The sequence below is a fragment of the Lissotriton helveticus genome, chromosome 7 (genome assembly GCF_964261635.1).
Source record: "Lissotriton helveticus chromosome 7, aLisHel1.1, whole genome shotgun sequence".
Taxonomy (NCBI): domain Eukaryota; kingdom Metazoa; phylum Chordata; class Amphibia; order Caudata; family Salamandridae; genus Lissotriton; species Lissotriton helveticus.
The window spans coordinates 21,587,686-21,838,112 of NC_136068.1; the positions used below are offsets into that span (position 1 = coordinate 21,587,686).

General features: G+C 49.1%; 1 protein-coding gene across 1 annotated transcript; it reads left to right on the forward strand.

The window, feature by feature from the left end:
- The first annotated feature begins 44,375 nt into the window (after positions 1-44,375).
- LOC144768892 (uncharacterized) lies at positions 44,376-239,980 on the forward strand. Its single transcript, XM_078652906.1, has 5 exons — positions 44,376-44,445; positions 46,545-46,895; positions 192,786-192,914; positions 192,994-193,082; positions 239,909-239,980. The coding sequence occupies exons 1-5, from the start codon at positions 44,376-44,378 to the stop codon at positions 239,978-239,980; spliced, it is 711 nt and encodes a 236-aa protein (XP_078509032.1).
- The last annotated feature ends 10,447 nt before the right edge of the window (positions 239,981-250,427 follow it).

A 250,427-nucleotide genomic window follows, 5' to 3' on the forward strand; every position in this document is an offset into this window, starting at 1 on the left:
AGCCTGGATAGCTTGACTCCAGTGGTGTGGAGAGCCTGGGACTCACGTCTGAGCATACCCAGCCCAATCGGGGTGAAAATTGCAAAAAACACAGTTGATGGACAGAATGTAGAACAATGTCATACATTCACCCCAGTACAATGATCTGGGCCTAAATCCATCGTTCTTTTGCACTCCACACCACCCTGGGTTAGACACTGGCTATATGCAAATCAGCTCTGACCCTGTGCCTCATGGGAACAGTCCAGTCCGAACTACCAAGCCATGTCTTTCCCAGACCGGAATCAAGCATCCAAGGACCGGTTTCTGGCTATCAGCCTTCATTCAGCCTGGATAGCTTGACTCCAGTGGTGTGGAGAGCCTGGGACTCACGTCTGAGCATACCCAGCCCAATCGGGGTGAAAATTGCAAAAAACACAGTTGATGGACAGAATGTAGAACAATGTCATACATTCACCCCAGTACAAGGATCTGGGCCTAAATCCATCGTTTTTTTGCACTGCACACCACCCTGGGTTAGACACTGGCTATATGCAAATCAGCTCTGACCCTGTGCCTCATGGGAACAGTCCAGTCCGAACTACCAAGCCATGTCTTTCCCAGACCGGAATCAAGCATCCAAGGACCGGTTTCTGGCTATCAGCCTTCATTCAGACTGGATAGCTTGACTCCAGTGGTGTGGAGAGCCTGGGACTCACGTCTGAGCATACCCAGCCCAATCGGGGTGAAAATTGCAAAAAACACAGTTGATGGACAGAATGTAGAACAATGTCATACATTCACCCCAGTACAAGGATCTGGGCCTAAATCCATCGTTTTTTTGCACTCCACACCACCCTGGGTTAGACACTGGCTATATGCAAATCAGCTCTGACCCTGTGCTTCATGGGAACAGTCCAGTCCGAACTACCAAGCCATGTCTTTACCAGACCGGAATCAAGCATCCAAGGACCGGTTTCTGGCTATCAGCCTTCATTCAGCCTGGATAGCTTGACTCCAGTGGTGTGGAGAGCCTGGGACTCACGTCTGAGCATACCCAGCCAAATCGGGGTGAAAATTGCAAAAAACACAGTTGATGGACAGAATGTAGAACAATGTCATACATTCACCCCAGTACAAGGATCTGGGCCTAAATCCATCGTTTTTTTGCACTCCACACCACCCTGGGTTAGACACTGGCTATAGGCAAATCAGCTCTGACCCTGTGCCTCATGGGAACAGTCCAGTCCGAACTACCAAGCCATGTCTTTCCCAGACCGGAATCTAGCATCCAAGGACCGGTTTCTGGCTATCAGCCTTCATTCAGCCTGGATAGCTTGACTCCAGTGGTGTGGAGAGCCTGGGACTCACGTCTGAGCATACCCAGCCCAATCGGGGTGAAAATTGCAAAAAACACAGTTGATGGACAGAATGTAGACCAATGTCATACATTCACCCCAGTACAAGGATCTGGGCCTAAATCCATCGTTTTTTTTACACTCCACACCACCCTGGGTTAGACACTGGCTATATGCAAATCAGCTCTGACCCTGTGCCTCATGGGAACAGTCCAGTCCGAACTACCAAGCCATGTCTTTCCCAGACCGGAATCAAGCATCCAAGGACCGGTTTCTGGCTATCAGCCTTCATTCAGCCTGGATAGCTTGACTCCAGTGGTGTGGAGAGCCTGGGACTCACGTCTGAGCATACACAGCCCAATCGGGGTGAAAATTGCAAAAAACACAGTTGATGGACAGAATGTAGATCAATGTTATACATTCACCCCAGTACAAGGATCTGGGCCTAAATCCATAGTTTTTTTGCACTCCACACCACCCTGGGTTAGACACTGGCTATATGCAAATCAGCTCTGACCCTGTGCCTCATGGGAACAGTCCAGTCCGAACTACCAAGCCATGTCTTTCCCAGACCGGAATCAAGCATCCAAGGACCGGTTTCTGGCTATCAGCCTTCATTCAGCCTGGATAGCTTGACTCCAGTGGTGTGGAGAGCCTGGGACTCACGTCTGAGCATACCCAGCCAAATCGGGGTGAAAATTGCAAAAAACACAGTTGATGGACAGAATGTAGAACCATGTCATACATTCACCCCAGTACAAGGATCTGGGCCTAAATCCATCGTTTTTTTGCACTCCACACCACCCTGGGTTAGACACTGGCTATAGGCAAATCAGCTCTGACCCTGTGCCTCATGGGAACAGTCCAGTCCGAACTACCAAGCCATGTCTTTCCCAGACCGGAATCTAGCATCCAAGGACCGGTTTCTGGCTATCAGCCTTCATTCAGCCTGGATAGCTTGACTCCAGTGGTGTGGAGAGCCTGGGACTCACGTCTGAGCATACCCAGCCCAATCGGGGTGAAAATTGCAAAAAACACAGTTGATGGACAGAATGTAGACCAATGTCATACATTCACCCCAGTACAAGGATCTGGGCCTAAATCCATCGTTTTTTTTACACTCCACACCACCCTGGGTTAGACACTGGCTATATGCAAATCAGCTCTGACCCTGTGCCTCATGGGAACAGTCCAGTCCGAACTACCAAGCCATGTCTTTCCCAGACCGGAATCAAGCATCCAAGGACCGGTTTCTGGCTATCAGCCTTCATTCAGCCTGGATAGCTTGACTCCAGTGGTGTGGAGAGCCTGGGACTCACGTCTGAGCATACACAGCCCAATCGGGGTGAAAATTGCAAAAAACACAGTTGATGGACAGAATGTAGAACAATGTTATACATTCACCCCAGTACAAGGATCTGGGCCTAAATCCATAGTTTTTTTGCACTCCACACCACCCTGGGTTAGACACTGGCTATATGCAAATCAGCTCTGACCCTGTGCCTCATGGGAACAGTCCAGTCCGAACTACCAAGCCATGTCTTTCCCAGACCGGAATCAAGCATCCAAGGACCGGTTTCTTGCTATCAGCCTTCATTCAGCCTGGATAGCTTGACTCCAGTGGTGTGGAGAGCCTGGGACTCACGTCTGAGCATACCCAGCCCAATCGGGGTGAAAATTGCAAAAAACACAGTTGATGGACAGAATGTAGAACAATGTCATACATTCACCCCAGTACAAGGATCTGGGCCTAAATCCATCGTTCTTTTGCACTCCACACCACCCTGGGTTAGACACTGGCTATATGCAAATCAGCTCTGACCCTGTGCCTCATGGGAACAGTCCAGTCCGAACTACCAAGCCATGTCTTTCCCAGAACGGAATCAAGCATCCAAGGACCGGTTTCTGGCTATCAGCCTTCATTCAGCCTGGATAGCTTGACTCCAGTGGTGTGGAGAGCCTGGGACTCACGTCTGAGCATACCCAGCCCAATCGGGGTGAAAATTGCAAAAAACACAGTTGATGGACAGAATGTAGAACAATGTCATACATTCACCCCAGTACAAGGATCTGGGCCTAAATCCATCGTTTTTTTGCACTCCACACCACCCTGGGTTAGACACTGGCTATATGCAAATCAGCTCTGACCCTGTGCCTCATGGAAACAGTCCAGTCCGAACTACCAAGCCATGTCTTTCACAGACCGGAATCAAGCATCCAAGGACCGGTTTCTGGCTATCAGCCTTCATTCAGCCTGGATAGCTTGACTCCAGTGGTGTGGAGAGCCTGGGACTCACGTCTGAGTATACCCAGCCCAATCGGGGTGAAAATTGCAAAAAACACAGTTGATGGACAGAATGTAGACCAATGTCATACATTCACCCCAGTACAAGGATCTGGGCCTAAATCCATCGTTTTTTTGCACTCCACACCACCCTGGGTTAGACACTGGCTATATGCAAATCAGCTCTGACCCTGTGCCTCATGGGAACAGTCCAGTCCGAACTACCAAGCCATGTCTTTCCCAGACCGGAATCCAGCATCCAAGGACCGGTTTCTGGCTATCAGCCTTCATTCAGCCTGGATAGCTTGACTCCAGTGGTGTGGAGAGCCTGGGACTCACGTCTGAGCATACCCAGCCCAATCGGGGTGAAAATTGCAAAAAACACAGTTGATGGACAGAATGTAGAACAATGTCATACATTCACCCCAGTACAAGGATCTGGCCCTAAATCCATCGTTCTTTTGCACTCCACACCACCCTGGGTTAGACACTGGCTATATGCAAATCAGCTCTGACCCTGTGCCTCATGGGAACAGTCCAGTCCGAACTACCAAGCCATGTCTTTCCCAGACCGGAATCAAGCATCCAAGGACCGGTTTCTGGCTATCAGCCTTCATTCAGCCTGGATAGCTTGACTCCAGTGGTGTGGAGAGCCTGGGACTCACGTCTGAGCATACCCAGCCCAATCGGGGTGAAAATTGCAAAAAACACAGTTGATGGACAGAATGTAGAACAATGTCATACATTCACCCCAGTACAAGGACCTGGGCCTAAATCCATCGTTTTTTTGCACTCCACACCACCCTGGGTTAGACACTGGCTATATGCAAATCAGCTCTGACCCTGTGCCTCATGGGAACAGTCCAGTCCGAACTACCAAGCCATGTCTTTCCCAGACCGGAATCAAGCATCCAAGGACCGGTTTCTGGCTATCAGCCTTCATTCAGACTGGATAGCTTGACTCCAGTGGTGTGGAGAGCCTGGGACTCACGTCTGAGCATACCCAGCCCAATCGGGGTGAAAATTGCAAAAAACACAGTTGATGGACAGAATGTAGAACAATGTCATACATTCACCCCAGTACAAGGATCTGGGCCTAGATCCATCATTTTTTTGCACTCCACACCACCCTGGGTTAGACACTGGCTATATGCAAATCAGCTCTGACCCTGTGCCTCATGGGAACAGTCCAGTCCGAACTACCAAGCCATGTCTTTCGCAGACCGGAATCAAGCATCCAAGGACCGGTTTCTGGCTATCAGCCTTCATCAGCCTGGATAGCTTGACTCCAGTGGTGTGGAGAGCCTGGGACTCACGTCTGAGCATCCCCAGCCCACTCAGGGTGAAATTGCAAAAAACACAGTTGATGGACAGAATGTAGAACAATGTCATACATTCACCCCAGTACAAGGATCTGGGCCTAAATCCATCGTTTTTTTGCACTCCACACCACCCTGGGTTAGACACTGGCTATATGCAAATCAGCTCTGACCCTGTGCCTCATGGGAACAGTCCAGTCCGAACTACCAAGCCATGTCTTTCCCAGACCGGAATCAAGCATCCAAGGACCGGTTTCTGGCTATCAGCCTTCATTCAGCCTGGATAGCTTGACTCCAGTGGTGTGGAGAGCCTGGGACTCACGTCTGAGCATACCCAGCCCAATCGGGGTGAAAATTGCAAAAAACACAGTTGATGGACAGAATGTAGAACAATGTCATACATTCACCCCAGTACAAGGATCTGGGCCTAAATCCATCGTTTCTTTGCACTCCACACCACCCTGGGTTAGACACTGGCTATATGCAAATCAGCTCTGACCCTGTGCCTCATGGGAACAGTCCAGTCCGAACTACCAAGCCATGTCTTTACCAGACCGGAATCAAGCATCCAAGGACCGGTTTCTGGCTATCAGCCTTCATTCAGCCTGGATAGCTTGACTCCAGTGGTGTGGAGAGCCTGGGACTCACGTCTGAGCATACCCAGCCCAATCGGGGTGAAAATTGCAAAAAACACAGTTGATGGACAGAATGTAGAACAATGTCATACATTCACCCCAGTACAAGGATCTGGGCCTAAATCCATCGTTTTTTTGCACTCCACACCACCCTGGGTTAGACACTGGCTATATGCAAATCAGCTCTGACCCTGTGCCTCATGGGAACAGTCCAGTCCGAACTACCAAGCCATGTCTTTCCCAGACCGGAATCAAGCATCCAAGGACCGGTTTCTGGCTATCAGCCTTCATTCAGACTGGATAGCTTGACTCCAGTGGTGTGGAGAGCCTGGGACTCACGTCTGAGCATACCCAGCCCAATCGGGGTGAAAATTGCAAAAAACACAGTTGATGGACAGAATGTAGAACAATGTCATACATTCACCCCAGTACAAGGATCTGGGCCTAGATCCATCATTTTTTTGCACTCCACACCACCCTGGGTTAGACACTGGCTATATGCAAATCAGCTCTGACCCTGTGCCTCATGGGAACAGTCCAGTCTGAACTACCAAGCCATGTCTTTCGCAGACCGGAATCAAGCATCCAAGGACCGGTTTCTGGCTATCAGCCTTCATTCAGCCTGGATAGCTTGACTCCAGTGGTGTGGAGAGCCTGGGACTCACGTCTGAGCATACCCAGCCCAATCGGGGTGAAAATTGCAAAAAACACAGTTGATGGACAGAATGTAGAACAATGTCATACATTCACCCCAGTACAAGGATCTGGGCCTAATTCCATCGTTTTTTTGCACTCCACACCACCCTGGGTTAGACACTGGCTATATGCAAATCAGCTCTGACCCTGTGCCTCATGGGAACAGTCCAGTCCGAACTACCAAGCCATGTCTTTACCAGACCGGAATCAAGCATCCAAGGACCGGTTTCTGGCTATCAGCCTTCATTCAGCCTGGATAGCTTGACTCCAGTGGTGTGGAGAGCCTGGGACTCACGTCTGAGCATACCCAGCCAAATCGGGGTGAAAATTGCAAAAAACACAGTTGATGGACAGAATGTAGAACAATGACATACATTCACCCCAGTACAAGGATCTGGGCGTAAATCCATCGTTTTTTTCACTCCACACCACCCTGGGTTAGACACTGGCTATAGGCAAATCAGCTCTGACCCTGTGCCTCATAGGAACAGTCCAGTCTGAACTACCAAGCCATGTCTTTCCCAGACCGGAATCAAGCATCCAAGGACCGGTTTCTGGCTATCAGCCTTCATTCAGCCTGGATAGATTGACTCCAGTGGTGTGGAGAGCCTGGGACTCACGTCTGAGCATACCCAGCCCAATCGGGGTGAAAATTGCCAAAAACACAGTTGATGGACAGAATGTAGACCAATGTCATACATTCACCCCAGTACAAGGATCTGGGCCTAAATCCATCGTTTTTTTGCACTCCACACCACCCTGGGTTAGACACTGGCTATATGCAAATCAGCTCTGACCCTGTGCCTCATGGGAACAGTCCAGTCCGAACTACCAAGCCATGTCTTTCCCAGACCGGAATCAAGCATCCAAGGACCGGTTTCTGGCTATCAGCCTTCATTCAGCCTGGATAGCTTGACTCCAGTGGTGTGGAGAGCCTGGGACTCACGTCTGAGCATACACAGCCCAATCGGGGTGAAAATTGCAAAAAACACAGTTGATGGACAGAATGTAGAACAATGTCATACATTCACCCCAGTACAAGGATCTGGGCCTAAATCCATAGTTTTTTTGCACTCCACACCACCCTGGGTTAGACACTGGCTATATGCAAATCAGCTCTGACCCTGTGCCTCATGGGAACAGTCCAGTCGGAACTACCAAGCCATGTCTTTCCCAGACCGGAATCAAGCATCCAAGGACCGGTTTCTTGCTATCAGCCTTCATTCAGCCTGGATAGCTTGACTCCAGTGGTGTGGAGAGCCTGGGACTCACGTCTGAGCATACCCAGCCCAATCGGGGTGAAAATTGCAAAAAACACAGTTGATGGACAGAATGTAGAACAATGTCATACATTCACCCCAGTACAATGATCTGGGCCTAAATCCATCGTTCTTTTGCACTCCACACCACCCTGGGTTAGACACTGGCTATATGCAAATCAGCTCTGACCCTGTGCCTCATGGGAACAGTCCAGTCCGAACTACCAAGCCATGTCTTTCCCAGACCGGAATCAAGCATCCAAGGACCGGTTTCTGGCTATCAGCCTTCATTCAGCCTGGATAGCTTGACTCCAGTGGTGTGGAGAGCCTGGGACTCACGTCTGAGCATACCCAGCCCAATCGGGGTGAAAATTGCAAAAAACACAGTTGATGGACAGAATGTAGAACAATGTCATACATTCACCCCAGTAAAAGGATCTGGGCCTAAATCCATCGTTTTTTTGCACTCCACACCACCCTGGGTTAGACACTGGCTATATGCAAATCAGCTCTGACCCTGTGCCTCATGGGAACAGTCCAGTCCGAACTACCAAGCCATGTCTTTCCCAGACCGGAATCAAGCATCCAAGGACCGGTTTCTGGCTATCAGCCTTCATTCAGACTGGATAGCTTGACTCCAGTGGTGTGGAGAGCCTGGGACTCACGTCTGAGCATACCCAGCCCAATCGGGGTGAAAATTGCAAAAAACACAGTTGATGGACAGAATGTAGAACAATGTCATACATTCACCCCAGTACAAGGATCTGGGCCTAGATCCATCATTTTTTTGCACTCCACACCACCCTGGGTTAGACACTGGCTATATGCAAATCAGCTCTGACCCTGTGCCTCATGGGAACAGTCCAGTCCGAACTACCAAGCCATGTCTTTCGCAGACCGGAATCAAGCATCCAAGGACCGGTTTCTGGCTATCAGCCTTCATTCAGCCTGGATAGCTTGACTCCAGTGGTGTGGAGAGCCTGGGACTCACGTCTGAGCATACCCAGCCCAATCGGGGTGAAAATTGCAAAAAACACAGTTGATGGACAGAATGTAGAACAATGTCATACATTCACCCCAGTACAAGGATCTGGGCCTAAATCCATCGTTTTTTTGCACTCCACACCACCCTGGGTTAGACACTGGCTATATGCAAATCAGCTCTGACCCTGTGCCTCATGGGAACAGTCCAGTCCGAACTACCAAGCCATGTCTTTACCAGACCGGAATCAAGCATCCAAGGACCGGTTTCTGGCTATCAGCCTTCATTCAGCCTGGATAGCTTGACTCCAGTGGTGTGGAGAGCCTGGGACTCACGTCTGAGCATACCCAGCCAAATCGGGGTGAAAATTGCAAAAAACACAGTTGATGGACAGAATGTAGAACAATGTCATACATTCACCCCAGTACAAGGATCTGGGCCTAAATCCGTCGTTTTTTTGCACTCCACACCACCCTGGGTTAGACACTGGCTATAGGCAAATCAGCTCTGACCCTGTGCCTCATGGGAACAGTCCAGTCCGAACTACCAAGCCATGTCTTTCCCAGACCGGAATCCAGCATCCAAGGACCGGTTTCTGGCTATCAGCCTTCATTCAGCCTGGATAGCTTGACTCCAGTGGTGTGGAGAGCCTGGGACTCACGTCTGAGCATACCCAGCCCAATCGGGGTGAAAATTGCAAAAAACACAGTTGATGGACAGAATGTAGACCAATGTCATACATTCACCCCAGTACAAGGATCTGGGCCTAAATCCATCGTTTTTTTGTTTGCACTCCACACCACCCTGGGTTAGACACTGGCTATATGCAAATCAGCTCTGACCCTGTGCCTCATGGGAACAGTCCAGTCCGAACTACCAAGCCATGTCTTTCCCAGACCGGAATCAAGCATCCAAGGACCGGTTTCTGGCTATCAGCCTTCATTCAGCCTGGATAGCTTGACTCCAGTGGTGTGGAGAGCCTGGGACTCACGTCTGAGCATACACAGCCCGATCGGGGTGAAAATTGCAAAAAACACAGTTGATGGACAGAATGTAGAACAATGTCATACATTCACCCCAGTACAAGGATCTGGGCCTAAATCCATAGTTTTTTTGCACTCCACACCACCCTGGGTTAGACACTGGCTATATGCAAATCAGCTCTGACCCTGTGCCTCATGGGAACAGTCCAGTCCGAACTACCAAGCCATGTCTTTCCCAGACCGGAATCAAGCATCCAAGGACCGGTTTCTTGCTATCAGCCTTCATTCAGCCTGGATAGCTTGACTCCAGTGGTGTGGAGAGCCTGGGACTCACGTCAGAGCATACCCAGCCAAATCGGGGTGAAAATTGCAAAAAACACAGTTGATGGACAGAATGTAGAACAATGTCATACATTCACCCCAGTACAAGGATCTGGGCCTAAATCCATTGTTTTTTTGCACTCCACACCACCCTGGGTTAGACACTGGCTATAGGCAAATCAGCTCTGACCCTGTGCCTCATGGGAACAGTCCAGTCCGAACTACCAAGCCATGTCTTTACCAGACCGGAATCAAGCATCCAAGGACCGGTTTCTGGCTATCAGCCTTCATTCAGCCTGGATAGCTTGACTCCAGTGGTGTGGAGAGCCTGGGACTCACGTCTGAGCATACCCAGCCCAATCGGGGTGAAAATTGCAAAAAACACAGTTGATGGACAGAATGTAGAACAATGTCATACATTCACCCCAGTACAAGGATCTGGGCCTAAATCCATCGTTTTTTTGCACTCCACACCACCCTGGGTTAGACACTGGCTATATGCAAATCAGCTCTGACCCTGTGCCTCATGGGAACAGTCCAGTCCGAACTACCAAGCCATGTCTTTCCCAGACCGGAATCAAGCATCCAAGGACCGGTTTCTGGCTATCAGCCTTCATTCAGACTGGATAGCTTGACTCCAGTGGTGTGGAGAGCCTGGGACTCACGTCTGAGCATACCCAGCCCAATCGGGGTGAAAATTGCAAAAAACACAGTTGATGGACAGAATGTAGAACAATGTCATACATTCACCCCAGTACAAGGATCTGGGCCTAGATCCATCATTTTTTTGCACTCCACACCACCCTGGGTTAGACACTGGCTATATGCAAATCAGCTCTGACCCTGTGCCTCATGGGAACAGTCCAGTCTGAACTACCAAGCCATGTCTTTCGCAGACCGGAATCAAGCATCCAAGGACCGGTTTCTGGCTATCAGCCTTCATTCAGCCTGGATAGCTTGACTCCAGTGGTGTGGAGAGCCTGGGACTCACGTCTGAGCATACCCAGCCCAATCGGGGTGAAAATTGCAAAAAACACAGTTGATGGACAGAATGTAGAACAATGTCATACATTCACCCCAGTACAAGGATCTGGGCCTAAATCCATCGTTTTTTTGCACTCCACACCACCCTGGGTTAGACACTGGCTATATGCAAATCAGCTCTGACCCTGTGCTTCATGGGAACAGTCCAGTCCGAACTACCAAGCCATGTCTTTACCAGACCGGAATCAAGCATCCAAGGACCGGTTTCTGGCTATCAGCCTTCATTCAGCCTGGATAGCTTGACTCCAGTGGTGTGGAGAGCCTGGGACTCACGTCTGAGCATACCCAGCCAAATCGGGGTGAAAATTGCAAAAAACACAGTTGATGGACAGAATGTAGAACAATGTCATACATTCACCCCAGTACAAGGATCTGGGCCTAAATCCATCGTTTTTTTGCACTCCACACCACCCTGGGTTAGACACTGGCTATAGGCAAATCAGCTCTGACCCTGTGCCTCATGGGAACAGTCCAGTCCGAACTACCAAGCCATGTCTTTCCCAGACCGGAATCAAGCATCCAAGGACCGGTTTCTGGCTATCAGCCTTCATTCAGCCTGGATAGATTGACTCCAGTGGTGTGGAGAGCCTGGGACTCACGTCTGAGCATACCCAGCCCCCAATCGGGGTGAAAATTGCCAAAAACACAGTTGATGGACAGAATGTAGACCAATGTCATACATTCACCCCAGTACAAGGATCTGGGCCTAAATCCATCGTTTTTTTGCACTCCACACCACCCTGGGTTAGACACTGGCTATATGCAAATCAGCTCTGACCCTGTGCCTCATGGGAACAGTCCAGTCCGAACTACCAAGCCATGTCTTTCCCAGACCGGAATCAAGCATCCAAGGACCGGTTTCTTGCTATCAGCCTTCATTCAGCCTGGATAGCTTGACTCCAGTGGTGTGGAGAGCCTGGGACTCACGTCTGAGCATACCCAGCCCAATCGGGGTGAAAATTGCAAAAAACACAGTTGATGGACAGAATGTAGAACAATGTCATACATTCACCCCAGTACAATGATCTGGGCCTAAATCCATCGTTCTTTTGCACTCCACACCACCCTGGGTTAGACACTGGCTATATGCAAATCAGCTCTGACCCTGTGCCTCATGGGAACAGTCCAGTCCGAACTACCAAGCCATGTCTTTCCCAGACCGGAATCAAGCATCCAAGGACCGGTTTCTGGCTATCAGCCTTCATTCAGCCTGGATAGCTTGACTCCAGTGGTGTGGAGAGCCTGGGACTCACGTCTGAGCATACCCAGCCCAATCGGGGTGAAAATTGCAAAAAACACAGTTGATGGACAGAATGTAGAACAATGTCATACATTCACCCCAGTACAAGGATCTGGGCCTAAATCCATCGTTTTTTTGCACTCCACACCACCCTGGGTTAGACACTGGCTATATGCAAATCAGCTCTGACCCTGTGCCTCATGGGAACAGTCCAGTCCGAACTACCAAGCCATGTCTTTCCCAGACCGGAATCAAGCATCCAAGGACCGGTTTCTGGCTATCAGCCTTCATTCAGACTGGATAGCTTGACTCCAGTGGTGTGGAGAGCCTGGGACTCACGTCTGAGCATACCCAGCCCAATCGGGGTGAAAATTGCAAAAAACACAGTTGATGGACAGAATGTAGAACAATGTCATACATTCACCCCAGTACAAGGATCTGGGCCTAGATCCATAATTTTTTTGCACTCCACACCACCCTGGGTTAGACACTGGCTATATGCAAATCAGCTCTGACCCTGTGCCTCATGGGAACAGTCCAGTCCGAACTACCAAGCCATGTCTTTCGCAGACCGGAATCAAGCATCCAAGGACCGGTTTCTGGCTATCAGCCTTCATTCAGCCTGGATAGCTTGACTCCAGTGGTGTGGAGAGCCTGGGACTCACGTCTGAGCATACCCAGCCCAATCGGGGTGAAAATTGCAAAAAACACAGTTGATGGAGAGAATGTAGAACAATGTCATACATTCACCCCAGTACAAGGATCTGGGCCTAAATCCATCGTTTTTTTGCACTCCACACCACCCTGGGTTAGACACTGGCTATATGCAAATCAGCTCTGACCCTGTGCCTCATGGGAACAGTCCAGTCCGAACTACCAAGCCATGTCTTTACCAGACCGGAATCAAGCATCCAAGGACCGGTTTCTGGCTATCAGCCTTCATTCAGCCTGGATAGCTTGACTCCAGTGGTGTGGAGAGCCTGGGACTCACGTCTGAGCATACCCAGCCAAATCGGGGTGAAAATTGCAAAAAACACAGTTGATGGACAGAATGTAGAACAATGTCATACATTCACCCCAGTACAAGGATCTGGGCCTAAATCCATCTTTTTTTGCACTCCACACCACCCTGGGTTAGACACTGGCTATAGGCAAATCAGCTCTGACCCTGTGCCTCATGGGAACAGTCCAGTCCGAACTACCAAGCCATGTCTTTCCCAGACCGGAATCCAGCATCCAAGGACCGGTTTCTGGCTATCAGCCTTCATTCAGCCTGGATAGCTTGACTCCAGTGGTGTGGAGAGCCTGGGACTCACGTCTGAGCATACCCAGCCCAATCGGGGTGAAAATTGCAAAAAACACAGTTGATGGACAGAATGTAGACCAATGTCATACATTCACCCCAGTACAAGGATCTGGGCCTAAATCCATCGTTTTTTTGCACTCCACACCACCCTGGGTTAGACACTGGCTATATGCAAATCAGCTCTGACCCTGTGCCTCATGGGAACAGTCCAGTCCGAACTACCAAGCCATGTCTTTCCCAGACCGGAATCAAGCATCCAAGGACCGTTTTCTGGCTATCAGCCTTCATTCAGCCTGGATAGCTTGACTCCAGTGGTGTGGAGAGCCTGGGACTCACGTCTGAGCATACACAGCCCGATCGGGGTGAAAATTGCAAAAAACACAGTTGATGGACAGAATGTAGAACAATGTCATACATTCACCCCAGTACAAGGATCTGGGCCTAAATCCATAGTTTTTTTGCACTCCACACCACCCTGGGTTAGACACTGGCTATATGCAAATCAGCTCTGACCCTGTGCCTCATGGGAACAGTCCAGTCCGAACTACCAAGCCATGTCTTTCCCAGACCGGAATCAAGCATCCAAGGACCGGTTTCTTGCTATCAGCCTTCATTCAGCCTGGATAGCTTGACTCCAGTGGTGTGGAGAGCCTGGGACTCACGTCTGAGCATACCCAGCCCAATCGGGGTGAAAATTGCAAAAAACACAGTTGATGGACAGAATGTAGAACAATGTCATACATTCACCCCAGTACAAGGATCTGGGCCTAAATCCATCGTTCTTTTGCACTCCACACCACCCTGGGTTAGACACTGGCTATAAGCAAATCAGCTCTGACCCTGTGCCTCATGGGAACAGTCCAGTCCGAACTACCAAGCCATGTCTTTCCCAGAACGGAATCAAGCATCCAAGGACCGGTTTCTGGCTATCAGCCTTCATTCAGCCTGGATAGCTTGACTCCAGTGGTGTGGAGAGCCTGGGACTCACGTCTGAGCATACCCAGCCCAATCGGGGTGAAAATTGCAAAAAACACAGTTGATGGACAGAATGTAGAACAATGTCATACATTCACCCCAGTACAAGGATCTGGGCCTAAATCCATCATTTTTTTGCACTCCACACCACCCTGGGTTAGACACTGGCTATATGCAAATCAGCTCTGACCCTGTGCCTCATGGGAACAGTCCAGTCCGAACTACCAAGCCATGTCTTTACCAGACCGGAATCAAGCATCCAAGGACCGGTTTCTGGCTATCAGCCTTCATTCAGCCTGGATAGCTTGACTCCAGTGGTGTGGAGAGCCTGGGACTCACGTCTGAGCATACCCAGCCAAATCGGGGTGAAAATTGCAAAAAACACAGTTGATGGACAGAATGTAGAACAATGTCATACATTCACCCCAGTACAAGGATCTGGGCCTAAATCCATCGTTTTTTTGCACTCCACACCACCCTGGGTTAGACACTGGCTATAGGCAAATCAGCTCTGACCCTGTGCCTCATGAGAACAGTCCAGTCCGAACTACCAAGCCATGTCTTTCCCAGACCGGAATCCAGCATCCAAGGACCGGTTTCTGGCTATCAGCCTTCATTCAGCCTGGATAGCTTGACTCCAGTGGTGTGGAGAGCCTGGGACTCACGTCTGAGCATACCCAGCCCAATCGGGGTGAAAATTGCAAAAAACACAGTTGATGGACAGAATGTAGACCAATGTCATACATTCACCCCAGTACAAGGATCTGGGCCTAAATCCATCGTTTTTTTGCACTCCACACCACCCTGGGTTAGACACTGGCTATATGCAAATCAGCTCTGACCCTGTGCCTCATGGGAACAGTCCAGTCCGAACTACCAAGCCATGTCTTTCCCAGACCGGAATCAAGCATCCAAGGACCGGTTTCTGGCTATCAGCCTTCATTCAGCCTGGATAGCTTGACTCCAGTGGTGTGGAGAGCCTGGGACTCACGTCTGAGCATACACAGCCCGATCGGGGTGAAAATTGCAAAAAACACAGTTGATGGACAGAATGTAGAACAATGTCATACATTCACCCCAGTACAAGGATCTGGGCCTAAATCCATAGTTTTTTTGCACTCCACACCACCCTGGGTTAGACACTGGCTATATGCAAATCAGCTCTGACCCTGTGCCTCATGGGAACAGTCCAGTCCGAACTACCAAGCCATGTCTTTCCCAGACCGGAATCAAGCATCCAAGGACCGGTTTCTTGCTATCAGCCTTCATTCAGCCTGGATAGCTTGACTCCAGTGGTGTGGAGAGCCTGGGACTCACGTCTGAGCATACCCAGCCCAATCGGGGTGAAAATTGCAAAAAACACAGTTGATGGACAGAATGTAGAACAATGTCATACATTCACCCCAGTACAAGGATCTGGGCCTAAATCCATCGTTCTTTTGCACTCCACACCACCCTGGGTTAGACACTGGCTATATGCAAATCAGCTCTGACCCTGTGCCTCATGGGAACAGTCCAGTCCGAACTACCAAGCCATGTCTTTCCCAGAACGGAATCAAGCATCCAAGGACCGGTTTCTGGCTATCAGCCTTCATTCAGCCTGGATAGCTTGACTCCAGTGGTGTGGAGAGCCTGGGACTCACGTCTGAGCATACCCAGCCCAATCGGGGTGAAAATTGCAAAAAACACAGTTGATGGACAGAATGTAGAACAATGTCATACATTCACCCCAGTACAAGGATCTGGGCCTAAATCCATCGTTTTTTTGCACTCCACACCACCCTGGGTTAGACACTGGCTATATGCAAATCAGCTCTGACCCTGTGCCTCATGGGTACAGTCCAGTCCGAACTACCAAGCCATGTCTTTCCCAGACCGGAAACAAGCATCCAAGGACCGGTTTCTGGCTATCAGCCTTCATTCAGACTGGATAGCTTGACTCCAGTGGTGTGGAGAGCCTGAGACTCACGTCTGAGCATACCCAGCCCAATCGGGGTGAAAATTGCAAAAAACACAGTTGATGGACAGAATGTAGAACAATGTCATAGATTCACCCCAGTACAAGGATCTGGGCCTAGATCCATCATTTTTTTGCACTCCACACCACCCTGGGTTAGACACTGGCTATATGCAAATCAGCTCTGACCCTGTGCCTCATGGGAACAGTCCAGTCCGAACTACCAAGCCATGTCTTTCGCAGACCGGAATCAAGCATCCAAGGACCGGTTTCTGGCTATCAGCCTTCATTCAGCCTGGATAGCTTGACTCCAGTGTGTGGAGAGCCTGGGACTCACGTCTGAGTATACCCAGCCCAATCGGGGTGAAAATTGCAAAAAACACAGTTGATGGACAGAATGTAGAACAATGTCATACATTCACCCCAGTACAAGGATCTGGGCCTAAATCCATCATTTTTTTGCACTCCACACCACCCTGGGTTAGACACTGGCTATATGCAAATCAGCTCTGACCCTGTGCCTCATGGGAACAGTCCAGTCCGAACTACCAAGCCATGTCTTTACCAGACCGGAATCAAGCATCCAAGGACCGGTTTCTGGCTATCAGCCTTCATTCAGCCTGGATAGCTTGACTCCAGTGGTGTGGAGAGCCTGGGACTCACGTCTGAGCATACCCAGCCAAATCGGGGTGAAAATTGCAAAAAACACAGTTGATGGACAGAATGTAGAACAATGTCATACATTCACCCCAGTACAAGGATCTGGGCCTAAATCCATCGTTTTTTTGCACTCCACACCACCCTGGGTTAGACACTGGCTATAGGCAAATCAGCTCTGACCCTGTGCCTCATGGGAACAGTCCAGTCCGAACTACCAAGCCATGTCTTTCCCAGACCGGAATCAAGCATCCAAGGACCGGTTTCTGGCTATCAGCCTTCATTCAGCCTGGATAGCTTGACTCCAGTGGTGTGGAGAGCCTGGGACTCACGTCTGAGCATACCCAGCCCAATCGGGGTGAAAATTGCAAAAAACACAGTTGATGGACAGAATGTAGACCAATGTCATACATTCACCCCAGTACAAGGATCTGGGCCTAAATCCATCGTTTTTTTGCACTCCACACCACCCTGGGTTAGACACTGGCTATATGCAAATCAGCTCTGACCCTGTGCCTCATGGGAACAGTCCAGTCCGAACTACCAAGCCATGTCTTTCCCAGACCGGAATCAAGCATCCAAGGACCGGTTTCTGGCTATCAGCCTTCATTCAGCCTGGATAGCTTGACTCCAGTGGTGTGGAGAGCCTGGGACTCACGTCTGAGCATACCCAGCCCGATCGGGGTGAAAATTGCAAAAAACACAGTTGATGGACAGAATGTAGAACAATGTCATACATTCACCCCAGTACAAGGATCTGGGCCTAAATCCATCGTTTTTTTGCACTCCACACCACCCTGGGTTAGACACTGGCTATATGCAAATCAGCTCTGACCCTGTGCCTCATGGGAACAGTCCAGTCCGAACTACCAAGCCATGTCTTTCCCAGACCGGAATCAAGCATCCAAGGACCGGTTTCTGGCTATCAGCCTTCATTCAGACTGGATAGCTTGACTCCAGTGGTGTGGAGAGCCTGGGACTCACGTCTGAGCATACCCAGCCCAATCGGGGTAAAAATTGCAAAAAACACAGTTGATGGACAGAATGTAGAACAATGTCATACATTCACCCCAGTACAAGGATCTGGGCCTAGATCCATCATTTTTTTGCACTCCACACCACCCTGGGTTAGACACTGGCTATATGCAAATCAGCTCTGACCCTGTGCCTCATGGGAACAGTCCAGTCCGAACTACCAAGCCATGTCTTTCGCATACCGGAATCAAGCATCCAAGGACCGGTTTCTGGCTATCAGCCTTCATTCAGCCTGGATAGCTTGACTCCAGTGGTGTGGAGAGCCTGGGACTCACGTCTGAGCATACACAGCCAAATCGGGGTGAAAATTGCAAAAAACACAGTTGATGGACAGAATGTAGAACAATGTCATACATTCACCCCAGTACAAGGATCTGGGCCTAAATCCATCGTTTTTTTGCACTCCACACCACCCTGGGTTAGACACTGGCTATAGGCAAATCAGCTCTGACCCTGTGCCTCATGGGAACAGTCCAGTCCGAACTACCAAGCCATGTCTTTCCCAGACCGGAATCTAGCATCCAAGGACCGGTTTCTGGCTATCAGCCTTCATTCAGCCTGGATAGCTTGACTCCAGTGGTGTGGAGAGCCTGGGACTCACGTCTGAGCATACCCAGCCCAATCGGGGTGAAAATTGCAAAAAACACAGTTGATGGACAGAATGTAGACCAATGTCATACATTCACCCCAGTACAAGGATCTGGGCCTAAATCCATCGTTTTTTTGCACTCCACACCACCCTGGGTTAGACACTGGCTATATGCAAATCAGCTCTGACCCTGTGCCTCATGGGAACAGTCCAGTCCGAACTACCAAGCCATGTCTTTCCCAGACCGGAATCAAGCATCCAAGGACCGGTTTCTGGCTATCAGCCTTCATTCAGCCAGGATAGCTTGACTCCAGTGGTGTGGAGAGCCTGGGACTCACGTCTGAGCATACACAGCCCAATCGGGGTGAAAATTGCAAAAAACACAGTTGATGGACAGAATGTAGAACAATGTCATACATTCACCCCAGTACAAGGATCTGGGCCTAAATCCATAGTTTTTTTGCACTCCACACCACCCTGGGTTAGACACTGGCTATATGCAAATCAGCTCTGACCCTGTGCCTCATGGGAACAGTCCAGTCCGAACTACCAAGCCATGTCTTTCCCAGACCGGAATCAAGCATCCAAGGACCGGTTTCTTGCTATCAGCCTTCAATCAGCCTGGATAGCTTGACTCCAGTGGTGTGGAGAGCATGGGACTCACGTCTGAGCATACCCAGCCCAATCGGGGTGAAAATTGCAAAAAACACAGTTGATGGACAGAATGTAGAACAATGTCATACATTCACCCCAGTACAAGGATCTGGGCCTAAATCCATTGTTCTTTTGCACTCCACACCACCCTGGGTTAGACACTGGCTATATGCAAATCAGCTCTGACCCTGTGCCTCATGGGAACAGTCCAGTCCGAACTACCAAGCCATGTCTTTCCCAGAACGGAATCAAGCATCCAAGGACCGGTTTCTGGCTATCAGCCTTCATTCAGCCTGGATAGCTTGACTCCAGTGGTGTGGAGAGCCTGGGACTCACGTCTGAGCATACCCAGCCCAATCGGGGTGAAAATTGCAAAAAACACAGTTGATGGACAGAATGTAGAACAATGTCATACATTCACCCCAGTACAAGGATCTGGGCCTAAATCCATCGTTTTTTTGCACTCCACACCACCCTGGGTTAGACACTGGCTATATGCAAATCAGCTCTGACCCTGTGCCTCATGGGAACAGTCCAGTCCGAACTACCAAGCCATGTCTTTCCCAGACAGGAAACAAGCATCCAAGGACCGGTTTCTGGCTATCAGCCTTCATTCAGACTGGATAGCTTGACTCCAGTGGTGTGGAGAGCCTGAGACTCACGTCTGAGCATACCCAGCCCAATCGGGGTGAAAATTGCAAAAAACACAGTTGATGGACAGAATGTAGAACAATGTCATAGATTCACCCCAGTACAAGGATCTGGGCCTAGATCCATCATTTTTTTGCACTCCACACCACCCTGGGTTAGACACTGGCTATATGCAAATCAGCTCTGACCCTGTGCCTCATGGGAACAGTCCAGTCCGAACTACCAAGCCATGTCTTTCGCAGTCTTTCGGAATCAAGCATCCAAGGACCGGTTTCTGGCTATCAGCCTTCATTCAGCCTGGATAGCTTGACTCCAGTGTGTGGAGAGCCTGGGACTCACGTCTGAGTATACCCAGCCCAATCAGGGTGAAAATTGCAAAAAACACAGTTGATGGACAGAATGTAGAACAATGTCATACATTCACCCCAGTACAAGGATCTGGGCCTAAATCCATCGTTTTTTTGCACTCCACACCACCCTGGGTTAGACACTGGCTATATGCAAATCAGCTCTGACCCTGTGCCTCATGGGAACAGTCCAGTCCGAACTACCAAGCCATGTCTTTACCAGACCGGAATCAAGCATCCAAGGACCTGTTTCTGGCTATCAGCCTTCATTCAGCCTGGATAGCTTGACTCCAGTGGTGTGGAGAGCCTGGGACTCACGTCTGAGCATACCCAGCCCAATCGGGGTGAAAATTGCAAAAAACACAGTTGATGGACAGAATGTAGACCAATGTCATACATTCACCCCAGTACAAGGATCTGGGCCTAAATCCATCGTTTTTTTGCACTCCACACCACCCTGGGTTAGACACTGGCTATATGCAAATCAGCTCTGACCCTGTGCCTCATGGGAACAGTCCAGTCCGAACTACCAAGCCATGTCTTTCCCAGACCGGAATCAAGCATCCAAGGACCGGTTTCTGGCTATCAGCCTTCATTCAGCCTGGATAGCTTGACTCCAGTGGTGTGGAGAGCCTGGGACTCACGTCTGAGCATACACAGCCCAATCGGGGTGAAAATTGCAAAAAACACAGTTGATGGACAGAATGTAGAACAATGTCATACATTCACCCCAGTACAAGGATCTGGGCCTAAATCCATAGTTTTTTTGCACTCCACACCACCCTGGGTTAGACACTGGCTATATGCAAATCAGCTCTGACCCTGTGCCTCATGGGAACAGTCCAGTCCGAACTACCAAGCCATGTCTTTCCCAGACCGGAATCAAGCATCCAAGGACCTTTTTCTTGCTATCAGCCTTCATTCAGCCTGGATAGCTTGACTCCAGTGGTGTGGAGAGCCTGGGACTCACGTCTGAGTATACCCAGCCCAATCGGGGTGAAAATTGCAAAAAACACAGTTGATGGACAGAATGAAGAACAATGTCATACATTCACCCCAGTACAAGGATCTGGGCCTAAATCCATCGTTTTTTTGCACTCCACACCACCCTGGGTTAGACACTGGCTATATGCAAATCAGATCTGACCCTGTGCCTCATGGGAACAGTCCAGTCCGAACTACCAAGCCATGTCTTTCCCAGACCGGAATCAAGCATCCAAGGACCGGTTTCGGGCTATCAGCCTTCATTCAGCCTGGATAGCTTGACTCCAGTAGTGTGGAGAGCCTGGGACTCACGTCTGAGCATACCCAGCCCAATCGGGGTGAAAATTGCAAAAAACTCAATTGATGGACAGAATGTAGAACAATGTCATACATTCACCCCAGTACAAGGATCTGGGCCTAAATCCATCGTTTTTTTGCACTCCACACCACCCTTAGTTAGACACTGGCTATATGCAAATCAGCTCTGACCCTGTGCCTCATGGGAACAGTCCAGTCCGAACTACCAAGCCATGTCTTTCCCAGACCGGAATCAAGCATCCAAGGACCGGTTTCTGGCTATCAGCCTTCATTCAGCCTGGATAGCTTGACTCCAGTGGTGTGGAGAGCCTGGAACTCACGTCTGAGCATACCCAGCCCAATCGGGGTGAAAATTGCAAAAAACACAGTTGATGGACAGAATGTAGAACAATGTCATACATTCACCCCAGTACAAGGATCTGGGCCTAAATCCATCGTTTGTTTGCACTCCACACCACCCTGGGTTAGACACTGGCTATATGCAAATCAGCTCTGACCCTGTGCCTCATGGGAACAGTCCAGTCCGAACTACCAAGCCATGTCTTTCCCATACCGGAATCAAGCATCCAAGGACCGATTTCTGGCTATCAGCCTTCATTCAGCCTGGATAGCTTGACTCCAGTGGTGTGGAGAGCCTGGGACTCACGTCTGAGCATACCCAGCCCAATCGGGGTGAAAATTGCAAAAAACACAGTTGATGGACAGAATGTAGAACAATGTCATACATTCACCCCAGTACAAGGATCTGGGCCTAAATCCATCGTTTTTTTGCACTCCACACCACCCTGGGTTAGACACTGGCTATATGCAAATCAGCTCTGACCCTGTGCCTCATGGGAACAGTCCAGTCCGAACTACCAAGCCATGTCTTTCCCATACCGGAATCAAGCATCCAAGGACCGATTTCTGGCTATCAGCCTTCATTCAGCCTGGATAGCTTGACTCCAGTGGTGTGGAGAGCCTGGGACTCACGTCTGAGTATACCCAGCCCAATCGGGGTGAAAATTGCAAAAAACTCAATTGATGGACAGAATGTAGAACAATGTCATACATTCACCCCAGTACAAGGATCTGGGCCTAAATCCATCGTTTTTTTGCACTCCACACCACCCTTAGTTAGACACTGGCTATATGCAAATCAGCTCTGACCCTGTGCCTCATGGGAACAGTCCAGTCCGAACTACCAAGCCATGTCTTTCCCAGACCGGAATCAAGCATCCAAGGACCGGTTTCTGGCTATCAGCCTTCATTCAGCCTGGATAGCTTGACTCCAGTGGTGTGGAGAGCCTGGGACTCACGTCTGAGCATACCCAGCCCAATCGGGGTGAAAATTGCAAAAAACACAGTTGATGGACAGAATGTAGAACAATGTCATACATTCACCCCAGTACAAGGATCTGGGCCTAAATCCATCGTTTTTTTGCACTCCACACCACCCTGGGTTAGACACTGGCTATATGCAAATCAGCTCTGACCCTGTGCCTCATGGGAACAGTCCAGTCCGAACTACCAAGCCATGTCTTTCCCATACCGGAATCAAGCATCCAAGGACCGATTTCTGGCTATCAGCCTTCATTCAGCCTGGATAGCTTGACTCCAGTGGTGTGGAGAGCCTGGGACTCACGTCTGAGCATACCCAGCCCACTCGGGGTGAAAATTGCAAAAAACACAGTTGATGGACAGAATGTAGAACAATGTCATACATTCACCCCAGTACAAGGATCTGGGCCTAAATCCATCGTTCTTTTGCACTCCACACCACCCTGGGTTAGACACTGGCTATGTGCAAATCAGCTCTGACCCTGTGCCTCATGGGAACAGTCCAGTCCGAACTACCAAGCCATGTCTTTCCCAGACCGGAATCAAGCATCCAAGGACCGGTTTCTGGCTATCAGCCTTCATTCAGCCTGGATAGCTTGACTCCAGTGGTGTGGAGAGCCTGGGACTCACGTCTGAGCATACCCAGCCCAATCGGGGTGAAAATTGCAAAAAACACAGTTGATGGACAGAATGTAGAACAATGTCATACATTCACCCCAGTACAAGGATCTGGGCCTAAATCCATCGTTTGTTTGCACTCCACACCACCCTGGGTTAGACACTGGCTATATGCAAATCAGCTCTGACCCTGTGCCTCATGGGAACAGTCCAGTCCGAACTACCAAGCCATGTCTTTCCCATACCGGAATCAAGCATCCAAGGACCGATTTCTGGCTATCAGCCTTCATTCAGCCTGGATAGCTTGACTCCAGTGGTGTGGAGAGCCTGGGACTCACGTCTGAGCATACCCAGCCCAATCGGGGTGAAAATTGCAAAAAACACAGTTGATGGACAGAATGTAGAACAATGTCATACATTCACCCCAGTACAAGGATCTGGGCCTAAATCCATCGTTTTTTTGCACTCCACACCACCCTGGGTTAGACACTGGCTATATGCAAATCAGCTCTGACCCTGTGCCTCATGGGAACAGTCCAGTCCGAACTACCAAGCCATGTCTTTCCCATACCGGAATCAAGCATCCAAGTACCGATTTCTGGCTATCAGCCTTCATTCAGCCTGGATAGCTTGACTCCAGTGGTGTGGAGAGCCTGGGACTCACGTCTGAGCATACCCAGCCCAATCGGGGTGAAAATTGCAAAAAACACAGTTGATGGACAGAATGTAGAACAATGTCATACATTCACCCCAGTACAAGGATCTGGGCCTAAATCCATCGTTCTTTTGCACTCCACACCACCCTGGGTTAGACACTGGCTATATGCAAATCAGCTCTGACCCTGTGCCTCATGGGAACAGTCCAGTCCGAAATACCAAGCCATGTCTTTCCCAGACCGGAATCAAGCATCCAAGGACCGATTTCTGGCTATCAGCCTTCATTCAGCCTGGATAGCTTGACTCCAGTGGTGTGGAGAGCCTGGGACTCACGTCTGAGTATACCCAGCCCAATCGGGGTGAAAATTGCAAAAAACTCAATTGATGGACAGAATGTAGAACAATGTCATACATTCACCCCAGTACAAGGATCTGGGCCTAAATCCATCGTTTTTTTGCACTCCACACCACCCTTAGTTAGACACTGGCTATATGCAAATCAGCTCTGACCCTGTGCCTCATGGGAACAGTCCAGTCCGAACTACCAAGCCATGTCTTTCCCAGACCGGAATCAAGCATCCAAGGACCGGTTTCTGGCTATCAGCCTTCATTCAGCCTGGATAGCTTGACTCCAGTGGTGTGGAGAGCCTGGGACTCACGTCTGAGCATACCCAGCCCAATCGGGGTGAAAATTGCAAAAAACACAGTTGATGGACAGAATGTAGAACAATGTCATACATTCAACCCAGTACAAGGATCTGGGCCTAAATCCATCGTTTTTTGCACTCCACACCACCCTGGGTTAGACACTGGCTATATGCAAATCAGCTCTGACCCTGTGCCTCATGGGAACAGTCCAGTCCGAACTACCAAGCCATGTCTTTCCCAGACCGGAATCAAGCATCCAAGGACCGGTTTCTGGCTATCAGCCTTCATTCAGCCTGGATAGCTTGACTCCAGTGGTGTGGAGAGCCTGGGACTCACGTCTGAGCATACACAGCCCAATCGGGGTGAAAATTGCAAAAAACACAGTTGATGGACAGAATGTAGAACAATGTCATACATTCACCCCAGTACAAGGATCTGGGCCTAAATCCATAGTTTTTTTGCACTCCACACCACCCTGGGTTAGACACTGGCTATATGCAAATCAGCTCTGACCCTGTGCCTCATGGGAACAGTCCAGTCCCAACTACCAAGCCATGTCTTTCGCAGACCAGAATCAAGCATCCAAGGACCGGTTTCTGGCTATCAGCCTTCATTCAGCCTGGATAGCTTGACTCCAGTGTGTGGAGAGCCTGGGACTCACGTCTGAGTATACCCAGCCCAATCGGGGTGAAAATTGCAAAAAACACAGTTGATGGACAGAATGTAGAACAATGTCATACATTCACCCCAGTACAAGGATCTGGGCCTAAATCCATCGTTCTTTTGCACTCCACACCACCCTGGGTTAGACACTGGCTATATGCAAATCAGCTCTGACCCTGTGCCTCATGGGAACAGTCCAGTCCGAACTACCAAGCCATGTCTTTCCCAGAACGGAATCAAGCATCCAAGGACCGGTTTCTGGCTATCAGCCTTCATTCAGCCTGGATAGCTTGACTCCAGTGGTGTGGAGAGCCTGGGACTCACGTCTGAGCATACCCAGCCCAATCGGGGTGAAAATTGCAAAAAACACAGTTGATGGACAGAATGTAGAACAATGTCATACATTCACCCCAGTACAAGGATCTGGGCCTAAATCCATCGTTTTTTTGCACTCCACACCACCCTGGGTTAGACACTGGCTATATGCAAATCAGCTCTGACCCTGTGCCTCATGGGAACAGTCCAGTCCGAACTACCAAGCCATGTCTTTCCCAGACCGGAAACAAGCATCCAAGGACCGGTTTCTGGCTATCAGCCTTCATTCAGACTGGATAGCTTGACTCCAGTGGTGTGGAGAGCCTGAGACTCACGTCTGAGCATACCCAGCCCAATCGGGGTGAAAATTGCAAAAAACACAGTTGATGGACAGAATGTAGAACAATGTCATACATTCACCCCAGTACAAGGATCTGGGCCTAGATCCATAATTTTTTTGCACTCCACACCACCCTGGGTTAGACACTGGCTATATGCAAATCAGCTCTGACCCTGTGCCTCATGGGAACAGTCCAGTCCGAACTACCAAGCCATGTCTTTCGCAGACCGGAATCAAGCATCCAAGGACCGGTTTCTGGCTATCAGCCTTCATTCAGCCTGGATAGCTTGACTCCAGTGGTGTGGAGAGCCTGGGACTCACGTCTGAGTATACCCAGCCCAATCGGGGTGAAAATTGCAAAAAACACAGTTGATGGACAGAATGTAGAACAATGTCATACATTCACCCCAGTACAAGGATCTGGGCCTAAATCCATCATTTTTTTGCACTCCACACCACCCTGGGTTAGACACTGGCTATATGCAAATCAGCTCTGACCCTGTGCCTCATGGGAACAGTCCAGTCCGAAATACCAAGCCATGTCTTTCCCAGACCGGAATCAAGCATCCAAGGACCGATTTCTGGCTATCAGCCTTCATTCAGCCTGGATAGCTTGACTCCAGTGGTGTGGAGAGCCTGGGACTCACGTCTGAGTATACCCAGCCCAATCGGGGTGAAAATTGCAAAAAACTCAATTGATGGACAGAATGTAGAACAATGTCATACATTCACCCCAGTACAAGGATCTGGGCCTAAATCCATCGTTTTTTTGCACTCCACACCACCCTTAGTTAGACACTGGCTATATGCAAATCAGCTCTGACCCTGTGCCTCATGGGAACAGTCCAGTCCGAACTACCAAGCCATGTCTTTCCCAGACCGGAATCAAGCATCCAAGGACCGGTTTCTGGCTATCAGCCTTCATTCAGCCTGGATAGCTTGACTCCAGTGGTGTGGAGAGCCTGGGACTCACGTCTGAGCATACCCAGCCCAATCGGGGTGAAAATTGCAAAAAACACAGTTGATGGACAGAATGTAGAACAATGTCATACATTCAACCCAGTACAAGGATCTGGGTCTAAATCCATCGTTTTTTGCACTCCACACCACCCTGGGTTAGACACTGGCTATATGCAAATCAGCTCTGACCCTGTGCCTCATGGGAACAGTCCAGTCCGAACTACCAAGCCATGTCTTTCCCAGACCGGAATCAAGCATCCAAGGACCGGTTTCTGGCTATCAGCCTTCATTCAGCCTGGATAGCTTGACTCCAGTGGTGTGGAGAGCCTGGGACTCACGTCTGAGCATACACAGCCCAATCGGGGTGAAAATTGCAAAAAACACAGTTGATGGACAGAATGTAGAACAATGTCATACATTCACCCCAGTACAAGGATCTGGGCCTAAATCCATAGTTTTTTTGCACTCCACACCACCCTGGGTTAGACACTGGCTATATGCAAATCAGCTCTGACCCTGTGCCTCATGGGAACAGTCCAGTCCCAACTACCAAGCCATGTCTTTCGCAGACCAGAATCAAGCATCCAAGGACCGGTTTCTGGCTATCAGCCTTCATTCAGCCTGGATAGCTTGACTCCAGTGTGTGGAGAGCCTGGGACTCACGTCTGAGTATACCCAGCCCAATCGGGGTGAAAATTGCAAAAAACACAGTTGATGGACAGAATGTAGAACAATGTCATACATTCACCCCAGTACAAGGATCTGGGCCTAAATCCATCGTTCTTTTGCACTCCACACCACCCTGGGTTAGACACTGGCTATATGCAAATCAGCTCTGACCCTGTGCCTCATGGGAACAGTCCAGTCCGAACTACCAAGCCATGTCTTTCCCAGAACGGAATCAAGCATCCAAGGACCGGTTTCTGGCTATCAGCCTTCATTCAGCCTGGATAGCTTGACTCCAGTGGTGTGGAGAGCCTGGGACTCACGTCTGAGCATACCCAGCCCAATCGGGGTGAAAATTGCAAAAAACACAGTTGATGGACAGAATGTAGAACAATGTCATACATTCACCCCAGTACAAGGATCTGGGCCTAAATCCATCGTTTTTTTGCACTCCACACCACCCTGGGTTAGACACTGGCTATATGCAAATCAGCTCTGACCCTGTGCCTCATGGGAACAGTCCAGTCCGAACTACCAAGCCATGTCTTTCCCAGACCGGAAACAAGCATCCAAGGACCGGTTTCTGGCTATCAGCCTTCATTCAGACTGGATAGCTTGACTCCAGTGGTGTGGAGAGCCTGAGACTCACGTCTGAGCATACCCAGCCCAATCGGGGTGAAAATTGCAAAAAACACAGTTGATGGACAGAATGTAGAACAATGTCATACATTCACCCCAGTACAAGGATCTGGGCCTAGATCCATAATTTTTTTGCACTCCACACCACCCTGGGTTAGACACTGGCTATATGCAAATCAGCTCTGACCCTGTGCCTCATGGGAACAGTCCAGTCCGAACTACCAAGCCATGTCTTTCGCAGACCGGAATCAAGCATCCAAGGACCGGTTTCTGGCTATCAGCCTTCATTCAGCCTGGATAGCTTGACTCCAGTGGTGTGGAGAGCCTGGGACTCACGTCTGAGTATACCCAGCCCAATCGGGGTGAAAATTGCAAAAAACACAGTTGATGGACAGAATGTAGAACAATGTCATACATTCACCCCAGTACAAGGATCTGGGCCTAAATCCATCGTTTTTTTGCACTCCACACCACCCTGTGTTAGACACTGGCTATATGCAAATCAGCTCTGACCCTGTGCCTCATGGGAACAGTCCAGTCCGAACTACCAAGCCATGTCTTTACCAGACCGGAATCAAGCATCCAAGGACCGGTTTCTGGCTATCAGCCTTCATTCAGCCTGGATAGCTTGACTCCAGTGGTGTGGAGAGCCTGGGACTCACGTCTGAGCATACCCAGCCAAATCGGGGTGAAAATTGCAAAAAACACAGTTGATGGACAGAATGTAGAACAATGTCATACATTCACCCCAGTACAAGGATCTGGGCCTAAATCCATTGTTTTTTTGCACTCCACACCACCCTGGGTTAGACACTGGCTATAGGCAAATCAGCTCTGACCCTGTGCCTCATGGGAACAGTCCAGTCCGAACTACCAAGCCATGTCTTTCCCAGACCGGAATCAAGCATCCAAGGACCGGTTTCTGGCTATCAGCCTTCATTCAGCCTGGATAGCTTGACTCCAGTGGTGTGGAGAGCCTGGGACTCACGTCTGAGCATACCCAGCCCAATCGGGGTGAAAATTGCAAAAAACACAGTTGATGGACAGAATGTAGACCAATGTCATACATTCACCCCAGTACAAGGATCTGGGCCTAAATCCATCGTTTTTTTGCACTCCACACCACCCTGGGTTAGACACTGGCTATATGCAAATCAGCTCTGACCCTGTGCCTCATGGGAACAGTCCAGTCCGAACTACCAAGCCATGTCTTTCCCAGACCGGAATCAAGCATCCAAGGACCGGTTTCTGGCTATCAGCCTTCATTCAGCCTGGATAGCTTGACTCCAGTGGTGTGGAGAGCCTGGGACTCACGTCTGAGCATACACAGCCCAATCGGGGTGAAAATTGCAAAAAACACAGTTGATGGACAGAATGTAGAACAATGTCATACATTCACCCCAGTACAAGGATCTGGGCCTAAATCCATAGTTTTTTTGCACTCCACACCACCCTGGGTTAGACACTGGCTATATGCAAATCAGCTCTGACCCTGTGCCTCATGGGAACAGTCCAGTCCGAACTACCAAGCCATGTCTTTCCCAGACCGGAATCAAGCATCCAAGGACCGGTTTCTTGCTATCAGCCTTCATTCAGCCTGGATAGCTTGACTCCAGTGGTGTGGAGAGCCTGGGACTCACGTCTGAGTATACCCAGCCCAATCGGGGTGAAAATTGCAAAAAACACAGTTGATGGACAGAATGTAGAACAATGTCATACATTCACCCCAGTACAAGGATCTGGGCCTAAATCCATCGTTTTTTTGCACTCCACACCACCCTGGGTTAGACACTGGCTATATGCAAATCAGATCTGAACCTGTGCCTCATGGGAACAGTCCAGTCCGAACTACCAAGCCATGTCTTTCCCAGACCGGAATCAAGCATCCAAGGACTGGTTTCTGGCTATCAGCCTTCATTCAGCCTGGATAGCTTGACTCCAGTAGTGTGGAGAGCCTGGGACTCACGTCTGAGCATACCCAGCCCAATCGGGGTGAAAATTGCAAAAAACTCAATTGATGGACAGAATGTAGAACAATGTCATACATTCACCCCAGTACAAGGATCTGGGCCTAAATCCATCGTTTTTTTGCACTCCACACCACCCTGGGTTAGACACTGGCTATATGCAAATCAGCTCTGACCTTGTGCCTCATGGGAACAGTCCAGTCCGAACTACCAAGCCATGTCTTTCCCAGACCGGAATCAAGCATCCAAGGACCGGTTTCTGGCTATCAGCCTTCATTCAGCCTGGATAGCTTGACTCCAGTGGTGTGGAGAGCCTGGGACTCACGTCTGAGCATACCCAGCCCAATCGGGGTGAAAATTGCAAAAAACACAGTTGATGGACAGAATGTAGAACAATGTCATACATTCACCCCAGTACAAGGATCTGGGCCTAAATCCATCGTTTTTTTGCACTCCACACCACCCTGGGTTAGACACTGGCTATATGCAAATCAGCTCTGACCCTGAGCCTCATGGGAACAGTCCAGTCCGAACTACCAAGCCATGTCTTTCCCATACCGGAATCAAGCATCCAAGGACCGATTTCTGGCTATCAGCCTTCATTCAGCCTGGATAGCTTGACTCCAGTGGTGTGGAGAGCCTGGGACTCACGTCTGAGTATACCCAGCCCAATCGGGGTGAAAATTGCAAAAAACACAGTTGATGGACAGAATGTAGAACAATGTCATACATTCACCCCAGTACAAGGATCTGGGCCTAAATCCATCGTTTTTTTGCACTCCACACCACCCTGGGTTAGACACTGGCTATATGCAAATCAGCTCTGACCTTGTGCCTCATGGGAACAGTCCAGTCCGAACTACCAAGCCATGTCTTTCCCAGACCGGAATCAAGCATCCAAGGACCGGTTTCTGGCTATCAGCCTTCATTCAGCCTGGATAGCTTGACTCCAGTGGTGTGGAGAGCCTGGGACTCACGTCTGAGCATACCCAGCCCAATCGGGGTGAAAATTGCAAAAAACACAGTTGATGGACAGAATGTAGAACAATGTCATACATTCACCCCAGTACAAGGATCTGGGCCTAAATCCATCGTTTTTTTGCACTCCACACCACCCTGGGTTAGACACTGGCTATATGCAAATCAGCTCTGACCCTGATCCTCATGGGAACAGTCCAGTCCGAACTACCAAGCCATGACTTTCCCATACCGGAATCAAGCATCCAAGGACCGATTTCTGGCTATCAGCCTTCATTCAGCCTGGATAGCTTGACTCCAGTGGTGTGGAGAGCCTGGGACTCACGTCTGAGCATACCCAGCCCAATCGGGGTGAAAATTGCAAAAAACACAGTTGATGGACAGAATGTAGAACAATGTCATACATTCACCCCAGTACAAGGATCTGGGCCTAAATCCATCGTTTTTTTGCACTCCACACCACCCTGGGTTAGACACTGGCTATATGCAAATCAGCTCTGACCCTGTGCCTCATGGGAACAGTCCAGTCCGAACTACCAAGCCATGTCTTTCCCAGACCGGAATCAAGCATCCAAGGACCGGTTTCTGGCTATCAGCCTTCATTCAGCCTGGATAGCTTGACTCCAGTGGTGTGGAGAGCCTGGGACTCACGTCTGAGCATACCCAGCCCAATCGGGGTGAAAATTGCAAAAAACACAGTTGATGGACAGAATGTAGAACAATGTCATACATTCACCCCAGTACAAGGATCTGGGCCTAAATCCATCGTTTTTTTGCACTCCACACCACCCTGGGTTAGACACTGGCTATATGCAAATCAGCTCTGACCCTGATCCTCATGGGAACAGTCCAGTCCGAACTACCAAGCCATGTCTTTCCCATACCGGAATCAAGCATCCAAGGACCGATTTCTGGCTATCAGCCTTCATTCAGCCTGGATAGCTTGACTCCAGTGGTGTGGAGAGCCTGGGACTCACGTCTGAGCATACCCAGCCCAATCGGGGTGAAAATTGCAAAAAACACAGTTGATGGACAGAATGTAGAACAATGTCATACATTCACCCCAGTACAAGGATCTGGGCCTAAATCCATCGTTTTTTTGCACATATATTTACGATGCTGGCGACACCACTAACTATCAGTTCCAAGTGGCGCGATAAAGGAGTAAAATTGGAGTTCAAAGTAGACTCCACGAAGAAGTAGCACCTCAAATTTAAAAGTTATCGGAACCCTCGTCAGGGCATAGTCCGGTCACGCAATCGAGTAAAATTCGTGTTACAAATGTGGGTGGCAGCACGAGTACGCCGTACTCGTGCTGCCACCCACATTTGTAACACGAATGTGTGTGATCATTCCCTACCCTTGTTGCCATGGTGATCCTCTGCACAAGGTGATTCCATGAAGCCACCCTGCTTTGCCACATTTGTGTTTGTAGCATTTGCACTCATGTAGAGGTCTCCTCAAGGTGACGTTCTTCATACTCACCTACCCTTGGCTCAATGACCAGCACCCCCGGTTCTTTTAGAGTCCTCTGAATTTGAAAATTGAAATACTTTATTGTATGATTACCTAAAATCATTTACAAAAGCGAAGCATATTACGACCATGGTAAAAACAAACAAAACAAGACATTTAAAATGCAATGAGATTAAAAGAAGAGAGTTAAAAAAAAACGTATACATGTACATCGGGTTGGACAATCAGTACCCCAACGTCAGATCATCTTAGCTTATCAAGATTGGTACCGAGTCACCAATGGCCATCTAATACTTTATTTATTTGTCATTTTACATGTTCTTACTTTATTAAGATTGAATATTGCCTGTAAGTATTTGTGCCTCGGGCTTACCGACGATGGGCAACAACAGATGATTTGCTCTGCCGATTCTCTGTGGTATTGACACAGTCGGCATCCTCTGTTTCCACTTAGTGTGGATGACCAGTGAGCCCTATTGTCCTTTATTGGTAGGGTTAGCAGCCTGGTCTTCAAGACATTTTGAAGATAATATCTCCCCAGACCGGCATTCAGGTATGGTTGGCATTGAGTGGCTTCATGTGATTTTGCGAGGCCCTCAGCGCCACAAATTGTTCCGATCGTATCTATATCCCGGAGCCTTGGGATGGTGTTTCCCTGTTTTTTTAACAGGTTTTTTAGGCTAACTGTTGGCAGATTTAATATTTGATCAGTTGTCTGGCATAGTGTTTTATTAGCTAAAACAAGGTACCTATCCCCATGGCTGGTTTGATCTATGAAGAGTGTTTGAAGTGCTTCACTTAGGGTACCCGGGCTAGCCTTGTACACACAGTGGTATAATTTCACTATGTCTTTTTTGCATTCCATGTCCATTGGTGTTAAGTTGAACTCAAGTCTGATCAGTGTGCGCCTTGTCGAGAATGGTAACCTGAATATTTTCCTGAAAGCCATAATATGTAGATGCTCCAGTTTATCGGACAAGAGTCCTCTGGAGCTGCCTCACTTCCTATGATGCCGAGGTCCCACTTTGCACCAGTGTTTGAGAGGAGTCGGTTATTGCCTTTGATCTTGTATTCGATCTGGACAAAGCTAGCGGTCTTCCGTTCTTCCCCCGGTTCCTTCCTGCTTCAGGCAACTCAATAAACATGACCTAGATCCGAAGATAAGCCTCACTTTTGATGGGTACAGAAGCATATATCCCTCGTCCATCACTCACAGTTTTTGCTTAATGCCACCAAACAATTTTGTCAACTTTGTCTGGGGGGCATTTGGTTGAATGCAACTGAGGCTGAATATTGGGTGCAGGCTGTCGCCAGGATTATATCTCTGTCTCTATACTTGATGGTCTTGGCTATCTGTGTTATGTAGGGGCCCTCTGGTGGTGTCACTGTGCCAGTGCATGATGTGCTCACCCTCCCTCCAGTCCAGAGGGGATATTTCCTGTTGGAACAAGCTCAGTGAGTCATCATCATCATAAAATCTTTATTCGGTTGACAAAAACAACCATAAAAGAATATAGAACACATAAATATAAAATAATCTCAGTAAATGTATCCAATAAAAAAGACAATCAATAAAACAGGTCCGTACATACCCTAATTAAGACACGATCTTCTGGACACCGCGGCAGCTCGACAGAAGCATACAACAGCAAACATGGCATATTCACGAGGGAGCATCTGGAGGTAGACCAAGGCAAGCCTTACTTAGGAGAAATTCAGGGGCTTCAGCAGGGGGGCTAAAAACAACTTCCTAGGCCTACTAAAGTAGCTGAACAACATCACAAAATGAAAAGTGTCCTGTGGAGGCTTATTGTCGCAGCCGCAGGGCAGCCCAACATCAGGCAAAGCCCAGGCACCTGGAGATGACAAAAGATGATGAAGAGACTTAAACCTGAACCTGGCCGGGAGGAATCTTTCTTGCTGGAAGCAGAGCTGATCCAGATACGGCTCTATATCCTGAACGGTCTTCAGGAGCAAATGTCCCAGAACCGACGATTTCTGCAGCTCACGCTGCTCCCTATCCATGAGAGCTCGATCCAGAAATAACCTTTTTACACATAACAATTCTCAAGAGGACAGAGAATTGGAGTCGCCAAAGAGGCAAAAGCAGCCTTCACACAGGCTAACTATGGGTTTTTGTGCGCCTGATCGAGGGACAAACGGTTTGCGAGAAACAATCATTTAAGTTTTCATTCCTCCCTAGTCCACTCCTTTATCCAGCACAATCGGGGGTTGAAAGTCACTATATCCGACACATAACCAAGGACAAGCTCCGCCTGGACTGAGAAAGCAGGGATTGAATGTGGGACCTACACTACCTGATGTAGGAATTCGTTCTCTGCGGTTTGGATCTTACTCATAGCGATGTACCCCCAGCCCTCACCACCCTACTGTAACTGGGACACGCATTCTAGCCTGAGAGATTTTTAAAGGGAACCTCAGTCACCAGGAAACTATCCTACGTGCAAAACTAGAGACCGCCCCATGGTTTTAATGAGCTCAGATCTTTTTGTATCAATTAACGGCCGGGGAATGTGTCAAATGCCTACACCTCCCCAGGGGAGGCATAACGAGGAGAAATAACTTTATGGCTCCTCCTTTCTTCCTCATTCCATCTGGGAACGCATCTTGATGGAGGTGTGGCATGCACCTTTCTGGACCATGGTGAAGTGCACCTGTGGTGAGAAGAGCAGCTCAGTGGACATCGGTCACTGAAGAAGAGGGTGTTGGTCCCACAGATACTGACCCAGACGGAGGCTCAGTGGGTATCGGTCAGAGGCTTGCAGGCTTCCTACTGGGGTCTATGGCATAGGACGGACAGTGTAAGGACAGGAGAAAATATTTTGCATCCCCTTTTTTCTTCTGGTGAAGTTATTTTCGTGAAAGGAGAGCTTTGTAAAAGGATTTCAAGTTTCATCATGTGTCCATCCTGTATTTATCCTCTATGCTCATTTTGGCCAATAGTTCCTTCTGAAACCTGCCCTGCTATTATAGAAAGAATGTGGGTTTATTCTCTGCCAGTCCACAGCTCTCCTGCCCCTTTTAGGCAGTGCAGTCAATGCTTCAGACAGGGTGTGCTTCCTGGTTACCTGCACCTTCTCCATCCTGCTGACTCACTCTGTTTGAAGTCATTGCTGATTGTCTATCGGTGTCCACTTCACACTCTCTCCTTATCGCTTTGCTGTCCTCCTCAGTTCGCCGTCGCCTGGTAGTCTCAGGGTCTCTTTCCTCCAAGACTGCAATTCTGTCCACTTCAGCTCAGGTACTCTACTCGGTCTCTGTTGCCATTTCTGTCCTCTCCCCTCTTCACAGACCTAACTCCTCCACCTTTCATAGGAAACATGAGCAGCCGGTCAGGACCTGTCAGAGAGCTTCAGCTTGAGACACAATGGTGGTGGTTATCGCCGACACAGGCGCAAAGCTTCAGATGACCGGTGGGTGTAAGGGTTCCGTAGAGCGGTAGGACAGAGCTCTTTTTAGACCAGTCCGCCATGTTGTCCACCCAGGCCCTGCCCCATTAGCGGGTACGTTTGACTTTTGTCGCTTGCATTTACCACTTATTCACCAATGTTTATATATCTGTGTGCTATCAGAATCAGATTCCTGTTTGGAATTAAGTAGTTGCCTACCTACAGAGATTCTATATTATTTGTTTTTTCCCAATAATGTGCAAATGTAAGGATCGTTTTTGGAGTCATATATCATCAGCACTACCACAGGGATCTTCTGAAAATCTGTGTGCTTGGAGTTATGAGGCTGTTGCCTTGGTATCTCTCAACTCCCTTCATTTCAGGTGCACTGTCAGGACCACATGTCTTATTGCCTCTGCAGAATGATTAAACTCCGACATGAGGCACACACCCCTCTCACACACACACACACACAGACACACACACACACACACATGCACACACATACACTCACATACACAAACACACATGCACACACACACACACCCATGCATGCACACACTCAAACACACACATTCTAGGCCCCACTAACCTTATCAGTCGCTTCTCCTTCGACTCCACCAGACTCCTCCTCTCATACATCCTACTCATACACAGATCCAGCTCTGGAGGAGGGGTGATCGCTTACATCACTCTTTACACATAGACCGGCCTCCCACTCCACATCAGAGCCTCCTCCTCTCTTCTTGGGTTCCACTAGAAGCTGAGGACCTAGCTTTTGAAATATCCATCGGCACTGCTAGGCACTGCTGGGCACTGCTGGGCACTGCTAGGCACTGCTAGGCACTCCTCGGCATGCACTCAGCACGAGGACACCCTCACGGGTAACAGTGCGCTTTACAAACACACAGAACAGGGCAAGGAAGGAACAGGACAAGAGGGTCTGGTAAGTTCCTAAGTTCCTCTCTTTAACACATCCCTTACTGACAGCCACTGTGCAGCCCTTGTGTGTACCTTCCACACCAAAGAGGTATGAGCACACGCAAAGCATGTGAAGCACTGACAGTAGTGCCAGTGCCAGTGCAAGCTCCACACACATGCCTTTTGGATGCACTACTGACAGCTGGGCGACAGGAATCCCTTCCACACCAGTCAGACATGGGGATGGCTGCAGCAGAGGATGACACACTCACACACACTCACACACACACACACACATGCTCACTCACACACACACACGCTCACACACACACCCATGCACACACACACACATATATATATACACATACTCATATATATACACATGTTATGTTATGTTATGTTAATAACTTTTATTCAGCGCACAGCTGCCCCAGCGAAGGGGCGTCCTGGCGCCTGATCAAGTACCACAACATAACAGATCGCCACTGAGAAGAAGAAATTAATTAACGGAGGTGCACATACACATATATACTCACACACACACACTCTCTCACACACACACATGCACACACACACACACATATATATATATATACACACATACACATATATACTCACACACACACACACACATAAACACACACACACACACACAACCACACACTCATACACACAAACACACACACACACACACACACACACACACAAACACACACACACACACACACACACCCACACACACACACACACACACACACACACACACACACACACACACCCACACACACACACACACACACATATATGCAAACCAGATAGGAACCATACTGTCTGTGCATACCTCTACATGCACTCAGAACAGACGCAGCACTGACACCACCCCTGGTACCGGTCCTGAAATACAGAACCAGTACAGCAAACGTATGAGCACTTCAAGCTTGTCTCACACCTGAACAGACCTATCATACACTGCAGTCAATGCACATGTGTCTCACACACACGCAGGTTAGATCTCAGTAGTGCAAGCTTCTCCCATACATTACTGATACCACATAGATAACAGAGCACACTTACATCTCACTAGAACATGTATAGGACGTCCTCCTCATGCATTATCTCACAGCTGTGAGGGAAAAAGTGATACCCCAGACAAAATACTCTGGAGCAAGGGTGCCTGCTTTGGAGGAATAATATTTTTTGTGCAGGAAGAGGCTCCTTTCTGCACACACAAAAATTAATGGACTCATTTTTATCCTTCTATGTGTGCTGCATAATGCAGCACTAATTGAAAGAGGAAAAAAGGAGGAGAAATAAAATTATGTCTCCTCGTTATGCCTCCTCTGGGGAGTTGTAAGGTTATTTCTCCTCGTTATGCCTCCCCTGGGGAGGTGTAAGGTTATTTCTCCTCGTTATGCCTCCCCTGGGGAGGTGTAGGCGTTTGACACATTCCCCGGTTTACAAGTCAGTGTAAATCTGGGAATGCATCAAAATCCATGGGTATTGCGTGAGGACACCCCCCACAACTCCCATGAAACACATCTTTGATGCACAGTAAGGCAACGCAGCAACTTGTGCTGCTTTGCCTCACTCCATAACTACAAGTAATCTACCCTCTGTGTCCCCGACCGTGTGTATGGCCTTGGAAATATGGGTCTGCACTCAGCACCACTGATGCGTAAAATAAAAGTGATGCAAAGCCAGTGCAATGGGCCTGTAGATAAGCCCATCTGACGTCATACATCTCCAAAGTACAGTCGTGGATGGAGATCACCACATTGAATCTCAACGCACAAAAACTGCATTCGTCATTCCCTCACCCCAAGCTATGAGCATCCCATGACATAGAAAGATCACCTGAACAGCACTGGTATCTCTGCATTACAGTCCCTGTCTGTGTGTTTGTCCGCCACAGTCTAGTCACGCATCTTCTGGGCTGTAAGTAGGCCCCTGGCGGCATTTGCAGGCCCACCAGCAGTAGGACTGGAGAGTAGGGGCACATCTGGCCAAGCCCCAGCGAACTGTACCCAACATTGTAGTGTGATTTGCAGTAGTGTGGGTGTCAGTCCTCTAGTGGGGCATGCCCCCAGCATGGAGCCGCAGTAGCAATCCACAATCAGGTTCTTCACCAGAGCCCCAGTTCCACTCTGTGGCTGTCCTCCAGCCAGCTGGCCAGCCATTGTGTTTCTGCTGCTATGTGGCACAGCTCAAGGTTTTTGACCCGGTCCACTTTCCAGTGTCGGTGCTGAATAGTGCACAGCTATGCCCTGAAATAATGCCATCCCAAATCGATTACTACAACAAGGTGTCTAGAGAACAAAACCAAGACCGGGGTTTCCAGAGCGGGATTTGCAAAATAATAAAGCAGTCTGGGCAGGATCATCATTTTCATAAGCGATACTCGTACTTTCAAAAAGGAGCCTCCGTGTGCGTCAGAATACCACTCTCGCTCGTAGGGATCTGAGCGCACCCCCAAGATTACCCTCCCGCTGTGTATGTACTCATAGAAAACTCAGATCCTGAGTTCAGGGAACGTTCGAGGCTCCAATGGCAGCTCATTATGTGGATCCCCTCGGGTGGAACTGGTGATCTTGCGGATCCCCTCAGGTGGGACTGTGGTGATCTCATGGATCCCCTCATATGGGGCTGTGGTGTCAAGTGGATCCTCCAGGAGGGACTGTGGTGATCTGGATCCATGCGGGTGGGACTGTGGTGATCTCATGGATCCCCTTGTATGGGGCTGCAGTGATCAAGCGCATTTCCCCAGGTGGGACTGAGGTGATCTTGTGGATCTGTGCAGGTGGGATTGTGGTGATCTAGTTGATCCCCTTGGGTTGGACTAAGGTGATCTTGTGGATCCCACAGGTGGGACTGTGGTGATCGAGTGAATCACCGTGGGTGGGACTGTGGTGATCTTGTGGATCCCCACAGGTGGGACTGTGGTGATCTTGTGGATCCCCTGGGTTGGGGCTGCGGTGATCTCCCTAACTGGGAAGACGCAGGTCTTCTCCCAGCTGGAACATAAGCCTGTCACTTCTCACAGACATTTGAGCATTGTAACCCGTCAGGGCACCCCTTTGTGCAGACATGCAGAAGAATAGGAGCATGTTGCCCAAGTATAGCGAGATGTCATGTTCCCTGTCATGAAGAATAGAAGCATGTCACCCATGCATAGCGAGATGTCATGTTCCCCGTCATGAAGCCATATACATAGGCCCCTCCCCTGCTGCCAAACTGCGCCAGCAAACAGCTCTACAGCCAATGCAAACAGCAGGATCTGGGCTTTTTTGTCTCCATGTCCTGTCTGAGGTAGCAGGCTTGCAAAGTTAAAACATATCAAAGACATGGCAACCATTTCCTGCTAGAGAAGAGGAACTGACTTTGATGGTGAAATAAACCCACGCTGAAGTTTTCTGCAGAAGAGTGACAAACTCTGACCACAGACCCAGTGTCTCGTGCCTGTGTGAATCTCGATGGGGTATGAGATGTTTGCCCTGTTTTAACCAGTCCCGGGCTCCCCTATATAGCAGTGTTACCCATTTGGCTCACTCTTGGCCCATGTTGATGCAGGTCATAGTTTTTTGCATATTTCTCCACTGTAAGGTATCAAAGGCCTTACGCAAGCCCACTGATAGACCCACTGCCTTTGGGGCTGTATCTCCTGCAACAAACTGTGAAGGCGCTGGATGTTCAGAGCGGTGCTGCGAAGCAGAATAACGCCATTCTGATCCTCGTGGATCAAGATGTATATATGGGGTTGTAGGCGGGTAGCCAGGACTTTGCTAAGGATTTTGTAATCTAATGTGAGCATTGACAGGGGGCAATATGAAGAGGTGTCCACTGGGTCTTTCTCTGGCTTCAACAAAGCAACCAACAGTGCTTCTCAACAGGTTGGTGTTAGGGCACCCGTCTCCCACACCGCGTTATATAGAGTCGCCTGTTAGGGTAACTATAGTGAGCAGAACAAATAGTAGAATTCCCCAGGCCGCCCATCCACCCCAGGGGACTTCCCTGATGCTAATTGCTTAATGACTCCCCTGATCTCAGGCTCTGAAGTCAATTGGCCAAGGTCCCACTGGGCTGCATCTGAGAGGTGAGGCAGGGTCACCCCGGCCAGGAACCCCTTAATTATATTAGGCCCGATTCACAGAATTAACTTAAGACAAAATCCTAAACTTACTACTTTTGGTATTCACAGAAGTTAGGATTTTGTCTTAAGTTTGTCTTAAGACAGACTTAAGTTAGGATTTTGTCTTAAGTCTGTCTTAAGTTTGTCTTAAGACAAACTTAAGACAAAATCCTAACTTTTGTGAATACCAAAAGTAAGTTTAGCATTTTGTCTTAAGTTAGTTCTGTGAATCGGGTCATAGTCCATGGCAAGGCCCGGACCCGACACAAGGTTGTGTAGTAGCGCACATCTACATGGCCCGCTAGTCTCCATCGTCAGACGCTATGGAATAAACATCATCTCCTACGCGAACGACTCCCAACTCATCCTCTCACTCTCCAATGAACTGGACAAGGCCAGACACAACTTCCATGAAGGCATGAAAGCAGTTGCCAACTGGATGAGAGACAGCTGCTTTCAACTCAACACAGACAAGACAGAAGTACTCATCATGGGTCCTCAACCCAATGCATGGAGCAACTCTTGGTAGCCTCCGACCCTCTGAAACCTTCCCACCCCTTCCAACCAAGCCCGCAACCTCGGAATCATCCTTGACCCCGACCTCAGAATGAACCATCAGATCAACTCAGTCACCTCCACCTGCTTCCGTACCCTACGACTCCTACGCAAGACCTTCAAATGGCTACCCCTCAAACATAGAAAGACCGACACACACGCCCTCATCACCAGCAGACTGGACTACGGCAACGCACTCTACACCGGAATCAACAACAAACTCACCAGCAAATTGCAAAACATCCAGAATGCCACCACCAGACTGATCCTCATCCCACCACGACACTGCCACGTTTCGCAACACCTACAGACACTGCACTGGCTCCCCATAGAGAAAATAATCACTTTCAAGATCCTCACCATGCACACAAAGTCCTCCACAACACCGGACCAGCCTATCTGAACCAGCGACTAAACCTCCACATTCCCCATGGGGCCCTATATTCAGCCCAGCTTTCTCCTGCAGAAGTACCCAGCATCAGGAAAACCAGAACAGGAGGACGCTCCTTCTCATATCTCGCAGCCAACGCCTGGAACGCCCTACCCATCCACATCAGACAAAGCACCTCCCTCCCCAGCTTCACGAAGGAACTGAAGACTTGGCTTTTTTAATCCACCTCACCGGCACACGCTACACTCCCCCCCAGCACCTTGAGATCCTAATGGGTGAGTAGCTGCGCTTTATAAACATTGATTGATTGATGCTCGCACTGAGGAGTTCAGGGAGACAGGTGGAGTCTAGCAGAGATGCAACCTCTAGGGCTTGCATCCTAGTCTCCAGGGTATTCAGCTAGAGACTCTAGATTTTTGCATACTCCAGGTTGTATGGCCATACACCGGCCCCTAATCGCCACCTTAAATGCCTCCCAGAACACTGCTATCAGCACTGATCCCTGATTATGAGGGAAATATTTACTAATCACTTCCCATAGGGAGCCATGGAATACCGCGTCAGACAGGAATTCCGGTCAGAGTTGCCATGTAGGGATTGGGGTCTGCCATCTCCCCAGTGCAAGCACAACATGAGTGGATTATATGTAAGTACGGCCCAGATATTCTGGCTGCATAGCCTGGTCTGTGACTGCTGGAGATGCAGAGATCCCATCCAGTTGCACATAGAAGGCATGCACTGGCGAGTAAAACAAATGCACCAGCTTCAGGCCATGGTGGAGCCACCAAACACTCATGGAAAGTGGCGGCTAGTTTCCAGATGGGGCAGTCTGTTAGTGGAGGGAAGATCTGTTTAATGATATACATGCCACACAATTGAAATCACATCCCAGTATCCTAGAAGCTGGCAAGGTTATACTTAAGTATGGTGCCAAGGATTCCAGGAATGCGTTCTAATTGATACTGGGGGCATAGATGCTGCCCAGCTCCAAAGGTCTCTGCAAGGGTGCCAGCAAGCAGTAGGCATTGCCTTTCATCGTCAGTGAGCTGGGACTCGCAGAGGAAGTGGAGCCCCGCAGAGATCCATATGAGTATCTCCCTGCGAAAGAGTTTCCTAGAGGAAGGCGATGTCCACCACCCTCAGCACCAAGTAATAATGCATCAGGTGTCATGTACGGCCAAGTGCATCCCCATGACATTCCAGGTGAGGATCTTGTCACAGAGGGTTTGCGTGGACATACGGTGAGTCTCCTGGGTATTTTAGTATGACCCAGCAGAAAGCCATGGGCCACAAACACATCGAAGCGAGGCCCAAAAGTATGCAGACGTCGGTGTGTGACCAGTGGTAGAACAAGTGTGAGGAACTCCGCGTGCCTTATGTGTACCAACAACCCAACACTTCCTTCTAACCAACCGGGCACACCGACAATGGTCAGACGCCCAGACCACAAGCCCTGTTGTGTCTGTGCCATCATGTGGCACTAAGGAGGCCGCCCTCCTATGGGGGCCCCCTGCGTGGGCCACAGGCAGCCTCATTCTGCCGGTATAAGCTGCAGAGCCCCCCTGGTGGGGCCTCAGTGCCCGCCATGGCAGCCCACCGTCAGTGCGCACCCCCCCCCCCCCGATATGTGTTGGTTCTTAAGGGTGCAGGATGAGTGATGCCAACTCGATGCAAAATCTTTCTGGATCTGGGTTACAGTGTCTCCAAGTCCTGGGTGATGTAGCAGGCCTGTAGAGTTAAAAATATAACCAAAGACATGGCAAGCGTTTCCTGCTAGAGAAAGAGGTACTGCCTATGGTTGTGAAATAAACCCAAGCAGAAGTGTTTCTTAGAAGAGTGACAAACTCAAACCACAGACCCAGGGAGTCACAGCTGGTGAGAGGGGAGGAGGCATCCTTGCAGCAGAGGGCTGGAGGAGACAGTCTGAAGACAAGGCACAAGCACACACACAGGAAAGGATCAGATTGTGGAAGGCTCAGGAGCCCTGTCTCTGCAGACAGGGAAGTGAGGACACAGGGCCACTGCAGGCACACTTGCTGCACACAGGAGTCCTGTCTCTGCAGACAGGGGAGTGAGGACACAGGGCGGGATCTCCACACTGAACTCTTCTTCCAGCTCAAGTGTGAGCTCAGCTCGTGGTGTTTGACGCACAATGGTGATTTCCCTGAAGAGCTGGAGACCGGGTGGACGAGTTCATGGCGGCTGGGGCTGGATCCACACAGGTGAGGCAACTCACAGTGAGACACCATGACCGGTGCCTGTAGTTCCTGCACACAGGAGATTCCCAGGGTCACACATTGTGTCATTTAGAGACAGAGGACACTGACCTCATATCATTACTAATTAATTGCATTGTTGGTAGCTTCAGCATCTAAGATTGTGGAAAGCCATGTCTCCCATGAATGACGTAAGCATGACGTAAGCAGGAGATACAAGAGGCAGGCGTGTTTCTGAATTGTTCTTTAATATGTTCTTTCATTGTTTGTATAATGGACTTAGAAGACCTTGAGAAGTCTTCCAAGAACATAGGTTGGGAATTAAAGAGGTGACGGAGTAAGACAGGGTGAGTGTTCCTACAGTTAGTGCACTACAGTTACAAGATGTGTACTTTTTGTGTGCACTGTTGGTCCTAATTGTGAACTATTCGTGAACCAGTGTTATAAGGTGACCTAATGCCTCCTAATCTCCAGGGTGAGAGTTGTTTACTGTCCATGACCTCTATCCGGGGTCACGTGCCCTGGTATCTGGGAGACCTTCATCTCTTTGCATGACCTTCATGAGACCTTGATCCGCAAGGAGATGAACTGGGAGAAGGTGAAGAGTAGGGAGCCTGATGTGTGTTCGGAGCCCTCTCCAGAGTGCTCCTACCTTGGGGAGTGTGTCCTGGGAGGAAGTTGTAGAGACGGGAGCCTGATGGGTGGACAGAGCCCTCTCCAGAAAAGGACCGCCTTGTGGAACAGTGGTGGGGGGTCTTTGAGACAACGCAAAGTCAACAGTAAGATTTGCAAAGCCGTGCAAGGGAGATTTGTGGCACGTCACACAGCTTTGTAAAGAAATGCAACACAATGAAGTTACACGTGCTGCGTTTCACTGCATTTCTACTTGGGGGGCATTATATGGGTGGAGTGTTGCCTTGCGTCCACCCCTGGATGATGGCACATTCCAAATTTACAAGGACGAGTAAACCGGGGAATGTGTGAACACTGGAGTGTATCGAGGAGAAGCATCTATATTTCTCCTCATTATTTTATCTTTCCACAGGAGCTGCATTCTGCAGCGCACATAGAAAGAGGGAATGTCTTGATGCCTTAATTTTGTGCAGGAAATTATACTTTCCTGCACAAAAACAATCCCGTCTCTACTGCAGGCGCTATTGTGCAAGGGTGCCTGCGTTGGCGCTAGGCAGCACACCGTGCACCAGTGCAAGGAGAGAGCTGGAATGATCCATATCTTTGTAAATAGTGTGTATTTCTGCTCTCTCCCTTTCACGCAGCGCAGGAGCGTTGCTTGATGCGCTGCAGTGCGTGAACGTTTCGTAAATGTGCCCTACATGTGGTGAGAACCTACAGGCAGGTCACTCTGTTCCAGAGACCCTCAGATCTCCAAACCCACAGATTTATTGATCCAGTCCAGTGAGGCGGCTTCGATGAGGGAATTGATGAGATGCAGACCCCTGTTATTGCCAATATCTGCTATCAGGGCTGGTGGGGGAAGTGACGCATCTTTCATGGTAGGCGTGGCCTCCTCTGTGACCCTACAGCTCACTCGAGAGTCACCCCTTGTGTCTGTCCAGAAGTAAAGGTTGATCGGGTTAAACTGCTGAAGCCTTCGTAATGGACATTAGGGGTCTCGGGTCAGTGATGCTGCCCAGGTTTGTGGAGACTGGTCACGGTTACTGAGTTAACACCGAGTAGAGTGAAGAGTCAAGACCCTTCTTTAGACCACACTCTCTGTGAGAGCAGGACATAGGCTGAGTTTACAGGAGCTTGGGTAAACTGTTGTTTAGATTTTGTATTATATGGTAACCCTGGCATAGGATTATGGAATTAACTGGGGGAATAATTATGTATATTTTATAAGGTCGTTTTTCTCGAATTAATTGTGATACTTGTGTATTTATTTAAAATAAGTTGTATAGGACTTCAAGTGTAGAAGTTGCCGCTCTGCTCTGATATTGTGATGCTTTTGTGTAATCCATTCCTCTAGTTACAGTCGACTTTGTCTCTTCGCACCCACTGGTGTCTGTTGTTTTTGGGGTTCAGCCGCAGCGCCTCTAATGTTGTTTCTCTTCTGTGTTTTCTTTCAGCCTGGGTGACGTCAGTCTGGGTGACGTCATTGTTCCAGTGCACAGCGGCGCAGCTGTCAATCACTCCAGATGTGGTGACCACGGCGGTGGGAGACAACGTCACCCTGTCTCTGCGGTACGAGGGGCGCTTCCGGTTCTGTCATTGGTTCAGGGACGGAGGGGCAGACGGAGATTACCTCATCCTCAGTCTCTTTGGCAGCTGTCCTCCTGTCTATGGTCTTCAATCCACCGGGCGAGAGTCTCTGCTCCCGGACGGGTCTCTGCGGATCACAGATGTGCAGACGGATCACACCGGAAACTACACCGTGGAAATGTACGTGGACCCGGGGGTGCAACATCAGGCCAGAGCACAGCTCAGAGTGCACGGTAAGGGCGGCCACACCTGTCCTGGCACTGCCACCCAGGCCTAGTGCTAGGGCGGTGCGATGGGTGCCACTGCACCGGGAGCTGACTTGGGGTCGGGGCATCATTTTCCGAAGTATATAATCATTTTAAAAGCACCTCCTGCTGCGGCGTTTCTGGCCTCCAGCAATGTTAAGGCATCAATTAAAATGTCAAGGGAACTCCGGTGAAGTGTTGTCTCATCCTAAGGTAACGCAGAGGGTTAAAGTGCCTGCTGCTAAGAACGTGTACGATGTAAACAACAAAGTGCATATAATGTAAATAGGTCAGTGGGTTCCTGCTTTTACAAGAGAGCTCCTTTTGTTACTTGTCTTTTATAAGTCAAAATTCTAATATAGAACATTGAGCTATTAACTGCAATCAAAGAGCTGCAAACTGCGAGGTATATGTTAGAGCTATATGCTTTTTTTGCCCAGTCTTTCAGCATCCTAATCTTGCCCAAAGGGTTCATTTAATTGGAAAACAATTCTTATTATTAAAGAGAACCCCTAACCATGATGTTATGTTTTACATTCTGAATTAGCGCCTTACCAGAATAAGGACTCTTAAACTATATTGCCTACCAGCATCGATGGCATGTCACTCCTACACTACTCCTCGTAGTCCTGTCTGATGCAACATTTCCTATACACTGATTTACACACATATCATTCAGCTAGATTCATGAACGAAAATTTGGCTCGCAAAGGGCCAGATTTTCAGAATCTGGCCCTTTGCGAGCGCAATTTTTGCATTTGGGATTCATCATCCCAAATGCAAAAATCGCTATTTGCGAAATCGCATATTTGTGAGGAATTACATTTAAGGAATCTCTATTTGAGATTCCTTAAATGCAATTCAAGAAACTTTAAAAAAATGCGAATTTGCAATTTCCGGCCGCTATTTACCACGAAGTCTGACTTTCCTGGTAAATAGCGAAAACTTAGAAAAATGCACTTTAGTGCATTTTTCTAAGTGGTATGTTACACACACACATGTCCTTTGGACATGTGTGTGTGCAACATAAGGCTACATTTCCATTTCAGGGGTGCTACAGGGTGTCCTTTGGACACCCCTGGCACCCTTGAAATCGCATTCTTATTTGCGATTAGCAAATTGCTAATCGCAAATAAGGATTGACTCCCCATTCATTCCTATGGGCCTTTAGGCCCGTAGGAATGAATGGGGAGTTATTCCTTATTTGCGATTAGCAATTTGCTAATCGCAAATAAGGAGGCTGTAGGAATCGCAATTTCTTTTGCAATTTCTACATAAATCCCGATTTGAGAGTCCTTAATAGCGATTCCTTAATAATCGCTATTAAGGACTCGCAAATCGGGACCATGATGAATCTACCTGATTGTCTCTGTGCAATGTTTGTGTGATGTAAAGTGCTCAGACACCTTACACTGGTATGAGAGGTGCTATAAATCGAAATGAATCTGAGAGTCAGTGGTTACGGAGACTTGAGGGGGCACGGTTAAAGGGTGCTAGTGAAGGAATCCGTGGCAGAGGTGCTCATTGGGGGGCGCCAACAGACATTGTCGCACAGCGCGCCACCAGTGCTAAGGCCGGCCCTGCTGCCACCTGTACACACTTGTCTTACTCCAGGAGCTCGGGGTCTTGTGTGACCCTCGGACACTTGGATACTTGTCTTACTCCAGGAGCTCAGGGTCTTGTGTGACCCTCGGACACTTGGATACTTGTCTTACTCCAGGAGCTCAGGGTCTTGAGTGACCCTCGGACACTTGTCTTACTCCAGGAGCTCAGGGTCTTGAGTGACCCTCGGACACTTGTCTTACTCCGTGAGCTCGGGGTCTTGAGTGACCCTCGGACACTTGTCTTACTCCAGGAGCTCGGGGTCTTGTGTGTGACCCTTGGACACTTGTCTTACTCCAGGAGCTCAGGGTCTTGAGTGACCCTCGGACACTTGTCTTACTCCAGGAGCTCAGGGTCTTGAGTGACCCTCGGACACTTGTCTTACTCCAGGAGCTTGGGGTCTTGTGTGACCCTCGGACACTTGTCTCACTCCAGGAGCTCGGGGTCTTGAGTGACCCTCGGACACTTGTCTTACTCCAGGAGCTCGGGGTCTTGTGTGACCCTCGGACACTTGTCTTACTCCAGGAGCTCAGGGTCTTGTGTGACCCTCGGACACTTATCTTACTCCAGGAGCTCAGGGTCTTGTGTGACCCTCGGACACTTATCTTACTCCAGGAGCTCAGGGTCTTGTGTGACCCTCGGACACTTGTCTTACTCCAAGAGCTCGGGGTCTTGTGTGACCCTTGGACACTTGTCTTACTCCAGGAGCTCAGGGTCTTGTGTGTGACCCTTGGACACTTGTCTCACTCCAGGAGCTCGGGGTCTTGTGTGTGACCCTCGGACACTTGTTTTACTCCAGGAGGTCAGGTCTTGTGTGACCCTCGGACACTTGTCTTACTCCAGGAGCTTGGGGTCTTGTGTGACCCTTGGACACTTGTATTACTCCAGGAGCTCAGAGTCTTGAGTGACCCTCGGACACTTGTCTTACTCCAGGAGCTCAGGGTCTTGTGTGATCCTCGGACACATGTCTTACTCCAGGAGCTCAGGGTCTTATGTGACCCTCGGACACTTGTCTTACTCCAGGAGCTCAGGGTCTTGTGTGTGACCCTCGGACACTTGTTTTACTCCAGGAGCTCAGGATCCTGTGTGACCCTTGGACACTTGTCTTACTCCTGGAGCTCAGGGTCTTGTGTGACCCTCGGACACTTGTCTTACTCCAGGAGGTCAGGTCTTGTGTGACCCTCGGACACTTCTCTTACTCCAGGAGCGCGGGGTCTTGTGTGACCCTCGGACACTTGTCTTACTCCAGGAGGTCAGGTCTTGTGTGACCCTCGGACACTTGTCTTACTCCTGGAGCTCAGGGTCTTGTGTGACCCTCAGACACTTGTCTTACTCCAAGAGCTCGGGGTCTTGTGTGTGACCCTCAGACACTTGTCTTACTCCAGGAGCTCAGGGTCTTGAGTGTGACCCTCGGACACTCGTCTTACTCCAGGAGCTCGGGGTCTGGTGTGACCCTCGGACACTTGTCTTACTCCAGGAGCTCGGGGTCTTGTGTGACCCTAAGAAACTTGTCTCACTCCAGGAGCTCGGGGTCTTGTCTGTGACCCTCCACACTTGTCTTACTCCAGGAGCTCGGGGTCTTGTGTGACCCTCGGACACTTGTCTTACTCCAGGAGCTCGGGGTCTTGTGTGACCCATGGACACTTGTCTTACTCCAGGAGCTCGGGGTCTTGTGTGACCCTCGGACACTTGTCTTATGTCAGGATTCTGCCCCATAGTCCTCTTTCTCTTGCCATGTACACGGAGCCCATGTGATGCTAGGTGGGGTTAAAAGGCTGATTTTCCCTGTTCCCGGTGCTCGTTATCTAGAATTGTGGTTCCTGGTTCTTGCTGGGAGCTGTATTAGTACCTTGGGAATTTTGCATTATTCACGGGCTCGTGATATTTCCCTTCTTGTTTTTTGGCACTTGATATTCCCTTTCCCCCTCTGGATTCCCCTGGACTCTTCCTTTCGTGTTTGTTCCTGGGTTTAATTGTGTGTTACTGTGTTTTGTCTCGTTTTGTGTTTGTAGTCACCTTCTGTGTGGTTGGAGTCATTTTATCCCGGCTGGGATCAAGGAGTGGCTGGGGCTCAGGCGCTTCTTGCGGGAATCAGTGGTCCGGCTGGATTACCCGGTGATTCCTGGTGTTGTTTGTTTAGCTGACGCTGCCCCGCACTTCCGCCTTTTGTGCAGTCTATCCACCTCGTTGTGCGGAGGCGGAGTGCCGGTTTGGGCGTTTCCGGGTTCCTGGCCAGCGCACAACGAAGCCTGTGTTGTGCTGTGCTTCTTTCCCAGTGTTGACCTGTTTTGGTCCCCTTTTTGCGTCCTGTGAGGAAGACTCTAAGTGGACTATCAAACGGAGGTTTTTTCAGTCGTTTTCACGACTTTTTCCTCCTCTTCCCCTGGTCCCCATTGGTCCCAAGTCTCCTAAAGCGGGATTCCCACCGTCTAGTCCTTCCTTCCCCTGGTTTTGCCCCCCTGCCCCCTGCTTGCTGGACTTCGCATTTACTCCTGGACGGAGCACTCCACCCGGCGATTATCACAGCATTCGTGGGTAAGGAGGAGTGTTATGGGGTGGTGTGTGGGGGCATGAGAAGAGAAAGAGGGCTGATGTATTTAGACTTATGACATCTGTTGTTTTTTGTGTGGCAGACGGTGATTCAGCCAGTCCCCTGTGATACAGTACGTGGAGTAACGTGGTCCCGGCAGAAGGACCCTTCCCCTTGGAGAGGAGACCTAGGATCCCTTGTCTGTCCTTCCCTTATTCCCGCCCCCTGTCCCTTGCCAGTCCGTTGGCCCATGGTACTATCTATGGTGTGAGCCGCGGAGTGGTAGGTTCAGAGGAACGGGGTTTTCTTCGCTCCTGCAGTGCATGGGCATAGCTGGGCAGGAGCTAACAGAATAACGAGCCCACGTAATAATTGCACTGCCTGAGCGACGATGGATGAGGATGTGGGGCTACGGCTGGTACATCTCCCACTTTACAGGATGTCATGGGTGCTTTGACTGCCCTCCAAAGCCAGATTCATGATTTACGACAAGAGAATGTGGCCATGAAGCAGGAGGTTGGGGCACTACTTAGTAGGGAAAGGGTGCAGCTTAGGACTCCTCAGGCTCAGGTGATCCATCCAGCCACTTTCCAATACTCTGGTGGGCAAGGGCAGGGAGCTAGTGGGGGGGTACCGGTAGCGGTTACTGTGAACACTCCTGTTCCTGTACCATTGGCACCGCCAGAGAGGTTCGCAGGGGATAGCGCCAAATTTGGCACTTTTATGAATACATGCCAACTGCACTTTATGTGCAAACCAACTGCTTTTCCCAATGATTCGGCCAAAGTGGCGTTTACGATATCATACTTGGCTGGTACAGCGGCACAGTGGGCTATACCCCTAGTAGATAGGGATGATCCGGTGCTAACCAACTATCCTGTGTTTAAAGAACTGATGCGTGGTTTGTTCGCAAAACACGCCTTTATGCAGGCAAGTGACGCAGAACTATTGAAATTAAGACAAGGACGTCAGGACCTGTTAACATACATTTCTACCTTTAATCGTTTGGTGTCGGAGACACATTGGCCCGAGGATAAGAGGACTTCTTTATTTTATCAGGGATTGTCCGAAGATCTGAAGGACATAGTCTCACAGGTAGTAGATCCCCCACTTGACTGTGCAGCTTTTATCGATTTAGTAGTCAAGTTGAACCATCGCCTAGCGGAGAGACGGGGGGAGAAGAGTCGTTATCAGGCGCCAAGGGGAGGGTTTGTGAAGCCCGATAATAAGTCCCTGGGAGCTGGAGAGACAAAGGGTGTGTCTGAGCCAATGGAGATAGGCGGAGTAAGGGGGCCTTTGTCCGATGAGGAAAAGAAACGAAGGAGAGAGATGGGTCTGTGTTTGTATTGTGGCCAGGGTGGGCACTTTGCGAGGGAATGTCCCGTAAAACCCTCTGGATCCTCTTATGGAAAGAGGGTGGCTTGTTTGTACCATGAAAGGAAGGATCGGCAGTATGAGGTGCTTGGGGCAGTAGATAGGGCTCCTAGGCACTTCATTATTAATGCTCATCTGGTACTTGGCGGAGAGAGTAGAGTGCCGGTATCGGTGTTGTTGGATTCGGGGGCTACAGGGAACTTCCTCGACATCACGTTGGCCAAAAAACTGAATGTTCCGTGTTGCGTAAAAGATCAGCCTGAACCTGTGCGGGCGATCGATGGCACCGAATTAACATCGGGATCAATTACAAAGAGGACGGTGCCTTTGTGTCTGGTGTGTGAAAACGGACACTCAGAGATGGTGTGCTTTGACCTCATAGACGCTCCCTCTTTCGGGATGGTCTTGGGTGTGCCATGGTTGCAGGAGCACAATCCCAGGATAGATTGGGTACAAAGGCTAGTGTCTCTTGATTCCTCGTATTGTTTAAAACACTGCTATAAGGATGCAGGTGAAAAGGAGTTGTCATTGTCCTGTGCTGCCACTGACATGGATGCAGTACCTTTGCAATATCAGGAGTTCAGGGAGGTATTCGATGCAGAAGAGGCGCAGGGCTTGCCCCCACACAGATCATTTGATTGTAAGATCGATCTTATTCCTGGGGCGCCTCTTCCTTGTAGTAGGGTGTATGCTCTCTCTGAGCTGGAGGAGTTGCACCTGAAGGTGTATCTCGATGAGATGCTGCGTCTGGGGTTTATCCGTCCATCATGTTCGCCTGTTTCTTCGGCTATCTTTTTTATTCCGAAGAAGGAAGGTACTTTACGGGCGTGTGTGGACTATCGCACGCTAAACAAGGCCACCGTCAAGAATAAATACCCGCTTCCACTCATCCCCGTGTTACTAGATCAGCTTCGCAGCGCAAAGGTGTTCACCAAGTTGGACTTGCGGGGCGCCTATCATCTGGTGCGTGTGAGAACTGGGGATGAGTGGAAGACAGCGTTTAAGACAAAGCATGGCCTTTATGAATACTGTGTAATGCCGTTCGGGCTATGCAATGCGCCGGCGGCATTCCAGTATTTCATAAATGAGGTGCTTCGGGAGTTCTTGGATCGGAGCGTGATTGTGTATCTGGATGACATCCTGATCTTCTCTGAGACAGGGGTCGAGCATCAGCGACACGTGATCCAGGTTCTGCGCAAGTTGCGGGAGCACCATCTATATGCAAAACTGGCTAAGTGCCAGTTTGGCACCACGCAGGTGGAGTTTCTAGGGTTTGTGGTGTCTGCCGGAGGGGTTCGGATGGATCCAAGAAAGATCGAGGCCATTATCACCTGGCCTGTTCCAACGTCCGTAAAGCATATACAGGTGTTGTTGGGATTCGCCAATTTTTATAGGCGTTTTATCTCACATTTTTCGGACATTGTGGCTCCCCTGACTCAACTGTTGCGAAAGGGTGTATCCTTTGAGTGGTCTACAGAGGCGCAGGGGGCTTTTCAACGGTTGTTGGGGGCGTTTACATCGGCACCAGTGTTGATCCATCCTGACCCGGCCCTACCCTTTTTTGTAAAGACGGATGCATCATTGTGTGCAGTTGGTGGAGTAGTGCTGTCCCAAAGAGTGGTTGAGACAGGTTATATGCATCCTATTGCTTATTTCTCTAAGACCTTGCTGCCTGCAGAGCGCAATTATACTGTGGCTGAGAGGGAGCTGTTAGCAGTTAAGCTGTCTTTCGAGGAATGGAGACATTATTTGTGGGGGGCACGACACACCGTTACCATCTATACGGACCATAAAAATCTGGAGTTTTTCCGTTCGGCGCGAGCCTTGACGCCACGCCAAATGCGGTGGGTTCTCTTTTTTAATGAGTTCGATTTCATCATTACGTACAGGCCAGCAGCACAGCAAGTTAAATCTGATGCCTTGTCCCGTATCCATGTAGACACCAGAGAGCAGGGCCAGGAGAGGGAGAGCAGGCCCATGATATCCGAAGACAGGATTGTTGGGGCGGTGGAAGGGGAGGTGTTCACTGCATCAGTAAAGAACCAACTGCGTAAGATGGATCTTACTCCATGGTTGTCTTTGCCCCAGGCATCAATCCAGGATGGATTGTTGTATTATGAGGATCGGTTGTTTGTACCCCCTACTTTGAGAGATCAGGTCATGGAGTGGTGTCATTCATCTGCCCTGGTGGCACATCCTGGGATCCCTAAGACGAAGGAGATGTGCACAAGATGGTTTTGGTGGGATTCGTTGGCCAAGGATGTTCAGGGGTATGTTGCGGCCTGTCCGGTATGCGCCATCAGTAACCCCTCACATAGTAAGCCATCGGGTCTGTTGCAACCTTTGGAGGTGCCTCCTTCTCCTTGGCACACCATCAGTATGGATTTTGTGACCGAGCTTCCTTCTGTTTCTGGGTTCACTGCTATTTTGGTGGTGGTTGATTTGTTTACCAAGATGGCTCATTTTGTCCCTCTTCCGAAGATCCCTACAGCTAGAGAGATGGCTTTGGTTTTCATGTCTTCTATAGTGCGGATCCATGGGTTGCCTTCTGCAGTGGTGACAGACAGGGGGGCTCAGTTTGTTTCCCATTTTTGGAAGGAATTGTGTTCAGTGTTGCGGGTGGACGTCAGATTGTCATCTGCATATCATCCACAGTCTGACGGCCAGACCGAACGTACCAATCAGACTATGGAACAGTACCTTAGGTGTTTGACGTCATCGTTGGCCTGTGATTGGGTTATGGCTCTTCCCATTGCTGAGTTTGCGTATAACAACAGTCAGCACTCAGCCTTAGGCATGACACCCTTCTACTGTTCACTAGGTTATCATCCCAGGGCGGTGGCTATTCAACCCACGGGACGTGTGCCAGCCATAGATGATGTGTGTAACCGTCTGGGCAAGATATGGGATATTGCCCGGGAGCAGTTGTTGACAGCTAAGGCTGCTATGAAGTTGCAGGCGGACAAACATCGTGTCCCCGCACCCGGTTATCAAGTTGGAGACCAGGTATGGTTGGCTACGAAGAACCTGAGGCTTGGGGGATCCCGTAAATTACAACCCAGGTATGCGGGACCATTCCCGATAATACAGATTATAAATCCCGTGGCCATGAAATTAGACCTGCCCGGTGACTATCGGGTTCATCCCGTATTTCATACGTCCCTATTGAAGCCCTATGTGCCATCCTCACAGGTCTTGCCGCCTCCTCCCCCTATAATTGTGGATGGACAGAAGGAGTATGAGGTCCGGGCTATCCTGGATTCGGAAAGACGGAAGGGGCGTCTCTTCTATTTGATAGATTGGAAAGGGTATGCCCCTGAGGACCGTACTTGGGAGCCAGCTGGGGGAGTACACTCTCCTTGTCTGATCCGTATGTTCCATCGTCAACATCCGTCTAAGCCCTGCCCTGTGGGGAGGATCGTTGGGAGGGGGTACTGTCAGGATTCTGCCCCATAGTCCTCTTTCTCTTGCCATGTACACGGAGCCCATGTGATGCTAGGTGGGGTTAAAAGGCTGATTTTCCCTGTTCCCGGTGCTCGTTATCTAGAATTGTGGTTCCTGGTTCTTGCTGGGAGCTGTATTGGTACCTTGGGAATTTTGCATTATTCACGGGCTCGTGATATTTCCCTTCTTGTTTTTTGGCACTTGATATTCCCTTTCCCCCTCTGGATTCCCCTGGACTCTTCCTTTCGTGTTTGTTCCTGGGTTTAATTGTGTGTTACTGTGTTTTGTCTCGTTTTGTGTTTGTAGTCACCTTCTGTGTGGTTGGAGTCATTTTATCCCGGCTGGGATCAAGGAGTGGCTGGGGATCCGGCGCTTCTTGCGGGAATCGGTGGTCCGGCTGGATTACCCGGTGATTCCTGGTGTTGTTTGTTTAGCTGACGCTGCCCCGCACTTCCGCCTTTTGTGCAGTCTATCCACCTCGTTGTGCGGAGGCGGAGTGCCGGTTTGGGCGTTTCCGGGTTCCTGGCCAGCGCACAACGAAGCCTGTGTTGTGCTGTGCTTCTTTCCCAGTGTTGACCTGTTTTGGTCCCCTTTTTGCGTCCTGTGAGGAAGACTCTAAGTGGACTATCAAACGGAGGTTTTTTCAGTCGTTTTCACGACTTTTTCCTCCTCTTCCCCTGGTCCCCATTGGTCCCAAGTCTCCTAAAGCGGGATTCCCACCGTCTAGCCCTTCCTTCCCCTGGTTTTGCCCCCCTGCCCCCTGCTTGCTGGACTTCGCATTTACTCCTGGACGGAGCACTCCACCCGGCGATTATCACAGCATTCGTGGGTAAGGAGGAGTGTTATGGGGTGGTGTGTGGGGGCATGAGAAGAGAAAGAGGGCTGATGTATTTAGACTTATGACATCTGTTGTTTTTTGTGTGGCAGACGGTGATTCAGCCAGTCCCCTGTGATACAGTACGTGGAGTAACGTGGTCCCGGCAGAAGGACCCTTCCCCTTGGAGAGGAGACCTAGGATCCCTTGTCTGTCCTTCCCTTATTCCCGCCCCCTGTCCCTTGCCAGTCCGTTGGCCCATGGTACTATCTATGGTGTGAGCCGCGGAGTGGTAGGTTCAGAGGAACGGGGTTTTCTTCGCTCCTGCAGTGCATGGGCATAGCTGGGCAGGAGCTAACATCTTACTCCAGGAGCTCGGGGTCTTGTGTGACCCTCGGACACTTGTCTTACTCCAGGAGCTCGGGGTCTTGTGTGACCCTTGGACACTTGTCTTACTCCAGGAGCTCGGGGTCTTGTGTGTGACCCTCAGACACTTGTCTTACTCCAGGAGCTCAGGGTCTTGTGTGACCCTCAGACACTTGTCTTACTCCAGGAGCTCAGGGTCTTTTGTGACCCTTGGACACTTGTCTTACTCCAGGAGCTCGGGGTCTTGTGTGACCCTCGGACACTTGTCTTACTCCAGGAGCTCGGGGTCTTTTGTGACCCTCGGACACTTGTCTTACTCCAGGAGCTCAGGGTCTTGTGTGACCCTCGGACACTTGTCTTACTCCAGGAGCTCAGGGTCTTGTGTGACCCTCGGACACTTGTCTTACTCCAGGAGCTCAGGGTCTTGTTTGACCCTCAGACACTTGTCTTACTCCAGGAGCTTGGGGTCTTGTGTGACCCTCAGAAACTTGTCTCTCTCCAGGAGCTCAGGGTCTTGTGTGACCCTCGGACACTTATCTTACTCCAGGAGCTCGGGGTCTTTTGTGACCCTCGGACACTTATCTTACTCCAGGAGCTCAGGGTCTTGTGTGATCCTCGGACACTTGTCTTACTCCAGGAGTTCGGGGTCTTGTGTGACCCTCGGACACTTATCTTACTCCAGGAGCTCAGGGTCTTGTGTGACCCTCGGACACTTATCTTACTCCAGGAGCTCAGGGTCTTGTGTGACCCTCGGACATTTGTCTTACTCCAGGAGCTCAGGGTCTTGTGTGACCCTCGGACACTTATCTTACTCCAGGAGCTCAGGGTCTTGTGTGACCCTCGGACACTTGTCTCACTCCAGGAGCTCGGGGTCTTGAGTGTGACCGTCGGACACTTGTCTTACTCCAGGAGATCGGGTCTTGTGTGACCCTCGGACACTTGTCTCACTCCAGGAGCTCAGGGTCTTGTGTGACCCTCGGACACTTGTCTCACTCCAGGAGCTCGGGGTCTTGAGTGTGACCGTCGGACACTTGTCTTACTCCAGGAGATCGGGTCTTGTGTGACCCTCGGACACTTGTCTCACTCCAGGAGCTCGGGGTCTTGAGTGACCCTCGGACACTTGTCTTACTCCAGGAGCTCAGGGTCTTGTGTGACCCTCGGACACTTATCTTACTCCAGGAGCTCAGGGTCTTGTGTGACCCTCGGACACTTGTCTCACTCCAGGAGCTCGTGGTCTTGAGTGTGACCGTCGGACACTTGTCTTACTCCAGGAGATCGGGTCTTGTGTGACCCTCGGACACTTGTCTTACTCCAGGAGCTCGGGGTCTTGTGTGTGACCCTCAGACACTTGTCTTACTCCAGGAGGTCGGGTCTTGTGTGACCCTCGGACACTTGTCTCACTCCAGGAGCTCGGGGTCTTGAGTGACCCTCGGACACTTGTCTTACTCCAGGAGCTCAGGGTCTTGTATGACCCTCGGACACTTATCTTACTCCAGGAGCTCAGGGTCTTGTGTGTGACCCTCAGACACTTGTCTTACTCCAGGAGGTCGGGTCTTGTGTGACCATCGGACACTTGTCTTACTCCAGGAGCTCAGGGTCTTGTGTGACCCTCGGACACTTGGCTTACTCCAAGAGCTCGAGGTCTTGTGTGTGACCCTCAGACACTTGTCTTACTCCAGGAGTTCGGGTCTTGTGTGACCCTCGGACACTTGTCTCACTCCTGGAGCTCAGGGTCTTGTGTGACCCTCGGACACTTGTCTTGCTCAAGGAGGTCGGGTCTTGTGTGACCCTCGGACACTTGTCTTACTCCAGGAGCCCAGAGTCTTGTGTGACCCTTGGACACTTGTCTTACTTCAGGAGCTCAGGGTCTTGTGTGACCCTCAGACACTTGTCTTACTCCAGGAGCTCGGGGTCTTGTGTGTGACCCTCAGACACTTGTCTTACTCCAGGAGGTCGGATCTTGTGTGACCCTCGGACACTTGTCTCACTCCAGGAGCTCAGGGTCTTGTGTGACCCTCAGACACTTGTCTTACTCCAGGAGCTCGGGGTCTTATGTGACCCTCAGACACTTGTCTTACTCCAGGAGCTCGGGGTCTTGTGTGTGACCCTCAGACACTTGTCTTACTCCAGGAGCTCGGGGTCTTGTTTGGTCCTAGAACACTTGTCTTACTCCAAGAGCTCGGGGTCTTGTATGACCCTTGGACACTTGTCTTACTCCAGGAGCTCAGGGTCTTGTGTGTGACCCTCGGACACTTGTCTTACTCCAAGAGCTCGGGGTCTTGTGTGACCCTTGAACACTTGTCTTACTCCAGGAGCTCAGGGTCTTGTGTGTGACCCTTGGACACTTGTCTCACTCCAGGAGCTCAGGGTCTTGTGTGTGACCCTCGGACACTTGTTTTACTCCAGGAGGTCAGGTCTTGTGTGACCCTCGGACACTTGTCTTACTCCAGGAGCTTGGGGTCTTGTGTGACCCTTGGACACTTGTATTACTCCAGGAGCTCAGAGTCTTGAGTGACCCTCGGACACTTGTCTTACTCCAGGAGCTCAGGGTCTTGTGTGATCCTCGGACACAAGTCTTACTCCAGGAGCTCAGGGTCTTATGTGACCCTCGGACACTTGTCTTACTCCAGGAGCTCAGGGTCTTGTGTGTGACCCTCGGACACTTGTTTTACTCCAGGAGCTCAGGATCCTGTGTGACCCTTGGACACTTGTCTTACTCCTGGAGCTCAGGGTCTTGTGTGACCCTCGGACACTTGTCTTACTCCTGGAGCTCAGGGTCTTGTGTGACCCTCGGACACTTGTCTTACTCCAGGAGGTCAGGTCTTGTGTGACCCTCGGACACTTCTCTTACTCCAGGAGCGTGGGGTCTTGTGTGACCCTCGGACACTTGTCTTACTCCAGGAGGTCAGGTCTTGTGTGACCCTCGGACACTTGTCTTACTCCTGGAGCTCAGGGTCTTGTGTGACCCTCAGACACTTGTCTTACTCCAAGAGCTCGGGGTCTTGTGTGTGACCCTCAGACACTTGTCTTACTCCAGGAGCTCAGGGTCTTGAGTGTGACCCTCGGACACTCGTCTTACTCCAGGAGCTCGGGGTCTGGTGTGACCCTCGGACACTTGTCTTACTCCAGGAGCTCGGGGTCTTGTGTGACCCTAAGAAACTTGTCTCACTCCAGGAGCTCGGGGTCTTGTCTGTGACCCTCGACACTTGTCTTACTCCAGGAGCTCGGGGTCTTGTGTGACTCTCGGACACTTGTCTCACTCCATGAGCTCGAGGTCTTGTGTGACCCTCGGACACTTGTCTTACTCCAGGAGCTCGGGGTCTTGTGTGACCCATGGACAGTTGTCTTACTCCAGGAGCTCGGGGTCTTGTGTGACCCTCGGACACTTGTCTTACTCCAGGAGCTCGGGGTCTTGTGTGACCCTCGGACACTTGTCTTACTCCAGGAGCTCGGGGTCTTGTGTGACCCTTGGACACTTGTCTTACTCCAGGAGCTCGGGGTCTTGTGTGTGACCCTCAGACACTTGTCTTACTCCAGGAGCTCAGGGTCTTGTGTGACCCTCAGACACTTGTCTTACTCCAGGAGCTCAGGGTCTTTTGTGACCCTTGGACACTTGTCTTACTCCAGGAGCTCGGGGTCTTGTGTGACGCTCGGACACTTGTCTTACTCCAGGAGCTCGGGGTCTTTTGTGACCGTCGGACACTTGTCTTACTCCAGGAGCTCAGGGTCTTGTGTGACCCTCGGACACTTGTCTTACTCCAGGAGCTCAGGGTCTTGTGTGACCCTCGGACACTTGTCTTACTCCAGGAGCTCAGGGTCTTGTTTGACCCTCAGACACTTGTCTTACTCCAGGAGCTTGGGGTCTTGTGTGACCCTCAGAAACTTGTCTCTCTCCAGGAGCTCAGGGTCTTGTGTGACCCTCGGACACTTATCTTACTCCAGGAGCTCGGGGTCTTTTGTGACCCTCGGACACTTATCTTACTCCAGGAGCTCAGGGTCTTGTGTGATCCTCGGACACTTGTCTTACTCCAGGAGTTCGGGGTCTTGTGTGACCCTTGGACACTTGTCTTACTCCAGGAGCTCAGGGTCTTGTGTGACCCTCGGACACTTGTCTTACTGCAGGAGGTCGGGTCTTGTGTGACCCTCGGACACTTGTCTTACTCCAGGAGCTTGGGGTCTTGTGTGACCCTCGGACACTTGTCTTACTCCAGGAGCTCAGGGTCTTGTGTGACCCTCCAACACTTGTCTTACTCCAGGAGCTCAGGGTCTTGTGTGACCCTCAGAAACTTGTCTCACTCCAGGAGCTCGGGGTCTTGTGTGACCCTCGGACACTTGTCTTACTCCAGGAGCTCGGGGTCCTGTGTGACCCCCAGAAACTTGTCTCACTCCAGGAGCTCAGGGTCTTGAGTGTGACCCTGGGACACTTGTCTCACTCCAGGAGCTCGGGGTCTTGAGTGTGAACCTCGGACACTTGTCATACTCCAGGAGTTCGGGTCTTGTGTGACCCTCGGACACTTGTCTTACTCCAGGAGCTCGGGGTCCTGTGTGACCCCCAGAAACTTGTCTCACTCCAGGAGCTCAGGGTCTTGAGTGTGAACCTCGGACACTTGTCTCACTCCAGGAGCTCGGGGTCTTGTGTGTGACCCTCAGACACTTGTCTTACTCCAGGAGTTCGGGTCTTGTGTGACCCTCGGACACTTGTCTTACTCCAGGAGCTCAGGGTCTTGTGTGACCCTCAGACACTTGTCTTACTCCAAGAGCTCGGGGTCTTGTGTGACCCTCGGACACTTGTCTTACTCCAGGAGCTCAGGGTCTTGTGTGACCCTCGGACACTTGTCTTACTCCAGGAGCTCGGGGTCTTGTGTGACCCTCGGACACTTGGCTTACTCCAAGAGCTCGAGGTCTTGTGTGTGACCCTCAGACACTTGTCTTACTCCAGGAGTTCGGGTCTTGTGTGACCCTCGGACACTTGTCTTACTCCAGGAGCTCAGGGTCTTGTGTGACCCTCAGAAACTTGTCTCACTCCAGGAGCTCGGGGTCTTGTGTGTGAGCCTCAGACACTTGTCTTACTCCAGGAGTTCGGGTCTTGTGTGACCCTCGGACACTTGTCTTACTCCAGGAGCTCAGGGTCTTGTGTGACCCTCGGACACGTGTCTTACTCCAAGAGCTCGGGGTCTTGTGTGTGACCCTCAGACACTTGTCTTACTCCAGGAGGTCGGGTCTTGTGCGACCCTCGGACACTTGTCTTACTCCAGGAACTCAGGGTCTTGTGTGACCCTCGGACACTTGTCTTACTCCAGGAGCTCAGGGTCTTGTGTGACCCTCGGACACTTGTCTTATTCCAGGAGCTCGGGGTCTTGTGTGTGACCCTCAGACACTTGTCTTACTCCAGGAGGTCCGATCTTGTATGACCCTCGGACGCTTGTCTCACTCCAGGAGCTCAGGGTCTTGTGTGACCCTCGAACACTTGTCTTACTCCAGAGAGCTCGGGGTCTTGTGTGACCCTCGGACACTTGTCTTACTCCAGGAGCTCGGGTCTTGTGTGACCCTCTGACACTTGTCTTACTCCAGGAGCTCGGGGTCTTGTGTGACCCTCGGACGCTTGTCTCACTCCAGGAGCTCAGGGTCTTGTGTGACCCTCGAACACTTGTCTTACTCCAGAGAGCTCGGGGTCTTGTGTGACCCTCGGACACTTGTCTTACTCCAGGAGCTCGGGTCTTGTGTGACCCTCTGACACTTGTCTTACTCCAGGAGCTCGGGGTCTTGAGTGACCCTCGGACACTTGTCTCACTCCAGGAGCTCGGGGTCTTGAGTGTGACCCTCGGACACTTGTCTTACTCCAGGAGCTCGGGGTCTTGTGTGACCCTCGGACACTGGTCTTACTCCAGGAGCTCAGGGTCTTGTGTGACCCTCGGACACTTGTCTTACTCCAGGAGCTCAGGGTCTTGTGTGACCCTCGGACACTTGGCTTACTCCAAGAGCTCGAGGTCTTGTGTGTGACCCTCAGACACTTGTCTTACTCCAGGAGTTCGGGTCTTGTGTGACCCTCAGAAACTTGTCTCACTCCAGGAGCTCGGGGTCTTGTGTGTGACCCTCAGACACTTGTCTTGCTCAAGGAGGTCAGGTCTTGTGTGACCCTCGGACACTTGTCTTACTCCAGGAGCTCAGAATCTTGTGTGACCCTTGGACACTTGTCTTACTCCAGGAGCTCAGGGTCTTGTGTGACCCTCAGACACTTGTCTTTCTCCAGGAGCTCGGGGTCTTGTGTGTGACCCTCAGACACTTGTCTTACTCCAGGAGGTCAGATCTTGTGTGACCCTCGGACACTTGTCTCACTCCAGGAGCTCAGGGTCTTGTGTGACCATCAGACACTTGTCTTACTCAAGGAGCTCGGGGTCTTGTGTGACCCTCAGACACTTGTCTTACTCCAGGAGCTCGGGGTCTTGTGTGTGACCCTCAGACACTTGTCTTACTCCAGGAGGTCGGATCTTGTGTGACCCTCAAACACTTGTCTTACTCCAGGAGCTCGGGGTCTTGTGTGACCCTCGGACACTTGTCGTACTCCAGGAGCTCGGGGTCTTGTGTGACCCTCGGACACTTGTCTTACTCCAGGAGCTCGGGGTCTTGTTTGGTCCTAGAACACATGTCTTACTCCAAGAGCTCGGGGTCTTGTGTGATCCTCGGACACTTGTTTTACTCCAGGAGGTCAGGTCTTGTGTGACCCTCGGACACTTGTCTTACTCCAGGAGCTTGGGGTCTTGTGTGACCCTTGGACACTTGTATTACTCCAGGAGCTCAGAGTCTTGAGTGACCCTCGGACACTTGTCTTACTCCAGGAGCTCAGGGTCTTGTGTGATCCTCGGACACATGTCTTACTCCAGGAGCTCAGGGTCTTATGTGACCCTCGGACACTTGTCTTACTCCAGGAGCTCAGGGTCTTGTGTGTGACCCTCGGACACTTGTCTTACTCCAGGAGCTCAGGATCCTGTGTGACCCTTGGACACTTGTCTTACTCCTGGAGCTCAGGGTCTTGTGTGACCCTCGGACACTTGTCTTACTCCTGGAGCTCAGGGTCTTGTGTGACCCTCGGACACTTGTCTTACTCCAGGAGGTCAGGTCTTGTGTGACCATCGGACAATTCTCTTACTCCAGGAGCTCGGGGTCTTGTGTGACCCTCGGACACTTGTCTTACTCCAGGAGCTCGGGGTCTTGTGTGACCCTCGGACACTTGTCTTACTCCAGGAGCTCGGGGTCTTGTGTGACCCTTGGACACTTGTCTTACTCCAGGAGCTCGGGGTCTTGTGTGTGACCCTCAGACACTTGTCTTACTCCAGGAGCTCAGGGTCTTGTGTGACCCTCAGACACTTGTCTTACTCCAGGAGCTCAGGGTCTTTTGTGACCCTTGGACACTTGTCTTACTCCAGGAGCTCGGGGTCTTGTGTGACGCTCGGACACTTGTCTTACTCCAGGAGCTCGGGGTCTTTTGTGACCGTCGGACACTTGTCTTACTCCAGGAGCTCAGGGTCTTGTGTGACCCTCGGACACTTGTCTTACTCCAGGAGCTCAGGGTCTTGTGTGACCCTCGGACACTTGTCTTACTCCAGGAGCTCAGGGTCTTGTTTGACCCTCAGACACTTGTCTTACTCCAGGAGCTTGGGGTCTTGTGTGACCCTCAGAAACTTGTCTCTCTCCAGGAGCTCAGGGTCTTGTGTGACCCTCGGACACTTATCTTACTCCAGGAGCTCGGGGTCTTTTGTGACCCTCGGACACTTATCTTACTCCAGGAGCTCAGGGTCTTGTGTGATCCTCGGACACTTGTCTTACTCCAGGAGTTCGGGGTCTTGTGTGACCCTTGGACACTTGTCTTACTCCAGGAGCTCAGGGTCTTGTGTGACCCTCGGACACTTGTCTTACTGCAGGAGGTCGGGTCTTGTGTGACCCTCGGACACTTGTCTTACTCCAGGAGCTTGGGGTCTTGTGTGACCCTCGGACACTTGTCTTACTCCAGGAGCTCAGGGTCTTGTGTGACCCTCCAACACTTGTCTTACTCCAGGAGCTCAGGGTCTTGTGTGACCCTCAGAAACTTGTCTCACTCCAGGAGCTCGGGGTCTTGTGTGACCCTCGGACACTTGTCTTACTCCAGGAGCTCGGGGTCCTGTGTGACCCCCAGAAACTTGTCTCACTCCAGGAGCTCAGGGTCTTGAGTGTGAACCTCGGACACTTGTCTCACTCCAGGAGCTCGGGGTCTTGAGTGTGAACCTCGGACACTTGTCATACTCCAGGAGTTCGGGTCTTGTGTGACCCTCGGACACTTGTCTTACTCCAGGAGCTCGGGGTCCTGTGTGACCCCCAGAAACTTGTCTCACTCCAGGAGCTCGGGGTCTTGTGTGTGACCCTCAGACACTTGTCTTACTCCAGGAGTTCGGGTCTTGTGTGACCCTCGGACACTTGTCTTACTCCAGGAGCTCAGGGTCTTGTGTGACCCTCGGACACTTGTCTTACTCCAAGAGCTCGGGGTCTTGTGTGACCCTCGGACACTTGTCTTACTCCAGGAGCTCAGGGTCTTGTGTGACCCTCGGACACTTGTCTTACTCCAGGAGCTCGGGGTCTTGTGTGACCCTCGGACACTTGGCTTACTCCAAGAGCTCGAGGTCTTGTGTGTGACCCTCAGACACTTGTCTTACTCCAGGAGTTCGGGTCTTGTGTGACCCTCGGACACTTGTCTTACTCCAGGAGCTCAGGGTCTTGTGTGACCCTCAGAAACTTGTCTCACTCCAGGAGCTCGGGGTCTTGTGTGTGAGCCTCAGACACTTGTCTTACTCCAGGAGTTCGGGTCTTGTGTGACCCTCGGACACTTGTCTTACTCCAGGAGCTCAGGGTCTTGTGTGACCCTCGGACACGTGTCTTACTCCAAGAGCTCGGGGTCTTGTGTGTGACCCTCAGACACTTGTCTTACTCCAGGAGGTCGGGTCTTGTGCGACCCTCGGACACTTGTCTTACTCCAGGAACTCAGGGTCTTGTGTGACCCTCGGACACTTGTCTTACTCCAGGAGCTCAGGGTCTTGTGTGACCCTCGGACACTTGTCTTATTCCAGGAGCTCGGGGTCTTGTGTGTGACCCTCAGACACTTGTCTTACTCCAGGAGGTCCGATCTTGTATGACCCTCGGACGCTTGTCTCACTCCAGGAGCTCAGGGTCTTGTGTGACCCTCGAACACTTGTCTTACTCCAGAGAGCTCGGGGTCTTGTGTGACCCTCGGACACTTGTCTTACTCCAGGAGCTCGGGTCTTGTGTGACCCTCTGACACTTGTCTTACTCCAGGAGCTCGGGGTCTTGTGTGACCCTCGGACGCTTGTCTCACTCCAGGAGCTCAGGGTCTTGTGTGACCCTCGAACACTTGTCTTACTCCAGAGAGCTCGGGGTCTTGTGTGACCCTCGGACACTTGTCTTACTCCAGGAGCTCGGGTCTTGTGTGACCCTCTGACACTTGTCTTACTCCAGGAGCTCGGGGTCTTGAGTGACCCTCGGACACTTGTCTCACTCCAGGAGCTCGGGGTCTTGAGTGTGACCCTCGGACACTTGTCTTACTCCAGGAGCTCGGGGTCTTGTGTGACCCTCGGACACTGGTCTTACTCCAGGAGCTCAGGGTCTTGTGTGACCCTCGGACACTTGTCTTACTCCAGGAGCTCAGGGTCTTGTGTGACCCTCGGACACTTGGCTTACTCCAAGAGCTCGAGGTCTTGTGTGTGACCCTCAGACACTTGTCTTACTCCAGGAGTTCGGGTCTTGTGTGACCCTCAGAAACTTGTCTCACTCCAGGAGCTCGGGGTCTTGTGTGTGACCCTCAGACACTTGTCTTGCTCAAGGAGGTCAGGTCTTGTGTGACCCTCGGACACTTGTCTTACTCCAGGAGCTCAGAATCTTGTGTGACCCTTGGACACTTGTCTTACTCCAGGAGCTCAGGGTCTTGTGTGACCCTCAGACACTTGTCTTTCTCCAGGAGCTCGGGGTCTTGTGTGTGACCCTCAGACACTTGTCTTACTCCAGGAGGTCAGATCTTGTGTGACCCTCGGACACTTGTCTCACTCCAGGAGCTCAGGGTCTTGTGTGACCATCAGACACTTGTCTTACTCAAGGAGCTCGGGGTCTTGTGTGACCCTCAGACACTTGTCTTACTCAAGGAGCTCGGGGTCTTGTGTGTGACCCTCAGACACTTGTCTTACTCCAGGAGGTCGGATCTTGTGTGACCCTCAAACACTTGTCTTACTCCAGGAGCTCGGGGTCTTGTGTGAACCTCGGACACTTGTCGTACTCCAGGAGCTCGGGGTCTTGTGTGACCCTCGGACACTTGTCTTACTCCAGGAGCTCGGGGTCTTGTTTGGTCCTAGAACACATGTCTTACTCCAAGAGCTCGGGGTCTTGTGTGATCCTCGGACACTTGTTTTACTCCAGGAGGTCAGGTCTTGTGTGACCCTCGGACACTTGTCTTACTCCAGGAGCTTGGGGTCTTGTGTGACCCTTGGACACTTGTATTACTCCAGGAGCTCAGAGTCTTGAGTGACCCTCGGACACTTGTCTTACTCCAGGAGCTCAGGGTCTTGTGTGATCCTCGGACACATGTCTTACTCCAGGAGCTCAGGGTCTTATGTGACCCTCGGACACTTGTCTTACTCCAGGAGCTCAGGGTCTTGTGTGTGACCCTCGGACACTTGTCTTACTCCAGGAGCTCAGGATCCTGTGTGACCCTTGGACACTTGTCTTACTCCTGGAGCTCAGGGTCTTGTGTGACCCTCGGACACTTGTCTTACTCCTGGAGCTCAGGGTCTTGTGTGACCCTCGGACACTTGTCTTACTCCAGGAGGTCAGGTCTTGTGTGACCATCGGACAATTCTCTTACTCCAGGAGCTCGGGGTCTTGTGTGACCCTCGGACACTTGTCTTACTCCAGGAGGTCAGGTCTTGTGTGACCCTCGGACACTTGTCTTACTCCTGGAGCTCAGGGTCTTGTGTGACCCTCGGACACTTGTCTTACTCCAAGAGCTTGGGGTCTTGTGTGTGACCCTCAGACACATGTCTTACTCCAGGAGCTCAGGGTCTTGAGTGTGACCCTCGGACACTCGTCTTACTCCAGGAGCTCGGGGTCTGGTGTGACCCTCGGACACTTGTCTTACTCCAGGAGCTCGGGGTCTTGTGTGACCCTAAGAAACTTGTCTCACTCCAGGAGCTCGGGGTCTTGTGTGACCCTCGGACACTTGTCTTACTCCAGGAGGTCAGGTCTTGTGTGGCCCTCGGACACTTGTCTTACTCCTGGAGCTCAGGGTCTTGTGTGACCCTCAGACACTTGTCTTACTCCAAGAGCTTGGGGTCTTGTGTGTGACCCTCAGACACTTGTCTTACTCCAGGAGCTCAGGGTCTTGAGTGTGACCCTCGGACACTCGTCTTACTCCAGGAGCTCGGGGTCTGGTGTGACCCTCGGACACTTGTCTTACTCCAGGAGCTCGGGGTCTTGTGTGACCCTAAGAAATTTGTCTCACTCCAGGAGCTCAGGGTCTTGTGTGTGACCCTAGGACACTTGTCTTACTCCAGGAGGTCAGGGTCTTGTGTGTGACCCTCGAACACTTCTCTTACTCCAGGAGCTCGAGGTCTTGTGTGACCCTTGGACACGTATCTTACTCCAGGAGCTTGGGGTCTTGTGTGTGACCCTCAGACACTTGTCTTACTCCAGGAGCTCAGGGTCTTGTGTGACCCTCAGACACTTGTCTTACTCCAGGAGCTCAGGGTCTTTTGTGACCCTTGGACACTTGTCTTACTCCAGGTGCTCGGGGTCTTGTGTGACCCTCGGACACTTGTCTTACACCAGGAGCTCGGGGTCTTTTGTGACCCTCGGACACTTGTCTTACTCCAGGAGCTCAGGGTCTTGTGTCACCCTCGGACACTTGTCTTACTCCAGGAGCTCAGGGTCTTGTGTGTGACCCTCAGACACTTGTCTTACTCCAGGAGCTTGGGGTCTTGTGTGACCCTCAGAAACTTGTCTCTCTCCAGGAGCTCAGGGTCTTGTGTGACCCTCGGACACTTATCTTACTCCAGGAGCTCGGGGTCTTTTGTGACCCTCGGACACTTATCTTACTCCAGGAGCTCAGGGTCTTGTTTGATCCTCGGACACTTGTCTTACTCCAGGAGTTCGGGGTCTTGTGTGACCCTCGGACACTTGTCTTACTCCAGGAGCTCAGGGTCTTGTGTGACCCTCGGACACTTGTCTTACTCCAGGAGGTTGGGTCTTGTGTGACCCTCGGACACTTGTCTTACTCCAGGAGCTCAGGGTCTTGTGTGACCCTCGGACACTTGTCTTACTCCAGGAGCTTAGGGTCTTGTGTGACCCTCAGAAACTTGTCTCACTCCAGGAGCTCGGGGTCCTGTGTGACCCCCAGAAACTTGTCTCACTCCAGGAGCTCAGGGTCTTGTGTGTGACCCTCGGACACTTGTCTCACTCCAGGGGCTCAGGGTCTTGTGTGACCCTCGGAAACTTGTCTTACTCCAGGAGCTCGGGGTCTTGAGTGTGAACCTCGGACACTTGTCTTACTCCAGGAGCTCGGGGTCTTGTGTGTGACCCTCAGACACTTGTCTTACTCCAGGAGTTCGCGTCTTGTGTGACCCTCGGACACTTGTCTTACTCCAGGAGCTCAGGGTCTTGTGTGACCCTCGGACACTTGTCTTACTCCAAGAGCTCGGGGTCTTGTGTGTGACCCTCAGACACTTGTCTTACTCCAGGAGCTCAGAGTCTTGTGTGACCCTTGGACACTTGTCTTACTCCAGGAGCTCAGGGTCTTGTGTGACCCTCAGACACGTGTCTTACTCCAGGAGCTCGGGGTCTTGTGTGTGACCCTCAGACACTTGTCTTACTCCAGGAGGTCGGGTCTTGTGTGACCCTCGGACACTTGTCTTACTCCAGGAGCTCAGGGTCTTGTGTGACCCTCGGACACTTGTCTTACTCCAGGAGCTCAGAGTCTTGTGTGACCCTTGGACACTTGTCTTACTCCAGGAGCTCAGGGTCTTGTGTGACCCTCAGACACGTGTCTTACTCCAGGAGCTCGGGGTCTTGTGTGTGACCCTCAGACACTTGTCTTACTCCAGGAGGTCGGGTCTTGTGTGACCCTCGGACACTTGTCTTACTCCAGGAGCTCAGGGTCTTGTGTGACCCTCGGACACTTGTCTTACTCCAGGAGGTCAGGTCTTGTGTGGCCCTCGGACACTTGTCTTACTCCTGGATCTCAGGGTCTTGTGTGACCCTCAGACACTTGTCTTACTCCAAGAGCTTGGGGTCTTGTGTGTGACCCTCAGACACTTGTCTTACTCCAGGAGCTCAGGGTCTTGAGTGTGACCCTCGGACACTCGTCTTACTCCAGGAGCTCGGGGTCTGGTGTGACCCTCGGACACTTGTCTTACTCCAGGAGCTCGGGGTCTTGTGTGACCCTAAGAAATTTGTCTCACTCCAGGAGCTCAGGGTCTTGTGTGTGACCCTAGGACACTTGTCTTACTCCAGGAGGTCAGGGTCTTGTGTGTGACCCTCGAACACTTCTCTTACTCCAGGAGCTCGAGGTCTTGTGTGACCCTTGGACACGTATCTTACTCCAGGAGCTTGGGGTCTTGTGTGTGACCCTCAGACACTTGTCTTACTCCAGGAGCTCAGGGTCTTGTGTGACCCTCAGACACTTGTCTTACTCCAGGAGCTCAGGGTCTTTTGTGACCCTTGGACACTTGTCTTACTCCAGGTGCTCGGGGTCTTGTGTGACCCTCGGACACTTGTCTTACACCAGGAGCTCGGGGTCTTTTGTGACCCTCGGACACTTGTCTTACTCCAGGAGCTCAGGGTCTTGTGTCATCCTCGGACACTTGTCTTACTCCAGGAGCTCAGGGTCTTGTGTGTGACCCTCAGACACTTGTCTTACTCCAGGAGCTTGGGGTCTTGTGTGACCCTCAGAAACTTGTCTCTCTCCAGGAGCTCAGGGTCTTGTGTGACCCTCGGACACTTATCTTACTCCAGGAGCTCGGGGTCTTTTGTGACCCTCGGACACTTATCTTACTCCAGGAGCTCAGGGTCTTGTTTGATCCTCGGACACTTGTCTTACTCCAGGAGTTCGGGGTCTTGTGTGACCCTCGGACACTTGTCTTACTCCAGGAGCTCAGGGTCTTGTGTGACCCTCGGACACTTGTCTTACTCCAGGAGGTTGGGTCTTGTGTGACCCTCGGACACTTGTCTTACTCCAGGAGCTCAGGGTCTTGTGTGACCCTCGGACACTTGTCTTACTCCAGGAGCTCAGGGTCTTGTGTGACCCTCAGAAACTTGTCTCACTCCAGGAGCTCGGGGTCCTGTGTGACCCCCAGAAACTTGTCTCACTCCAGGAGCTCAGGGTCTTGTGTGTGACCCTCGGACACTTGTCTCACTCCAGGGGCTCAGGGTCTTGTGTGACCCTCGGAAACTTGTCTTACTCCAGGAGCTCGGGGTCTTGAGTGTGAACCTCGGACACTTGTCTTACTCCAGGAGCTCGGGGTCTTGTGTGTGACCCTCAGACACTTGTCTTACTCCAGGAGTTCGGGTCTTGTGTGACCCTCGGACACTTGTCTTACTCCAGGAGCTCAGGGTCTTGTGTGACCCTCGGACACTTGTCTTACTCCAAGAGCTCGGGGTCTTGTGTGTGACCCTCAGACACTTGTCTTACTCCAGGAGCTCAGAGTCTTGTGTGACCCTTGGACACTTGTCTTACTCCAGGAGCTCAGGGTCTTGTGTGACCCTCAGACACGTGTCTTACTCCAGGAGCTCGGGGTCTTGTGTGTGACCCTCAGACACTTGTCTTACTCCAGGAGGTCGGGTCTTGTGTGACCCTCGGACACTTGTCTTACTCCAGGAGCTCAGGGTCTTGTGTGACCCTCGGACACTTGTCTTACTCCAGGAGCTCAGAGTCTTGTGTGACCCTTGGACACTTGTCTTACTCCAGGAGCTCAGGGTCTTGTGTGACCCTCAGACACGTGTCTTACTCCAGGAGCTCGGGGTCTTGTGTGTGACCCTCAGACACTTGTCTTACTCCAGGAGGTCGGGTCTTGTGTGACCCTCGGACACTTGTCTTACTCCAGGAGCTCAGGGTCTTGTGTGACCCTCGGACACTTGTCTTACTCCAGGAGCTCAGGGTCTTGTGTGACCCTCGGACACTTGTCTTATTCCAGGAGCTGGGGTCTTGTGTGTGACCCTCAGACACTTGTCTTACTCCAGGAGGTCGGATCTTGTATGACCCTCGGACACTTGTCTCACTCCAGGAGCTCAGGGTCTTGTGTGACCCTCGAACACTTGTCTTACTCCAGGAGCTCGGGGTCTTGTGTGACCCTCGGACACTTGTCTTACTCCAGGAGCTCGGGGTATTGTGTGACCCTCTGACACTTGTCTTACTCCAGGAGCTCGGGGTCTTGTGTGATCCTAGAACACTTGTCTTACTCCAAGAGCTCGGGGTCTTGTTTGATCCTCGGACACTTGTCTTACTCCAGGAGGTCGGGTCTTTTGTGACCCTTGGACACTTGTCTCACTCCAGGAGCTTGGGGTCTTGTGTGACCCTTGGACACTTGTCTTACTCCAGGAGCTCAGAGTCTTGAGTGACCCTCGGACACTTGTCTTACTCCAGGAGCTCAGGGTCTTGTGTGATCCTCGGACACTTGTCTTACTCCAGGAGCTCAGGGTCTTATGTGACCCTCGGACACTTGTCTTACTCCAGGAGCTCGGGGTCCTGTGTGACCCTTGGACACTTGTCTTACTCCAGGAGCTCAGGGTCTTGTGTGTGACCCTCGGACACTTGTCTTACTCCAGGAGCTCAGGGTCCTGTGTGACCCTCGGACACTTGTCTTACTCCAGGAGCTCAGGGTCCTGTGTGACCCTCAGACACTTGTCTTACTCCAGGAGGTCGGGTCTTGTGTGACCCTCGGACACTTGTCTTACTCCAGGAGCTCAGGGTCTTGTGTGACCCTCGGACACTTGTCTTACTCCAGGAGCTCAGGGTCTTGTGTGACCCTCGGACACTTTTCTTATTCCAGGAGCTGGGGTCTTGTGTGTGACCCTCAGACACTTGTCTTACTCCAGGAGGTCGGATCTTGTATGACCCTCGGACACTTGTCTCACTCCAGGAGCTCAGGGTCTTGTGTGACCCTCAAACACTTGTCTTACTCCAGGAGCTCGGGGTCTTGTGTGACCCTCGGACACTTGTCTTACTCCAGGAGCTCGGGGTCTTGTGTGACCCTCTGACACTTGTCTTACTCCAGGAGCTCGGGGTCTTGTGTGATCCTAGAACACTTGTCTTACTCCAAGAGCTCGGGGTCTTGTGTGATCCTCGGACACTTGTCTTACTCCAGGAGCTCGGGTCTTTTGTGACCCTTGGACACTTGTCTCACTCCAGGAGGTCAGGGTCTTGTGTGTGACCCTCGAACACTTCTCTTACTCCAGGAGCTCGAGGTCTTGTGTGACCCTTGGACACGTATCTTACTCCAGGAGCTTGGGGTCTTGTGTGTGACCCTCAGACACTTGTCTTACTCCAGGAGCTCAGGGTCTTGTGTGACCCTCAGACACTTGTCTTACTCCAGGAGCTCAGGGTCTTTTGTGACCCTTGGACACTTGTCTTACTCCAGGTGCTCGGGGTCTTGTGTGACCCTCGGACACTTGTCTTACACCAGGAGCTCGGGGTCTTTTGTGACCCTCGGACACTTGTCTTACTCCAGGAGCTCAGGGTCTTGTGTCACCCTCGGACACTTGTCTTACTCCAGGAGCTCAGGGTCTTGTGTGTGACCCTCAGACACTTGTCTTACTCCAGGAGCTTGGGGTCTTGTGTGACCCTCAGAAACTTGTCTCTCTCCAGGAGCTCAGGGTCTTGTGTGACCCTCGGACACTTATCTTACTCCAGGAGCTCGGGGTCTTTTGTGACCCTCGGACACTTATCTTACTCCAGGAGCTCAGGGTCTTGTTTGATCCTCGGACACTTGTCTTACTCCAGGAGTTCGGGGTCTTGTGTGACCCTCGGACACTTGTCTTACTCCAGGAGCTCAGGGTCTTGTGTGACCCTCGGACACTTGTCTTACTCCAGGAGGTTGGGTCTTGTGTGACCCTCGGACACTTGTCTTACTCCAGGAGCTCAGGGTCTTGTGTGACCCTCGGACACTTGTCTTACTCCAGGAGCTCAGGGTCTTGTGTGACCCTCAGAAACTTGTCTCACTCCAGGAGCTCGGGGTCCTGTGTGACCCCCAGAAACTTGTCTCACTCCAGGAGCTCAGGGTCTTGTGTGTGACCCTCGGACACTTGTCTCACTCCAGGGGCTCAGGGTCTTGTGTGACCCTCGGAAACTTGTCTTACTCCAGGAGCTCGGGGTCTTGAGTGTGAACCTCGGACACTTGACTTACTCCAGGAGCTCGGGGTCTTGTGTGTGACCCTCAGACACTTGTCTTACTCCAGGAGTTCGGGTCTTGTGTGACCCTCGGACACTTGTCTTACTCCAGGAGCTCAGGGTCTTGTGTGACCCTCGGACACTTGTCTTACTCCAAGAGCTCGGGGTCTTGTGTGTGACCCTCAGACACTTGTCTTACTCCAGGAGCTCAGAGTCTTGTGTGACCCTTGGACACTTGTCTTACTCCAGGAGCTCAGGGTCTTGTGTGACCCTCAGACACGTGTCTTACTCCAGGAGCTCGGGGTCTTGTGTGTGACCCTCAGACACTTGTCTTACTCCAGGAGGTCGGGTCTTGTGTGACCCTCGGACACTTGTCTTACTCCAGGAGCTCAGGGTCTTGTGTGACCCTCGGACACTTGTCTTACTCCAGGAGCTCAGAGTCTTGTGTGACCCTTGGACACTTGTCTTACTCCAGGAGCTCAGGGTCTTGTGTGACCCTCAGACACGTGTCTTACTCCAGGAGCTCGGGGTCTTGTGTGTGACCCTCAGACACTTGTCTTACTCCAGGAGGTCGGGTCTTGTGTGACCCTCGGACACTTGTCTTACTCCAGGAGCTCAGGGTCTTGTGTGACCCTCGGACACTTGTCTTACTCCAGGAGCTCAGGGTCTTGTGTGACCCTCGGACACTTGTCTTATTCCAGGAGCTGGGGTCTTGTGTGTGACCCTCAGACACTTGTCTTACTCCAGGAGGTCGGATCTTGTATGACCCTCGGACACTTGTCTCACTCCAGGAGCTCAGGGTCTTGTGTGACCCTCGAACACTTGTCTTACTCCAGGAGCTCGGGGTCTTGTGTGACCCTCGGACACTTGTCTTACTCCAGGAGCTCGGGGTCTTGTGTGACCCTCTGACACTTGTCTAACTCCAGGAGCTCGGGGTCTTGTGTGATCCTAGAACACTTGTCTTACTCCAAGAGCTCGGGGTCTTGTTTGATCCTCGGACACTTGTCTTACTCCAGGAGGTCGGGTCTTTTGTGACCCTTGGACACTTGTCTCACTCCAGGAGCTTGGGGTCTTGTGTGACCCTTGGACACTTGTCTTACTCCAGGAGCTCAGAGTCTTGAGTGACCCTCGGACACTTGTCTTACTCCAGGAGCTCAGGGTCTTGTGTGATCCTCGGACACTTGTCTTACTCCAGGAGCTCAGGGTCTTATGTGACCCTCGGACACTTGTCTTACTCCAGGAGCTCGGGGTCCTGTGTGACCCTTGGACACTTGTCTTACTCCAGGAGCTCAGGGTCTTGTGTGTGACCCTCGGACACTTGTCTTACTCCAGGAGCTCAGGGTCCTGTGTGACCCTCGGACACTTGTCTTACTCCAGGAGCTCAGGGTCCTGTGTGACCCTCAGACACTTGTCTTACTCCAGGAGGTCGGGTCTTGTGTGACCCTCGGACACTTGTCTTACTCCAGGAGCTCAGGGTCTTGTGTGACCCTCGGACACTTGTCTTACTCCAGGAGCTCAGGGTCTTGTGTGACCCTCGGACACTTTTCTTATTCCAGGAGCTGGGGTCTTGTGTGTGACCCTCAGACACTTGTCTTACTCCAGGAGGTCGGATCTTGTATGACCCTCGGACACTTGTCTCACTCCAGGAGCTCAGGGTCTTGTGTGACCCTCGAACACTTGTCTTACTCCAGGAGCTCGGGGTCTTGTGTGACCCTCGGACACTTGTCTTACTCCAGGAGCTCGGGGTCTTGTGTGACCCTCTGACACTTGTCTTACTCCAGGAGCTCGGGGTCTTGTGTGATCCTAGAACACTTGTCTTACTCCAAGAGCTCGGGGTCTTGTGTGATCCTCGGACACTTGTCTTACTCCAGGAGCTCGGGTCTTTTGTGACCCTTGGACACTTGTCTCACTCCAGGAGCTTGGGGTCTTGTGTGACCCTTGGACACTTGTCTTACTCCAGGAGCTCAGAGTCTTGAGTGACCCTCGGACACTTGTCTTACTCCAGGAGCTCAGGGTCTTGTGTGATCCTCGGACACTTGTCTTACTCCAGGAGCTCAGGGTCTTATGTGACCCTCGGACACTTGTCTTACTCCAGGAGCTCGGGGTCCTGTGTGACCCTTGGACACTTGTCTTACTCCAGGAGCTCAGGGTCTTGTGTGTGACCCTCGGACACTTGTCTTACTCCAGGAGCTCAGGGTCCTGTGTGACCCTCGGACACTTGTCTTACTCCAGGAGCTCAGGGTCCTGTGTGACCCTCAGACACTTGTCATACTCCAGGAGGTCGGGTCTTGTGTGACCCTCGGACACTTGTCTTACTCCAGGAGCTCAGGGTCTTGTGTGACCCTCGGACACTTGTCTTACTCCAAGAGCTCGGGGTCTTGTGTGTGACCCTCAGACACTTGTCTTACTCCAGGAGCTCGGGGTCTGGTGTGACCCTCGGACACTTGTCTTACTCCAGGAGCTCGGGGTCTTGTGTGACCCTCAGAAACTTGTCTCACTCCAGGAGCTCGGGGTCTTGAGTGACCCTCGGACACTTGTCTCACTCCAGGAGCTCAGGGTCTTGTGTGTGACCCTCGGACACTTGTCTCACTCCAGGAGCTCAGGGTCTTGTGTGACCCTCGGACACTTGTCTTACTCCAGGAGCTCAGGGTCTTGTGTGACCCTCGGACACTTGTCTTACTCCAGGAGCTCGGGGTCTATTGTGTGACCCTCAGACACTTGTCTTACTCCAGGAGCTCGGGGTCTTGTGTGGCCCTCGGACACTTGTCTTACTCCAGGAGCTCGTGGTCTTGTGTGTGACCCTCAGACACTTGTCTTACTCCAGGAGGTCGGGTCTTGTGTGACCCTCAGACACTTGTCTTACTCCAGGAGCTCAGGGTCTTGTGTGACCTTCGGACACTTGTCTTACTCCAAGAGCTCGGGGTCTTGTGTGTGACCCTCAGACACTTGTCTTACTCCAGGACCTCGGGGTCTTGTGTGTGACCCTCAGACACTTGTCTTACTCCAGGAGCTCAGGGTCTTGTGTGACCCTCAGAAACTTGTCTCACTCCAGGAGCTCAGGGTCTTGTTTGTGACCCTAAGACACTTGTCTTACTCCAGGAGGTCGGGTCTTGTGTGACCCTCGGACACTTGTCTTACTCCAGGAGCTCAGGGTCTTGTGTGTGACCCTCGGACACTTGTCTTACTCCAGGAGCTCAGGGTCCTGTGTGACCCTCGGACACTTGTCTTACTCCAGGAGCTCAGGGTCCTGTGTGACCCTCAGACACTTGTCTTACTCCAGGAGGTCGGGTCTTGTGTGACCCTCGGACACTTGTCTTACTCCAGGAGCTCAGGGTCTTGTGTGACCCTCGGACACTTGTCTTACTCCAGGAGCTCAGGGTCTTGTGTGACCCTCGGACACTTTTCTTATTCCAGGAGCTGGGGTCTTGTGTGTGACCCTCAGACACTTGTCTTACTCCAGGAGGTCGGATCTTGTATGACCCTCGGACACTTGTCTCACTCCAGGAGCTCAGGGTCTTGTGTGACCCTCGAACACTTGTCTTACTCCAGGAGCTCGGGGTCTTGTGTGACCCTCGGACACTTGTCTTACTCCAGGAGCTCGGGGTCTTGTGTGACCCTCTGACACTTGTCTTACTCCAGGAGCTCGGGGTCTTGTGTGATCCTAGAACACTTGTCTTACTCCAAGAGCTCGGGGTCTTGTGTGATCCTCGGACACTTGTCTTACTCCAGGAGCTCGGGTCTTTTGTGACCCTTGGACACTTGTCTCACTCCAGGAGCTTGGGGTCTTGTGTGACCCTTGGACACTTGTCTTACTCCAGGAGCTCAGAGTCTTGAGTGACCCTCGGACACTTGTCTTACTCCAGGAGCTCAGGGTCTTGTGTGATCCTCGGACACTTGTCTTACTCCAGGAGCTCAGGGTCTTATGTGACCCTCGGACACTTGTCTTACTCCAGGAGCTCGGGGTCCTGTGTGACCCTTGGACACTTGTCTTACTCCAGGAGGTCAGGGTCTTGTGTGTGACCCTCGGACACTTGTCTTACTCCAGGAGCTCGGGGTCTTGTGTGACCCTCAGAAACTTGTCTCACTCCAGGAGCTCGGGGTCTTGAGTGACCCTCGGACACTTGTCTCACTCCAGGAGCTCGGGGTCTTGAGTGTGAACCTCAGACACTTGTCTTACTCCAGGAGCTCGGGGTCTTGTGTGTGACCCTCAGACACTTGTCTTACTCCAGGAGTTCGGGTCTTGTGTGACTCTCGGACACTTGTCTTACTCCAGGAGCTCAGGGTCTTGTGTGACCCTCGGACACTTGTCTTACTCCAAGAGCTCGGGGTCTTGTGTGTGACCCTCAGACACTTGTCTTACTCCAGGAGCTCAGAGTCTTGTGTGACCCTTGGACACTTGTCTTACTCCAGGAGCTCAGGGTCTTGTGTGACCCTCAGACACGTGTCTTACTCCAGGAGCTCGGGGTCTTGTGTGTGACCCTCAGACACTTGTCTTACTCCAGGAGGTCGGGTCTTGTGTGACCCTCGGACACTTGTCTTACTCCAGGAGCTCAGGGTCTTGTGTGACCCTCGGACACTTGTCTTACTCCAGGAGCTCAGAGTCTTGTGTGACCCTTGGACACTTGTCTTACTCCAGGAGCTCAGGGTCTTGTGTGACCCTCAGACACGTGTCTTACTCCAGGAGCTCGGGGTCTTGTGTGTGACCCTCAGACACTTGTCTTACTCCAGGAGGTCGGGTCTTGTGTGACCCTCGGACACTTGTCTTACTCCAGGAGCTCAGGGTCTTGTGTGACCCTCGGACACTTGTCTTACTCCAGGAGCTCAGGGTCTTGTGTGACCCTCGGACACTTGTCTTATTCCAGGAGCTGGGGTCTTGTGTGTGACCCTCAGACACTTGTCTTACTCCAGGAGGTCGGATCTTGTATGACCCTCGGACACTTGTCTCACTCCAGGAGCTCAGGGTCTTGTGTGACCCTCGAACACTTGTCTTACTCCAGGAGCTCGGGGTCTTGTGTGACCCTCGGACACTTGTCTTACTCCAGGAGCTCGGGGTCTTGTGTGACCCTCTGACACTTGTCTTACTCCAGGAGCTCGGGGTCTTGTGTGATCCTAGAACACTTGTCTTACTCCAAGAGCTCGGGGTCTTGTTTGATCCTCGGACACTTGTCTTACTCCAGGAGGTCGGGTCTTTTGTGACCCTTGGACACTTGTCTCACTCCAGGAGCTTGGGGTCTTGTGTGACCCTTGGACACTTGTCTTACTCCAGGAGCTCAGAGTCTTGAGTGACCCTCGGACACTTGTCTTACTCCAGGAGCTCAGGGTCTTGTGTGATCCTCGGACACTTGTCTTACTCCAGGAGCTCAGGGTCTTATGTGACCCTCGGACACTTGTCTTACTCCAGGAGCTCGGGGTCCTGTGTGACCCTTGGACACTTGTCTTACTCCAAGAGCTCAGGGTCTTGTGTGTGACCCTCGGACACTTGTCTTACTCCAGGAGCTCAGGGTCCTGTGTGACCCTCGGACACTTGTCTTACTCCAGGAGCTCAGGGTCCTGTGTGACCCTCAGACACTTGTCTTACTCCAGGAGGTCGGGTCTTGTGTGACCCTCGGACACTTGTCTTACTCCAGGAGCTCAGGGTCTTGTGTGACCCTCGGACACTTGTCTTACTCCAGGAGCTCAGGGTCTTGTGTGACCCTCGGACACTTTTCTTATTCCAGGAGCTGGGGTCTTGTGTGTGACCCTCAGACACTTGTCTTACTCCAGGAGGTCGGATCTTGTATGACCCTCGGACACTTGTCTCACTCCAGGAGCTCAGGGTCTTGTGTGACCCTCGAACACTTGTCTTACTCCAGGAGCTCGGGGTCTTGTGTGACCCTCGGACACTTGTCTTACTCCAGGAGCTCGGGGTCTTGTGTGACCCTCTGACACTTGTCTTACTCCAGGAGCTCGGGGTCTTGTGTGATCCTAGAACACTTGTCTTACTCCAAGAGCTCGGGGTCTTGTGTGATCCTCGGACACTTGTCTTACTCCAGGAGCTCGGGTCTTTTGTGACCCTTGGACACTTGTCTCACTCCAGGAGCTTGGGGTCTTGTGTGACCCTTGGACACTTGTCTTACTCCAGGAGCTCAGAGTATTGAGTGACCCTCGGACACTTGTCTTACTCCAGGAGCTCAGGGTCTTGTGTGATCCTCGGACACTTGTCTTACTCCAGGAGCTCAGGGTCTTATGTGACCCTCGGACACTTGTCTTACTCCAGGAGCTCGGGGTCCTGTGTGACCCTTGGACACTTGTCTTACTCCAGGAGCTCAGGGTCTTGTGTGTGACCCTCGGACACTTGTCTTACTCCAGGAGCTCAGGGTCCTGTGTGACCCTCGGACACTTGTCTTACTCCAGGAGCTCAGGGTCCTGTGTGACCCTCAGACACTTGTCATACTCCAGGAGGTCGGGTCTTGTGTGACCCTCGGACACTTGTCTTACTCCAGGAGCTCAGGGTCTTGTGTGACCCTCGGACACTTGTCTTACTCCAAGAGCTCGGGGTCTTGTGTGTGACCCTCAGACACTTGTCTTACTCCAGGAGCTCGGGGTCTGGTGTGACCCTCGGACACTTGTCTTACTCCAGGAGCTCGGGGTCTTGTGTGACCCTCAGAAACTTGTCTCACTCCAGGAGCTCGGGGTCTTGAGTGACCCTCGGACACTTGTCTCACTCCAGGAGCTCAGGGTCTTGTGTGTGACCCTCGGACACTTGTCTCACTCCAGGAGCTCAGGGTCTTGTGTGACCCTCGGACACTTGTCTTACTCCAGGAGCTCAGGGTCTTGTGTGACCCTCGGACACTTGTCTTACTCCAGGAGCTCGGGGTCTATTGTGTGACCCTCAGACACTTGTCTTACTCCAGGAGCTCAGGGTCTTGTGTGGCCCTCGGACACTTGTCTTACTCCAGGAGCTCGTGGTCTTGTGTGTGACCCTCAGACACTTGTCTTACTCCAGGAGGTCGGGTCTTGTGTGACCCTCAGACACTTGTCTTACTCCAGGAGCTCAGGGTCTTGTGTGACCTTCGGACACTTGTCTTACTCCAAGAGCTCGGGGTCTTGTGTGTGACCCTCAGACACTTGTCTTACTCCAGGACCTCGGGGTCTTGTGTGTGACCCTCAGACACTTGTCTTACTCCAGGAGCTCAGGGTCTTGTGTGACCCTCAGAAACTTGTCTCACTCCAGGAGCTCAGGGTCTTGTTTGTGACCCTCAGACACTTGTCTTACTCCAGGAGGTCGGGTCTTGTGTGACCCTCGGACACTTGTCTTACTCCAGGAGCTCAGGGTCTTGTGTGTGACCCTCGGACACTTGTCTTACTCCAGGAGCTCAGGGTCCTGTGTGACCCTCGGACACTTGTCTTACTCCAGGAGCTCAGGGTCCTGTGTGACCCTCAGACACTTGTCTTACTCCAGGAGGTCGGGTCTTGTGTGACCCTCGGACACTTGTCTTACTCCAGGAGCTCAGGGTCTTGTGTGACCCTCGGACACTTGTCTTACTCCAGGAGCTCAGGGTCTTGTGTGACCCTCGGACACTTTTCTTATTCCAGGAGCTGGGGTCTTGTGTGTGACCCTCAGACACTTGTCTTACTCCAGGAGGTCGGATCTTGTATGACCCTCGGACACTTGTCTCACTCCAGGAGCTCAGGGTCTTGTGTGACCCTCGAACACTTGTCTTACTCCAGGAGCTCGGGGTCTTGTGTGACCCTCGGACACTTGTCTTACTCCAGGAGCTCGGGGTCTTGTGTGACCCTCTGACACTTGTCTTACTCCAGGAGCTCGGGGTCTTGTGTGATCCTAGAACACTTGTCTTACTCCAAGAGCTCGGGGTCTTGTGTGATCCTCGGACACTTGTCTTACTCCAGGAGCTCGGGTCTTTTGTGACCCTTGGACACTTGTCTCACTCCAGGAGCTTGGGGTCTTGTGTGACCCTTGGACACTTGTCTTACTCCAGGAGCTCAGAGTATTGAGTGACCCTCGGACACTTGTCTTACTCCAGGAGCTCAGGGTCTTGTGTTATCCTCGGACACTTGTCTTACTCCAGGAGCTCAGGGTCTTATGTGACCTTCGGACACTTGTCTTACTCCAGGAGCTCAGGGTCTTGTGTGACCCTCAGACACTTGTCTTACTCCAGGAGCTCAGGGTCTTTTGTGACCCTTGGACACTTGTCTTACTCCAGGTGCTCGGGGTCTTGTGTGACCCTCGGACACTTGTCTTACACCAGGAGCTCGGGGTCTTTTGTGACCCTCGGACACTTGTCTTACTCCAGGAGCTCAGGGTCTTGTGTCACCCTCGGACACTTGTCTTACTCCAGGAGCTCAGGGTCTTGTGTGTGACCCTCAGACACTTGTCTTACTCCAGGAGCTTGGGGTCTTGTGTGACCCTCAGAAACTTGTCTCTCTCCAGGAGCTCAGGGTCTTGTGTGACCCTCGGACACTTATCTTACTCCAGGAGCTCGGGGTCTTTTGTGACCCTCGGACACTTATCTTACTCCAGGAGCTCAGGGTCTTGTTTGATCCTCGGACACTTGTCTTACTCCAGGAGTTCGGGGTCTTGTGTGACCCTCGGACACTTGTCTTACTCCAGGAGCTCAGGGTCTTGTGTGACCCTCGGACACTTGTCTTACTCCAGGAGGTTGGGTCTTGTGTGACCCTCGGACACTTGTCTTACTCCAGGAGCTCAGGGTCTTGTGTGACCCTCGGACACTTGTCTTACTCCAGGAGCTCAGGGTCTTGTGTGACCCTCAGAAACTTGTCTCACTCCAGGAGCTCGGGGTCCTGTGTGACCCCCAGAAACTTGTCTCACTCCAGGAGCTCAGGGTCTTGTGTGTGACCCTCGGACACTTGTCTCACTCCAGGGGCTCAGGGTCTTGTGTGACCCTCGGAAACTTGTCTTACTCCAGGAGCTCGGGGTCTTGAGTGTGAACCTCGGACACTTGTCTTACTCCAGGAGCTCGGGGTCTTGTGTGTGACCCTCAGACACTTGTCTTACTCCAGGAGTTCGGGTCTTGTGTGACCCTCGGACACTTGTCTTACTCCAGGAGCTCAGGGTCTTGTGTGACCCTCGGACACTTGTCTTACTCCAAGAGCTCGGGGTCTTGTGTGTGACCCTCAGACACTTGTCTTACTCCAGGAGCTCAGAGTCTTGTGTGACCCTTGGACACTTGTCTTACTCCAGGAGCTCAGGGTCTTGTGTGACCCTCAGACACGTGTCTTACTCCAGGAGCTCGGGGTCTTGTGTGTGACCCTCAGACACTTGTCTTACTCCAGGAGGTCGGGTCTTGTGTGACCCTCGGACACTTGTCTTACTCCAGGAGCTCAGGGTCTTGTGTGACCCTCGGACACTTGTCTTACTCCAGGAGCTCAGAGTCTTGTGTGACCCTTGGACACTTGTCTTACTCCAGGAGCTCAGGGTCTTGTGTGACCCTCAGACACGTGTCTTACTCCAGGAGCTCGGGGTCTTGTGTGTGACCCTCAGACACTTGTCTTACTCCAGGAGGTCGGGTCTTGTGTGACCCTCGGACACTTGTCTTACTCCAGGAGCTCAGGGTCTTGTGTGACCCTCGGACACTTGTCTTACTCCAGGAGCTCAGGGTCTTGTGTGACCCTCGGACACTTGTCTTATTCCAGGAGCTGGGGTCTTGTGTGTGACCCTCAGACACTTGTCTTACTCCAGGAGGTCGGATCTTGTATGACCCTCGGACACTTGTCTCACTCCAGGAGCTCAGGGTCTTGTGTGACCCTCGAACACTTGTCTTACTCCAGGAGCTCGGGGTCTTGTGTGACCCTCGGACACTTGTCTTACTCCAGGAGCTCGGGGTCTTGTGTGACCCTCTGACACTTGTCTTACTCCAGGAGCTCGGGGTCTTGTGTGATCCTAGAACACTTGTCTTACTCCAAGAGCTCGGGGTCTTGTTTGATCCTCGGACACTTGTCTTACTCCAGGAGGTCGGGTCTTTTGTGACCCTTGGACACTTGTCTCACTCCAGGAGCTTGGGGTCTTGTGTGACCCTTGGACACTTGTCTTACTCCAGGAGCTCAGAGTCTTGAGTGACCCTCGGACACTTGTCTTACTCCAGGAGCTCAGGGTCTTGTGTGATCCTCGGACACTTGTCTTACTCCAGGAGCTCAGGGTCTTATGTGACCCTCGGACACTTGTCTTACTCCAGGAGCTCGGGGTCCTGTGTGACCCTTGGACACTTGTCTTACTCCAGGAGCTCAGGGTCTTGTGTGTGACCCTCGGACACTTGTCTTACTCCAGGAGCTCAGGGTCCTGTGTGACCCTCGGACACTTGTCTTACTCCAGGAGCTCAGGGTCCTGTGTGACCCTCAGACACTTGTCTTACTCCAGGAGGTCGGGTCTTGTGTGACCCTCGGACACTTGTCTTACTCCAGGAGCTCAGGGTCTTGTGTGACCCTCGGACACTTGTCTTACTCCAGGAGCTCAGGGTCTTGTGTGACCCTCGGACACTTTTCTTATTCCAGGAGCTGGGGTCTTGTGTGTGACCCTCAGACACTTGTCTTACTCCAGGAGGTCGGATCTTGTATGACCCTCGGACACTTGTCTCACTCCAGGAGCTCAGGGTCTTGTGTGACCCTCGAACACTTGTCTTACTCCAGGAGCTCGGGGTCTTGTGTGACCCTCGGACACTTGTCTTACTCCAGGAGCTCGGGGTCTTGTGTGACCCTCTGACACTTGTCTTACTCCAGGAGCTCGGGGTCTTGTGTGATCCTAGAACACTTGTCTTACTCCAAGAGCTCGGGGTCTTGTGTGATCCTCGGACACTTGTCTTACTCCAGGAGCTCGGGTCTTTTGTGACCCTTGGACACTTGTCTCACTCCAGGAGCTTGGGGTCTTGTGTGACCCTTGGACACTTGTCTTACTCCAGGAGCTCAGAGTCTTGAGTGACCCTCGGACACTTGTCTTACTCCAGGAGCTCAGGGTCTTGTGTGATCCTCGGACACTTGTCTTACTCCAGGAGCTCAGGGTCTTATGTGACCCTCGGACACTTGTCTTACTCCAGGAGCTCGGGGTCCTGTGTGACCCTTGGACACTTGTCTTACTCCAGGAGCTCAGGGTCTTGTGTGTGACCCTCGGACACTTGTCTTACTCCAGGAGCTCAGGGTCCTGTGTGACCCTCGGACACTTGTCTTACTCCAGGAGCTCAGGGTCCTGTGTGACCCTCAGACACTTGTCATACTCCAGGAGGTCGGGTCTTGTGTGACCCTCGGACACTTGTCTTACTCCAGGAGCTCAGGGTCTTGTGTGACCCTCGGACACTTGTCTTACTCCAAGAGCTCGGGGTCTTGTGTGTGACCCTCAGACACTTGTCTTACTCCAGGAGCTCGGGGTCTGGTGTGACCCTCGGACACTTGTCTTACTCCAGGAGCTCGGGGTCTTGTGTGACCCTCAGAAACTTGTCTCACTCCAGGAGCTCGGGGTCTTGAGTGACCCTCGGACACTTGTCTCACTCCAGGAGCTCAGGGTCTTGTGTGTGACCCTCGGACACTTGTCTCACTCCAGGAGCTCAGGGTCTTGTGTGACCCTCGGACACTTGTCTTACTCCAGGAGCTCAGGGTCTTGTGTGACCCTCGGACACTTGTCTTACTCCAGGAGCTCGGGGTCTATTGTGTGACCCTCAGACACTTGTCTTACTCCAGGAGCTCGGGGTCTTGTGTGGCCCTCGGACACTTGTCTTACTCCAGGAGCTCGTGGTCTTGTGTGTGACCCTCAGACACTTGTCTTACTCCAGGAGGTCGGGTCTTGTGTGACCCTCAGACACTTGTCTTACTCCAGGAGCTCAGGGTCTTGTGTGACCTTCGGACACTTGTCTTACTCCAAGAGCTCGGGGTCTTGTGTGTGACCCTCAGACACTTGTCTTACTCCAGGACCTCGGGGTCTTGTGTGTGACCCTCAGACACTTGTCTTACTCCAGGAGCTCAGGGTCTTGTGTGACCCTCAGAAACTTGTCTCACTCCAGGAGCTCAGGGTCTTGTTTGTGACCCTCAGACACTTGTCTTACTCCAGGAGGTCGGGTCTTGTGTGACCCTCGGACACTTGTCTTACTCCAGGAGCTCAGGATCTTGTGTGTGACCCTCGGACACTTGTCTTACTCCAGGAGCTCAGGGTCCTGTGTGACCCTCGGACACTTGTCTTACTCCAGGAGCTCAGGGTCCTGTGTGACCCTCAGACACTTGTCTTACTCCAGGAGGTCGGGTCTTGTGTGACCCTCGGACACTTGTCTTACTCCAGGAGCTCAGGGTCTTGTGTGACCCTCGGACACTTGTCTTACTCCAGGAGCTCAGGGTCTTGTGTGACCCTCGGACACTTTTCTTATTCCAGGAGCTGGGGTCTTGTGTGTGACCCTCAGACACTTGTCTTACTCCAGGAGGTCGGATCTTGTATGACCCTCGGACACTTGTCTCACTCCAGGAGCTCAGGGTCTTGTGTGACCCTCGAACACTTGTCTTACTCCAGGAGCTCGGGGTCTTGTGTGACCCTCGGACACTTGTCTTACTCCAGGAGCTCGGGGTCTTGTGTGACCCTCTGACACTTGTCTTACTCCAGGAGCTCGGGGTCTTGTGTGATCCTAGAACACTTGTCTTACTCCAAGAGCTCGGGGTCTTGTGTGATCCTCGGACACTTGTCTTACTCCAGGAGCTCGGGTCTTTTGTGACCCTTGGACACTTGTCTCACTCCAGGAGCTTGGGGTCTTGTGTGACCCTTGGACACTTGTCTTACTCCAGGAGCTCAGAGTCTTGAGTGACCCTCGGACACTTGTCTTACTCCAGGAGCTCAGGGTCTTGTGTGATCCTCGGACACTTGTCTTACTCCAGGAGCTCAGGGTCTTATGTGACCCTCGGACACTTGTCTTACTCCAGGAGCTCGGGGTCCTGTGTGACCCTTGGACACTTGTCTTACTCCAGGAGGTCAGGGTCTTGTGTGTGACCCTCGGACACTTGTCTTACTCCAGGAGCTCGGGGTCTTGTGTGACCCTCAGAAACTTGTCTCACTCCAGGAGCTCGGGGTCTTGAGTGACCCTCGGACACTTGTCTCACTCCAGGAGCTCGGGGTCTTGAGTGTGAACCTCAGACACTTGTCTTACTCCAGGAGCTCGGGGTCTTGTGTGTGACCCTCAGACACTTGTCTTACTCCAGGAGTTCGGGTCTTGTGTGACCCTCGGACACTTGTCTTACTCCAGGAGCTCAGGGTCTTGTGTGACCCTCGGACACTTGTCTTACTCCAAGAGCTCGGGGTCTTGTGTGTGACCCTCAGACACTTGTCTTACTCCAGGAGCTCAGAGTCTTGTGTGACCCTTGGACACTTGTCTTACTCCAGGAGCTCAGGGTCTTGTGTGACCCTCAGACACGTGTCTTACTCCAGGAGCTCGGGGTCTTGTGTGTGACCCTCAGACACTTGTCTTACTCCAGGAGGTCGGGTCTTGTGTGACCCTCGGACACTTGTCTTACTCCAGGAGCTCAGGGTCTTGTGTGACCCTCGGACACTTGTCTTACTCCAGGAGCTCAGAGTCTTGTGTGACCCTTGGACACTTGTCTTACTCCAGGAGCTCAGGGTCTTGTGTGACCCTCAGACACGTGTCTTACTCCAGGAGCTCGGGGTCTTGTGTGTGACCCTCAGACACTTGTCTTACTCCAGGAGGTCGGGTCTTGTGTGACCCTCGGACACTTGTCTTACTCCAGGAGCTCAGGGTCTTGTGTGACCCTCGGACACTTGTCTTACTCCAGGAGCTCAGGGTCTTGTGTGACCCTCGGACACTTGTCTTATTCCAGGAGCTGGGGTCTTGTGTGTGACCCTCAGACACTTGTCTTACTCCAGGAGGTCGGATCTTGTATGACCCTCGGACACTTGTCTCACTCCAGGAGCTCAGGGTCTTGTGTGACCCTCGAACACTTGTCTTACTCCAGGAGCTCGGGGTCTTGTGTGACCCTCGGACACTTGTCTTACTCCAGGAGCTCGGGGTCTTGTGTGACCCTCTGACACTTGTCTTACTCCAGGAGCTCGGGGTCTTGTGTGATCCTAGAACACTTGTCTTACTCCAAGAGCTCGGGGTCTTGTTTGATCCTCGGACACTTGTCTTACTCCAGGAGGTCGGTTCTTTTGTGACCCTTGGACACTTGTCTCACTCCAGGAGCTTGGGGTCTTGTGTGACCCTTGGACACTTGTCTTACTCCAGGAGCTCAGAGTCTTGAGTGACCCTCGGACACTTGTCTTACTCCAGGAGCTCAGGGTCTTGTGTGATCCTCGGACACTTGTCTTACTCCAGGAGCTCAGGGTCTTATGTGACCCTCGGACACTTGTCTTACTCCAGGAGCTCGGGGTCCTGTGTGACCCTTGGACACTTGTCTTACTCCAAGAGCTCAGGGTCTTGTGTGTGACCCTCGGACACTTGTCTTACTCCAGGAGCTCAGGGTCCTGTGTGACCCTCGGACACTTGTCTTACTCCAGGAGCTCAGGGTCCTGTGTGACCCTCAGACACTTGTCTTACTCCAGGAGGTCGGGTCTTGTGTGACCCTCGGACACTTGTCTTACTCCAGGAGCTCAGGGTCTTGTGTGACCCTCGGACACTTGTCTTACTCCAGGAGCTCAGGGTCTTGTGTGACCCTCGGACACTTTTCTTATTCCAGGAGCTGGGGTCTTGTGTGTGACCCTCAGACACTTGTCTTACTCCAGGAGGTCGGATCTTGTATGACCCTCGGACACTTGTCTCACTCCAGGAGCTCAGGGTCTTGTGTGACCCTCGAACACTTGTCTTACTCCAGGAGCTCGGGGTCTTGTGTGACCCTCGGACACTTGTCTTACTCCAGGAGCTCGGGGTCTTGTGTGACCCTCTGACACTTGTCTTACTCCAGGAGCTCGGGGTCTTGTGTGATCCTAGAACACTTGTCTTACTCCAAGAGCTCGGGGTCTTGTGTGATCCTCGGACACTTGTCTTACTCCAGGAGCTCGGGTCTTTTGTGACCCTTGGACACTTGTCTCACTCCAGGAGCTTGGGGTCTTGTGTGACCCTTGGACACTTGTCTTACTCCAGGAGCTCAGAGTATTGAGTGACCCTCGGACACTTGTCTTACTCCAGGAGCTCAGGGTCTTGTGTGATCCTCGGACACTTGTCTTACTCCAGGAGCTCAGGGTCTTATGTGACCCTCGGACACTTGTCTTACTCCAGGAGCTCGGGGTCCTGTGTGACCCTTGGACACTTGTCTTACTCCAGGAGCTCAGGGTCTTGTGTGTGACCCTCGGACACTTGTCTTACTCCAGGAGCTCAGGGTCCTGTGTGACCCTCGGACACTTGTCTTACTCCAGGAGCTCAGGGTCCTGTGTGACCCTCAGACACTTGTCATACTCCAGGAGGTCGGGTCTTGTGTGACCCTCGGACACTTGTCTTACTCCAGGAGCTCAGGGTCTTGTGTGACCCTCGGACACTTGTCTTACTCCAAGAGCTCGGGGTCTTGTGTGTGACCCTCAGACACTTGTCTTACTCCAGGAGCTCGGGGTCTGGTGTGACCCTCGGACACTTGTCTTACTCCAGGAGCTCGGGGTCTTGTGTGACCCTCAGAAACTTGTCTCACTCCAGGAGCTCGGGGTCTTGAGTGACCCTCGGACACTTGTCTCACTCCAGGAGCTCAGGGTCTTGTGTGTGACCCTCGGACACTTGTCTCACTCCAGGAGCTCAGGGTCTTGTGTGACCCTCGGACACTTGTCTTACTCCAGGAGCTCAGGGTCTTGTGTGACCCTCGGACACTTGTCTTACTCCAGGAGCTCGGGGTCTATTGTGTGACCCTCAGACACTTGTCTTACTCCAGGAGCTCGGGGTCTTGTGTGGCCCTCGGACACTTGTCTTACTCCAGGAGCTCGTGGTCTTGTGTGTGACCCTCAGACACTTGTCTTACTCCAGGAGGTCGGGTCTTGTGTGACCCTCAGACACTTGTCTTACTCCAGGAGCTCAGGGTCTTGTGTGACCTTCGGACACTTGTCTTACTCCAAGAGCTCGGGGTCTTGTGTGTGACCCTCAGACACTTGTCTTACTCCAGGACCTCGGGGTCTTGTGTGTGACCCTCAGACACTTGTCTTACTCCAGGAGCTCAGGGTCTTGTGTGACCCTCAGAAACTTGTCTCACTCCAGGAGCTCAGGGTCTTGTTTGTGACCCTCAGACACTTGTCTTACTCCAGGAGGTCGGGTCTTGTGTGACCCTCGGACACTTGTCTTACTCCAGGAGCTCAGGGTCTTGTGTGTGACCCTCGGACACTTGTCTTACTCCAGGAGCTCAGGGTCCTGTGTGACCCTCGGACACTTGTCTTACTCCAGGAGCTCAGGGTCCTGTGTGACCCTCAGACACTTGTCTTACTCCAGGAGGTCGGGTCTTGTGTGACCCTCGGACACTTGTCTTACTCCAGGAGCTCAGGGTCTTGTGTGACCCTCGGACACTTGTCTTACTCCAGGAGCTCAGGGTCTTGTGTGACCCTCGGACACTTTTCTTATTCCAGGAGCTGGGGTCTTGTGTGTGACCCTCAGACACTTGTCTTACTCCAGGAGGTCGGATCTTGTATGACCCTCGGACACTTGTCTCACTCCAGGAGCTCAGGGTCTTGTGTGACCCTCGAACACTTGTCTTACTCCAGGAGCTCGGGGTCTTGTGTGACCCTCGGACACTTGTCTTACTCCAGGAGCTCGGGGTCTTGTGTGACCCTCTGACACTTGTCTTACTCCAGGAGCTCGGGGTCTTGTGTGATCCTAGAACACTTGTCTTACTCCAAGAGCTCGGGGTCTTGTGTGATCCTCGGACACTTGTCTTACTCCAGGAGCTCGGGTCTTTTGTGACCCTTGGACACTTGTCTCACTCCAGGAGCTTGGGGTCTTGTGTGACCCTTGGACACTTGTCTTACTCCAGGAGCTCAGAGTATTGAGTGACCCTCGGACACTTGTCTTACTCCAGGAGCTCAGGGTCTTGTGTTATCCTCGGACACTTGTCTTACTCCAGGAGCTCAGGGTCTTATGTGACCCTCGGACACTTGTCTTACTCCAGGAGCTCGGGGTCCTGTGTGACCCTTGGACACTTGTCTTACTCCAGGAGCTCAGGGTCTTGTGTGTGACCCTCGGACACTTGTCTTACTCCAGGAGCTCAGGGTCCTGTGTGACCCTCGGACACTTGTCTTACTCCAGGAGCTCAGGGTCCTGTGTGACCCTCAGACACTTGTCATACTCCAGGAGGTCGGGTCTTGTGTGACCCTCGGACACTTGTCTTACTCCAGGAGCTCAGGGTCTTGTGTGACCCTCGGACACTTGTCTTACTCCAAGAGCTCGGGGTCTTGTGTGTGACCCTCAGACACTTGTCTTACTCCAGGAGCTTGGGGTCTGGTGTGACCCTCGGACACTTGTCTTACTCCAGGAGCTCGGGGTCTTGTGTGACCCTCAGAAACTTGTCTCACTCCAGGAGCTCGGGGTCTTGAGTGACCCTCGGACACTTGTCTCACTCCAGGAGCTCAGGGTCTTGTGTGTGACCCTCGGACACTTGTCTCACTCCAGGAGCTCAGGGTCTTGTGTGACCCTCGGACACTTGTCTTACTCCAGGAGCTCAGGGTCTTGTGTGACCCTCGGACACTTGTCTTACTCCAGGAGCTCGGGGTCTATTGTGTGACCCTCAGACACTTGTCTTACTCCAGGAGCTCGGGGTCTTGTGTGGCCCTCGGACACTTGTCTTACTCCAGGAGCTCGTGGTCTTGTGTGTGACCCTCAGACACTTGTCTTACTCCAGGAGGTCGGGTCTTGTGTGACCCTCAGACACTTGTCTTACTCCAGGAGCTCAGGGTCTTGTGTGACCTTCGGACACTTGTCTTACTCCAAGAGCTCGGGGTCTTGTGTGTGACCCTCAGACACTTGTCTTACTCCAGGACCTCGGGGTCTTGTGTGTGACCCTCAGACACTTGTCTTACTCCAGGAGCTCAGGGTCTTGTGTGACCCTCAGAAACTTGTCTCACTCCAGGAGCTCAGGGTCTTGTTTGTGACCCTCAGACACTTGTCTTACTCCAGGAGGTCGGGTCTTGTGTGACCCTCGGACACTTGTCTTACTCCAGGAGCTCAGGGTCTTGTGTGTGACCCTCGGACACTTGTCTTACTCCAGGAGCTCAGGGTCCTGTGTGACCCTCGGACACTTGTCTTACTCCAGGAGCTCAGGGTCCTGTGTGACCCTCAGACACTTGTCTTACTCCAGGAGGTCGGGTCTTGTGTGACCCTCGGACACTTGTCTTACTCCAGGAGCTCAGGGTCTTGTGTGACCCTCGGACACTTGTCTTACTCCAGGAGCTCAGGGTCTTGTGTGACCCTCGGACACTTTTCTTATTCCAGGAGCTGGGGTCTTGTGTGTGACCCTCAGACACTTGTCTTACTCCAGGAGGTCGGATCTTGTATGACCCTCGGACACTTGTCTCACTCCAGGAGCTCAGGGTCTTGTGTGACCCTCGAACACTTGTCTTACTCCAGGAGCTCGGGGTCTTGTGTGACCCTCGGACACTTGTCTTACTCCAGGAGCTCGGGGTCTTGTGTGACCCTCTGACACTTGTCTTACTCCAGGAGCTCGGGGTCTTGTGTGATCCTAGAACACTTGTCTTACTCCAAGAGCTCGGGGTCTTGTGTGATCCTCGGACACTTGTCTTACTCCAGGAGCTCGGGTCTTTTGTGACCCTTGGACACTTGTCTCACTCCAGGAGCTTGGGGTCTTGTGTGACCCTTAGACACTTGTCTTACTCCAGGAGCTCAGAGTCTTGAGTGACCCTCGGACACTTGTCTTACTCCAGGAGCTCAGGGTCTTGTGTGATCCTCGGACACTTGTCTTACTCCAGGAGCTCAGGGTCTTATGTGACCCTCGGACACTTGTCTTACTCCAGGAGCTCGGGGTCCTGTGTGACCCTTGGACACTTGTCTTACTCCAGGAGGTCAGGGTCTTGTGTGTGACCCTCGGACACTTGTCTTACTCCAGGAGCTCAGGGTCCTGTGTGACCCTCGGACACTTGTCTTACTCCAGGAGCTCAGGGTCCTGTGTGACCCTCAGACACTTGTCATACTCCAGGAGGTCGGGTCTTGTGTGACCCTCGGACACTTGTCTTACTCCAGGAGCTCAGGGTCTTGTGTGACCCTCGGACACTTGTCTTACTCCAAGAGCTCGGGGTCTTGTGTGTGACCCTCAGACACTTGTCTTACTCCAGGAGCTCGGGGTCTGGTGTGACCCTCGGACACTTGTCTTACTCCAGGAGCTCGGGGTCTTGTGTGACCCTCAGAAACTTGTCTCACTCCAGGAGCTCGGGGTCTTGAGTGACCCTCGGACACTTGTCTCACTCCAGGAGCTCAGGGTCTTGTGTGTGACCCTCGGACACTTGTCTCACTCCAGGAGCTCAGGGTCTTGTGTGACCCTCGGACACTTGTCTTACTCCAGGAGCTCAGGGTCTTGTGTGACCCTCGGACACTTGTCTTACTCCAGGAGCTCGGGGTCTATTGTGTGACCCTCAGACACTTGTCTTACTCCAGGAGCTCGGGGTCTTGTGTGGCCCTCGGACACTTGTCTTACTCCAGGAGCTCGTGGTCTTGTGTGTGACCCTCAGACACTTGTCTTACTCCAAGAGGTCGGGTCTTGTGTGACCCTCAGACACTTGTCTTACTCCAGGAGCTCAGGGTCTTGTGTGACCTTCGGACACTTGTCTTACTCCAAGAGCTCGGGGTCTTGTGTGTGACCCTCAGACACTTGTCTTACTCCAGGACCTCGGGGTCTTGTGTGTGACCCTCAGACACTTGTCTTACTCCAGGAGCTCAGGGTCTTGTGTGACCCTCAGAAACTTGTCTCACTCCAGGAGCTCAGGGTCTTGCTTGTGACCCTCAGACACTTGTCTTACTCCAGGAGGTCGGGTCTTGTGTGACCCTCGGACACTTGTCTTACTCCAGGAGCTCAGGGTCTTGTGTGACCCTCGGACACTTGTCTTACTCCCGGAGCTCAGGGTCTTGTGTGACCCTCGGACACTTGTCTTACTCCAGGAGCTCGGGGTCTTGTGTGTGACCCTCAGACACTTGTCTTACTCCAGGAGGTCGGATCTTGTGTGACCCTCGGACACTTGTCTCACTCCAGGAGCTCAGGGTCTTGTGTGACCCTCGAACACTTGTCTTACTCCAGGAGCTCGGGGTCTTGTCCCTCGGACACTTGTCTTACTCCAGGAGCTCGGGGTCTTGTGTGATCCTAGAACACTTGTCTTACTCCAAGAGCTCGGGGTCTTGTGTGATCCTCTGACACTTTTCTTACTTCAGGAGGTTGGGTCTTGTGTGACCCCTGGACACTTGTCTTACTCCAGGAGCTCGGGTCTTTTGTGACCCTTGGACACTTGTCTCACTCCAGGATCTTGGGGTCTTGTGTGACCCTTGGACACTTGTCTTACTCCAGGAGCTCAGAGTCTTGAGTGACCCTCGGACACTTGTCTTACTCCAGGAGCTCAGGGTCTTGTGTGACCCTCGGACACTTGTCTTACTCCAGGAGCTCAGGGTCTTGTGTGACCCTCGGACACTTGTCTTACTCCAGGAGCTCGGGGTCTATTGTGTGACCCTCAGACACTTGTCTTACTCCAGGAGCTCGGGGTCTTGTGTGGCCCTCGGACACTTGTCTTACTCCAGGAGCTCGTGGTCTTGTGTGTGACCCTCAGACACTTGTCTTACTCCAGGAGGTCGGGTCTTGTGTGACCCTCAGACACTTGTCTTACTCCAGGAGCTCAGGGTCTTGTGTGACCTTCGGACACTTGTCTTACTCCAAGAGCTCGGGGTCTTGTGTGTGACCCTCAGACACTTGTCTTACTCCAGGACCTCGGGGTCTTGTGTGTGACCCTCAGACACTTGTCTTACTCCAGGAGCTCAGGGTCTTGTGTGACCCTCAGAAACTTGTCTCACTCCAGGAGCTCAGGGTCTTGTGTGTGACCCTCGGACACTTGTCTCACTCCAGGAGCTCAGGGTCTTGTGTGACCCTCGGACACTTGTCTTACTCCAGGAGCTCAGGGTCTTGTGTGACCCTCGGACACTTGTCTTACTCCAGGAGCTCGGGGTCCTGTGTGACCCTTGGACACTTGTCTTACTCCAGGAGGTCAGGGTCTTGTGTGTGACCCTCGGACACTTGTCTTACTCCAGGAGCTCGGGGTCTTGTGTGACCCTCAGAAACTTGTCTCACTCCAGGAGCTCGGGGTCTTGAGTGACCCTCGGACACTTGTCTCACTCCAGGAGCTCGGGGTCTTGAGTGTGAACCTCAGACACTTGTCTTACTCCAGGAGCTCGGGGTCTTGTGTGTGACCCTCAGACACTTGTCTTACTCCAGGAGTTCGGGTCTTGTGTGACCCTCGGACACTTGTCTTACTCCAGGAGCTCAGGGTCTTGTGTGACCCTCGGACACTTGTCTTACTCCAAGAGCTCGGGGTCTTGTGTGTGACCCTCAGACACTTGTCTTACTCCAGGAGCTCAGAGTCTTGTGTGACCCTTGGACACTTGTCTTACTCCAGGAGCTCAGGGTCTTGTGTGACCCTCAGACACGTGTCTTACTCCAGGAGCTCGGGGTCTTGTGTGTGACCCTCAGACACTTGTCTTACTCCAGGAGGTCGGGTCTTGTGTGACCCTCGGACACTTGTCTTACTCCAGGAGCTCAGGGTCTTGTGTGACCCTCGGACACTTGTCTTACTCCAGGAGCTCAGAGTCTTGTGTGACCCTTGGACACTTGTCTTACTCCAGGAGCTCAGGGTCTTGTGTGACCCTCAGACACGTGTCTTACTCCAGGAGCTCGGGGTCTTGTGTGTGACCCTCAGACACTTGTCTTACTCCAGGAGGTCGGGTCTTGTGTGACCCTCGGACACTTGTCTTACTCCAGGAGCTCAGGGTCTTGTGTGACCCTCGGACACTTGTCTTACTCCAGGAGCTCAGGGTCTTGTGTGACCCTCGGACACTTGTCTTATTCCAGGAGCTGGGGTCTTGTGTGTGACCCTCAGACACTTGTCTTACTCCAGGAGGTCGGATCTTGTATGACCCTCGGACACTTGTCTCACTCCAGGAGCTCAGGGTCTTGTGTGACCCTCGAACACTTGTCTTACTCCAGGAGCTCGGGGTCTTGTGTGACCCTCGGACACTTGTCTTACTCCAGGAGCTCGGGGTCTTGTGTGACCCTCTGACACTTGTCTTACTCCAGGAGCTCGGGGTCTTGTGTGATCCTAGAACACTTGTCTTACTCCAAGAGCTCGGGGTCTTGTTTGATCCTCGGACACTTGTCTTACTCCAGGAGGTCGGTTCTTTTGTGACCCTTGGACACTTGTCTCACTCCAGGAGCTTGGGGTCTTGTGTGACCCTTGGACACTTGTCTTACTCCAGGAGCTCAGAGTCTTGAGTGACCCTCGGACACTTGTCTTACTCCAGGAGCTCAGGGTCTTGTGTGATCCTCGGACACTTGTCTTACTCCAGGAGCTCAGGGTCTTATGTGACCCTCGGACACTTGTCTTACTCCAGGAGCTCGGGGTCCTGTGTGACCCTTGGACACTTGTCTTACTCCAAGAGCTCAGGGTCTTGTGTGTGACCCTCGGACACTTGTCTTACTCCAGGAGCTCAGGGTCCTGTGTGACCCTCGGACACTTGTCTTACTCCAGGAGCTCAGGGTCCTGTGTGACCCTCAGACACTTGTCTTACTCCAGGAGGTCGGGTCTTGTGTGACCCTCGGACACTTGTCTTACTCCAGGAGCTCAGGGTCTTGTGTGACCCTCGGACACTTGTCTTACTCCAGGAGCTCAGGGTCTTGTGTGACCCTCGGACACTTTTCTTATTCCAGGAGCTGGGGTCTTGTGTGTGACCCTCAGACACTTGTCTTACTCCAGGAGGTCGGATCTTGTATGACCCTCGGACACTTGTCTCACTCCAGGAGCTCAGGGTCTTGTGTGACCCTCGAACACTTGTCTTACTCCAGGAGCTCGGGGTCTTGTGTGACCCTCGGACACTTGTCTTACTCCAGGAGCTCGGGGTCTTGTGTGACCCTCTGACACTTGTCTTACTCCAGGAGCTCGGGGTCTTGTGTGATCCTAGAACACTTGTCTTACTCCAAGAGCTCGGGGTCTTGTGTGATCCTCGGACACTTGTCTTACTCCAGGAGCTCGGGTCTTTTGTGACCCTTGGACACTTGTCTCACTCCAGGAGCTTGGGGTCTTGTGTGACCCTTGGACACTTGTCTTACTCCAGGAGCTCAGAGTATTGAGTGACCCTCGGACACTTGTCTTACTCCAGGAGCTCAGGGTCTTGTGTGATCCTCGGACACTTGTCTTACTCCAGGAGCTCAGGGTCTTATGTGACCCTCGGACACTTGTCTTACTCCAGGAGCTCGGGGTCCTGTGTGACCCTTGGACACTTGTCTTACTCCAGGAGCTCAGGGTCTTGTGTGTGACCCTCGGACACTTGTCTTACTCCAGGAGCTCAGGGTCCTGTGTGACCCTCGGACACTTGTCTTACTCCAGGAGCTCAGGGTCCTGTGTGACCCTCAGACACTTGTCATACTCCAGGAGGTCGGGTCTTGTGTGACCCTCGGACACTTGTCTTACTCCAGGAGCTCAGGGTCTTGTGTGACCCTCGGACACTTGTCTTACTCCAAGAGCTCGGGGTCTTGTGTGTGACCCTCAGACACTTGTCTTACTCCAGGAGCTCGGGGTCTGGTGTGACCCTCGGACACTTGTCTTACTCCAGGAGCTCGGGGTCTTGTGTGACCCTCAGAAACTTGTCTCACTCCAGGAGCTCGGGGTCTTGAGTGACCCTCGGACACTTGTCTCACTCCAGGAGCTCAGGGTCTTGTGTGTGACCCTCGGACACTTGTCTCACTCCAGGAGCTCAGGGTCTTGTGTGACCCTCGGACACTTGTCTTACTCCAGGAGCTCAGGGTCTTGTGTGACCCTCGGACACTTGTCTTACTCCAGGAGCTCGGGGTCTATTGTGTGACCCTCAGACACTTGTCTTACTCCAGGAGCTCGGGGTCTTGTGTGGCCCTCGGACACTTGTCTTACTCCAGGAGCTCGTGGTCTTGTGTGTGACCCTCAGACACTTGTCTTACTCCAGGAGGTCGGGTCTTGTGTGACCCTCAGACACTTGTCTTACTCCAGGAGCTCAGGGTCTTGTGTGACCTTCGGACACTTGTCTTACTCCAAGAGCTCGGGGTCTTGTGTGTGACCCTCAGACACTTGTCTTACTCCAGGACCTCGGGGTCTTGTGTGTGACCCTCAGACACTTGTCTTACTCCAGGAGCTCAGGGTCTTGTGTGACCCTCAGAAACTTGTCTCACTCCAGGAGCTCAGGGTCTTGTTTGTGACCCTCAGACACTTGTCTTACTCCAGGAGGTCGGGTCTTGTGTGACCCTCGGACACTTGTCTTACTCCAGGAGCTCAGGGTCTTGTGTGTGACCCTCGGACACTTGTCTTACTCCAGGAGCTCAGGGTCCTGTGTGACCCTCGGACACTTGTCTTACTCCAGGAGCTCAGGGTCCTGTGTGACCCTCAGACACTTGTCTTACTCCAGGAGGTCGGGTCTTGTGTGACCCTCGGACACTTGTCTTACTCCAGGAGCTCAGGGTCTTGTGTGACCCTCGGACACTTGTCTTACTCCAGGAGCTCAGGGTCTTGTGTGACCCTCGGACACTTTTCTTATTCCAGGAGCTGGGGTCTTGTGTGTGACCCTCAGACACTTGTCTTACTCCAGGAGGTCGGATCTTGTATGACCCTCGGACACTTGTCTCACTCCAGGAGCTCAGGGTCTTGTGTGACCCTCGAACACTTGTCTTACTCCAGGAGCTCGGGGTCTTGTGTGACCCTCGGACACTTGTCTTACTCCAGGAGCTCGGGGTCTTGTGTGACCCTCTGACACTTGTCTTACTCCAGGAGCTCGGGGTCTTGTGTGATCCTAGAACACTTGTCTTACTCCAAGAGCTCGGGGTCTTGTGTGATCCTCGGACACTTGTCTTACTCCAGGAGCTCGGGTCTTTTGTGACCCTTGGACACTTGTCTCACTCCAGGAGCTTGGGGTCTTGTGTGACCCTTGGACACTTGTCTTACTCCAGGAGCTCAGAGTATTGAGTGACCCTCGGACACTTGTCTTACTCCAGGAGCTCAGGGTCTTGTGTTATCCTCGGACACTTGTCTTACTCCAGGAGCTCAGGGTCTTATGTGACCCTCGGACACTTGTCTTACTCCAGGAGCTCGGGGTCCTGTGTGACCCTTGGACACTTGTCTTACTCCAGGAGCTCAGGGTCTTGTGTGTGACCCTCGGACACTTGTCTTACTCCAGGAGCTCAGGGTCCTGTGTGACCCTCGGACACTTGTCTTACTCCAGGAGCTCAGGGTCCTGTGTGACCCTCAGACACTTGTCATACTCCAGGAGGTCGGGTCTTGTGTGACCCTCGGACACTTGTCTTACTCCAGGAGCTCAGGGTCTTGTGTGACCCTCGGACACTTGTCTTACTCCAAGAGCTCGGGGTCTTGTGTGTGACCCTCAGACACTTGTCTTACTCCAGGAGCTTGGGGTCTGGTGTGACCCTCGGACACTTGTCTTACTCCAGGAGCTCGGGGTCTTGTGTGACCCTCAGAAACTTGTCTCACTCCAGGAGCTCGGGGTCTTGAGTGACCCTCGGACACTTGTCTCACTCCAGGAGCTCAGGGTCTTGTGTGTGACCCTCGGACACTTGTCTCACTCCAGGAGCTCAGGGTCTTGTGTGACCCTCGGACACTTGTCTTACTCCAGGAGCTCAGGGTCTTGTGTGACCCTCGGACACTTGTCTTACTCCAGGAGCTCGGGGTCTATTGTGTGACCCTCAGACACTTGTCTTACTCCAGGAGCTCGGGGTCTTGTGTGGCCCTCGGACACTTGTCTTACTCCAGGAGCTCGTGGTCTTGTGTGTGACCCTCAGACACTTGTCTTACTCCAGGAGGTCGGGTCTTGTGTGACCCTCAGACACTTGTCTTACTCCAGGAGCTCAGGGTCTTGTGTGACCTTCGGACACTTGTCTTACTCCAAGAGCTCGGGGTCTTGTGTGTGACCCTCAGACACTTGTCTTACTCCAGGACCTCGGGGTCTTGTGTGTGACCCTCAGACACTTGTCTTACTCCAGGAGCTCAGGGTCTTGTGTGACCCTCAGAAACTTGTCTCACTCCAGGAGCTCAGGGTCTTGTTTGTGACCCTCAGACACTTGTCTTACTCCAGGAGGTCGGGTCTTGTGTGACCCTCGGACACTTGTCTTACTCCAGGAGCTCAGGGTCTTGTGTGTGACCCTCGGACACTTGTCTTACTCCAGGAGCTCAGGGTCCTGTGTGACCCTCGGACACTTGTCTTACTCCAGGAGCTCAGGGTCCTGTGTGACCCTCAGACACTTGTCTTACTCCAGGAGGTCGGGTCTTGTGTGACCCTCGGACACTTGTCTTACTCCAGGAGCTCAGGGTCTTGTGTGACCCTCGGACACTTGTCTTACTCCAGGAGCTCAGGGTCTTGTGTGACCCTCGGACACTTTTCTTATTCCAGGAGCTGGGGTCTTGTGTGTGACCCTCAGACACTTGTCTTACTCCAGGAGGTCGGATCTTGTATGACCCTCGGACACTTGTCTCACTCCAGGAGCTCAGGGTCTTGTGTGACCCTCGAACACTTGTCTTACTCCAGGAGCTCGGGGTCTTGTGTGACCCTCGGACACTTGTCTTACTCCAGGAGCTCGGGGTCTTGTGTGACCCTCTGACACTTGTCTTACTCCAGGAGCTCGGGGTCTTGTGTGATCCTAGAACACTTGTCTTACTCCAAGAGCTCGGGGTCTTGTGTGATCCTCGGACACTTGTCTTACTCCAGGAGCTCGGGTCTTTTGTGACCCTTGGACACTTGTCTCACTCCAGGAGCTTGGGGTCTTGTGTGACCCTTAGACACTTGTCTTACTCCAGGAGCTCAGAGTCTTGAGTGACCCTCGGACACTTGTCTTACTCCAGGAGCTCAGGGTCTTGTGTGATCCTCGGACACTTGTCTTACTCCAGGAGCTCAGGGTCTTATGTGACCCTCGGACACTTGTCTTACTCCAGGAGCTCGGGGTCCTGTGTGACCCTTGGACACTTGTCTTACTCCAGGAGGTCAGGGTCTTGTGTGTGACCCTCGGACACTTGTCTTACTCCAGGAGCTCAGGGTCCTGTGTGACCCTCGGACACTTGTCTTACTCCAGGAGCTCAGGGTCCTGTGTGACCCTCAGACACTTGTCATACTCCAGGAGGTCGGGTCTTGTGTGACCCTCGGACACTTGTCTTACTCCAGGAGCTCAGGGTCTTGTGTGACCCTCGGACACTTGTCTTACTCCAAGAGCTCGGGGTCTTGTGTGTGACCCTCAGACACTTGTCTTACTCCAGGAGCTCGGGGTCTGGTGTGACCCTCGGACACTTGTCTTACTCCAGGAGCTCGGGGTCTTGTGTGACCCTCAGAAACTTGTCTCACTCCAGGAGCTCGGGGTCTTGAGTGACCCTCGGACACTTGTCTCACTCCAGGAGCTCAGGGTCTTGTGTGTGACCCTCGGACACTTGTCTCACTCCAGGAGCTCAGGGTCTTGTGTGACCCTCGGACACTTGTCTTACTCCAGGAGCTCAGGGTCTTGTGTGACCCTCGGACACTTGTCTTACTCCAGGAGCTCGGGGTCTATTGTGTGACCCTCAGACACTTGTCTTACTCCAGGAGCTCGGGGTCTTGTGTGGCCCTCGGACACTTGTCTTACTCCAGGAGCTCGTGGTCTTGTGTGTGACCCTCAGACACTTGTCTTACTCCAAGAGGTCGGGTCTTGTGTGACCCTCAGACACTTGTCTTACTCCAGGAGCTCAGGGTCTTGTGTGACCTTCGGACACTTGTCTTACTCCAAGAGCTCGGGGTCTTGTGTGTGACCCTCAGACACTTGTCTTACTCCAGGACCTCGGGGTCTTGTGTGTGACCCTCAGACACTTGTCTTACTCCAGGAGCTCAGGGTCTTGTGTGACCCTCAGAAACTTGTCTCACTCCAGGAGCTCAGGGTCTTGCTTGTGACCCTCAGACACTTGTCTTACTCCAGGAGGTCGGGTCTTGTGTGACCCTCGGACACTTGTCTTACTCCAGGAGCTCAGGGTCTTGTGTGACCCTCGGACACTTGTCTTACTCCCGGAGCTCAGGGTCTTGTGTGACCCTCGGACACTTGTCTTACTCCAGGAGCTCGGGGTCTTGTGTGTGACCCTCAGACACTTGTCTTACTCCAGGAGGTCGGATCTTGTGTGACCCTCGGACACTTGTCTCACTCCAGGAGCTCAGGGTCTTGTGTGACCCTCGAACACTTGTCTTACTCCAGGAGCTCGGGGTCTTGTCCCTCGGACACTTGTCTTACTCCAGGAGCTCGGGGTCTTGTGTGATCCTAGAACACTTGTCTTACTCCAAGAGCTCGGGGTCTTGTGTGATCCTCTGACACTTTTCTTACTTCAGGAGGTTGGGTCTTGTGTGACCCCCGGACACTTGTCTTACTCCAGGAGCTCGGGTCTTTTGTGACCCTTGGACACTTGTCTCACTCCAGGATCTTGGGGTCTTGTGTGACCCTTGGACACTTGTCTTACTCCAGGAGCTCAGAGTCTTGAGTGACCCTCGGACACTTGTCTTACTCCAGGAGCTCAGGGTCTTGTGTGACCCTCGGACACTTGTCTTACTCCAGGAGCTCAGGGTCTTGTGTGACCCTCGGACACTTGTCTTACTCCAGGAGCTCGGGGTCTATTGTGTGACCCTCAGACACTTGTCTTACTCCAGGAGCTCGGGGTCTTGTGTGGCCCTCGGACACTTGTCTTACTCCAGGAGCTCGTGGTCTTGTGTGTGACCCTCAGACACTTGTCTTACTCCAGGAGGTCGGGTCTTGTGTGACCCTCAGACACTTGTCTTACTCCAGGAGCTCAGGGTCTTGTGTGACCTTCGGACACTTGTCTTACTCCAAGAGCTCGGGGTCTTGTGTGTGACCCTCAGACACTTGTCTTACTCCAGGACCTCGGGGTCTTGTGTGTGACCCTCAGACACTTGTCTTACTCCAGGAGCTCAGGGTCTTGTGTGACCCTCAGAAACTTGTCTCACTCCAGGAGCTCAGGGTCTTGTGTGTGACCCTCGGACACTTGTCTCACTCCAGGAGCTCAGGGTCTTGTGTGACCCTCGGACACTTGTCTTACTCCAGGAGCTCAGGGTCTTGTGTGACCCTCGGACACTTGTCTTACTCCAGGAGCTCGGGGTCTATTGTGTGACCCTCAGACACTTGTCTTACTCCAGGAGCTCGGGGTCTTGTGTGGCCCTCGGACACTTGTCTTACTCCAGGAGCTCGTGGTCTTGTGTGTGACCCTCAGACACTTGTCTTACTCCAGGAGGTCGGGTCTTGTGTGACCCTCAGACACTTGTCTTACTCCAGGAGCTCAGGGTCTTGTGTGACCTTCGGACACTTGTCTTACTCCAAGAGCTCGGGGTCTTGTGTGTGACCCTCAGACACTTGTCTTACTCCAGGACCTCGGGGTCTTGTGTGTGACCCTCAGACACTTGTCTTACTCCAGGAGCTCAGGGTCTTGTGTGACCCTCAGAAACTTGTCTCACTCCAGGAGCTCAGGGTCTTGTTTGTGACCCTCAGACACTTGTCTTACTCCAGGAGGTCGGGTCTTGTGTGACCCTCGGACACTTGTCTTACTCCAGGAGCTCAGGGTCTTGTGTGTGACCCTCGGACACTTGTCTTACTCCAGGAGCTCAGGGTCCTGTGTGACCCTCGGACACTTGTCTTACTCCAGGAGCTCAGGGTCCTGTGTGACCCTCAGACACTTGTCTTACTCCAGGAGGTCGGGTCTTGTGTGACCCTCGGACACTTGTCTTACTCCAGGAGCTCAGGGTCTTGTGTGACCCTCGGACACTTGTCTTACTCCAGGAGCTCAGGGTCTTGTGTGACCCTCGGACACTTTTCTTATTCCAGGAGCTGGGGTCTTGTGTGTGACCCTCAGACACTTGTCTTACTCCAGGAGGTCGGATCTTGTATGACCCTCGGACACTTGTCTCACTCCAGGAGCTCAGGGTCTTGTGTGACCCTCGAACACTTGTCTTACTCCAGGAGCTCGGGGTCTTGTGTGACCCTCGGACACTTGTCTTACTCCAGGAGCTCGGGGTCTTGTGTGACCCTCTGACACTTGTCTTACTCCAGGAGCTCGGGGTCTTGTGTGATCCTAGAACACTTGTCTTACTCCAAGAGCTCGGGGTCTTGTGTGATCCTCGGACACTTGTCTTACTCCAGGAGCTCGGGTCTTTTGTGACCCTTGGACACTTGTCTCACTCCAGGAGCTTGGGGTCTTGTGTGACCCTTGGACACTTGTCTTACTCCAGGAGCTCAGAGTCTTGAGTGACCCTCGGACACTTGTCTTACTCCAGGAGCTCAGGGTCTTGTGTGATCCTCGGACACTTGTCTTACTCCAGGAGCTCAGGGTCTTATGTGACCCTCGGACACTTGTCTTACTCAAGGAGCTCGGGGTCCTGTGTGACCCTTGGACACTTGTCTTACTCCAGGAGGTCAGGGTCTTGTGTGTGACCCTCGGACACTTGTCTTACTCCAGGAGCTCAGGGTCCTGTGTGACCCTCGGACACTTGTCTTACTCCAGGAGCTCAGGGTCCTGTGTGACCCTCAGACACTTGTCATACTCCAGGAGGTCGGGTCTTGTGTGACCCTCGGACACTTGTCTTACTCCAGGAGCTCAGGGTCTTGTGTGACCCTCGGACACTTGTCTTACTCCAAGAGCTCAGGGTCTTGTGTGTGACCCTCAGACACTTGTCTTACTCCAGGAGCTCGGGGTCTGGTGTGACCCTCGGACACTTGTCTTACTCCAGGAGCTCGGGGTCTTGTGTGACCCTCAGAAACTTGTCTCACTCCAGGAGCTCGGGGTCTTGAGTGACCCTCGGACACTTGTCTCACTCCAGGAGCTCAGGGTCTTGTGTGTGACCCTCGGACACTTGTCTCACTCCAGGAGCTCAGGGTCTTGTGTGACCCTCGGACACTTGTCTTACTCCAGGAGCTCAGGGTCTTGTGTGACCCTCGGACACTTGTCTTACTCCAGGAGCTCGGGGTCTATTGTGTGACCCTCAGACACTTGTCTTACTCCAGGAGCTCGGGGTCTTGTGTGGCCCTCGGACACTTGTCTTACTCCAGGAGCTCGTGGTCTTGTGTGTGACCCTCAGACACTTGTCTTACTCCAGGAGGTCGGGTCTTGTGTGACCCTCAGACACTTGTCTTACTCCAGGAGCTCAGGGTCTTGTGTGACCTTCGGACACTTGTCTTACTCCAAGAGCTCGGGGTCTTGTGTGTGACCCTCAGACACTTGTCTTACTCCAGGACCTCGGGGTCTTGTGTGTGACCCTCAGACACTTGTCTTACTCCAGGAGCTCAGGGTCTTGTGTGACCCTCAGAAACTTGTCTCACTCCAGGAGCTCAGGGTCTTGTTTGTGACCCTCAGACACTTGTCTTACTCCAGGAGGTCGGGTCTTGTGTGACCCTCGGACACTTGTCTTACTCCAGGAGCTCAGGGTCTTGTGTGTGACCCTCGGACACTTGTCTCACTCCAGGAGCTCAGGGTCTTGTGTGACCCTCGGACACTTGTCTTACTCCAGGAGCTCAGGGTCTTGTGTGACCCTCGGACACTTGTCTTACTCCAGGAGCTCGGGGTCTATTGTGTGACCCTCAGACACTTGTCTTACTCCAGGAGCTCGGGGTCTTGTGTGGCCCTCGGACACTTGTCTTACTCCAGGAGCTCGTGGTCTTGTGTGTGACCCTCAGACACTTGTCTTACTCCAGGAGGTCGGGTCTTGTGTGACCCTCAGACACTTGTCTTACTCCAGGAGCTCAGGGTCTTGTGTGACCTTCGGACACTTGTCTTACTCCAAGAGCTCGGGGTCTTGTGTGTGACCCTCAGACACTTGTCTTACTCCAGGACCTCGGGGTCTTGTGTGTGACCCTCAGACACTTGTCTTACTCCAGGAGCTCAGGGTCTTGTGTGACCCTCAGAAACTTGTCTCACTCCAGGAGCTCAGGGTCTTGTTTGTGACCCTCAGACACTTGTCTTACTCCAGGAGGTCGGGTCTTGTGTGACCCTCGGACACTTGTCTTACTCCAGGAGCTCAGGGTCTTGTGTGACCCTCGGACACTTGTCTTACTCCCGGAGCTCAGGGTCTTGTGTGACCCTCGGACACTTGTCTTACTCCAGGAGCTCGGGGTCTTGTGTGTGACCCTCAGACACTTGTCTTACTCCAGGAGGTCGGATCTTGTGTGACCCTCGGACACTTGTCTCACTCCAGGAGCTCAGGGTCTTGTGTGACCCTCGAACACTTGTCTTACTCCAGGAGCTCGGGGTCTTGTGTGATCCTAGAACACTTGTCTTACTCCAAGAGCTCGGGGTCTTGTGTGATCCTCGGACACTTGTCTTACTCCAGGAGCTCGGGTCTTTTGTGACCCTTGGACACTTGTCTCACTCCAGGAGCTTGGGGTCTTGTGTGACCCTTGGACACTTGTCTTACTCCAGGAGCTCAGAGTCTTGAGTGACCCTCGGACACTTGTCTTACTCCAGGAGCTCAGGGTCTTGTGTGATCCTCGGACACTTGTCTTACTCCAGGAGCTCAGGGTCTTATGTGCCCCTCGGACACTTGTCTTACTCCAGGAGCTCGGGGTCCTGTGTGACCCTTGGACACTTGTCTTACTCCAGGAGGTCAGGGTCTTGTGTGTGACCCTCGGACACTTGTCTTACTCCAGGAGCTCAGGGTCCTGTGTGACCCTCGGACACTTGTCTTACTCCAGGAGCTCAGGGTCCTGTGTGACCCTCAGACACTTGTCATACTCCAGGAGGTCGGGTCTTGTGTGACCCTCGGACACTTGTCTTACTCCAGGAGCTCAGGGTCTTGTGTGACCCTCGGACACTTGTCTTACTCCAAGAGCTCGGGGTCTTGTGTGTGACCCTCAGACACTTGTCTTACTCCAGGAGCTCGGGGTCTGGTGTGACCCTCGGACACTTGTCTTACTCCAGGAGCTCGGGGTCTTGTGTGACCCTCAGAAACTTGTCTCACTCCAGGAGCTCGGGGTCTTGAGTGACCCTCGGACACTTGTCTCACTCCAGGAGCTCAGGGTCTTGTGTGTGACCCTCGGACACTTGTCTCACTCCAGGAGCTCAGGGTCTTGTGTGACCCTCGGACACTTGTCTTACTCCAGGAGCTCAGGGTCTTGTGTGACCCTCGGACACTTGTCTTACTCCAGGAGCTCGGGGTCTATTGTGTGACCCTCAGACACTTGTCTTACTCCAGGAGCTCGGGGTCTTGTGTGGCCCTCGGACACTTGTCTTACTCCAGGAGCTCGTGGTCTTGTGTGTGACCCACAGACACTTGTCTTACTCCAAGAGGTCGGGTCTTGTGTGACCCTCAGACACTTGTCTTACTCCAGGAGCTCAGGGTCTTGTGTGACCTTCGGACACTTGTCTTACTCCAAGAGCTCGGGGTCTTGTGTGTGACCCTCAGACACTTGTCTTACTCCAGGACCTCGGGGTCTTGTGTGTGACCCTCAGACACTTGTCTTACTCCAGGAGCTCAGGGTCTTGTGTGACCCTCAGAAACTTGTCTCACTCCAGGAGCTCAGGGTCTTGCTTGTGACCCTCAGACACTTGTCTTACTCCAGGAGGTCGGGTCTTGTGTGACCCTCGGACACTTGTCTTACTCCAGGAGCTCAGGGTCTTGTGTGACCCTCGGACACTTGTCTTACTCCCGGAGCTCAGGGTCTTGTGTGACCCTCGGACACTTGTCTTACTCCAGGAGCTCGGGGTCTTGTGTGTGACCCTCAGACACTTGTCTTACTCCAGGAGGTCGGATCTTGTGTGACCCTCGGACACTTGTCTCACTCCAGGAGCTCAGGGTCTTGTGTGACCCTCGAACACTTGTCTTACTCCAGGAGTTTAGGGTCTTGTGTGACCCTCGGACACTTGTCTTACTCCAGGAGCTCGGGGTCTTGTCCCTCGGACACTTGTCTTACTCCAGGAGCTCGGGGTCTTGTGTGATCCTAGAACACTTGTCTTACTCCAAGAGCTCGGGGTCTTGTGTGATCCTCTGACACTTTTCTTACTTCAGGAGGTTGGGTCTTGTGTGACCCCCGGACACTTGTCTTACTCCAGGAGCTCGGGTCTTTTGTGACCCTTGGACACTTGTCTCACTCCAGGATCTTGGGGTCTTGTGTGACCCTTGGACACTTGTCTTACTCCAGGAGCTCAGAGTCTTGAGTGACCCTCGGACACTTGTCTTACTCCAGGAGCTCAGGGTCTTGTGTGACCCTCGGACACTTGTCTTACTCCAGGAGCTCAGGGTCTTGTGTGACCCTCGGACACTTGTCTTACTCCAGGAGCTCGGGGTCTATTGTGTGACCCTCAGACACTTGTCTTACTCCAGGAGCTCGGGGTCTTGTGTGGCCCTCGGACACTTGTCTTACTCCAGGAGCTCGTGGTCTTGTGTGTGACCCTCAGACACTTGTCTTACTCCAGGAGGTCGGGTCTTGTGTGACCCTCAGACACTTGTCTTACTCCAGGAGCTCAGGGTCTTGTGTGACCTTCGGACACTTGTCTTACTCCAAGAGCTCGGGGTCTTGTGTGTGACCCTCAGACACTTGTCTTACTCCAGGACCTCGGGGTCTTGTGTGTGACCCTCAGACACTTGTCTTACTCCAGGCGCTCAGGGTCTTGTGTGACCCTCAGAAACTTGTCTCACTCCAGGAGCTCAGGGTCTTGTGTGTGACCCTCGGACACTTGTCTCACTCCAGGAGCTCAGGGTCTTGTGTGACCCTCGGACACTTGTCTTACTCCAGGAGCTCAGGGTCTTGTGTGACCCTCGGACACTTGTCTTACTCCAGGAGCTCGGGGTCTATTGTTTGACCCTCAGACACTTGTCTTACTCCAGGAGCTCGGGGTCTTGTGTGGCCCTCGGACACTTGTCTTACTCCAGGAGCTCGTGGTCTTGTGTGTGACCCTCAGACACTTGTCTTACTCCAGGAGGTCGGGTCTTGTGTGACCCTCAGACACTTGTCTTACTCCAGGAGCTCAGGGTCTTGTGTGACCTTCGGACACTTGTCTTACTCCAAGAGCTCGGGGTCTTGTGTGTGACCCTCAGACACTTGTCTTACTCCAGGACCTCGGGGTCTTGTGTGTGACCCTCAGACACTTGTCTTACTCCAGGAGCTCAGGGTCTTGTGTGACCCTCAGAAACTTGTCTCACTCCAGGAGCTCAGGGTCTTGTTTGTGACCCTCAGACACTTGTCTTACTCCAGGAGGTCGGGTCTTGTGTGACCCTCGGACACTTGTCTTACTCCAGGAGCTCAGGGTCTTGTGTGTGACCCTCGGACACTTGTCTTACTCCAGGAGCTCAGGGTCCTGTGTGACCCTCGGACACTTGTCTTACTCCAGGAGCTCAGGGTCCTGTGTGACCCTCAGACACTTGTCTTACTCCAGGAGGTCGGGTCTTGTGTGACCCTCGGACACTTGTCTTACTCCAGGAGCTCAGGGTCTTGTGTGACCCTCGGACACTTGTCTTACTCCAGGAGCTCAGGGTCTTCTGTGACCCTCGGACACTTTTCTTATTCCAGGAGCTGGGGTCTTGTGTGTGACCCTCAGACACTTGTCTTACTCCAGGAGGTCGGATCTTGTATGACCCTCGGACACTTGTCTCACTCCAGGAGCTCAGGGTCTTGTGTGACCCTCGAACACTTGTCTTACTCCAGGAGCTCGGGGTCTTGTGTGACCCTCGGACACTTGTCTTACTCCAGGAGCTCGGGGTCTTGTGTGACCCTCTGACACTTGTCTTACTCCAGGAGCTCGGGGTCTTGTGTGATCCTAGAACACTTGTCTTACTCCAAGAGCTCGGGGTCTTGTGTGATCCTCGGACACTTGTCTTACTCCAGGAGCTCGGGTCTTTTGTGACCCTTGGACACTTGTCTCACTCCAGGAGCTTGGGGTCTTGTGTGACCCTTGGACACTTGTCTTACTCCAGGAGCTCAGAGTCTTGAGTGACCCTCGGACACTTGTCTTACTCCAGGAGCTCAGGGTCTTGTGTGATCCTCGGACACTTGTCTTACTCCAGGAGCTCAGGGTCTTATGTGACCCTCGGACACTTGTCTTACTCCAGGAGCTCGGGGTCCTGTGTGACCCTTGGACACTTGTCTTACTCCAGGAGGTCAGGGTCTTGTGTGTGACCCTCGGACACATGTCTTACTCCAGGAGCTCAGGGTCCTGTGTGACCCTCGGACACTTGTCTTACTCCAGGAGCTCAGGGTCCTGTGTGACCCTCAGACACTTGTCATACTCCAGGAGGTCGGGTCTTGTGTGACCCTCGGACACTTGTCTTACTCCAGGAGCTCAGGGTCTTGTGTGACCCTCGGACACTTGTCTTACTCCAAGAGCTCAGGGTCTTGTGTGTGACCCTCAGACACTTGTCTTACTCCAGGAGCTCGGGGTCTGGTGTGACCCTCGGACACTTGTCTTACTCCAGGAGCTCGGGGTCTTGTGTGACCCTCAGAAACTTGTCTCACTCCAGGAGCTCGGGGTCTTGAGTGACCCTCGGACACTTGTCTCACTCCAGGAGCTCAGGGTCTTGTGTGTGACCCTCGGACACTTGTCTCACTCCAGGAGCTCAGGGTCTTGTGTGACCCTCGGACACTTGTCTTACTCCAGGAGCTCAGGGTCTTGTGTGACCCTCGGACACTTGTCTTACTCCAGGAGCTCGGGGTCTATTGTGTGACCCTCAGACACTTGTCTTACTCCAGGAGCTCGGGGTCTTGTGTGGCCCTCGGACACTTGTCTTACTCCAGGAGCTCGTGGTCTTGTGTGTGACCCTCAGACACTTGTCTTACTCCAGGAGGTCGGGTCTTGTGTGACCCTCAGACACTTGTCTTACTCCAGGAGCTCAGGGTCTTGTGTGACCTTCGGACACTTGTCTTACTCCAAGAGCTCGGGGTCTTGTGTGTGACCCTCAGACACTTGTCTTACTCCAGGACCTCGGGGTCTTGTGTGTGACCCTCAGACACTTGTCTTACTCCAGGAGCTCAGGGTCTTGTGTGACCCTCAGAAACTTGTCTCACTCCAGGAGCTCAGGGTCTTGTTTGTGACCCTCAGACACTTGTCTTACTCCAGGAGGTCGGGTCTTGTGTGACCCTCGGACACTTGTCTTACTCCAGGAGCTCAGGGTCTTGTGTGACCCTCGGACACTTGTCTTACTCCCGGAGCTCAGGGTCTTGTGTGACCCTCGGACACTTGTCTTACTCCAGGAGCTCGGGGTCTTGAGTGTGACCCTCAGACACTTGTCTTACTCCAGGAGGTCGGATCTTGTGTGACCCTCGGACACTTGTCTCACTCCAGGAGCTCAGGGTCTTGTGTGACCCTCGAACACTTGTCTTACTCCAGGAGTTTAGGGTCTTGTGTGACCCTCGGACACTTGTCTTACTCCAGGAGCTCGGGGTCTTGTCCCTCGGACACTTGTCTTACTCCAGGAGCTCGGGGTCTTGTGTGATCCTAGAACACTTGTCTTACTCCAAGAGCTCGGGGTCTTGTGTGATCCTCTGACACTTTTCTTACTTCAGGAGGTTGGGTCTTGTGTGACCCCCGGACACTTGTCTTACTCCAGGAGCTCGGGTCTTTTGTGACCCTTGGACACTTGTCTCACTCCAGGATCTTGGGGTCTTGTGTGACCCTTGGACACTTGTCTTACTCCAGGAGCTCAGAGTCTTGAGTGACCCTCGGACACTTGTCTTACTCCGGGAGCTCAGGGTCTTGTGTGATCCTCGGACACTTGTCTTACTCCAGGAACTCAGGGTCTTATGTGACCCTCGGACACTTGTCTTACTCCAAGAGCTTATGGTCTTTTGTGACCCTTGGACACTTGTCTTACTCCAGGAGCTCGGGGTCTTGTGTGACCCTCGGACACTTGTCTTACTCCAGGAGCTCGGGGTCTTGTGTGATCCTTGGACACTTGTCTTACTCCAGGAGCTCAGGGTCTTGTGTGTGACCCTCGGACACTTGTCTTACTCCAGGAGCTCGGGGTCTTGTGTGATCCTTGGACACTTGTCTTACTCCAGGAGCTCAGGGTCTTGTGTGTGACCCTCGGACACTTGTCTTACTTCAGTAGCTCAGGGTCTTGTGTGTGATGCTCAGACACTTGTCTTACTCCAGGAGCTCGGGGTCTTGTGTGTGACCCTCGGACACTTGTTTTACTCCAGGAGCTCGGGGTCTTGTGTGTGACCCTCGGACACTTGCACTTCTCAGTCCGCAGTGATTGTGTGCAGGGCCGGCCCTTGGGTGGTGCGGTTGGTGCCACTGCAGCAGGCGCCGACTTTTGAGGTGGGGGCGTGTTTTCAAGTAGAATACGCTTCACAAGCACCTGCTGCAGCATCCCTGGCCTCCAGAAACTTTATGGCAACCATAAAAGTGTCCAGAAGTCTCTGGAGATCGATGGACCTGCTGCAGAGATCGGTGTTTTGATTAGTGCAAGTTGTGACTCCTCATAAAGTAGCACAGAGGGTTAATGTGCCTGCTGCAAAGCACGCGGGCCCTACGGATCATAAAGAGCATATAATGGAAATAGATCAGTGCGTTCCTCAGAGATGTCTGGAAGTCTGTGTCCTGTGTCACAATCCTTCGGGATCCGGCGGGAGCCTTGGAAATGCAGACCGGCAAGAGGCTTCTTTGGTGCCTGTTTAAACATGGGAGTCACTCCTTGACCCCAAGTGAGATCCTTCCGTCTTGTAGTCGACATAGAATGTCAAAGTTAGAGGATAAATGTTGCAGAGTTTCGTCCAGGGTAATCTAAAGTCCTAGGAACTGGGGGCCAGATGTAGGAGCCTAAATACCGGTCGGTAACGGCCGATTTCGTCCGTTACCGACCGGTATTTAAGATTTGGCATGTAGGGGCACAATTTTACAGAATCGGTAAATTTAGCGATTCGGTAAATTTACCGATTCTGTAAAATACCGAATCGGTATTTTTACCGATTTGGTAAATCTCAGATGTAGGTGGGACTCTTCTGAGTCCCAAAGGCCCTACAAATTCGGTATTTTAACACCCAATCCAATTGGGTGTTAAAATACCGAAATCAGGTGTGCATGCACATGTGTGCATGCACACCTAGCCATGTGACAGACAGACATGCCCTTAGGGCATGTCTGTGTGCCACATGGCGCACATGCCTATTTTTGGGGTGCCAGAGGGTGTCAAAGTGACACCCCCTGCACCCTTGCTAAAATCGGTATTTACCGATTCTGTAATTACAGAATCGGTATTGCCCATTGATTCCTATGGGCTTCACAGCCCATAGGAATCAATAGGAAATACCGATTCGGTATTTCCAGATTCGGTAAATACCGAATCTTAACGATTCGGTATTTCCTCATCTGGAAATACCCACATCTCCCCCCTTCATATTTACCACTTCTTAAATACCGAATCGGTAAAATTCGCTATTTAAGAAGTGGTAAGTAAGAATTACCTACATCGGGCCCTGGGTTCCTATATTTATACTAAGCGTAGGGGTTGGACTAACTCTAAGGTCCCACCTATGGGAGGACCTGGGGAGGGGGTGGTTACACCCCTTCCCCTTTGTGTAGTTTTGCGCCAGAGCCGGGGCTGAGTGCCCCAGCAACTGGTTTGAACTAGGGTATGCACAGGGACACCTTGTGTGCCCCAGGCACTGTCCGAAAAGCACTCACTGAATGCACCCACCCTGCCCCAATACACTGAAGCCTGTCTGGGGTGGTGGTTACACCTCCCTGGACAGGAAACCTATTCTACAGGCCCCCCTGCCGGACCTTCATCCAGGAGCAGGAGGTCAGACTCTTGTCTGTGGCAGCAGCATCCATTTTGTGATGCTGGGGCTCTTTTAAACTATTACCGGTCAGGTAAGTGTGTACATGCCTATTTCTAGAAGGGTGGAATTCTACCCTCGCCGCCAGGACTGGCGGGGTGGGGGGGGGGTAGGATTACAAAGCGTTTAACACCAAACACAACATGTTTTGATGCAGACATTCCAAAGATAGCATTTACCGTGAGATTATAATGCACTTAAGAGTATATGGTATAGCTGTATGACAGAACAGCTATGAGGAAGTGATTCCCAAAGCTGCAGAGGGGCTCAGCTTATGCTTGGCCACCCTCTCACACAAAACCAAGCACTCTGCCTTCAGGATTGTCAAGGCCTGCTATAGGAGTGACTTATAGGTTAATATGTTTCTGTAAAGGTAGATATAGGTAACCTATATCTTAGTAAGGGGTGCAAGCACCACCTTACCCAGGCTGCAGTAGCAGACCTGTGGTTCCATTTTGGAAGGTGTGGAAGGTACCATTTACTAGGGACTCATAAGGGTAACCCAGTAACCAATCTGAAGTCTACCTAATGTACATGCAATCAATTTAAAGAGGAAGCGGCTAGGCTGGGGTCCTGGTTAGCAAGGCCCCAGCCAGACTAAAGTTGATAAATCAGTGAAGCACAGCAAAAAGGAGGGGTAACCATAGTAAGCAGACCCTACTCTCCTACAGAATGTATAGTGCCTTTCCTACACTACACTGCGTAAAGGGCCAGAAGAGAAGAGTTTTCTCTAGTGACCATGTGTGTTTGTAACTTTGCCACCACGCCGAAAGGCACCGGGGCCCCTTGAGCGAGCTGTCCATCATAGTGTGTAAAAGGCAGGAAGATGTTGCAAAGCGCTAGTATGTGTGCGGCGGGACTTCTATATGAGTTCACACTAAGTCTCCTATTGTGGGCGTCTCGCCCTGTGCCCCGTACAAGGTTGCAGCACATGTGGCGGCAGTCAACTTGCAGGTCACCCCCATCAGGCTCTGAGGTAGCAAGCACAATGGATGCGGAAACAGTCCATGGAGGAGTATTGAATAGGTGCAGTAAAGAGAGCAATCTGTGGCTGCCATAGTGCACGTATGTGTTTCAACAGATGTTCTTTACACTTTCACTAAATCCATCAAAGGCCTCATCAATGTAATCCAGGAGTGAGCCTAGGATCCCGTCTCCAGAGGTGGTGGCTGGTTCAGCACCAGCTCGCGAGACCAGCTGCCACAATACAGATGAGGGTTCAAAGTCACGCGTGGTTATCACCCACAGCCAGTTTGTCCAGTGCCGTGCCTCCAAGAAGGCCCAGCGGGTCACTGCCAGCAGAGTCAGGAGGCTGCTCCCACTCTCTGCTGCAAGTTTGTGGACACTGCGGCCAGGCCGAACAGCCACTCCAGGCGACATCTCCAAGTTGCGCCGTCCATGAATCACGGTCGTCTCTGGCCCCACCACACCACTGGGTTAGGGTCTCAGCAAAGATCTCTTCAAAGCATGCAATGTAATTCTCTCAGTATGTAGCTTGGATAGGCGAAGTAGAGGGCTGCAACTGGCTCCCCACCCTGATGTAGTTAGATTTGTCGGGTGTGGTGTTGGAGCCCCCTCAGAGTGCATCTGCTATGTTTGTCCATTAGCCACGCCCTCACAACTGGAGTATAGTTAAGAATGTTTGACATTGTTAAGACTTTTTCTCCAATTTGAATAAACAACAGTCTGTATTTTGTCAATATATTTACCATGTAACAGCTTTGAATTTTTTGGCACTGTAGTTTGCGGTGATGAATTTTCCTGCTCCTGAAAATGGTGAATATTCACATGCCTCTTGTTTAAGGTTAGAGACTGATCAGAGCAGCAAATGAGGAGAAAGAACCTCCTGGACACAGGAACCTCACAGGGATTGCGCTCAAGAAATTCATGGATGCAAAGACCTCCATTGAGCATCACAGCTAATTTATGATGGTAGAGATGGGGAGAAAGCACACCTGCCCAGCCTTGACCGAGCTCACCATTTTTTGGGGTTGATTAATGCGTTACCGAATTTGAGCTTTAACTCGGGCATATGTTTACAGAGCTTGCATACCTGTAATCCCTCGACATGCGATTCCAGTAGCCCCCCTGTCCCTGCATGGTGTCAGGGCTTGTCCAAGCAATAGAAGCTGCCACTTGGAGTAATGTATTCTCTGTAATTGGGCACGGTCCCTGGCTCCTGGGCCCGGCCGGGCACGGATGGACGCAGATGGGCTTGCCTTTGGGACGCCAGCAGCACGTCTGCTGTGAGCCCATTTTACAGCTGACATTTGAGGCGTCAGAGTTCTTAACACTCGACCCCTGACCTGTGGTGCCACACACAACTCTATGGGAGAGAGGGTTAACACTACCTCTCTACCACGCTTCCTAATAATGCTCTATGATTTCCAGGCAGTTCGGCTATGGCGCGGAGCTTACTGCGGGAAATGGTCTCCTCCCAGGTAAATGCCACAAAACAATAAGTAGGATCCCCCCCAAACACAATAAGGCACGAGAATTAAAATTAATAAAAGATTCCATTTAAAAATGAGTATGCAAGGGCACTTACAATGTCTAAGAATGGACTTAGATACTGTAGGGGTACAGGGCTCTTGCACCTGTACCCTTACTACTGGTATAGTGCACCCAGCTAGGTGGGTGACTGATCTATGCCAGGGCAGTGGGTTGTAGGCATGGCACACAGGGATGTGTGGAGAGAGTATTCCTGAGAATTTCTCAGGAGCCTGATGCACTGCTCTTTCACTCAATTGAGTGTAAATGGTAAATGTTTAAACAATTCTTCTATATTAATCATAGAAGATTCCAATTTAACATTGTAAACAAAAAATGATAACAATTCAATAAGACTTCGCAAATGCCGTTGGTGAGTTGTTGCTCGATGATTATTTAATTAGTATTCATGTAAAGTTGTTGTATCATCACCAATTACAAGACTTCAGCAACATTGTATGGTGGTACATCCCAATGCATTTCGGGCTTAACAATGAGCCCTTCGTCAGGGGGATCTAAAAAACGATAATTAGTGTATGAATATACATTGATGGCAGAAATATATGTAGCACATCATACAAAGAGAGCGAGAACTTGTATTCTGATCAACACTATGAAGTTGAAGATAGAACCAAAAAACCGAAGGTAAAAGCCCATGTCACAGTGAGTATCAGAAGAGTGGGTGAATCGAAGAACCGATGGATGCGTGTAAGAACTCCAGAACGCATGCTGAAATACGTGGTGAAATACATGCAAAGTAGTGATAAAGGTGATAGTGCCGTGAGGGTCGTAAAGGGAGTGCAGGCTTACTTATCTAGCCGGGAGCGTAGGGTACAGATGGTGGGAATCGATAATACGCTGCAAGAAAGGAGGAGCTGGAAAGAAAAATTCAAAAGTTATGGGAAAGTGGTCTGGTAGTGCAGAGGATACGTGAAGCCGAAGTGAAAGTTACTGCTCACCCGTAGGCGTACACAGAGGTAGACCGTATCGAGTAGGGAGCTTCCCTGTCAAAAGGAGAAATAACAGTGAGTAGACCATACTCTCAGTGTAACGAGATTAGCCAACTCTGAGAGAAGTGTAGGAGGAATCTTACCGGGTGAGGGTTCACGTGTGCTCGGCAAACAGTTCAGTGGTTGTGGCGTGTGAAGCAAAGACGAACGCGGAAGTTCTCGGTTATGTTAAGAAACGTGGTAATAGAAAGAAGACTGTGTGCGTGTGCGCCATCTTAAAGTAGGAGGCGAGGAATTAAATGAAAGAACCTAATTACGTGCACCAAATCATGAAAACAACTGTCTTAATCACTGTATTGCTATTAAATCAGAAAAATGCGCTTCAGGGTTGGTCCAAGAAGTGTCTTAACGTTCATACTTCATCATAAAGATGTTCGCATAGCTGGGGGCTCCCGAAAAGCCCATTGAAGTTCCATTGGACTGAAGGAAGTAGCGGTCCTGCCAATTAAAATAGCTGTGGAACAAACAAAAGTGTAGAATTTCCATGAGGAAAATTTGGTTGGCTCGTGGTGTATCTGCTCTCAAGAGTGCCCATTCTATGACCTCCATCCCCTCGCAATGTGGGATGGAGGTGTAGAGTGCTATGACATCAACAGTGCACAACCAGATTTGTTTGTCTGTTGGAATAGTGATTTCTCTGAGGATGTTAAGAAGGTGTGTGGTGTCCTGTATGTATGTAATTCCTGATTGAACTATGGGTTGAAGAAATGTATCCAAATACCGGCCTAGTGTACCCCGAGACGATGGGTCTCAAGGGGGGGTCTGTGAGAGATTTATGGATTTTGGGTACCAGATAGAGCTTTGGTCTACGAGGAAATTTGGTGTATAGATAGTCTTTGGTTTTTGAACTGATCCATTGCATTTCAAGGGCATTCGTGAGAATGGTATCCAAAACAGTCTGAAATTCATTGGTCGGATCATTAGGTAGAGGTAGGTATGTGGTGGTGTCGTTTATCATGTTTTCAACCTTGTTTACGTACTTGGATTTATCCATAATTACCAAGGCACCACCTTTGTCTGCCTTGGTAATGTGTAGAGAGGGGTTAGTCTGGAGTGAACGTAGGGCTGACCTTTCTCCAGGACTGAGATTGAGAGGGGACTTGGCATATTGTGGTAGTTTGGAAATGTCTTGTTTGACTAAAATCTCAAACAAATCTATGGTCTTGTGTGACGTAGGTGAAGTAAATGTGCTTTTTGGTCTGAATTCTTGGGACTCTGTGTCTTGTAAGTTAGGCTGGTTGCTCTCAATAGTGGAGAAGAAGTGACGTAGCCTTAACTTGCCTGTAAATTTGAATACATCAATTTGCGTGTCTAGGCTCTTAGCACTTAGCAGGGATGTGTGCCATATCGACTCTTCACTTTGTTCTGCACCAAAACACACAGTCTGCAAAGGCAGTGTGTGAGTGTAAAGGTAATGGGCCTCTAAGGGTGGCACAATTAGTGCTGCAGCCCTTACGGGCCTTCCCTGGCCACAGTGCCCTGGGTACCTGTGGTAGCATTTACCAGGGACTGACCTGGGACCAGAAAGTGCGAATTGGGTTTGGTCTTCAAAGCAGTTTTAGGGAAAGAACATAGGCCCTGGGCAACTGATTGGCAGGAGCCCAGGGCACACTTAGTAAAGTACATCAGCAGTTCAGCAAAAAGTGGGGGGAACCGTACAGAAAGAAGGCACTTTCTCACACAATCCCCCCAAATGAAAGAGGATGAGACTGTGAGAACTGCGGTCACCAATTCCACAGGAGTAGCTTGACGCAGGCACCCGAAAACTAGGTGTAAAGTAGCAGTGCAGCACACACTCACACAATCACACTGAGACAGGTAACGCACACAATAACCTCTTTTCCTCTCTCTCCTTCTCCATATTAGCAAGCTCCCATCTCAATTGCCTCTCCTCCCTCCTGTCCTTATACTCCTCTGGCGATGCACTCCTCCTAGACACACTACTGCCTGCCCCGGAACATCTTCCTGGCAACACATTCTCACTAACATCAATGTTCAGTAGGTCTAGCTCTTCTGGTGCGCCTGCCTCCTCTTGTGTGCCCAGCTCCTCCTGCCCGACATAACCTCTCCCCTCTGGGTGGGCCATTACCCAATCACTCAAGGCTTTCCGAAGCTCATCTCTCTTGGCGCTTCGCCCGACAGACACCCCCATCCCCTGACAGAAGTCCCTCAGCTGTGCCACCATATACACTTCAAGATTGGCCAGCTCAAACTCCATTTTGACAGGTGGGGAACCAGACAATTTAAAGGAAAGATACTAGAACGTAGGTAACAGGTTAAACAGGAATCTGCGCAATCACTTAGACAGTGGAGGTCAATTCATTAGGCTTGCATACACAACAGGTTTCCAATTGCGGCGCACACTGAATCATTGGAGGGTGCTGCACAACTACAGGTCCTTATCCCACCGCTGCCACCAATGTGAGAACTGGGGTCACCAATTCCAGTGGGGGAGCTTGGCGCGAGCGGGCAGACACCCAAAATCTAGGTGTAAAGTAGCAGTGCAGCACACACTCACACTGAGACAGGGAACACACACAATAAATGACACCATACCTGCTAGTCTTTTAACATCAATAGGCTTTTATCTAGATTGAACTCATTGTTGGTAGGCAATTCATTGCAATCAAGTTAGCATAACCTCATCAGGCAACATTTCATTGTACAGGCATCAGTAAAATAACTCCTTTGAAACTCAGGTAATACTTCTTTCAATAACCACATGCAATAATACTCTTTTAGAAATGAATCAACATTTTATTAGAGAAGCAGACATAAAACCATTCCTTCAGGGCACAGGCTATACCTCAGTAGAGAAGAACAGGTACGTAGTTCACTCCTTCAGAACTCAGTTAACATTTCATTATGCAGGCTTCAATATCAACGTGGGACCTCAGCAGGATCAATAAAGCAGTGTTAGAAAGGCGGGCCCTGGGGAGGCAGAAGATGTCTGACTGACCACCCCGAGACCCACCTCTCCGTATGGAGTCTGGCCGAGCGCCGTCGAGAGGCCTCCGGAGTGAGGCTCCTCTCTTAGAATCGTAAAGTAGAGCAATCACACCACTACAAAGGGACACCACACAAGGATAACTTCTTAGAATCTTTATCAGCAAAATGATTGGTTCTCTCGGCAATATATACAAACGGATCGAGGGATCCTTAGAATCTCGGTCACTGAGGGAAAGGGGTAGCGGGACAGTCTTAGTACCAGCTTGGTACGGGGATACCCTGCGCACAGCTCTCAATCCTCGAACTGGGGGGTTCTGCAAGGTCAGGCCGCGGCAGCGCCAGCAGGCTCCGAAGATGGTTTCAGCGAGAATGGGCCGCGGCAGCGCCAGCAGGCTCCGAAGATGGTTTCAGCGAGGTTGGGCCGCGGCAGCGCCAGCAGGGTCCCAAGATGGTTTCAGCGAGGTTTGGGCCGCGGCAGCGCCAGCAGGCTCCCAAGATGGTTTTAGCGAGGTTGGGCTGCGGCAGCGCCAGCAGGCTCCAGAGGTTCAGGGTTCAAAGTAGTGAGAGTTCTCAGGGTCAGCCGCGACAGCGTCAGCAGGGCTCTCGACTCCAGGATACAACTACTGACCCATTCCAGAGCTGCCCCAGATATAGGTCTGGAGTCCTTTGATGTCCGGACCCTCGCGCCTGGGGGTCAGAGGGGCCGGGATTGAGAGTGTCCAGACACCCAGCAGGGGGGTGGAGCCAGCGCCCAGGGAGGCCGGAGGGCGATCGAAACCCGGCGTCAGGGACGGCTGGAGGGCCATCAAAACTTCCCTCCTCCTTGATCCGTCAAGTGGCCGCTTTACCACCTGGTCGGATCTTGGTGCCTCGATGTCGGGGCTTCGCTGGGGCCGTGGCCGAGGTCGGGCCGAGGCCACGTGGTCCGGGCGTGGAGTGTCCAAGATGGAGTCGGGGCCTGAGATGGCGGCCCGGGATAGGGTTCGGACCAGCAGAGTGGGGCGAGTAGGGGTCGCCGTGTTTCTGAGGGGGAGAGCCGGGGGTCGCCAGGAGTGGTGGTTCTCATTGAGGGTTGGAGAGGTAGCTTCGTTGGGGAGGTCAGGGGTCGCTGCTGTCCAGGGCCCGCCATGTGGGAGGAAGGGGACCACGCCACGAGGCCGGGTCCAACAAGCAGTGTTTCAGGACCATTAGGCATAAGAACCTCTGCTGGCATGGCACATCAATATTATGAACTCAGCTGCTGCTTAAAGGCAGTCTATACAGAACAGTCCCCTAGCCAGGGGTTAACTTTATGCAGAACACCAGGTGCTCAGTTCGGGCTGTCACCCAGTTCAGAAAGTCTCATTAGTGCAACTAGGACCAACGGGGCCCAACTACAGTTTCTTAAAGGAGAGGGGCAGTCATGGGCCCTCCGCCCTCCCCCCAGGGGTATTACCTTTGTCTTCTGCCCCCCAGGGGCCCTTGCGGCATGCGGCGAAGTCTGGGCCCGCAGGGGGGGCTCACGCGCTCCGGGGAGCCCCCTGAGGTGGTGCGGCCCCATCCGGTCTGTTACGGGCTCTCCCACTCCAGGGAGCCGCCTTCCGCCTCTCGGGCGGACGGCGGAAGGTCTCAGCCGGTCTCTGGCCTCTTAGGCTTCCGGGGCCCAGTACCAATCCGGCAAGGCTCGGGTCAGGGTGCGCCCGCGGCCGCCAATTGGAGCGTGGCCTGCAGGGGCGTGGTTGCGGGGCACCAATGGGAGCACGTCTGGCAGGGGGCGCGGCTGGTGACGTAGCAGGCTCCCCGGCCACGTGACGCCTCCCTCGCCGGCTTCCAAGTCCTAGCGCGGCCTTTCTCGATATCGCAGCAGCCCTCCCCAGGCTCGGGGGCCGCTGCGGGAACTCCTTACTCCGGAGGCCGATTGGCGGCGGTGATCTCAGCCCACAGGCGCCCTCCAGGCCAACGCTTCTGTGGGGATTGAACATCGGGTCTGCAGCAGTGATTTGGCAGAGAGCGCTTCCGAGCTCCGTGGCAGAGAGCGCTTCCGGGCACGGAGCTCGGGGGCACGGGCACCGCGATAACGCCGAAGGCAGGCGATTCTTCACAGGGCCCACAGGGGAGCCCCGGGCTGCAGCGGTGAGTCGGGGAATGCTGCGCGATTCGGCCACAGCGCCTAGTCTAGCACAACGTGGGGGCACAGCAGCAGTTCTGGCAATAGCGCTTTGTGAACACAGCGCTTCGGGTCAACAACAGTCTCTAGAGCCACAGCGCTCTGAGGGGCACAGCAGGAGAGCACTTTGGGGGAATAGCAGGTCATACAGTTCAGTAAGATAGATGAGGCAGGACAGCACAGGGGGAGGCACAGGTCAAGCAGGGGCCGCTTGGATGATGCAGCACTGGTACCTGGTTAATCCCCCATCAGTCCTCTCTGTAGGCAGGTGTTCTCTTGCGGCGCTGGGTGGTTCTTGCGCCCTTCCTAGGCAGTTTCTTGTGGGGTAGGTAGTAAGTAAGCATGGGCGAATTTTGCGGATCCACGATTCACGGATTTGTGTATTCACGGATCACGGATTGCGGATTTGCGGATTTGCGGATTTGGGGCGGGGCTTCCATGCGAGTGCACATGCCTCTTGTGTGTATAAAAGGTCAGAGACCGATCAGAGCAGCGGATGAAGAAGATACAGAAGCTCCTGGCAACAGGAACAGCACGACGATTGCGCTCGTGAAAGTCAAGGATGTAAAGGCCTCTGTCCAGCATCACAGCTGATTTTCGATGGTATATTTGGGAAGAGGGCACAGCTGCCCAGCCTTGACAACACTCACGATTGTTTTTTGGGCCGTTTAATGAGTCACTGAATTTAAGCTTCAACTAGGGCACATGCTTAAATGATATCTGTAAGTGCTTCCGGTTGAGGTTTAATTTTTGTGCCAGGACCATCGTGCCAGAATGAACCCTGCCCTTCATATTTATTCAAGAAGACGCCACCGTTTTGTGCCATACCTCGTTGGCTAAATGTATAGTGCTTTCACTACACTACACTACAGCTGCCTAAAGTGCCAGAGAGTTGTCTACAGCGACCAGGTGTGTGTTACTATGCAATAGCGGCGAAGGGCGCAGAGGTCCCTTGAGTGAGCTATAAAAGCTCCTGTCCACAGGAACAGCACGAGGATTGCGCTCGTGACAGTCAAGGATGCAAAGGCCTCTGTCCAGCATCACAGCCGATTTTCGATGGTATATTTGGGAAGAGGGCACAGCTGCCTGGCCTGTTAACTATTTTACGATGGCGCCGGCAAGCTGCCAGCGCCATCCTAAAATAGTTACTAAATTAGCTTCAACAGGAAGCTCGAATAGATAAAATAAAGCAGATGCACGAGCGCCTGCTTGATTTTATCTATTAGTGCTTCCTGTTGAAGCTAATTTAGTAACTATTTTACGATGGCGCTGGCAGCTTGCCGGCGCCATCGTAAAATAGTTACAAGAACAGGCCAGGAAGGCTTGAACTTTTGGCCTCGGAATCCGCCGCTCGCGGATTGCGAATTTTCGGTAAATTCGCGAGAGTTCGCGGATCGCGGATTTACCGAAAATTCGCAAAATCCGCGAGCGTAGCGGATTTTGCGCTCATGCTTAGTAGTAAGGGGGGTTGAGTTGGTGGGCCAAGGTCAGGATGGTTCCCTTAGCTCACTGTAGGTGGTTCCCCCATGCTGGGCCAGATCCGTGGGTTTGGTAGAGTCCCTCACTCAACTTAGAGGGCAGTGCCTAGGCCCAGTCACTTCCAGTGGTGTAGGTTCCTCCCCTAGGCCCTACCGCCTAAACTCCTGCAGAGGTTCCCCCAGGTTCAGTGATGCCCCAACCGACAAACATGTTTCCCTCCTTTCCCTAAATACCCCTAGGTCAGGTGACCACTCTCTAAGGCGGCAAAGTATAACCCCTCCCCTATTCTGGAAGTTTCCAGGAGCTTCCACAGTCTGGGCTATGGGCAGAAAAGGCAGGATGGCATTACTACTGTATCTTAATGTCCCAGTCAGCTCCTGGCTACTAGTATGGGTTTAAAAAGCCACTCTGCAGTAACAGGGGCCTGTGGCAGACATGTTGGTAGGAGAGAGCGCCCGCACCTTAGCACTGATTGGCAGTGGCAAGGCACCTAGAGACCAAGGTCCAACGACAAAGATGGTGAAAAAAACAAGGCAAGGGCGGATAAAAACGGGGTAAGACCACCCTAGGGCTGACAGGTCTAACAGAGACTAACCTTTCCATAGAAAGTCTTCATTTTCTAAGTGGATGAACATGGAATGTACCTCTGCATTGGCATGGGCAGTCTGGTCTGTGTTCCACTACAAAGTCCATTTCCTGTGGGGAGATGGACCACGTCTACAGTTTAGGATTTTCACCTTTCATCTGCAGTAGTCATTTGAGAGGTCTGCATTAGCTAGTTGAAAGATCTGTGATCAGTTTGAACTAGGAAGTGAGTACCAAACGAATATGGCCTCAACTTCTTCAGGGACCAAACCACAGCAAAGGCCTCCTTATCAATGGCACTGCAACGCTGCTCCCCGGGGAGAAGCCTTCTGCTTATATAAGTAACAGGTTGATCTTGGTCTTCATCATTGGACAGGGAAAGGACTGCTCCTACCCCTAGCTCAAAGGCATCAGTCTGCATTATGAACTGCTTTGTATAGTCTGGAGGTTTGAGAGTTGGTGCTTAGCCTTTTGACAGCTAACTGTCCAGGTTACCTTTTTGGGCATCTTCTTGGAGGTATGTTTGGGGACTAGAACCACTGGGCTGGCCCTGGGGCTCTCAGAAAGGTCAATAATCCCTAACTCCAGCATCTTGCTGACTTCAGCTCTGATGCTTTCCTTGACTTGATCAGACTGACAACAGATTTTGTTTTTGACAGGTGAGCTGTCACCAGTGTCCGAGGCTGGCCGCAAGCTCTCTTTCCTGGGCAATGAGGGTCGGGCTCGTTGCTTCGGGGAGGGGGACGCTCCTTCTCAAACCAGATAAACCAGCGGAACGGTGCGAATCTTACCGCCCCCTCTCCCTTATTAACACCGACAACAAGTTCTTCGCCAAGTTAATCACATCTCGTCTCTTACTATTAATGCCCACCATTGCCCTCCAGATCAATCTGGCTTTATCCCCGGCAGGGCCACCTCCCACAATCTCCGAACCATTTTCTCCGTTTTACACCAAATCAACCCTACGCTTCCAGCCGTAGCAGCACTGCTTGATGCCACGAAGGCGTTTGATACCCTGGAGTGGCCTTTCCTATTCCAAGTTCTCTCGCATATGAGCTTTGGCGACCATTATCTGCAGAAAATTAGACTTTTATATACTAACCCCTCTGCCCTGCTTCGCATTAACGGACTTGTGTTTGAACCCATTGCCATATCCCGCGGCACCAGGCAGGGGTGTCCTTTGTCGGCCATGCTTTTTGCGATCGCCATGGAGCCCCTAGCTGCTCGCTTGCGGCAGCACCACACCATAGGGGCATTGGGTTTTCCTCGCGCTCGCTCCTGGTATCTATGTATGCGTACGACGTTACTCTTTATGTTCGCCACCCCAGGACAACCTCAGTCCCCTGGTGCGTGAGGTCATTTGATTCGGCGGCCTCTCGGGAGTCCAGATTAATTGGAATAAATCTGTGCTCTTCCCTTTAACGGACGCCACTCGCCCAATCGCGTCTGACTATCCCTTTGAGTGGGCTTCGGGCCCCACACGATATCTAGGGATTTGGCTAAGCAGGGACACGCATGAGCTCTGGTGCTCCAACTTTGGCTGTGCGCTGGACTGGTTCGAGACCAGAATTCCTCAATGGAGCCGGCTACCGCTCTCCTTGGCGGGCCGGATCGCTATCCTCAAGATGGTAGTTCTCCCCAAATTTCTCTATTTATTTTCCAATATACCCATTCCCCTGACGGCTCATTTTTTTTGTCGGATACGCTCATTGGCGGTGATGCTGTTGTGGGCCGGGCGGCAGCCCCGCATTACTTATGAAACTCTAACGCTTCCCATGAGCGTGGGTGGCCTGGGCGCCCCATATTTCAGAAGATATGCCCTTTGCGCTCAAGCCAGCTTCCTTCATTTCTGGTTGCATCCCACCCCTTTCCAGCCCAGTGTCGCAGTGGAATCGGATGTTGCCTCCCCCTGGCCCCTGTCCACGGCCATATTTGGTCCCGCTGTCCGACCCCGGGCGGAGGTGAACACTGCGGAGACACTGCGCTGGGCATGGCTGCAGCTGATTCGCCTTGCCGGTCTCCCTCTCCTATCCGCCAACGCCGCACCTATTATCGATCACCCGGATTTTCCTCCCTTGCAGTCCTCTGCTATGTCTCGCCATGCTGCGTCCTTAGGCCTAAGGACCGTAGCGGATCTGTACCCAGGCGACTCCTTCTATTCCCTTCCGGAGACCCCGTCCCTGATGGACACACTCCTGTTTTATCAGCTACGCGCCACCTGCCGAAAGCTGCATCCAACTTTCCTGTGCTCCCCACCTACTTTTCCAGCATTAGATTACGTATACACTTCGGCTTCCCCACGTAAACTAGTTACCAGATTGTACGCCCTCACACTGCTGGCCTCCACTGCTTCCTCCTCTCGTGCGCGCGACGCTTGGAGCGCGGACCTCGGCGTGGAGATCTCAGACGCTGACTGGCTTTCCCCGAATTACCGGCTCTGCTTGATTCATTTTAAATTTATACATAGGTTCTACCGCACGCCTGTACATCTTCACCGTTTGAGGCTCTGCCCAGAAGACTCCTGTAGGCGCTGAACAGCGCTGACCGCAGACTTTGCTCACCTGTCCTAGCTCTGTCCTAAGGTACAGGAGTTTTGGATAGAGGTCTGTTCCACTATTTCTGCCATAACCGGAGCGGACATACGCCCGGATCCTATCATCTGTCTTCTCGGTTTTGTGAAATTTTGTCCTGATGTCTCTCGCCGGCTAATCACCATGCTCCTGGTGCTGGCTAGGTGACGACTGGCCATGTGTTGGGGCCGTCGCCCCGCTCCTGAAGTCGCGGCCTGGCTGGAGGACGCTTCCCATTGTCAACACTCTTATCTGAATTCCGAGACCTAATGCCGGCCAGATCATGCCCGGTTGATATCTGGGGCCCTCTGGTTGCCTATCTCCTCTCCCGATCCTCCCCTTGCAGAGTTACCTCCCCTGCACTTCCCACTGGGCCTGAGCTCATGGTGGCCATTGCTGATGATTGCCTCTAACCGCCCTCTCCTTTCCCGTCCCTTGTCGCGCTGCCTGCTGATTCCTATTTGGGCTGCCTCTCCCGCACCCCCGCGGCCCTGGGTACGCGGCGGTCGCCGGTGCTGGTCCCTGTGCACCCCTGTCTGGTATGGCCTAGGCTGTTCCGTTTCCTTTCCCCCTGGGGTTCTTGACCAACGTAGCATCACACCAGGCAATCCTCTTTTTACATCTCGCACCCACCTGTAGCACAGCAATGTTTAGATAAGGTTTACATATTTGCCTGTTGAGCTTTCATTATCCATTGTAGTAGACGTGGACTCGTCAATATGTAATGGGCCGCCTTGTATTATGTGTTGATATGGAGCTTCTCTTTTATGTACTGCACTGTTGCACTATATATGCATTATATAAATGATAAATAAAAGGTCACCAGTGTCCACATCATGGGTACATCAGTTTGTCCGACCAGAGGTCAAGGAAAAGAGCTTAGCATACTGCTGCAAGACTTGCTTGCAATCAATTTTCTGTTGGGAAGTGAGGGTGTCTGAGAAGACAACTCCATCCAGTAACCCATCTTTTATCTGCAGGTGGGAATTTAACCCAAGAATAGAACACCTCTGTTCTATATGCTTCGTGCGCCTCTACCACAAAGGTAACATCCCCACCATCTAGTGTGAGACCATTTTGTAGAAGCTTCTGAGTGACTGTATATCTGCATATCTGCAGTTCTCAGTTATGTTTTGTGCCATGTATGCAAAAATAAAGCACAGATAAGTCCATCACAGTGAAGATTAGATCGTTTCAAGCTTGAATTACCAACAGTCAATACATAGGATATACCTACTCAGCTGAGGAGGATATTCCCTACCACCACGGACATCTCTGGTGAACTACTCAGATGATCCATACAAAATAAGGACCCCACCAACATTGGCAGCACCATGTCATGTAGGTTTCACTAATCAGTAGGAACTCCGAATTTGTGGACGACATGAATTTTGGGATAGTGAAAGACTGATTCTGTGCCCCTGAAGGATATGCTGTCCCATAGATCAGCAAGCTCACAGCGTCACCATAAGCCTTCCTAACCTAGACAGAGAGTGAACAGTTCTTGCAACTACTGAACATGACAACTCTGTTCCATCAGGAACTGTGGTGACAAATCTAGAACCTTTCTCTCACATACTCGTGCTCTCTTGTGCTCAGAGAAATATGCAACAAATACATAGAGATGCATTTTCAATGTTTATTTAATCAACATGATTCGTATATAGAATATCTGTCAATCAATCAATCCATCAATCCATCAATAAATCAGTATTTGTTTAACATGACTACACACCACTAGGGTCTCAAGGCGCTGGGAGATTCAGGTCTTGAGGGCTCTCCTGAACTAGGTCAGCGACGGGTGTAGGCTGAGGTAGAGAGGCAGTGTTTCTAGGTCTTGGCGGTGAGGTAGGAGAAGGATCTTTATCCGGTCCTGGCTTTGTGGATCTGAGGGATGGTGGTCCGGGCCGGCCAGTTCGGTGGAGTGAAGGTGTCCAGCGGGTACGTAGAATGAGAGGCAGTGGTTCAGATATGCTGGTCTGGCGTCATGGAGGGCCTTAAAGGGAGGCGTGTGTGAAGAGCTTGAACCTGATTTTTTTGTTGGCTGGGAGTCAATGGTGTTCTCTCAAGTGTTCGAAGATGTGGTTGCGGTAGGGGATGTAGAAGACCAGTCTGGCTGCGGCGTTCTGAATGTTCTGTAGTTTCCTGAGGGGTTTCTAGGGGACGCCAGTGTAGAGTGTTTTGCTTTAGTCTAGTCTACTGCTGATGAGTGTGTAGATGACCATTGTTTTGGCTTCAGTGGGCAACCATCTGAAGGTCTTCAGAAGCAGGCAAATAGAGTGGAACCATGATCAGGAGACAGTGCTGATCTGGTGGTTCATCCTGAGTGAGGAGTCCAATATGATGCTTAGGTTTCGTGCGCGATCCGTGGGTTTGGGGGCTATTACTAATGCAGCAGGCCAGCAGGAGTCTTCCCACGCAGAGGTGTTGGGCCCCAGGATGAGGACTTCATTCTTGTTCGAGTCGATCTTGTGGCAGCTGTCTCTCATCCATTTAGTGACAGCCTTCATCCAATCGTGGAGGTTTTTTCTGGTGATTGTGGGCTTGTTGGTGAGGGAGTGGATCATCTGGATGCTGTGGGCATAGGAGACAATGTTGAGTCCGTGGTTCCTAGCTATGGCTGCGAGCGGGCCATATAAATGTTGAAGAGGCCCGGGGGGACCCTACAGCCAATGTCTGTGAGTTCTGATAGGAACGGTGGTATTGCGACTCGCTGTGTTCCTCGGGTGAGTGGGAAGCAGATCCAGCCCAGACCTTTGTCATGGATGCCGGCGTCGTGAAGTCTCGTGCTTAGGGTGCGGTGGGAGACTGTGTCAAAGGCATCTGAGAGATCGAGGAGGATGAGGACTGCTGTCTTTTCCCGGTCGAGGAGCGAGCGGATGTCATTGGTGGCAGCAAGTTATTGCAGCAACGAGTGCTGCAATGATCAATAGACAGAAGCAGATGAAAGTTATAAGAAGTATCAGGACAGTGAACAATACAAAAAGTCCCACCATCATACTGAAACAACGTATATATGCAGGCATATGTAATATTATAACATTCTGGCATACTCCTACAATGCGAACCCTAACCTATGTGTCTAGGGTGTATGTGCCCAGAATCCATTACTGGATAATCCAACCCCATTACCAGGTGGGCAAGATTGTAGGACCCCATCTTGGTCACAAGCTGGACACCCCTCACAGAGATGCTAGCCAGCTGCTGTGAAAAACATCAGCCTGTAGAGACCTCTAGATGTCAGAAGAAGTGTCTCCTCTGACGATAACTGGAAACAGAACTTTTTTAAATAAAAAAAGGCATCTGTGCCTTGGGCTGAGAATGTGATCAGGCTGCCATTGTTTATGTGCTACAGATAGTTTTGTCGCCATATGGATGAACATAGCAAAACACATTTGCAAAACTTATGAGTAGGCCTCGTATATAGTGCCAAGTTGACTCGTGTAAGCAAGGTTGATGTTTCCAGGAAACTAACCCAAAGTGTTGCAAATGTGTGTCAAAAGTCAATGTGACCAGGGAAGTCCTTTTAGGTGGCACACTGTCATTGTTCCTTCTGGCAGCTTCTTTGCCTCTGTTCCCAGGTCTATAATGTGGCGCAGGTGCAGATGCACAGGGATTCTCTCATTTGCGTGGGGGCACCCTCTGGTGATAGTGCGATATATGTGCCAGCGCTATCTGTATTACAGAAAGGGCTGTACAAGCGTATGCGCCCCTTTTTGTAATACCAAAGAGCTCCGGGGAGTGCAAAGCAGGTGAACATGCCTGTTGGGCTCCCGGGGCACTTTCTAAAATATGGCTACAGTTATTCACTATCATGTTTGAGAAGTCGAGAGTGCTGGTTCCACGACTGATGAGTGACAATGTCTTTCAGTTTAAACATGTCACTATCTTGACTCGTGGCAGTGACGATTTGTTCCAATGAAATGACAGCTGGTGTGCTCGATTTCACAATGAAATGTATGTAGGCTTCAGTTGTTTTGAGAAATAGTCAATTGGTTTTTGATCTTTTCCTGGACGATGCACCATTGTGTAGTTGTACTGTTGTAATCTTGGACCTCAATGTTCAATGCAAGGAGGCATCTTCGCTTTTGGGATACCAAAGATGGTCACAAGTGTGAAAGGATTTCCATATAAGAATATGTTGAAATGTTCTCAAGACCACACACTACTAAACTTTCTTTCTCAGGTTGTGAATAAGTAGGTTCAGTTTGGGACAAACCTATGCTTGAATATGCTACACTATGCCTTCGAGCATGTTGCTGACTGCTTTGCTGTGCAAAGATGGCACCTACCCCAACTGTGCTAGAGTCAATAGCCTCTGTTTAAAGCTTTGTATCAAAGTATGCAATTTCAGTGGCGCTCTCTATTCCTTGTTTGAATTTCTTTGCTCACATTCTCATTATCAATGAAATGAAACACTCTTTTTCGTCAAGTCTCTTAAGGGAGCACTTACAGTGGCAAGTGGCCATGCCAAGGTATGAATGTAAAATGAAAATGTCTTGTAGGGAACTGGCAGTTGACAGTGCTTGCACTCTAGCTGGATCGCCCCCATCAGAAAAGATATGGACAAAGAATTTTAACTTGTTTTACGGCTCTCACATTTATCGGCATTCAAAGATAAACCTGCATCAGCTAGTAAACAACATACTTGCGTGAGAGTTTTGTCACGTTCCTTATGTGTTGCTCCGAAAACCAATATGTCATCACTATAATTGAAAGCATTCATGACAGGATATATGATACATGGCTTGGTTCACTAGAATGGACATAATAGCGATGCCAAAATATCGAAGTACAAAATATCGTCTCCCTATCTACAACAGATAAGTACAAAAATATTGAAGACAAAATGTAGTTTGTTAAAATATAGAATGTAAAAATATCGAATTGGTAAAATATGGTAAACGTAACATTAACTTAATTAAATGATCAATATAATTAAGTAAAACATACTTAAAACTATTTAAAAGATGTTAAAAATAATAAATAATATATGTAACCTCTTAAAAAAATTTACATCACTGTGGGATAGTGGGGGGGTAAAATTTACTATTCCCTTTCCAGCGAGTGGAACAGTAGAGAGAGCGTTGGATAGCGGGGGAGTAAAAATTACTATTCCCACTCCAGAGAGTGCGTGTCAGAACCTCAATTGATTTGCAAACAGTTATGGGTACTTAGTCACAAAGAAGCTCTAGCCAGAAGAAGAAAAGGTGGGCAAGAGGCAGCAGCTGGTCGGTCCTACAACATTCCCGGAATTCCAAGATGGGCGCCGATCTTGAAAACGAGGTCGCGGTCTAGTTGTTGCCCCCATTTCATAGCACCGGTGTCCTGAGGTGATTAGAAGCACCCGCTGAGTAAACGCTGCGCACTTCACCAGAGATTTTCAGCCGAGTGCACCCGTATTTTGAAGCTCCGTTTTCAAGTGGCAAAAAAACTTTAGTTTTCACATCGGGTCCGCCCGGTACTTCGTCCACAACTCCCGTCGGGAGTTGGAATTCCTTAGTAAATACTTACCGCACCAGAAATTGAAGACTTCCTGTTGCCGCGTTTCTTGAGCCTGTTGAACCAGGAGAAGTAAAGGAGTATTCCTCGGAGGAGGAGCCAGAAAATTCAGCAGTTCCTGAAAAGAGAAGAGAACACAGAGCTAAGTGGCATAGTTTAAAAGTGGCTATTGGTTCTTAATACTTAGTTCATTAGTTCTTGGACATACTTACCTTGACTGAGAATGTTCGAGTATTGTGGGTACTAGTAGGAAGAAAGAGAGAAAGATATTAATTACTCAATAAGACTGTGAGGAGACACTGTACATAGACGTTGAAAGATAACAAAGAGAAATAAGAAAATACTAAAGAAGGATAGTTACAAGAGAGTGAATCAGTAAGAGAAGTAAGTAGTCCTTCCTTCAATAGTAATATACAGAGAGAGTAGGAGAAAAGTGCAGAAAGTAATATAAATGTTTTTTTGTAGGTTTAGTATCTACTGAGTCACGCAGAAAAGGCAGAGAAGAAGAATTAGAACAAGCAATAGAAGAGGAGCTAAGTTCTTGGACACAAGGGGTATGTAAGGTAGAATGGGAAATCAGAGTAGAGATAGAACAGAGTAGGGCAGGAGTTAAACATATTGTGTTTTTTCTATTATAGGTTCTCATAGAAAAGGTAGACTGCAGGTCGGACAGAAGTTAACCGAGAATAGAAAAACTAGAGAACCAGCTCCAGAACCAGTCTCTTTTTGTTTATTATTGTATCCATTTTCCCCCTTCCCCCTGGGAGGTGTTCTAGGGTCCGGGTTAATTTAAGTTGTCCGGATCCCTGGGGTATCTTTCGGAGGGAGTCGGAACCTAGCGTCTCTGTTCCTGTGCAAGTTCTAAGGTAAGCCCTGACAGAGTGAAGTGCCCACGTTGTGTGCATGCACCCGAGCAGAAATGGCTGAAGGAATAAACCTGCAGACCTTAGGAACGGTTCTAGATGCAGTTCAGAAAGAGTTAGTAGCAGTTAGGGAAGAAAATCAAAGTCGTAGACAGGAGGTAGTAAACTCCCGAAAAGAAACCGCAGAGTTAGCCCAGAGGTTGCGACAACCGTTTAGTCCAGATAGAGAGACCCTAGACTCCTCAATGGAAAGTACTAATGGGATGACGACACAAGTAATTAATTCCTTGTCACCTGTTATTCCATTAGTGCCCCCAGAGCGATTTGGTGGAGACCCACAAAAGGCACAAATCTTTATTAACCAGTGCTCCCTACACTTTGTGTCGCCCTTCCATTTTTCCAGATGCGCAGTCAAAAGTAGCCTTTGTCTTGTCATACTTGAACAGTGATGCAGCGTCGTGGTCCATGCTTTTGGTCACCAGAGATGATCCTTTATTACATCATTATGAAGAGTTTAAACAAGAATTTCTGAGAATATTTGACCGAAGAAGAATCTCGCAGGCAGTTGATAACGAACTGCTGGATTTACAAAAGGGAAACTGAGACCTCGTGGCATATCTAGCCCAGTTCAACAAGTTAGTTGTGGAGACGGATTGGCCGGAGAGCAAGAGGGCAGCGGTCTTTTATCGTGGCTTAATAGAAGAACTTAAGGATGTACTAGCTCAGATACCAAATGGGCCTACGGAAATTTCAGCATTGGGGGATTTGGTGCTAGAGATCGACTTCCGCCAAGGTGAAAGGAAAGGTGAGAAAAGGAAGGAATTTAAACTAATCGTCCCCAGATTTGACAGAGTTCGATCTGAAGGCAGTAAAAGCACAGAAGGACAACCCAACCATGAACCCATGCAGATAGGAACGATAAGAGGTCCTTTAACAAGAGAAGAAAAAGAGAAGAGGAGAACCGATAACTTATGCATGTATTGTGGTTTGAGTGGACATTTTGTTAGAGGTTGTCTGAAAAAACCAAAGACCTCATTCAAACCGAAGGAAAACTCGCAGCACCACCTGTAGAGGCAGTTGAACGGGTGGATGCAGATCAAAAATCAACTCCGACCGAGCATCAAGTAGTCAATACCCTACAGTCATCAGCCCCACATTTAATATTGTCAATGGTTGTAAAATTCAGGGATATAACACTGACTGAAGTTTCTGTAATGATAGACTCAGGGGCTACTGGGAATTTTTGTGATTTACGATTCACAGCTAAAGTGGGTTTACAAGCAATTAAGAAGTCCTAAAAAGAATCAGTTAGGGCAGTGGATGGAACAAATCTTTCCTCCGGACCCATCATGAGCCACACAGAACCATTGCAACTAAACTCTAACGATGGGCACGAAGAAGTACTCCAGTTCAACTTAATTGATGCACCCCAGTTTCAACTAATATTAGGTTTACCATGGCTTACAGAGCACAACCCAACCATTGATTGGAGTTCCAGTACGATCGTAATGAATTCTGACTACTGTAAACAGAACTGTTTTGAATCAAGAGAAAAGAACCCGGTGTGTAATTGTCAGGTCCCTGCGGGTGGTGGAGAGTTCGGCACCAAGAGCTCGCTTTAAGATAAAGACAGGTTCCAATCATACGTTTCCTGTCTGTCTTTGGAGGCATCTTGTAGCGCAATCCAGATGCAAAGATACACTTCCTGATTGTGCCACAGACTAGTTGCCTTAACGCTCTAGTCTTCCGTGGCGGCCATTTTGTGCGCTCGAGCCTTTTCCTCTGCGCACTTCAACGGTCTAATTCCTGAGAACAAGACGCTTCTGCTTTAGCGCGTCTCTTCTATTAATTCCAGTCCGTTTATTTCTGGTTCGAGAGATTCCTTGTCCCTCAGCATTTACTAGCGCTAGACTTTGTTAGTCAGTAGCGCATTTTCGTTCCTGTTCCAGAGTTTTTCCCTCAGCAGTTGCGCAGTACCTTGCCTCCGCTTCTGGTAGGACTCTTCTTCTTGTGTGTCAAGTCTACTGGAGTGAGGTAAGAGTTTCTGCGCTGTTCTAGTTCAGAAGCCAGTTTGTACCTGTGAATTTTCATAGCGAGTGTATCCAAGGCACTCCGACTCTGCAGTTGAATTCTAAATTCGCCTGAATCCGATGAACTACAGTGTATTCAAACGGGCTGACAGCCTATTGCAGACTTTGAACTACATTTGAGAAAGACTTACCTTCAAGGGCTAGAGACTCATTAGTGGAGTATTCAAGCGGCAATTGCCCTTCATCCTTCCAGAGCCTAGATGACTTCAAGTATAGTAGTGTATAGTCTGATATGCATATTAATTATACAGTATTATACCAACTGTAAATTTGCAGCAAAGGTTAATACTCCAAGATCTGCCTGAACTCAACTCTAAAACTGGATGAGAAGCTGCTTATCTGTACTTCCACGTTCCAGATTGAAATATAAATATACATAGAGAGAGGCTTATGTCCGCACACATTCAGGTACTTGAAAGTAGAGAATAAGAGAGAGTTAGGAGAAGGGCCAGAATATAGTGGGGAACTGTAGTAATGTTTTGCTTACTTTTACAGGAGATGATCTTCCTGAACGAAGAGTAGAAGATTATATGTGTGGCAGTCTCTCTGTTTGTTATCCACTTCCCCTTTCCCTTTCATTCCTGGGCTCAGAGTTTTCTGGGTACAGGGGTGTAGGGGAGTTGGGAGATTCTCACCATTAGCAAGAACCTTCTGGTCATCTGCTTCCACGGAGTCAAAGGAATTCAGGTACGCTCTCTGACAGATTGAAGTGCCAGAAGCATTTCTCTTCGTCTGAGCAGAATGACAGAAGGTTTAGATGTGAAGGCTTTGGCAACCATTTTAGAGGATTTGCAAAAGCAGCTTAGTGAAACCAGGGAAGAGGTTAGGAAGTCCAATCAGGAGGCTAGTTACCTTAGGCAGCGGGTAGAAGAACTTTCTGTGAGTCCCAGTCCAAATTTCGGAGGGCTTAAGGCTCCAACCTTTGCTCCTACCTCTTCGTCCTCATCTGCGTTAACTACGCAAGTTGTCCATGCAATGTCCCCTACCATTCCTTTGGCCCCTCCCGAAAGATTTCAGGGAGATCCGCATAAGGCTCAAATCTTCTTGACCCAGTGTTCCCTGCATTTCCTCTGTAAACCTATTTTGTTTAAGGAGGATCAGTCTAAAGTGGCGTTTGTGCTGTCCTATCTTAGTGGTGATGCTGCAGCATGGTCAATGCCTCTGCTCTCCTCTAATGATCCGGTGTTGTATAAGTTTGAAGATTTCAAGGCAGAGTTTCTTCGAATCTTTGATCGTCGTACAATTTCTCAGACCACAGATAACGAGCTTTTGGATCTGAAGCAGGGAAACAGAGAACTAGTTGCTTATCTGGCACAATACAACAAGCTAATTGTGGAAACTAATTGGCCAGCAGCAAAAAGAGCGGCAATTTTCTATAGAGGCCTAAGGGATGAGTTAAAGGATGGGTTGTCCCAAATTCCTAGAAGACCTACTGATGTCTCTGAGTTAATCGACTTGGTCCTTCAAATTGATCAAAGGCAAGCGGAACGTCGAAGTGAGAAACGAAGAGATGTCAAACCCTTTCCACCACGTTTTGATCGAGTTCGTTCAGAGCCCGTTAAGAATAGTGAAGTTCATACCAGTGAGGAACCCATGCAGATTGGTGCTGTTCGTGGCCCTTTGTCTCAGGAGGAGAGAGAAAAGCGGCGCCAAGGAAAATTATGCATGTATTGTGGTCAGTCAGGTCACTTTGTCAAAGAATGTCCGAAGAAACCAAAGACCAGTTCATGGGTAAAAGACAAGCTCCACCAGTAGACGGAGTTGCACTGGTGGGAGCAGCCCCTGAGACAACTCCCAAGACTCAGCTACTAGCAAATGAAGGACAAGCTGTGGCCCCACATTTGATCTTGTCATGTACAGTATGGTTCGGTAAGGGTCGGAAGGAAAAGGTGTCTATAATATTGGATTCCGGTGCTACTGGAAATTTTTGTGATCTTCAATTTGCCAAAATGGTGGGAATCCAGTTTGAAAAGAAACTAAAGCCAGAACCGGTGCGAGCAGTGGATGGAACGGAGTTATCGTCAGGCCCAATAGTTTTTGATACTGAGGTTATTACTGTCATTGGTCCAGAGGAACATCGGAGTTTTATTAGCTTTAACCTCATTGACGCTCCACAGTTTCAAATGATTTTGGGGCTGCCCTGGCTCACCGAGCATAACCCAAGGATCGATTGGGCAAAACGTACTGTTGAGATGACTTCTGAATTTTGTACAGAACACTGTTTTCACGCATCGGCAGAGGCATCGCCGACGACTATGTCTGCCCATTTGGCAAATCAAATGCCCATGGTTTGTGTTGTGGAAGCTCCAGAAATTCCTGAAGTCTATCTCGACTTGAAGGAGGTCTTCAACGAAAAAGAAGCTAAAAAATTACCTCCTCATCGGGAATATGATTGTCGTATCGAGTTGGAGCCTGGAGCCACCTTACCGTGTAGTCGCATCTATGCACTATCGGAACCTGAGAACCAGCATCTTAAAGAATATATTGAACAGAATTTAGAGAGTGGTTTCATCCGACCCTCTCAGTCGCCAGTTTCTTCCCCTCTCTTTTTTATTCCTAAGAAAGATGGGACCCTGAGAACTTGCATAGACTATCGTGCATTAAATCTGGTCACCAAAAAGAACCGATATCCTTTGCCTCTCATTTCGGAACTCCTAGATCAAGTTAAGAGTGCAAGAATCTACACCAAACTGGATTTGAGGGGAGCGTACCATTTGGTGCGGATGGCGGAAGTGAGGAATGGAAGACGGCATTTCGCACACGATTGGGGCTGTTCGAGTATCAGGTCATGCCTTTTGGGTTATGCAACGCTCCAGCGGCCTTTCAGCATTTTGTAAACGACCTTCTAAGAGAGTTTTTGGATCGCTTTGCCGTGGTCTATATTGATGACATCCTCATTTTTTCAAACAACATGGAAGAACATGTTCAACATGTTCGTGTCATTTTAGAACGCCTGCTTAAGAACCAGCTGTATGTGAAATTGGAGAAATGTGTGTTTCATTCAGCCAAGGTGGAATTTTTGGGTTTCATCCTTTCGTCCGAAGGTGTCAACATGGATCATTCAAAACTGGAAGCCATAAGGTCCTGGCCTGCTCCCCGCTCCATCAAGGAAATACAGAGTTTTTTGGGATTCGCCAATTTTTATCGGCGATTTATTCAGAATTTCTCTGAGAAGGTCAGACCAATTACTCGACTTCTAAAGAAAAATGAGCGTTTTGTTTGGGGAAAAGAACCTGAAGAGGCTTTTCAACAGTTAAAGGAAGCCTTTGTATCTGCACCCATTTTGCAACACCCCGATTTGAAAGAACCTTTTTTTGTGGAAGCGGACGCTTCCAATTTTGCTATTGGAGGCATTCTATCTCAACGACAGAAGCAAACGGGGCAATTACATCCTGTGGCCTATCATTCTCGAAAGCTTTCAGCTGCTGAAATAAATTATCCCATTTCTGACAAAGAACTTCTGGCAGTCAAAGAAGCCTTTAAGGTTTGGAGGCATTATCTGCTCGGAGCTCAACATGTCATCACTGTGTTCACAGATCATCGCAATTTGCAGTTCTTAAAGTCTGTCAGAACCCTCTCCCCTCGTCAGTTGAGATGGTCCCTTTTCTTCGCGGACTATGATTTTGTTTTGACTTACAAACCTGGATCGGCTAATGGAAAAGCTGATGCCCTTTCTCGTCTAAGTCTGGGAGATGTAACGGACAAAAAGGAGGAAGGCTACATCATTCCCCAGAATAAGATTGTAGCAGCTATTGTGGAGGATGAGCTGGAAAAGCGGGTTCGTGAAGCCTTCCAAGGAAAAGAATTCACAGATTGGATTTCCGAAGGTCCAGAAAGAGAACTAAGGGATGGGAAACCATACTTTCAAGGGAAACTGTTTGTTCCAGTTGAAGAATTACAGTCAGTAATCATCCAGCAGTTTCATGATCATCCATTGGCCGGTCATAAAGGAGCAGTCAAGGCGCTGGAACTGGTGAAGAGGATGTATTTTTGGCCAGGCATGGAAGCACAGGTTAGGCAGCACATCGCCACTTGTGAACAGTGTATAAAAGGGAAGAGTTCTAGACAACCACCCCAAGGGTTACTTCGGCCTTTGCCCGTAGCACCCTCTCCTTGGCATACCATTTCCATGGATTTTATTGTAGAGTTACCCTCTAGTCAAGGTTATTCTGTAATTTGGGTTGTGGTTGACCAGTTCACAAAAATGAGTCACTTTGTTCCCCTAAAAAGCCTTCCGACAGCTTCTCAATTGGCGGACTTGTTGGTTCAACATATTGTGCGGCTGCACGGAATCCCTAAGATTGTGATCTCTGATCGAGGTTCCCAGTTTGTTTCTCGATTTTGGAGATCTTTTTTGAGAGGTTTGGGGGTGGACTCTCGTCTGTCCACCAGCTTCCATCCGGAGACAGATGGACAAACGGAGAGGGTGAACCAGGATTTGGAACAGTACCTTCGTTTGTATTTGATGGATCAAGAGGGAGAATGGCCCTCTCTATTGAGTACTGCGGAGTTTGCTTACAATAACTCAGTCCATTCTGCCACCGGTTACTCCCCATTTTTCCTTAATTCAGGTAGACATCCGAATATGTTAGTGGGGAGAGTAGAAGTAGATGTTCCTGCAGCAGAAGAGGTAATCCAAGATTTACATAAGGCTTTTCAGTCAGCATCTGCGAATCTTGTTAAAGCAAAACAGAACTATAAAAAGCAGGCAGACAAGAAGCGAAGGGAGAGTCCAGAATTTGAGGCAGGGGATTTGGTGTGGGTTTCCACTCGCCATATGCGGTTGAGGGGGAACAGAAAATTTCAACCTCGGTTCGTGGGTCCCTATCCAGTAGTGGACATGGTCAATCCTGTTAGTGTTAGGTTGGCTCTTCCCAAGTCTATGAAGATTCATCCCACTTTCCATGTTTCCTTGATTAAACGTAATCCTCCAAATTTTCAACGTTCCCATCCCCCTGCTCCAGTTCAAGTCCAATCCGCAGAGGAGTTTGAGGTTAAGAGAATTTTGGACTCCAAATTGAGAAGAAACACTTTGTTCTATCTAGTAGACTGGAAGGGTTTCGGTCCTGAAGATCGATCATGGGAACCAAGCAAGAATGTTCACGCCCCGCGGCTGGTAGCTGATTTTCACAAGACATATCCTCTAAAGCCTAGAGAGGGGGCTTTGGTGGGGGGTACTGTCAGGTCCCTGCGGGTGGTGGAGAGTTCGGCACCAAGAGCTCGCTTTAAGATAAAGACAGGTTCCAATCATACGTTTCCTGTCTGTCTTTGGAGGCATCTTGTAGCGCAATCCAGATGCAAAGATACACTTCCTGATTGTGCCACTGACTAGTTGCCTTAACGCTCTAGTCTTCCGTGGCGGCCATTTTGTGCGCTCGAGCCTTTTCCTCTGCGCACTTCAACGGTCTAATTCCTGAGAACAAGACGCTTCTGCTTTAGCGCGTCTCTTCTATTAATTCCAGTCCGTTTATTTCTGGTTCGAGAGATTCCTTGTCCCTCAGCATTTACTAGCGCTAGACTTTGTTAGTCAGTAGCGCATTTTCGTTCCTGTTCCAGAGTTTTTCCCTCAGCAGTTGCGCAGTACCTTGCCTCCGCTTCTGGTAGGACTCTTCTTCTTGTGTGTCAAGTCTACTGGAGTGAGGTAAGAGTTTCTGCGCTGTTCTAGTTCAGAAGCCAGTTTGTACCTGTGAATTTTCATAGCGAGTGTATCCAAGGCACTCCGACTCTGCAGTTGAATTCTAAATTCGCCTGAATCCGATGAACTACAGTGTATTCGAACGGGCTGACAGCCTATTGCAGACTTTGAACTACATTTGAGAAAGACTTACCTTCAAGGGCTAGAGACTCATTAGTGGAGTATTCAAGCGGCAATTGCCCTTCGTCCTTCCAGAGCCTAGATGACTTCAAGTATAGTAGTGTATAGTCTGATATGCATATTAATTATACAGTATTATACCAACTGTAAATTTGCAGCAAAGGTTAATACTCCAAGATCTGCCTGAACTCAACTCTAAAACTGGATGAGAAGCTGCTTATCTGTACTTCCACGTTCCAGATTGAAATATAAATATACATAGAGAGAGGCTTATGTCCGCACACATTCAGGTACTTGAAAGTAGAGAATAAGAGAGAGTTAGGAGAAGGGCCAGAATATAGTGGGGAACTGTAGTAATGTTTTGCTTACTTTTACAGGAGATGATCTTCCTGAACGAAGAGTAGAAGATTATATGTGTGGCAGTCTCTCTGTTTGTTATCCACTTCCCCTTTCCCTTTCATTCCTGGGCTCAGAGTTTTCTGGGTACAGGGGTGTAGGGGAGTTGGGAGATTCTCACCATTAGCAAGAACCTTCTGGTCATCTGCTTCCACGGAGTCAAAGGAATTCAGGTACGCTCTCTGACAGAAATCCAGCTCATTCTTTATGCACAACTTGAATATCGGTGTGTGTGATCCATTCTCAAGAAATACCCGCAGAGTGTCAAGATTTTGAAGATGTTTTTAATGAAACCGAGGCTGAACAACTTCCTCCACATCGAGTATATGATTGTAAAATTGACCTAGAATCTGGATCTAATTTACCTTGCAGTAAAGTATACATCTTAACTGAGAAAGAACATCGTCACCTGAGGAAATATCTAGACAAGTACTTGGCCAATGGCTTCATTCGGCCCTCACAATCTCCGGTATCTTCGCCCTTATTTTTCGTGCCAAAGAAAGAGCGAGAATAGAGACCCTGCATCGACTATCGCGCAATTAACAGGATCACCAAGAAAAATCGCTACCCACTACCTCTCATAGAAGGTTCTGTTGGATCAGGTGAAGGGAGCGCAGATTTATACGAAACTAGACCTGAGGGGAGCCTACCATCTAGTTCGGATGCGAGAGGCCGATGAGTGGAAGACTGCCTTTAGGACCAAGTTTGGAATATTCGAGTATCAATTTATGCCGTATGGTCTGTGCAATGCTCCAGCTGCTTTCCAGCATTTTATTAACGACATCCTCAGTGAATACATAGACCAATGTGCGATTGTGTACATTGATGACATTTTGATTTACTCACCTGACACAAGTAAACATCAAGAACAAGTAAGAGGAGTTCTGCAAAAATTAAGAGAGAACACATTGTTTGTGAAATTGGACAAATTTGCTTTCAGTGTTTCCTAGTTGGAGTTTTTGGGATTTGTACCTTCCCCAACTGGATTTAACATGGACGAGGAGCGAAAAATCAAGGCTGTAGTCGATTGGAAATCCCCTACAAGTGGTAAGGAGGTTCAAAGCTTCATCGGATTCGCAAACTTCTATAGAAGGTTCATAAGTGAATTCTCGCTGTAGATTCTTCCACTTACCCGGTTGCTAAGGAAGGGAATTAATTTTGAATGGTCCAAGGAATCTGAAGAGGCTTTTGAATCATTGAAGCGAGATTTTACCACCGCACCAATCCTTCTGCATGCAGATCCTACGGAACCCTTTTACGTAGAGACAGATGCGTCTGATCAGGCAGTGGGGGGAGTGTTGTCCCAACGACATAAGTTAACCGGTCAACTGCATCCAGTAGCCTACAGGTCGAGGAAGCTAACGCCTGCAGAAATAAACGACACGATAACAGAAAAAGAATTGTTGCCGATAAAGGATGCCTTTAAGGAATGGCGGCATCATCTCATGGGAGCTCAACACAAATTGACAGTTTTCACCGATCATTGAAATTAAAAATTCTTGAAATCTGCTAGGACTTTAACACCGAGACAACTTCGATGGTCCCTGTATTTCGCTGATTACGACTTTGTAATCACTTATCGACCAGGAGCACAAAATGGAAAAGCCGACGCTTTATCTAGAATTGGCACTGAAGGTCAGAAGAATCAAATGGACGGTCAGACTATAATTCCAAGTGAAAAAATCGTTAGTGCCACAACTTCGACTTGCCTAAAGGAACAAATAATCGAAAGTATGAGTCCAGAAATGATGCAAGAGTGGGTCCAGGAAGAAACCGACAGAGAAATCCGGCATCAATTGCCTTACCACAAGGGGGCTTTGTATTTGCCAACCCCAGAACTACGAGTTCAGGCTATGTTCGAGTGCCATGATCACATGTTAGCTGGACACAAAGGAGAAGCTAAAACAGAAGAACTAGTCAAAAGGCTATATTGGTGGCCCCACATGACTGGGGATATTGAGAAGTATGTCAAGACTTGCAAAATCTGCGCTCAGGGAAAATCGGAACGGCAAGCTCCCAAGCGGTTGTTACAGCCATTACCCACACCACCCTACCCATGGCACACAGTCACACTAGATCTCATCGTAGATTTGCCTCATAGTCAGGGTTTCAACCAAATCTTAGTTGTAGTGGATGCATTTTCCAAGATGGCACATTTTCTAGCTCTAAAAGGGGTTCCCACTGCTAAACAATTAGCTGCTCACGTTAGAATGCAAATAGTGAGGTTACATGAAGTCCCAAAGATTGTCATCTCAGACCGAGAGTCGCAATTTGTGTCTCACTTTTGGAAGGCCTTCATGAAAGGGTTGGGAATTGAAGCCAAATGTTCAACTAGCTAACACCCAGAAACAGATGGGCAGACAGAAAGGGTAAATCAGGAACTAGAGCAGTACTTCAGATTGTTCCTCCTAAAACAGGATGGGGAGTGGTCAGACTACTTGTGGGCGGCAGAATTTGCATATAATAATGCCGAAAATGTCTCCACAGGCTATTCGCCATTCTATCTAAACTATGGTCGACATCCAAACACAACCTTGAATCTGGTGGATTGTTCAGTCCCATCTATAAAGGATGTAGTTACTCACTTAGACCAGGTTCACCAAGTAGCTGTTAAGAATTTGGAATTAGCTAAAAATAAATACAAGGTTTAAGCAGATAGAAAGAGACGAGAGGGTCCTCTTTTGGAGATTGGAGATACGGTTTGGCTAAGTACAAAGAATCTTAGGCTGAAGGGTAACAGAAAATTTCAACCTGGATTTATAGGGCCATACTTAATTGAAGAAAAAAGATCTCCAGTTACTTATCGATTGAAATTACCCTCTACATTGAAAATTCACCCAGTCTTTCACATCTTATTGTTAAAGAAAGCATCACCAGATTTGCGAAAGAACTCTCCCCCGAAGCCAGTTAACTTAGAGTCTGGAATTGAATTTGAAGTCAAGGAAATTCTGGATTCAAAAAGAGTAAAAGGAAAGTTGTATTACTTGATAGACTGGAAAGGGTATGGTCCTGAAGAGCGGTCTTGGGAGCTAGAGTCGGATGTCCATGCTCCAAGATTGATTAAGTCCTTTCATCAACGATTCCCTACAAGGCAAAGATCGAGAGGACCTTATTTGTTGGGGGGTACTGTCAGAACCTCAAATGATGTGCAAACAGTTATGGGTACTTGGTCACAAAGAAGCTCTAGCCAGAAGAAGAATAGGTGGGCAAGAGGCAGCAGCTGGTCGGTTCTACAACAATCTTGGAATTCCAAGATGGCCGCCGATCTCGAAAACGAGGTCGCGGTCTAGTTGTTGCCCCCTTTTCAGTGCACCGGTGTCCTGAGGTGATTAGAAGCGCGTGCTGAGTAAACGCTGCGCACTTCACCAGAGATTTTCAACCGAGTGCAACCGTATTTTGAAGCTCCGTTTTCAAGTGGCAAAAAAACCTTAGTTTTCGCGTCGGGTCCGCCCGGTACTTCATCCGCAACTCCCGTCGGGAGTAGGACTTCCATAGTAAATACTTACCGCGTCAGAAATTGAAGACGTCCTGTTGCCGCGTTTCTTGAGCCCGTTGAACCAGGAGGAGTAAGGAGTATTCCTCGGAGGAGGAGCCCAAAAATTCAGCAGTTCCTGAAAAGAGAAGAGAACACAAAGCTAAGTGGCATAGTTTAAAAGTGGCTATTGGTTCTTAATACTTAGTTCATTAGTTCTTGGACATACTTACCTTGACTGAGAATGTTCGAGTATTGTGGGTACTAGTAGGAAGAAAGAGAGAAAGATATTAGTTACTCAATAAGACTGTGAGGAGACACTGTACATAGACGTTGAAAGATAACAAGGAGAAATAAGAAGAAACTAAAGAAGGAGATTTACAAGACAGTGAATCAGTAAGAGAAGTGAGTAGTCCTTCCTTCAATAGTAATATACAGAGACAGTAGGAGAAAAGTGCAGAGAGTAATATAAATGTTGTTTTGTAGGTTTAGTATCTACTGAGTCACACACAAAAGGCAGAGAAGAAGAATCAGAACAAGCAATAGAAGAGGAGCTAAGTTCTTGGACACAAGGGGTAGGTAAGGTAGAATGGGAAATCAGAGTAGAGATAGAACAGAGTAGGATAGGAGTTAAACATATTGTGTTTTTTCTATTATAGGTTCTTATAGAAAAGGTAGTCTGCAGGTCGGACAGAAGTTAACCGAGAATAGAAAAATGAGAAAACCAGCTCCAGGACCAGTCTCTTCGTGTTTATTATTTTACCCATTTTCCCCCTTCCCCCTGGGAGGTGTTCTAGGGTCCGGGTTAATTTAAGTTGTCCGGATCCCTGGGGTATCTTTCGGAAGGAGTCGGAACCTAGCGTCTCTGTTCCTGTGCAAGTTCTAAGGTGAGCCCTGACAGCGCAACAGTAGGAAAAGCGTTGGATAGTGTAGGGGTCAAAATTACTATTCCCACTCCAGTGAGTGCAACTGTAGAGAAAGTGTTGGATAGCGGGAGGGTAAAAATTACTATCCCCTCTCCAGTTAGTGCAATAGTAGGGACAGCGTTGGATAGCACAGGGGTATAAATTACTATTCCCACTCCAGTGAGTGCAACAGTAGGGAAAGTGTTGGATAGCGCAGAGGTAAAAATTGCTATTCCCACTCCAGAGCGTGCAACAGTAGGGAAAGCGTTGGATAGCGTACTGGTAAAAACTATTATTCCCTCTCCAGTGAGTGATATAGTAAGGAAAGCGTTGGATAGTGTAGGGGTAAAAATTACTATTCCCACTCCAGTGAGTGCAATAGTAGGGGAAGTAATGATTTAATATTTCAATAAAAATAAATTAATAATCAATACCAATAACACATTATTTAAAATTAATTACCAATTACAAAATATATAATAATTAATTATTATGAATACCCACAAATATTATGTATTACAAATGTATTACCTATTAATAATTAATTAACAACCAATTAATTTTCAATACCAAACATGTAATAAGTAATAAAACAATTACCAATTAATAATTAACAATAAATTAATTATCAATGCCCAAAAATAATTTCAATATTTACTTAATTATAATTCAATTACTTCCCACCTGATTTACCCTATAGACCCACAACCCACTGAGAATAATACATTAATAAAATTAACATAATTATCAATTAATAAAAAATAATTACTAATTAATAAAAATGTATTACCAATTAATAATTAATTAGCAATAAATTAATTATCAATACCAATAAATAAAAATTATTATTTAATTAATTACAATCATATTACCTCCCACCCTATTGCCCTATAAACCCACAATCCACTCCAAATAATACATTAATATAATTAATATAATTATCAATTAATCAATTAATAACAATTAATTACCAATTATCAAAAATAATTACCAATTAATAATTAATTATCAATACATTAATTATCAATACCAATAAATAAAAATAAATATTTGCTTAAATACAATTAAATTACTTCCCACCCTATTCCCCTGTAAACTCACAACCCGCTACAGAACTAAAACGCAAAATTGAATTATAAATAATTAATCATTCTTAAAAATTAATATTTAATTTACTATAATTAAATTACTTTCCACCCTAATCCCCTATAAACCCACAACCCACTACGGAAGTAAAATACTCAAAAATTATTTTACATACATTTCTTAACTTAAAAAAATTATTGAACATACATTACAAAAATAATATACACTTTTAACACATATACTAACATACAAAACACTTAAAAAATTTATAATATTAAAAATTCGATATATTTTAATGCCTATATTATGTACTTTGATATTTTGACTGTCGATATTACTTACCTGCATGTCGATATTATTACCCACTATATTATGTCCATTCGATATTATGTCCATTATTTATTTTGGATTCGATATTCTGTCGATTCAATATATTTTTTTGGATATCGTGTCTAGTTACCACATCGAATGACGTCTTGGAAGAGCTCTGCAGCAGATGACACCAAAATGTAGTCTTTTATATCAGAACAGACCGATATGTGTAGAAAAGTTTGTAATGTATTTGCAATTCTCCTCGCGTTCCAGCTGATGATATCGCTTATTTAAATCAGGCTAGTTAAGACCGTCACACCATTTTATTGTGTTATTGTGTCAGCGATGTGCTGACCTGGATTACCTACCTTTAAGTTAAAGCGACAAGGAGAAGCCCGGTTTGCATTCCTGGCCCCTAAGTTATGGAATTCTATCCCTCTGGAAATTAGGTCTATTACTGATCTTTTGAAATTCAGGAAATTGCTTAAAACCTGGCTGTACAGGCAGGCGTACAATTGACCTGTTTAACGTTCCAGCTCCTTCTAGATTTAGCGCCAAGAAACCAATCGGTGAACGAGAGCTTTACAAAATATCATTAACATAACATAACATAACATTGCCTTGCTCATTAAATACGTCAAGGCAGATCCCTACAGCTCCTTCACTGTCTCTTTTGGGCTTTACCGCTATGAGAGAAACCCATGGCGTCGGACCAGTGGAACACTCAATGATATCATGTATGAGTATTGACTCAAGTTCTTTTTCAACTGCCTTCTGCAAATGAAATGCAATTGTCTGTGTCCCTGAGCAATAGGACAGTAAGCCTCCTCTATATGTAACTGTACTTTCATAGTCTTGCATTTTCCTAACCAATTATATAACAAAGGGAACCAACTGATATACTATTTCTTGATGAGCATTCATGGAAGTACATGAATGGGAGCCTGCACTTGTGTATTCTTGTGTTTTGTCATAGTTTCAAATTAACCTTAACTTTCCTGGGGTGTTGATGCAGCCATGCATATATTTTAGTTTTCAATTGCCTAAGCTGGGGAAATGGAGATAATTCATTGTATTTGTCCTCAGGCATAATGTATATCCACGAACCACTGTCGATGATGAAAGGTATCGAACATCCATTTATCTTTAGAGTAATCTTTGGACAATGTTTGAAAGACTTGGGTGCTTTTTCATGTCGACTTTGATTTGTACGTTTCTTTAAATGTGACTAGTACCACACATGCATTTTTCTCTGAGGTAAACATCAACATCACACAGCCATCATCTTCACCTTGACTTGATACTGATATTGAAGAACTTTTCAACAATGATTTAGATGACAATCAACTTCGTTTGGTGTTAATTTTCCTCAGCTGGTGTGTCGCTTGGCTTTGTGGCTATGCTTCGAATGTCATTTGTGGAACGTTCAGGTGGCCATTTTGTCTTTACACCATGCTGCTCAAATATGAACTTACCTTGAAAAAACTAAAGAGAAGAGGTGTTTGGCAAACCAGGAACAGTTGGTTTAATTATACATTTCGACCAGGAGCACAGTTACTGAAGCGGTCTGCGGATTGTCTCAAAGTGCAATCAATCTGAGCTCATCTTTATACCATTATTGGGTATCATAGAAATACTTCTGGCGATCCTTGTTTGTTAAAAGATTGCGGGCCTTGTCTGTGGAGTCATAAATAAGGCCTCTGATAACAAACGTAGGTGGACTTCGACCTTGCATGGACACAATGTGGGCCAGTAGGTAATATGTCCTGATGTCCGGCATAAGGGGCACTTCATCACTGCTTGTACTGTGTATGCTGTGTCCTGATTTGCTGCGTATTCCTAACTTCATGTGGCATCTACCTTTATGGTGTTTTGCTATATGTGCTTTATTGGGCTAATTTCCCTGGACACTTTGGTGTTGCTGCGCTTAACTGGGTGAGGGAACTGAGTTTCCTCTTCGCATGTTTGTCTGCCAGCAAAATGCCACCCCTCCTGTGACCTGTTAATTAGCAACCTCAGACCTATTTTGCAGAGCCTGCCCGACTACGTATTTGTGAGTCGGGGTTGATGGAGAGTTCGTAATAGGTGAATTTGATATTAGTGATGAGATTTTGTTCGCTTATGAAAGTGTATCAATATACTATTATCATTGAGTTCTAGTCTTTTTTTGGTCTTGGAGGCCTCTTGTTTCCTATGGGATGTGTCTCAGATGATATCCCCCTTACAGTTGCCTTTCTAGCGGCCCAAAGATTAGGGGAGTCAAATGACTCTTTATTATGTTTCAAAAGACCTTGAGTTGGGAGCGTAGTTGAGTGTTGTCGTCAGGTAATTTGCAGTGAGACAGACTCCGTATCCGTCTCACCAGGTAGGAGTTTGCTGTTTTACATAGTTGGAAGTGCAGGGCTAGGAGTATCCGTCGAGACGTGTGCGCCGCCCTAACCAGCGGCCGCCTGTTTTGCTGTACAGAGGTGTCCACTCCTGGGCACCCCCAAAGGTGAAGGCCAAGCATCCTTAGCGTTGTGGGGGCCGTTGTGGAGATTAAGCAAGCTATTGCCCAGAGTTGCAGAGTGGGACCCATGATTAGAGTAGGCACCTAGGCGAGAATGATCGAGTCCGCGGACACTGAGCCCAAGATCCTGTCGCGTCAGGTCTTGAACTCTGGTCCCGGGCCTGACCTCTGCATCAGGGTCTGCCGCCTCTAACCAGTGAGCCACACTTCTCCACCACTCCACAAAGGCACTTTAATTACTTGGCTGGGCAAGGCGGATAACATTGAAAGTATGGAACATTTTATTATTATTATATAGAGTCGTTACATAATTAAATGAAATTAAATGAACAAAATATTACTTTTATTATGTTTTATGTGATGTCAAGGCTCCAGTACGGCATGTCATATGCTGAATTATCTTCAAATTTGTAATGCATCTGTTCCAAAATTCTTTATGACGACTCTGTCTTAAGAAACCTGATGCTTTTTTCTCATTGATTGCAAAGATTTTTTTTTATTTTCTCTCATTTTGAAATCTCACTCTACCATGTAATACTCTCTTGAGATTCCATGAAATCCTCCAGCCAATCCTCCTCTTGTCAGTCAGCCCAGGTCTTCCTTCTCCATGGCAGACTACCCCCAGACATCAGACAATGCACTTGAATATCTTACAATCAAGTATTGAAGAGAACCAAACTGACACATATGACCTTATCTCTGATCATTTCCTGAATCACAAAATCATCGCAACCCCTCATCAATGACCTGAGAGTAACCGACGTTGTGGATAGACAGTTTCTCTCCTCCTTAATCTAGTGTATTTGATATCATTATTCAGAAAGAAATTCATATATTGTTGCAAACTTTTGAATTTAAGAAGGTTGATATTATATCTTAAACTTTGAAACATTACAAACAGTGGGGTAATTTAACTTTGTCAAGAAGTCGCTTATTTCAAACAGTCAAAACACATTACTACATTACATTTGCCTTTTAATTGCCCACTCTTAGCATTAATACTCCAAATTTTCAATTTTCAATTCTAAATTATCTTTGTAAACATATGGTGAAGGAATATGTGGTGTATGTATTTATGCAACACATTTCTACCCAAGAGCAATGGGGAGTTGTTCACTGAGGAGTTAGGACATAAAACCTTGGAGGACAAATTATTTAAGATTATGTACACAGTTCTGCTGTTTCTACATTTTCATTTAACAAACTGATAGAGTCACTTTTCTTTTTTGAGTTTTGGAAGGTCACTGAAATACAGCTATGGTTTTAAACCCCTTTATGAGCTTAGTGGGAAGTTATATATTTTAATGCATTAGAGGTGATGTTAAATGGCCGTCAAACTCTAAACAATGTGTTAACTGATTATTTTAACTGATTAAGATCAAGCCTTATTTGGGACAACAAATAGTCAAGTAACTTTCTAATGAAGATAATTCATTATGTTCATGCTGCAGTTTATTTATAGAAAGATGATGTGATATTTGACTGGCGGGCGGATAAATAGTGTGGAGGTGGGTTTTATTTAGTCAGACATGAAGGAGAAAGGGTCTCCAAGCAATGGTGGGATGGTGGTTATTCTGTAACCAAAAACGAAAGCACTACTGGGAGGTGACTGGAACTTAGTCCAGAATCCTTCCATGAAGATGTCTTTCCATCCTTGTTCTCAGAATGTCTCGCAAAGGGGGCTACTTGGGGATATGATATCAGATATCTCCATGGTGGACCCCTGGAGATTACTCCAGCACACACATTGGGATTATATTTACACTTCCTATTATCCCCACCCGTATGGCTCATGTACTTGACACCGCCATACCACCAGGGTTTCAGATCACAATCACTATCATATCTAGCTTGATCTGGGTGTATTGAGACCACCTCCAAGTCAGTGGAGAGGTGGGGTAAAATTTGTGGGTGGCGGCGGCCCCCCCCCACTGCTCCCCCCGGCTCTCCTGGACGTTTTGCACCGACGCGCTGTGCAGTTCGTCCGCGGTTTTGCTGCGGATAGAGGAAGTCAATGTGTTTTAGCCTCGTTCCGCCCCCTGCATCATTCTGCTGGTCAGAGGCAGCCGTGGAGCTACGGAGGAGCCGCAGGGCGGCAGCTCGCGGTCTGTTCGGCGGCAGAACATCAAAGCGGTACAGTGGGGGTGGTGCACGGGGGGCACTGTCATTGAGGTTCGGGCCGAGCCAGATATCACTAAGAACCTCGAAGGTATTCCAACCTCTGCCCCGGACACACCAGTTCATGCAAGCTCCTGCCCTGACTCCGCGTCCAGGGTGACTGAAATTAGGAGCAGGATCAATCTCCTAAAAACCAACGTGTTGGCTCAGGGGAATGTAAAGGCTCCAGTCAAGGGGGGAGAGCACCTGAGGAAAAGAGACGGGCCCAGTAGAACTCTGGGGAAGCGAGGTGGGAAGGGTAAGAGGCGGGGGAAGGGTCTCCGATCTGTGGATAGAGATTCAATCAGTGAGCCCGAGCCTGAGCCCGAGTCAGGGTCTGAGCCAGTGTTTGACCCAGGGGCTGGGACCTCAGAGGAGGCGGCACAACTTGCACCACAGGCTGCCACTTTAAGGGCTGTGGGGGTTGTCTATAACACCCCCCCCCCAATAAGCAGCTGCCAAAGAGAGCTAAAGCAAAGAGAATAGCAAAAACAGCAGCCCAAATAACTCTGTCCCTAAGGACCTATTTCAAAGTCTTACCACAAGTTTTGAATATAGCACAAAACCCACAAGGCCCAGAGGCTGGAAATACAGTGCGTTTCAAGATGTTGAGCGCCCCTACCTTAGCCATTAACGACCCTAGCAGCACCAATATAGGGGCACATAGCCTCGGGGGACCAGCGCTACTGGGGCAGTTAGATACAATGGCCATAGGAGCATCAGGGCAAACAGAAACTCCGGTGGCGGCAATGGACCCTGTCTCAGTCTCTGGGGAGGTGGTAGATCCCAGGAGTGAGGCTAACGACACCAGCACTTCGGGGAGCACTGCAGGGAGTAACAGTGAGGGTTCCCTCCAGGCTATGTTAGTAGCTATGAGGAGCGAAATTAAAAGCGGTTTCACGGAATCCAGACAGAATCAATCTGAGATCAGGGTTGTGTGTGAGACTCTCGAGACGAAAGTGGACAGCCTCTTCGAGAGCTGGAGGCGGATATACGGAGGATACATCGGGACCCCTTCCGCCTAAACCCAGGGCGTACAAAGCCCAGGAAAATCCTTGTGAACTTCCTAACCTACTCAATTAAAGGGAAGATTTTGAATCTCGCTCTTAAAGCCAAGTCACTGAAGGCCCGGACTTCTCCTTTGATGTCCGATCGGATCTGTCGAAAACCACCCTAGACAGTGGGAGCTTGGGCAGAGTATGGAGAAGTTCAGGGCCCTGGGGGCCACAGTGCAGATGAGGTTCCCCGCTTTCCTGAGGGTAATGTTCAATAACAAAATGCACAACATTCGAACACCTCTAGACGCAGACAAACTGCTAGTTTTCATCAGCGAGTATGCACAGAGGGGTTCTTAGAATCTTTAATTTCCTATTATTAGCCTTGTATCTGCACCTACCCTGACACCATCCCACCTCCTTATCGTAGTGATATTGCTCCTTTCCACAAGCCTACACATGAGATAGCAAGGTTAAATGGGCAGGAGCACAGTCCTTGAATATGGAACTGAATAAAGTTCAATAACAATGCTATAAAAAAAAATGGGGGGTGGAAAAAATCTCAGAAAAATAGGGGGGAAAAAAAAGTGGGAAGGGGAAGGAAAAGAAAAAGGGAAAGAAATGGAAAGAAAAAAAAAACGGGGAGAAGAAAGAGAACGTAATAAAGGGAAAACCGATAAACAACATACACATACATATTAATTGATAATGTAATCAAATATCACTCCATTAAACAGGGTTAAACCTACCCCATTACTTTATTAGCTATTGGGGGGTTCTTTCTTTTCTCTCTCCATCTCACTTTTTTTCCTCTCTCGATCTCACATATACATCCTGACACCTATACACCGGCCGGTCAACATCGTTTATCCATGTTGGATAGGGCAAGGGTAAGGGTCACGTAGGAGACGGAATCTGGCAAGACATCTAGCCAGAGTCAGTTGGGGGGATTTTCCATGGGGATGGGGGGGGGGGGGGGGGGGGGGGGGAAGAAAGCACTAAAAAGTCCTCAGAAGCTGTTTTTTTCTCTTTTGTACTATGTATTTTCCAAGAATTACTTTAACCGTCATTACGGAAACAATATCCAGGTCAGACAGGAAGCTTGCAGGGAGGAGTGCAGGGTTCCTAGGGGTAGGCAGGATTGGCGACGGGCGGGTGGTCGGCAAGATAAATGAGGGAGCTTCAGTTCTTATCCTGGAACGTTAATGGCCTGCGTGTGAAGGGAAGGAGGCATAAAATCTTGCAATATATCAGGGATTCCCCCGCGCAGGTCATAGTAATCCAGGAGACGCACCTGTTAAAGCAAGAGGTCCTCGAGATAATGAAAAATCTGAAATGGGTAGATAAATTTCTCAGTACGGACCATAATGCCAATATCCGTGGGATTGTCATTATTTTTAAAAAACAAGCCAAAGCTCAGATCACAGATTACAGGGCTGATCCGAGTGGTAGATGGCTAATAGCCAATGTCCAGTTTGATGGGAGGGCATTCACCCTGGCTGGGTATTATGGTCCCAATCAGGACGACCCTTCCCACCTCAATACAATCCAGAACCACCTGATCACCTCTCAGAACCCTGTGATATGGATGGACGATTTCAACCTTGTCTTAAATCCAAAATTGGATAAATCAGCTAGTTCTAGAGCACAACCACATAGTAAGGCAAGGTCAACCCTTCTTACATGTATGTCGAAATTGGGGTTAGTGGATTTTTGGCGGGAGAGAGCCGGTAACACCTTGGGGGTTTCTTTCCATAATCATAAATATAAGCATAACTCCCGCATTGACTATGCCCTGTTCAGTTTTATTCTCAAGGACACTCTGAAAAATTTGACTTACCTTCCCTCTCATCTGTCCGATCATTCGGCTATTCTCTTCATGTTAGTATTAGGGCAGAATGTCATACACACCTCATGGTCCTTCGATCGTTCCATCCTACTCGAAGAAGACGAGAGGGAATTTCTTATAAATGAGTCCGCCGCATTCTTAGAACACAATCTAAATTCTGTCCCCTTAGTGTCTGTGTGGGAGACGTGGAAGGCGTATTTAAGAGGATGTATCACCAACCGTGCCTCTTATAGAAAGAGGAAATACAGAGAAGAGGTATTAAACATAGAGCGGGATTTGGCACTCATAGACTCAAATGACCCCGTAAATCTAAAAAGACGTAACGACCTAAAAGACAAACTAGATTCTATACTGCAGGAGAGAGTGGCGAAGAGGTGGGAGGCCAGTAAGCTCTCACACTTCAAATATTGTGAGGCTGCAGGCAAATTGCTTGCCTGGAAAATCAAAGCAGACCAAGCCAGAAATTACATTAACACCTTGCCTGCTGCGCTGATTCTCCCCTGGTGCTGAACATTCCATTTGCGTGTGGTCATGACGGAACGGTTCCGTCATGAGCACAGCGCATCCGATGCTCAGGACGGAACCGTTCCGTCATAAGCATTGAAGGGGTTAAAGAAGTGAGAGTAGAGGGGGAAGCCACCACTAGGATCTCCAACTCAGAAATAGGGGAAGCCTTTCGGGTGTTTTTCCAGAACATATATACTGATGGAATCACAATTAACGCAAAGGAGAGGGATGCGTGGCTAGGGAAGGTGGGCCTCCCTATGCTGACCAAGGAACAGAGCGATCGTCTTGATAAGGAGGTAACAGAAGCGGAAGTCACCAGAGCAATCAAACAGTTGAAACGGGGGAGGGCCGTAGGTCCTGATGGCATACCCGGCGAACTATATCGGGTTTTAGACACGACTATTGTTCCAACTTTAACTGACTTGTTTAATAACATCTTAATGAACGGAGCGGCGCCACCCATGTCATGGGGTGAGGCAAATATTGCCCTAGTTCTAAAAACGGGAAAGGATCCGGTCGATTGTGGATCTTATCGCCCGATCTCGCTCCTAAATAACGACTATAAGATCTTTGCAGCAATTTTGGCAGCACGTCTTGGGAGCGAGATCGGTACGATTATCCATCATGACCAAAAGGGTTTTATCCGGGGACGCCAACTGGCTGACCTGACTCATGACCTAGTTGGGGCGATTGATATCGCCTCAACTTTTGTTCTCCCTCTCGCGATCATGACGCTCGACGCCACAAAAGCATTCGATAAGGTCAACTGGCCCTATCTAGATGCCGTAATGAGGAAATCCCAACTTGGCCCTAAATTTTGTCGAGCAATAAACCTGTTATATAGTGATCCTAGGGCCAGCCTCTTGGTCAACAGCGCCCGTACAGAGCCTTTCCAAATTATGAGGGGGACAAGACAGGGGTGTCCGCTTTCCCCCTCCTGTTTAATTTATACGTCGAACCCTTTATTCAGACTCTTGGGGATGACTGCAGCATTCCGCCTTTCTCCTTCCATGGTTGGGATAAAAAGGTCGGGCTCTATGCTGACGACATTCTTATCTATACAACGGACCCCGGTCAGGCCTTCCCCACGGTCGTAAGGAGGGCAGAGGAGTTTGGGAGGTTGTCCGGTTATGAAATTAATGCTGGGAAAACCGATCTTATGGCCTGGAATATCGATAACCTTCCATCCGCTACCTGGGAGTCAGAATTACCCATGACATCAGTATTTTGGCCCAGACTAATCTAGATCGGGTTTCCCGCGAGTCCAAGGCACTGTTGAAAGCAAGGTCCTTCCTCCCTCTCACGGTTTATGGGAGAACAAGCTTAGTGAAAATGACCATCCTCCCCAAATACACATTTATCTTTAATGCTATCCCACTGGCATTCGACTCTAAACAACTCCACAAATGCCAACAATATATTAACTCCTTCATCTGGGGATTTAGGTCCGCCAGGCTGGCCTGAAAAAAACTAAGGAGAAGGAGGGAGAAGGGAGGCCTTGCACAGCCAGACCTGGACTATTACGCCTGGGCATTCCACCTGTCTCACTCCAGGATGCTGCTGAAGACCCCCGAAGACAACTCAAACGGTTGTATGTTTAAGGCAATGCTATCTGGCTCTAATCTACCACTGGATGGTTTTTTGTTCAAATTTGGACATCAGAGATATTGCAAGAGGGTGAGGTTAAAGATTTTATACCTGTTCATAAAAGAATGGACCCAAATAAAAGCTAGGGTTGGGTTGGCATATTTTTCTAATCTTGCTCCCATCTGGGATTCCCCTGGGCTCTCCCCTTGTCTTGCTGATAGCCTTACACCTCCTTTATTGGATGCAGGTGTACTAAGATGGGGAGAGTTGGTGGTGGGAGGGATCTTGGTAGAATGGGAAGTTTTTTCTGAGAGGGTCGGTTCAGCTTTATCCTGGTTTAAATACATGCAATTGGCCAGTTGGTTCCGAGAACAGTTAAAGAAAAATGTAAAACTTGGCGGGTATAGCTCTCTAGAAAAACATCTGGTAGATAGATCAAGGGGCCCCAAAGAGGTGGCTTTTTGGTATTGGTCCATCATGGAGGAAGCGGACAGAGATTTCGATCTCCCGAGTGAACTGTGGGGAGGTGATGGTGAAGTTCGGACGGAGGACTTATGGATCAGATCTTTCAGCCTCGTGTACAAAGTCATCAAGCCTGCCTGGTTGAGGCGTAACCATCTATTTACTCTGCATCGAGCATATCTCTCTCCCAAAAGACTCTCTAAGTTCAAACCAGGGAAGTGCTGCAATAAATGCCTTCTTCCGGCAGCTTTCGATGTCCATATGTTCTGGGAATGCCCTAACATTAGTACATTTTGGAAGGAAGTCAAGACTTCTCTAGAATCAATCCTTAAAACTCCGATCCCTCTTTGCCTGTCGTTAGTTATATTCGGACTGAGCGACAACATAGTGGGGGCAGAAAGTATATTTCTGTTCTATGCTATCCTTTTAGCAAGATGGCAAATATGTAAAAACTGGGTCAATACCAACCCTCCAACTCATGCAGAATGGCTGACATCGCTTTATGAAATATCTAAAGTGGACATGGCAAGATCTGGCAGGTCCAGAAGCCTCGCCTTCTGGAATTTTCTACTTAAGTGGAGATGAAAAACCATCTGGGCATCCGGGTTTTTTTTTTTTTTTTTTTCCCGGGTCCGATGATTAGGCCCTGTACTCCAGGTCCAGAGGGAGGCCCCCCGTGCCACGACAAAACTGGGCCGACAGCTTGAAATAAGCCTTGACGGAGTAAGATCTTCCGGAAGATACCTCCCGCCAATTTGATACGTTTGCTCAGGGAAAGAATGAGACCACTGTCTCCAGCCTTTCAAGGACATTAATGGTGGTTGGATATTTCTTGGAACGATAATGCGGCTAATGAGGACAAAAAAAAATAGCTTGCTTAATCTCCACAACGGCCCCAACAACGCTGGGATGCTTGGCCTCACCTTGGGGGTGCCCAGGAGTGGGCACTTCACAGGGAAAGCCAGGATGGGTTCCACAGCGGTATGCGTACCAGCTCTTTGAGACCCCCCTGGGGGTGATATGTGCGCTTTACAAATACAAAATTATTATTATTATTATTATTATTTGTGCAATCCCTTCGAACAAGCTGTACTAGATACGGACGCATATCATATTTAATAATTATAAATATTAACTTAATCTATAAAGTGCCTCTGTGTCTCTACTCAAAAATAACAGCGTTTTATTAGGATCTTATGCAAGGGAACCTATGTTTCAGAACAAATTTCTGAAACTATCCATAGGAGGACTTGTTGCTAAATTCAAATAAATATCAGTAAAAAGTTTCAAATGTCTTGTACCTGCGTTCTTACAAATTTTTTATTGTTTTTAAAGGAGCGAGGTAAGATTATAATTATTTGACTAATTTTGGGATGATCGGCCATCTTTAATATCTAGTTGTAATGCGCTTTACTAATTACAAACAGTAAGGTTTTACTTTAACTGACACCCATCTTAAAACGATGCCATAGCAATACAACAACAAGGTTATTAATACAACCATTTATTATTCCTGTAGCCTAGGCAAAACATCAGCCTGGGTCAGTTTCTTCTCAGCTATAAAGATGAACTTAACAAAATGGGTTGTTAAAGCGGTGGTATGCCCTCAGAGGCACAATATAATTGCTTGGCGGTACTTTCTCACTCATATTTCCTTACAAATGAGTTTTAACAGTGTTTGCTTCTCTTGTCTCAATCTTGGGTAAATACTTACAATATGCAATATTGTTTTATTGACAAACACATAATCTGGAAGTTTGTGTTTGTCTATTTTGTACCCATCTCGGAGTCCCATCCTTTTTTGGACAGTGACCAAATCTTAACATAAGATATCTATCCGTTAAAACCGGTTTTAAATGGGAGGTTAAATAGGGTTGGGTCCGGTTTTATTATACCAGTAAATAACCGACCAAGCATGCTTTTTTTTAAATCACCTCCTTATCCAATAAAAGCAGTAAAAAATAGTTGACCGATTTAGCATCTGCTTCAAAACAATGTTGTTTATATCCAAGTGTACCAAAGACGTGAACTTAAAAGAGTTTCCGCTCTCTGTGAAATAGGATCTCCAACCACTAGCATAGTCTTTATTTATTATTTCGTGCCAGCACAAGTTGACAAGAGAGTCGGATTCTGATAGATAAAACGAAAATAGACATGTTATGAATGTGGATTGTCTCACCAGAGTTTGGCTTATTAGGTCAACCTCTAATCTATCATTGAGATTGTGTGAGGAAGGAGAGCAGTAAGTTGAAACCTAAAGTCACTCGGCAACAATCCAGGACAAGTTTTCTTATGATGAAAGTTTGCCTTGGGGACAATTTGAACAAGTGGATGAAGACGTATGTTTAAAAACCAACATTCATTTCCCAGGTGAGCAGATAATTACATCTTCTTGCGGAAGCGGGTGCTGCCACAGTAGATGATTTGTGATGAGACCCATTTTGACCCCCTTGTGTGCCAAACCATACACCTGAACTGTGAAGACTCCTTATATATGATTACTTGTCAAGAAAGGTTTTCAGTATGTCATTGACACAACTACTGCAGATGTTAATCAGAACTGTTAGGTTGGATATAGACTAGAACCTTTAGTTGGACCAAAATGACTGATGAAGGAATGGTTTTTGTGGAACAGGGACATTGCTTCCAAGGATAAGAAATTAGAGGACCAGTGATGCACTTCACAATTAAGTGCTCAAAGGATTAATAGATTGAATTTCTGATTGCTTTGTAGCGCCTGAAGCTGGTGGAAATAACATTTGGACTTCCGGCCCAATGATCGTCTCAATTCCAGAGAGAGGTAGGTCAGAGTGAAGTTTGGTGTGAATTTCTTGTGTAACAAGGGTTGTGTGTTGCAGATTATAGGTGATTATCATGGGTGAAGCATGAACTTCATGTCTCCTTTGGGAATTTACAAGCACTGAGCTGGACCTGTTAGTATGGGGAGCAGCACCCCAACCCCCAAAATTTAGGCTCTCTGAAATTCAGATCACCCCAAATTTTACCTTTAGCGGTTCCGCTTCAATCCTCGATCTATCAATAAAGAACCCCATCCTCATTATCAGACCTAACATTAGTTCAGCTAAGTATAAACAATTAACTAGGAGTTCTAGATTAGGAATAGTTGAAGGGTATTATTAAAAAGTCTCAAAATCAAGGGGTACAGAGTATTGCAAAATATGCTGTGAAGTCTCAAATGCACAATACATAGTCAGAAATCCAATTATTCTAAGTCCCAAATGAACAGCTAAATTATAAGTGGAGGGGACAGAGTCCGTGGTAGAAAAGGAAAGTGATCTCATTATAATTGATATAATCACAAAGGAAACCAACAGCATCTCCGGCTGAAAAGGAAATGCCTCCCAATAAATAGACATAGCCTCTACTAGACAGGAACTTCTTCTGGCTCACCTCAAAATACAGAGTTTTTATACACAATTTCAGAGCAATTTACCCCTTTGCTGCCAGACCTTGCCCCCCCTCTACCCTCCGGCCAAACCCTTTATTGGATATTTGGGGTATTTCATGCTTAAGCCCCCATACCTTTTGAGTCCACATAAGGTATCCATACCTGTAGGAAAGTAGACTCTGCTTTTATGGTTACCCCCACGGTTTGCCTGGTGTTAAGCTATTTCTGACTAGTCTGACTTTGACCCTGCTAATCAGGACCACGGTCCATGTGCTATCTCCAGGTTCCGCCTACTATTAGATTACGTCCTTGCTTGAAGGTCGAACCCAAGAAGTTTGACTTGCCCCTTTTACTGCCCCTAAGATCGCCACCACGTGCGGGGTCCGACAGGGCTCGTCCGTAACTCTACACTTGTTTAATCTTTACCTCCTGCCCCTGATCCACTCCCTAAAAGACAGGAAGGTGATTACCTTCAACTACGCTGACGATCTTTAGCTTGTCTTCACCTTGGATAACTCTCCAGACTCTGTCCATGAATTTCAAGCCACCATGCTCCACATCCAGCGCTGGATGGACACTGACCATCTTAAACTTAACCCGGCAAGACTGAACTAGTCTTGCCAGGGAAGAGCGAGATTTCCTGGGGCCCACACTACTGGCCGGTGATATCAGGACCCCCCCCCACTCCCTCCCCCTCCGTGAAAAGCCTTCAAAGGTTCACTTTCAGTGATAATCCCTGACCGGAGCTACCCCACTAAAACCCCCTCGCATTGAAGGCTCGACGTTCTTCGTTTGCCGACGAGCCAACCCAGAACCGGCCTGCCTTCGTGTGCCGACCGCCCAGAACTGAGACCAGAGGCTTAAGGTACACGCGCTGAAGCCCCACGCCCTAATCGCTCCCGATCTGATGCTCCGCTTCCCTTCTGCAACACCCCCCCCTGGTAATCAATTATTCACTTACCGGGGCTGAGGGGTAGTCGATAAGCTCGTTTGCGGCGCGGAAGGGCTGACGCTAACATTGGGAGCTGCGAGGAGCTCCGTAGCGTGTACGGCGAGGGGTGAAATGCAGGGTATCTCAACGGACCAACGCGGGCTCCCGGCATAAATCCCGATGAGGCTGTTGTCCCCTCTCCGGTCGATGCCTGCTTCCAAGATGGCGGCTCGACGTTAATACAATGCAATTGGAGAATCTGGGCATGCTGCTCATCTTCTGGGCCCCAGCTGCGCCTGCCTGATGCCGCAACCACTCGACTCCTGATCTGACTCACAGGCACTTTACCCGGCCCCCCAGGAAAGCTCCTACTCGTCCCTCACCTGCCGAAGGGATGCCCGGACCCAATATGGCCACCACATCGGACATCCCAGCATTCTGTAGAGATTCCGATCGTGAATCTCACCATTTGGGCCCCCGCTGACACGACCTAAGGACTGCGCCTGCCCGACGCCAGAATCAGAGGGTACATTAACTGCTTGCAGACACCATACCCACCCCCCACGCAAGCTCCAGTTTGTTTTCCCCTTGCCTGGCACCAATATGGCCACCACTTTCGACATTACTGCAGATTAAAGGAATTTCAGCCCAAGAAGCACACCCCTGGACCCCTGCCTGCCTCCAAGATGGTGGCTCGACGTTAAAACAAAAGACATTTGGAGTCTTTGGGCATGATGCTTATCTTATGGATGCCAGCTGCGTCTGCCTGACGCTGCGACCACTTGTCTCACTATCGGATTCACAGGCACCTTACACGGCCCCACAGGAAAGCTCCTACTCGTCCCTTACCTGCTGAAGGGGTGCCTGAACCCAAGATGGCCGCCACCTTGGACATCCCAGCATTCTAAAAAGATTCCGATCGTGAATCTCACCACTTTGGCCCCCGCTGACTTTTCCAGAGGACCGCGCCCCCGCGACGCCACGAGCAGAGGGTACTTTAACTGCTTTGCAGATACAATACCTGCCCCCCACGCAACCTCCAGTTCCTTTCTCCCCTGCCAAGGGTTGCCTGGCACCAATAGGGCCGGCACTTCGAACATCACTTCAGATTAATGGAGTTTGGAACAAGAAGCACTCCTCTGGACCCCTCTTGCGCTGCCCTTCAACTTAATTATCACGCTTTAAGCAAGGAGTTTAACGCAAAAGCGGAATCTTCAATAACAAGGGCACCTTACTCGGCCCCCCACGCCAGCCTGCACGTTCCTCCCCCTAGGGCTGACGGCCCACAATATGGCTGCCACCTTGGACATCCTATCATCCTGAATAAAGTACTGGCCCTATCACTACTCTCTTTGCTTCTTCCACAATCTAACAATCTCGCCTCAATGTAAGGAGCCTTTTCTCAATAGCGGACTCCTCTGACCTTGAAGATCCATTGTTGGCCTCAGGCTAAGCTCCTCTCTCAGGATTTTGCAGCTAAATCCTCCAACCTCTAACTACCCCGGACACTCCAGTAGATCAACAATCCCACTTCCCCCTAATTGCTCCAGGATGCCTCCGGCCATGAGTTCAGACATGCAGTCCTGCCTGTCACAGAAACACCTTTCCCCTCTTGGTCAGAACACCTACACCATAACTTTCCCACAAAGACTCTCCTTCAAAGCAAAAAAACTCTTTAAACAGAATCTAATTAGGCAACATCCCGAAACACTTATTGGGGACAAATACCACTGCTCATCGAGAGGGCAAAGAAAAGTGGACTTCATTTTTCACACCTCAAGACCTGATTTATGGGTTACCATCTTTAACTCACTCCTCCCTGTCTCAAAAACCACCCTCACAGAACACAACCGGAAACGAACTATCTCCCCCCTTAACCAACAGTCTCTGTCCGGACACATCACCATCACCATTTTCCTGAATGGCACCATTCTTATTCCGGCGAAAGATGAAAACTTAGAGTTCTTCGACTCCCTCTTCCCCACTTTAAAGACAGCTACTGTTCACTACCTTCACCAGCCACACACCTCCCCCCAGTGGCTCTTGTCAAACCCCTAAGCCGCAGAGCAGGCTTCCGTTATCTCATCGACCCCCCCATGCCTATTCACGTCACCAGTCATTCGCCTCCCCGGGCCACCTCCCCGTCCACCCAACCTCCCAGAACTCTGCCCCCCCTCCTTCCCATCCGTCTCCCAATCCTCCACTCCACCAAACACATAACACCCCAGGTCCCCAATCTACTTCCCGTAAAGATCCCAGACCCTCTAACAATTCCGAGTCACAGACCCCTGCTCCAACCCCCAATCCACTAGCTTACACCATCCCACTCAGTGAAGATAACCACCTCTTCCAAAGGGGCCGCAATCCTCCTCCCTCTCGTTTCATCAACCACCCGATCTCGAAACCTGAACCTGATCCTCCAACCCCTGTTATCCCCCGATCAATAACTTGCCACAAACACTTTCCCCCTCTCTAGCCCTCGCCCATCCGAACTCCAATCCTGATTCAGTCCTTCCCTCCCCTATTATCCCTCCTAACAGCAACTTGCCTCAATACCCCACTCCCTCTCTAGTCCGCTCTAAACCAGAACCGGTCCCTCCTACTTCTTCTCTCCCCACCACTAAGGTCCTGCCCCCTCGCTCCTCTCACTCAAGGACCAGTTCCCCCCAACCCCCAGCTCTTATGATGTCACATCGCCTGGACCTTCTAGAAGCCCAGATTGCCACTCTGATCCTCGGACTGAAAGAAACCCTTTCCTCCCTAGAGAAACTCCAGCTACCCCCCCTATCGTCTCACCTCCCCACCTCCAGCAACCTCCCATCAGGAATGACTCCTTCCCCTTGATCGGGTCCCTGTCCCCCCCAGACTCCCGGCCTCCTCTCACTAAACCCCGGACTGAATCACGAGTTGACTGTCCCAGAAGAACTTCTCCCTCCCTCTCCCCCCAGGAAGTGAGCTCCCTCGTCGCATCCTACAAACCCCCTCCTAACCAGCCAGCCCAAGCACTACCCTCGCACCCCTCACCCCTTTCTTCGATCCAAGTCATCACTGGTATGAGGAGAGACCCGCCCCACCGTAAAGCCGCCAGACCCCCAGCATATCTCGCATCCTTATTCAGAGCGAATTCTGTCAACCCGAACCCGAATGCAGACCCCCCATTAACTGCATGCTTATCAACTGTAGATCAGCCGTCAAACATGCAACTAAATTAGCCGTAACCATCCTCTCCCATGACCTAGATGTAGCCTTCATCACTGAAACTTGGCTGAACACCTTATCCCCTCCCATCTTGGACACGCTGGTGCCACCCGGCTTCTCACTTATCCACAAAGACAGGCCCATACGCAAAGGAGGCGGAATAGCAATTATCCACAAAAATGACCTCTCCATTACTGAATCCCCCTCCTTCCTTTATAACTCCTTTGAATGCCTTTCGATCAACATCAATTCGCCCCACCACAGCCCACTTCAATGCCTTCTCCTTTACCACCCTCCAGGCAACGCTATTGAATTTGGCAATCAGCTTTCGGATCTGATCACTCAAACCGCTCTCATCAGTGACTTCAGAATAATTCTGGGCGACCTCAACCTAATATGGAATGAAACCAATAACCGGCTCATCCAATCTCTCACCTCCCTTCTACAAGACCACAATATGATCCAACATTGCTCAGAAGAAACCCACCATAGAGGAGCGATCTTGGATGCAATCATTGCGGACAAAAAGACAATTTCAATCGACCACATCATCCCAGTGGACTGGTCAGACCATCACGCCATCCTCTTTCATATCAACCATTCGGCTCTATCCCTCCCACTCACCCAAACCTCCCCCAAGTGGGTCAGAAACTTATCGAAAGTCCCCCCTGACAAGCTAGAAGATGCTCTTAGCTCACTCCTCCCGAACTCGACGGAGCTCCTCTCAACCACGGAACTCACCTCGCTCTATCATTCCAACCTGGAGCGCGTCTTGGATCAGATGGAACCGAGAAACCTAAAAACAACCAGAAGCATTCCCTCCATGTCTTGGTTCTCCACTGACATCAACGATGTTATGTTATGTTATGTTATGTTATTTATTCTTTTATATAGCGCACGGCTACTCAAAAAGAGTGTCCCGGCGCTTTTATTGGAGAAGGAAGGCTGCCACATAATAACATAACACTGAATAAAAGAAAAAAACAGAAATACAAAACAAGTGCAAACAGAAAACCGGCTACTGAGTGAACAACCAGGTTTTCAAACCTTTTCTAAAAGCAAAAAGACTAGATGAGCGTAGAATACTAAGAGCGATGGAAAGATCCTGGAGGAACAACCCCACTGCCCTCAACCGGGACGACCTCAAGGCAGCTCGCAAAACCTACCGTAATCATATCAAGAACAAAAAGTCATCCTTCTTCTGCTCTGCTCTAGTCAAGGCTAAAAACCACCCCAAAAAACTCTTCAATATCATAAGGAACCAAACCTCCATTCCTAGGACAAACAGCTTAACAGAGTCCAAATCCCAGTGCGATGACTTTGCTAACTTCTTCAACGAAAAAATTGCCTCAATTGACCGACCTTTCAGCGTCATGCCCTCCGCCCTCACAGAGTTGCTCCCCACTGCTTCTACCCACTCAAGACCAACAACCGCAGCCACTTTAACTGACACCCATCTCACAACGATGCCATAGCAATACAACAACAAGGTTATTAATATAACCATTTATTATTCCTGTAGCCTAGGCAAAACATAAGCCTGGGTCACTTTCTTCTCAGCTATCAAGTCAAGTCAAGTCAAAATTTGTATAGCGCACTACTCACCCAGAGGGTCTTAAGGCGCTTGAGGGAGGGGGTTCGCTATTTATCAAAACAGCCATGTTTTGAGTTGTTTTCTGAAGGACAGGTGGTTCTGTGTAAGGCGGAGGTGGGTGGCAAGAGAATTCCAGGTTTTGGCTGCTAAGTAGGAGAATGATCTTCCTCCCATGGTGGCTCTTCGGATGCGTGGGATCGCAGCGAGGGCTTGATTGGACGATCGTAGATGGCGGGTGGGGGTGTAGAAGGTCAGTCGTGTGTTGAGGTAACTGGGTCCTAGGTCGTAGAGGGCCTTGTGTGCGTGGGTGAGGAGACGGAACTTGTTTCTCTTGTTGATGGGGAGCCAGTGAAGGTCTCTCAGGTGACCGGAAATGTGGTTGTGGCGTGGTATGTCTAGGATGAGTCGGGCAGAGGCGTTCTGAATGCGTTGGAGTTTTTTCTGTAATTTGGCTGTGGTTCCGGCATAGAGGGTGTTTCCGTAGTCCAGTCGGCTTGTGACAAGTGCTTGGGTGACCATCTTTCTTGTTTCGGTGGGGATCCATCGGAAGATCTTTCGGAGCATGCGTAAGATGTTAAAACAAGATGACGAGACGGTGTTGACTTGTCTGGTCATTGAGAGGGAGGAGTCTAGTATGAATCCTAGGTTGCGAGCATGGTCCGTAGGTTTGGGCGCGCTGCCTAGGGCCGGAGGCCGCAATGAGTCATCCCATGCGGAGGGGGATGATCCAAGGATGAGGACTTCTGTCTTGTCTGAATTCAGTTTTAGGCGGCTGCTCTTCATCCACTCGGCTACGTCTTTCATCCCTTCATGTAGGTTGGTTTTGGCGGTGTTTGGGACTTTGGTGAGGGAGAGGATCAGCTGTGTGTCATCAGCGTAGGAGATGATGTTAAGGTTGTGCTGGCGTGCGATGGATGCGAGGGGGCTCATGTAGACGTTGAAGAGGGTGGGGCTGAGGGATGATCCTTGTAGTACTCCACAGATGACTTCGGAGGCCTCTGACCTGAAGGGGGGGAGGCGGACTCTCTGGGTTCTTCCGGCGAGGAACGAGATGATCCAGTCCAATGCTTTTTCTTGTATCCCGACGTTGCTGAGGCGTTGTATGAGGGTGCTATGGCATACCGTGTCAAACGCTGCTGAGAGGTCCAGGAGGATGAGGGCAGCTGTTTCCCCGTTGTCGAGTAGTGTTCGGATGTCGTCTGTGGCTGCGATGAGGGCGGTCTCGGTGCTGTGTTTTGCTTGGAAGCCGGATTGTGTGGGGTCGAGGGAGCCATTAGACTCGAGGAAGGCGGCGAGCTGGTTGTTGAAAGTCTTCTCTATGACTTTGGCAGGGAATGGGAGGAGCGAGATGGGGCGGTAGTTCTTAAGTTCGGTGGGGTCTGCTGTAGGTTTCATCAGGAGGGCACTGAGTTCGGCATGTTTCTAGCTTTCCGGGAAGGTACCGGTGTTGAAGGAGCAGTTGATGATGTCCCGGAGTTGGGGTGCGATGACGGAGACGGCCTTGTTGAAGATGTGGTGGGGGCATGGATCGGTTGGTGATCCGGAGTGGATGGAATTCATCAAGCGGATGGTGTCTTCGGTGCTGATTGGGGTCCAGGTGCAAAGGGTGGTGGTGGGGGGCTTCAGTTTGGTGGTGAGGGGAGTGGATTGTTCGCCGAAGCTGTTATGTATGTCAGCGATCTTGCTGTGGAAGAACGAGGCTAGAGAGTCGCAGAGTTCTTGAGAGGGGGTGACGTCATTGGTGCCGGCGCTGGGGTTGGTAAGCTCTTTGACGATGCTGAAGAGTTCCTTGCTGTTATGGGCGTTGTTGTCGAGTCGGTCCTTGAATGCTGATTTCTTGGTGGATCGGATCAGCTGGTGGTGTTTGCGGGTGGCGTCCTTGAGGGGGTCATGTTGTCTGTGGTTGGGGTTTTTCGCCAGGCTTTCTCGAGGGTGCGGCAGTTTTTTTTGGAGTTTTTGAGGTCGTCATTGAACCAGGTGGCTTTTTTGTTTCCTGGCTTGTAGTGGTGGTTTTTCACGGGTGCTAATTCGTCAGCGCAGCGGGTGATCCATTGTGCGAGATTGATGGCTGCATGGTTTGGGTCCGATGATCTGGTGGGAGGGATTTTGTTTAGCGCTGTGGTGAGCTGGTCGGTGGTAATTTTGTTCCAGTTTCTGCGGGAGACTTGTTGTGGGTGGAGGTGTGTCGTGGTTTTTCTGAAGTTGAAGTGGACGCAGCTGTGGTCCGTCCAGTGGAGTCCTGTGGCGTGATCGAAAGAGATGTGCTTGCTGGAGGAGAAGATTGCGTCAAGCGTGTGTCCGGCGTAATGGGTGGAGGTGTTGACCAGTTGTTTGAGTCCGAGATTGGCGAGGTTGTCCAGAAGGGTGGTGGTGTTGCTATAATTGTTCTTTTCCATTTGGAAGTTGAGGTCCCCTAGGAGAATGTAGTCCTCGGAGGAGCGGGCGTGTGGGCTGATAAAGTCAGTGATGTCTTCGCTGAATTGTGTGCGGGGTCCTGGGGGTCTGAAGACGAGGGTGCCTCTAAGTGTAGTCTTGGGGTCGGTGTGAATCTGGAAGTGGAGATGTTCCGCGGCTGTGAGGGTGTCGTCAGCGCTGGTCGTGATGCGGATGGAGTTCTTGTGGACGATGGCGATGCCTCCTCCTGTTTGGTTGATGCGGTCCCTTCGGATGATCTTGTAACCGTCCGGGATGGCTATGGCGATGTCGGGCGCTGATGAGGCGTTCATCCAGGTTTCCGTGAGAAAGGCGACGTCCGGAGTCGTGGTGTCAAGTAGGTTCCATAGTTCAATGGCGTGTCTGTGGACCGAGCGGATGTTGAGCAGGATGCACTTCAGGTGGTTGTTGTTTGCGCTCAGTTTGGCGTTATTGGTTGTAGTATGGGACCTGATGCAGCTGAACTTGCAGGATTGGCAGGTGAAGGGTCCATGGGCGCGTCCTGGGGCGGCTTGGTGGCAGTCTGGGAGTCGGCCGGTGTTGAATGCAGTGAGGGTTGCGGCGTCGTACGTAAGGCGGGTGGAGTGGTTTTTGCGGGGGCCAGGGGGTCTGGCTCTGGGCGCGGGCCAGGCGCGGACGGGCATAGACGGGCTTACCTTTGGCACGCCCGCTATGGGTGGACGCTGCGCGTAAGTGACCCTGTCATAAGTGGAGAGTGTAGGGGGGCGTATGTAGCGGGGGTGGGGCCGCGGGGGAGCAGCGGCAGGGAGCAGGGAGGGGAGACGGGCTGGGACAACAACAACAATGGCACCAAACTACAACAGAGCAATGCGGGGCGAGATCGGCCTGGCACAGTTATTATTTCACAGTCTGGCACAGTTATAAGTTAAAGGCAGCAAAGAAACAATTCCAGCAGCAGATACGATACCACGACCAAGCAGGGCGAGATACGATCTGTCTCCGGATGCAGACGAGATCAGGGGCACTATGGACTAAAAGAAGGAGCACAGAGGGAAACACAAGAACTAGGACGCCCTCCACTCATTAAGTCACAACAATAATGATGTCCTAGTGCTCAAGGCAGGAACAATATTGTCAAGAAATCTGCGGCATCACAAGTTGCACCAAAATTACAACATACCTCCCCTCTTGCAATGAATTTGGGGTAGGGGATGCCTCAGTCTGCTGCCACTATTAAAATAGCCCAACTCTGATAGACTTAACAAACATTTACTAAGCCCACATTCACCTAGTGTAACATAGAAAAAAGGTGAGAAAGCGAGATGGCACCTCACGGGCGCAACACCAATGGGACCCCTGGCTGGTACTCACCAGGATGGCCCTGTTATCATCATTGGTACCAACAAGCTATAACGGAAACGTGTCCTAAACCCAAAGAAAAGATCGTGCGTGATGCAGTGAACAAAAAATATATGTGACTCAACGTACAACATTTAACACATAACACATATTCTATTCTGCAACTAGGACTAGTTCCTTTAATTTTGTTCCTATTTGTTGCATACAAAACATATATAGAGTTAAAAAAGGAGGTTATGAATACTACCAATCGATTCACAACCTACTCACAGCCGACATGTTTCATTGCCTTGGTTTGTATCAGGCAATTTCCTATGGGCATATACCTTTCAATGCCACTGCAAAGGACACTGGGCTTTGCGCACTGTAGCAAGACATAAACAATAAACAGAATCGAGGTTATCTCACTTTGATGCCTTAGTCAAGTCAACAGTGCTTATATGCGTCGCATACACCATCATGCTGCAAAGTGTTAATATTTACCCTTCAATAATCCTAGCCTCTCATACCAGCCATCAGACTCACCACTCGTAAAATAAAACTCTGTATACAGGAACACTTAAGCACCATCAGAAGCAGAAAACTGACTTCTAAGCTGGTACAACATTGCCATCGCAACAGACATGCATTCACCTGGGTTGTCTTGGAGAGAGTGACAGGGGATGCCCAAACGGTAGAGAGACGTCTGATCACAAAAGAAGCCAGATGGATTTTTCAGGAGAAGAGCGAGCAGAGGGGATTGAACGAACTTCTGGAGTGGAATAAACTACGCTAGATGTTCCTTCGCGAATGTATCTACTGACTGATGGGAACATAGGGGCTTGGGACACTACATGCTGGTACCTCTGCAAACCTTGGTAGTGAAAACCTGTAAGTGATAAGAGAGCACATACATAACACTAGAGCTTGCCACTTAGGATTCCATATAAACATCATATTAGGTAGAGGGATATAACACGATTATTGTCTTTATTACAACACCATGGCAAGGACATATTTCCCACTATCTTAGTTATGGCCTTATATGAATAAAGGTGCCTTATGAAATTGTAGGCATTCATACCATATTGGTATCAACAAAAAAGACCCCTAAATCAACAATCTATATCCATCTTTTGAGTAGAATATGTGAAAAAGTGGTCTGGACAATAAAGTTCTAAAAATTACAAACCGGATTTGCTGGTTGTATCTAATTAGGTGCCGCATTGTAATACGCAATTTGGAAGACACTAAATAGAATGAGGCAACAACATAGGCTAGACTTGCACGGCCCACTTAGTACTTGCCAGCTCACCACATATTGAATGACATGATAAGATGACAGCAGAATAGCTGATTTGTAGGTTAGGGTGTTACACAATTAATGATGTCTCACGGAGGTGTGGACATCAATACAATAAACAAGGTCGCAATTGATATGCACTTTTTAGATACAAGTGATGGGCTGAGATTGTCATTTACAATAAAGTTATGATAGCGAGATCCCGCGAGGATTTGTCGCTCTGCACATACGAATCTCTGTTTACAATGTGTTTAAGATCAATCCAAGATGACGGCCATGTACGCGAGACGTACGCAGCCAATCAGATGCTGTGCAAAACGGCGCGTCACACGCTATAGGTACCGGCAGGGAAGAGCCTCGGTGTTCCAGGGCTGATTGAGCGCCGGACTTCTCCTCACTGCCGGTAACTTTCTAAATGGGATAAGAAGGAGCCTACGAGCATAAATGACGAAATCCACAGGTATAAGACGATGTTTTTAATATTTCCTGGTTGATTGTTAATGCAGTAACAAGAACGGAGGGAGACTTAACAAAGCTTACCATTGGGAGCTGTGATCCTGTTCAAATTCCTCTCGGCTGGTATGAGAGGCTAGGATTATTGAAGGGTAAATATTAATACTTTGCAGCATGATGGTGTATGCGACGCATATAAGCACTTTTGACTTGACTAAGGCACCAAAGTGGGATAACCTCGATTCTGTTTATTGTTTATGTCTTGCTACAGTGCGCAAAGCCCAGTGTCCTTTGCAGTGGCATTGAAAGGTATATGCCCTGAGGAAATTGCCTGATACAAACCAAGGCAATGAAACATGTCGGCTGTGAGTAGGTTGTGAATCGATTGGTAGTATTCATAACCTCCTTTTTAACTCTATATATGTTTTGTATGCAACAAATAGGAACAAAATTAAAGGAACTAGTCCTAGTTGCAGAATAGAATATGTGTTATGTGTTAAATGTTGTACGTTGAGTCACATATATTTTTTGTTCACTGCATCACGCACGATCTTTTCTTTGGGTTTAGGACACGTTTCCGTTATAGCTTGATGGTACCAATGATGATAACAGGGCCATCCTGGTGAGTACCAGCCAGGGGTCCCATTGGTGTTGCGCCCGTGAGGTGCCATCTCGCTTTCTCACATTTTTTCTATGTTACACTAGGTGAATGTGGGCTTTGTAAATGTTTGTTAAGTCTATCAGAGTTGGGCTATTTTAATAGTGGCAGCAGACTGAGGCATCCCCTACCCCAAATTCATTGCAAGAGGAGAGGTATGTTGTAATTTTGGTGCAACTTGTGATGCCGCAGATTTCTTGACAATATTGTTCCTGCCTTGAGCACTAGGACATCATTATTGTTGTGAGATCAGGGGCAAGTCTGGCACAGCGAGTAGAAGCGATGCAGGACGGCCAAGGAGCGGGTGGAGCGACCGTCTCTGACCAGGTCTGGGCGGTCACAGCTCTTCACCGCTCCGGACTATCTCTATGGTCCAGTGGGAGGGAGGTGCAGCTGGGAGGCGGGAGAGGGGTGGAGAGTGGGGAGGGGATCTGTTCTGGATGCTGTATGGAGTGGGGGTGGGGCCGCGGGGGAGCAGCGGCAGGGAGCAGGGAGGGGAGACAGGCTGGGACAACAACAACAATGGCACCAAACTACAACAGAGCAATGCGGGGCGAGATCGGCCTAGCACAGTTATTATTTCACAGTCTGGCACAGTTATAAGTTAAAGGCAGCAAAGAAACCATTCCAGCAGCAGATACGATACCACGACCAAGCAGGGCGAGATACGATCTGTCTCCGGATGCAGGCGAGATCAGGGGCAAGTCTGGCACAGCGAGTAGAAGCGATGCAGGACGGCCAAAGAGTGGGTGGAGCAACCATCTCTGACCAGGTCAGGGCGGTCACAGCTCTTCACCGCTCCGGACTATCTCTATGGTCCAGTGGGAGGGAGGTGCAGCTGGGAGGCGGGAGAGGGGTGGCGAGTGGGGAGGGGATCTGTTCTGGATGCTGTATGGAGCGGGGGTGGGGCCGCGGGGGAGCAGCGGCAGGGAGCAGGGAGGGGAGACGGGCTGGGACAACAACAACAATGGCACCAAACTACAACAGAGCAATGCGGGGCGAGATCGGCCTGGCAAAGATATTATTTCACAATCTGGCACAGTCATAAGTTAAAGGCAGCAAAGAAACCATTCCAGCAGCAGATACGATACCACGACCAAGCAGGGCGAGATACGATCTGTCTCCGGATGCAGGCGAGATCAGGGGCAAGTCTGGCACAGCGAGTAGAAGCAATGCAGGACGGCCAAGGAGCAGGTGGAGCGACCGTCTCTGATCAGGTCATAAGGATGAACCTAACAAAATGGGCTGTTAAAGCGGTGGTATGCCCTCAGAGGCACAATATAATTGCTTGGCGGTACTTTCTCACTCATATTTCCTTACAAATGAGTGTTTGCCTCTCTTGTCTCAATCTACGGTAAATACTTACAATATGCACTATTGTTTCATTGACAAACACATAATCTGGAAGTTTGTGTTTGTCTATTTTGTACCCATCTCGGAGCCCCATCCTTTGTTGGACAGTGACCAAATCTTAACATAAGATATCTATCCGTTAAAACCGGTTTTAAATGGGAGGTTAAATAGGGTTGGGGATCGGTTTTATTATACAAGTAAATGACCGACCAAGCATGCTTTTTTTAAAATCACCTCCTTATCCAATAAAAGCAGTAAAAAATGGTTGACCGATTTAGCATCTGTTTCAAAAGAATGTTGTTAATATCCAAGTGTGCCAAAGACGTGAACTTAAAAGAGTTTCGGCTCTCAGTGAAATAGGATCTCCAACCACTAGCATAGTCTTTATTTATTATTTCGTGCCAGCACAAGTTGACAAGAGAGTCGGATTCTGATAGATAAAACTAAAATAGACATGTTATGAATGTGGATTGTCTCACCAGAGTTTGGCTTATTAGGCCAACCTCTAATCTATCATTGAGATTGTGTGAGGGAGGAGAGCAGTAAGTTGAAACCTAAAGTCACTCGGCAACAATCCAGGACAAGTTTTCTTATGATGAAAGTTTGCCTTGGGGACAATTTGAACAAGTGGATGAAGACGTATGTTTAAAAACCAACATTCACTTCCCAGGTGAGCAGATAATTACATCTTCTTGCGGAAGCGGGTGCTGCCACAGTAGATGATTTGTGATGAGACCCATTTTGACCCCCTTGTGTGCCAAACCATACACCTGAACTGTGAAGACTCCTTATATATGATTACTTGTCAAGAAAGGTTTTCAGTATGTCATTGACACAACTGCTGCAGATGTTAATCAGAACTGTTAGGTTGGATATAGACTAGAACCTTTAGTTGGACCAAAATGACTGATGAAGGAATGGTTTTTATGGAACAGGGACATTGCTTCCAAGGATAAGAAATTAGAGGACCCAGTGATGCACTTCACAATTAGGTGCTCAAAAGATTAATAGATTGAATTTCTGATTGCTTTGTAGCGCCTGAAGCTGGTGGAAATAACATCCGGACATCCAGCCCAATGATCGTCTCAATTCCCGAGAGAGGTAGGTCTGAGTGAAGTTTGGTGTGAATTTCTTGTGTAACAAGGGTTGTGTGTTGCAGATTATAGGTGATTGTCATGGGTGAAGCATGAACTTCATGTCTCCTTTGGGAACTTACAAGCACTGAGCTGGACCTGCTAGTATGGGGGGCAGAACCCCAAACCCCAAAATGTAGGCTCTCTGAAATTCAGATCACCCCAAATTTTACCTTTAGCGGTTCCGCTTCAATCCTCAATCTATCAATAAAGAACCCCATCCTCATTATCAGACCTAACATTAGTTCAGCTGAGTATAAACAATTAACTAGGAGTTCTAGATTAGGAATAGATGAAGGGTACTATTAAAAAGTCTCAAAATCAAGGGGTACAGAGTATTGCAAAATATGCTTTGAAGTCTCAAATGCACAATACATAGTCAGAAATCCAATTATTCTAAGTCCCAAATGAACAGCTAAATTATAAGTGGAGGGGACAGAGTCCCTGGTAGAAAAGGAAAGTGATCTCATTATAATTGATATAATCACAAAGGAAACCAACAGCATCTCCGGCTGAAAAGGAAAGGCCTCCCAATAAATAGACATAGCCTCTACTAGACAGGAACGTCTTCTGGCTCACCTCAAAATACAGAGTTTTTATACACAATTTCAGAGCAATTTACCCCTTCGCTGCCAGACCTTGCCCCCCCTCTACCCTCCGGCCAAACCCTTTATTGACTATTTGGGGTATTTCATGCTTAGGCCCCCATACCTTTTGAGTCTACATAAGGTATCCATGCCTGTAGGAAAGTAGACTCTGCTTTTATGGTTACCCCCACGGTGTGCCTGGTGCTAAGCTATTTCTGACTTATCTGACTTTGACCCTGCTAATCAGGACCACGGCCCATGTGCTATCTCCAGGTTCCGCCTACTATTAGATTACGTCCTTTCTTGAAGGTCGAACCCAAGCAGTTCGACTTGCCCCTTTTACTGCCCCTAAGATCGCCACCACGTGCGGGGTCCCACAGGGCTCGTCCCTATCTCCACACTTGTTTAATCTTTACCTCCTACCCCTGATCCACTCCCTAAAAGACAGGAAGGTGACTACCTTCAACTACGCTGACGATCTTTAGCTTGTCTTAACCTTGGATAACTCTCCAGACTCTGTCCATGAATTTCAATCCACCATGCTCCACATCCAGTGCTGGATGGACACTAACCATCTTAAACTTAACCCGGCAAGACTGAACTAGTCTTTCCAGGGAAGAGCAAGATTTCCTGGGGCCCACACTACTGGCCGGTGGGATTAGGACCCCCCCCCACTCCCTCCCCCTCTGTGAAAAGCCTTGGAGTCACCATAAATGCAGATCTGTCGCTTAGAGGACAAGTAGGGGCAGTGGTCTCTACCTGTTTTTTCCAACTGCGCAAAATCAAGAAGATTGCCCACCTGCTGACCCACTCAGCCCTCATACAGGTTGTGATAGCCCTGGTACTCTCTCGTCTCGACTTCTCCAATTCTATCTACCTCGGCCTACCATTGTTCTTACTCAATCGCCTCCAAATGGTACAGAACCAGGCTGCAAGACTAATCCATAAACAACCTTGCTATGAAACTTCACTAGCTACCTATTGCCCAATGCGCAGCTTTCAAGACGGGGTGCGCAATTTTCAAGGCCATGCACGGCAGGAGCCCCAAATTCATCAGCTGCATGATGGTAAGGCATGTCCCACTCTGCAATTTGCGGTCAGCTCATCTTCAGCTACTTACTACCCCTGCCTTTAATCTCAAACGCCAGGGAGGGTGCAGGTTCTCCTATCTTGCCCCTAAATTCTGGAACGCCCTACCACTAGTGATCCGGATGTGTGACAACCTGTTGGGGTTCAGAAAGGCGCTTAAGACCTGGCTGTTTAAACATGCCCACGCGTAATCCGCTTCCGTCTTGACACTTCCCAAGATCAGCGCCATGAAACCTCCTGGTGACTGTGCGCTTTAGAAATTTCTGCTAACATAACAAAACATCTCCCCTAAATTAGTTATGGTGAGTACTTAGGTACATCCCAGATTGGTCACTGGTGTATCCTCATAAGTCCCTAGTATATGGTACCGACGTACGCAGGGCATAGGTACCCCAGGGGCACCCATGGGCTGAAGCATGTATTATACCACCCATGAGAGACCACTCAAACTGTGACTACAGGCCTGCCATTGCAGCCTGTGTAAGTTGGTGCTAGCACCACTTACGGCAGATATAGGTTTCCTTACATCTAAGGTCACTGCACTTAAAACCTATAAGTCTCCCCTAAAGCAGGCCTTTCAAGCTTGAAGGTAGGGTGCTCGGTTCTAAGTATGAGGATGCCCCTGCATGAGCGCAACACCACTACAACCTTCGGAGTCCATTCTCCCGGGTTGTAAGCGCATCAGCCATTACGATATATAGAGGGGCCATGCGTCATTACGCGATGACCATTTCTAAACTGGCTGTAATGAACCTTGTCATGTTTGGTATCAAACATGTTGGAATCAAACCTCCCACACTGTTAACATTTCCTGTCACATGGAGGTGTGGCCACCTCCCAGATGGTGTTTAGTGTATTGGGGCTGGATGGTGATGCTTGCCAGCACCACAGACACTGCTCAAAAAGCACACTTGGTGCCCTCCTTGCATACTCCAGTTCAAACCAGTTCAGAGAGCCGTTGGCTCCCACTCTGGCGTGAAACTGGACAAAGAGCATGGGAGTACCCTCCCCACTGTCCAGCCCCTTCTCTGGGAGGGACGCCTGAATCATCCCAAACATTTCCTTAGGGTACTTAAGGGCTTACCTGTAGGTGGATCCCTAGATTTGTCATGGGACAAGATTCAGATCTGACACCACTTTTGCTTCAACCATCTGGGCTCTCTGGACATCCATGGACTTTGCTCTGGGCACCAAGACCGCAACTGGGAAGACTACTGCTGCTCCTGGCCTCGTAGTCCTGCTCGTCTGCTGCAAAGTCTGTGCCTGTGCTTCAAACAGGATCCTCCCAAGGCCTTTGGACATCCAAGACACCTGAAGGAATCTCCCATGAAGTGAAGGAGTCACTTCCCTGCATCTGCAGGCACTGCAACAAAGCTGACCAGTCTGCTGATTCTCGGCTCCCACAGTCTCTGAAAGGCTCAGCAACACAGGTAGTAGTTCTTCAACTCCCTTGAGGCCTGCACTATCTTCTCACTGAGTTTGAGGTCAATATCCCTCGTCGTAACCTCAGGAACCGAACCCATGTGCACCACGTCAACTTCCCATTGCAAAAGCATGTTGGCTCTCTTCCTCAGAGATCTTTGGGCTCCAAGTAACCTCAACCTCAATCATCTCCTGTGACCAAGATATTCCTCCTCACCACATTTCTTGCACTGTGGACCTGCATCTTTGGCAAAACTGATCGAGGTCTTCTTGCAACTCCAGTGCCTCGAGCCTGCGGGTCCTCTTGAGGGTCTTCTTTGACTCCAGTGGGATCACCTGATTGCTCCGAGCCTACTCTGACTCCCCTGCTTTTGGTGAGTTACTTGGACCTTGCTGATCCTGAAACTGCACCCTTTTTGCTTGCCACAATGTTTGCAGTTTGCGCTCCAGACGGACACTGACCCCTCAACTCTCGACATATGACAGGGGTCAGCTTGTGAACAGCTCCTGGTCTTCCACAGCATTGCCTGGTCCACAAAGCTGCAGCTCCATGGTCACCGTCAACTCTCCTGTAACACCCGACATCGTTGGGCATTTGACTTTCATACCTAATGGTCACTGTTAGAAAGGCGATCCCCGGGGAGGCAGAAGATGTCTGGCCGACCACCCCGAGACCCACCTCTCCTTATGGAAGTGGCCGAGCGCCGTCGAGAGGCCTCCGGGATGGGGGTCCTCTCCTAGAATTGTCACAGCAGAGCAATCACACCACTACAAAGGGACACCACACAAGAGGGTAACTTCTTAGAATCTTTATCAGCAATAACGATTGGTTCTTTCGGCACTATGTACAAACGGATCGAGGGATCCTTAGAGTCTCGGTAACTGGGAGAAAAAGGGGTAGCGGGACAGTCTTGGCACCAGTCTGGCACAGGGATACCCTACGCTCAGCTCTCAATCCTCGAGCTGGGGGGTTCTGCGAGGTCGGGCCGCGGCAGCGCAGCAGGCTCCAAAGATGGTTTCAGCGAGGTTGGGCCGCGGCAGCGCCAGCAGGACCCGAAGATGGTTTCAGCGAGGTTGGGCCGCGGCAGCGCCAGCAGGACTCCAAAGGTGGTTTCAGCGAGGTTGGGCCGCGGCAGCGCCAGCAGGCTCCAGAGGTTCAGGGTTCAAAGTAGTGAGTTCTTCTCAGGGTCAGCCGCGACAGCGTCAGCAGGGCTCTCGACTCCAGGATACCACTCCGACCCATTCCAGAGCTGCCACAGATATAGGTCTGGAGTCCTTTGATGTCCGGACCCTCGCGCCTGGGGGTCAGAGGGGCCGGGATGAGAGCGTCCAGACACCCAGCAGGGGGGTGGAGCTAGCGCCCAGGGAGGCCGGAGGACGATCGAAACCAGGCGTCTGGGGACGGCTGGAGGCCCATCGAAACTCCCCTCCTCCTGGATCCGTCAAGTGGCCGCTTTACCACCTGGTTGGATCTTGGTGCCTCGATGTCGGGGCTTCGCGGGGGCTGTGGCCGAGGTTGGGCCGAGGCCACGCGGTCGGGACGTGGAGGGTCTAAGATGGAGTCGGGGCCTGAAATGGTGGCCCAGGATTGGGGTCGGATCCGAAGAGTGGGGCGAGTAGGGGTCGCCGGGCTCCTAAGGGGGAGAGCCGGGGGTCACCAGGGGTGGCGGCTCTCGTGAAGGTTGGAGGGGATAGCTTTAGGCCGGGGGCCAGGGGTCGATGCTGTCCGTGGCCCACCAGGCGGGCCAAGTGGGACCACGCCACGAGGCCGGGTCCAACAGTCACTACTGAGTGGCATAGACTTAATCGCCTCTGCTTGCAGGTACTTCTCCTCTCAAATCCACCTTTGGGTTCCACCGGACACTTTCACCATCTTCGCCAGCTGCATCTTCCTGAAGTCCTCTATTAAGTTTGACACCAGTTTCCGACACCACTTCGCACCCATGCAACCGGCGTCCCTGGTGTAGGTATACTGGTGGGTATCCACTAGTGGGGTGGCTCTCCAATCTTCTATCTTCCACAGGGTTTCATCAAGGTCCACTGGGAAAGGTCCTTCTTCTTTGAAAATGCAACTGCGACTTACCCATTTACTTGAATTGAGCACGCAGTTGTGTTCCCATTCTGCACATGGCCTCTGTGGGGTTCCTGGTTACTTACTTTGGGTGGTTTCTTGGGTCCCCAGCACTTATATGTCTTCTGGGTATAGTCTTTACTTGAGTCGTGGATCGCATCCCACTATTTTAGTATATGGTTTGGTCTACCTCTGGCAACCACTGTGTATTCATGCTACTAACATGTTTTATTTGCACAGTATTGTGTACATTGTGAATATCTCCGGGTAGGAGATATTTGTATGGGTTAGAGAATGTCTTATAATAAATACCAATTATTATAAATACACTTTGTTGTTCTTTTACATTTAATATACACAAATAAGATTATGTTCTGGTAAAACAAGCTACTTTACACTCCTTCTAGATTATGCCTGAGGGTTGCTCGCTACAACTACCACTTAGAGAGCTTTCAAGGTTGTCTAAGACCACTAACATCACCAAGAGTGTTGTCTTAATTTTACATAAGTGAGCCCCATATACTAAGCCAGCCTCCTACAATGCCAAATTTGAGCCCTTTTCTTCCATCATCCTAAGGAATCTAAAGGTACCCAGGGTTTATAGATTCCCCTGGAGGGGACTGAAAAATTAGGCAAAATACAGCTACGGTTTTTTTTTTGTGGGAAAAAGTGCTGCAGAAGACAGAGTCCGTTATTTTTTTTTAGCAAAGGCTTTGTGTTGCTGAAATCACCATCTTTCCATTATAGATAATGGGGTAACCCAAATAGTCAAGACTGACCTGGGTGCAATACGGGAATGAAAAAATGGTCTGTGACCGATTTATCATGAATTGAATTCAATTATACACAGTTTGTGTTGTGTAGAGCACTGCAACACTCAATATCCCAATGAACTTTCTCACGCATGCACTCAATTCCTATTTATGAATACATGTATAGAGAAACCACACAAGAAATCGCGCCAAAACAGATCAAATTACTTCAAACAAAAACATTTATTAGTTGACTCGGCAAAGAATTTCTATTCAATAAATATAGGTTGCGCGCAAGAAGGGAGACAAAGTAGGGGAGTGGTGTTGGTGGGTGGTGAGAGTGCAAATCACAGGAATCAGGATAGATACAATTAAATGATTTTAGAATCACTGGTATTCAAAACCAGACAATGAAGACCAGTCCAATGTATAACGTTCATTTACATGCAATCTGTAAATTTACAATGTGCAATTAATGCATCTTTCAAAGGAATGTCGGATAGGAAGCAGGTACAGGTCTTGTCAAGTTGAGGGCGTCAACGTTTCGACTCGGCTGATGCAAGGAGGGAGATTTAAGCCTCAGCTGCGAGTCTTCTTCAGGACTGGATATGGCAACCTATTCCCAGTGCCAGGACTGGCTACTCAGGTATGTAGTCCAACAACGAACCCAATGGCCCAATTACGCCAAGGGGACAAGAATCAAGGGTGCGCGGTAACTTCAAGCACCATATTTTGCATCCGTTAATGATGAGTGTGATGTCAATCACTTCCCTTAATTTCAGGAGACCTCCAGACAATCCATGTTGCTTCTAGCATACGCGGGCAAGGGAGCAGGAATAGGCAGCATTTTGTACACAGTTGTGGCATTTTACCTTTACCTATTTGTCATAATGTTTGTGGTAGAAATGGGTGTAATACCAATAACGGATCCCTGAAAGATATACATTTCTGAAAAGAAGACACAATTTTGAATTTAGCAAGGGGTTATTTGTGAAGTCCTTCAAGGTTTTCCTATAGAAGGTAACAGTTGAAATAAAAAATATTGAAATTGAGTTGAAAAAAACAGCCATTTGTGCGTACATTTTCACCTGTTACTTCTTCTAACTTTGCTATATTTTTGAAAGCACTATACTGTTATGTCTGCAGTACCCTTCTGGTTGTGGGGATATATCGCGCTTGTAGGTTCACCGAGAACCCGAAGGACCCAGAGCTGATGACTGTGCCCCACCTTGAAATGGTTTTTCATTGTGTACCTGGTATAGAGCAATTCATTTGGAAAAATATAAAGAGTGAAAAATAGATATTAAGGAAACCTATGAATTTCCGGAATGGGAACGACATATACAGTTTAGAAGCAGTGTTTATTTGCACATCCCTGAATTTGAGGGTAGCCATATTAGCATGTGAATTAGAGGGTATTTTTCAAAATTACTTATTTTTTTATACGCTGTCTTACCTTTGGAAGGCAGCAATGCATAGAAAGAAAACTGGTAATAACATTTGTTCTACTATGCTGTATTCCCCTAAGTTACCTTATAAAAGCAGTACCTCACTTGTGTGGGTAGTCCAAGTGCCCACAACAGGAAATGGGTCAAAACGCAACATGGACACATCACATTTTCCCACTGTAAACTGATCCTTTTTTTTAAATGCGCCTAGCTGTGGATTTTGAGCCTTACCTCAGCCGGCACCTGCAGAAGACTACAAAACCTATAAAAAAAATTAACGAGACACCCAGGGGAATCCAGGATGGGGTGACGTATGTGGCTTTTAACAGGTTCTGGTACCCTGAATCCCTTGCAAACCTCAAACTTTGTAAAAAAAAACAACACATTTGCCTCACATTTCTGTGATGGAAAGTTCTGGAATCTGCGTGGATCCACAAATTCCCATGCACCCAGTATTTCCCAAAGTCTTCCGATAAAAATGGTACCTCAATTTTGTGGGTAGACCTAGTGTTAGTGACAGGAAACAGCCCAACACGCCATGTTGACACATCACATTTTCACACAGTAAACTGACCCTTTTTTGCAAAGTACCTAGCTGTGAATTTTGAACCCTAGCTCTGTCGCCACCTAAGGAAACTTAGCGGACCTGTGCATTTCTAAAAACTAGACACCCAGTGGAATCCAGTATAGGGTGACTTGTTCAGCTTTCACCCGGTTCTGTCACCCAGAATCCCTTGCAAACATCAAACTTTGTGAAAAAAACATATTTTCCTCATATTTCTGTGATGAAAAGTTATGGAATCTGCAGGGATCCATAAACTCACACACACTCAGCATTCCTCCAAGCCTTTTGATAAAAATGGCACCTTACTTGTGTGGTTAGGCCTAGTTCCAGCCGCAGGAAATGACCCAAAAAGCAACGTGGACACATCACATTTTTCCTGTGAAAACGGACTCTTTTTTCACAATGTGGCTAGCTGTGGATTATGGACATTAGCTCAGCCGGCACCTAGGGAATCCTAGAAAACCAATACATTTTTGAAAGCTAGACATCCAAGTGAATCTAGGATGGGGCTTTCACAAGGATCTGTTACCAAGAATCGCTTGCAAACCTCAAACTTTATTTTAAAAAAAACACATTTTCCTGATATTTCTGTGATGGAAAATTCAGGAATCTGCGGGAAGCTATAAACTTTCACCCACCCAGCATTTCACCAAGTTTCCCGATAAAAATGGTACCTCACTTCTGTGGGTAGGCCTTGTGCCTGCGGCAGGAAATGGCCCAAATGCAACGTGGAAATATCTCATTTTTTGACATAAAACAGACCCTTTTTTCACGGATGTATGACGTTACAACGCATACTTTTACAACGCATATCTTTACAACGCATTTTTTACAACGCAACATCCATTACAACGCATTCCATTACAATGCATTCCATTACAACGAATATTTTTAAACTACCTGTACAACACATTCCATTACAACGCATACTACCTTTACAACGCATACCATTACAACGCATACCATTACATTGCATGTTTGGTAAGTATTGGATAGTATAGGGGTAAAAATTACTATTCTAACTCCAGGGGGTGCAACAGTAGGGTAAGTGTTGGATAGTGTAGGGGTAAAAATTACTATTCTAACTCCAGAGGGTGCAACAGTAGGTTAAGTGTTGGATAGTGTAGGGGTAAAAATTACTATTCTAACTCCAGGGGGTGCAACAGTAGGGTAAGTGTTGGATGGTAATGTTATGCGTTGTAATGGTATGCATTGTAATGACTGCGTTGTAATGATATGCGTTGTAGTAGTATACGTTGTATTGTCATGCGTTGTAATGGTTGCATTGTAAAGACATGCGTTGTAATGGTTGTTGCGTTGTAAAACTTTCATTGTAATGGTAGTGCGTTGTAAAGGTTGCGTTGTAAAGGTTGTTTCCCGTTTTCACAGTGTGCCTAGCTATGGATTTTGGACCCTAGATCAGCCTAGCAAACATGTACCTTTTTGAAAACTAGACCCCCAGGGGAATTAAGGGTTCCTTGGTTGCTCCCACCAGTTTCTGTTACCCAGAATCCCTTGCAAACATCAAACCTTGTGATAAAAACACATTTTCCTCACATTTCTGTAATGGGCAGTTCTGGAATCTGTGAGGAGCCACAAACTTCCACCCACCCAGCATTTCCTCAAGTCTCCCAATAATAATGGTGCCTCAGTTGTGTGGGTTGGCCTAGTGCCCGCAACAGGAAATGGCTCAAAACACAATGTGGATCATTTTTATTCAGAAAACTGCCCTTTTTTTTGCATCGGGCCTAGCTGTGGATTTTGGGCCCTATCTCAGCCAGCACCTAAGGAAACCTAGCAAACGTGTATATGTTTAATAACTAGACACCCAGAGGAACCCAGGAAGGGGTGATGTGTTCATCTCTCATCTGTTTCTGTTACCCAGAAACCCTTGCAAACCTCAAACTTTGTAAAACAAAACACATTTTCCTCATATTTCTGTGATGGAAAGTTCTGGAATCTGTGGGGTGCCACAAAATTTCAACAACCCAGTATTTCACCAAGTCTCTCGGTAAAAATAGTACCCACTTGTGTGGGTAGACCTAGTGACCACAACAGGAAATGGCGAAAACATACTGTGGAAACTTTAAAATTCTCAATCACAAAAATGCATGGTCTTGCGAGGAAGTCACTTGTACTTTTGGTTTCGGGCTTGGCGGTCATCTTGGAAATCCTACCAAACACAGACATTTCTGAAATCTCGACACCCGGGGGAGTCCAGGGAGGTTGTGTGGATCCCCCAATGTTTTTTGATCGATAATGTTGTATGCCTCTACAATATGTTTTGGGCCCTTACCTGTTATCGACCCTTGGCCTACCCACACAAGTGAGGTAACATTTTTGTCAGGAGCCAGGGGGAAAGGCTGGTTGGTAGGAAATTGGTGTGGGTTTGGTGATCCCAGAACCTTTCCACACAGAAATGTGAGGAATACATGATTTTTTAAATCTAAATATGAGGTTTGCAGGAGATTCTGGGTAACAAAACATTGGGGGATCCATGCAATCCACACCTCCTTGGACTCCCCTGGATGTCTAGTTTTCAGAAATGTCTAGGATTGCTAGATTCCCCTAGATAGCCCCCGAGCCCAGGACACAAAACGTAGCTGATCTCCTTGCAAAAACAGGTTGCTTTGGGATAGATAGGGGGCACCTAGGTTTTTGGTCCCGGGCTCGGCGGCCATCAAGGGAAACCTACTAAACCTAGTCATTTCTGAAAACGAGATACTTGGGAGAGTCCATGGAGGTGTGACTTGCGTTGATCTACCAACGTTTCTTTACCCAGAATCCCCTGCAAACCTCAAATTTAACTACAAAATCTCATTTACCTCACATTTCTGTGTGGCAAGATTGTGAGATCACCGCACCGGCCCAAATTTCCCAACACCCAGCATTTTCCTCAGTGTTCCAATAAAAATGATACCTCACTTGTGTGGATGCCCAAAGCAGAGTGAGCCTAAACTCTTATGGAAAGAAACTGCCCTTTTGGACCCATTTTGGTTCCCTTTCAGTTTTGAATTTTTTAGGTTCTCTGCTTTGGACACCCACAAATGTGAGGTATCATTTTAATCAGGAGACAGTGGGGAATGGTGGGTGGTGGGAAATGTGCACCAGCACGGTGATCCCACAAAGTTTTCACACAGAGATGTGAGGAAAGTGTGACATTTTAGCTAAATGTAAGGTTTGCAGGGGATTCTGGGTAATAGAATGCTGGAGGATCAACACAAGCCACACCTCCAGACAAGCACCATCCATGTACACCACCAGCCAAGCGCCATCCATGTATAAACCAAGCCAAGCGTCAGTAAACGCACACCACCAGCCAAGCGACAGTTCACACACGCCGTCAGACATGTGCCATCCTCGCAGACAGCTAGCCAAGGGACAATCCACACACACTGCCAGCTAAGTACACGTCCACACACACTGCCAGCAAAATGCAAGTACCCACACAGCCAGCCAAATGCCAGTACACACAGATCATCAGCCGAACTCCAGTTCACGCACACGCACAGTGACATTTGCTAGTGTCTAGTGGTTTTTTGGCCCCTTGGTGGCAAATGAGCCTAAGAATATCGCTGTTCTGCCCCAAGGGAAGGCAGAATGTGTTCCTAAAGGAAAAGGGGTGCAACCCTTGCCTAAGGGGCCGCTCCCTTGAACTCCATAAATATATCTCTAGTGGGATTTCTTCCCCAGAGGCATATCAGTGGCAGTTGCTCCAGTCTGCCCCTCAGAGGGGCAGCAAGATGGGGCTATTTTTGGGGGAGGGAGGGTTGTCATCGTCCATTATGGGCAGCCCACACCTCACTTTATTTAAAAAAAAAATCCCAGGTGTCTAGTGGACTTTCTGCCCCTCTGGGGCAGATCGGGGATAATAATCCCCATATTTTCCATCAAGGTGGGCATAAGGCTCTCCCTTTTTTGTTTTGGGGGCATTGGCATGCCGAGTTTAGGCAGCCCCTACCCCTACATATTAAAAAAAACTGGTGCCTAGTGGGCTTTCTGCCCCCCTGGGGGTGGCGGATCGGGGGCTAGTACCTTTATCTGCCCCTGTGGGGGAGGGGCAGAAAGACCTCTATTGCTATAACTGTGGGTGGGGAATGCCATGGGGAGCAAAAAGATAATGGATTTAGACCCATATTTCCATAGTTCAACATTCTGTCCATCAATTGTTCTTTTTGCCTTTGTCAACCCGAGTGGGACGGGTATGACCGGACGTGGGTCCTGTGCTCTCCATGCCACTGGAGTCAAGCTATTATAATGCCCACACCCCTCTGAAATATTGGCACAATATTTCTGCCCCCCAAGGAGCAGAAGTGGGAGTAATAGCTCATAATATGCCCTGATGGGGGGACAGAAAGCACACTAGACACTAGGGATTTTTTGGGGGGCAAGCACATTTAGGGTGGGAGCGGCCCTAAATTGGCATTATAATGGCACTGGATAGTCTATGTTTCTTCATATCAGTAAGCCCGGGCTGTGAACTCTGCTCCGCCAGCGGAGTTTGAAAAGTTTTGCCAACTCCACGCTCTGTTGGAAATGCGGAGTTCAGGCAAAATTCTGATTTCGTGGTGGAGCGGAGTTAGCCCCTGTGCCACGGCACATACCGAAAAAAAAACACTTGCCTGCTCACTGGCATCTATCTCCAGGCTTCCCTCCTCCTTGTCGTGGTCTCTCCTCCTCACTGCCGTCTTCGCTGCAAACCCCTACATTGAATGTCTTGTGTGAATTGCATATTCGCAAGACCGGCAATGTGGATGGTGGCGAGGAGGAGAGACCATGGCGAGGAGGAAGGCAGCCCGAGATGCCAGAGAGCAGGCAAGTTTTTTTTCCCCTTTTTTTAAATTAGGAGTGGAATTTGGGAAGGTGGAGCAGAGCAGAGTTCTACAGAGCTTTTTTTTTTACTTCTTGGAACTCTGCCGAGTGCCACGCCACATACTCTGCCCACCCTACATATCAGCCAGACCTTTGCCGTACTCTAAGATGATGATGATTTAATTGGGCGAGTATTTCTCATGTTCATAAAAATAGGAGGAAGGGTTTTGCGCCATTTCAGGGACTGCACAGATATTTGCCAGCGTATTCTTGAAAGTACCATTTGTCCTTTCCCGTACTGCGGAAGATTGAGGCTGATAACTATAGTGGAACTTTTTAACTTCTTTCATTTTCTTCACATATGATTTCCAAAGCCTCATTTTTAAATGTGTCTCATGGTCTGTTTTACTAGAATTTGGAAGGCCAAATCCAGGAATTAGTTCCTTCAATAATGATTTGACAACTGTAAAGCTATCTGATCTCCAGGTGAGGTATGCTTCAACCCACTGCGAGAACATGCAGACAACTACAAAGGTGTGTTCAATACCATTGTAATTTAGCATCTCAATCTGATCTGCTTGAAGTCTTATAAATGGGCCTTCTGAATTGCCAATACGACTCATCAATACCTTGGTCATTTTCCCCTGATTATTTAACTTACAAGTCAAACACCATAAACAAGCCTCTCTGAATTTTGTCGTTTTTCAATACTTTTTTAATATTCAGACTACAATAATTCTTTCAACATGAGACCTATTGTGGAAATATTTGAACATTAGCTACAGAGTAGAGTTTGGCAAGATGTATTTTTTCTGAGCATTTAAATACATATAAGTTTAATATTTTTTGAAACCCAATCTTTCCCATCTTTCGTCATTATCTGGGCCATCATCTTGAAGATCTCTCAGTTCACTTAATGAAGTCTGGTTGAGCTCCTAAAGAAACAATTTATATTTTCAGCATTTTGAAGTGTATTTATTCTCAACTCTTCATCCTCACCCTCCTGGACAACTGTCTCTTCTTGCAATGCACAGTATTTTGCAATCTGGTTAGCATATTTATTGCTAAGTATAAATATATCTTTTCCAGCCTTATGGCCAACACTCTTGATGACTGCAATTTCCTTTGACTTTAGTATTGCCTTCAACAAATCCAGAAAAAGGTCAGTGATGGTGGTGGTCTGTGGTATTATCCGGTCAGAGCTTACAGAACCCAAGGGGTGTGGACATTAAGCTGTGATATTTATATATGGTCACCTGGTATTAACCTTTGAACAATAAATGAGCAGTACTAGTATTCCAAGAATTTCATGGAGAACTGATCCATTTTACACATAGGCTTCGATGTGACACTGCTGAATAGAAATACATTAACCCTGATGAAGTCCTCTCAGAAGGCGAAACGTGTTGGCCGGGCTGTTTCTTTGTATTGAAGAATAATAAAGAGAATTGTTTTGAGACTTCATAGTCTGGCTCTCATGTTATTTTGAGATTGAAGAAGAAAACATTGATATTGACATCATAGAACTATGTGTATTGATGAAAGGAGGCGAGAAGAAGCAAAGAGAAGAAACTCTATTGAAATTGTTGGATTGTGTGCTTATTCTACAAACAAGTCCCAGTTGGGGCACAAAAGTTTGGCCACTAAGCCAACTACGTTCCAGGAAACAATCTTAGTATGGGAGTGCTGATAAGAGATTAGTATCACCCAAGTCATATGGCTCAGAGACTGAGGGTGATACAGCAGTGGCCCGTCACAGGAGGGGGGATGGGTATATACTCTGGAAGAGTTACTGTCAAAATCTTTTTGTTAAAATATTTTTTTTACTATTTTCCAAGTTGGAAATGTTCAGTGCATAATGCTCAATAAACAAAATATGCATACAGAAGAAAAGAAAGAAGAGAGAAAGAAACAAACAACATAGATAAATAAGGCTTAGGCCTGACCCTGATGGTCATCCGAAGAAAAGAACATCAATCAAATTATAATTTGATCAATCGCAGCTGAGACCCGCCCAAATTTTATTGAGTTTCCTCAGTGAGGAAGGACCTCTAGCTTTGTCAAGAGCCAACTCTGACTCATATATTTGCTCAAAGGAGCCCAATATTCAGTTTCCTTAGTGGGGGCATCAGAGACAAAACCCAAGAAACAAATAACCAGGCAGAGACTATCATTACTGTTGTTAGGCATTTGATACCACCATGATCCTCAAACTTAACCCCCATCAAAATCCCTTTAAAGGATAATGAAACCTGGAGGCCTAGACAGTGCAACATTAATTTGGTTACATGAGTCCAAAAGTCCTGTCAGGCAGGACATACAGCGAACATATGCACCATATCTGCAGAAATCTGCCTACATTTTGTGCAACTAGTTTTATCCCCAGAAACATTGGCTCCCCATTTACACATTCTTTCTGGGGTGTAATATAGGAGAAAAATAGTCTTGAATTAATGCAGGTTCTGATTGATAGAGAAGACTAATCTGTCCCGAATCTCCTCTGCCCTCTGTAGCTCCAAGATGTAAACGTCAGACCCCAGTTGCCGGCTCCATTTTCAATCCAACAGCACATTGTCCTCAGTTACATAGTGACAAAGGACCTGATATACCAAACTTATCAATCTACTTGCTTTATAAAGACACCGCTACAACTCTGTACCTTCCAGATGCATCAGGTACTTAGATGATGTCAAAAAGTAGTCCCTCACTTGTAAATATTTTTTTAAGTGATTATGGAGCCCATAGTTAGCCTGTAATCCGGTAAATGAGCAGAAGCCATTTAAGTCGTACACCTGCCTGATATTCTGAACCCCATATCGCACCCAGGCCTTTCCGATTGGATCTTGAAACACTACTAGGAAAACAGGATTATGCAAAAGCAGCGTTTCTTTATTTAAAAAGGCAATGGAATATTTATTACAGATTTCCTGTCAGATACGGATAGCATCCTTCACAACCTCAAAGCAAACCCTGTTGAAGTAATTTGGGTCCCCCAGCCGGTTTAAAAAACGCTTATATTCTTCCCCCAGAGCTAGCTGATAAGCAGAAAGACACTTGGTCAGGGTCTGCCAGGATAAATAAACTGCACAAGCGCCCGGTGAATGCAGCCCCAAAAATACGACTTAAAATCTGGGAGTTGAAAGACTCCCCGCTTATATTGGAGCTTTATAAATCAGTTTGCTCGTCTTACCTGCCTGGAACCCAAAAAAAACCTTCCAATGGGGACTTTGCGGTGCCTACAAAATGAATACGGGACCCGAAAAGGAATTGCAATAAAAACATAATGGAAGAGCGCTAAGCCCAGTAATGGACAATGGACTATGCACCAGTGAAAGAGCGCTCAGCCCAGTAATGGACAATGGACTATGCACCAGTGAAAGAGTGCTAAGCCCACTAATGGACAATGGACTACGCACCAGTGAAAGAGCGCTAAGCCCACTAATGGACAATGGACTATGCACGAGTGGAAGAGCGCTAATCCTATTATTGGACAATGGACTATGCACCAATGGAAGAGCGCTAAGCCCACTAATGGACAATGGACTATGCACCAATGGAAGAGTGCTAAGCCCACTAATGGACAATGGACTATGCACCAGTGGAAGAGAGCTAAGCCCAGTAATAGGCAATGGACTATGCACCAATGGAAGAGCGCTAAGCCCAATAATGGACAATGGACTATGCACCAGCAGAAGAGAGCTAAGCCCAGTAATGGACAATGAACCATGCACCAGTGGAACAGCGCTAAGCCCAGTAATAGGCAATGGTCTATGCACCACCGGAAGAGCGCTAAGCCCAGTAATGGGCAATGGAGTATGCACTAGTGGAAGAGCCCAGTAATGGAACTTCAGTGGAAGGACCTTCGGCTCTTACAACATTAAACATTTTCCATAATAATGCAACTCTTAAAACCGTTTCAACAATCACGTTTTGACAAATTATATAATGCTGTTGAGAGGTGATGATAACCAGCTCAGAACCTTTATTCCAAAATACTGGTGTGTTTGAAGAATCTCTTAGACCTTTTTCTCTCAACTCCTTTTTCTATTCCTCTTTTTTCTACATTTAACTGCATCTGGCAAGAGCCGGAGGAGCCTGACACTCACAGGTTGTCTCTCTTCTTCAGGGGCTCCTCCTGCTTCAGATGCCTCCACTTCTAGCTGGTGGGTCACCTTGGGGGTGCCTTCAGGGATGCTCCTCGGTGCTGTCCTTGGTGTGGTTCTCCTCTATAAGAGATGCACAAAGAAAGCAAATGGTAAGAGTCTATTCAAAGTCCCATTTCAAAGCATAAAGCAGTCAAAAAGCAGGTGTGGTATCTTGTGTTCTAATTTCAGGTGCGACCCCTGGTGGCAGCCGAAGAGTCATCTATGAAACTGCAGTGAATTATGTGAACGTGGAGAACGCAAACCAACTACAGCCTGCAGTGAGTGAATTATAATAAATCTATAAATACATATGTACAGCCTGTAACCAAGAGACCACTCACAAACTGCAAAGAGAAATACACATTATTACCATAGACAGGTATGTACAGATAACAGGCATGTAACCGAGCACAGACTGAAGAGAAGGCATGATAATAAATCTATAAATACATGTGTACATTCTGAAACCAGGAGACCACTCACAAAGCTCAAAGAGTAACACATATTCTTACCATAAAGATGTATGTACATGTTACAGACATGTAGCCAAGCATGGGAGAAAAAAAGTAGGGGAAATGTGGGCGGAGAATCAGAGGGCGGGAATAACCTGTGGATTGGGCCAGTGGGCGCAGTCAGAGGTATAGCAGAAACAGCAAAATATCCCAATTTTTAATATTTGTTTCCCATTTCACTAACCGGTTACAGCTTATTACGTTATTTAATGTAACCAATGGATACACCTGTTTATTTAAGGTTTAATATGAGTTATTGATATTAAAATACATTCACAAAGATGAATACGTTTCCAAACACAGAATCTCCCAAATATCCTTAAAAGTGGAATCGCAGCCATTTGTCTCTCAGCCATGGCTTCTCTGTCATCAGCACTTCTCCTCCCTTTTTCCACAAGAGCACTTCAAGCATACATAGCAAAATATTCCAGTTTGCAAGTTTTTTCCACAAAATTATGGCTCTGCCGGATTTGCCACATAATACATCATCTGCTGCATAATTTGCCGATTTTAACTAATAAATTGATTATAGCTGAAACTGATCAAAAGCTACTACAAAATGTGACTTGTGCTGCTGTGAAGTGAAGGGCCCTTTGCAAAGTTGACTGTTCACCTTTTTCACTGCTACAGTTGTATGTGCCACTGATACTAATAACGAAAAATCTTTGCAGAGACTGTTAGCATGTGTAAAAATGTCAAAATAATAAAGTATCAGAAAATGCACAGCACCACCAATACCAGTGTAGGGTGTAAGAGCACTTTACATCACACATACTAGACAGAGACAATCAATCATACGTGTGTAAATCACTGTGAATGAAATGCTACATAAGACAAAGGACTACAAGGTGTAGGAGTCACATGACAACCATACTAGTAGGCAGCATAGTTTAATAGTGATTGGTCTGGAGAAACACGAAATCAGAATTTAAAATGTCATACCATGGTTGGGGTATCTTTTTAATAATCAGAATTGATGTTTGCCCAAATGAATCCTTTTTTGCAACATTAGGATAATCAAAGACTGGGGAAAAAACATAAGACTCTAATTTATACCTTGCAGTTTGCCTGCAGCTCTTACATGACAGTTTACAGCTCAATGTTCTATGTTAGGTTTTTAACTTATTAACTGCAAGTAACAATAGGGTCTCTCTGACAAAAGCAGTAACCCACTGACCTATTTACATTATATGCTCTTTTTGATCTGCACGGTACAGCTTCTTAGCAGCAGGCACATTAACCCTCTGCGCTTCCTTTCCATGACACAAAACTTCCACTAGGCAAACCACCATCTCTCTCTACTAAGAACATTAATCACTGGAGTTATCATGACATTTTTATTGTTGCTGAAAATTGTTGGAGGCCAGGGAGGAGGCAGCAAGTGTTTTTAAAACCATATTATAATTGCAAACACAACGCCCCCATCTGAAGTCAGCGCCCGGTGCAGTCCCACCGGCCTAGAGCCACCCTGCTCAAGGGTCCTGTGACCTCACTGACAGAGCTACTGTCACTCTAGGGTGTGCTGCTTCATAGGCCTGCCTGCAAGACTGGAGGTGAACGTCATGGATTGTGGTGGACAAACCTTCAAGGTTAACCCGCAGTTGCCACCACTAGGGGCACCTGCTGTTGCTAAGACACCAGGGCTTCTAAAGTCTTGCAGGCCTTCTAACGTCTAGCACTGGAATGTGCTCCCTCAGGGGGAGTGGTCTGGTGGACTGGCCATGAAGGCTGAACCTGGTGCCCCAGTTCCAAATTCAGCGGCTCTGACCATAGTGCCACATCCTCTCCCCCAATGAACACCATACTACCCCATTGAGGGAAACTTGCACTGCCCTGACCCGCTATAAACACCTAGCTGTGACTCAATTCAAATTAGGCTCTAGACAAGAGCAATATGCTGCCTAAAAAAAATTAACAACATCCTAGAAAAAGCAAACACTCATGGGGAATGCAGTAAAGCATGTAAAATGAAAGCAGGAACAACATGGTTACCTTTTTCCTTTTACACTCATTATGCAGAAATTAGCGAGTGCTTTTGCCTGAAAAGTTAAGGCCATGACTACAGGGCGCAGAAGGGACCCGCTTCAATGCCTGTTGCTTGTATCCTTACAAAAGGTAAGCAGTATGGTTTAAAAAGACCACATTTGTGAACACACTGCGCTGTACACATTTTGTTTTCCAATCTACCCACCAAGCAGGTATTTCAGTCCCTCCAGGAATAGTGCACTTTCCCACCCAGGGAAAACAATGTTGTTCAAAGAAAAAACAAAGCAAAAGTAGCGCTTCACTGGCAAACACTGTAAAGTGGCGCTAATGTGTTTAGGAGTGAATAAATCAATCTGGCCACCTTGCAACCACTCTCCCTTGCTTTAGTTAGTTATTTATTTTTCATATTTTGAATGTTTTATTTCTCCCCATCCAGAGGCTGCACTTAGAAATTAAAAAATTCAGAAAAAAAAACCTTTTCCAGCGAAAGTATTTTTCTTTTTTGGATCCATTTCACAGGAGGAAAGAGAGGGTGAGAACCGTTTCTTGAAGTCACGTTTTTCAGTAAATGAGGAGGAGAGAGACAGAAAGAGAGGGAAGAGGGGGAACAAAGTGGGGGGGCAGCTGCCAGCGGCAGGAGAAATGGACACTGTTCTTGTCTTCTCTGGGCACAAGGAAAAGAAAGAGTCCTTTTCCTTTTCTGCCCGTTCCGCTCGTCCCCAAAAGCAGAGCCTTAACTATCAGCCTTGGCGATTTCTGCCGTCCGGGACGCATGTTTAAAAAAAATGAGGGGAACAGAATCTATGAAATTAAAGAAGTAGGGGCACGCTGTGCCCTGTCGATCCCGCCCACTTCGACGACTGGGCGGCAGTGAGGGCGTTGTAATAAATCTATAAATACATGTGTACACCCTGAAACCAAGAGACCACTCACAAACTGCAAAGAGTAGCACATATTATTACCATAGACAGGAGTGTACAGACAGCAGACAAGTAAGCAAGCACAGACTGCAGTGACTGCATTAGAATACATATTTACATACATATGCACAGAATGTAACCAAGAGACCACTCACAAACTGCAAAGAGTAACACGTTATTACTATAGACAGGTATGAAAGAGAACAGACATGTAACCGAGCAAAGACTGCAGTGAGTGCATGATAATACATCTATTAATACATATGTACAGCTTGTGACCAATAGACCACTCACAAACTGCACAGGTGCAAAGAAAAGGGGTGTGTACCAAAACTCAGGCCAAGGAGCTCAATGGACTGCACACTGTCAGAGGTTACCAGCACATGACAGGTGAAAACCTGAAGCCTCGAAGCAACAGGGATCCTTCTCGTTTGCTCTTTTGCACTGAAACTGGTTCTGTGTTGTCCAATGTCATCTGATGGAGCAAGTACGATGCTTTGGAGATACCATTGATGGCGCGCAGGCGATCGCTGTCCAGCCTTGCTGCTTTCTGGGTGCTGGGACTGTCACTGATGGGAATTAGCTTTACATCAAAGTTCCGCAGGTTATTATGACTTAATCCCGCAGAACCTAGTGACGTAGGAAATGGGACACAGTTGTTAGTTTCCTTCAATTTAGTACAAAAACAGTTTATTGTTTTTAACAAGAGGATTGCAAGCAGGTGGCCTGCAATCTGCGAGGGAGTGGCCATACGCCATGAGACAATTCTGGTCTAGAACACACTGTCATTCTCAAAGGCAATACTTCTAATCTCTTCAATTGGGTATCCCTCATTATCCTCTGCCATCTAGGGGTAGACAGTTACATGGGAATTCTATCTGAATGGATGTCCTCGCACATGGTGGCATTGTCTAATGGGGTAAACATTTCTTTTTTTCTTTTTCAATGATTACATCTAGGTGTTCCTAAATTCCTTATCTAGAACACCTCAAAAGAGAAATCACATGATACAGATTATCAGGGACATGTAGATACCTCCCTTTTAATAACTGTGCATCAGGTGCACTATGCAATACACAGGCTCAAAATGTGGAAACAAAAGACAAGAACTAGAGAGTCCTGGTATTTCCATGATTTAGAACACATCTGATCCATCAAAAAAGAAGCAGGAACAAAAAAAGGTAAAAATCCAAATTAAAATAGTCATTGAAAATTTGTCATGTTCCAAAAAATAAATATAAGGTATCTCCGATTGAGGTAGGAAACTTGTCTTATAATAGTATTGAGTCAGTTAACCAGTCCATCACTACCATGACAGTCAGACTGGAAAACATCGAAGTAGGCCTAAAGAAAATTCTTAAAAACCAGTCTGGTTATACAAAAGGGAATTATACATAATATGGGGGTCTCTGGTACATTACTGCAGTCTGGAAGTATGAACCTGAACAATATGCCAACAATAATAAAAGACTGACTGGTGAAAGGAATATGGAAAAGGGAAATGGAACTAGGACACAGCTAAAATCCCTAATAACTAGACACGATGCGACATCGGTCAGGGGAGAAGTGACAAAAGAAAAATCTATAGGAAGAACAAGAAATTACTTGGGTGATAGTCAGGCATGTGACACAACACCAAGAGTACGGATAATATACAAAAATCAAAATAGTTCACAAATGTTAGCTCTACCGATGGTGCTACACCATATACGGTAATCTCAGCTAAATGTTCCAGTTCCTTTGTCAGGGAAAAAAAAATGAAACCTTGTTTCCTTTATGGTACAAAGCCATACTTTATTTTAGGAAGCAGAACAAAACTGACTAATGTAATATAGAAATTAGGTCACCATGTACAAGAGTCACAGATCTATAATTTATCCTTACGTCCAATCAGGATAAATAAATCTAGGGCTGCCTGTTCCTTAAGGGAAGGGGGCAGTAACATGACTAACAGCAGGTGACACACTTTGATCCTGTATATCTCTTTTATTTTTGTTCAAATACCATTATAGCCAAATTTGACATACACTGATGAAGTGTTGTCTGTCTATCTGTGAAATTTAGTGTCAGAGCAAATCTACCCAACTGTTGTGCAGCGATATGCATCGTCATGTATATCCCTTCACAACACAGGTAAACTTGTAATAGTATCAAAAGCAGCAACATAAAACAAAAACATGCAAAAAAAAAAAACGCACATGTCAAGCCATCAGATATACTTGCTGTATATCAAGCACAAAAAGCATAGATAAAACAATAGCATATATAAATGAGCGGTGACGCACACACTTCATGTCATGTACTTTATGCACTGTGAACCTGCAGCCCAAAACCCAATATTCAGGCCTGCTTAATTTGTCAGGTTTAAAATCAAAATTACACTTTCTTTTACACACTTTCTTTTACTTTCCTCACACTTTCTTTTACTTTCCTTACCCTCCTTTTGACAGCTGGTCACTAGTCAGTGGTGATCGGCTGGCAATACAATCTACTGTGTCACTTCTGACATACAGGACCAGCAAGAACAATTCATGATAGGACCAAATACACAAACATGCAAACCACATGAACATTCCTTTCCAAAGGAGTTACGCAAAAACACATCTCTTTTCAACCAACCAAACTCACGTGTCTTGTCAGCCTTAAAATCACCCAGAACAATCCATGAATGATCTGTGGGCAGAAGCAAAAAAAAAATACACAACACACAAAAGAGAGACATTTCTCATAACAAACAAATATCCTTTATAACTTGTAATCAGAAGACAAAACATGATACACATTAACAGACACAAAAATAAATATCCATTACTTAACTGTTACCATCTTGTCAGTCAGCTTGCAACATTAAGCCATTTTAACTTTTCTAAAAGTAAAATTGTTTCACTGACACTCCATGTTAGCCTCACGCTACAATTTCCACTGTGAAAAATAAGTCATAATTGGCAAATCGTTCTCACTTAGGCATGTAGCCTTGAAAATTTTAAGAGAGAGCTACGTCTTATTTTCTGTCTAAGACTTAATGCAATACCTAATTTTTTTGTCAAATAAAAGCAACTAGCGGACATTATCTTTTTTTTCAGAGCAGAGATACAAATGTATTATTTTTGCAGAGCATTTAGCATGATGTTGGGACTTTCAAAGACACCCTTTTTCATATTGTTCCTTTGGAATTAAGTTCTTTAATGTATTGATCTTCTTATAGAGAAACCAGAAACCCCCCTTTTAGAGACAAGGCCCTAATTTACGAGGTCACATATGTCGACATGACAGCCTGCTTCCATTGTTTACAGGGAAACTAAAGATAACACCTCAGCGCGACCTGAGCCAGCCTCTGCAGCTCTCCTAGCCCCCAGCTTCTGCTCACTAAGAAGTTTGTCAAAGACAAAAGGCCTTCCTAATTCCTCCTAACCTGCAATAATTCACTCTATTTAAAAACACATGTTATATATATTACTCTGGTAGGGGCTATAATTTATTTCTATACTTAGATTATTAAAACAGTTACTATGAATAATTCGCAGAACATAATAACATAACATACCAGCTTTAGAACAAATGTGTGTTACTACCCTATGCAACAGTACTCCGCTCATCAACCTTAAATGGATGAACGTTTCAGTAGGTGCAGCTTAGAGTTAAAACCTTCAACCCTGATATTAAACTCAAACCTCTGCACCAGGCCCATTGGCTCACTGAGCCATTTAAAAGCAAACCCAAATGGGAACAACCTGCAAATTTGTATTATACCTAAATGTATGCATTTACTGAAGCCTAAGGCACTTTTTTAGCTATTTTAAATGGCAAGAATACCCAAATTCGACTTTGATATTTGGGGCACTTAAAAATAAATATCCTATAATTATGTTACATATTAATCATCCTCAGAATGTTCTTTACAGATTACAGAGATTGGACATTAGACATATCTCATGTAAATCCTTAGAAAAATGAGTTTTGTACGCCTGCGCTAAGTGAAATTTCATATGCTAATGTCCTCATTATGCAGTGCAACACAACTTAAATTAAATTATAATGCCAGGAGGTCACAGTATGAGCACTTATTTTTAATAATTATTTTTCATAATTAATAATTATTTTTAATAAACCCAATCATTTTTGATAATTTCACATAAAAAAGCAAGCTGCATCCCTTGCCTATCATTTTAGACGCATTAATTTATAAGTCTAAGCACAGAAGCCTAACTTGAAACATGACAAAATTTGGTGCCACATTTTTTCTTTCTAAAAAGGACAATTTTTATTTAGCAACAGAACCAAGAATATGCGTACAAAAATGTTTAAAGAGAGGAAAACCCTTAATTGAAATGTCTTCCTGTAATACAAAATAATGAACCTTAGTTATAGAACCTTTTGAAAAGAACATTCTGAAATGCAAAGATTCACCCGTGTAACTGAGGGCGAAGTCCTGGCTTGAGTAAATATTCCTGTCTATTCTGTGACCTACAAAGACAACAGCTATTTGCTCAGTGGCAATAAAAGCTCTCCTCTCAGTTTTAACATGAGCACGGTGGCAGTTTTTTCAGACTAAGACACATCAATGAATGTTGTATAATATGCGTCTGAGTTCAGCAAAAATTTACTTCAGCTGAAGTATTTTCCTGTTAATATCTAATACAATGTATGTAAGTAAAAATGCTATAAGGTTGTTTTTCTACAAAACACACCATTCATTTTTGAGGCCTTTTTCATTCCTAGTGAATGTGAATTTTAATTTTATTTTTTTAAGCATTTGGACATTTTGCTTAATAGACTGAAAACATCAAGAAAAACCACAACCACACATTGAGCTCATTTCAGACATAAACAGAAAGGGGTTAAACACTCAGGACACACAATACGGCGCGCTTTAGCCATTTATTTCGTGAATAGCGCCATCGCTATTCATTTACAGTAGTTGCACTAATGGGAAAACCACATAGACATTTAAACACACATTTAACCCACAAATCAATACTCAGGACAGAAACAAAGGACAGCCCACAGACTGTACTTAAACCAAACCATTTGCAAATACTAGTTGTAAGTCATATTTACAAGAAGCGCTTCTCAATAGTGTTCCAAAAGTCTTCAAAAACAGCCCAACAGACTGATGTATGTCCAAGAAGCGAAAATACACTCAATTCACTAGCTTTGGCTAGCAGAACACCAAAAATCGTTCTACATATCAAAAAAATTGCACAGAACAAAGGATCCTTGTGTGTATTTTGTCATATTTTAATTCCCTGGGGATACAGAATCACCAAGGAAGAAATATGTTTGTATACTCAAACCTATTTAAGTATTCCCTTTAGGGGAGCCGGCTAATTTACTTCACATAAAAACAACACATTATTCAATGTGAGCTTGAAAACAGGCATGCCAAAAATACTGTCGAATATGCAAGTATTATAATCAAAGTAGTGCTTAATGTAATTTTCATACGTGCACCGTTCAACAAAACCAGATAGAGAAAAATCTCCTCATTACCTGTCTACACAAATTGCAATTTGCATATCAAATACATATCCAAAGTTGGCCAACACAAATTCCAAAATTCCAAAGCTACAGTAAGCATTACTAAACTACCTTACTCTTACCAAGCAAAAGGTTATCCAAATTCTAACTGCCAAGTTCTAAATGACCTAACGGTCTCTTTTTTAGAATACTCACGCCAAAAAGGTTCTCAGTCAGGAGTGACATCATGTGGAGGATCAAAATCAAGAAGATCAGAAATATACTGGGCTGCAAAGACAAAGAATCTCCAGAATCCTTGTGCACAGAGTAGTAGAGTCCCGTCCTGTCCTCCTCAGTAGATTTCAGTCTCCTGACAAGATCACTCCTTCAGAAAGTCACTTCTCTGATGAAGCCCACGTTGGCCGCGCCATTTGAAGAAACTGAAATCTTCATACTCAGGGGTCTCACTAATACATGATAACAAAGAAGTTGGCACAGAAGCTGAAATATGAAAAGACATCTTTATTAAACTTAATTAAGTGAGACGTCACACAGGAGCCTTATCAACTGAATGAGGCAGTCTAAAGAGTACAAAACACGGAGACCTTTTATATGCTTAGGGTTACAAACTCAGCATAAAAGAAAGGGGCAGTCCTAGCTTTTGCAAGCATGCAAAATACCTAATATGGTCATACAAGATCTGCCAAATATTAGCGAATAAGAAAACATTCAAAACAAGGCATCATGTAACCAGAACATCCCCCTTGAGTCGTGCTCTTGCCCAACCCGATAAGTCAATCAATTACACCACCTATAGGTCAATCAGTAATGGCAGGCCATGTCTGTATGCTTCAAAAGAAAGGTTGTATAATAGGAAAACACAGGGAGAGAATAGCGAAGGCCAAATGATAAGATACGACAAGAGAAGAATACTAAAGGCTAACAGATAGTTGATACAGGGATTAGGTAGTTCAGACAAGAATTAGTCAGGCCAGCTGGTGTCTGAGATGGGTTTCAAAACAAGGACAAAGGGGGTTTTCAACATGTTGCAGTCCAAAGGGCAGAAACACTTCGTGAATCATGCAGCCTGTGTAAAGGCAACATAAAATGATGACAAATGTAAGATGGAGTCAAAATTAAGGAACCTCAACTCAGTCAAAGAACATCAGCAATTCAGCAAAAAGTGGGGGCATTCCATGCAAGAAAGAGAGCACTTTTTCACAGTGTTACCATATTATAATTTATTATTTGCACAAATCACCCCGGGAGGGGTATCTCGGCAGGAATTCTAGAAACCAAGCAGAAACTAACACAGTTAGAATAGGTTGGTCTTAAGTAATTTGCTGAATTGGAGATGATCCTTGTAACTTCTCATTTGAAGAGGCAGCTTATTCCATTTACAAGGTGCTAGGGAAAAAAATGACCTGCTTCTGACCAGGACTTTCTGACCTTAGGAACCGTGAGCAAAGCTTTGTTGCAAAATCTTAAGTCTTGAGGGAGAGTAGCGAGTATGCTTTGAAGATAGACAGGTAGGCCCTTTACCAAATAGAGCTTTGTGAGTTAAGCAGCAAAACTTAAAAATAATTCTGTTTTTCACAGGTAACCAATGTAAAGCGTGTGGGGGGGCAACTGCTCTAGAGAGAGGATTGCCGATGAGATGGGCGGCAGTGTCTGCACCACCTGAAGTTTAGATAGCACAACTCATTTACTGAGGCAAGGGTGCATTACCATAATCCAGACAGCTGATTACCAACTCCTGGACTAAAGTTTCCCATGCTCTGAGTGGTAATAAAGGAAAGTCCCTTTTCAGCAAACTCATCATGCGGCAGCTGATCTTTCATGGTGAGAGATTGATCTATCCAGACTTCCAAGTTTATACCTACAATTTTAGATGAAGGGGACATACCAAGTTCTGTAGACCACCAATCAGAATTCCTGAGCTGTTGGGCCTCCCAAACGGCATAATCTCTGTTTTTGCAGCATTCAGCTGGAGACAGTTTTTGGTCCTCTAGGTGGCAATAACCTTCGTCCCGGCAGAGAAAGATTATTTAGTTTTGGCCAGATTTTTATCTAGGGAGATTAGAAGCTGTGTATCATCTACATATGATATAAACTCAAAGCCAAAGGCTCTGACAATTTTGGCAAGGAGGGCAACATAGATGTTAAAAAGTGTAAGGCAAAAACTTGAGCCCTGGGGAATCCTCCAACCAATGTCATAGGACAAGATTTATAGGAGCCTAGAATACCCGTTTGTGTCCTGTCGGAAAGGAAATCTGAAAGCCACTGTAATGCTCCTCCATGGATACCTATCTTATGAAGCCTACCAAGTTACTTGGGATGACATGCCATTTCAAACGCTGGAGACAAGTCCACAGCACCAGAATAGATGGTATATTAGCATCGAGAGAGCATTCGATATGGTCAGTGACTACTACCAGAGCTGTCTCTGTGCTATGTGATGCTCTGAAGCCGGACTGTGATAAGTCTAGGATACTATTTACCTCCTTTTATTTTATACGCAGTTTATACACATGAAATTAAATGAAATTTGTACTTGTAAAGCGCACTTATACCCCAACTGGGGTGTCCTGGCGCTGTAACGCATACCGCTGTGGAACCCTTCCTGGTTTTTCCCTGTAAAATGTCCACTTCTGGGCACCCCCAAGGTGAAGCCAGGCATCCCAGCACTGTTGAGGCCGTTGTGGAGATTAAGCAAGCTATTGCCCAGAGTTTCAGAGTGGGACCCATGATTAGAATAGGCACCGAGGTGAGAATTATTAGGTCCGAGGATATTAATCCTAAGACCTGCCGAGGCGGGAATCGAACTCTGGTCCCGGGCCAGACCTCTGCATCAGGGTCTGCCGCTCTAACCATTGAGCCACACTTCTCCACATGCTTCTCTAATATCTTCCCATTCAAAGGGAGCACTAAGATGGGTCGGTAAGTGGCAAGATTGGTAAATGACAAATTGGCTTTTTTTTCTGGGTCGGACCTGAGCTCAGTGGCATTATAAAACGTGAGGGGGCTCCCATGCAAGATATGCTGAATGGGCCCTCACACTCACATCAGCAGGGGCTGAGGACCTCCCTCCAGTATGAGTAAGCCGGGCCCTGGCGTCTGCGGTGGCTGCGGGGGCATTTGTTAATCCTCTGCCTGAGCTACCTTACAGTCCGAGGGAATAGTCAGGTATTAATAGATAGATTGAACAGGGAACAAATTGAAGGTGCAAGCAGATTGGCAAGGTCAGCTGGCCAGTGTTCCGGCGTCCACTGATCGAGTCTAATATTAGAAAAAAATGATCTCAGTTTTATCAGAGTTTCATTTGAGATAGTTATGACTTATCCAGTCTTTAATGAAGAGCATTGTACGTTGGAAGAAATCCTTAGACTCCTCCGTCTCATCCATCGGAAAGATCAGCTGCATGTCGTCAGCGTAATTGTACACCTTCACTCCCTTGGATTGCAGAGCATGACTCAAGGGGCTGATGTAAATGTTAAACAGGTGGGGGAAAGAGATGAACCTTGAGGGACACCAAATGTGGTATTGACACAGGCCGAGGCAAAAAGAGCCAGCCTAACAGATTTGTAGAGTGCTTTCTCTATAGACAGGTGTTCCGATGGCTCTACCATTTTGTTGAGTTTGTTGAGTTCATTGAGTTGGGTGGCCAGAGGTCCAGTGCTTGTCTGCAAGAGCACTTTAACAGGAAGGTACATTTCTGTGATACAATGTTGCACATTTTACCATGTGACATGTTTCAATGCATTTTATTTGAATGGTTCTAATATGCATGTTGACCTGGTCTTGGGGGCGTTGCTGTTGAGTTGAAGCATCTTGAAAGAATAAGACTTTGTTGGGGTCTGTCAATCATGTTCAGATTCAGAAAGGGAATTATAATCATTGTAGGAAAGATGTCCAATAATGAATATTGTTCAGTGGAAGATGCTTTTCGGTGTCCAGAGTTAGCTGATGTGTGTATGTCTAGTTCATTCTGCATTGGCGGTTTTGTGGTGTTTGGTATTTGTGTTGTAGAACATCATTAGCTGCACTACATGGCAGACCTAACGCACCTTGGCAGCTGTAGAGTAAGGTAGGATGAGGAGTACATCTCGACCTGGTCAGAATCGGTCGCTCCTCCCGCTCCTTGGTTTGCCCGGAAGCGTCACTGGTGTGCTGCTCTGAACTGTACTTGGTTTGCCCGGAAACGCCACTGGTGTGCTTGGAATCGTACCATCCTGGATATTGAATTTATATCTGCCCCCTTAACTGTTGATTATATTTAATTTGCCCTCTGAACTGTACTTGGTTTGCCCGGAAGCGTCACTGGTGTGCCTGGTATCGTACCCTACTGGATATTGAATTTGTATTTGCCCTCATAACTGTTGATTAGATTTAATTTGCCTTCTGAACTGTATTTCTGCCAAGTGACCTCCTGATTGTGCCCCGATCCCGTCTGCCTTGTTGTTGTTGTTGCTGCCATTTTGTTGTGCCTCTCAGCCCGTCTGCCGCTGCTCCCCCGCGGCCCCACCCCCGTTCCCTCCAGCATCCAGTCCGATACTCTTCCCACTCGCCACCCCGCTCCTGCCTCCCAGCTGCTCCTCCCTCCCACTAGTCTCTTTAGGTAAACTCCGCGAGGAGAAGAGCTGTGACCGACCCGACCTGGTCAGAATCGGTCGCTCCTCCCCCTCCTTGGTTTGCCCGGAAGCGTCACTGGTGTGCTGCTCTGAACTGTACTTGGTTTGCCCAGAAACGTCGCTGGTGTGCTTGGTATCGTACCATCCTGGATATTGAATTTATATCTGCCCCCTTAACTGTTGATTATATTTAATTTGCCCTCTGAACTGTACTTGGTTTGCCCGGAAGCGTCACTGGTGTGCCTGATATCGTACCCTACTGGATATTGAATTTGTATTTGCCCTCATAACTGTTGATTAGATTTAATTTGCCCTCTGAACTGTATTTCTGCCAAGTGACCTCCTGATTGTGCCGCGATCCCGTCTGCCTTGTTGTTGTTGTTGCTGCCATTTTGTTGTGCCTCTCAGCCCGTCTGCCGCTGCTCCCCCGCGGCCCCACCCCCGTTCCCTCCAGCATCCAGTCCGATACTCTTCCCACTCGCCACCCCGCTTCCGCCTCCCAGCTGCTCCTCCCTCCCACTAGTCTCTTTAGGTAAACTCCGCGAGGAGAAGAGCTGTGACCGATCTGACCTGGTCAGAATCGGTCGCTCCTCCCGCTCCTTGGTTTGCCCGGAAGCGTCACTGGTGTGCTGCTCTGAACTGTACTTGGTTTGCCCGGAAACGTCGCTGGTGTGCTTGGTATCGTACCATCCTGGATAATGAATTTATAGCTGCCCCCTTAACTGTTGATTATATTTAATTTGCCCTCTGAACTGTACTTGGTTTGCCCGGAAGCGTCACTGGTGTGCCTGGTATCGTACCCTACTGGGTATTGAATTTGTATTTGCCCTCATAACTGTTGATTAGATTTAATTTGCCCTCTGAACTGTATTTCTGCCAAGTGACCTCCTGATTGTGCCGCGATCCCGTCTGCCTTGTTGTTGTTGTTGCTGCCATTTTGTTGTGCCTCTCAGCCCGTCTGCCGCTGCTCCCCCGCGGCCCCACCCCCGTTCCCTCCAGCATCCAGTCCGATACTCTTCCCACTCGCCACCCCGCTTCCGCCTCCCAGCTGCTCCTCCCTCCCACTAGTCTCTTTAGGTAAACTCCGCGAGGAGAAGAGCTGTGACCGATCTGACCTGGTCAGAATCGGTCGCTCCTCCCGCTCCTTGGTTTGCCCGGAAGCGTCACTGGTGTGCTGCTCTGAACTGTACTTGGTTTGCCCGGAAACGTCGCTGGTGTGCTTGGTATCGTACCATCCTGGATAATGAATTTATAGCTGCCCCCTTAACTGTTGATTATATTTAATTTGCCCTCTGAACTGTACTTGGTTTGCCCGGAAGCGTCACTGGTGTGCCTGGTATCGTACCCTACTGGGTATTGAATTTGTATTTGCCCTCATAACTGTTGATTAGATTTAATTTGCCCTCTGAACTGTATTTGTGCCAAGGGACCTCCTGATTGTGCCCCGATCCCGCCTGCCTTGTTGTTGTTGTTGCTGCCATTTTGTTGTGCCTCTCAGCCCGTCTGCCGCTGCTCCCCCGCGGCCCCACCCCCGTTCCCTCCAGCATCCAGTCCGATACCCTTCACACTCGCCACCCCGCTCCCGCCTCCCAGCTGCTCCTCCCTCGCTCCGCCCCCCTCCACTCTCCACTTATGACAGAGACACATACGCGCAGCGTCCACGTGCAGCGGACATGCCCTATGCGCGCTGAAGGCGTGCCAAAGCTAAGCCGGTCTACGCCCGTCCGCGCCTGGACCTCGCCCAGCGCCAGACCCCCTGGACCCCGCAAAGGCCAACCCTACCGCCTAACATACGACGCCGCAACCCTCACTGCACTCAACACCGACCACCTCCAGGACTACCACCGAGCCGCCCCAGGACGCACCCACGATCCTTTCACCTGCCAATCCTGCAAGTTCTGCAGCATTAGGACCTTCACTACATCCACACAAGCCAAGCCATGCACCAACAACAACCACCTGAAGGGCATCCTGCTCAACACCCGCTCCGTCCACAGACACGCCACTGAACTATGGAACCTACTAGACACCACAACTCCGGACGTCGCCTTTCTCACGGAAACCTGGATGAACGACTCATCAGCACCCGACATCGCCATAGCCATCCCGGACGGATACAAGATCATCCGAAAAGACCGCATCAACAAAACAGGAGGAGGCTTCGCCATCATTCACAAGAACACCATACGCATCACGACCAGCTCCGACGACACCCTCATAACCACTGAACACCTCCACTTCCAGATACACAGCGACCCCAAGACCACACTCAGAGGCACCCTCATTTACAGACCCCCAGTACCCCGCACACAATTCAGCGAAGACATCGCTGACTTTGTCATCCCACACGCCCTCCCCTCCGATGACTATATCCTCCTAGGGGACCTCAACTTCCACCTAGAGAATAACAATGACAACAACACCACCACCCTGCTGGACAACCTCGCCAATCTCGGACTCAAACAACTGGTGACCACCCCCACCCACTACGCCATTCGAAACAGAAACATTCGAAACAGAATCCATTTCAAGTCCCTTTGTATCGTGTTCAAAGCGCTCAATAACCAAGGACCTCTCTTTCTGAAAGAGCAGCTGCAACCGTACAAACCTCGCAGAATGTTACGTTCAGCTACCCTCGGCCAACTGGTCATTCCTCGTACAAGGACGGTATCTTGGGGTGATCGACGCTTCTTGGTGGCAGCCCCGAAGCTCTGGAATACTTTACCCCTAAACATCAGGCAGAGCCCCTCCCTCCTTCACTTCCGTAAGCTCCTAAAAACTTGGCTGTTCGATCAATGATTCTTCCGTCCCCACGTTTCTCACCACAAGTAACTGGTTTTATTAGCGCCAAGACGCCCGAGGGTATATGCTGCGCTTTATAAATATCAAAAATAAAAATAAATAAATAAATAAATACGCCGGACATACTCTTGACCCAATTTTCTCCTCCAGCAAGCACATCTCCTTCAATCACGCCACGGGACTCCACTGGACAGACCACAGCTGCGTCCACTTCACCTTCAGAAAGACCACGACCCACCACCACCCGCAACAAGTTCCCTGCAGAAGCTGGAACAAAATCACCACCGACCAACACACCACATCTCTGAACCAAAACCCCCCCGCCGGACCAACGGACCCAAATCAAGCAGCCATCAATCTCGCACAATGGATCACCCACTGCGATGATGAACTAGCACCCCTGAAAAAACCTCCCAAGAGGCAAGGAAGCAAAAAAGCCTCTTTGTTCAACGCCGACCTCAAGATCTACAAAAAGAACTGCCGCACCCTCGAGAAAGCCTGGCGAAGAAACCCAACCACATACAACATGACCGCCCTCAAGCACGCGGATGTATGACGTTACAACGCATACTTTTACATCGCATGCCTTTACAACGCGGTATTTACAACGAATACCATTACAACGCATAGTGCTTTTAGGCGCTGGATAGTGATTTATTTAATTTACTATTCCAACTCCAGTCCCCGTGGATAGTAGGGAAGGTGTTGGATAGTAAATTAAATATATTCCCTATCCTAGAGCGCCCCCCAGCGCAATGTGTTGTAATGGTTTGTGTTGTAAAAGTTGCATCGTAAAGGCACTGCGTGGTAAAAGTTGCATTGTAAAGGTTGTACACCCAAGCACGCCACCCGCAAACACCACCAGCTGATCCGCACCACCATGAAATCAGCATTCAAGGAGCGACTAGACAACAACGCCCATAACAGCAAGGAACTCTTCCACATTGTCAAAGAGCTCACCAATCCCAGCCCCGGCAACAACGACATCACCCCCTCTCAAGACCTTTGCGACTCTCTTGCCTCATTCTTCCACAGCAAGATCGCTGACATACATAACAGCTTCGGAGACCTGTCCGCTGCCCCAACCACAGAACCTAAGCCCCCCACAGCCACCCTTCGCGCCTGGACCCCGATCAACACCGAAGACACCATCCGCATAATGAACTCCATCCACTCCGGATCGCCAACCGACCCATGCCCCCATCACATCTTCAACAAGGCAGACTCCATCATCGCACCCCAACTCCGGGACATCATCAACTGCTCCTTCAAAACCGCTACCTTCCCGGAAAATTAGAAACATGCCGAACTCAGCGCCCTCCTGAAGAAACCTACAGCAGACCCCACCGAACTTAAGAACTACCGCCCCATCTCGCTCCTCCCATTCCCCGCCAAAGTCATAGAAAAGACCGTCAACAGTCAGCTCGCCGCCTTCCTCGAGTCTAACAATTCCCTCGACCCCTCACAATCTGGTTTCCGAGCCAACCACAGCACCGAGACCGCCCTCTTTGCAGCCACAGATGACATCCGAGCACTGCTCGACAACGGAAAAACAGTGGCTCTCATTCTCCTGGACCTCTCCGCAGCATTCGACACGGTCTGCCACCACACCCTTGTACAACGCCTCAGGAACGCCGGGATAGAAGATAAGGCTTTGGATTGGAACATCTCATTTCTCGCCGGTAGAACACAGAGAGTCCGCTTCCCCCCTTTCAGATCCGAAGCCACCAAAGTCATATGCGGCGTACCACAAGGATCATCTCTCAGCCCCACCCTATTCAACGTCTACATGAGTCCCCTTGCATCCATCGCTCGCCAACACAACCTCAACATCATCTCCTATGCAGACGACACCCAGCTGATCCTCTCCCTCATCAACGACCCAGCCACCGCCAGAACCAACCTACACGAAGGAATGAAAGACGTAGCCGAGTGGATGAAGAACAGCCGTCTAAAACTGAACTCAGACAAAACGGAAGTCCTCATCCTAGGATCATCTCCCTCTGCCTGGGACGACTCATGGTGGCCCCCGGCTCTAGGCAACGCTCCCAAACCAACGGACCATGCTCGCAACTTGGGATTCCTCCTAGACTCCTCCCTCTCGATGACCAGACAAGTCAACGCCGTCTCATCATCATGTTTTAACATCCTACGCATGCTCTGAAAGATCTTCCGATGGATCCCCACCGAAACAAGGGAGACGGTCACCCAAGCACATGTCACCAGCCGACTGGACTATGGAAACACCCTCTATGCCGGAACCACAGCCAAATTACAGTAAAGACTTCAACGCATTCAGAACGCCTCCGCTAGACTCATCCTAGACATACCTCGCCACAACCACATATCCGTTCACCTGAGAGACCTGCACTCGCTCCCCGTCAACAAGAGAATCACGTTCCGCCTCCTCACCCACGCACACAAAGCCCTCCACGACCTTGGACCCAGATACCTCAACTCTCGCCTGACCTTTTACACCCCCACCAGCCAACTACGATCGTCAAACCAAGCACTCGCCACGATTCCACGCATCCGGAGAGCCACCATGGGAGGAAGATCCTTCTCCTACTTGGCGGCCAAGACCTGGAACTCCCTCCCCACCCATCTCCATCTCACACAGAACCACCTCTCCTTCAGAAAGCAACTCAAGACCTGGCTGTTCGATCAGTAGCAAACCCCTCTTCCCTAAGCGCCTTGAGACCCTCTGGGTGAGTAGCGCGCTATACAAATTTCTGACTTGACTTGACTTGTGATTAGACCAAGACAGGAGAGTGTTCACTCATACACGAACGAGGAAGTAAGCGCCATATGAGCGAGGACATGCGTGTAATGAAGGAATATGGACCTGTCTGGGGAATAAAATTGGAAGATATTCTAGTAGTGTGATACGATCCGCAAAGAATAGGATGCTAGACATCTTTTACACGTTTCCAGTATATTTACTCACCTTCTAGTGTTAATTCAGTTTTAGCATTCAGATTTACTAGAACGCTGTTTCCTTTATGAATTTGGAATTGTGGTCTTCGGTAATTGTGTATTTAATCTGTTAACACATTAACTTCACCTGCTGCTAAAAATGCAACATGGTTGATTTTGAGTCAACAGTACCCCTCGTTGTGCAGGAATCATCTCACACATGCAGGGTGAGCCTGGACTCAGTGATGGAACCGAAATGAGATGTTTGGGGGTCTTTAAATAAGATCAGGATGAGTTCCTACTCTGTGCTCACCTCTCGTGCCAGCTAGGTGACCAGAGGTGGGGTATGGCTGCTCTCTCTTCATCTAGTCACCTGGTGACCGGAGGTGGGGTATGGCTGCTCTCTCTTCAACTAGTCACTTGGTGACCAAAGGTGTGGTATGGCTGCTCTCTCTTCATCTAGTCACATAGTGACCAGAGGTGGGGTACGGCTGCTCAATCTTCATCTAGTCACCTGGTGACCAAAGGTGGGGTATGGCTGTTCTCTCTTCATCTAGTCACCTGGTGACCAGAGGTATGGTATGGCTGCTCTCTCTTCATCTAGTCACCTGGTGACCAGAGGTGGAGTATGGCTGCTCTCTGTTCATCTACGATTCAGAAAAGGGGGTGGTGATGAACAGAGTGTCTGAATTAAGCAGACCACTCTTACCCAGTCCAAAGAGCAGGGCTTGATCCATCACCGTTATTTAGCTCACTGCCCCATCCCAGCTCAGAACCTGGCTATATGTAAATTAGTCTGTCCCTGGCCCAGTGCATCATGGGAACAGGGCAGACCAAACTACCAAGCCAATTCTTCACCAGAAAGGAGTCAAGCTTCCGGGGACTGGTTTCTGGCATTTCAGCCTCGTCGGCCCGGCTTGCTTGAATCCTGATGGAGCAGTGAGCAAGGGACTCATGTCTGAGTATACCCTGCCACACCTATAGTGGCCAAAAACGATTCAGAAAAGGGGGTGGTGATAAACAGAGTGTCTGAATTAAGCAGACCACTCTTACCCAGTCCAAAGATCAGGGCTTGATCCATCACCGTTATTTAGCTCACTGCCCCATCCCAGCTCAGAACCTGGCTATATGCAAATTAGTCTGTCCCTGGCCCAGTGCATCATGGGAACAGGGCAGACCAAACTACCAAGCCAATTCTTCACCAGAAAGGAGACAAGCTTCCGGGGACCGGTTTCTGGCATTTCAGCCTCGTCGGCCCGGCTTGCTTGAATCCTGATGGAGCAGTGAGCAAGGGACTCATGTCTGAGTATACCCTGCCACACCTATAGTGGCCAAAAACGATTCAGAAAAGGGGGTGGTGATGAACAGAGTGTCTGAATTAAGCAGACCACTCTTACCCAGTCCAAAGATCAGGGCTTGATCCATCACCGTTATTTAGCTCACTGCCCCATCCCAGCTCAGAACCTGGCTATATGCAAATTAGTCTGTCCCTGGCCCAGTGCATCATGGGAACAGGGCAGACCAAACTACCAAGCCACTTCTTCACCAGAAAGGAGACAAGCTTCTGGGGACCGGTTTCTGGCATTTCAGCTTCGTCGGCCCGGCTTGCTTGAATCCTGATGGAGCAGTGAGCAAGGGACTCATGTCTGAGTATACCCTGCCACACCTATAGTGGCCAAAAACGATTCAGAAAAGGGGGGTGGTGATGAACAGAGTGTCTGAATTAAGCAGACCACTCTTACCCAGTCCAAAGATCAGGGCTTGATCCATCACCGATATTTAGCTCACTGCCCCATCCCTGCTCAGAACCTGGCTATATGCAAATTAGTCTGTCCCTGGCCCAGTGCATCATGGGAACAGGGCAGACCAAACTACCAAGCCAATTCGTCACCAGAAAGGAGACAAGCTTCCGGGGACCGGTTTCTGGCATTTCAGCCTCGTCGGCCCGGCTTGCTTGAATCCTGATGGAGCAGTGAGCAAGGGACTCATGTCTGAGTATACCCTGCCACACCTATAGTGGCCAAAAACGATTCAGAAAAGGGGGTGGTGATGAACAGAGTGTCTGAATTAAGCAGACCACTCTTACCCAGTCCAAAGATCAGGGCTTGATCCATCACCGTTATTTAGCTCACTGCCCCATCCCAGCTCAGAACCTGGCTATATGCAAATTAGTCTGTCCCTGGCCCAGTGCATCATGGGAACAGGGCAGACCAAACTACCAAGCCAATTCTTCACCAGAAAGGAGACAAGCTTCCGGGGACCGGTTTCTGGCATTTCAGCCTCGTCGGCCCGGCTTGCTTGAATCCTGATGGAGCAGTGAGCAAGGGACTCATGTCTGAGTATACCCTGCCACACCTATAGTGGCCAAAAACGATACAGAAAAGGGGGTGGTGATGAACAGAGTGTCTGAATTTAGCAGACCACTCTTACCCAGTCCAAAGATCAGGTCTTGATCCATCACCGTTATTTAGCTCACTGCCCCATCCCAGCTCAGAACCTGGCTATATGCAAATTAGTCTGTCCCTGGACCAGTGCATCATGGGAACAGGGCAGACCAAACTACCAAGCCAATTCTTCACCAGAAAGGAGACAAGCTTCCGGGGAGAGTATTCTGCTTAATTCAGAAACTCTGTCCATCACCACCCCTTGTTGTTAAATATTTTGTCCACCCTAAGCGTGGAAGGGTATACTCAGATGTGAGTCCCTTGCTCATTGCACCATCAGGATTCAAGCAAGCCGGGCCGACGACGGCTGAAATGCCAGAAACCGGTCCCCGGAAGCTTGTTTCCTTCCCAGTGTAAGAATTGGCTTGGTAGTTTGGTTTGCCCTGTTCCCATCATGCACTGGGACAGGAACAGACTAATTTGCATATAGCCAGGTTCTGAACTGGGATGGTGCAGTGAGCTAAAAAACGGTGTTGGATCTAGCCCTGATCTCTTGACTGGGTGAGAGTATTCTGCTTAATTCAGAAACTCTGTCCATCACCACCCCTTGTTGTTAAATATTTTGTCCACCCTAAGCGTGGAAGGGTATACTCAGATGTGAGTCCCTTGCTCATTGCACCATCAGGATTCAAGCAAGCCGGGCCGACGACGGCTGAAATGCCAGAAACCGGTCCCTGGAAGCTTGTTTCCTTCCCAGTGTAAGAATTGGCTTGGTAGTTTGGTTTGCCCTGTTCCCATCATGCACTGGGACAGGAACAGACTAATTTGCATATAGCCAAGTACTGAACTGGGATGGTGCAGTGAGCTAAAAAACGGTGTTGGATCTAGCCCTGATCTCTTGACTGGGTGAGAGTATTCTGCTTAATTCAGAAACTCTGTCCATCACCACCCCTTGTTGTTAAATACTCTGTTCATCTAGTCATCTGGTGACCAGAGGTGGGGTATGGCTGCTCTCTCTTTATCTAGTCATCTAGTGACCAGGGGTGGCGTATGGCTGCTCTCTCATCATCTAGTCACATGGTGACCAGAGATGGGGTATGGCTGCTCTCTCTTCATCTAGTCATCTGGAGACCAGAGGTGGGGTATGGCTGCTCTCTCTTCATCTAGTCACCTGCTGACCAGAGGTGTGTTATGGCTGCTCTCTCTTCATCTAGTCACCTGCTGACCAGAGGTGGGGTATGGCTGTTCTCTCTTCATCTAGTCACCTGGTGACCAGCGGTGGGGTATGGCTGCTCTTTCTTCATCTAGTCATCTGGAGACCAGAGGTGGGGTATGGCTGTTCTCACTTCATCTAGTCACCTGCTGACCAGAGGTGTGTTATGGCTGCTTTCTCTACATCTAGTCACCTGCTGACCAGAGGTGGGATATGGCTGTTCTCTCTTCATCTAGTCACCTGCTGACCAGGGGTGGGGTATGGCTGGTCTCTCCTTGTCTAGTCATCTTCTGGTGACCACGTCTCTTTTTTTCAACAGGCGCAGTCCCCTGATGCAGACCACACTTACATGGTAAGACAAATTTACAGTGTCACTCAGCACAGAATGGTGTTTCTGATTGCTTAGATAAATGTTATTTATCGGTAATTGTGTCCTTAATCTGTTAACACATTAACTTCACCTGCTGCTAAAAATGCAACATGGTTGTTTTTGAGTCAACAGTATCCCTGGTTGTGCAGGAATCATCTCACACATGCAGGGTGAGCCTGGACTTAGTGACGGAACCGAAATGAGATGTTTGTGGGTCTTTAACTAAGATCAGGATGAGTTCCTACTCTGTGCTCACCTCTCGTGCCAGCTAGGTGACCAGAGGTGGGGTATGGGTGCTCTCTCTTCATCTAGTCACCTGGTGATCAGAGGTGGGGTATGGATGTTCTCTCTTCATCTAGTCACCTGGTGACCAGAGGTGTGGTATGGCTGCTCTCTCTTCATCTAGTCACGTGGTGACCAGAGATGTGTTATGGCTGCTCTCTCTTCATCTAGTCACATAGTGACCAGAGGTGGGGTATGGCTGCTCTCTCTTCATCTAGTCACATAGTGACCAGAGGTGGGGTATGGCTGCTCTCTCTTCATCTAGTCATCTGGTGACCAGAGGTGGGGTATGGCTGCTCTCGCTACATCCAGTCACCTGGTGACCAGAGGTGGGGTATTGCTGCTCTCTCTTCATCTAGTCATCTGGTGACCAGCGGTGGGGTATGGCTTCTCTCTCTTCATCTAGTCATCTGGTGACCAGAGGTGGGGTAAGGCTGCTCTCTGTTCATCTAGTCATCTGGTGACCAGAGGTGGGGTATGGCTGCAATATGTTCTTCTAGTCACCTGGTGACCAGAGATGGGGTATGGCTGCTCTCTCTTCATCTAGTCACCTGGTGACCAGAGGTGGGGTATGGCTGTTCTCTCTTCATCTAATCACCTGGTGACCAGAGGTGGGGTATGGCTGCAATATGTTCTTCTAGTCACCTGGTGACCAGAGATGGGGTATGGCTGCTCTCTCTTCATCTAGTCACCTGGTGACCAGAGGTGGTGTATGGCTGCTCTCTCTTCATCTAGTCATCTGGTGACCAGCGGTGGGGTATGGCTGCTCTCTCTTCATCTATTCATCTGGTGACCAGAGGTGGGGTAAGGCTGCTCTCTGTTCATCTAGTCAACTGGTGACCAGAGGTGGGGTATGGCTGCTCTCTCTTCATCTAGTCACCTGGTGACCAGGGGTGGGGTATGGCTGCTCTCGCTTCATCTAGTCACCTAGTGGCCAGAGGTGGAGTATGGCTGTCCTCTCTTCATCTAGTCATCTGCTGACCAGAGGTGGGGTATGGCTTCTCTCTCTTCATCTAGTCATCTGGTGACCAGAGGTGGGGTATGGCTGCTCTCTCTTCATCTATTCATCTGGTGACCAGAGGTGGGGTATGGCTTCTCTCTCTTCATCTAGTCATCTGGTGACCAGAGGTGGGGTATGGCTTCTCTCTCTTCATCTAGTCATCTGGTGACCAGAGGTGGGGTAAGGCTGCTCTCTGTTCATCTAGTCACCTGGTGACCAGGGGTGGGGTATGGCTGCTCTCTCTTCATCTAGTTGCCCGGTGACCAGAGGTGGGGTATGGCTGCTCTCTCTTCATCTAGTCACCTGGTGACCAGGGGTGGGGTATGGCTGCTCTCGCTTCATCTAGTCACCTAGTGGCCAGAGGTGGAGTATGGCTGTCCTCTCTTCATCTAGTCATCTGCTGACCAGAGGTGGGGTATGGCTTCTCTCTCTTCATCTAGTCATCTGGTGACCAGAGGTGGGGTATGGCTTCTCTCTCTTCATCTAGTCATCTGGTGACCAGAGGTGGGGTATGGCTGTTCTCTCTTCATCTAGTCATCTGGTGACCAGAGGTGGGGTATGGCTGTTCTCTCTTCATCTAGTCATCTGGTGACCAGAGGTGGGGTATGGCTGTTCTCTCTTCATCTAGTCACCTGGTGACCAGGGGTGGGGTATGGCTGCTCTCTCTTCATCTAGTCACCTGGTGACCAGAGGTGGGGTATGGCTGCTCTCGCTTCATCTAGTCACCTGGTGACCAGAGGTGGGGTATGGCTGTTCTCTCTTCATCTAGTCACCTGGTGACCAGAGGTGGGGTATGGCTGTTCTCTCTTCATCTAGTCACCTGGTGACCAGGGGTGGGGTATGGCTGCTCTCTCATAAGAATCTCTCACAGAATGGTGTTTCTGATTGCTTAGATACATGTTATTTTTTGACACCTCCTAAATTAGGTCACCTCTGTAAGTGTATCGCAATCCAGTGGATGGTTAGTAAGGCCTGGGTTCTCGATTACTCTGTCATGGATATCTAAGCTGACAAAACAGAATCTTATGAACTGATACGCTGGGATAGTCTCCTTATAGATTGTATATTAGTTTTAGCACACGTCATTTCGTGGTTGTAAAGATGTGCTTGTGGCTACAATGTATTTTAATTAACTCTCCAAAGGCCTTTTGGTGCTGTGGGAATAAAAAGAGGGACTGTTTATAGGAAGAGCTAAATATTACAAGGATCTTTGGAAACTAATAAATAAATAGCACCAAGTCTGCGCTCAGAGTTGAGATCTTCCACAAGATGACAAACTTAACTGAGAAGCATCCGGTCCTACAGTTGGGTCTCTGCTGTGGGGGAGTAGAGTGTTGACTGTACACTCAGAAGTGTTGTGTTCTATGAGACAACCTTCCCTGAGAGGTATCTTACCTTACCGTCAGATCCCTTCTGTAAGGGGGTGGAGTGTGGACTGCACCAGCTGTACATTAAGAGGTGAGGTGCTCCACAAGATGGCACCTTCCCTGAGAAGCATCCGGTCTTACAGTTGGGTCTCTGCTGTGAAGTAGAGTGTTGACTGTACACTTAGAGGTGTTGTGTTCTATAAGACAGCCTTCACTGAGAGGCATCCGGCCTTACAGTTGGATCCCTTCTGTAAGGGGGTAGAGTGTGGACTGCACCCGTTGTACATTTGGAGGTGAGGTGTTCCGCAAGGTTGCACCTTCACTGAGAAGCATCCCACCTCAAAGTTGGATCACTTCTATAGGGAAGTTGGATCACTTGTTCCTGATTGTGATAGAAGCTCATGATCAAGGGCCCGAGGAGAATCCAGTCCACAGTTCATCCACCTATTGAATTCACACCTATTCAGTGACATGTGATATACAAGATTTCTTTCATTGTCTGCAAGAATACAATACCATATTATATAAGAGAAATGATATAACAAATACAAAGGAGGAAACAAACAAAAAAATTCCACAGAACAAAAGTCAGAGTAAGACTGCCCATCTCACTACAATCCAGCAACATATCTTCTGAACATATCCTAATACTGTTTCTTTTGCTTGCAGGCATTAAAGCATGGAGATCAGGCAACATATGGCCACCTGCAAAGGTAAGCAATGGGAAACGTCACATTCTTCTCCTCACTGCAATATCTGCACTATCTTCAGCCGCATAGAAAAGCCATAAAAAAGCCCAGTATCACACGAATGAAAAGAATGACTGAGGCGACAGACCACTCTGGGGGAGTGGGGGGTAGATATAATATTTTTAGCACCGCCCAACAGAGCAGCTAAAGTATGAATTTAAAATGGCCTGCTACTGCTGTCCTCCTCTGCACCGACGCTCTTAAAGTCTGCCTAGTGAACCGCACAACCTTTGCACTATGGTGCACACATGTGTGCAATCTCTTTTGCATAAGATGTATACTGGAAGCCTACTCTTTCAGAAAAACATTCTGGCCTAGATTTACTGACAGTTGAGGCAGTGCAGCACGGCAAGTTGCGAAGCTGTGTTATGTGAACAGGAGAGAGCTGAACTGCACCAGAAAAGTCCTTATAACTGCTGAGACCTGGTATACAACATTCTCTGTCCTATCATGTGTGGGCTTAGGGAGATTGGATTTGGGGATAGGTTTACTGACTGAGCAGCAATGGCTATACCATCCTCTGACAATGTCCTGTACGTATGTCCTAAGGACTTCACTTAGAGGCAACCTCTGACTGTAATGTTCATCTTTACATCTGTGGCTGTAACTGAGGGGGAAGCATGAGGCAGAGCAGCATAAGCTTCCAACAATAAGGACACTGCAACCTGCCTCCTAATGCATCCACTGAGGGGCAGAGTAAGGATGTACAAAGACTATAAGTTAATAGTTCAACCTCAGTGGATCAGCACAGAGTAACACTCAGCACCAGCCTCACACTGAGGACAGATCTCCCTGATGGTTACCCCGGTGGGCAGTTTGCGTATGAGAATAATAAAATGTGGGCACTTGTGGCTTTCACTAGTAGACTGTAGTCTGGCCAGCAAGTTCACAACACTGTTTACAGAGGTCTGTGATTTATAGTACTGTTTGGGCGGGGTGCAAATTAACTTTTAGTTATATCTAAAACTTTTGAATTTCTTATGTTTGTGTAGTATAAGTTTATTTTGTATAGGAATAGAACATTAAGTTATATTAAAATATGTTTTAAATAATAAATTAAGGAGCGGGTCCTCATGCCTGCTCCCCCTGCAACAGTACTCAAGTTCGGCTTGTCCCCAGTCCACTACTTCCTTGTAGATCTGCTGCTCGGATCACTGACATAATATCGACAGACAGAATATCGAGTTTGTATCTACAAACAGGTAAGTACAAAAATATCGAGTCCAAAATATCGTTTACAAAAATATAGTTTATTAAAATATCGACTTTATTAAAAACAGTGTTAAATTAAATTAATATTTAATATTAATTACTCAAATATACTTAAAAATACTTACATTAACTTATAATAATTAAATAATTAATGAAAGTTATAAAAAAAAAAATTTTACAACCATATTTGTTAAACATATATATATAGTAATATAATATAATTAAATAATGTCCAATATTATTACCGTACGATAGCAGAAGTGTAAAAAATACTATTCCCACTCCACAGAGTGCAACAGTAGGGAAAGCGTTGGATAGCCTAGGGTTAAACATTACTATTCCCACTCCAGTGAGTGCAACAGTAGAGAAAGCGTTGGATAGCATAGAGGTAAAAATTACTATTCCCACTCCAGTGGGTGCAACAGTGGGGAAAGCGTTGGATAGTGTAGGGGTAAAAATTACTATTCCAACTCCAAAGAGTGCAACAGTAGGGAAAGCGTTGGATAGCGTAGGGGTAAAAATTACTATTCCCACTCCAAATAGTGCAACAGTAGGGAAAGCGTTGGATAGCGTAGGGGTTAAAATTACTATTCCCACTCCAGTGAGTGCAACAGTAGGGAAAGCGTTGGATAGCGTAGGGGTTAAAATGACTATTCCCACTCCAAAGAGTGCAACAGTAGAGAAAGCGTTGGATAGCATAGGGTTTAAATTACTATTCCCACTCCAGTGGGTGCAACAGTAGGGAAAGCGTTGGATAGCGTAGGGGTAAAAATTACAACTCCCACTCCAGTGGGTGCAACAGTAGAGAAAGTGTTGGATAGCGTAGGGGTAAAATTTACTATTCCCACTCCAGTGGGTGCAACAGTTGGGAAAGCGTTGGATAGTGTAGGGGTAAAAATTACTATTCCAACTCCAAAGAGTGCAACAATAGGGAAAGCGTTGGGAAGCGTAGGGGTAAAAATTACTATTCCCACTCCAGTGAGTGCAACAGTAGGGAAACCGTTGGATAGCGTAGGGGTAAAAATTACTATTCCCACTCCAATGAGTGCAACAGTAGGGAAAGCGTTGGATAGCATAGTGGTAAAAACTACTATTCCCACTTCAGAGAGTGCAGTAGTAGGGAAATTAAATACTTCATATATTATTTCAATAAATATAAATTAATATCTATAAAAAATGAATTAAAAGTAATTACCAATGTAATATAATATAATAATTAATCAATTAAAATTACAAATTAAAATTAATTATTACAAATATTTACCTATTAATACAAATTAATTACAAATTAACAATTAATAATTCAACATTTAAAAATTAATTAACAATTAATTCTAATTAAATATAATTAAATACATTGATTTATTTAATTATTTATAAATAAATAACTTCCCACCCTATTCCCCTATAAACACACAACCCGCTACAGAAAATAAATTAGTAAAATTAACATAATTAGCAATTAATCAATTAATTAAAATTAATTGCCTAATAAAATGTAATTAATTACCAAATATAAATTAATTAACAATTAATTAAAATGAATACCAATAAATAAATTTCGATATTTAATTAATTATAATGAAATTACTTCCCACCCTATTCCCCTATACACCCACAACCCGCTACAGAAAATAAATTAGTAAAATTAACATAATTAGCAATTAATCAATTAATTAAAATTAATTGCCAATTAAAATTTAATTATTTACCAAATATAAATTAATTAACAATTAATTAAAAATGAATACCAATAAATAAACTTACATATTTAATTAATTATAATTAAATTACTTCCCACCCTATTCCCCTATAAACCCACAACCCGCTACAGAATGAAATTTCGCAAAAATTAAAAAAACAAATGTCATTAATTAAAATAAATTATAACATAAATACACACTTTTCACACATATAATAACATAAAAAACACTATAAAACATTTGATATTATTAAAAATTCGATAATTTTAATAACCTATATTATATACTTCGATATCGCGTCTTCCATGTTCAGGACCATGAACGGAACAGATATCCTCACTCCGCCTGTCTCATCCAGGACCTGGAGAAGGCGTTCGACACTCTCACATGGCCATACCTCTTCTCGGTCCTCTGCCGCCTCAACATCGGCCCTGTACTCATGGCGTACACGCGGCTCCTATATACAGACCTGTCTACACGGGTCCGGCTTGGGAGACACATCTCTGCGGCGTTCGAGGTCCGGCGAGGCACGAGGCAGGGGTGCCCCCTCTCGCCTCTCCTCTTCGCCCTTGCAGTCGAACCACTAGCGATCAGGTTACGCCAGGGGGGTCTGAACTGGGGCATACCACTCATGGGAGTCTCACACTGCGTCTCTATGTACGCGGATGACCTCCTCATCTATGTCCGGGATATTACGGCCGACCTCACCCCCATATGGATGGCACTTACAGAATTCGCGGACGCCTCCGGCCTCCGAGTGAATTGGGATAAATCCACGGTATACCCCTTCCACCCGGACCTACCACCCTGCAATACCTGGTTGGGGACGCAAAGGATCTCATGGTCCACGGATGCCCCCTGATACCTAGGGGTTTGACTTTACCATTCTCCCACTGACATCTTCGAGGGCAATCACTGCAGGGCGCTCGCGAGCCTTCGACCGACGGTTGCTTTCTGGACAAGATTCCCACTGGCCCCGATAGGATGCATTGCCCTAGCTAAAATGGTAATGCTTCCCCGGCTCCTATATCATTTTACCAACTTGCCGGTGGTCCCACCCAGGTCCTTCTTCCAGGAGCTCAATTCCCTCCTAGGTGCCCTAATTTGGGGATCGGGCCGGCACAGGGAGCTTCCCACCACCCAGGGAGGCCTCGGAGCCCCATCCTTTGAGTCCTACTTTCTGGCGGCCCAGCTCCGATGGCTGTCGTACTGGACAGCGGACCGGCACACACAAGAAGCTATGCAATGGCGATCATTAGAGGGCCCCCCTACAGCAGCATGGACAGGGGCAGTCTGTAAATGGGCGGCGGCGGAAGAAGACGCCCTGCGGGAGGAGGAGGCTAAAGGCGCCGGTAAACACCCCATCTCTATGGAATGGGCCATGCTATTGCATCGTTTCCGACAGCTGACGCGCCATGATGACCCGGCCACGCCTACAGCTGCAACTGCACCCACCCCGACCGATCCCCCCACCCCCGCGAGCCTGCAGCCCCTGACCAACGACTAGTGCCGTACTTTGGCGATTCACAGTCCCACACTTCTACCTCGCTCCCGGGGCGATTGGCCCGATGCCCAATCTGAACTTCCCGCCCTTTGGCAGCCCTGCTCACTGTAAACGCGAGTCATTGACCCCTTTAACGCCCGACCCCCATCTCTTCTTGATATGCCCGTGTAAACGCCCAGATGCTCCCTCCCCGAGTTCTGTCCCCCCAGTTACTTGGCAACACCGCTGTACGGACTCTGCAGACCCAATCCAATGATCCCCATGATGGTGTCTCACATGCTTGCGCTTTTTCCTTTCTCCTAGAATTTTATCCTACGTTTTCTAGCTTATGTGATTACTTACATGGTCTGTACTGTTCAGATAACGAAATGCCAATAAAAACAAGTTTCAAAAAAATACTTCGATATTTTAACTGTCTATATTTTTAACATTCGATATTACATTACCTTAAAAACGATATTTTTGATATCTATATTCTGTTCTGTCGATATTTTGTCCAATCTATATTTAAAACTTGATATTATGTCCATTCGATATTTTGTAGTCGATATTTTGACTGTTTACCCTGCTGCCCTCCACTTCCTCTCTGCTTGAACCTTCTCTGCTTGTTTCTTGCCTTCTATTTTGCATTTTCTCCTCTGTTTTGCTTTTTCTGCTTGTTTTTCTGCCCTATGCTTTTCTACCTTCTGTTTTGCCTTTTTCTGCTCTCTTTTGGCTTTTTCTGCTGGCTTAACTGCCCTCTGTTTTTCTATACTGTTATGTCTTTTTCTGCTCTGTTTGCCTTTTTCTGCTAATTTCTTCCCTCTTCCCGCCGTTTCCCTCCTTCTGCCATTTCTTTCCTCCTGTGGCCCAGCGCTCCGCCCTCCCCCAGAACCTACTTAATGGAGGCCGCAGTGTGGCTACGCAGCGAGTAAAAGTGATGCCTGTTTGCACCTGTCCTAAGCGCCTGGATCACACCCAGCACCAGGAGCCCTGGCCATCCTGCCACCCTCCACTACAGTGCTGTGGAGCTCTTGGACCTAGACATCACACACCAAAACAACAACTGCTACACCGCCTCCCTGCGAGCAACCAAAGGTCTCTTCACCTGCCACCATTGCAGCTTCTCCTGCAATACAGGATCTCCAGTCCACACAAGAGCCTGCACCACACATCCCCTAAAGGCCACGCACAACACAAACCTCTCCAATGCATCTTGCTCAACGCCTGTTCACTCTGCAACCAGGCCACGGCAATCTCCTCAAACCCTGACATCACCACCACAACATCTGACGGCTACACCAAGACTGCACTAACAAACACAGCGGAGGCATTGCAATCATCTTAAAGGAAACCATCCAATGCATTGCCACCAAAGTGAGACCACACACCTCTCATGGAACTCCTCAACTTCCAACTGCAGACAAATGCCCAGACAATGATAAAATGCACCCCAGAACCTTGACCAGCTTTCTGCCATCACCAACCTCATCGCCCCCCTAGCCATCGACTCCTTCCACTGTGTCCAAATTTGTAACCATAATTTCTACATCGATGATCCCAACAAAGCTAACTCCACCACCCTCCAGGAGAAGCTGACAAACACCAGCCTCACCCAACTGGTTACTGAACCAATGCACAAAGCTGGGCACACACTCAATCCCATCTCCACCTCCAGAAACAGAGTCAAACACAGCCACATCACAGAACTCACCTGGTCCGAACATGCCATCATTCACTTCAACATCTTCGGTGCTCAGCACACCATCAACAAGCAGCACAGCTCCCACTGCATCTGGAGCAAGGTAACAGAGACACAGTGGTCTGAGGCCCGCAGCGACACCCAACCAGATGCCTCATCAGACCTAGAACAGGCCACCCGGAATTTCTCTGCATGGATCACCAAATGAATCAAAAGAGTCACCCAGATGAAACTAGAAAAACCACCAAACCCTCAAAACACAAGCCAGCTGTTACACCCCAGAGCTCAGAACTACCAATCGCAACTGCTTCCGACTTGAGAAATGATTGCACTCCACCAGACACCCCTCCAACTGAGCCGCTCACAAAGCAGCCCTCAGCAATTACTAACTGAGCATCAAGGAAGCCAAGAGAAAAGCCATTACAACCCGCATCGATTTAGCAACTAACCACACAAAATAACTATTCAAAATAGACAGGAAATTCTCTAACCCAGCAGCCACATATAACACATTTCTCCCCCTCATGAACTCTGCTACACCCTCCCGGTCTATCACAGCAAGATCGCCACCATACAACAACTTCGACCCCCAACCCACTGTGCTCAACCTCAACAGCCTCGGCCAACCAGCGCACACCAGCCGCAACTGGCTTTTCATCCTCAGAACCAATCAAATGAGCTGGGATCTCACCAGAAACATCATCAACACCTCAATCACCACGCCAGCCTTCTCGGACAGATGGGAACACGCAGAGGGCAGATCCCTCCTAAAGAAACACTCCTCTGACCCCAGCAAACTCAAATATTATCTCGCTCCCTTAACCCTGACAAGGTACTCGAGAAGGCCCTCAACTAACAGCACACAGGATACCTGGGACAAAACCACCTGCTTGATGCCTCCCAATCGGGATTAGAGCCAACCACAGTTCAGAGACTGCGCTGATCGCTACCACAGACGACATCAGAACCCTCCTCAACAATGGGGAGACTGTAGCTCTGATCCTGCTCGACCTCTCAGCTGCTTTTAACACCATATCCTACCACACCCATATCAACGGACTCTACAACATTGGCATACAGCGAAACGCCCTCAAGCAGATTGCCTCATTCCTTACAGTATGCACACAGATCGTCTGGTTGCTTCCCTTCACCTTCGAACCCAAGAACATTATATATGGCATACCCCAAGGATCATCCCGCATTTCCACCTTGTTCAACCCCAACATTACCCCCTCGCAGACATTGCCGGATCGCATGGTCTCAACATAATTGCTTATGTACAACTCAACTTATCCTCCTGCTCACCAAAGACCCTTCCACCACCAGAACAAACATCTGCAACGCCATGACCAATGTAGCCAACTGGATGAAAGCCAGTTGCCTTAAACGCAACTCTGACAAGACAGAAGTGCTGATCTTTGGGAAAAGCACATCCATATGGAACCACAGCTGATTGTCAGCAGAACCATTCATACACCCAGGCCAAACGACTATGCACACAATCTAGGCAGCATCCTTGACACTGAACTGACCAGGAAACAACAAGTCAATGCAGTGGCCTCCTCCTGCTTTCACACCCTCTGCAAGCTCTGCAGAATCTTCAGATGGATTCAACTCAACATCAGAAAGAGCCTCACTCAAGGCCTCATCACTAGCTGACTTTACTACGGCAACGCAATTTATGCCTGATTCTCCACCACGCTCCTCAGGTGACTCCAGGCCATACAGAATGCTGCAGCCAGACTTATCCTGAACCTTCCCAATTGGACTCAAATCACCCCCATCTCAGCAACCTCCACTGGCTTCCCATCCACAAGACACGCACACCTTCAAAGCCCTACATGGTCAACGACCGTCCTACATTAACCACCAACTTTACTTCCTTTTAAACGCAAGACACTTGCGCTTCCGCTCATTACCCATTGCACCCACCGAACGCATCCTCAACAGCTGCAAGGGGGGCTGTTCCTTCTCCTGCATTGCCGCCAAGACCTGGAACATCCTGCCCCTTCACCTCCAAACTGCACGCTCCCTGGCAGACTTCAGAAAGAAACTCAAGACTTAAGAAAATTGCGATTACCTAACTTGCAACTTAGGTAATCACATTTTTTTGCAATTACCTGAATTGCTAATGCATTTAGGGAATCACAATTTGTGATTCCCTAAATGCGATGCATCAAGCTTTTCCTAAATGCAAACTGTGCATTTAGGAAACGCTAATTAGCATCAACTTGAAGTTTACCGGTAATTTGCACATTATTTGAAAAATGCGCAAAAGTGCATTTTTCAAACTGACATGTGGCGCACAAACATGCCCTTAGAGCATGTGTGTGCACCACATGTGCACACTTACATTTTAGGGGGGTGCTTCAGGTGGGCCTTAGGCCCCCTGGCACCCTTGCAATTTCATTAGCAATTTGTGAATGTATTCCCATCTATTCCTATGCATTCATTCCCATTCATTCATTCACAATTTGTGAATCACTATTAGGTAATTGAAGGAAAGTAGGACCTGTTTTTTATGGTTCCCCCCACTTTTTGCTTGTTGTGATGCTGTTTCTGACTTTTCTGACTGGGATCCTGCTAATCAGGACCAAAGTCTTACTCCTTTCTCTTTAACCCCTTCCACGCTTGTGACGGAACCATTCTGTCACGCCACTCGGGTGGGCTGTGCTGGTGATGGAACGGTTCCGTCACGGCCCGCTTGGAGCGAAGTCCGCGCCTGCGCTGAGCGTTCTATTGAGCGGGCGGGGCCGTGACGGAACCGTTCCGTCACAAGCACATCTCACCAGAGGGCCGTGATGGAGCGGTTCCATCACAAGCGCGGGAGCGCCGCACGGCCCCCCCTGCCCCTTAGCACTACGGCGGAATAGCCGCAGCAGTGAAAGGGTTAAACTGTTGTGTTATGTACTTAGGTGCACCCCAGATTGGATACTGGGGTACCCTTGTCAGTCCCTAGTATATGGTAACCAGATACCCAAGGCATAGGTACCACAGAGGGCTCCTATGGGTTGCAGCATTCACTATGCCACTCATTAGAGACCATTCAAAATGGAATTACAGACCTGCAATGGCAGCCTGTGTAAGTTGGTGCATGCACCACTTACTAAAGATATAGGTTTACTATATCTAAGGGTCACTGCACTCAAAACCTATAAGTCACCCCATAGCAGGCCTTTACAATCCTGAGGGCAGGGTGCTTGGTTCGAAGTGAGAGGGTGCTACTGCCTGACACCCCTTCAGCCTACGGAGTCCATTCTCCCGGATTATAAATGAGACAGCTATATACTATATAGAGGGGCACCGCGTAATCACGCAATGACCATCTCAGATACGGCTGCAACTAATCCTATCATGTTTGGTATGGTGTGGGAGGTATGATTCCAAGCACTGGAAGAGCCCTCCGTTAGGCTCTCAGTGTTCCCGGTACCAGCCTCCTAGTTCTGGACAGCACACAATGGTTGCTGCAGACCAGAGACACACATTTCTGCCCTCTTGCTACTGAGCCAGGCTTGAGTAGGGGAAGGCAGAACAATAGACATCCTGTCACAAGGAGGTGTGACCTCCTCCCAGACAGGATTTAGCATATTAGGGCTGGGAGAGAGACCTTGCCAGCTCATATCCAGGTCCTGGTTGTCCTCAGCATCGCCTGGTCCTCGCAGCTGCAGAGCCAAGGTCACAGTCATCCTCCTGAAGCACCCTACATTGGAGGGCATCCCTCTGCTAGGTCTACTGGTCACCCTGAGTGAGACAGACACTATCTCCTATGCTTTCAGGTTCTTCTCTTCAAGAATCCACATTTGTATTCCTCCATATACTTTCTCCTCTTCCAGCAGCAGCACTTTCCTGTAGTCTTCCATTGAGTTTGACGGAGGTTTCCGACACCACTTCACACCTATGCACCCGGTTTGCCATTGGAGAGGTAACTCGGGTACCATGGTATCCACCGGTAGGGTGGCACTCCAACCTTCCGTCTTCCACGGGGTTTCTTCAGGGTCCACTGGGAAGGGTCCCTAATCTTTAAAAATCCAACTGCGACTTGCATTTAGACGTGTATGTAGCACGCATAGTGGTCACACACTGCACTCGGACTCCGTGGGGTCCCTATCTGTTCACCTTGGGTGGTTCCTTGGGGTCCCAGCAATTCTACTTCTTTAATTTTATTTTATTTTATTTAATGCAATTTTATATAGCGCTTTACATAAGAACCAGTTGCGATACATAAAGACTTAGGATTACATGAGTTACATAAAAGTTAGAAACAGAAAAAATTGCAAATGTGCAAGTTGTAAAGTCAAACAAGGAAGAGATAGAAACAGAAAAAAATTGCAAATGTGCAAGTTGTAGAGTCACACCAGGAAGAGATACAAACAGAAAAAAAATGCAAATGTACAAGTTGTAAAGTCACTCAAGGAAGAGATACAAATGGATAAACTCTAAGGGGCGGATTTATGAGGCCCTTGCGCCTCTTTGCGCCGCAATTGCGTCACTTTATTTGACGCAACGGCGGCGCAAACAATGCGCCCTATTTACAACGTGACGCATCTAGGAGATGCGTCACGTTGTAAAGCCCTGCACCACAAGGAGGCATTCCTGCGCAGGGGGGGGGCGTTCCTGCCCAGGAACGCCTCCTGAAAGTGGCTGAGTGAAATCTATAAGATTTTACTCAGTCACTTTCAGGCCAATGCTGCGTCAAAACCCTGCGCCTGCTTGAAGCAGGTGTAGGTCTTGACGCAGCATTGTGAAGATGGGGCACCCCCGCGCTTGCGACGCAACTCCAGCAATGCGCCACCTTTACGGCACAGATGCGTCACACATCTGTGCCGTTTTTGCCCCATGGTGCGCCGCATTGTAAATGCGGCGCACCATGGGTGGCGGAGCTGTGGCGCACTGTGGCGCACATTAACTGGCGCATCCCTGGGGATGTGCCAGTTAACATAAATCTGCCCCTAAGAGTCACATAGGAATGGTAGAGTACAAAGGTCTACTACATATACCAGTGGTTAGAGTCATACAAATAGTAGATTTTCTCAGGTCAAGACCCAAAAAACCAGGAGAGCAGAGTTCCATCAAGTGGGGTCGGAGGGGGGACGCAGTCACAGCACCAAGTGAGGGCAGTAGAATGGCTGCTGTTTTGCAAGATGGTGGACCAAGGACAAGAGCGACAACAGGAGGCGGTCCCAAAATGGCGGGGTGCACACATGTTTCCAGTCCAAAGGTTACGAGTAAGTGCTCCCCCCAGGCGGCTCCTTCACCCGCATTTGAATGCATTTTTTCCCGTGGGGTGTATTTCTTTGTTAGGGTGGGGCAGCAAGGGGAGGGTGGTTTCTCCTCTGGGGGGCCGGGTGGCACCTTTCCCCGTTCCGATTCCTTTCCTCTGGTGTATTCATTACTTTGCAGGGGTGGGGGCAGCGAGGGGAGGGTGGTGCCTGGGCAGACGCTGCCCGGGCCGCTGCGGCCTGGCATGGTGGAGGGGTTCTGCGGCATGCGGTGGTCTTCTCGACATTGTTCTGACTCAAGTCGTGGTTCTTATATCACTTTCTTAGTATATAGTTTGGTCCCCCCTGGGCCCCACTGTGTATTAGTGCTATTTACTGGGATTTATTTGCTTAAGTATTGTGTGCTTTGTGTCTATGTCCGTGTGGGAGATACTGTAACATACTAGATAGTGTTACATAATAAATACATATTTTTATAAATACTACGTGTGGTTCTCTTCTCATTTAATCTATACAATAAGGTTGAATTCTGGTAAAACAAGCTGCTTTACACTCTGAACTAAGCCTGAAGGTTGCTTTCCACAGCTACCACTCAGAGAGTTTCTAAGGTTTTCTGAGATCTCCTAAATCTTCATAAGGATTGTCTGCACTGGTGCAAGGTGCCCAAGGACAGCATATACCCGGCTCACTACTCACAGTAATGTTTAGGAATCACAATCTATTTTGCTATTCCTACATGCATAAGGAATTGCGATTCCTAACTAGCAATTCCTTAAAAATCGCTTTTTTGGAATCACAATGCATTATGTTGAAGCATGTGGCCGTTAACCAATAATAGAGGGAAATATAGACACCTTCAGGAGTTTTATTGAGCATGAAATCCCAATAAAACCCCCAGAAATTCAAATGTGTACATAGCTGATGTAGCACAAAAAAAGGTAAAATAATGAGGCCACCCAGGATATTGCATCCTCTCAAACTCCTGGGAAGGGGGTATTTTGCCTGCAGAACAAGCAGTCTAACTACACAAGTACTCAAACCAACACTTTGGACAGGTAGAGTCTAAAAAAATGGGACAGTGTCTCTATTGTCGATACTTCCCCTCACTTCCACTCAAACTACAAGGACACAAGGTTAAGAATTTAATGCCATGTGTTTAACCCTTGCAGGCACTTGGTGTTTACAGGGAAGCTGGGCCTTCCTATCACAATATGGTTCATTTATTGCTAAAGAACATGTGCACCCTATAATGTTGTTCTAAGCTCCTGACTAACCCCAACCCTAGGCTGAGAAGTGTCTTCATGCTCTCTTTTGTTTCTTCTTCACAGACCCAGAACTGAATTCCACATGTGTGCACCTGATCCCCTCTGATGAACGGAATACTTCGTACTATGCATCACCCCCTGATACACTGCATTCCTTCTATGGCTGATACTATGCATGACCCTCTCTGATACACTGAACATCTCCTACGGCTGATACTATGTACAACGCTCTCTGATACACTGAATACCTCCTACTGCTGATACTATGCACGACCCTCTCTGATACGCTGAATACCCCTGCTGTGTATTTCTTAAAGGTTGTCTGCTGCCTTTGCTTGAACAGGCTTGTTTTTGTGCTACACATTTATTTTAGAAATAGACTGCACATGTTTTATTATTCAGTTCTTCTGCTGGTATTTGAAAGAACATTTCTTAAAAGGTTGAAATAAACTGTGCTTTATTTGCTCTGTGGTCGGATAAATCTTATCATATAAATCTAAATTTGTTATTTTAAAAACAGAGAGGACACATTCAGACAAAGCAAAGTCCCTGACACATGAAATAGCTCTACTGCCTGAGATGTAAAACAACTCCCTACGTAAGCCAGGGATGGGGTCCCATCACAAGTCCCAGAGATCTCTAATATATCACTGTGCTTCTATAGTGAGAGTAGGTTTAGGCGCAACTGTCTTCCAATATTCCAGGCCTTTTCATTGTAAACAGTTTGTTAATTATGCTAATCACATTTTTGACTTTTGATTGCAGAGCATCTATTGCAAAATAGAGCACAATAGTTTCAATAAATATTGTAAGCTTTATTCGTGTCTCTTTTCTTTGCATTGTGGATACTTATGAGTGAGCTAATGAAAGGTGGTTGCCTTCCACCGGGATCCCTGTAAGGGTCTAGAGTGTGTGTTCTGGGGTGCCAAACTACCTGTTACTCTGTAAAGGTTGGGAGGGCAGGTGCGGCACTATGAGCTAGTCTTGATTTGGGCTCAGAGGTACTGATGTGGTATGGTGATTCACTTCCAACACACTGGTGTTCTGTGGCCCCAGGCATAGTTCTGTTTCTAAGCAGAATCCCTGCAACAACCCTGGCTGATACAGATTCTGCTTTATCTGCACATGACCAATAGTTTGAGCCGTTGTTTTCATATCACGTTGGATCTTCAATAATGAACTTGTTTCACCGACAGTCAAATCTCTCCCTACTTCTGCCAATCCTTCCTACTAAAAAAGTGAACTGCCCCCTCTGTCACACCCCTGAGATAGCTCCCCCCAGGCTGTCTCCCACAGGATGGACTTGCATGCATCAAGAGCTTGCTTATAAGCCCTCCTACATCCTGAAAACCACTTTGGATGTTGGAGGCCACACTGCTGAGGGTACTTATTGTGAATAGACTAAGAACGCCCAGAGCAATAAAATCAAAAGCTTGGAGGATCTCTCTTCCTCCAGCATCTATACCCAGGCAAGTGGGAAACTCCTGCGCACACTTAGCAAAGAGATAAGCTCCTTGGGCCTCATTTATGAAAAGTGACGCGTCACTGCGTGAAAATACCGATGCGTCACTTTTCACTGCGCCCTCCTTGCGACACCAATGTTGCGTCATATTTACAGTATGACGCATCATGGCGCAAGGATTTACAGCTACGTCAGTATTTCTGGCGTATCTGTATGGCGCAAAAGTGACGCATTGCTGGAGTGTGTCACAAAAGTGACGCAACTCCAGCAATGTGTCCTTTCACATGGGCCAAGCCCCATCTGAAAGGGCCTGCGTCAGTCTTACGCCTGCTGTGAGGCAGGCGTGAGATTTTGACGCATTGGCGTCCTAGAAGTGACGCAGGGAAATCTCATAGATTTCACTGCGTCACTTCTATGACCCTTTCTTGCGTCAGAACGCCCCCCCCTTGCATACATTATACCTGGCGCAGGTATAATGTGGCGCAGGGGTTTACAAAGTGACGCATCTACCTATATGCGTCACTTTGTAAATATGGCGCAACAAGGTGCATTTTTTACGCCACTGGTGCGTCACAAAAAGTGACGCACCGGCGGCGTAAAAGTGATGCAAGGCCTCATTATGAGGCCCTAAATCTTGAACCCTGGCAAAAAGGTACCAATTGACACCTCCTTTCACAGTGTCCATGGAGCCGTAGGAACATCCAAATATAGGGGCACAGGATTGTGATCACTAAAGAGTGGCAGTGAATAATATTAAAAGTAAAAGTAAGCAAAAATAAAGGAGCTGAAACAAAAACTTAAATCAATGATCGACATACAACTCCTCCCCTTGATCGTCGGAACAATTGTGGATTTGGGGAAATTTACTAACTTGTCCCGAGTAAATACCAGATTATGTGAGTCCAGGAAAGCACCAGGCTTGAGACCCACCTTAGAGAGGACAAAGTCGAAGAGAAGACAAATAAAGTCCCCTGCGAGCTAGATTAGTTCCCTCCCAGTTACCCTCCCCCACAGTGTCTTAAGAGCCAAATCAAGCCGGTGGACACAAGTGCCCATAACAAGTGTCGCCCTCCCCCCAACATCATGGAAGTTAATTTAAACTAATAGAGGGGAATTTGGGAATGACATCAACCTCTGCATCATCTCGGCCTCCCAGCAGAGGTCACAGATATATTCACTCAGCTCAACTGCAACAGATGTGATCAGTCTCCAGAGCCCTCCCTGCTCCAAGGGCTCTGCTGGTATAAAGTAGTTAGAGAAACCTTCTAGAAATGAATATTCTAGACCTCCCAAGGTGCTTGGAGGCAGATAATTTGACAGCTCTTACCAACTGTAGTCATCGAGGGTTAGTAAACTTAGCAGAAAAGTCCAACAATATTCCATGACAGGAGTGTCCATCCTATCGAAGGTTGTAAAGTGGCTGCTGAAGACGTAGGCAGGGCCGGGGGCAACGAAGGGGGTCATGAGAGCTGTGTCAAGTGCATGACTCCACTGCACTCAGAGGAGCAAATCTAGTTGTAGCACACCAGAGAGGGGAGTGCCTAGAAGCCAGCCATGTGCTCAGTGGGGGAGCCCCGCCCACCGGAACCGGAGGTGACCAACCCTTTCAGGCCTATAGAAATATCCCAAGGGGAGGGCAACTATACGGGGCGGGACACATATCTTCAGTGAGGTAGGGCTGACAGTATATCAGCCACAATCCGGGATTGTTAAAATTAACCACCACACAATCCTCTGACCATAGTGACCTGTCTGAGTCCACCTAACTCACTTTACAGGCCATAATGACAGATTCCACAGCCCCCAGCCTCGCTGAGTATGTTACTTTAGCCAGTGCACCAGCGTGTCTTTGAGCTCTATGAAGGTTTCACCAAAGAAGGTGGGGCGGAGAGTAAAATTGCCTAGCATGGCAACATAGGGAGTCAGCAGTAGACTGAGCACAGCACCAGGATTAATGGAGGGGGGCAGGGTACGTAAACTGTCCAGTTTACTTGAGACCGCACAGGGGGGACAGGCAACTATACTACGGAAGCCTCTGTCAAGCTCTTCAACCCAGGAAAATTCAGAGAGGAACCATCACACCGGGCTCACCTCTGATGTTGGGGTCTGTGACAGGATGGATAAGGTTGGTGGACCTCTACTCTACCATAGGTAGGCTCTGCTCCTGGTGCGACCCCCTCCCCAAACTTATATGAGTCAGAATCTCCCACATCCTGCCATGAAGGGGGTGAAACTAGCCAGAATGGGGTCACGATTCTTAATCAGAAATGTATTAAGTTCAGTTAGCAACTACTTACTGGGGATTGGCCTCCCTCTACACAGATGGGTAAGGGTCAATTTGAGCTGACGCATTAACCTTGGAATGATTATTTTGAGTTGCGAGGCAACCCTTCCTTTTTCACTTGTGTCTAGGGCTAGCCACCAGGGATGAAGTGGTGGGGGGCTGAGTGTGACCCTGTCTAACTACCCCCTGTCATTTGCTCTGATTGCCCTGATGAGGCGACCCAGGAGCCCTGCTAGAGGAGGGCAAACAACAAATGGGTATGGAGAGGCTATCCCTGGACAAAGATAGCCTTCATTCACCCAGCTCAATTTCTTTAGATATTAACCCTACCGCTCAATTTAGGAATCCCTCTGTAGTGTAAACACAAGGGCAGCTGGCAGGGGTGGCAATTAGGTTGAAGACCCTTTCTTTTTCCCCATGTTTGTAGCACCCTTAAGTACAATTGAGACCCCCTGGTTCCACACACAAATGGAGGATAACCCTTCTCAGCTGGACTCCAGTAGTACAAAACAAGCCCCCACAACAGCAGCCAACCCGGGCGTGATACTAGTAGCCTCTAAGGGTGTAGCCATGAAAGGATGTAAATTAACAGCTAGGACTTTGAAACAAGGTAAGAGAGCTGACTAAATAAACAAGATAATCCCACTTCCACAGTCATCAAGTTCTAAAGTAAGTAATCAGGCCATCAGGTAAGTCCTCCCCCACGACAAGCTCCTCTCCTTACCAAAGTTAGAACCAAGGGTTATGACTTCGCCTGCCTCTTCCTGATGCTGATGGGTGCAGGACAGGCCCAGACTTGGCCCGGGCTTTGCCCAGGCACAGATGTGCATGTCCTGCACAGTGAGGGGAGAGTTTGCGCTAAATGCACGAAGGCCCTGCCTCCCCCTGAGAGCAGCTGCAAAAGATTTTGGGCACGTTGCAACCTGGGACTGAATTTGAACCAAACAGAAATTCAACATCCAGCCCCCAAACAACACAGCGTCCCATGCAGCAAGGGGAGAGGCAGACCTGCATGTGTGATGGTGATGCCTCCTCCTGAGATCAGCTTCAAAAGATTTTGGACATATTGCACGCTTGGACTGCAAGTCCTACAAGGGTGATATAGGACCATACAGAAGTCGCCAGGCAGTCCTCGAACAACACAGCTCACTGAGTCAATTCTCTGACTGTATGACTTCAACCCCTACCTGGAGTCCCACAGAGCACATGTTATTTCACATCATTGTGCACCCTTCCCTAATTTTTCCAGGTTCTTTGTTGTGTTCATCAGCTGTGGTACCTTTGCTTGTTTGGTCTTTAGGCCCTTTAGGCTTGAGATACATCCATCTGCCTCAATCGCTCTATCTACTGCATTCCTGAGGGCTTGGCACAGGAAACTAATATCTAGCCACGCTCCATCATCTTGGTCCTAAGAGTGTTATGTGAGGACTAAGCAGCTTGTAAAATATCTTCTGTGGACGTTGAGGGGTTGAAATCTTCTGGCTTGAGGTTCTCTTGGAAACTCAAGGATAGGTCATAGGGATACATTTTGTGACGGATCTACTGAAGCAAGGAGACTGGATGGTCAGGCTGGACCTCAAAGATGCCTACCTGTCCATTCCCATTTTTCCACCTCACCGCCGTTTCCTGCAATTGCAATGGAAAGGTCGGTGGTACGAGTATTCAGCCCCTTCTTTCTGGCTTTCCTCGGCTCCATGGTGCTTCACCAAGTTGATGAAGCCGGTAGTGGCCCACCTGCGGGAGCAAGTAGTGTGCATGAATATTTACGTGGATGACATCCTAATCATGGCGCAGAGCCCGGAATTGGGGGCTAACCATCTTCAAATGGCAATGTCCCTATTGCAGAGTCTGGGCTTTGTGATTAATCACGCCAAGTCTGCACTAATTCTGGCACAGAGGACGGAATTTCAGTGGTTTGTGATAGACTCTCAGTCGGCTCAATTGAGCCTTCCCAAATCGAAGTTGAAGGATGTCAGGAAAGAGATTATGTCACTTCTCAGCAAACAGCAGGTGTCTCTCAGACCTATTGCCAGAATAGTGGGCCTGCTAACGTCATCCACCCAAGCGATCTTCCCAGAACCACTGCATTACAGAGGCTCAAGATCCAACATTTACAGAAGGGTCTCTCTTACATGGACGTGGTTCCGCTAACTCAGGAGGTGAGAGACGAAATGCAGTGGTGGCTGGGTCACGTGGAAGCGTGGAATGGAAGAGCCATTTTCGGATCTCAACCCGAGGTAGTCATCGAATCAGACGCCTTTCGTTGGGGTTGCGTTTGCGCTGCGGAGATATCTCCACAGGCGGTCGATGGTCGCCCCAAGAGCTGTCGTTACACATAAATTGTCTAGAGCTCCTAGCGGATTCTTTTGCGGTTAGGACTCTGTCCCCCAAACAGACTTCGTGTTGCATCCTTCTTCGGATGGACAACATTTCAGCTGTCAGGCACATAAACAAGTTGGGGGGAATGAAGTCATCTCTTCTAGTGGAGATTGCCAAGGATTTTTGCCAATATTGCCTGCAGCGACAGATCACTTTGATTGCGGAGTATATTCCGGGGCAGTCCAACCTAGTGGCGGACTGGATTTCGAGACATCTCAGGGATTACAGCGATTGGCGACTACGTCCGACAGTGTTTCAATAGTTACTGAACCTTTGGGGTCAGTGTCAGGCGGACTTGTTTGCGTCCCGGTTGAACTGCCAGCTTTCACGCTCCTCAGTTCTTCTTCAGTACCCAGCGGCAAAAGCAACCAATGCCTTCCTTCAAAACTGGTCGGGAGCATTGAACTATGCGTTCCCGCCGTTCCTGTTAATTCCCAGGGTGAGGTTACACATTTTCAAGCAACAGGTGGAGGTGATACTGGTGACACCCCTGTGGAGGCCGCAGCCCTGGTTCCCTGTGTTACTAGAGATGAGCTGCGACCTCCCCAGGATGCTTCCGTGGTTGGAGTTCCTACTTCTGGGACCTCACAGGGAACAGCATCCTTTGATCATAGAGGAGAGACTGTCCCTGATGGTATGTCGGCTTTCCGGCAACAGTGGGAAATGCCAGGATTTTCGGAGACAGCTTCAGCTTTCATCAAGCAAGCTTGGGCTCCGTCAACTAGGAAGTGGTACTCTTCAGCCTGGAAGGGCTGGATGGATTGGTGCCTGGAACAACACTTGGATCCCGTGGGGGCAGACCTACACCATGTTGTAAATTTTCTTTCGGATAAAGCGGCCGAGGGTTTGGCATACCGGTCGGTAAATAATTTTAGGTCGGCCATCTCGGCGGGACATAATCAGGTGGATGGAAAACCTATTGGTAATGGTATGCATCCACTGATATGTAAGCTTCTTAAGGGTATACAGGTGGCAAACCCACCTAAACCCAACTACTCTGGCTTATGGGACATCTCACTTGTTATCTCCTTATTTAATAACTGGCTGGTGAATAATCTTCCATCCCGGAAACAGTTGTTTGCCAAGCTGGCAATGCTTCTATGGCTTTCAGAATGCAGGCGTTCAACTGATGTACATCATTGAAACTTACAGGTAGAGTATTTACTCAGGAGGGAGTTTCTTTTACTATCACAGGTCGTACGAAAACTCTATCTAGACATGTGACATGTAATGCTTTTCCAAGCAATCAGAAATTATGTGTTGTGAATTGTTTAGAGGAATACGAGGAATGTACTAGGTTGTTGAGACCTGAGGGATCTATTCAACTGCTCCTTGCAGTACAGAAACCATTTAAGCCGGTGTCGGCAGGGACTATTGCCAGATGGCTTCGCTATATTATGAAAGAGGCTGGTATTGACATTCAGAAATTTGGGGCACATTCAGTACGAGGTGCCATGGCATCTAAGTCTTACATGTAAGGTTCTAACATTCAAGATATTATGCATTGTACTGATTGGTCTGCAGAATCGACATATAAACAATTTTATTATAAGCCGGTGGGAGACATAACATCTGTTGTCTTTAATCAAGCGTTAAACTAGCATAATCCGAAGCCTCCAGTCCTGTAATAGAATCAAAAATTTGCTAGCATTCGCGCCAAGAATTTTTAATTCTATTAAGGACACGGAGGCGAGGATTATCCCACCCGGCTATGTACAAGGTTATTGTTCATATTACCCACCCGTGCTTAATGAGATGATGAGGATTTTGATACACAGATATTACGTGTTGTTTATTTTTTCCTAGGTGCAGACAAGAAGTCTGAATAAGAAGTTCCTCCAGTTGAAGATTACAAAATGGATCTTGGTTCCGTATTAACTTCCATGTTGGAGGATTTTCTTCAGTTATTGTTGATATATGGACTGTTGCAGTTCAAGCAAAGAAAGAGGATGATGGGATTGGGCTCAGGGTTCTTTAGAGGGCCAAGGAGGCATTACTATTGCAAAGCATCATGGACAATGTAGTTTGTTATAACTAATTGAATGTTTTTTTGGGCTGCTGAGTTTTATACAGTAAAGAAAGAGATATCATAATCCTCGCCTCTATGTCCTTAATAGAATTGAAAATTCTTGGCTTGAATGCTAGCAAATTTTTGATTCTTTGTTATTTCTGACTTCTATGAAGAAAAGAATACGGCTATTTTCTAACCGCCCTCCTTTGCGAGATGAGATAATATCCCAGAAGCATTTTCACGAGAGTACGTGATTCACTCACATTTAAAACGCAAAGGTAGTACCTGGGTAGAGTATGTCACTTTCTTTTGCAGAGCATTGTTGGGTAAAGGGCAGCAAAGTTAATGATTTTTAAGGTCTCTTGGATTTGATTGCATGGGAGCACTTGTCTGATAAATGTTCTCCAGAGCTGCGCCAGCACCTGATTGATAGCAAGCTGACTAACCCTAGGAAGCTTGCTGAGGAGGCGGACCGCTGGGTCAATACCAGGGTCCATAAGGGTCACATGGGAGACTCAGCCAAAGGTGGGCAGGGTCCCCAGCAGAACAGTGGGGGGGGGGAGGGTAAACAGAGGGAGTCCTGCAGAGTGCCCCAAAGTAATTCCCAAGGGAACAAAGGGAAAGGTTCCCAGCCTCCCCCTGACAAAAAGCCTGTGGTCCCAAAGGTAATCCTGTTCCACAGGGACCCCTGAAATGTTACAGATGTGGGGACCTGGGTCATAAGGCGAATGATCCAGGTGCTGCCTGTTTGGTAAACCAGCACACACCGTTGCTCCACCCCGGCAGATGGCTAGTGTAGCCTTTGGGGAAGAGGTAGAAGTCCAAGGTGGGTGGGGGCCCGCAGAGATGTCCCTTGTCTCTTTAGGAGACTGTGAGGTGGTCCCAGAGAACCAATTGCCCAACAACACTAAAAAATATGGGCAGTGGGTGACCATCAATGGTCAAAAGGTGGAGGCTCTTAGAGACACAGGAGCCAATGTGACAGCTGTCAGGTGTCACCTGGTGTCTCAAGAGCAGGTTGTCCCACGTGCATTCTGCCGAGTTGTTAACGCCGACAACACAGAGAGTCATTGCCCAATGGCTCAGGTTCCCTTTGAGTGGGGGGGGGGGGGTCTCTGGTACTCTTCCGGTAGCTGTGAGGCCCGCCATGCCTGTTGACTGTTTGTTGGGAAACGAATTGGAGCGCTCACCTTGGAAGAAGGTGCTGAAGAGTACTCACCTGAGGATGGTGGGTCTGCCTGACTGGGCGTGTGTGACCACCCGGTAAATGGCAGCCAGTAGGGGTGCTCAAGAGGACCTGGAGCCTGAGAGGGAGGCCCGGGATCTTGCCTTGGAGAGAAGTGGCAGGGGGTGCGGGAATCCGGCCCCTGAAGTTCTCACGGCCCAGGAGGAGGTAGACCCTGAGGGGGATGCCCTGGAGCCTACCGGGGAACAAGTAGCTGAACTGGGGGACCTGCCTGAGCTGACCCATTGGCAGCAAGAATGAGGACCCTCCTGGGAGGAATTCTACAAGGAGCAGAGAGAATGCCCTTCTCTTGAGGGCTTGCGGCAGCAGGCTGCAAGCCAGGCAGCAGGTGATCAGTCTGGGTCACATTGGATCTATTGGGAGGAATGGTCTCCTGTATAGCGAGCCGAAGGTTGCTGAGCCTGGGTCAGCCCGTGTGCTGGTGGTACCCCAGCGCTTCAGAGTCTTCCTACTGGGGCTGGCTCATGATGTGACATTGGCAGGACATTTGGGGCAGGACAAGGCCTTTGAGAGGCTTGTCACCCACTTTCATTGGCCCCAAATGCGCAAGAGTTCAGACACTCATTGCAGGACCTGTCAGACTTGCCAGGCAAGTGGAAAGAGTGGGAGGAAGCAGAAGGCTCCTCTCCAGCCATTCCCTGTGGTCAGTACCCCCTTTGAGCGGGTGGGGATGGTCATTGTGGGGCCACTGGACCCAAAGACAGCCATGGGCAACAGGTACATCCTGGTCTTAGTCTTGGATAGCCAGAAACCGGTCCTAGGATGCTTGATCCCGGTCCAGGAAAGACATGGCTCGTCAGTTCGGACTGGACTGTTCCCATGAGGCACAGGGTCAAGGCTGATTTGCATATGGCCATGTCTGAACTGGGCTGGTGTGGAGGGCAAAAAAACGATGGATTTAGGCCTTGATCTCTGTACTGTGGTGAATGTATGACATCGTTCTGCATTCTGTCCATCAACTGTTGTTTTTGCACCCGGTACCTGGAAGCCACACCTCTGAGGACAGTGACGGCCCCCGTGGTTGGACGAGCACTGATGGGAATTTTCTCACGAGTAGGATTCCCTCGAGAGGTTGTGTCTTACCGGGGCACCAACTTCACTTCTAAATACATGAAGTCCCTGTGGCAGGAGTGTGAGGTAACCTACAAGTTCACCACTCCTTACCACCCCCAAGGAAATGGGTTGGTTGAAAGGTTCAACCAAACCCTGAAGGTCATGATTATGGGTCTTGAGGAACCCATGAGGCGTAAGTGGGACGTCCTCTTACCATGCCTGTTGTTTGCGTACCAGGAGGTGCCACATAAATCTCTAGGGTTCAGTCCCTTTGAGCTTCTCTATGGACACCCGGTCAGAGGACCTCTGAGTCTGGTCAAAGAAGGCTGGTAGCAATCTCCCAGGAAACCTCCTTAGGATGTATATAGCTACATGCTGGCCTTCAGGAACCAGACTAGGTGTTTCAGGCAACTCGCTGAGGCAAATCTGGAAGCCAGCCAGGAGGAGATGAAGAGGTGATACAACCAGTATGCCACTCTGGTGGAGCTTCAACCTGGCCAGAAAGTGTGGGTCATGGCCCCAATGGAGCCCTGCATGCTCCAAGATAAGTGGACCGGACCATTTGAGGTTGTGGAGCGCAAGAGTCCAGATACCTGCTTGGTGGACTTGCGGTCTCCCAGGAACCCCTTGAGGGTCCTGCATGTCAACCGTCTTAAGCCCCACTTAGAGAGGTCTGAAGTGGGCATGCTCTTGGCGACAGATGCTGGAATGGAGGAGGAGACTGAGCCTCTTCCTGACCTCCTGGCAGCCACAGAGCAGGATGGGTCAGTGGATGGTGTTAACCTCTCTTCCACCCTGACCCCTGAGCAACAGAATGACCGGCTCTAGTTGCTGGGACAGTTTTCTGATCTGTTCTCCTTGGTTTCTAGTATCACAGATTGGTGCTTCCATGATGTGGATACAGGAGACAGCTTACCTGTGAAGCACAAGTCTTACAGGGTAACTGACAGGGTAAGGGCTTGCATCAAAGAGGAGGTCTCAAAGATGCTTGCACTTGGGGTGATTGAGTCCTCCAGCAGTCCTTGGGCTAGCCCAGTGGTCTTGGTCCTGAAGGCTGCAGCGCTGGGTGCCACACCCGAACTACGGTTCTGTGTGGACTACCCAGGGCTCTTTTCGGTCACGAAGACCGATGCTCACCCCATCCCCAGAGCTGATGAGCTCATTGATCGGTTAGGGGCTGCACGGTACCTCAGCACGCTTGACTTGACGTCTTGGTACTGGCAGATCGCCTTGACTGATGGGGCAAAGGAGAGGTCAGCATTTATCACCCCAGATGGGCATTTCCAGTTCCGGATTATTCCCTTTGGGATGAAGAATGCCCCTGCCACCTTTCAGAGGTTGGTCAACTAGGTGTTGGTTGGACTGGATGAGTTCAGTGCCGCCTACCTGGATGACATTGCAGTGTTCAGTGTCACTTGGGAAGAACATCTGCGCCACCTCTGGCAAGTGTTGTTGGCACTGCGGAAGGCAGGCCTCACGATCAAGGCGAGTAAGTGCCAGATCGGGCAGGGTTCTGTGGTGTGCTTGGGACACCAAGTTGGGAGCAGCCTGGTGGCGCCCCTACAACCCAAGATTGAAACCATTCAAGCTTGGGAATCCTCCGAAACCCAGACAGAGGTGAGGGCCTTCTTGGGACTCACCGGGTACTACAGGAGGTTTGACAAGGGGTATGGCAACATGGTTGCACCCTTGACAGGGCTGACTTCCAAGAAGCAGCCCAAGAAAGTGATTTGGACTGACACCTGTCAGAAAGCTTTGGAGGCCCTGGAAGCTGCCATGTGCACGGCGCCCGTGCTCCTGGCACCCAACTTCTCCAAAGAGTTCATCGTTCAAACAGACACTTCAGAGCATGGTGTGGGGGATGTTTTATCACAGATGAATGAGGAGGGCCTAGATCAACCTGTAGCCTTCATCAGCAGGCGGGTACTTCCATGGGAATAGAGGTGGAGTGCTATTGAGCGTGAGGCATTTGCTGTGGTCTGGGCACTGAAGAAGCTGAGACCATACCTGTTTGAGACTCACTTCCGGGTTCAGACAGACCAAAGGCCCCTCAGATGGTTGATGCAGAAGAGGGGTGGGAATCCAAAGACGTTGAGGTGGTCCAATTCCCTACAGCGTATGGACTTTACGCTGGAACACAGCCCTGGTACAGAACACGCCAACGCTGATGGTCTGTCCAGATTTTTCCGCCTTAGTGATGAGAACTGTCAGGTGATAAGGTAGTTCTCCCCACTTTTCAGCTGGGGGGGACATGTGTTAGACCTTGCACCATTGGCCTCGGTCTCCCTTCCATTTTTTTGCTGTTGCCTCATGTGTTTTTCTGGTGTTAGATGCTTTGGGCACTGTGCCACTGTTGTCCAGTGCCACAGTGCGAATGCTCCCTACTGTAAATTGATGTATTGATTAGTGGTTCCACGATTGGATATTTGGTTTACTTGTCAGGCCCCAGTACAGTGCACTCAGTGTGCCCAGGGCGTGTAAATCCAAATGCTGCTAGTGGGCTTTCAGCACTGGTTGTGCCACCCACAGAAGCGGCCTTGTAAAATGTGTCTAAGGTCTACCATTGCAGAGCCTGCGTGCAGTCTGGTACTGTCATGCTGACTGGGCAAGTGCACCCACTTGCCAGTCCCTAAAAGTTCCCTTTTCTTCATATTAGTCACCCCTATGGTAGGCCAAATGGCAGGGTGTGTTGTAAGTGTAAGGTAGGACAAGCCCTGATGTGTGTTGCATGTCCTAATAGTGATTTACAGACATTTTTGTTTTTCACTATTGCAAACTACCTGTTCTCCATAGGCTAGAATGGGCTGCTGGATTGTTACATGTTTATAATCTTAGCAGACTCAGAGAACATGGTAGAAATTCGAGTTTAGTATGCCTGGACTCAGAATAATAAAATACATCTTTTAGTAAAGTTTATTTTAATATTCTGTGTTTTAGAAAGTAGGTATTTGCTTGCCTAACCATTTGAGCCCGCCTCTTCGAGGTTGTGTATTCCTTGTCTGGGATTGTGTGTGACAGGACTGGGGAATTCCCGGAGTCAGGCTGGGTATGCCTGGTGGTGAATAGGGAGATCTGCATCTAAGATGGGAGGTAGGAGTTGTACCTGGGACCTGAATAGGGTTGGGCCTTCCCTCTACCATGCTGGCTCCCCCCCTGTGGCGTGTCTGATGTCTCTGCCCTGCACACTGAAAGAAGAGAAGGAAGACTGTCAACAAAGTGCTCCTGGACTTTACTTGCCTTCCACAAGGATGGCTCCACCTCCTGTGGGGCGTCTGATGTGCCTGCCCTGTGCTGTGAAAGGAAAGGAGAAGTCTGGTAAACAGAGTGCTGTTTCTGCACACACAAAAGTAAATGGACTATTTTTTCTCCTTCTATGTGTGCTTCATAATGCAGCAAATATGGAAAGCGGAAAAAAGGAGGAGACATAAAGTTATTTCCCCTCATTATGCCTCCCCTGGGGAGGTGTAGGCATTTGACACATTCCCCGGTTTACAAGTCAGTGTAAATCTGGGAATGCATCAAAATCCATGGGTGTTGCGTGAGAACACCCACCACAACTCCCTTGAAACACGTCTTTGATGTACAGTAAGGCAATGCAGCAATTTGTACTGCTTTGCCTTACTCCATAACTACAAGTAATCTACCCTCTGTGTCCCCGACTGTGTGTAGGGCCTTGTAGATATTGGTCTGCACTCAGCACCACTGATGCGTAAAATAAAAGTGATGCACCGGCGGTGCAATGGGCCTCTAAATAAACCCATCTGACGTCATACATCTCCAAAGTACAGTCGTGGATGGAGATCACCACATTGAATCTCAACGCACAAAAACTGGATTTGTCATTCCCTCACCCCAAGATATGAGCTTCCCATGAGATAGAACGATCACCTGAACAGCACTGGTATCTCTGCATTACAGTCCCTGACTGTGAGTTTGTCCGCCACAGTCTAGCCACGCATCTTGCGGGCTGAAAGCAGGCCCCTGGCGGAATTTGCAGGCCCACCAGTGGTAGGACTGGAGAGTAGGGGAACAGCTGGCCCAGCCCCAGCGACTGTGTTCAACATTGTAGTGTGATTTGCAGTAGTGTGGGTGTCAGTCCTCTAGTGGGGCATGCCCCCAGCCCAAGCCACAGTAGCCATCCATAATCAGGGTCTTCACCAGAGACCCCAGTTCCATTCTGTGGCTGGCCGCCAGCCATGGTGTGGTTGCTGCTATGTGGCACAGCTCAAGGTTATTGACCCGCAGTCCACCTTCCATTGTCGGTGCTGAATAGTGCACAGCTATGCCCTGAAATAATGCCATCCCAAGTCGATTACCACAACAAGGTGTCTAGAGAACAAAACCAGGACCGGGGTTTCCAGAGAGGGATTTGCAAAGTAATAAATCAGTCTTGGCAGGATCATCATGCTCATAAGCGATACTCGTTCCATCAAAAGGGATCCTCAGTGTGTGTCAGAATACCACTCTCGCTCGTAGGGATCTGAGCGCACCCCCACGCCCCCAACATTACCCTCCTGCGGTGCGTGTCCTTAAAGAAAACTCAGATCCAGAGTTCAGGGAATGTTCAGGGAACGTTCAGGGCTCCCACGATATCTTATTACGTGGACCCCCTAGTTGGAACTGTGGTGATCTTGTGGATCCCCTCGGGTGGGACTGTGGTGATCGACCAGATCCCCCCAGGTGGGGCTGAGGTGATCTCGTGGATGCCCTCAGGTTGGACTGTGGCGATCTCATGGATCCCTTTGTATGGGACGGCAGTGTTCAAGTGGATCCCTGTGGGTGGGACTGTGGTGATCTTGTGAATCCCTGTGGGGGGACTGTGGTGATCAACTGGATCCCTGTGGGTGGGACTGTGGTGATCTTGTGGATCCACGTGGGTGGGACTTTGGTGATCTCATGGATCCCCTCTGGTTGGACTGTGGTGATCTCATGGATCCCCCTGGGTTGGACTGTGGCGATCTCATGGATCTCCTCGTATTGGACTGCAGTGACCGAGTGGATCCCCAAGGGTGGGAAGGTGGTGATCTTGTGGATCCCCACAGGTGGGACTGTGGTGATCGAGTGGATCCACTCATATGGGGCTGCGGTGATCTCAGGGATCCCCCCGGGTGGGACTGCGGTAATCTCATGGATCCCCCTGGGTGGGACTGCGGTGATCTCATGGATCCCCCAGGTGGAACTGTGGTGATCTCGTGGATCCCCTTGGGGTGGGACTGCGGTGATCTCCCTAACTGGTACATAAGGCCGTCGCTTCTCCAAGACATTTGAGCATCGAGACCCATCAGGGCACCCCCTTGTGCAGAGATGCAGAAGAATAGAATCATGTAGTCCATGTATAGCGAGATGTCATGTCCCCCGGCATAAAGCCATATGCATAGGCCCCTCCCCTGCTGCCAAACTGCGCCAGCAAACAGCTCTACGGCCAATGCAAACAGCAGTATCTGGGCTACAGTGTCTCCATGTCCTTTCTGAGGTAGCTGGCTTGCAAAGTTAAAACATATCAAAGACATAGTGACCATTTCCTGCTCGAGAAGAGGAACTTACTTTGACGGTGAAATAAACCCATGCAGAGGTTTTCTGCAGAAGAGTGACCAACTCTAACCACAGACCCAGTGTCTCGTGCCTGTGTGAATCTCGATGGGGTACGAGATGTTTGCCCTGTTTGTACCAGTCTCGGACTCCCTTATATAGCAGTGTTACCCATTTGGCTCACTCTTGGCCCATGTTCATGCAGGTCATTTGTTTTTGCATATTTCTCCACTGTAAGGTATCAAAGGCCTTACGTAAGCCCACTGATAGACCCACTGCCTTTGGGGCTGTATCTCCTGCAACACTCTGTACAGGCGCTGGATGTTCAGAGAGGTGTTGCAAAGCAGAATAACGCCATTCTGATCCTCGTGGATCAAGAAGTATATATGGGGTTGTAGGCGGGTAGTCAGGACTTTGGTGAGGATTTTGTAATCTAATGTGAGCATTGACAGGAGGCAATATGAAGAGGTGTCCATTGGGTCTTTCTTGGGCTTCAACAAAGCAATCAACAGTGCTTCTCAACAGGTTGGTGTTAGGGCACCCGCCTCCCACACCGCGTTATATAGAGTCGCCTGTTGGGGTACCAGCGGTGAGCAGAACAAATAGTAAAATTCCTCAGGCAGCCCATCCACCCCAGGGGACTTCCCTGATGCTAATTACTTAATGGCTCCCCTGATCTCAGGCTCCGAAGTCAATTAGCCAAGGTCCCACTGGGCTGCATCTGAGAGGTGAGGCAGGGTCACCCCGGCCAGGAACCCCTTAATCATATTGTCCATGGCTTGAACCGGGCCGCACACAACCTCCCTGTTAATGTTGGATTGAGTATGTAGCATCATATCGTCTGCTGTCCGGAGTGTGTTTGTGACTGCTAACTAGGGGTCTGTTGAGAAGAGTCATGACACCATCCTCCCAAACTTGCCCTCCCCACATGTGATCTAGCTACATGTTCTTTGTAGAAGAAAATGTCCAGATGACATATTGTTGTCCTAGTGAGATGCAGAACACAACGAGTGAGACTCGCCCCCTTCATCGCAGATCCCAAACCCACCACCTGCGTAGTGCCCCAGGGATCCTCCCTCAGCTTCACGCTGTTCAACATCTACATGGCCCCGCTAGTCACCATCGTCAGACGCTACGGAATAAACATCATCTCCTACGCCGACGACACCCAACTAATCCTCTCCCTCTCCAATGAACCTGACAAGGCCAGACACAACTTCAACGAAGGCATGAAAGCAGTCGCCGACTCAATGAGAGACAGCTGCCTTCAACTCAACACAGACAAGACAGAAGTACTCATCATGGATCCTCAACCCAACGCATGGAGCAACTCCTGGTAGCCTCCGACCCTCTGAAACCTGCCCATCCCTTCCAACCAAGCCCGCAAGCTCGGAATCATCCTGGACCTTTACCTCAGCATGAACCATCAGATTAACTCAGTCACCTCCACTTGCTTCCGCACCCTCCGACACCTACGCAAGACCTTCAAATGGCTACCTCTCAAACATAGAAAGACCGACACACACGTCCTCATCACCAGCAGACTGGACTACGGCAACGCACTATACACCGGAATCACCAACAAACTCACTAGCAAATTGCAAAACATCCAGAATGCCACCACCAGACTGATCCTCAACCCACCACGACACTGCCACATTTCGCAACACCTACATACACTGCACTGGCTCCCCATAGAGAAAATAATCACTTTCAAGATCCTCACCCATGCACACAAAGTCCTCCACAACACCTGACCAGCCTATCTGAACCAGCGACTAAACCTCCACATTCTCCTACCTCGCAGCCAATGCCTGGAACGCCCTACCCATCCACATCAGACAAACCACCTCACTCCATGAAGGAACTGAAGACTTGGCTTTTTTAATCCACCTTACCGGCACACGCTACACTCCCCCCCCCCCCCAGCACCATGAGACCCTAACGGGTGAGTAGCTGCGCTTCATAAACATTGATTGATCGATTGATGCTCGCACTGAGGAGTTCCGGGAGACAGGTGGAGTCTAGCACAGATGCAACCTCTGGGGCTTGCATCCTAGTCTCCAGGGTATTCAGCTAGAGACTCTAGATTTAGGCATACCCCAGGTTGTACGGCCGTACACAGGCTCCTAATCACCACTTTAAATTACTCCCAGAACACTGCTATCAGCACTGAGCCCTGATTATGAGGGAAATATTTACCAATCAGTTCCCGTAGGGAGCCATTGAATACCGTGTCAGCCAGGAATTCCGGTCAGAGTTGCCATTTAGGGATCCGGGTCTGCCACCTCCCCAGTGCAAGCACAACATGAGCGGGTTATATATAAGTACGGCCCAGATATTCTGGCTGCGTAGCCTGGTCTGTGACTGCTGGAGATGCTGAGATCCCATCCAGTTACACATAGAAGGCATGCACTGGTGAATAAAACAAATGCACCAGCTTCAGGCCATGGTGGAGCCACCAAACGTTCATGGAAGGTGGTGGC

Bases quoted from the DNA above. Each gene is read 5' to 3' on its own strand.
- LOC144768892 (XM_078652906.1), top strand. From the start codon at position 44,376: ATGGTGATTTCCCTGAAGAGCTGGAGACCGGGTGGACGAGTTCATGGC. The intron at 192,915-192,993 runs GTAAGAGTCTAT...TTCTAATTTCAG, and splicing joins ATGCACAAAGAAAGCAAATG to GTGCGACCCCTGGTGGCAGC. The intron at 193,083-239,908 runs GTGAGTGAATTA...ATTTTTTCCTAG, and splicing joins CAAACCAACTACAGCCTGCA to GTGCAGACAAGAAGTCTGAA.